The 280,251-nt window shown below is 44.0% G+C and overlaps 1 protein-coding gene across 1 annotated transcript; it reads right to left on the reverse strand.

Annotated features, from left to right (window-relative positions):
* Positions 1 to 23,819: 23,819 nt before the first annotated feature.
* On the reverse strand, positions 23,820 to 234,776 carry LOC124035256 (zinc finger matrin-type protein 4-like). Its single transcript, XM_046348701.1, has 7 exons — positions 234,634 to 234,776; positions 197,249 to 197,350; positions 158,359 to 158,448; positions 99,778 to 99,934; positions 65,831 to 66,052; positions 41,815 to 41,911; positions 23,820 to 23,989 (listed from the first exon to the last, which is right to left on the reverse strand). The coding sequence occupies exons 1-7, from the start codon at positions 234,718 to 234,720 to the stop codon at positions 23,962 to 23,964; spliced, it is 783 nt and encodes a 260-aa protein (XP_046204657.1). The 5' UTR covers positions 234,721 to 234,776; the 3' UTR covers positions 23,820 to 23,961.
* Positions 234,777 to 280,251: the final 45,475 nt, after the last annotated feature.

Genomic DNA, 280,251 nt, shown 5'->3' on the forward strand with positions numbered 1-280,251 from the left:
CATGGTGATCTTAGGCTTGTGTGTGGCTGCTCGGCCATGGAAACCTATTTCATTACGCTCCCGACTAACAGTTATTGTGCTGACGTTGCTTCCAGAGGCAGTTTGGAACTCGGTAGTGAATGTTGCAACTGAGGATAGACCATTTTTACGTGCTACGCGTTTCAGCACTTGGCGGTCCCGTTCTGTGAGCTTGTGTGGCCTATCACTTCAGTGGGTGAGCCATTGTTGTTCCTAAATGTTTCCATGTCACAATAACAGCCTTCACAGCTGACTGGTGCAGCTCTAGCAGGGCAGAAATTTGACAAACTGACTTGTTGTAAAGGTGGCATCCTATGACTGTGATTTATTGAAAGTCACTGAGCACATTATTATGGGTCATTCTACTGCCAAAGTTCCTTTATGGTGATTAGTGGCTGTGTGCTCGATTTTATATACCCAACGGGTGTGGTTGAAATAGCTGGATGCACAAATTTTAAGGGGTGTCTACATACTTTTGGCTATGTAGTGTATGTATGCAGTTGAAGGACAACGATATCTAGGAGTGTATTAGCCAATCACCCTACATAACCTTCCACTGCTTTAGAGTAAAAGCAAAACAAAGCCTCCCTTATCTGACCAAGCAACCAACCAGTCCTTGTTCGTTCATCAAAAGGCATGGGGTGCATCCCGAATGGCACCCTTTTCCCTATAATGTGCACTACTTTTGACCAGAGTCCCCAGTGCTGCACACTCCCTTGATACTGTAAGCAGTGTTGTGCTGTGCTTTCCCATCAGCCCTGTGGTGCATAGGGTTACATTTACACTCTTTCCAAGAACAGGAGCAGCGTCCCTGCAGACCTGTATAGGGTCAGTGTGTGTGCCAGCCACAGTAAGGAACCACGCTCTGCTCCAGTTTACCCCCTGACTTGCGGCCCTGCCTGCACTACCCTGGCCTACCCTGCTATCCTAATGGCCAGTGACAGCCAGACCTCTTAGGACAACACCAGCCACAGGATGGGAATGAGTGTTTATTAACAGGGGGGAAAAGGCAAAGAGAATGGCAATAATAACACGCAGATATATAAGTACAGGCAATGTGACGTCTGGACAGATATACAAATACAGGCAATGTGACGTCTGGACAGATATACAAGTACAGGAAATGTGACGTCTGGACAGATTTAAGTTGATGAGCGATGGTGAGGTAGGAGAAGTGGAAATGGTCTGGAGAAGAAATGGGCAGGACGTCTGGACAGATGTACAAATACAGGCAATGTGACGTCTGGACAGATGTACAAGGAGGGAGGAGAATGGGCCACAGTCAATGTGAAAGTGGTTTTACTGGAAAGAGTTGAGGACAAATACAGTCAATGTGACGTCTGGACAGATGTACAAATACAGTCAATGTGACGTCTGGACAGATATACAAGTACAGGAAATGTGATGGCTGGACAGATATACAAGTACAGGAAATGTGACGTCTGGACAGATATTAAAGTACAGGCAATGTGACGTCTGGACAGATATACAAGTACAGGAAATGTGATGGCTGGACAGATATACAAGTACAGGAAATGTGACGTCTGGACAGATATTAAAGTACAGGAAATGTGATGGCTGGACAGATATACAAGTACAGTCAATGTGACGTCTGGACAGATATTAAAGTACAGGCAATGTGACGTCTGGACAGATATACAAGTACAGGCAATGTGACGTCTGGACAGATATTAAAGTACAGGCAATGTGACGTCTGGACAGATATACAAGTACAGGCAATGTGACGTCTGGACAGATATTAAAGTACAGGAAATGTGACGTCTGGACAGATATTAAAGTACAGGCAATAAGATAATCACTCTAACGTACACGCTGGACAGATATACAAGTACAGTTCAGTTGAAATGTGATGGCCGGACAGATATACAAGTACAGGAAATGTGACGTCTGGACAGATATTAAAGTACAGGAAATGTAAGACAGATGGCTGGACAGATATACAAGTACAGTCAATGTGACGTCTGGACAGATATTAAAGTACAGGCAATCTTGACGTCTGGACAGATATACAAGTACAGGAAATGTGACGTCTGGACAGATATTAAAGTACAGGAAATGTGATGGCTGGACAGATATACAAGTACAGTCAATGTGACGTCTGGACAGATATTCAAGTACAGGCAATGTGACGTCTGGACAGATATTCAAGTACAGGAAATGTGATGTCTGGACAGATTTTAAAGTACAGGAAATGTGATGGCTGGACAGATATACAAGTACAGGCAATGTGACGTCTGGACAGATATACAAGTACAGGAAATGTGATGGCTGGACAGATATACAAGTACAGGCAATGTGACGTCTGGACAGATATACAAGTACAGGCAATGTGACGTCTGGACAGATATACAAGTACAGGCAATGTGACGACTGGACAGATATAGAAGTACAGGCAATGTGACGTCTGGACAGATATCAAGTACAGGAAAGTACAGGCAATGTGGACAGTCTGGACAGATATAGAAGTACAGGCAATGTGACGACTGGACAGATATACAAGTACAGGCAATGTGGCGACTGGACAGATATAGAAGTACAGGCAATGTGACGTCTGGACAGATATAGAAGTACAGGCAATGTGACGTCTGGACAGATATAGAAGTACAGGCAATGTGACGACTGGACAGATATACAAATACAGTCAATGTGACGTCTGGACAGATATACAAATACAGGCAATGTGACGTCTGGACAGATATAGAAGTACAGGCAATGTGACGACTGGACAGATATAGAAGTACAGGCAATGTGACGTCTGGACAGATATAGAAGTACAGGCAATGTGACGTCAGGACAGATATAGAAGTACAGGCAATGTGACGACTGGACAGATATAGAAGTACAGGCAATGTGACGACTGGACAGATATAGAAGTACAGGCAATGTGACGTCTGGACAGATATAGAAGTACAGGCAATGTGACGTCTGGACAGATATACAAATACAGGAAATGTGATGACTGGACAGATATACAAGTACAGGAAATGTGATGACTGGACAGATATACAAGTACAGGAAATGTGATGACTGGACAGATATACCTTGACAACCCGGACTCCCCCCAGGTTTGAATTTTAGGAGCTTCCATTCGAGGTCAAACTGGATCAGAAAGACACTAATCTATTCCCCCTTTCTGGTCAGTCATCAGTGACGTGACTCATATGAAATGGAATAAAGATGCTTCATGTTTAATGCACACTTAAGTTGTAGAGGAATTTGCCTAAACGAGCTACAGTATGGGGATGTTATGAAACGTGTCCTCGAATATCTGTCCGGGGGTGTCCTCGGATGGGGCCACAGTGTCTCCTGACCCCTCCTGTCTCAGCCTCCAGTATTTATGCTGCAGTAGTTTATGTGTCGGGGGGCTAGGGTCAGTTTGTTTATCTGGAGTACTTCTCCTGTCCTATTCAGGTGTCCTGTGTGAATCTAAGTGTGCGTTCTCTAATTCTCTCCTTCTCTCTTTCTTTCTCTCTCTCGGAGGACCTGAGCCCTAGGACCATGCCCCAGGACTACCTGACATGATGACTCCTTGCTGTCCCCAGTCCACCTGGCCATGCTGCTGCTCCAGTTTCAACTGGCCTGGGCCCTAGGACCATGTCCCAGGACTACCTGACATGAGGACTCCTTGCTGTCCCCAGTCCACCTGGCCATGCTCCTGCTCCAGTTTCAACTGACCTGAGCCCTAGGACCGTGCCCCAGGACTACCTGACATGATGGCTCCTTGCTGTCCCCAGTCCACCTGACTGTGCTGCTGCTCCAGTTTCAACTGTTCTGCCTTATTATTATTTGACCATGCTGGTCATTTATGAACATTTGAACATCTTGGTCATGTTCTGTTATAATCTCTACCCGGCACAGCCAGAAGAGGACTGGCCACCCCACATAGCCCGGTTCCTCTCTAGGTTTCTTCCTAGGTTTTGGCCTTTCTAGGGAGTTTTTCCTAGCCACCGTGCTTTTACACCTGCATTGTTTGCTGTTTGGGGTTTTAGGCTGGGTTTCTGTACAGCACTTTGAGATATCAGCTGATGTACGAAGGGCTATATAAACAAATTTGATTTGATTTGATTTGATTTGATTTGATTTGATGTTGATTTTAAAGGTGGACTATGCAGAAATCACTCTTTCTTGGTTGCTAAAATTGTAATAGTTTGCCTAATTTCAGATGATGTGACATAACAAGCAATACATAGTGTAGAGATCATTGTAACATTTAAACCGCTGTGAAATATATTTTCAATAACCAAAAATATTGACGTTTCAGCTGTTTGAAGCTGGTGTATAAAACCAAAAGTAAAAGATGCAAAAACTTAACTTAGGAACAGGAAGCATAGAAATAGCCCACAGAGACAGGTCTACCTCTTCTTAGGCTTGTTTTCAATACGAATGACAGATCTATAACTCACATTTCTATGTGAATTTGGCCGGGTCACTCAAAAAGTTACATAATGCAGTTTAATCTTTAATATGCAGTCATCCATCCCTGGATATGGCAATACTAGTTTGTTATGTCATATTAAAACACAAGGCTTTACATAAAGGTACAAACATTAGGTAAACAAACATCATGTCTGAGTATTTCACTGCACATCAACACTGTGCCAAAAACTACTTCACATTACAGTAAGCATTTGTTTTCATTCTCTGTCTGCCAACTGTTTTACATTTCCTGATGAAGGGATTTTAGGAGTGTGTGTGTGTGTGTGTGTGTGTGTGTGTGTGTGTGTGTGTGTGTGTGTGTGTGTGTGTGTGTGTGTGTGTGTGTGTGTGTGTGTGTGTGTGTGTGTGTGTGTGTGTGTGTGTGTGTGAGTTCTTACAAGGGTGTGTGGGTTTGTGTTCCTCAAGTGTGTGTGTGTACAGTACGTGTGCAGTGTATTGGGTTTTCTCATGCTTGTGCATTTCCTTCCTGTGTTGCTCTAGTCTGTGAAATACGGTTAGGTAATGAGAGCAGAAGTTGTGGTCTGCTCTGGGAAAATCAGAGTTAGCTTTTTCTGCCTCAGGATACTATGAGGCAAAACATATTTTATTAATGCCCATTAAAAATGGATTCATGTTCATTACTTTCTCTGATGACTTTCATCCAATTTGTATGTAGAGCGAGAATTTCATTTCGCGCAAAGAGCAGGCATTACAGGGCCGAGATAAGTGCTACATTTTGCCCATCCAAAGCTATTTGAGCCATGACCAGAGTTAACGATCCACCAATCAAACAATTAAGCTTTAATATTCTCTAAACTCATCACATCACCATTTATAATTTAACTGCACTTGCCTATTCTAAATTTATAACTATACAGTTAAAATGTTATGCTTCAGCTGTTATAGATATAAAGTCACCATCCATCTCAATAAAAGGGACATGCTTATGAAGTGTTTACTGGTTTACAACCTCTGTCCAGTGAAGTCCACAAAGCATATTGCATGTAACAAACAGTTAAAAAGTTGGTCAAACAAGTTAATGTTTGCAAAATTTTTGGACTACTAAACAACTATTGATTTAGAACCATGGAGATTTAACGTAAATTGCTAAGAAAACAGGAGCTGCCTCCACTATTCCAGCTATCCACTATCACCTCTACTTAGTTTAATAAAGTTACAACTTAAAGATACCAAATACGATTTAGTCCAATCAATGTTAGCTAAATATGATGTGGCTGTCCATGGTTCAAAATGATGTGTGTGTGTTTGTGTGTGCGTTCATGCAAAAAAAAAACATATTGACTCACCTACTTGTAGAGAAATGCCAATGCCATCCTACTCTCTTTCATGTTCAGGGAACGGTCTATGACTCTGTCATACAGTACATACTTCTAGTTTTTGTTGTCCTAAGCTACCTGGTTAAAATTCTTGCTCGCTAGCCTAACTTCCTTTCATGGGTAATGGCTAGTTAAGATTTTCCTACTACATCTATCTACATATTGAACTTCCATAACCTCAGGCCAGGGGCACAATGTAGGAATTTATGGCTGAATCAGAATCACTGTTATAATCATTGGCCAGTACTGAGAAATTAGGCACTTACAAGCATAGGCGAGATTCACATGTTCCCTCAAATCATGAAATCTCCTGCTAAGCTTTCTTAATCACTCTCTAATTCCCTCTTCTTTGAAACAAGTCCAGTTGTTCCTATTGGCTATGGATAGAGGAGTCTGTATTTGGCTCGTAGTTGATTTAACATGACATTTTGGCTTTTTTCACATGCAGATCCTAGAATTCAAATCAAAGGAGCCTCTTTCCTTCTTATTGTTGATATTTCTGCTATCAGGCGAGATTGTTAATTTTCTTTCTTTCTTCTCTCTGTTGTTCTTTCTCAGTAGGATGATCCAGAGATGTGTAGGTGGAAGCTAAGCTTACAATGGGAAACTGGGATCATTATAGCCTCAGTCCCAATTCTCAAAATAACTCTGGCCCCGTTCCAAATGGCACCCTAGCAATTTCCTTTATAGTGAACTACTTATGTCCCCTATATTGTGCACTACCAATGTAATAAAGTAGTGCACTATAGAGTGAACAAGGTGCCATGTGGGACACACTGTCTCATTCTCCCAAAATGAGGCCTGAATGGGAGCCAACTATAGAAACCAACCTCAACATTCCCTTCCAGCTCTGATCCTCCTGCATCTAGCCTCCAGGCAGGTTCTTTCTTCTCTCTCCTCTGCTCACCTCTCCTCCCTTCCCAATAATTACTCAAAAGAGGAACATACCAAATCATCCAGGCAGAACCATCCCAGGGAAAAACAAACAGCATGAAATGATACTACTCTATTTGCCCATGTGTTACTACTTACCCATGTAGACTATAGTCTGACAATATTATTGTATTCTCGAATAAATTACATTTCATTGCTTGTGATTTCTGGTAGCTACACTGACTGACTGGCTTTACATCGATCCAATGAGTCACATTGTCTCACATCTGACATATCTGATTACTAGGTATGCATTCCAATTACAGATGATTTAATTATTTTAATTGAGTGCAGTTAGCTGAGGAATATGAATGTCACATAGTTTTTTAGCCACTATAAGTGGTTGATTAAATTCAATCACAATTCTTAGCGAACTGGACTCAGAGGCCGTCCCCCACCAGGCAAAAACTTGTTGAATCAACATTCTTTCCAAGTAATTTCAACAACAAAAATTATATGTGATGGCATTGAATGAATGTGGAAAACTGATTTGCAAAAATTCATCAGCGTATCGGACCTTCTTTTGTAACCCAACTTTTAACCTAAAACCAATGACATGGTGAATTGTTTTGGTGATATCACATTGAATTCACGTTAGTTGACAACCAAAAGCAAAACTAGACGTTGAACTGACATCTGTACCCAGTGGACTGACTGTGTGCTTTTTCAGCTCTATTAAAATTGGTTCCTAAACCATCTTTACAATCTATGGGCCTACATATATTTTTCATGCTTGCAACTGTCAGTCATAATATAAAGTTATTTTGAGAGAGTCCCTTAAAGACTTGCTCTGGTACTTTGGCAAACAAGAAAGTATTTTTTAAACCTCCCGTTTTTGGATGGATGTGTCAATGTGTAGTTCATACATGCATAACCTATGAGCAGAATGACTGTATTTTACCTCAATTAGCCATGAAATCCCTAGTTTGAAACCATTTGTTTTCTTGAAGCTGTGCCGCACATTTCCCCCCACATAGGCCAGCCCCCTAGTAATTTGAATTCTAGCCAATGAGACGGCTAACAAGAGGCCTGCCTAGTGTTATCCAATGCGGTTACCCAACAGCTCAATGGACACATCAGAGAGAGAGAGAGAGGGAGCAATGACGCGGTGCACACATTTGTGATGTAGTTCACAATTTGCAGGGGCCACTTTTGACTCGTGAGTGTGTCCTTCAGAAATACTGACTAAAAAGTACACAAATGTACCGGTCGTGAGTTGACTCATGAGTGTGTCCTTCAGAAATACTGACTAAAAAGTACACAAATGTACCGGTGACGCACCTATCCATGCTCTTCTTTTCTCCAGCACGCCTTCTCATGCTAAACCATTTGGGACCTTTCCCAATTACATCCTATTATTTACATTTTAAAAGACTGAATTAATGACTTTGGGCTTTACTGATGAGCTGCCGTTGTCTGTGTGGCTTAATGAGTATAATCTATGTGGATGGGTAAGGACACAGAAATGATATTCCCAAATATCACCCTATTCCCTCTACGGTGCTGTCACGCCATGACCTTAGAGCTTTTTACGTCTCTATTTTAGTTTGGTCAGGGTGTGATTTGGGTGGGCATTCTATGTTCTTTTTTCTATGTTTTTGTATTTCTTTGTTTTGGCCGGGTATGGTTCTCAATCAGGGACAGCCGTCTATCGTTGTCTCTGATTGGGAACTATACTTAGGTAGCTTTTCCCCACAGGGGTTTTGTGGGTAGTTATTTTCTGTTTAGTCTCTGTTACCTGACAGAACTGTTCGCTTTCGTTTTGTTACTTTGTTTGAGTGTTTCTTTGATAAATGAAATCAGGAACACTTTCCACACTGCGCTTTGGTCTACTCCTTCTTCAACCCACGAGTCGTTACAGGTGCACTACGTTTGACCAGAGCCCCATAGGTCTATGAGCCCTATGGATCTATGAGCCCTAGTCAAAAGTAGTGCACATTTCATTAGAAAAGTTAATTATCAAAAAATACACTACAAGACCAAAAGTATGTGGACACCTGCTCGTCAAACATCTCATTCCTAAATCATAGGCATTAAAATGGAGTTGGTCCTCCATTTGTTGCTGAAACAGCCTCCATTCATCTGGGAAGGCTTTCCACTAGATGTTTGAACATTGCTGCGGGGAGTTGCGTCCTTTCCACCCACAAAATCTTATCAATTCCAAGGTGGCGTAGCAGTCAGACGTCTTTGTCTTGTCGTGTCCCTTGTATCTATCTTTTTAAATCTTTTTCTTCGCATATCTTTTTAAAATCTTTTCCTAAACCTCAACTTCTAAATATTCTCCTGCAACCCGCCTCACCCAATGTGCCGTGGATCTGCTTTTTTCTAAAGTATTTCTATTTACTTCGGATCTGGAATCCCTCAACTGAAGCTAGCCAGCTAACTACCTGCCAGCTATCAGTTAGCAAACCATTTCTAGCGGTCATCAGCTAACCTTTAGCTCGGAAAGCTCTCGCCAGTTCGAACAACGTGACTCAAACCAGAGCATAACGGACCTATTTCTCTCCATCCCCGGATTTCTACCGCAAACTCAACATTTATCTGGATCTTCGCAACTAGCTAACCGCAATCCCGGGTGACTACTCCTGGCTAGCGTTTTCATCCCGTAGCAAGCACCAATTAGCTTGAAGCTAGCCCGGACAGGGCACCTGTGCTACCACCGAAGCCCACTCTCCTCTACGACTGGAATACCGACAATCTGCCCGAGGATTCCAACAGGACCCTCAGGCGCGACACCCGCTGAAGGCCCATTTTGCTAACCTGCTAGCTACTGTCATGCCTGTCTTGATCAGGTCAAGTTACAGGAGACCACAACCCTACAGATTCTCTCAACTACAGAGGAGAGATCTGTGGGTCTGAAGACGTGGGGGGTTTTATTGCCCCCACGCCCCTTGTAAATCTCAGGCCACAGACAAATTCCCTTGTCCTGTCACTATGGAGAACAAACCTCAGAACATTAAACATGAAATAAAGGGACTTTGGAACAATGGTCATGATGATAGGTTGACTATGAAAATGTCGTTTTTGTTCTGTTATTAAAGGTTAATAGATGACGCTATTACGAAAACATTGTAATATGGAGAGTTTTCCCAATATGTTTGATGTTTACACGTACGTTGTATGGAAAATATCCAAATCAAAGAGAATGTTTTGGGGAAGATAATGTTAAGTTAGGTTTTTTCTCAAATCCCATTTTAGACAACTAACCCTTGCCTCAAACTTGGTACGCCCGGAGAATTGCCCTAAAGGAGGTTACGCCCACTTCTGACCCAAGGGTATAAAACCTGTGAGTATAGAATTTACGACAAGACTATGTGACCCCAGCTGCAGCAGAGTCTGAAATGTCAAACCAACACAGAACGCAACGCAAGTTTGAGGACAAAGAAATCATTTTCTAACCAAGCTACGGATGAGTAGCTGTGTGGGTGGTGGGAGGGGGGGGGGGGGGTCGAGCAGGGAGGTGCGCAGGAGAAGTTAGTCATCGAACAGCGGAACGGTCCAGCAGAGAATCGCCGGAGATCATCAGCACAGTAATTACATCATTATATATTCTGACTCATAAGGGCGGCAGTTTGAGGCAAGGCTAGGGTTAGAATAGCATAGCTGACAAATTCACCCAAATGTATATTTCTCTTGTACTCTCTCTCTTCTGAAATTCCCATTGTGGGTAACACGCACCATAGTGTGTTGGCCCGTTATACTGTCACAAACCGGCTCAAAGCCTGTAACAAAGGGAGACAACGTGGAGATGGGGAGTAACAAAATATATATTTATTAAATAAGTAACTAAGTATAATATACAATGGTGTGTGTAATCAGTAATCAGTAGTGTAAGTGAGTGTTTTGCATGCATGAATGTGATAATGCAGGGTGTTGAAAGATGCTAAAGCAAAAAAACACCAAGAAACACAACAAAATCTATAAAGGTGTCTGCATGGAGAGAGTCTCCTCCATGAATGGGGAAGTGGTGTATTTATCCTGGGAGACACCGGGCCCAGGTGTTTCCCATGTAGCTGACGACCCTCCCAACTCCACCCACCAGCATCCTAATAAGGAAACAATAGAGAGAATACAGCAGACAGAGTGAGAGGGTCGTCACATCCCCCCCCCATTAAACCGGGGACCAACAAGGACCCCGGAACAGAATACCACTTCTAAGTTCCAAATTGACACAGCTTCTGCGCCACAAATTGATGAGGGGTTACGTGTTGACACTTACAATTGGCCCCAGCCAAACACCTCCCCAAACCTCAGCAACCGTCACACAGGTAGCAACATTTAAGAGGAAAGAAGAAAGCAAGACCAGGAGGAAGCAGACAGGACAGAGAGAACATGACAATACGAAACAATGGTCAGTCACGTAAACATTTAGGAACAGAGAGCACGAGAGAGCGCATCAGCAATCACGTTTTCAGTCCCCCGGATGTGCCGCACATCGAGATGAAATGTAAAAATAAACACCATCGCATTATCCACTGGTTTGGACACATCATGGACCTCAAAAAAGTGAGGGGTTTATGGTCGGTGTAGACCACAATAGGTACTACTCCCGACCCGACATACACTTCGAAGTGTTGTAGCGCCCAAATGAGTGCTAGTGCTTCCTTTTCAATAACCGAATAGTTCAACTGATAATCGTTGTACTTTTTGGAAAAGAAACAAACAGGCCTCTAAACTCCAGACACATCTGCTTGCAGCAAAACTGCACGTACCCCCACATGACTAGCATCCACCTGCAAGGTAAATGACAAATCCACACGAGGAGCGGCCAGCACCGGAGTTGAGGTAAGCAACCTCTTTGAATCTTCAAAAGCGTGTTGACAACGAGTAGACCAAACGTAAACAGCCTTAGCTTTCAGCATATCTGTCAAGGGAGCGACCACAGTAGAGAAGTTATTACAAAAATCAGTTCCTTTTTAGTAGTTGGTGGTGGAAAAGCATCCTTAGCCACCACTTTAGCCCAAACAGGACACACTTCACCCTGCCCAACCACTTTTCCAAGGTGTGTAACGGTTGCCTGAGCAAACTCACATTTAGACAGATTGATTGTGAGGCGACCCGCAGCCAGATGTTCGAACAAGGCTTGAATACGGGACAGATACTTGTTTTTCCCAAGTATCTGCATATATCACTACATCGTCCAAATAAACAGCACACCCGGTCAGACCGGCGACAACCCTGTTCATAAGTCGCTGAAAAGTGGCAGGTGCATTATGCAGACCGAAACTCGTAACCGAATAAGAGTACAGACCAAAGGGTGTAATAAAGGCAGAGATTTCACGTGCCCTACTCGTCAGTGGCACCTGCCAATAGCCTTTTAACAGGTCAAATTTGCTCACGAACCTAGCTGCACCGACTTGATCAACAGTCCTCCATCCGAGGAAGAGGAAATTAATCTGGCTTTGTGACACTGTTTACCTTACGGTAGTCCGTACAAAACGGTTTGTTCCATCCAGTTTACTGACCAAGATACAGGGAGAAGCCCAACAGGAGAAAGAAGGCTCTGCTATCTTACTCTCCAGCATGTACTTGACCTCAGCATCCAGACAACGTAGTTTCTCTGAAGAAACTCTATAGAACCACTGACGAATGGGGTCAGCTTCTCCAATGTCAATATCATGTTCTATTAAATTTGTACGTGTAGGTGTATCAGAAAACAAACCTGGAAATCTCTGAATCAGACCAACCATCTCTTTCCGCCCATCAACAGGTAGGTGAGTGAGAAGACTGTCTAAAATATCCAGTGTTTCTGAATTTTTCAATCTACCCTTCAATATACAATCGTCAAGACCAGGAACAACTTCCTCCTCATGCACAGATCAAGCACGACAAGAACCCAAGGAAACAACGGTATCAGCCAAAAGAACAGGTTTTACCATCCTCTGTAGAATCCCACTGTTCAGTCTCAGAGGAACATGCATAATAGAGTTAACAGATTTACATGGCACAGCTGGTGTGCTTTCCTCTGTTCTGGAGTGGCAACTAGATAATTTTGCTCTGTGTACTGGCGCACCACTGTGTATGGACCTTGAAACTTGGCTTGATAAGGAGAACCAACAATTGGCAGCAGAGCAAGAACCTGGTCACCCGGACTAAAGTGACAAGGCTCAATTCGGCGATCAAATATGCCCTACATCCTCTCCAGTGAAGATGATAACTTCTCTTTAGCCATTTCACCAGCGGCGTACAGTTGTCCCCGGAAATCACACACATACGATAACAGGGACTGAGGAGGCTCGGGACACTTCCAGTCATCTTGGAGAACAGATAAAAGTCCACGCACCCTATGTCCAAACACAAGGTCATTTGGACTGAAACCCGTGCTCCTGTGAAACCTCCCTAGTGGCTAACAGTAACCAAAGCAACCCCTCCTCCCAATCCTTATCCATCTCTGTACAATAAGCTCTCAACAAAGACTTAAGTGTTGGATGGAAACGTTCCAGTGCTCCTTGACTTTGCGCGTGATAGGCGCTAGACAAATTGTGTTTAATATGGAGCTGTTGAAGAACCTGACTAAACAGATTAGAGGTGAAATTAGATCCTTGATCACTTTGAATGACCTTAGGGATTCCAAACAATGAGAGAAACTGAGTCAAAGCTTTTAACACAGATGTAGTCGTGATAGATCGGAGAGGATAGGCAGCAGGAAACCTAGTGGTCTGACATATCACAGTGAACAGGTAACTGCTACCCTTTTTAGAACGAGGCAGAGGACCCACACAGTCAATAATCAGATACTCAAAAGGTTGGCTGAGTACAGGAATAGGAAACAATGGTACCGGTTTAATAGCTTGATTAGGCTTACCAGTTCATTGACAGGTGTGACAAATTTTGATAAAATCAGAAACATCCCTCTTTAATCTAGGCCAAAAGAAATGTCTTAATATGCGATTGTAGGTTTTCCTCACCACCATATGTCCATCAACATCGCTATGGGAAGTTTCCAATACCAACTCACGAAGCTTAACTGGTACAACAACCTGATTAATTTACTCCCCCAGAAAACAACTATCATGAGACACCCACTTTCTCATCAGGACATCCTCTTAGAGAAAATAGCCATGGGCGACATCTCCCAACTGTTCTACAGGCACAATTTGGTCACGCAACTCTAACGTGGGGTCATCCCGTTGAGCATTGATTATATCTGAGGGGGTTACAGATAACGGATAACAGGAAAAACAGTGACATACTTCTTTGTATTATTATCATTAGTCGGCTCAGTGACCAGTTCGCTGCGGCTCATAGAACGGGTCACTGCACACACAGAGAACACCTCTGGGAAACTCTGTACACTCATCAGGAATCCCAACAAATGACAGCTTAGTGGAAACCACTAGAGATGGAAACACGACAGGCCATACACGCTTACCAGCCAAGTTATTCCCAAGGATAACGTTGATACCCTCAATAGGCAACGAAGGACGCACCCCCACAACATCAGTTTATGCAATGGAACTGACAGAGTGTTCAAACCTATTCCCCTAATTAGAACACTATAACCCCGAATCAGTCTCAGCAGAAGAGGGTAACACAGACTCCAACACAAATGATTCAGAGGCACCTGTGTCTCTCAGGATCTTCACTGGCTCTAGGTCTTTACTTCCTAACATAGACACAAAACCTTCTGCAATGAAAGGTAAATAGTCTGGATCAATATGGACTTTCACATTCTCCTGGGCCTGAGGAAATGAGTCATGAGTGAACTGATGTGGAACAGGTGCAGCTAACGCAGTAGGCTTAGATTTAGCGTAAGCACCCTTTAACCTGAGAAGTGGACATTTGTTTTTCCAATGACCTGAACCTTGACAGTTGTGACACTCCTGCCCAGAGTCAGCTTTACCATGAGAGTCAGGCTCAACCCTAGTTGAATAGAACTCTGCCCGTGAACCAAAGTATCTCGGTGAGCGAAGCCCAAATCTATCCAAACGCCCCCACTTTCCGAATACGGGGCTCTGCAAAGACACTTTTGTGAGTCAACATACTCGTCCGCCAAAACTGCAGCTTCAGTGACATTCTTTACTTTCTGTTCGTTAATATACGTGACAATACGATCAGGAATTGTGTCCTTAAATTGCTCTAACATAATCAGATCACACAGCCCTTGGAAAGTCACAACTGCAAAGGCGGAACACCAGCGATTAAACTGTAAAGATAATTGTCACGCAAACTCACCATGAGTCTGCTTATCATCCCTTTTTAAAGTTCTAAATCGTTGGCGGTAAGCCTCAGGGACCAATTCATAAATCTGTAACACAGCTGTTTTAACTTTATCATAACTGGCACTGTCGTGTACACTAAGAGCGGAATATGCTTCCTGCGCTTTCCCAGTCAGCACACACTGCAACATTAAAGTGGGGTCAGAATCAGACCAACTCCTAGCGTCAGCAACACGCTCAAACGAAAATAATGTCTCGGGGTCCCTTTCATTAAACTGAGGCAATAACCGTAAGTTCCCAACAATATCAAATGTCTCTGGGCGCGACCAAAAGAGGAACTACCCCTAGGTAAATCTGGGTCACCTTCCCAAAACAAACTCTCCCTTGAGATCTTTCCTTCTCTAACCAACTCTATACGTTCTTGTTGCAACTTGATTTTAGCACACTCCAGATCTTGTTTAAATGCCAATTCCTTTTCATACTTTACACGATCATCCTCTAGCTTCTCACGATCATGCTGCCGATCATGCTCTCTTCTCACGATCATGCTCCAGTTGTAACAGAAGCAGTTCTTTCTGCTGTTCAAAAAGAAGGCTACCAGGACTAACAGATGGAATGGCCATTGTAACGTTATGGGGAGACGACAAATCCTCAGCAGAGGCTGGCCCATTGGTAACTTCAAGAATTACCACTCTCCATCAGATTGGCCTTCAATATCGAACTCATAGAATTCTTTAGACAGTTATCACTAATCTCAACCTTGTAGTGTTCGGTGGACCTTCAACAGTTGTTCTTTAGTGCCTAAATCTAACAACTCCGCCGATGGAAAGCGAATGAACTCATCTACATAAGACGCCACGCCACGTCACAAAAAAAGAATCTCGCTCTTCCCCTCTGCTGAGCACACCAGACCACAACCCGAGAATTGACAATCACCCTGAGCACCACAGAAGAGAGATGCGATACGGAACTTCCCCAAAACCTACAATAACTTAACCATTGTCTTTGTGCGGATTTGCGGTGGGAATTTACGCACTGTAGCCCGCTGGCAAGGAAAAACTCCCCAGCATGCTGGCAAATTCCACCAAGCCACAGATGTGCCCTGAGACAACTGCTCAGTCCACAGACACCACATAAAAATAACATTAACCATGCCCAACATATTCCAAAAAATGAAACACATCGCTAAGCCTATCAGGGGAAAAAGGCTATAGCTCCGGGTATCAAGTTCCACTATCCTACCCAAATCTCCCACCAATGTACACAGCCGATTACTCACCTCAGACTGACATCCCAACAGAAAGTAGAACAAGAGTTTCCAGGCTAGGCAGGGCCTGGAAACTAAGCATTATACTCTCTCCAACGCAGCACCCAAACCAAACAACAAAGGCAACCAATACTGGGCCTATCGAACTCAAACAAAATATGCAAACCAAACACGTACCTCCACGGTCTCCCAAACCAATAGTTCAAATGTCCCGGATGAGCCCCCACTTGTCACGAACCGGCCCAAAGCCCGTAACAAAGGGAGACAACGTGGAGATAAGGAGTAACAAAATATATATTTATTAAATAAGTAACTAAGTATAATATACAATGGTGTGTGTAATCAGTAGTGTAAGTGAGTGTTTTGGATGCATGAATGTGATAAGGCAGGGTGTTGAAAGAGACTAAAGCAAAAAATCACCAGGAACCACAACAAAAAATCTATAAAGGTGTCTGCATGAAGAGAGTCTCCTCCATGAATGGGAAGTGGTGTATTTATCTTGGGAGACACCGGGCCCAGGTGTTTCCCATGTAGCTGACGACCCTCCCAACTCCGCCCACCAGCATCCTAATAAGGAAACAACAAAGAGAGAATACGGCAGAGTGGGAGGGTCGTCACAATACTGAGGTCGAATCAATAGCCTATAATGTTTTTTGTCTATGTGTATCTCTTATCATCATTTTAGCTTGTTAGTAAATAAATATTCAATTAAGATTGGTGTGGTACGAATTCATTAGTGAGACCCGGGTCCGTGCAGATTCAAGGGCTATATACGACATTCTAATTATGAGACTGATAGAGGCAACTGGTTAATTAGCGGCTGTTGTAAAATCGATATTCTGATATTCTTTGAGTTAATTTGGGAAATAGAAACTCAATAAAAACTATTTTTCCTTGATTCAGTTAATCACGTAATTAAGACTTAATCATTCGATGAGCAACAGTCGTCACATTAACCAATACAACGTCACGACACTACCTAGAGCTACTTGGAACCCTACTAATTCCACGACCATCTATTGACGTCACCGCACGTAGAGGCAAAAACAGACTTACCCCCATCGCGACATCTCCCAAAGGCTAACTTGCTAGCCCCGGTCTACTAACTGCTAGCCCCTGCTAACTGCTTGCTTGCCAGCCCTGGTCTGCTAACTGCTAGTTTGTTTAGCCCCGGCCTACTAACTGTTAGCATGTTAGCATTGGCCTGCTAACTGTCTGAATCGCCGTGTCCCCATTAAGCCCAACCACTCACTGGACCCATATGTTCACTTGGCTACGCATGCCTCTCTCTAATATCAATATGCCTCGTCCATTACTGTCCTGGTTAGTGATTACTGTCTTATTTCACTGTAGAGCCTCAAGCCCTGCTCTATATGCCTTAACCAACCATGTTGTTCCACCTCCTACATATTCGATGACATCACCTGGTTTAACTGTCTCTAGAGACTATATCTCTCTCATCATTACTCAATGCCTCGGTTTACCTCCAATGTACTCGCATCCAACCTTTGTCTGTACACTATGCCTTGAATCTATGTATCGTGCCCAGAAACCTGCTCCTTTTACTCTCTATTCTGAACGTGCTAGATAGCCAGTTCTTATAGCATTTAGCCGTACCCTTATCCTACTTCTCCTCTGTTCCTCTGGTGATGTAGAGGTTAATCCAGGTCCTGCAGTGCCTAGGTCCACTCCCACTCCCACTCCCCAGGTGCTCTTATTTGATGACTTCTGCTTGATGCCCTCAATCTCACACAAATTATCAATGAACCTACCAGGTACAACTCCAAATACGTAAACAAGTGCTGTTTTCAATCAAGATCTCAGCGTTCACTGCCTCATTGCCTGCATCCGTAATTGGTCTGCGACCAAACGACCACCCCTCATCACTGTCAAACACTCCCTAAAACACTTCTGTGAGCAGGTCTTTCTAATTGACCTGGCCGGGGTATCCTGGAATGACATTGAGTAGATGATGCCTGGCTATTCTTTAAAAGTGCCTTCCTCACCATCTTAAATAAGCATGCCCCATTCAAAAAATGTAGAACTAGGAATAGATATAGTCCTTGGTTCACTCCGGACCTGTCTGCCCTTGACCAGCACAAAAACATCCTGTGGCGTTCTGCATTAGCATCGAATAGCCCCCGTGATATGCAACTTTTCAGGGAACTTAGGAAAAAATATACACAGGCAGTTAGGAAAGCTAAGGCTAAGCTAAAGCTTTTTCAAACAGAAATGTGCATCCTGTAGTACTAATTCAAAACATTTCTGGGACGCTGTAAAGTCCATGGAGAATAAACGCACCTTCTCCCAGCTGCACACTGCTCTGAGGCTAGGAAAAACTGTCACCACCGATAAATCCACTATAATTGAGAATTTCAATAAGCATTTCTCTACGGCTGGCCATGCTTTCCAACTGGCTACCCTTACCACAGTCAACTTCCCGTCACCCTCCACAGCAACCCGCCAAAGCCTCCACCATTTCTCCTTTACCCAAATCCAGATAGCTGATGTTCTGAAAGAGCTGCAAAATCTGGACCCCTACAAATCAGACAATCTGGACCCTCTCTTTCTAAAATGATCTGCCGAAATTGTTGCAACCCCTATTACTAGCCTGTTCAACCTCTCTTTCGTATCGTCTGAGATTCCCAAAGATTGGAAAGCTGCCACGGTTATCCCCGTCTTCAAAGGGGGTGAACCTCTACACCCAAACTGCTACAGACTATCCTACCCTGTCTTTCCAAGGTCTTCGATAGCCAAGTTAACAAACAGATTACCAACAATTTCGAATCCCACCGTACCTTCTCCGCTATGCAATCTGGTTTCAGAGCTGGTCATGGGTGCACCTCAGCCACGCCCAAGGTCCTAAACGATATCATAAATGCCATTGATAAGATACATTACTATGCAGCCATATTCATCGACCTGGCCAAGGCTTTCGACTCTGTCAATCACCACATTCTTATTGGCAGACTCGACAGCCTTGGTTGCTCAAATGATTGCCTCACCTGGTTTACCAACTACTTCTCTGATAGAGTTAAGTGTGTCAATTTGGAAGGCCTGTCGTTTGGACCTCTGGCAGTCTCTATGGGGGTGCCACAGGGTTCAATCTTCGGGCCGACTCTCTTCTCTGTATACATCAATGATGTTCCTCTTGCTGCTGGTGACCCTCTGGTACACCTCAAAGCAGACGACACCATTCTGTATACTTCTGGCCCCTCTTTGGACACTGTGTTAAATAACCTTCAGACGAGCTTCAATGCCATACAACTCTCCTTCCATGGCCTCCATCTGCTCTTAAATGCAAGTAGAACTAAATGCATGCTATTCAACCGCACCTGCTTGCCTGTCCAGCATCACTACTCTGGATGGCTCTGACTTAGAATACGTAGACAACTACAAATACCTAGGTGTCTGGTTATACTCTAAACTCTCCTTCCAGACTCTCCTTCCAGTTGCACACTCTCGTTGGTTGGCCCTCACCTCATTCTCGTCGCCAATCCCACTGGCTACAGGTTATCTTCAAGTCTCTGCTAGTAAAGCCCCGCCTTATCTCAGCTCACTGGTCACCATAATAGCACCCACTCGTAGCACATGCTCCAGCAGGTATATCTCACTGGTCACCCCCAAAGCCAATTCCTCCTTTGGTCGTCTTTCCGTCCAGTTCTCTGCTGCCAATGACTGGAACGAACTGCAAAAATCTCTGAAGCTGGAGACTCATATCTACCTCACTAGCTTTAAGCACCAGCTGTCTGAGCAGCTCACAGATCACTGCACCTATACATAGCCCATCTGTAAACAGCCCATCTATCTACTTACCTCATCCCCATACAATATTTATATATTTATCTTGCTCCTTTGCACCCCATTATCTCTACTTGCACATTCATCTTCTGCATATCTACCATTCCAGTGTTTAATTGCTATATTGTAATTTCTTCGCCACCATGGCTTATTTATTAACATAACTCCCTTATCTTACCTCATTTGCACTCACTGTATATATACTTTTTGTGTTTTGTTGTACTGTATTATTGACTATGTTTTGTTTATTCCATGTGTAACTCTGTGTTGTTGTATGTGTCGAATTGCTATGCTTTATCTTGGCCAGGTCGCAATTGCAAATGAGAACTTGTTCTCAACTAGCCAGTTAAATAAAGGTGAAATAAATGTTTAAAAAGCATTAGTGAGGTAGCGTTCCAATTAATCTCAAAGGTGTTCAGTGGGTTGAGGTCAGGGCTCTGTGCATGCCAGTCAAGTTCTTCCACACTGATCTTGACAAACCATGTTTGTATGGACCTCACTTTGTGTACGGGGGTGATGTCATGCTAAGACAGAAAAGAGCCTTCCCCAAACTGTTGCCACAAAGTTGGAAGCACATAATCATCTGTCATTGTATGCTGTAGCGTTAAGATGTCCCTTCACGGGAACTTAGGGGCCTAGCCCGAACCACGAAAAACAGCCTCAGACCATTATTCCTCCTCCACCAAACTTTACAGTTGGCACTACGCAGTTGGTCAGGTAGCTTTCTCCTGGCATTCACCAAAGCCAGATTTGTCTGTCAAACTGCCAGATGGTGAAGCGTGATTCATCACCACAGAGAACGCGTTACCACTGCTCCGGAGTTCAATGGCGGCGAGCTTCACATAACTCCAACTGACACTTGGCATTGCACATGGAGATGTTAGGCTTTTGGGCAGCTGCTCAGCCACAAAACTCATTTCACGAAGCTCCCGACGAACAGTTATTGTGCTGACATTGCTTCCTGAGACAGTTTGGAACTCAATAGTGAGTGCTGCAACCGAGGACAGACCATTTTTATGAGCTACGTGCTTCAGCACTCGGCGGTTCCGTTCTGTGAGCTTGTGTGACCTACCACTTCGCGGCTGAGCCATTGTTTCTCCTAGACACTTCCACGTCACAATAACAGCACTTCCAGTTGACCGGGGTAGCTCTAGCAGGGCAGCAATTTGACAAACTGACTTGTTGGAAAGGAAAAATCCTATTACAGTGCCACATTGAAAGTCACTGATCTCTTCAGTAAGGCCATTCTACTGTCAATGTTTGTATAGGGAGATTGCATGTATGTGTACACCTGTCAGCAACGGGTGTGGCTGAAATAGGCAAATCCAGTAATTTGAAGGGGTGTCCACATACTTTTGTTTATATAGTGTAGCTGGACAACTTTGATTCCAGGGGAATAGCAGATAGAGGAATACCTGTGCTACTCCTTCCGACAAAAGAGTCAACTCAGCTCTAGGGTTAGATAAAAACAGAGGTTGTATTCACCAGAGGTGTCTAGACCTCCATATAGAAGCACTGTATCTTACCCAGTAAAAAGCATGTGATGGGTAGTAACTCTTATTGCTCACTGCCATGTCTCCTGATATTGATATGGAATGGTACAGCACAGGATGACAACAGTATTCAGGAATTCTCTATCTTCAGTCAACTGTGAAAATGGATTTTCCTTTGAGAAATGGGGCATGTTAACTTTGCGGATAAGAATGCCAGCTCGGAGGAAAACATAGGCGGAACAAATGAACACAACTGGACAGGCAGTATAGTATAGTTCAAGTGTCTTTTTATTCTTTTTCAGACACAGGATAGTACATAACCCAGAGAGCGCACAAAGTGAGTAGGGTGTATGAGATGTGGTATTCCTCTGGAGATCGAGGGAGAGACACTAGATCCAATGCAAAAGTTGGGCAGAATGTAACGTTATGACTTGGGTTGAGCAAAGCAATTCAGTGGATCGCAGAGTTGCATTAATTAGTAAATCATTCGTGCACAGAGTACATCTTAAGTTGCTTGTAATAGTAAAAACACTTTGTACATTATGTTTTTTTTTTTTGCCTGTGGCATCTCACAAGGCGGATGGCTCTCAGTTGAGCCAGCTTCAGTTGGTGTTCAGTTCAGAATTATTTGTTGTATGTTTTTCTTCAGTTGGTGTTCAGTTCAGAAAGATTTATTGTATGTTTGTGAGTTTCTCTCTCCATCTCTCTAATGCCCATGAACATGCTTTGGTGTTTTGTTGTTGTTGAGTAAGCAGTAAATAAAAACAGTTGAAGTCTTATCAAAACATCTAAAAAGGCTTGGTTTCAACTGGTGTAACAATTCCAGACAATGGTACTTTCAAAACAAACAGATCAGTTATTTATAAATTAGCACAAAAATACATTTTCACACATTTATCAAGGCTATTGATCAAACACATCTTTGCTGTCGACAGACACTGACTGCACTGTACTGACAGGAAAATAAATCACTTATATCTGTATACAGATGCATCTGCTTTCCCAATTACCAATAAACTGTTTAGTCCACAACAGTAAGAACAAATAGACATTTCTACGAAAACACCTGCTATGGCAACAGGAACCACTGTCATAACGTAGCTTTGATGTTCGAATAACATACTAGAATGCAAGAGTTGCTACAGAATGTTGTAATAAGGTTGTATATTAAAGTTGGATTGCTTTTTAAATACTCTCCATCTCTGAATAAGACATCATCATCATCATAACAGCAATGTTTCACACCATTACAGAATAACATGGTTTGATTCAAATTGACTGTAATTGGCTGTATTACTTACACATTGTAAAAGGCTTTTTTGGAATGAATTCAGTGAACACGAATGTAGTAACATTTTAAAACAGTTCATGAATCTGAATCATGATTCTGAACAATAGTAATCAATGGGACCTCCCTGAGACGAAGACCACATATGAACCTCAAAACCACATGGAGGAACAGAGAACACATGTTGAGACCTGGAACACTGACAACATAGATCCCTATCTAGATTCTCCTTCCAAGACTGCTAGGGACACAGAAAGATCAATTCCAAAAATTTAAAAATATATATTATGTTCAAAGGCATTTCTTAAACTGTCATTATTATTGCCAACAAAACCTTATGTCCACCAGGGATATTATGTTATTGTAAGATTGTATGGTAATACATACTGTAGCATACTGTAGACCCAATCATTAAACCATTATTATAATGTTATACATTATTCTGAAGAAAAAAATAATTCTGATGGCAATCCAAATACAATTGTTTAAATAAATTACTCAAATAAAATCTAAAAACAATATATTACCTACATATAAGTTATGTTATACATTTTCTGTTTCAGAGGTAAAGAAACTACAAAAAACTATATTCCTCAAGTCAAAATGCCACAGAGTATTCCTCTCTCTAACACAGCTAAAGCAAAAAGCATAGTTAGCATGAAGTTGCAGGTTGTTCGTTTCATCATGCATTGAGGGGACCGTCCCTTTTTCCGATCAACTTTTATGCTGTTGGACCATTGTCTTTAAACATACTGAAAATCTGTTAGTGTTGAATGTTGATGATCACACGGCCAAAATGAGAAGAGTTCTGCAGAAGCTTTACGTTGACAGGTGAGAGAGATGCTGTGGAGATGGAGCATTACAAAACCCCTTGTTCTCCTACTGTATGCCAGCAGGGCCATGGAGAGAGACATAGAGAGAGACAGAGAGAGAGAAAGTGTGTGTGTGTGTGTGTGTGTGTGTGTGTGTGTGTGTGTGTGTGTGTGTGTGTGTGTGTGTGTGTGTGTGTGTGTGTGTGTGTGTGTGTGTGTGTGTGTGTGTGTGTGTGTGTGTGTGTGTGTGTGTGTGTGTGTGTGTGTGTGTGTGTGTGTGTGTGTGTGTGTGTGTGTGTGTGTGTGTGTGTGTGTGTGTGGTAGAGAGAGAAAGCAGAGCAGAGGCAGAAAAAGCAGGGCAAGCTGACCACAGCTTGTCTGACATCAATCCAATGGTTTATTTTGTTCTTCAAGATTCACTGGACACATATCTGATTCTTCAGGCTGCAGGAGAAAGAAAGACACAGAGAGGGAGAGAACAAGAGAGAGAGGGAGGGAAAGGGAGAGAAGTTATTGTCATGAGACCACAAAAGTAAATTATATCTCAACCAATAAAATAAACCAGGTAAAAAGGAAATTATCCTGATAAGATCAACAATAAAGTTCCCACAATAAGGAGACCATCACAACCAGCAGCAGAGGGTAGTTAAAGTATGAGGTCTAAACAGCCTCGTCTCATCTAGACTGGATACAAAACCCTCCTCAGGACACTTTCTCATCTCTGTCTCCCGTACGTCACGCACCACTTGACTTTATGCGCTCGTTTTTCATGTCCTCAACAAGGCCCTCGGAGCTCACTGATGACACTTAGAGTAGCCAACATCTAATCCCACTTGTGTGTTGATTTAAGAGGAATGCCAGGTTTTATAGCATATCCAGGACATCGCAACATTGACTAAAGGCCTTATCGAATGGTTTATCAACACACCATCACTGTCAGAGATGCCTCTCCCTGTTCTTTCCCTGTCTAAGAGAAATCATCTTAAAGGACCTCTCACTTAATATGGTATGACATTTTTCAAAGCATGACGACCATTCCACATCTGATATGATAGTCTACAGCAGAGAAAAAGAGGGGGTTGGAAAGGAGGATACCTAGTCAGTTGTACAACTGAATGCTTTCAACTGAAATATGTCTATCACATTTAATCCAACCCCTCTGAGAGGTGCGGGGGCCTGCCTTAATTAACATGAACGTCATTGGTGCCTGGGGAATAGTTGTTGTTGGGGGTTAACTGCCTCAGGGGCGATCGACAGATTTGTACCTTGTCTGCTCAGGCATTCGATCCAGAAAGGTTACTGGGCCAAATCGCCTACCCGCCAGGCTACCTTACATTCAAGGATGCCAAGAGTGTGCAAAGCTGTCACAAATGCAAAGTGTGGCTGCTTTGAAGAATCTAAAATCTAAAATATATTTAGATTGTTTAACACTTTTTTGGTTACTACATGATTCCACATGTGTTATTTCATAATGTTGATGTCTTCACTACTATTCTACAATGTAGAAAATAGTAAAATAACGAAAAACCCTGGAATGAGTAGGTGTGTCCAAAAACGTTTGACTGGGACTGTATATCAAAGCTTATTTTGAGCCAATAGACTACCAAAACAGTACTACAACAGAATTCTTAACCCCCATTGGTTCATTTTAAGGGATTTTTTTTAATCAATAATGACTAATTATGTATACATTTCAATCAGGACTGACGAATCAGAATACTATTATGTTACTGTATATGTATGCATTTCCTTTTAATCCTAGTACTGAATATAATGTGTGTAAATATAATCAAGAATTAGAACAATGACTGTCTGTTCCTTGGTAGAAATGAATGAACTTATCGCTAGACTGGCTAGAATGCTTATCTACACAGGCAGACCTTGGCTCGGATCATAAATTATCTAAATTAGGAGAGGCGATGTGGGAAGGCTTGAGAACTATACAGCCTTTGTACCAGGGTGAAGAAGAGACGGGACAGTTAGAAAACTAATGACGTCATTTTCAGTTTATAACCTGTGGTAAACTGTATCATGTTCAGTAGTCTCGAGAATAAACATTGCTGATTAATTTTGAGACTGGTCTCTGTCCATTTTATGCAAACAAGAGTCTTACAAATTCTTAGGAATTGACAGAGTGTTTAATTTTAATTGGGTATTAAAACATACAGGAATATAATTCCTGTAACAGTTCATGCACTGTAAGTCCCGTCACATTAACAGTAGTTAATCTACAAGCATTATTTGTTCAAGTAATTGATTCCCTGACTTGCATTTAGTCTGGGGTTTCTATGTTACCTCCAGGTAATCTTAGCAGAGAGAGTAATCACTGTTTAGATTGTAAAATGAACATCCTGCTGAGTTAGTCCCATATGAGGTAGTCCCCATGAGTTAGTCCCCATCCTGCTGAGTTAGTCCCCATGAAGGAGTACTCATCCTGCTGAATTAGTCCCCATGTGGTAGTCCCATAAGGTAGTCCACATCCTGCTGAGTTGGTCCCCATGAGTTAGTCCCCACCCTGCTGAGATAGTCCCCATCCTGTTGATGTAGTCCCTAGAGGATGTGGCCAGAGCAGCAGAGCAGGGCCCACATTAGTTCTGAATCAGTCCGCCATAAAGGCCAATGTATCAGACTTGCATAGACCTTAGACTACACACACACACACACACACACACACACACACACACACACACACACACACACACACACACACACACACACACACACACACACACACACACACACACACACACACACACACACACACACACACACACACACACACACACACACACACAGAAGCACTCACGGAAAGTGCATGCAAACACACAAGTGCATGTACACACACACACATGCACAAACACAGAATAATGAAAGCAGAGGGAAGGTGGGGGATTATAGAGTAAGAGTAAGATTAACGCAACATTCACTGAGTAAAGTTGAGAAATAAAACAACCTTGAGACGAGGCCTCCCTTTGGAGAAAGCAAGCAGTTCCATCAAATGGAGGAAAATGAACACATTCTCAGCACACCAGCAGAGCTGAATTTATTCCACTCAAAGACGTATTTAGCATTTTGTTTTCATTAGAGGGACTCTAGATAGACAGAGCCTTTTTCACTCATATGAATGAAGCCTCTTCAGCTACTTTGCATCACTATAAAACCTGACTAATTACAACACATTCAGGAAAACATGCAGCCATAATTTTGTAGGCTAAATGATAAATTTGAATTGACTGTTTCACCCACTGTTCAGTTCAAATGCAGTGTACCCAAATCCAGAGATTTTCATGTGTTCGTTTGTGGTACAAAGGACAATGCTGCACTCAATAAACAATGTGTGCATCTGAAACCATGCAGGTATTTCTTGATTTTTCACCTGATGTTCAGACATTATAGTTGTCCCTACTTTGGACTCAGTACTAATGTATTCTGATCTCAGGTGGTTGCACACTGGTTGGTACAACACTTAATATTTTTCCAGAGGTCTAAGGAGCATAGTTCAATTGGTCTAATTAACTAGATGATTACAGGCCACAACAATGAGACAACTGAATGAGGCATTGCAACCAAAAGGGCAGCAGAGATAGATGTTTATAACAGTAGCAAGCCAAGTTAACCAAGAGAACACATTTTAACCAAGTCTCATTTTCAAACTCTGCTGTCCCTGCAGCTGAAAATCTAATCCAAGTACCATCCTTAAATAATTTTGTTTATTTGATCATTTCTTCTCGAGCACAGCATTTCTGTAAGTGGTTGAGAAAAGCTCAGCCAAGCAAGGCCACTCTGTGATGAGTCTGAAAAGGGTCCTACATTGTTAGTGGCAACATCTACTATAGGGTTGCCTGCCACCCTCTAACAAGCACACTGCTGTTGCTGCTGACTGCCTTCCTTTCCATCTAAATGACAGCTCTTAAAGATGCATCCGCCCAAGACTGACAGCAGGACATACTTTTAGAACAGCGTTGAGAATGTCTGCACAGACTCCAGCTCCCCTTTCCCTTTCCCTCTCCCCCACCTCATCCTCTCCTTCACCCTCTTCACTCCCCTCCCTCTCTCCACTCACATCACCCTTTCCCCTCCCCACACCCTCCCCTTTCCCTCTCCCCCCACCCCACCCTCTCCTTCACCCTCCCTCTCTCCACTCACATCACCCTTTCCCCTCCCCTCCCCACACCCTCTCCTTTGCCCTCTTCCACATCTCCGCCCACCCCACCCTCTCCTTTCCCCTCTCCTTCACCTTTTCCATTCCCCTCACCTTCCCCCTCTCCTTCACCTTTTCCACTACCCTCACCCTCTCCTTCACCCTCTTCCCCCTCTCTGCCCACCCCACCTTCTACCTCTTCCACCTCTCCGTCCCCCCTCTCTACTACCGTAGCCTTCAAGTCAGTCAGACACAGGAAAGATACATTTTCCAGCAGCAGTATCAAGCCTCCTCTATTTTCCCTCTCAAGGCAAACTGCCTTATGATTAATTTACCGTGAAGCGAGTGTAAGTTACATAGTTTCACTTTGTGCAACGGCAAATAGAAACCACACCATCTGAATGCAGAGACCTTAAACACGTGATTGCAAACACACAACTTATGTATTCATACAGTGTGTGACAAACTCGGTCAGCACATTACTCTGGTGGAGGAATTATCCATGAATTATTTATCTCCATGCCTATATCCACATGGACATTTTCAGTCCCTTTGAAGTTAATTCTCCCTTTGTGATAAAATGCCTCCCTTCTTCTTTCTATGTTGCAGCTTATGATACTCCTGGTTGTGTTGCTATGTAAGAACGAGTTGCCTGTCCAAGACTATTTCAATCTACATAACAGCAGCAGTCCTCCAGATTTGTACAGTATACCGGCAAGTTATCATCATACTAAATGCTGTAAAATAAATATTCCTTACACAATTTTAAGTGGTATATTCATAAACCCATCCATTGTCTGCATTGTATTCATTCACACACATTCTTAATGTGTTCTTGGCCATGTTTCTCCTCAGGTGTATTTGTGGTAATGTCTTTCTGTGGGACATCACAGGGGACGTGCCGGACGTCATGTAAAGAAGACGTGTGTCTGTCGTGGAAGCTGGTGGCACTGAATGTCAGACCAAAAGCACGTTGAAGATACATAGTTGAAAAGCTAGCCTCAGAGGCCTGAGTTCTCTCTCATGTGTCGGTCTAGTGTGCTCATCATGGAGTGATCTTTTCAATCTGAAATATTGCTGATGACTTAAACCAAACAATAGAGTGATGGAAAGATAAAGCTTGGAGAGAAAGAATGTCAGCTTGGATTAGCAGGTGAGCTGGTACAGACGCATGTAATTTGGGATTGACAATGTGTCTATTCTGTAGCCAATACCGGGCCCCTAGCTATCTCTCTCCCAATGCGCATTAGGAATTAATTAAGAAGTCAACGAATGAGGAAATTAGGCTCTATCATATAAGAGAAACGCCCGCCGATTGGACTGTCGACTGTCTCTGTGGCTTTGCCTGTTTCCTCCTTTGTGCTGCAATCTCTCCTGTTTGATGGTTTGCTTTCAAGCTGCCCCCGCCTGTTTGTTGATATCTACCTTCTACAGACCCGTAAAGCGCTTTCTAAACTTCCCTCCACTGAGCATCTAATCGGTGCATCTCACCAAGGCCGGGCGGTGCCAGAGTGGAAGGGCCTCAGCAGAGCCTCCACTGAGCATTATTATAAATCATGAAGCCATCACACAGGGGATGATCACTGGAGAAAGATGGGCTTGGAAATTAAACATCCCTCCTCCTCCTCCTCCTCCTCCTCCTCCTCCTCCTCCTCCTCCTCCTCCTCCTCCTCCTCCTCCTCCTCCTCCTCCTCCTCCTCCTCCTCCTCCTCCTCCTCCTCCTCCTCTTCCCACTGGTGCTCAAGCTTTTTCTGCTCCAGCACACAATGCATTGTAGTTGGTCAATATTTTAGAAATCCAACACCTTCATAAAAAACAAACCCAAAGTCACTACTCTACTTCACAGTGCTGGAAGCAGCCATCAGCATCAGCCTCAGACAGCCACTTTCAGAATCAATTGCCTCTGCCTCCCCTCTAGGCGTTACCGCAGCCACTAAGCTGCAGCTCGATACAGTGGCCAGATTTATGTTGGTAAAGTGTTCTCTCCAGGATTTTCCATATGGTTGTTTATGCTACCATTGAGACAGAGTCTGTTGTCTGCTCCGGTCCAAACAAATATCCTACTGCTCACATTTTACCACCCTATTTTACCAGTGCTGAAACTACACTACAGTTGCACTGCCAGTCTGAAAATATTCCTGCAATGATGCCTGATGCTTGCAACCAGCATATCCATTCCCCCAGCCAATAAACCTTTGAACAGACAGAAATATGTTGCTGTTGCATTGTAATCAGATGTAACGTTAAACTAGATTAATTTGCCTTTTTGCTTTGAAGACACAGAGCTGCTGTTATCCCTCTTGTGAATATGGTTGTGAATATTTTTGTGAATATGATTGTGTGTGCATGAAGGATTTGAGGAGCAGGTGTTGGGGGATTTGTCTAAGTGTTGGGGGAATTGTGGCACACAGCATTATGTCTCATGGGGAGTTCTTTCCTGGGCAATCCTCTACTGACTGACATGCTAGAGAGAGAGAGAGAGAGGAAGGGGGAGAGAGGAGAGAGGGGAGAGAGAGAAGGTGGGGGGGTATTGAGAAAGAGAGGTGAAGAGAGAGAGAGAGGGGGGCATAGAGAGGGAGAGGGGCCAGCAGAGAGAGATATAGTGCCTTGCAAAAGTATTCACCTCCTTGGCGTTTTTCCTATTTTCTTGCATTGCAACCTGTAATTTAAATAGATTTTTATTTGGATTTCATGTAATGGACATACACAAAATAATCCAAATTTGTGAAGTGCAATGAAAAACATAACTTGTTTCAATAAAGAAAAAATCTGAAAAGTGGTGGGTGCATATGTATTCAATCCCTTTGCTATGAAGCCCCTAAATTAGATCTGGTGCAACCAATTACCCTCAGACGTCACATAATTAGATTGCAAAAAGGTGGATTTGATCTGTCACATGATCTCAGTGTATATACACCTGTTCTGAAAGGCCCCAGGTCTGCAACACCACCAAGCCGGAGGCACCATGAAGACCAATGAGCTCTCCAAACAGGTCAAACAAGTTGTGGAAACTTATCACCCGTTTGGTGATAAGCAAAAATAGATAAGCAAATAGATAAGAGATAAGCAAAGACATAAGCAAACCCATTTGGTGTTCGCCAAGAGGCATGTGGGACACTCCCCAAACATATGGAAGTAGGTACTCTGGTCAGGTGAGACAAAAATGTGAGTTTTTTTAGCCATCAAGGAAAATGCCATGTCTCGCACAAACCCAACACCTCATCACCCTGAGATCACCAAGACCACAGTGAAGCATGGTAGTGGCAGCATCATGCTGTGGGGATGTTTTTCATCAGCAGGGACTGGGAAACTGTTCCGAATTGAAGAATTGATGGATGTTACTGAATACGGGGAAATTCTTGAGGGAAACTTGTTTCAGTCTTCCAGAGATTTGAAACTGGGACGGAGGTTCACCTTCCAGCAGGACAATGACCCTAAGCATACTGCTAAAGCAACACTCGAGTGGTTTAATGGGGAACATTTAAATGTCTTGGAATGGCCTAGTCAAAGTCCAGACCTCAATCCAATTGAGAATCTGTGGTATGACCAGCGGAACCTACCCAACTTGAAGGAGCTGGAGCAGTTTTTCCTTGAAGAATGGGGAAAAATCCCAGTGGATAGATTTGCCAAGCTTATAGAGACATACCTCAAGAGACTTGCAGCTGTTATTGCTGCAAAAGGTGGCTCAACAAAGTATTGGCTTTTTTTGGGTGGGGGGGTTGATGCTCACTCAGGTTTTCTGTTGTTTTGTCTTATTTCTTGTTTGTTTCACAAGAAAAATATTTTGCATCTTCAAAGTGGCGGGCATGTTGTGTAAATCAAATGATACAAACTCGCCAAAAATGCATTTTAATTCCAGGTTGTAAGGCAACAAAATAATGGGACTGACCTTTCATATACAAAGAGACACAACTGCATTTCACACATTCTACACCTCTGTACGTCTGTGTAGCAATACCTTTTTATCGTGACTGAACGGTCTTGATTGACGTTAATAATGCCAAGCTGAGACCATAATAGAAGACACATGTAAGCCTTCATAACTTGGGGGTGCTTGTGCTCGGCATCATCAGCGAATGTGACTTTTCCTATCATATATCGGCTATAAGAAAATGAAATATTCTATGAAAGAGGATATAGCCTCTATTGTTTGACAAGTCATATAACAAGTCAATACAATACCTTTATTTTTGCACTGTTCTTGGGAGTGGAGAAATACTATTTATTTTCTAAGACAAAGGAATAACAAGGGAACAAAAGTTTCCTTAGTAAAAAAAATCCAATAGGATTAGTGATTTTTCCAACAGAATCATATAGGATTCTCACAATTTTATGTTACCTCTATCAGAATCCTAATTTTCTAATGTAAATAAAAAGTAATCCTATTGGACCCTATATGATTCATGCAATCATATAGGATTTTGTCACCCCAAACAGAATCCTATTATACATTTTTCAAATTTAATCCATTAAATTATATTTTGTTGATTATATTTTGTTCATTTTCGTTGATCGGAAACAACAGTTCTATATTCATTTCCGGTTTTATTCACTTGTAAGAAAACCTGTCCCTTTAAGAGTGACTGGTGACGTCATTACATTTACATTTACATTTAAGTCATTTAGCAGACGCTCTTATCCAGAGCGACTTACAAATTGGTGCATTCACCTTATGACATCCAGTGGGACAGTCACTTAACAATAGTGCATCTAAAACTTTGGGGGTTTGAGAGGGATTACTTATCCTATCCTAGGTATTCCTTAAAGAGGTGGGGTTTCAGGTGTCTCCGGAAGGTGGTGATTGACTCCGCTGTCCTGGCGTTATGAGGGAGTTTGTTCCACCATTGGGGGCCAGGGCAGCGAACAGTTTTGACTGGGCTGAGCGGGAGCTGTACTTCCTCAGTGGTAGGGAGGCGAGCAGGCCAGAGGTGGATGAATGCAGTGCCCTTGTTTGGGTGTAGGGCCTGATCAGAGCCTGGAGGTACTGAGGTCAAAACACTGTTCCCCTCACAGCTCCGTAGGCAAGCACCATGGTCTTGTAGCGGATGCGAGCTTCAACTTGAAGCCAGTGGAGAGAACGGAGGAGCGGGGTGACGTGAGAGAACTTGGGAAGGTTGAACACCAGACGGGCTGCGGCGTTCTGGATGAGTTGAAGGGGTTTAATGGCACAGGCAGGGAGCCCAGCCAACAGCGAGTTGCAGTAATCCAGACGGGAGATGACAAGTGCCTGGATTAGGACCTGCAAACATCGCTTCCTGTGTGAGGCAGGGTCTGTACTCTGAGGATGTTGTAGAGCATGAACCTATCCAGGAACGGGCCATATTTATTGATGTTGGTTGAGAACGACAGGGTGTGGTCCAGGATCACGCCAAGGTTCTTGGCGCTCTGGGAGGAGGACACAATGGAGTTGTCAACCGTGATGACTGAGATCATGGAACGGGCAGTCCTTCCCCGGGAGGAAGAGCAGCTCCGTCTTGCCGAGGTTCAGCTTGAGGTGGTGATCCGTCATCCACACTGATATGTCTGCCAGACATGCAGAGATGCGATTCGCCACCTGGTCATCAGAAGGGGAAAGGAGAAGATTAATTGTGTGTCGTCTGCATAGCAATGATAAGAGAGACCATGTGAGGTTATGACAGAGCCAAGTGACTTGGTGTATAGCGAGAATAGGAGAGGGCCAAGAACAGAGCCCTGGGGGACACCAGTGGTGAGAGCGCGTGGTGAGGAGACAGATTATTTGCCACGCCACCTGGTAGGAGCGACCTGTCAGGTAGGACGCAATCCAAGCGTGGGTGCACTGTTTAAATGATGCCCAACTCGGAGAGGGTGGAGAGGAGGATCTGATGGTTCACAGTATCGAAGGCAGCCGATAGATCTAGAAGGATGAGAGCAGAGGAGAAAGAGTTAGCTTTAGCAATCAGCGCCTCCGTGATACAGAGGAGAGCAGTCTCAGTTGAATGACTAGTCTTGAAACCTGACTGATTTGGATCATTAAAAGGTCATTCAGAGAGAGATACCGGGAGAGCTGGCCAAGGACGGCACGTTCAAGAGTTTTGGTATAATAATAATGTAATTGATATTGATCTGTTTTAAGTATAATTGTGTCATTGCAATTTGTGAGATGTATAATAATAATAAAAGTAAAAAAAAAAATTTAAAGGGGATACCCTCAATTTGATGTGGTCTGTTTAATCTAACACATTGACATCGGAGGGATCTTAAATAATCTAAGTGTAGTTTTTTTTCAGAATGGGGTGCAATCTCGAACTCTCTTGAAGACGGAAGGGACGTCAAACCAGCGGTCAGGGATGAGTTGATGAGCGAGGTGAGGTAAGGGAAAGGTCTCCGGAAATGGTCTGGAGAAGAGAGGAGGGGATAGGGTCAAGCGGGCAGGTTGTTGGGCGGCCGGCCGTCAAAAAGAGGCTGAGATTTCATCTGGAGAGAGAGGGAGAAAGAGGTCAGAGCACAGGGTAAGTGTGAGCAGAACCAGCGGTGTCGTTTGACTTAGCAAACGAGGATCGGATGTCGTAGAAACCTTCTTTTCAAAATGGTTGACGAAATCTCAGAGAGGGAGGAGGGGGGAGGGGGCGGAGGATTCAGGAGGGAGGAGAAGGTGGCAAACAGCTTCCTAGGGTTAGAGGCAGATGCTTGGAATTTAGCATGGTAGAAAGTGGCTTTAGCAGCAGAGACAGAGGAGGAAAATGTAGAGAGGAGGGAGTGAAAGGATGCCAGGTCCGCAGGGAGGCAATTTTCCTCCATTTCCGCTCGGCTGCCCGGAGCCCTGTTCTGTGAGCTCGCAATGAGTCATCGAGCCACGGAGCTTTTTGGGGGGGGAGGACCGGGAAACCGGCCTGGAGGATAGGGGACATAGACAGAGTCAAGGGATGCAGAGAGGGAGGAGAGGAGGGTTGAGGAGGCAGAATCAGGAGATAGGTGGGAGAAGGTTTGAGCGGAGGAAGAGATGATAGGATGGAAGAGGAGAGAGCAGCGGGGGGGAATGGAGAAGGTTGGGACGAGGGCGATACCATGGTAGTAGGGGCAGTGTGGGAGGTGTTGGATGAGAGCGAGAGGGAAAAGGATACAAGGCAGTGGTCGGAGACTTGGAGGGGAGTTGCAATGAGGTTAGTGGAAGAACAGCATCTAGTAAAGATGAGGTCGAGCGTATTGCCTGCCTTGTGAGTAGGGGGGAAGGTGAGAGGGTGAGGTCAAAAGAGGAAAGAGGAGTGGAAAGAAGGAGGCAGAGAGGAAAGAGTCAAAGGTAGACGTGGGGAGGTTAAAATGCCCAGAACTGTGAGAGGTGAGCCGTCCTCAGGAAAGGAGCTTATCAAGGCATCAAGCTCATTGATGAACTCTCCGAGGGAACCTGGAGGGCGATAAATGATAAGGATGTTAAGCTTGAAAGGGCTAGTAACTGTGACAGCATGGAATTCAAAGGAGGCGATAGACAGATGGGTAAGGGGAGAAAGAGAGAATGACCACTTGGGAGAGATGAGGATCCCGGTGCCACCACCCCGCTGACCAGACGCTCTCGGGTGTGCGAGAACACGTGGGCGGACGAAGAGAGAGCACAAGCTTGGAGTATTAATTGACTACCAAGTTCAGCTCGCTGCCTGTGGCTGGGCACAGCATAATAATGTTAGAAAACAGAGATTCTAACTGTTATATCCTTCACTGTGTGAGTACAGTATTTCCTTATGTTTCCTGATTAAGTTTGTCATATTTTAATCTTTGGGCAGCATTTTATGCACGTTTTTATGCTAGCTAAGAAACTACTGTTAGCCACAATTTGCTAATCAGCTGACTAACGTTAGTTCGCTAAATTGTAGCCATTTGTATATAATGTTTAAGTCACTGTATAGTTATAGCAGATGAGAAATGTTTATATTGTTGGTTTTTGCTAAATATACAGTATGTGCCAGTATGTTTCTGGTAGATCATCAACCATGAGTTGTTGGACTCATTCAACAGTTTTTACCTAAATAAGTAGAATATAAATGGACATTCAAGTTGAAAGTTCCATTTATATTCCTAAAACATAAGGTGAAAATGATGATGTTGCTTCTTCCCGTTGATAAATAGCCCGAAGTCAAAACACTGTTTTGAAGTGTCCAAATAAATAATCAATACAGTTTGGGATTATATTAAAAACCTAAACATAAAATGCACTACCTACATATACATTTGCCACAATAGTAATCATAGTACTTATATATTTTTTAAATGATCCCCTTATAAACTGCATATGCACCAAAAACCCTGTTTTGACAAGTGGCAATTAATCACTAACTGTTCCAGTTCTCTGCTGCCTGTGACTGGAACGAATTGCAAAAATCGCTGAAGTTGGAGACTTTTATCTCCCTCACCAACTTCAAACATCTGCTATCTTTGCAGCTAACCGATCGCTGTAGCTGTACATAGTCTATCGGTAATTTTACCTACCTCATCCCCATACTGTTTATATTTATTTACTTTTCTGCTCTTTTGCACAACAATATCTCTACCTGTACACGACCATCTGATCATTTATCACTCCAGTGTTAATCTGCAAAATTGTAATTATTTGTCTACCTCCTCATGCCTTTTGCACACAATGTATATAGACTCTCTTTTTTCTACTGTGTTATTGACTTGTTTATTGTTTACTCCATGTGTAACTCTGTGCTGTCTGTTCACACTGCTATGCTTTATCTTGGCCAGGTCGCAGTTGCAAATGAGAACTTGTTCTCAACTAGCCTACCTGGTTAAATAAAGGTTAAATAAATAAAAAAATTAAAAACTCCTATTGATAAGGGGGAAATCCGGTTGTATGTGCTGTTGAAACTAACACAACTCTTAAACCACATGGAAACTGGAAATATTTTCAGCACTTAGAGGAAAACCGTCTAAAGACAACCAGCTGCATTTTGAAGTAAATGTGTTTTGATTTGGGGGTCACCAAAATGTAAAGAGAAACACAGCACTTATTTGTCAATCACTCATATTGATATCAAGTTGAAATCGATAGAGCGGGGGGTAAATGTTTGGTGTGTGTGCACTGTTTAAATGAACACTATTCAAAGCCACAGGGAATCTGAGATGAAGTCACATATCACTGGTTAAAGAGAAGTTGCTGAAGACAGCCATCTAAATTCTAGAATGTCAGAAGTTTTGTGAGGCTGCCGAAACGTGGAAGGAGAAAAAAACACTTAACTTCCAACGAATCACGACTTGCCATAGGATATCAACACGTACAACAGTTGGCTGTTTTTTGAGTGATAGTTTGACTCTCAAATCTATGCATTTGTGTAAGGTTATTAAATTATTGCATCTGAGCTCCTAGAGTGTGAAACTCTCCTTTTCTTTACCAAGTTAGTAAATTACATATTAGGTAAGTGACTTTTATACAGAGAGCACCCCGAATTTTCCTTGCCATTTGAGTTTGAAAATGATTGTAAGAAGTCCTAAAACTGCTGGTGCGTATGACAAAATCAATGGTACAAAACCAGTGATATTGATCTGTTTTAAGTATTCAATTGTGTCATTGCAATTTGTGATTACAATTTAAGATGTATAATAATAATAACTCATCTGAGGTAAAAAGAATACAAAATTTAAAGGATGTGTAATTACCCTCAATTTGATGTGGTCAAAACATGAGGTTGTTTAATCTAACACATACTGTCCACATTCAGGATGTTTGCAAGAATCTAGATCTTGTACTACTATGTCGGTCCATCTACGCTGGACCGGTTCGGGTGCTACAGCAGTCTTTGATTGACTCTGGGGCTGGGAGGGTTGCTGAGGGTTGAACATAACATTCCTTTCAGATCTTAAATAATCTAATTTGTAGTTTTTTTCTTGACACAGCTAAATATGGCACAGACACCTGAACATTTATGTTGAACTGCAATCCAAATGAAAGACCAGTAAACTGTCAACTGTCAAACCACAATATGGGATTGATTCAATCCTATCAGATTTTTGAGCCAGTCCTATTGGAAAAATCCCTAATCCTATGGGATATTTTGACTAGGGGAGGTAAAAGGATGTGTAATTACCCTCAATGCGATGTGGTCAAAACATGAGGCTGTGTAATTTACTAACTTGGTAAAGAAAAGGAGAGTTGCACACTCTAGGAGCTCAGATGCAATAATTTAATAACCTAATAACCAACGTTTTGACAGACTGCTGTCTTCATCAGGGTATAATGTAGAAACACATACTGTCCACATACTGTAAATCAACATTTCAATTTAGGTTGATTATGTACACATTTCTCCCTAGTTTAACCATTTACAGAGTTTTAAAAATTATCTTATGTACAATTTTAACCAGGTGCTCTACAAAGAGTCAATCAATCACTGTACCTGTACACAGCCAATCTGCAAATAGCACACCCGACTACCTCATCCCCATATCATTACTTACCCTCTTGCTCTTTTGCACCCAGTATCTCTACTCTCTACTTGCACATCATCATCATTTCTTTTTTGGGGGGCGGGTTGTTTCCACACACGGGAAACAAGAGCAGCAATAACAAATCACTGCGACAACATCCAACCTGACAGAGTCATCCTCTCATTCGCTCCAGTCTCAGACATGGCAACTGGGAGTGAGAGAACGCAGTGGCTAATGTCTTTCTGCACACCATTAGTATGTGTTAGTGTGGGGGGAGGGTTAGGGAGGCTGGGAGGGAGGGTAGAGAAGAGTGCAGGCGAGCAGCAGGGAATGGAGATAGTTGGGCGAGGGATCGGTGACTGCATGGTAATGAGGCTGTCTGCTTGACCTATCAATAGTGGAAGAGCGGCGGGACTGGTCTCGATCACACAACGTGCCCCCGCCTCGCCTCGTACTGCTCCCACCGGCCTCGTTACCTTCCCCTCTTCACGTTTGATCATGAAAATGCATGTTGTGACCCAGGCTCTTATTTCAGAGCCCGGCTGCTCCTGTGTCTCGATCTCTTGCAGTGGATGATGACATTACACATAGGAAAGCCCATCTCAGGCTCTGTTAACCCACATCTAGAGGCGGCAGGTAGGCCCCTTTAAAAAATGTGTTTTGCCTAAAATGACATAACCAAATCTAACTGCCTGTACCTCAGGCCCTGGAGTAAGGATATGCATTTTCTTGGTACCATTTGAAAGGAAACATGTTGAAGTTTGTGGAAATGTGAAATGAATGTTGGAGAATAACACATTAGTTATCGTAAAAGATAATACAAAGTAAAAAAACAACCGTTAGAGAAAAAGGTACTATCGTTGAAATGCAAGAGAAAGGCCATAATGTATTATTCCAGCCGAGGTGCAATTTAGATATTGGCCACGAGATGGCAGCAGTGTATGTGCAAAGTTTTAGACTGATCCAATGAACCTTTGCATTTCTGTTCAAAACTTTGTATCAAGACTGCCCAAATGTGCCTAATTTGTTTATTAATAACTTTTCAAGTTGAAAACTGTGCACTACTGTGCACTCTCCTCAAACAATAGCATGGTATTATTTCACTGTAATAGCTAGTGTAAATTGGACAGTGCAGTTTGATTAACAATAATTTAAGCCTTCTGACACATCAGATCTGTCTCTGTCCTGGGGAATGTTCTTGTTACTTACAACCTCATGCTTACAATCACATTAGCCTACGTTAGCTCAACCGCCCCACGGGGGACCCACTAATCCTCAAGTAGCTGAGTATAGGGCCAGTACCCGAAAGGTCACTGGTTCGAATCTCCGAGCCTACTAGGTGAAACATCTGCCGGTATGCCCTTGAGCAAGGCACTTAACCCTAATAGCTCCTAAAAGTCACTCTGGATAAGAGTATCTGCTAAATGACTCAAATGTGAAATCTAAATATAGGCTAAGCTTGTTCACATGGTCCAACACTAGGTCATTTCCAGAGATGTCGGCATCTTACTTAGCAGAACATTTAACAATAAACTCAAGTAATGTGTAAGTATGAGATCGGCTACTGCACTGTCACATGGTTCTTAACCTCCAGTGATAGAAGAGAAAGAGAGAGCTGCAGTGCCTCCTCCTCCTCCCTCCTCGCCTGTCCTGAACTAGAGGTCAAACGGGTTCCCTCTCCAGTTTCTCCTTAGTTCACACTGACCAGCCAGCCGACCTCCACGTCTAGAATCCCTGTCAGTGCACTCCAGTCAGTCTGCTGTAATCAGCATAAACCCCTATCACTCAGTCAGACCTTGAGACTGGGGAGGAGATGGGAGCTTAGTCAGCTCACAAAGCCAGCAGGCTATTTCTGTCACAGCAGCCTGGACCAGCAGCCTTAGCCCCTCCTAAAAGACTCCTTATGTCGTAACAAGGAAGGACAAATGAAAAGGAGTGCACTATATAGGTAATAGGGTGCCATTTGAGACACAAACAGGTACATTGCTACTGTGTGCTCAAATGAAGTGCAGGACAACGACTGACTGTTACAGTGCTACGGTGTGCTCAAATGAAGTGACTGACTGTGAAGAATACTTGGAAAGCAAAAAGAGAAACATGTCAGACAGCCAAATTGAGTTAGTAAATGAAAGGACGATCTTGATTTGTGGCATACTTTCTGCTTCAGATGCCAGCAGCACTGGCATGGGTTTAAGTATTTAAGCATCCAGGTTTTGTACGGTTGTAGCAGGCTTGTTCGTGTAGTATTGATCACACATCTCATTAGTAAGCATATTGTGAAGGGGTAATTTGTCCCCCACCCTCAGTCAAAATAGAATTTCCTCTCTGAAGTTCTTGGACTTGGTTCAAGTTAGCTATGCTGAGTTCGTGAATCTTGGCTAGCTGGTATCAATTTGTGATGAGACTGGGGAGGTCAATATGACCCTTACCTAACATGACCTCATGCAATTTATAGTGCATCATTTTTTTTCAGTGTAAATAGTATTCAGACAAATGACTGCCAAACTGTTGATGAGTGTTTACTGTAGCCTAACCCTTCACTGTGAAGTCATTCCATCAAATGAAAAGTACCTATATCATCCAAATCATCAAACGCACCACTGCTTTCATATTAACTGCCATCTTCTATTTGTCTGGCTGTATATAGGACAACAGACAACAATGACATATCTGCCCTTTCTGGAGAGAGAGAGAATGTTATTGTCACATGCACCGGATCGCTATTCTATCTGGGTAAACTGGCATAAAGCACTGACCTAAATACACCCAGAGCGAGAGAACGAGAGGAAAGAGAAGTTGCTTTGGCCTACTGGGGTGGGTGGATCTGCCTGTGTGGAAAGCCACTAGCACCAATGAGGCAGTGGAGCGTGACTAAGGTGCAGGGCTAAAGTGTCATGTCTCTTGATGCCTGCATCCCTGTGGACACGTACGGGCAGAGAGGGTCCGACAGGGGGAATTCTTTCAAGGACACGCACCATGAAAAAGCCCATCAATTCACACCAACTGGCCAGGCTGTGCTGAGTTGGGCCCAATACCAGGTCATCCTCTGACTGCCCTCCCTACATATCCATTCTGTCTCTGCATACCGACCCTACATACTGTTTCAGGACACAAGCTGTATGTTTGACTCTGAACACTGGGTGTTGATCATGTTTCAGCATGGCCCGCTTGAGTTAGAAGACTTACTGTTAGTTTTGTGTGTTGGTTGTGTATTAGCACTAGATGTTTGAGTTAGATGGTTGTGTGTGCATTATGGTTGTGTATTAGCCGAAGTTGTTTGTTCACTCTGATGAGCACGGCCTGGTGGCGCTAGCCTGGGCTCGGGGTGTTGTGTCTATAGTAGAACAAGCACTTGTTGATCTGCGTTTTGCTCCTGCAGGCACCACGGCATGGCCACCAATTAGCAGCAGCAATGTGAAAGAAGTCAAAAAATGTCTCAATTAGACACATTTCTGCTCAAAAATTAACTGCTTTCAATGAGATTGAACATAAGTGGAAAAATATCCAAAGATGCCCAAAGCCAGCAGAGAGACTTTCACTCCTCCTCTCTGATGTTTTGCTCACTCGGTCTCAGCTGATGCAAAATGTAAAAACCCTCCTTGAAAGTGCCAATTGAATTTCAATGGCATAGCATACATAAACGTAAACCAAACGCAATACAATTTACATGCTGGAAACTCACCATCAGACAAGGAGAAAACAAAGTGTGACATTGTCTGTTTAGCTGCAGTACACAGAGGAGAAGACTCACTTGTTTTGGTGCTTTGAGCCCTGCAGATGTGCATGGTACTGTGCCACAGAGTTGAGTGTGACATTGCAGACTTCACACGTATAGCTACGTTTCAGACCTGGAATAAGAACACACACACACACACACACACACACACACACACACACACACACACACACACACACACACACACACACACACACACACACACACACACACACACACACACACACACACACACACACACACACACACACACACACACACACACACACACACACACACACACACACACACACACACACAAGATTAGACAGGTGTGTATGTATTAACTTACTATTTGTTTCATGCAATTAATGTGTATACATTCACTATTCTATCCCACTGTAGAGTCCTATATGGAATTGTTAGTTCTCTATTGGAAATACTTGGTCAGCATGCTGTCACTATGCTGTCACTAAATAAGGTAGAAGAATAGAGGGGATGAGAACTCTTACTGACAGAAGCTCTCTCTTCCATACAGCTGGCCGTTAAAGACACTAGCAATATGTCCCAAATGGGACTATGGACTAGAGGTCGACCTATTATGATTTTTCAACGCCAATACCGATTATTGGAGGACCAAAAAAAGGCGAGGCCGATAAATCGGCCTTTTTTAAATTGATTTTTTACATTTATTTGTAATAATGACAATTACAAAAATACTGAATGAACAGTTATTTAAACTTAATATAATACGTCAATACAATCAATTTAGCCTCAAATAAATAATGAAACATGTTTCATTTGGTTTACATAATGCAAAAACAAAGTGTTGGAGAAGAAAGTAAAAGTGCAATATGTGCCATGTAAGAAAGCTATGGCACAGTTTAAGTTCCTTGCTCAGAACATGAGAACATATGAAAGCTGGTGGTTCCTTTTAACATGAATCTTCAATATTCCCAGGTAAGAAGTTGTAGGTTGTAGTTATTATATGAATTATAGGACTATTTCTCTCTATACCATTTGTATTTCATATACCTTTGACTATTGGATGTTCTTATAGGCACTTTAGTATTGCCATTGTAACAGTATAGCTTCCGTCCCTCTCCTCGCTCCTACCTGGGCTCGAACCAGGAACACAACAGCCACCCACAGCCACCGTCGAAGCAGCGTTACCCATGCAGAGCAAGGGGAATAACTACTCCAAGTCTCAGAGCGAGTGACGTTTGAAACGCTATTAGCGCGCACCCCGCTAACTAGCTAGCCATTTCACATCGGTTACACCAGCCTAATCTCGGGAGTTGATAGGCTTGAAGTCATAAACAGCGCTGTGCTTGCGAAGAGCTGCGGGCAAAATGCACAAAATTGCTCTTTGAATGAATGCTTATGAGCCTGCTGGTGCCTACCATCGCTCAGTCAGACTGCTCTATCAAATCATAGACTTAGTTATAACATAATTACACACAGAAATACGAGCCGTAGGTCATTAATATGGTCGAATCAGGAAACTATCATTTAGAAAACAAGACGTTTATTATTTTGGTGAAATACGGAACCGTTCCGTATTTTATCTAACGTGTGGCATCCATAAGTCTAAATATTCCTGTTACATTGCACAACCTTCAATATTATGTCATAATTATGTCAAATTAGTCGGCCCAAACTGTTGCATATAACCTGACTCTGCGTGCAATGAACGCAAGAGAAGTGACACAATTTCACCTAGTTATTATTGCCTGCTAACCTGAATTTCTTTTAGCTTAATTTGCAGGTTTAAAAATATATACTTCTGTGTATTGATTCTAAGAAAGGCATTGATGTTTATGGTTAGGTACACATTGGAGCAACGATACGCACCGCATCGATTATATGTAAAGCAGGACATGCTGGATAAACTAGTAATATCATCAACCATGTGTAGTTAACTAGTGATAATGATTGATTGATTGTTTTTTATAAGATAAGTTTAATGCTAGCTAGCAACTTACCTTGGCTTATACTGCATTCGCGTAACAGGCAGGCTCCTTGTGGAGTGCAATGTAATCAGGTGGTTAGAGCATTGGACCAGTTAACTGTAAGGTTGCAAGATTGAATCCCCCGAGCTGACAAGGTAAAAATCTGTCATTCTGCCCCTGAACGACGACTAGCATCACCACACTGGATGGCTCCGACCTTGAATATGTGGACACCTATAAGTACCTAGGTGTCTGGCTAGACTGCAAACTCTCCTTCCAGACCCATATCAAACATCTCCAATCGAAAATCAAATCAAGAATCGGCTTTCTATTCCGCAACAAAGCCTCCTTCACTCACGCTGCTAAGCTTACCCTAGTAAAACTGACTATCCTACCGATCCTCGACTTCGGCGACGTCATCTACAAAATTGCTTCCAACACTCTACTCAGCAAACTGGATGCAGTTTATCACAGTGCCATCCGTTTTGTCACTAATGCACCTTATACTACCCACCACTGCGACTTGTATGCTCTAGTCGGCTGGCCCTCGCTACATATTCGTCGCCAGACCCACTGGCTTCAGGCATCTACAAGGCCATGCTAGGCAAAGCTCCGCCTTATCTCAGCTCACTGGTCACGATGGCAACACCCATCCGTAGCACGCGCTCCAGCAGGTGTATCTCATTGATCATCCCTAAAGCTAACACCTCATTCGGCCGCCTTTCGTTCCAGTACTCTGCTGCCTGTGACTGGAACGAATTGCAAAAATTGCTGAAGTTGGAGACTTTTATCTCCCTCACCAACTTCAAACATCAGCTAGCTGATCAGCTAACCGATCGCTGCAGCTGTCCATAATCTATTGGTAAATAGCACACCCATTTTCACCTACCTCATCCCCACAGTTTTTATTTATTTACTTTTCTGCTCTTTTGCACACCAATATCTCTACCTGTACATGATCATTTATCACTCCAGTGTTAATCTGCAATATTGTAATTATTCGCCTACCTCCTCATGCCTTTTGCACACATTGTATATAGACTCCCCTTTTTTACTCTGTGTTATTGACTTGTTAATTGTTTACTCCATGTGTAACTCTGTGTTGTCTGTTCACACTGCTATGCTTTATCTTGGCCAGGTCGCAGTTGCAAATGAGAACCTGTTCTCAACTAGCCTACCTGGTTAAATAAAGGTGAAATAAAAAAATAAAATAAAAATAAAAGTTAACCCACCGTTCCTAGGCCGTCATTGAAAATAAGAATGTGCTGGGCCTCCCGGGTGACACAGTGGTCTAGGGCACTGCATCGCAGTGCTAGCTGTGCCACCAGAGACTCTGGGTTTGCGCCAGGCTCTGTCGCAGCCGGCCGCAACCGGGAGGTCCGTGGGGTGACGCACAATTGGCCTAGCGCCGTCCGGGCTAGGGAGGGTTTTTCCCTGGTAGGGATATCCTTGTCTCATCGCGCACTAGCGACTCCTGTGGTGGGCCAGGTGCACGGTGTTTCCTCCGACACATTGGAGCGACTGGCTTCCGGGTTGGATGTGCTATGTTAAGAAGCAGTGCGGCTTGGTTGGGTTGTGTTTCGGAGGACGCATGGCTTTCGACCTTCGTCTCTCCCGAGCCCGTACGGGAGTTGTAGCGATGAGACAAGATAGTAACTACTAACAATTGGATACCACGAAATTGGGGAGAAAAGGGGGTATGATTAAAAAAAATAGAAAAAAACACTTTTTTAACTGACTTGCCTAGTTAAATAATAATAAATAATCGGCCAAATCGGTGTCCAAAAATACAGATTTCAGATTGTTATGAAAACTTGAAATCTGCCCTAATTAATCGGCCATTACGATTAATCGGTCGACCTCTACTATGGACCCTGGTCAAAAGTAGTGCGCTATATAGGGAATAGGGAGCCATTTGAGACTAGGGTCAGTGCTCATTTCTCTAGTCTTGCATGTGTCCTAGTCTATCCACTCTACTACTCCTGGTGGGGGAAATGTAAATAATCAATTAAAGATGTGCCCACACTAAATTGTCACACATTCAGTATTGATCACGATGAAATTACATTGAAATGATGAGATCCATGACTGAGGCTTGAGGATTTTGACACACCTTGGCTCTTATTAGCCAGAGCCCTGCTTGGAGTGAAATTTGAGCTGTTGACTGTATTTTGCTAACAAGCTAACTCCAAAATTCAACTAAAATCTGAGTGAGATGATCACTCTATTTCTCACCCCTTCTGATGTCTTCGGCGACTGTGGATCACCAAATCAGCAACTAACAGAGTGACAAACCCTGTATCTGTGGAAGTGTCCAAATTGGCACCCTATTTCATTGACAGTGCACTATTTTTGACAAGGGTCCAATAAAAGTAGTGTACTATAAAGGGAATAGGGTGCCATTTGGTACGCATAAACAGAGTAAGTGGTCAGTGTAATGGCTGTTATGTTGAGGCTCATGACACAGTGGCATGACAAATTGCCCAATCGCTTGCTTTCTCTCTGAATAGTGAAACCTATAAACATTGTTTGGAGGGTAATAAAGGCCAAGGTAAAGATACATGTCCCCACTTCTCCACCATCATTGAATCTAATTGTCCTATCTCTCCTCCGACCTAAGGTCAGGTCTCCCCATGTTGATGAGCCTTTCTCTCTAGATCACAGCATTAAAACATCATGTGTCTTATCAAGAGGCAGCGAGAGAGAGTGGTAAAAGGAGGTAGACAGAGACACACAGAGAGAGAGATCATGTGCTCATGAGCTCCTGAGTTATTCTGCAAAAACAATAGAATTATAGTGGGATAAATGTTGATACACTTATACAGGAGACTACCCTCTATATCAAAACATTCAAACCAAATCAAAAGTTCATACCTAAAACCTTGATTTTGGACAAAATTAACTGATTGGATTCTTACTACCAAGAACTATCAAGAAAACAATTATAACAAACCGAAACCTGGTAATACCATCCAACGCAAAATTATGTTTAGTCTGAACCTACTTCTGAAGCCAAAAAGTAAAATACAATAATCTATAAGTAATTTGTTTATATACAACGTAGTAAATAAGGCTACCAAGCTGCTAGAACAGAGCAGGCCTGGCTGCAACTTCAATTAGCACTGAAGTGTAAAGTGAAATGTGTGAAAACTATTGAGCCTAGCAATGCAGCAGTTTCACAGCCTCCCTTACCCAAATGCAGAGCCCTTTGAAGCCCCCTGCACCATGGCGTATCCCTGTGCAGTAACCTTTGGATATTAAAAATAACATGGCACGGAATAAGTACAAAAATAAGCTCCTCAAGGACAATCCAGAGAAACTATTTGCTGACTGCTACAAAGAGGGGAACATAAGCAACTTAACTTAATGTCAAGAGAGAGGGTATTGGCCCAGGGTGGAAACTCAGAATACTAGACATTGAGGAAATTGAAAGAACCTCTGTCAACGTGTACAAGTCTGGGACAGTAATGATGCAAGGCATCCTCGAGCAGTTCCAGCAGGACTTTTACAGGATCAAAGAGTGCACAGCAGGAAAATCTCTCTATCAGTGACGACGCCCCCACCCTGAGTGAGTCTGATCACACCCCGCCAGCACTGAACACACCCAGGGCCCACAACTGCAATGCTCCTCCATCATTGAGAGGGATAAATTCACTGAGCTGGAGAGAGACATGGTGGAGCTCAGAGAGCTAGTCCACACAATCCAGACAGAACAAACCAGACCAGCAAAACAACACCCCCCCCCCTCAACAAGACCCGGGGGGTGGGAGGTGGACAGCTGTCTGAGAGAACGGGCTGCACTCCGGACTGAGGTGAGAGAACTTAAGGAGAAGAGAGAGGACCACATGGCACAGCTAAATGCAGTGAAGGAGGAGGGAGAGACACATGGCACAGCTACCAGCGGTGAATGAGGAGGTGAGAAACACATGGCACAGCTAACAGCAGTGAAGGAGGACGTGAGAAACACATGGCACAGCTACCAGCAGTGAAGGAGGAGGTGAGAAACACATGGCACAGCTAACAGCAGGGAAGGAGGAGGTGAGAGACACATGGCACAGCTAACAGCAGTGAAGGAGGAGGTGAGAAACACATGGCACAGCTAACAGCAGTGAAGGAGGAGGTGAGAAACATATGGCACAGCTAACAGCAGTGAAGGAGGAGGTGAGAAACACATGGCACAGCTACCAGCAGTGAAGGAGGAGGGAGAGACACATGGCACAGCTAACAGCGGTGAAGGAGGAGGTGAGAAAAACATGGCACAGCTAACAGCGGTGAAGGAGGAGGTGAGAGACACATGGCACAGCTAACAGCGGTGAAGGAGGAGGTGAGAAAAACATGGCACAGCTAACAGTGGTGAAGGAGGAGGTGAGACACATGGCACAGCTAACAGCGGTGAAGGAGGAGGTGAGAGACACATGGCACAGCTAACAGCGGTGAAGGAGGAGGTGAGAAACACATGGCACAGCTAACAGCGGTGAAGGAGGAGGTGAGAGACACATGGCACAGCTAACAGCGGTGAAGGAGGAGGTGAGAGACACATGGCACAGCTAACAGCGGTGAAGGAGGAGGTGAGAAACACATGGCACAGCTAACAGCGGTGAAGGAGGAGGGAGAGACACATGGCTCAGCTAACAGCGGTGAAGGAGGAGGTGAGAGACACATGGCACAGCTAACAGCGGTGAAGGAGGAGGTGAGAAAAACATGGCACAGCTAACAGCGGTGAAGGAGGAGGTGAGAAACACATGGCACAGCTAACAGCGGTGAAGGAGGAGGTGAGAGACACATGGCACAGCTAACAGCGGTGAAGGAGGAGGTGAGAGACACATGGCACAGCTAACAGCGGTGAAGGAGGAGGTGAGAGACACATGGCACAGCTAACAGCGGTGAAGGAGGAGGTGAGAGACACATGGCACAGCTAACAGCGGTGAAGGAGGAGGTGAGAAACACATGGCACAGCTAACAGCGGTGAAGGAGGAGGGAGAGACACATGGCACAGCTAACAGCGGTGAAGGAGGAGGTGAGAGACACATGGCACAGCTAACAGCGGTGAAGGAGGAGGTGAGAAAAACATGGCACAGCTAACAGCGTGAAGGAGGAGGTGAGAGACACATGGCACAGCTAACAGCGGTGAAGGAGGAGGGAGAGACACATGGCACAGCTAACAGCGGTGAAGGAGGAGGTGAGAAAAACATGGCACAGCTACCAGCAGTGAAGGAGGAGGTGAGAAACACATGGCACAGCTACCAGCAGTGAAGAAGGAGGTGAGAAACACATGGCGCAGCTAAATGCAGTGAAGGAGGAGGTGAGAAACACATGGCACAGCTACCAGCAGTGAAGAAGGAGGTGAGAAACACATGGCGCAGCTAAATGCAGTGAAGGAGGAGGGAGAGACACATGGCACAGCTAACAGCGGTGAAGGAGGAGGTGAGAAACACATGGCTCAGCTAACAGCAGTGAAGGAGGAGGTGAGAAACACATGGCACAGCTAACAGCGGTGAAGGAGGAGGTGAGAAACACATGGCTCAGCTAACAGCGGTGAAGGAGGAGGGAGAGACACATGGCACAGCTACCAGCAGTGAAGGAGGAGGTGAGAAACACATGGCACAGCTAACAGCAGTTAAGGAGGAGGTGAGAAACACATGGCACAGCTAACAGCCGTGAAGGAGGAGGTGAGAAACACATGGCACAGCTAACAGCAGTTAAGGAGGAGGTGAGAAACACATGGCACAGCTAACAGCGGTGAAGGAGGAGGTGAAAAACACATGGCACAGCTAACAGCAGTGAAGGAGGAGGTGAGAAGAAACACATGGCACAGCTAACAGCAGTGAAGGAGGAGGTGAGAAACACATGGCACAGCTAAATGTAGTGAAGGAGGAGGCAGAGAAACATGGCACAGCAAATGCAATGAAGGAGGGAGAGACACATGGCACAGCTACCAGCAGTGAAGGAGGAGGTGAGAGACACATGGCACAGCTAACAGCGGTGAAGGAGGAGGTGAGAAACACATGGCACAGCTAACAGCAGTGAAGGAGGAGGTGAGAAACACATGGCACAGCTAAATGCAGTGAAGGAGGAGGTGAGAAACACATGGCACAGCTACCAGCGGTGAAGGAGGAGGTGAGAAACACATGGCACAGCTAACAGCAGTGAAGGAGGAGGTGAGAAACACATGGCACAGCTAACAGCAGTGAAGGAGGAGGTGAGAAACACATGGCACAGCTAAATGCAGTGAAGGAGGAGAGAGAGAAACACATGGCACAGCTAACAGCAGTGAAGGAGGAGGTGAGAAACACATGGCACAGCTACCAGCAGTGAAGGAGGAGGTGAGAGACACATGGCACAGCTAACAGCGGTGAAGTCGCTCTGGATAAGAGCGTCTGCTAAATGACTTAAATGTAAATGTAAATGTAAGGAGGAGGTGAGAAACACATGGCACAGCTAACATCAGTGAAGGAGGAGGGAGAAACACATGGCACAGCTAACAGCAGTGAAGGAGGAGGTGAGAAACACATGGCACAGCTACCAGCAGTGAAGGAGGAGGTGAGAGACACATGGCACAGCTAACAGCAGTGAAGGAGGAGGTGAGAAACACATGGCACAGCTAACAGCAGTGAAGGAAGAGGGAGAGACACATGGCACAGCTAACAGCAGTGAAGGAGGAGGTGAGAAACACATGGCACAGCTAAATGCAGTGAAGGAGGAGAGAGAGAAACACATGGCACAGCTAACAGCAGTGAAGGAGGAGGTGAGAAACACATGGCACAGCTAACAGCAGTGAAGGAGGAGGTGAGAGACACATGGCACAGCTAACAGCGGTGAAGGAGGAGGTGAGAAACACATGGCACAGCTAACATCAGTGAAGGAGGAGGGAGAGACACATGGCACAGCTAACAGCAGTGAAAGAGGAGGTGAGAAACACATGGCACAGCTAACAGCAGTGAAGGAGGAGGTGAGAAACACATGGCACAGCTACCAGCAGTGAAGGAGGAGGTGAGAGACACATGGCACAGCTACCAGCAGTGAAGGAGGAGGTGAGAGACACATGGCACAGCTAACAGCGGTGAAGGAGGAGGTGAGAAACACATGGCACAGCTAACAGCAGTGAAGGAAGAGGGAGAGACACATGGCACAGCTAAATGCAGTGAAGGAGGAGGTGAGAAACACATGGCACAGCTACCAGCGGTGAAGAAGGAGGTGAGAAAGCTGAGGTGTGAAAGAGAGCAGGACACTCCCCCATAGAAGCCAGCAAAACAGCCCACCTCAGACCCGGACCACCTCAACACCACAATAGGACAGACAATACAGGACCCACCAACCCAACAGATCCCAACCCCTTCCGATAGCTCCCCCGATAGCTTTCCTGACAACTCCCACACATCCACTCGAGGAGAAAGAGCAGGAACCCAGACTTCATCAAAGAAATTGGAAAAATCAAACATTTTCATCCCACAAGAAACATGGTATAGAGGAGATGGGCCCACTGGTTGCCCAGAGAGCTGGTAGTCCAATCCAACAAACTCCAAGTTGTGAAACAGGGAAAAGACTCGGGGGGTATGCTAATTAGTAGAGCAGACCTGACCCTCTCTATTAAATGAGTGAAAACAGGAACATTTTACATCTGGCTAGAAATGAATAAGGAAATGATCTCAACAGAAAAACATTTCCTCATGTGTGCTACCTATATACCCCCACTAGAATCCCCATACTTTAACGATGACAGCTTCTCCATCTTTGAAGGGGAGATCAACCATTTCCAGGCCCAGAGACATGTACTAGTTTGTGGTGACTTAAATTCACACTGTTACACTGTCACCAGAACTGGACAAGAACCTGACACTCTTAAACACAAAGGGGGACAAACACCTACCTGGAGGTGACAGTATCCCCTCCCAAATATGCACCTCTAGACAAAACTATGACAAGACAACCAACAAAAACTCCTGTAGCTCTGTCTCATGCTGGTTCTGTACATAGTCAATGGTAGGCTTCAAGGAGACTCCTATGCTAGGTACACCTACAGCTCATCCCTTGGCAGTAGTACTTTAGATTACTTTATCACTGACCTCAACCCAGAGTCTCTCTGAGCATTCACAGTCAGCCCACCATCACCCATATCAGATCATTGCAAAATCTCAGTATACCTGAACAGAGCAATACTCAATCACAATGCATCAAAGCCAAAGGAACTGCACAATTTTAAGAAATTCTATAGATGGATAGCAGTGTAGAAACCTACCAAAAACAATTAAGCAACAACTAATTCAATCCCTTTTAGACAACTTAATGGACAAAACTTATATCTGTAATAGGGAAGGTATAAACTTGGGAGTAGAAAGCCTAAACAGTATATTTGACCTTTCAGCTTCCCTGTCAAATCTGAACATTTCAAGCAGAGAACCTAAGAAAATTAACAACAATGACAATGAATGACAATGTTTGATGAAGAATGCAAAAAGAAACTGAGAAACCTATCCAACCAAAAACATAGAGACTCAGAAAACCTGAGTCTACGCCTTCACTATGGTGAATCATTAAAACAATACAGAAATACACTATGGAAAAAGAAGGAAGAGCACATCAGAAATCAGCTCAGTGTATTTGAAGAATCCATAGACTAACCACTTCTCGGAAAATTGGAACACACTAAACAAACAACAACACAAAGAGTTATCTGTCCAAAAAGGAGATGTGTGGATTAACCACTTCTCCAATCTTTTTGGCTCTATAACAAAGAACAATCAGCAAAAACATATGCATGATAAATTACAAATCTTAGAGTCAGCTATTAAAGACAACCAGAACCCACTGGATTCTCCAAATTACATTGAATGAACTACAGGACAAAGCACAAACCCTCCAACCCAAAAAGGCCCGTGATGTTGATGGTATCCTACATGAAATTTAAAATATACAGACCAGAAATTCCAATTGGCTGTACTTAAACTCTTTAACATCATCCTCAGCTTTGGGATGTTCATCCTGCACACCCTAATTGACAAACCAAAACAAAGGCAAAGTTTTCATTGCCCTTTATGGTTGTGGGCTCTGCTCACCAACCAATAATTCACCAAATGGGGGGAAAAAACGAATTGAAACACCAGATTTTAGCCGATACTCGCTAATTATCAAAATCGAGAAAAGAGCCATTAAATTCCACAACCACCTGAAAGGAAGCGATTCCCAAACCTTCCATAACAAAGCCATCACCTACAGAGAGATTAACTTGGAGAAGAGTCCCATCAGCAAGCTGGTTTATGTAGCTCTGTTCACAAACAGACCCCAGGAATGCAACACACTTAGACCCAAACAAATCATGGGAAAACATAAAGATAATTATTTCCAATGTGTCAAGTAATTAACAAAAAAACTGAGCAAACTAGAATGCTATTTTGCCCTAAACAGAGAGTACACAGTAACAGAATACCTGACCACTGTGTCTCACCCAAAATTAAGGAAAGCTTTGACTATGTACAGACTCCATGAGCATGGCTTTGCTATTGAGAAAGGTCGCCGTAGGCAGACCTGGCTTTCAAGAGAAGACGGGCAGTGTGCACATAGCCTACAAAACGAGGTGGAAACTGAGCTGCACTTCCTAACCTCCTGCCAAATGTATGACCATATCAGAGACGCATAGTTCCCTCAGATTACACAGACCCACACATTTTTTAAATAAATCATTTTTTAAATAAACTCCCATATCTATTAGGGGAAATACCACAGTGTGCCATCATAGCAGCAACATGTGTGACCTGTTGCCATTTGAAAAGAGCAACCAGTGAATAACAAACACCATTGTATATACAACCCATATTTATTTAATTTCCTTTTGTAGTTTAACTATTTGCACATTGTTACAAACTGTATATAGACATAATATAACATTTTAAATGTCTTTATTCTTTTGGAACTTTTGTGGAATGTTTACTTGTAAATTTTTTATTGTTTATTTCACTTTTGTTTATCTATTTCACTTGCCTTGGCAATGTTAACATATGTTTCCCATGCCAATAAAGCCCCTTGAATTGAATTGAGAGAGAGAGAGTGCGAGAGAGCATGGCTCCCAGATTGTCTCAAATTAAGTTATAAGTCAGACTGAACAAAGGGCAGCAGCAGAAACAAAGTACACAGATCATGTCCAACATCATCCACTACTGTACCTGGATGACACTGATGTTAAGTGCTTGTTGACTGTTATCCCTGTCACAGATAAATAGAAACGTAGCTGTTATGATCCCATTTTAATGAAGTTCAGACAGATGTATCTAAGATGGGAGACAAGACTCTCCCTCGCTCTCTCTCCGCAATCTCTCCATCTGTTGATCAGCCTCTCCGTAACCATGTGCCAGAGCGACAATTGCTTTGCCTAAAGCTCTGATTTCAATTTTGCAAGAGGGAGAGAGAAAGAAAGGTTCCCCTGACACTTTCATGACTCTGACATTAAAGTGGCGGAGGTGGCGCTGAGACTCGGCACTGCGTGGAATTTTGACAGGCCGCATCTCAAACGCTTTTTGAAAAGTTGAAAGAATGTGTTGCAGCCCCGGCATCCATCAACACCATCCAACCTAAAGCACCTCCCATGGCGCCTGCCATGCACGAGCAATGAAGCACCAGCTTACCACCGCTGGAGCACTGGGCCTCTATCTGCTGCTTCTGCATTCACTCTGATCATGCTCATCCTTCTTGCAATCAGGAGCCTCTGCTCTGTCATAAGAGAGCCATTTATTTCTGTTTTAACATTTGAGATTCCCAATATGAGAAGAGAGTAACAGGCAGAAGAGACAATTGAAAATGTCCCGCTGTCTTCATCTGAATCTCACCCATAGATCTTCGTTTCACATCTAGGACACCAATGGCAGAGGATTCTTACAAAGCCCAACTAGGGATACAGTGTCAGACACCCAGCTTCACATAACTGTTGTCACCCTATCCATACAATATAGGATACGTTGACAGTAAATCCAATCCAGTGTTGTGATCACATCCGCCATGTTATCCTATTCATCTCTTCCTTCCCCTAGTGTATCTCTAATGGGAATATCCTATGTCAATGCTCAATTGAGTCACTCTACTGCATAATATGGAATATTATGAAAGCCACAGCTTTCATTGTCTCTGTGGCAGCCAGACAATGATCGATCAACAGTATAATCATGGATTGTTTTTGAGCAGAGAAAGGTGGTGCTCGTCCATGGTGGTGCTGGTTCATGCTAAATTAACCACGAGCCATCTGGCCCACTCCAATGGTGCATCTCCTGAAATGAGCATATGCTTCCTCTGAAATCAAGGGAACACCACTCAGATCCGGACAAATGGCCCAATAGTCCAAAACTACAGTCAGCTTCTTGGCTGTATTACATGTAATGAAAAACATTCCTCACTTTTGTGATCTCAAACTAGTTGACAAGGATTATATTCATGGATAGGGAAATGCTGAGAACTAAATAAAATAAATTATAAAGTTAGAAGCCTGCAGCAAAATAAGCCTTAATTGAATTTGCGTACCAACGACGCGTTTCAAAAAACATGTCTTCTTCTGGGAAATGGTGAATTCCAAATAATGTGGATGAAGCCTGCAGTGTAAACACAGATCCCCTGTTGCTCTAAAAAGGCAGCTCATCTTTCCATCTAATCCATCTTTAAACAATACAAAGTGTTGAAATGAAATCCTTGTTAAAAGCAATCTTGTTCAGTGAATCCTGCTGCAGATAAAATTCCATTCTGAAAACACAGTACACCAATACGATGGGAAATAAATTCAGTTTAGGGTTGGTGTAATCTCCAGCTCTCCCGGGTTGTCTCCAGATTGAATTGCCTCTCCTCCTTTGATGAAATATATGACAACTTGAACAGAGCCTTCCTTCCTCCTCTGCCCTCTTGGAAAGGAACTTGATCAGCTGAGCCTGCCATTAAGGTAGTATTAGATCTATTTTAGGGTCAGGAGGGATGGAAATTGCAGCATACAGACAGACAAAAGAAGTGGCCTGTGAATTGGGAATGCAGGGCTCCGGGAAAAAGCTGCTGAAGCTGGTAGAGAGGACGTGCCATATCACATCTCCCGGAGACGTCTCTCCAATTAATCATGCTAGGATGGAGTTCGGAAAACACAATTTATCGTCATGTCTTGGCTTGATTGACAGGGCTGGCTATGGTGTAAACTAAACACTCCGGGGAACGTCATAATCACTGATGCAATCATATCAGATTGCATTAGATGTGCATGCATCTGTTTGGACATGAGATCTGAAGGGACTGATTAATAAACCTGATGATGAGAGAGAGAGAGAGATGAAGGCAGAGAGATGGCATGGCAGCAGTAGTTCTATCAGAATGACAAGAGAATGTGCTTTAGTCTTTATTCCGATCCCCATTAGCTTATGCCATGCCGACAGCTTCCAACACTTTCTTAACCAAATGTGCTCAATGAAAGTTGTGCTCTGTTAGGATATGTTGCTTGTTAAAGAACATTTTAGCAGTGAACAGTGCAACTGAATTAAGTGAGTGCTGGCTCCTATTTTTCATTTAAATGAGCATTGGTTCTATGACACAAAGCTGGGCCCCCATTCCAAAGTGGAGAAGACTACATTTACATTACATTTAAGTCATTTAGCAGACGCTCTTATCCAGAGCGACTTACAAATTGGTGCATTCACCTTATGACATCCAGTGGAACAACCACTTTACAATAGTGCATCTAAATATTTTAAGGGGGGGGGGGGTGAGAAGGATTACTTTATCCTATCCTAGGTATTCCTTAAAGAGGTGGGGTTTCAGGTGTCTCCGGAAGGTGGTGATTGACTCCGCTGTCCTGGCGTCGTGAGGGAGTTTGTTCCACCATTGGGGAGCCAGAGCAGCGAACAGTTTTGACTGAGCTGAGCGGGAACTGTACTTCCTCAGTGGTAGGGAGGCGAGCAGGCCAGAGGTGGATGAACGCAGTGCCCTTATTTGGGTGTAGGGCCTGATCAGAGCCTGGAGGTACTGAGGTGCCGTTCCCCTCACAGCTCCGTAGGCAAGCACCATGGTCTTGTAGCGGATGCGAGCTTCAACTGGAAGCCAGTGGAGAGAGCGGAGGAGCGGGGTGACGTGAGTAGTAGTGAAAATAGTGCCCAGCCCCAGAAAATTTGAAACAAAACTTCAAATGTAACTGAATTAAGTAAGTGCCCCTATTTTAATTTGATGAGAATTAGTTATAAGACAGATATAGTTTAGGGGCCAGCCGCACCGTAATAAACCAGTCTAGTCCTCCTTTCTGCTCAATAAGCATGTTTTCTTATAGACTAAGCACATGAGACATACAGTAGAGAAGAGTAAATCTCCTTACAGTGTCAGTTAAAACAAAATGGTCTGGGTTGAAGTGCAGTCTACAGTCTCAGGATGGGTCCCAAATGGCACCCCTATTGCCTATATAGTGCAATACTTTTATGGGCCCGGTCAAACGCACTAAATAGGGAATAGGGTGCCATTTGGTCTGCATACAAACTCAGTGATATGATGAGTTTGACTGGAGGGAGGATAAGTCTATCAAAGCGAGAGCAATTGTATAAATGTGTGTCATCAGTCTATGGAGCCAGGGGCTTATACCGAGGTAGCCCCTGGGAGAACTGCCATTATTTGCCTGTGCAATGGAAACAAGAAAATGGCACACTATTTTGTCTTTCTCTTGTCATAAATTACTGCAGTGTTCCAGTGTAGATAGGACCACATCTCTCAGACTCGCCACAGCAACGGACACCATTATATTCAGTTTGAATACAGTTTGAATACACATTATATATATATATACAAAAGCATGTGGACACCCCTTCAAATGAGTGGATTCGGCTATTTCAGACACACCCGTTGCTGACAGGTGTATAATATCGAGCACACAGCCATGCAATCTCCACAGACAAACATTGGCAGTAGAATGGCCTTACTGAAGAGCACAGTGACTTTCAACACGGCACTGTCATAGGATGCCACCTTTCCAACAAGTCAGTTAGTCAAATTTCTGCCCTGCTAGAGTTGCCCGGGTCAACTGTAAGTGCTGTTATTGTGAAGTGGAAAGTCTAGGAACAACAATGGCTCAGCCGCGAAGTGGTATGCCATACAAGGTCACAGAACAGGACTTCCAAGTGCTGAAGCTCGTAGCGCGTAAAAATAATCTTTCCTCAGTTGCAACCCCCACTACCGAGTTCCAAACTACCTCTGGAAGCAACCTCAGCACAATAACTGTTTCTTTGGGAGCTTCAAGAAATGGGTTTCCATGGCTGAGCAGCCGCACACAAGCCTTTGATCACCATGCACAATGCCAAGTGTCGGCAGGAGTGGTGTAAGCTTGCCGCCATTGAACTCTGGAGCAGTGGAAACGCACTCTCTGGAGTGATGAATCACGCTTCACCTTCTGGCAGTCCGACAGGGTTTGGTGGATGCCAGGAGAATGCTACCTGTCCCAATGCATAGTGTCAACTGTGAAGTTTGGTGGAGGAGGAATAATGGTCTGGGGCAGTTTTTCATGGTTCGGGCTAGGCCCCTTAGTTCCAGTGAAGGAAAATCTTAATGCTACAGCATACAATTACATTTTAAACAATTCTTTGCTTCCAACTTTATGGCAACAGTTTGGGGAAGGCTATTTCCTGTTTCAGCATGACAATGCACCCATGCACAAAACGAGGTCCATGCAGAAATGGTTTGTCAAGATCGGTGTGGAAGAACTTGACTGGCCTGCGCAGGGCCCTGACCTCAACCCCATCAAACACCTTTGGGATGAATTGGAATGCCGACTGCAAGCCAGGCCTAATTGCCCAACCTCACTAATGCTCTTGTGGCTGAATGGAAGCAAGTCCCCGCAGCAATGTTCCAACATCTGGTGGAAAGCCTTCCCAGATGAGTGGTGGCTGTAATAGCAGCAAAGTGGGACCAACTCCATATTAATGCCCATGATGTTGGAATTTAGTGTAGATAATGCACCTCCTCCTCCATAACCCAAAGCTATATGTATATATTAGATGATAACAGTAATAATAATAGAGAAACTTATTTCTTATCTTAGAAGAGAAAGAACAACTTAGAAGTAGAAGCTATATTTCAATTTTATATGATAACAATAATAAGAAAAGTTTTGCTCTTCTAGCAGGGAAACATGTTTTGCAATGTGACTCACACCATTCATCATCTTCTGTTACTTCCAAAAAAAGACTTTATAAAGAAACAAAGCACCATGAGCAGTCTCTAAAATAGACTGCAGCAATACAATACTATACATCATGAACTAACCAGGGTAGACTGGACTGTCTTGGGTCTTGCTTACATTTTCCCTACATTACATTAATTGATGTATGGAGGTGATGTGGATTATGTCCCAAATGGCACCCTATTCCCTACATAGTGCACTACTTTTGACCAGAGCTGTATGGGCATTAGTCAAAAGTAGTGCACTACATAAGAAATAGGGTACAGTCAAGTTAACAGTACATATTGTACAGTACATACAGATGACATAAGTCCATATGGTATAGATAACCTAGGAACTGAATGCAGGTACAGTATAGTTATTTCTTTCAGCTCCTAGTGGAACAGAGGGCCTCGTATGCAGGTATAGCTAGCGACGATACATACATATTGCATAAGCCCTTATGCTATAGATCACTGTAAGGTGCTGTATAGTGTATACAAGTAGGTAGCTATGAAACATATGCACACACCCTTTTAGAGGCAGGCAGTGCAGTAGGAAGTGCAGCTTTACAAAGCTCCATGAAGTCTCAACTCTGCAGGGAAATGTAAAACAAGAGACCATGGCTGTACCCAGATGATCATAGTGTGAAGTTAGCAGGGTTTAGGGAAATATTGAGGTTAGCAGTGTTTAGGATGGTAGAGGATAATAGTGAGTTTAGTAGGGTTTCAGATTGGTAACAAACAGAGGGTGAAATGGGAGCAAAGATAGATGAGTGATAGACCACTGCTTTTAATCAGGGCAAGGTGACCGGAAACATGACCGAATACAAACAGTGTAGCTATTCCCTCCGCAAGGCAATCAAACAAGCTAAGAGTCAGTATAGAGACAAAGTAGAGTCGCAATTCAACGGGTCTATAGTCAATCACGGATTACAAAAAGAAAACCAGCCCCGTCGCGGACCAGGATGTCTTGCTCCCAGACAGACTAAATAACTTTTTTGCTCGCTTTGAGGACAATACAGTGCCATTGACACGGCCCGCTACCAAAACCTGCTGACTCTCCTTCACAAAACATTTAAACGTGTCAACCCTCCCACGGCTGCAGGCCCAGACGGCATCCCCAGCCGCGTCCTCAGAGCATGCGCAGACCAGCTGGCTGGTGTGTTTACGGAAATATTCAATCAATCCTTATCCCAGTCTGCTGTTCCCACATGCTTCAAGAGGGCCACCATTGTTCCTGTTCGGAAGAAAGCTAAGGTAACTGAGCTAAACGACTACCGCCCCGTAGCACTCACTTCCGTCATTATTTGCTTACCGCCCCAATAGGTCCACAGACAATGCAACCACACTGCACACTGCCCTAACCCATCTGGACAAGAGGAATACCTATGTGAGAATGCTGTTCATTGACTACAGCTCAGCATTTAACACCATAGTACCCTCCAAACTCGTCATCAAGCTTGAGACCCTGCCCTGTGCAACTGGGTACTGGACTTCCTGACTGCCCCCCCCCCCCCAGGCCGCCTCCGCTGATCCTCAACAATGGGGCCCCACAAGGAACAAACTGAATTGGTCCACCCACACAGACAGCGTTGTGAAGAAGGCGCAGCAGCGCCTCTTCAACCTCAGGAGGCTGAAGGAATTTAGCTTGTCACCAAAAGCACTCAAAAACTTCTACAGATGCACAATCGAGAGCATCCTGTCGGGCTGTATCACCGCCTGGTATGGCAACTGCTCCGCCCACAACCGTAAGGCTCTCCAGAGGGTAGTGAGGTCTGCACAACACATCACCAGGGGCAAACTACCTGCCCTCCAGGACACCTACACCACCCGATGTCACTTGAAGGCCATAAAGATCATCAAGGACAACAACCACCCGAGCCACTGCCTATTCACCCCGCTATCATCCAGAAGGCGAGGTCAGTACAGGTGCATCAAAGCAGGGACAGAGAGACTGAAAAACAGCTTCTATCTCAAGGCCATCAAACTGTTAAACAGCCATCACTAACATTGAGTACTGACTCAACTCCATACACTTTAATAATGGAAATTGATGGAAAAAATGTATCACTAGCAACTTTAAACAATGCCACTTAATATAATGTTTACATACCCTCATCTCATCTCATATGTATATACTGTACTCGATACCATCTACTGCATCTTGCCTATGCCATTCTGTACCATCACTCATTCATATATCTTTATGTACATATTCTTTATCCCTTTACACTTGTGTGTATATGGTAGTAGTTGTGGAATTGTTAGGTTAGATTACTCGTTGGTTATTACTGCATTGTCGGAACTAGAAGCACAAGCATTTCGCAACACTCACATTAACATCTGCTAACCATGTGTATGTGACAAATACAATTTTATTTGATTTGGGATGGTGAGAAAACAAAAACAAAAACAAAAGGCTGTTGGTAAATCAGAGCAGAGAGAGAAGTGGTCAGGTCCTCTGGAGTCTCATCTTCTACAGAACAGAGTACTAATAGGTTAGGGCCCTACATTGTGGTTACATCCTAAATGGCACCAAAAGTAGTGCACTATATAGGGAATGGGGTGCCATTTGTGAGGCAGGCTTTGGGTAAACATAGCAGAGTGCTGTGCGCTCACTCACTAATTTCTCAGAAACAACACCACTACTGAGCTGTATAACCACCAACCAATGTACAGAAAATCTATCAAATGCTCTTCTCAATAGGTACTCAATGAATATTTAATGAAGTGCATGGAAAAGTCTGAACTGACAGATTTCCATCTACAATTGCTGGTTTAATAGCCATCCCACATCAGACAACTGTAAAACAATGTGCAAAGACAGGACAATTATGTGAGGCAGGACAAAAAAGAACAACACCATAGTACCCTCCAAACTCGTCATCAAGCTTGAGACCCTGCCCTGTGCAGTGCTATTTCATTTGGATGCATTTGTGTGAAAGATGAGCCTGCCTACACTGGCTCTGCAGCCCTATGAATTAAGCAGCCCAGCCCAACACTCCAGAGTGGCGCAGAGGTCTAAGGCACTGCATCTCAGTGCTAGAGGCATCACTACAGACCCTGGTTCGATCCTGGGCTGTATCACATCCAACCAGCGCAAAATTGGCCCAGCGTTGTCCAGGCTAGGGAAGGGTTTGGCCGGGGTAGGGAGTCATTGTAAAATAAGAGTTTGTTCTTAACTGACTTGCCTAGTTAAATAGAATAGATTTAAAAATCCCTGCCCGCTGTGCTGTGATTTGCCCTGGCTGCTCCTGCTTCCTCTCCATCCACACAATACTAGTTCTGCCTGTTAGGATGATTTGCCACTTCATTACTAATTGATAATCACCTTATTGATAATCACGCTCACTAGGCTGCAAGTGTCGAATTCTGCCCCCCATAATGACTATAGTGACATTGGGGAAACACTCTGTTAGACACAAAGTACAGAAAAAGAAGCCAATGAAAATGAAGGAGATATTCAGGGACAGAACTGTCTGAGAAACAAGGACAACTTTGGGAGGCATTATACTTAACTTGAAATGATCACGCATGTTACGTCCCCCAGTTTCTGTGTTGTTGTGGGTTTGTATGTGTGTGTATTTCAGGAAATGGCTTCCTGGATTCCAGAAGCAGCTGATTGGTCGGCCCATCGCTGATTGGAGCTCTGACCCCTCCCTCTTGTCTCTTCATTACCAAATCGTTCTCCAGCTTGATGAAAGCGAGTGTTCGGGAAAATAGCTTATTTTTATGTCCTGTGTTGATTGTTGTGGTGGTCAATAAATGTTTTGTGGATATCATGTTTTAGCCGCTCCTCCAGAGGTATGTGTATGCCAATAGGACTTTGTGTTTTTGGTTAATTACATTTTTTCACTTAAAGTATTGGTAATTATTCATTTGTTCCCAGGGTGGGAAGGGGAATGCACCTTGGGAGTGTTTAGGCAAGAGGCCTATGGGCATACATAACTCGTAGTATTTAATCTGTCTATGCACACTAGGTAAGACCTGGGCGGACCACCCCCTGAATTTTGGTTTGAGTGCCAGGTGGTGTTTAAAGTTAGATAAGAAGTGGGAAGGTAGGTAAGGTAGGAGAGGGGACTCTAACTTTTACTTTCTTTGGTTCCGCCCAGCCCGTTCCCCACTTTACCGTGTTAAGGAATAATAAATTCCCTGTTAACTGTATTTTTCTCTACCTCTGTCATCCTTCACCACACCTACAATCACATACGTTTTCACTCCACGGTGAGTTTAGATGTAGCAGGGTGTTGCATTCCCTCCTCCAAGAGGTGTACGCAACAACGCAGTTTAATGTGTGGAGTCAGCGAAGACTCATGTTAATCTCAAGCGTGAATAATCATCCTTGGAGTTAGTACTAGGAAAAGGCTAAATCTCCAATCAGATGTGACTGGGCAGCACAGCGCCTCCAAATTCATCCCTGATAAGACTTAACCCACCTACCAGCTGTGAGCATCAATAACACTGGGAGTTAAGTAGCTAAGCAACAAGTACATCTTCAATCAGTTGTGACTGGGTTGCACGGAGCATCCCAATTCGCCCCTGACAATGCAGAGCCCACCTATCAGTCATAAGTATCAATACGACTCGTAGTTAGGGGGCTAAGTTACATCTCTAATCAGACATGACTGAAGAGACATCCCACATTATGTCTGCTCATGCACTACTTAACTTTACAACATTCTGGGCTCTTCATGCTGCCCTGGTACCTCCCCCCCCCACCGCAGCAGCCTGCTGCTGGACTAATATTCTGTAATTGTTATTGACATATTGTGGGTAGGAGATAGTAAGAGAGAGTGAGAGCACCATTCCCCCTCCCCACTCCAAAATTAACAGCCCGAAACAGGCTTATCAAGTCAGGGTACGGAGCAACACCGAGCCTCTGCACTGTGGCTCTCTCTGGCTGGCATGGAAGCAGACACTAGCTATATCAGGAGGGCTGTATTCAACACAGCCGGAACAATAGGAGCCTTCTATTTAACATCAATCAAAGGATATTGGTTCTAAACAGCTCCCCGTTTAATAGATGATAGTGTCATACTAAATAGTGTAATAAATGCCATGAAGTGTACAAATGAATGACAGCACATCGCGACCATATACCTGGGCATTTCTCAAATGCCTGTAATAGTCACGAGAATTCAGCTAACACGCATATTCTATTAGACCAGCAATGCAAAACTGACAAGTTCATTTGTGTCGTGTATTTTCCCCTATGCCTTTAGCCCCCAGTATGGTACATGCAGATTTCCTCATGCTGGATGCACAATAGATTTGATGCACTCTAGTAGACAGGGTTCTATTTTCTTACTTACTGTAAGACCTTGTCATGGCTTTTTCCTGTGTCATTCCATATAACTAGGTTACTACACACACACACACACACACACATTCATATATAAATGTTACTACACACACACACACACACACACACACTTTCATATATAAATGTTACTACACACATACACACACTTTCATATATACATTTTACCACATATACAAAACACACACACACACACACACACAATTTCATAATGTTACAAACACACACACACTTTCATATATAAATGTTACTACACACACACTTTCATATATAAATGTTACTACACACACACACTTTCATATATAAATGTTACTACACACACACACACACACACACACACACACACACACACACACACACACACACACACACACACACACACACACACACACACACACACACACACACACACACACACACACACACACACACACACACACACACTTTCATATATAAATGTTAATACACACACACTTTCATATATAAATGTTACTACACACACACACACACACACTTTCATATATAAATGTTAATACACACACACTTTCATATATAAATGTTACTACACACACACACACACACACACACTTTCATATATAAATGTTAATACACACACACTTTCATATATAAATGTTACTACACACACACTTTCATATATAAATGTTAATACACACACACACTTTCATATATAAATGTTAATACACACACACTTTCATATATAAATGTTTTAATACACACACACACTTTCATATATAAATGTTACTACACACACCCTTTCATATAAAAATGTTACTACACACACACACACACACACACACACACACACACACACACACACACACACACACACACACACACACACACACACACACACACACACACACACACACACACACACACACACACACACACACACTTTCATATATAAATGTTACTACACACACACTTTCATATATAAATGTTACTACACACACACACACTTTCATATATAAATGTTACTACACACACACTTTCATATATAAATGTTACTACACACACACACACTTTCATATATAAATGTTACTACACACACACTTTCATATATAAATGTTACTACACACACACACACTTTCATATATAAATGTTAATATACACACACTTTCATATATAAATGTTACTACACACACACACACACACACTTTCATATATAAATGTTACTACACACACACACACTTTCATACATAAATGTTACTACACACACACACACTTTCATATATAAATGTTAATACACACACAATTTCATATATAAATGTTACTACACACACACACACGTTCATATATAAATGTTAATACACACACACTTTCATATATAAATGTTACTACACACACACACACTTTCATGTATAAATGTTACTACACACACAATTTCATATATAAAATGTTAATACACACACAATTTCATATATAAAATGTTACTACACACAGAAGCAACGGTAAGGAACAATCCTGTCTGTTAATAAGTGGGAGTGAGGGGAGGAGGCAGTGGGCTGCATAGTTGTCTGTGCGACATAATTGAGCGAGAGAGAGTGCAAGAAAGCGAGAGAGAGACTGCCAGGTATCTAGTCTGGCTCAGGTCTCCTCTGTTCTGTACCTTTCATCTCTCCCATGTCCAGGGTCTTGCCCAGCTGTTCCAGGAGGACAGCGCGAGCTGCGTTTTTATTGTGCTTCTTGCCGTCGTAGTGCTGCTGCGCCATGCCTGGGTTGTTGAACCAGGCGTTGCATAGCTGGCAGTAGCGGTCTGAGTCCCTGCGCTGCCGAGGAGAGGTCACCGGGGTAGTTTCCAAGGAACTTTTCACCGGACTGGGCGGCACCTCTGATTGGACAGAGAACAAAGACAGGGGAGTTATCATCAACATTGTTCAGCTGTTTGACAACACTCTCTAGACCAAAACATAAACAGGTGTTTGTTTTTTTAACCATCAGCTATGAAACAGCTTCTGAACAAAACTTGAGGAAAGTAAGAAGCATGGTAAAGCAAAAAGCTCTGTTGACAAGTGAAAGAAATAGCAAAATGGGAGGCAATAAATGAGCACTGATAACAGCATCACTTTGGCTCTGGCAAGCCTGAAGAAGAAATCATAAATCATACTTGGCAATCGGAAAAAAGACCCTGCTCTACTTACTGCTGCCTACTTGTGTGCAATGTTCCTTCATGCATGGATGCCACCATTAACGCAGAACAAACATCAAATTGTGCAGCACTGCATTTTCGAAATGTGATTTGCTATCAAGATATAATCCGTTTTACCACTTGAGCGCTCAGCCCACCCTTCTTAAGTCAACATGTACAGAGGTCCCGTTAGAAGACATCAGATCCCATTACAGACCACTGAGGTACTGTGAGGCAGTCATCATCTCCAAGTGGCAACTGCTGTGAGTTGCAGTGTAGAAACACAAACGTTAGCACCATGTCTTCTGCCATGTTGATTAAAAGGATAGGCTACAGCATGGTGATTTATGCTCATCTTTATGTCAGAACTTGTACTGTGAAGGGATTTTTGGGCACTGGCCAGCCGGGCTAGTAGACCACAATTTCTACTAGCCCGGGTGACATTCTACTAGCCAAGGGTATTTTCTCCTGAAGTGTGTATGAAACACTGCATTATGGAAAGGGTATCAAAAGGGGTAGCATTCAAACTGTATGGAAAATTAGTTAACAAAAATAAGTACTCAAAGACCACTTTGATAAAGAACCTACTGCCTAAATACAGTAGCAGGAAGTAACAATTTGAGGCACTGGAAACAATGGAAAAGGTAGTGTAGGAAATAGCTTTTGATCTGGAGTGACTACAAAAGCACACTGTTATATTTCTTGCCGGTTTGTCACTTATAGCACACAAAGGCATGTAAAAGTTGATAACAAAGCCCTTGGTTTAGACAGCATCTAATTCAGGCAATTAACTGCTGTAGCAGTAAAGAGGATGTCAGAATGTGAAACTGGGAATTAAGTGGCTGTAGGAGTGTGAAATGAACAGTATATCATTTGTGGGGGATGGTGATGTCAATGGGGTCAGGGAACAAAAAGGATGCAGAAACGTATTCATTTCAAGAAGATAGATCTTTTTCATTAACAAGGCAAAGCATTTTCCCTCTTTTCTTTTTGTCTTGCTCAAACAGACATGCTGATCACAAAATTCTTGTCTCTAATTGTGTCTTTCAGCTTCTTTCCACATAATCGAAGAGAAGTGCATCCCTCGAAGCAACAGAATTAATGAGTTTCACTTCCACAAGCTACCAGTTTAATGCAATGTGTAATTTTCATTGGCAAACACGAGGCAATTCATCTCATTTGCATTATGTGTGCGTGTGGCGCAATATTATATATTTAAACAACCTGGACTTAGGGCTAGACGTAACATAGTAAATGTAAATCCTGCTAGATGGCTAACGCTAGCTAGGCTAAGGTTTAAGGTTAGGGTTAAGGTTAGGAGTTACGTTAAAGGGTTAGGGGAAGGGTTAGCTAACATGCTAAGTAGTTGCAAAGTAGCTAAAAGGTAGTAAGTAGTTTGCAAAGTTGCTAAAATGCTGAAGTTGTCCGTGATGAGATTCAAACACACAACCCCTGGGTTGCTAGACATTTGCCTACCCATCCAGCCCGACCAAGCACACTACTTTCGTTTTGCCTTAAGTAACATTTTGTCTTATGTAACCATACAAAACGTAACATATCATACTTTTTTGAGAGTCCCGGATTTACCTTTCCTATGTTATGTCTCGTCTATGAGACCAAGCTGATTATAAAGAACATACATTCTGACAGTTAGGAACAAACATTATTTATGTTGACACTTGATGAAAAATGTTTTATGAAGTGTCACCTTAAAAACAGTGCATTCGGAAATGCCAGTTTCACTTTGTCATTATGGGGTATTCTGTGTAGATTGATCAGGAAACATTTTAATTTAATCCATTTTAGAATAAGGCTGTAACGTAACACAATGTGGAAAAGGTCAAGGGGTCTGAACACTTTCCAAATGCCCTGTAAAAAGACCAGTCCTTTATGATATATTTGTACAATTGTGATAGTCTTTCAGTAGAGATGTCATCAACATCTAGCTAAGAATTTACAATCAAACTCTATTACCATGGTATAATCATCATGCTGGTATTTATTGCTTGTGGTTATCAGCATTTGTCCTTTTGACCATTTCCTGAATAATTTAGAAAGGGCAGCCCTTCATGTCGTTCATAATTGTGACTGTGACATTTCCAGTACCACTAGGCTACCAATCAAAAACTCTCAGATCCCCAAAGCACATTTCATAAAAGCTAATTATTGTTATTACACTCTTCACGTCAGTTTTAAGTTCAAGTAGCAGGTGTAAACAACAGATTAATCGCACGGCTCCCATGACACTGTAGGTCAACATGGCCAGCCTGTCCTCTTAACAACATAGATCACTTCTGAGATTGGCATTTTGGTCAAATGCCATTTTAGAAAGAAAGAATAACTGCCAAAATGTGGCTGTTATTTTGGTGACAGGAGCCTGTAACTCTTGGGATATAGGTTGCCTACCACCTAACGTGGATGTGCAAATCAGGCAGAGACGCAGAGTGGTTTTGAATATGTGTCCTTGTTGTTACACCACATATATTAACCTTCCCTAGCAGCAGTAACATATTACAGTATCGACTGGGCTGCTCTGAGGTTTAGGGAAAAGATCCATCAAAATCAGGCTCAGGGTAAAGGTTGTCATTGTTTTTTAGAAAACTTTAAATAGGCTGCTTGTTGATTCCAGTCCCGACTAGACTAATAAGAAGCAGGAAGTAAAACTCTGAAAGCTAATAAACCTTTTATAGGAATATATTTATCCTTCATAAATACTGTAACTCTAGCACAACTTCATAAGCAATTCATGCATGCTGTACAAATAAGCAATAGGGGAAATATAGCTATCCACTGGGGCATGAGGACCCCACAAAATGATGCACTCTAAATGGAACCCTAATCCCTGTATAGTGCAGGGCCCAGCTCTGGTCAAAAGTAGTGCGCTACAGTATATAGGGAATATGGTACCATTTGGGACACAAACAAAGTCTCCACCATGGTTAAAACTGCTCTCTGTGGACCACTGTAATCAGACAAGAGAATACAGTCCCAATGACCCAGACCGCTGTGTTCTTCAAAATGAACTTCTGAGCCTTATAGCTTACTCTTAATAATCACCAGCCCTGCGCCATCCATCCAACCCATTTATTACAATAGCAGCCGCCCTATAGACAGGTTAGCTGACAATGTCACGAAAACAATAATGCACACTTCCTTTTGGGCAGAAGGCAGTGTGTTGTCATGATTCTGTCACTTGTTAAATTCACTTCAATCAGTGTAGATGAAAAGGAGACCGGTTAAAGAAGGATTTTTAAACCTTGAGACAATTGGAGATATGGATTGTGTATGTGTGCCCCTGCCGAATTGAGGCTGTTCCGAGGGCAAAAGGGGTGCAACTCAATATTAGGAAGGTGTTGCTAATGTGTTGTACACTGAGTGTTTTCCCCCTATTTGTGTACGTGTCAGTTTTGTTGCTAAACAACCAACCCATCTATTTATACCCAAAGCCTTTACCTTCAATGGGGGTGGCCCCAGTCCCAATCATCGCTTGCTATTTTTTGAGATGGATAACTGTTCTGCCCTGTTCTGTGTGAGAGATCCCATTTTCCATAGAGAACTGTTCTGCATTGTTTTGTGTGAGAGATCCCAGTCTCTATAGATAACTGCACATTGGGATGTGAGCCCTTTCTCACCATTAAAGCCATACTGTTTCCACCCCTTGTGCGTTTTTTATTTGGGAAGTCAGTAGAGAGGCGAACTCATTCCACCAACCTCTCCCCCAATTCTCTACATGCTTACTGGAACAGTGTGCCATACGTGTGTCACGCCCCGACCTTAGAGAGTCGTTGTATTTCTCTATATTTGGTTAGATCAGGGTGTGATGTGGGGTGGGCATTCTATGTTTTGTTTTCTATGTTTCTTTATTTCTATGTTTTAGCCGGGTATGGTTCTCAAGGGACAGCTGTCTATCGTTGTCTCTGATTGGGAATCATACTTAGGTAGCCCTTTTTCCCTCCGTTCAGTTAACTTTGTTTGTGGCACTTAGCCCTGTAAGCGTCACGGTTGTTGCTTTGGTTTGTTGTTTTGTTGGTGACATTTTAAATAAAAAGAAAATGTAAGCTCACCACACTGCACTTTGGTCCACTTCTTTTGATGGCTGTGAAGTAGACCAAGAGGCAGATTCTTGCCAGTAAACCAGTTGGCCAGTGTCAATATATTGATGCACCCACTGTGTAAAGGGCACTTTAAAATCACTTAGAAGGCCATCAATTCTCCAGAGCAGAGTGATATTTATAGGTCCTTGGGATTAAAAAAAACAACAAAGGGAGACTAGGTGTTACGGCTTTCTTCCGTTGAAGGAGAGTCGGACCAAAATGCAGCGTGGTTATGACAATACATCTTTAATGAAGATAACAACCGAAAATACAAAACAACAAACGGAACGTGAAAACCTATACAGCCTATCTGGTGAAATACAAAACACTGAGACAGGAACAATCACCCACGAAACACTCAAAGAATATGGCTGCCTAAATATGGTTCCCAATCAGAGACAACGATAATCACCTGCCTCTGATTAAGAACCACCTCAGGCAACCATAGACTTTCCTAGACAACTCTACTCAGCCACAATCCCAATACCTACTAAAACCCCAATACAAAAACACACCACAAAATAAACCCATGTCACACCCTGGCCTGAACAAATAAATAAAGAAAACACAAAATACTAAGACCAAGGTGTGACAGAACCCCCCCCCCCAAGGTGCGGACTCCCGGCCGCACACCTAAACCCATAGGGGAGGGTCTGGGTGGGCGTCTGTCCACGGTGGCGGCTCCGGCTCGGGACATGGACCCCACTCCAACCAAGTCTTAGTCCCCCTGTAACGCGTCCTTTGATTGGCGACCCTCGCCGCCGACCTTGGCCTAATAACCCTCACCAAGGACCCCAATGGACTGAGGTGGAAGCTCGGGACTGAGGGGAATCTCGGGACTGAGGGGAAGCTCGGGACTGATGGGAAGCTCAGCATTGAGCGGAAGCTCAGCACTGAGGGGAAGCTCAGCACTGAGAGGAAGCGCAGTACTGAGAGGAAGCCCAGTACTGAGAGGAAGCTCAGGCAGGTAGTAGGCTCTGGCAGATCCTGGCTAGCTGGTGGTTCTGGCAGATCCTGGCTGACTGGCGGATCTGGAAGATCCTGGCTGACTGGCGGATCTGGAAGATCCTGGCTGACTGGCGGATCTGGAAGATCCTGGCTGACTGGCAGATCTGGAAGAGTCTGGCTGACTGGCAGATCTGGAAGAGTCTGGTTCACTGGCAGATCTGGAAGAGTCTGGCTGACTGGCAGATCTGGAAGAGTCTGGCTGACTGGCAGATCTGGAAGAGTCTGGCTGACTGGCAGATCTGGAAGAGTCTGGCTGACTGGCAGATCTGGAAGAGTCTGGCCGACTGGCAGATCCTGGCAGACTGACGGATCTGGCTGCTCCATGCTGACTGGCAGCTCTGGCTGCTCCATGTAGACTGACAGCTCTGGCGGCTTCTTGCAGACTGCCAGCTCTGGCGGCTCCTTGCAGACTGGCAGCTCCTTGTAGATTGACAGCTCCGTTCAGACTGGCATCTCTGGCTGCTCCATGCAGACTGACCGCTCAGGCTGCTCCATGCAGACTGACAGCTCAGGCTGCTCCATGCAGGCTGGCAGCTCAGGCTGCTCCATGCAGGCTGGCAGCTCAGGCTGCTCCATGCAGGCTGGCAGCTCAGACTGCTCCATGCAGGCTGGCAGCTCAGGCTGCTCCATGCAGGCTGGCAGCTCAGGCTGCTCCATGCAGGCTGGTAGCTCTGGCTGCTGGCAGCTCTGGCTGCTCCATGCAGGCTGGCAGCTCAGGCTGCTCCATGCAGGCTGGCAGCTCTGGCTGCGCTGAACAGGCAGGAGACTCCAGCAGCGCTGTAGAGGAGGAAGGCTCTGGCTGCGCTAAACAGGTGGGACCCTCCAGCAGCGCTGTAGAGGAGGAAGGCTCTGGCTGCGCTGAACAGGCGGGAGGCTCCGGCAGCGCACCATAATCTTCCGGGTTGGAGCGAGTGGTCGCATCGGCACTTCGCTCCCGCGGGTAGTATAACTTTTTCATTACATTTCATTATATTTCATTATAGCACAACGGTTTGATTTGTCTAATCTTAGCAATTTCTTCTCAGCTAGCTAATTAGCCGTCTTTGTATCAAAGATAATTGCGTAATTATCGTATTTCGCCGTCCTAACGTAGTCTTCACTAGCCAGCTAGCTAACGTCCACTGATTAGCTGCACTGGGAAAACTATTACACTCAACTGAATGACTTGATTAGTGTAGTGTTAGCTAGCTACATAGCTGTCTTTGCTGTCTTCGTATCTTCGTATCCAAGATAATTGTGTTGTTTAGGTTTAGAGTGTGTAGTCTTAGAGTGATTATCTTAATTTACCGAGGTTAGCTAGCCAGCTATTTGTTGTCCTTAATGTAGGAGACTCTGCTAGCTAGCCAACGCTAGCCAACGTCTTCTGAATAGAACTCAACAACCCGGTCGCATTCACAGGTAGTATCACATTTTCACTTCATTTCATTACAGTACAACGGTTTGATTTGTTTGATCGTAGCTAGCTACATAGCTAGCTACATAGCCGTCTTTGTATCAAAGATAATTGTGTAGTCTAGAGCGATTTTCTAGGTTAGCTAGCCAGCCATTGTCGTTCTTTTAACGCAACGTAACGTAAACAACACTGCTAGCTAGCCAGCTAGCCCCGAATAGCAACACTGCAGAAACTATTACACTCAACGGAACGACTTGATTAGTGTAGTGTCAACAACGCACCCACTGCCAGCTAGCCTACTTCAGCAGTACTGTATCATTTTAATCATTTTAGTGAATAAGATTCTTGCTACGTAGCTTAACTTTCTGAACATTCGAGACGTGTAGTCCACTTGTCATTCCAATCTCCTTTGCATTAGCGTAGCCTCTTCTGTAGCCTGTCAACTATGTGTCTGTTTATCCCTGTTCTCTCCTCTCTGCATAGACCATACAAACGCTCCACACCGCGTGGCCGCGGCCACCCTACTCTGGTGGTCCCAGCGCGCACGACCCACGTGGAGTTCCAGGTCTCCGGTAGCCTCTGGAACTGCCAATCTGCGGTCAACAAGGCAGAGTTCATCTCAGCCTATGCCTCCCTCCAGTCCCTCGACTTCTTGACACTGACGGAAACATGGATCACCACAGACAACACTGCTACTCCTACTGCTCTCTCTTCGTCCGCCCACGTGTTCTCGCACACCCCGAGAGCTTCTGGTCAGCGGGGTGGTGGCACCGGGATCCTCATCTCTCCCAAGTGGTCATTCTCTCTTTCTCCCCTTACCCATCTGTCTATCGCCTCCTTTGAATTCCATGCTGTCACAGTTACCAGCCCTTTCAAGCTTAACATCCTTATCATTTATCGCCCTCCAGGTTCCCTCGGAGAGTTCATCAATGAGCTTGATGCCTTGATAAGCTCCTTTCCTGAGGACGGCTCACCTCTCACAGTTCTGGGCGACTTTAACCTCCCCACGTCTACCTTTGACTCTTTCCTCTCTGCCTCCTTCTTTCCACTCCTCTCCTCTTTTGACCTCACCCTCTCACCTTCCCCCTACTCACAAGGCAGGCAATACGCTCGACCTCATCTTTACTAGATGCTGTTCTTCCACTAACCTCATTGCAACTCCCCTCCAAGTCTCCGACCACTACCTTGTATCCTTTTCCCTCTCACTCTCATCCAACACCTCCCACACTGCCCCTACTCGGATGGTATCGCGCCGTCCCAACCTTCGCTCTCTCTCCCCCGCTACTCTCTCCTCTTCCATCCTATCATCTCTTCCCTCCGCTCAAACCTTCTCCAACCTATTTCTGATTCTGCCTCCTCAACCCTCCTCTCCTCCCTCTCTGCATCCTTTGACTCTCTATGTCCCCTATCCTCCAGGCCGGCTCGGTCCTCCCCTCCCGCTCCGTGGCTCGATGACTCATTGCGAGCTCACAGAACAGGGCTCCGGGCAGCCGAGCGGAAATGGAGGAAAACTCTCCTCCCTGCGGACCTGGCATCCTTTCACTCCTCCTCTCTACATTTTCCTCCTCTGTCTCTGCTGCTAAAGCCACTTTCTACCACGCTAAATTCCAAGCATCTGCCTCTAACCCTAGGAAGCTCTTTGCCACCTTCTCCTCCCTCCTGAATCCTCCTCCCCCTCCCCCCTCCTCCCTCTCTGCAGATGACTTCGTCAACCATTTTGAAAAGAAGGTCGACGACATCCGATCCTCGTTTGCTAAGTCAAACGACACCGCTGGTTCTGCTCACACTGCCCTACCCTGTGCTCTGACCTCTTTCTCCCCTCTCTCTCCAGATGAAATCTCGCGTCTTGTGACGGCCGGCCGCCCAACAACCTGCCCGCTTGACCCTATCCCCTCCTCTCTTCTCCAGACCATTTCCGGAGACCTTCTCCCTTACCTCACCTCGCTCATCAACTCATCCCTGACCGCTGGCTACGTCCCTTCCATCTTCAAGAGAGCGAGAGTTGCACCCCTTCTGAAAAACCTACACTCGATCCCTCCGATGTCAACAATTACAGACCAGTATCCCTTCTTTCTTTTCTCTCCAAAACTCTTGAACGTGCCGTCCTTGGCCAGCTCTCCCGCTATCTCTCTCTGAATGACCTTCTTGATCCAAATCAGTCAGGTTTCAAGACTAGTCATTCAACTGAGACTGCTCTCCTCTGTATCACGGAGGCGCTCCGCACTGCTAAAGCTAACTCTCTCTCCTCTGCTCTCATCCTTCTGGATCTATCGGCTGCCTTCGATACTGTGAACCATCAGATCCTCCTCTCCACCCTCTCCGAGTTGGGCATTTCCGGCACGGCCCACGTTTGGATTGCGTCCTACCTGACAGGCCGCTCCTACCAGGTGGCGTGGCGAGAATCTGTCTCCTCACCACGCGCTCTCACCACTGGTGTCCCCCAGGGCTCTGTTCTTGGCCCTCTCCTATTCTCGCTATACACCAAGTCACTTGGCTCTGTCATAACCTCACATGGTCTCTCCTATCATTACTATGCAGACGACACACAATTAATCTTCTCCTTTCCCCCTTCTGACGACCAGGTGGCGAATCACATCTCTGCATGTCTGGCAGACATATCAGTGTGGATGACGGATCACCACCTCAAGCTGAACCTCGGCAAGACGGAGCTGCTCTTCCTCCCGGGAAGGACTGCCCGTTCCATGATCTCGCCATCACGGTTGACAACTCCATTGTGTCCTTCTCCCAGAGCGCCAAGAACCTTGGCGTGATCCTGGACAACACCCTGTCGTTCTCAACCAACATCAAGGCGGTGGCCCGTTCCTGTAGGTTCATGCTCTACAACATCCGCAGAGTACGACCCTGCCTCACACAGGAAGCGGCGCAGGTCCTAATCCAGGCACTTGTCATCTCCCGTCTGGATTACTGCAACTCGCTGTTGGCTGGGCTCCCTGCCTGTGCCATAAACCCTTCAACTCATCCAGAACGCCGCAGCCAGTCTGGTGTTCAACCTTCCCAAGTTCTCTCACGTCACCCCGCTCCTCCGTTCTCTCCACTGGCTTCCAGTTGAAGCTCGCATCCGCTACAAGACCATGGTGCTTGCCTACGGAGCTGTGAGGGGAACGGCACCTCAGTACCTCCAGGCTCTGATCAGGCCCTACACCCAAACAAGGGCACTGCGTTCATCCACCTCTGGCCTGCTCGCCTCCCTACCACTGAGGAAGTACAGCTCCCGCTCAGCCCAGTCAAAACTGTTCGCTGCGCTGGCCCCCCAATGGTGGAACAAACTCCCTCACGACGCCAGGACAGCGGAGTCAATCACCACCTTCCGGAGACACCTGAAACCCCACCTCTTTAAGGAATACCTAGGATAGGATAAGTAATCCCTCTCACCCCCCCTTTAAGATTTAGATGCACTATTGTAAAGTGACTGTTCCACTGGATGTCATAAGGTGAATGCACCAATTTGTAAGTCGCTCTGGATAAGAGCGTCTGCTAAATGACTTAAATGTAAATGTAAATGAGGAAGGCTCTGGCTGCGCTAAGCAGGCGGGAGACTCCAGCAGCGCTGGAGAGGAGGAAGGCTCTGGCTGCGCTGAACAGGCGGGATGCTCTGGCAGCGCTGTAGAGGAGGAAGGCTCTGGCTGCCCTAAACAGGCGAGGCGCACTGAAGGCCTGGTGCATGGTGTTGGCACTGGTGGTACTGGACCGAGGACACGCACAGGAAGCCTGGTGCGGGGAGCTGCCACCGGAGGACTGGTGTGTGAAGGTGGCACAGGATGGACCGGACCGTGAAGGCGTACTGGAGAGCCTGAGAGCATGACTGGCACAGGACGTGCAAGGCTAGGTAGGTACACAGGAGGCCTAGTGCATGAGGCTGGCACAATTTTCACCAGCCTACTAACACGCACCTCAGGACGAGTATGGAGCGCTGACCCAGGTGCCATTAAATCCCTGACACGCTCCGTCGGGCGAATATCGTATTTAAAGCACCAAACTAGCAACTCCCTCATAACTCTCTCCTCCACTTTCTCCATTAACTCCTTCACAGTCTCTGCTTCACTCACCTCCAACACCGGCTCTGGTTCTGGTCTCCTCCTTGGCTCCTCACGATAAACAGGGGGAGTTGGCTCAGGTCTGAACCCTGACTCTGCCACACTCTCCCTGAGCCCCCCCCAATAATTTTTGGGGCTGACTCTCGGTCTTCCGTCCGCGCCGCCATGCTTGCTTCGCCAACTCCATTCTCCGATAACCTGCTTCGCACTGCTCCAGCGAATCCCAGGCGGGCTCCGGCACTCTCTCTGGGTCGACCGCCCACCTGTCTATTTTATTCCCAAGTAGTGTAGTCCCGATATTGTTGCTCCTGCTGCCGCTGTTGCTTCTCCTCATACCAGCGCCTCTCAGCTCTCTCCGCCTCCAGTTCTTCTTTGGGGCGGCGATATTCTCCAGGCTGATCCCAGGGTCCTTCTCCGAACAATTCATCCTCCCATGTCCGTTCCTCCTTTCGCTGCTTCTGCTGTCGCTGCCTGTCACCACGCTGCTTGGTCCTGGTGTGTGGGTGATTCTGTTACGGCTTTCTTCCGTTGAAGGAGAGTCAGACCAAAATGCAGCGTGGTTATTACGATACATCTTTAATGAAGATGACAACCGAAAATACAAAACAACATACGGAACGTGAAAACCTATACAGCCTATCTGGTGAAATACAAAACACTGAGACAGGAACAATCACCCACGAAACACTCAAAGAATATGGCTGCCTAAATATGGTTCCCAATCAGAGACAACTATAATCACCTGCCTCTGATTAAGAACCACCTCAGGCAACCATAGACTTTCCTAGACAACCCTACTCAGCCACAATCCCAATACCTACTAAAACCCCAATACAAAACACACCACAAAATAAACCCATGTCACACCCTGGCCTGACCAAATAAATAAAGAAAACACAAAATACTAAGACCAAGGCGTGACACTAGGGTACCACCGTTAAGAAGACGGATGTGTGACCTTTGCAGCGAAGGACAGCTACGTTGTTGATTGGCCAAGGTGATAAAAATAAGAACATTTCTTGCTTATTTCTGCCAAATGCCACGTGAGACAGTGTGCGTCCCAAATCGCCCCCTATATATTGCACTACTTTTGACCAGAGCCCTAAGAGTCCTGGTCAAAAACAGTGCACTAAATAGGGAAGAGCTTGAGCTTGTTTCTGCAAAGTAACAAAGTAGCTCTGGTAAAAGAGGGTCTCAATATAAAAACAAGCAGTGTATATGTGTAGTGCATCTAGGGTGACAAGCAGAATAACTAGTATAAATTGTACAAATTCTCTCAATGCTGGCATCCGCTCCCTTTTCCCTTCATTCACTATCAATTTTGATTGTTTTCATCCTTCAGTCATTCAAATTAGTCTTCTGCATTGTTTACTTGTTTGAACAAAGGAAGTGTCAGTCATGTCTTTCCTTACAGTCACTCTGCAGTAAACAAAGCTCAGTTAGACTGACAATCGCTGTCATAAGATTTGAAAAAAGCATTTTTGGGGTTTTGTTATTACATCAAGTAGTGGCAGAGGAAAACTTGAGCATTTTAGGAAATCAGTACAATCCATTTTTATTTTAATCAGACAGCAGTAGAGCAGCACTGATGGACTTAATTCATATCAAGTCAAGGAGATATCATATGGAAGCTCCTTTCCAAATGGCAGCACAGAAGTTATTTAATAGACCTTGTGAATAAATGTTTGAAAAGATTTTTGTTCTTTGATGAGATGTGAAGGTGAATTAATGAAGCTTATCATGCATGTTAGAGTGGCACATCTTGGGTTAAGTATGTAATAATTAAGAAGGTTAGTTAAACTGGCACACTGTATCCTAACTACATTTAGATATCTGGAATTTCAGCTGGATACCATAGTGTTTCTAGAAATTAAAAACATATTTTTTTGTAAAGATAACATTCATTCTCATTCATTCCCCCTGGGGGATGCATAAAAATGTGTGTGTTGAGTCGCATTGCAAACTGATTTGCATGGAATAAAATAGTAAATCAGGAGAGAGAAGGAGAGGTTGAAATGGGCCATTTCCTTTTCATCCCTGAAATAGATACAGTATACAAATAAAAAATGGCCACAGATGCTAAACTCACGCTGCAGCTCATCTAAAGTGAATGCCAACTAACAACTTCATCCTCTTCATGCTATAGCTTTAGTGTCCGATATGAAAATAACCACCTTTTGCTTAATATAAAAGCAGGACTTCTGTGTGCGCTGAACTTTATTCAGAGCAGGATTCAGCATCTGTTGGATGAAAAAGAGAAGGATCAAAGTGTTCTGATGTCTGTGCAGTTATCTGTTCCTACAAAGCCTTCCCTTTCTGAGATGTATATTCCCCTCTGTACGAAAAACAAAATCTTTTCTCAATGCACATTTCCACCCGCCTCTGAGTGGGGCGAGACCACTGCAAGCGGTGCAGTCCATGAGAAAAAAACTAAAAACAAACAACGGCACTCCCACATTTCTCAACCTGGTGATGTAAATGTTAGGCAGTAGATTAGACAGAGCCGGTACAGGGGGACTAGGTGCTATATACTGTAGATTATAATGAAAAGGCCAACTCTATGGCCCCTGTAGTGACGGATTATTTGAGACTTTGTAGAATTCTAATGTTTAATGTATACATTTTTTTTACCAGGATAGTCAACTCCGTAAGAATTGCCACTGTTTTTCTGGGAATGCTGGGAAAACGTGTTAGTTTGGAAGTGTTATCATTATTATAATTACTATTATTCGTAAACCATAGGGCATTTAATCCATTATGTGTAAACCATACAGTGCTGCATACATGGTCAGATGGTACATTTCCTGGGATTATATACTGTAATGAATGCCACAGCTAGCATCTAAATTAGATGTAGACACAAAAAACCCAAGGTTCCAAACTTCAGAATGTTCTTTCTGAAAACTATTTCAGTTACCTCTTATGTTCTAAATATCAGAGTAAGAACTCGACGGACACTATTTAAGCTTAAACCAAGTTTATTCATCCCAAAGGATCGAACAGCTGAACCGACAAAAAACATGGTTTCACCAATGGTGGTATGAATCAAATAAGATTTTATTAGTCACATGGGCCGAATACAACAGGGATACTTCTGGGACAATGATGTTGTTGTGAGCCATGACCAGCCTTTCAAAGCACTTCATGGCTACAGACGTGAATGCTAGGGGTCGGTAGTCATTTAGGCAGGTTACCTTAGTGTTCTTGGGCACAGGGACTGTGGTGGTCTTCTTGTTGGTATTACAAACTCGGACAGGGAGAGGTTGAAAATGTCTGTGAAGACACCAGTTGGTCAATGCATGCTCGCAGTACACATCCTGGTAATCCGTCTGCCCCTGCGGCCTTGTGAATGTTGACCTGTTTGAATGTCTTATATCGGCTGCAGAGAGCATGATCACACAGTTGTCCGGAACAGCTGGTGCTGTCATGCATGTTTCAGTGTTGTTTACCACAAAGCGAGCATAGAAGTAGTTTAGCTCATCTGGTAGGCTTGTGTCACTGGGCAGCTCTCGGCTGTGCTTCCCTTTGTAGTCTAATGGTTTGCAAGCCCTGCCAAATCTTACGAGCGTGTAAAAATTGTCTGTCCTCTGTTGCAACACTCACTACCAAGTTCCAAACTGCCTCTGGGAGCAATGTCAGCACAATAACTATTAGTCTGGAGCTTCATGAAATGGGATGCATGGCGGAGCAGCCACACACAAGCCTAAGATCACCATGCGCAATGCCATGCGTCGACTGGAGTGGTGTAAAGCTCGCCGCCATTGGACTCTGAAGCAGATCGGTTTGTCGAGATCGGTCTGGTAGAAATTAACTCGTCTGCACAGAGCCCTGACCTCAACCCCGTCTAAACACTTTTGCGATGAATTGAAACGCTGACTGCGAGCCAGGCCACATCGCCCAATATCAGTGCCTGAAATCACTAATGCTCGTGGCTAAATGGGAACAAGTCCCCGCAGAAATGTTCCAACGTCTAGTGGAAAGCATTCGCAGAAGAGGGGAGGTTGTTATAGCAGCAAAGAGGGACCAACTCCATATTAATGCCCATGATTTTGGAATGAGATGTTAGACGAGCAGGTGTCCACATACTTTTGGGCATGTAGTGTATCTTGAATATAAGCAGCTCTAGCAGTGGTTGGATGTGTGTGACTAGAGGCGTCATGCACCATGTTCATTTCTGAGGGGGCACACCAATGTCGAAATTAAATATCTTTATAGTAAAAGATAGTGTCCTCTATTTTTTTGTCTACAAAATGGATGAATCTGAGGTTTCATCGGACTCTGGTTGGGGTATATGTGCTTCTGTTTGTTCTGTGGGTACAGCACGGATAGAGGATGTGCTCGAAAATGGCACTCTATCCCTTTTTGACAAAAGTAGTGCATTATACAGGGAATAGGGTGCCATTTGGGATGCACACAGAGTGAGGTGCAGATCCTGAGTTTTTTTTGTTTTGCATTATTGGCTGAAGGCTGAAAGGCTGAAACAACAGAGTTTCCCTGGAGACAAGGATCAACAGATGCAGTAATGTTCATTATGTAAGAATCAATAAGCTCAGGCCTCCTGATGCCCTGGTGGATTTATCGCCCTGACATGCTTTCCAAATGGTACCCTATTCCTTATATAGTGCACTACTTTTGGCCAGGGCCCTGGGTCAAAAGTAGTGCACTATAGTGGTGCATAAATGTAGTGCACAGTAAATCTATTAAATCCTTTAAGAAAAAACTATATTTTGGCATTTGTTTCGTTTGTCTATTGTTGATATAGTCCCAACATGTTTTGCATGTCAACTTGATTACTGACATGCAAAACATTTTGGGATTAAATAAACAATGGACTAATGAAACAAAAACCAGAATATAGTTTTTGGGTGGAGTTGTCCTTTAAGTGTGCTGCAGCAAGCATCTCCAACCTCTGTCTGCAGAAGACATGATGTAGATTGTCCTGTCGTGCTGCAGGAGAATGGAGGTGTTCTATATTAAATGGTCCATTTGTGGAGATAAAATCTGTTTTATTAACTGGTAGTTTACAAGTTGCTTTTCTTTTTGCATGTGAAGTAAGGGTAGGGCTGGGCGATATGGCCAAAATATATCACAGTATAAAAAAAGGACTGTATGACGGTCTTTGACAGTATTTCATGTTTTTTAATAATAAAAGTTCTACATTTGCTCTATGAGTAGTGCATGACCCTAGGGTGGCAACACTTGCATGTCAATGCGTCTTTCTCAATTCTGATTGTTTTATACTTTTCAATTAAACTTTAACCCCACAAAAATGTCAGCATTTTCATCCATTTCTGCATTTCCTGCACTCATTAGAGATAATTTCCACACTGCCACATAGGGCTGCATGATATGGGCAAACAATCTAGGCATTATTTTTAACCAAATGTTGCAATTGTGATTTGACTTGCGATTTAGAGCAAAACACTTGGGTGAACTGTTGGAATCATATAATTAGAATATAATAGTGGGCACTTTGAATACGGTGTTGTTTGAAATGACAATGAATAAAAATGCCATGTAGTAGTTATTGTGATAGGGTAGGAACCAAAGTGTTGATAAGTGTTTCCTAGGGGACCCTATAATATTTGGTTACATTGAATGTTTTCTCTTAGCTACTTCATGTAGCTAACATGGTGATTCACTAGCTGATGATGCTTTGTTAGGGCCGACGATCTCTGCGCTAGGAGAAAAGATGGCGGTGCGTGAATATAATGGCGAGGTAATCAAGGTCAATTGGAATATTGACCAAAAGAATAGTAGTATACAGTGATGAGAATGTCCTTCCTTGTATTGTAGGAGTATGTTTTGTTAATGAGGAGCAGCTGATTGGATTACCAATTTTAACAATCCATTTGAGATATCCCAACAGGTGGTTAGAATGCTGGGTAAAGTGAAGGCGGTGAGGATCACAAGAAGCGGCCATGTTTAGATTTTTTGTTCTTCTGAGGATCAGAAGGACCGTTTGTGTCCTGTGTGTCTCTTCAGAAAAGGGCACCCCACCAAATCAAATGTTATTGGTCACATACACATGGTTAGTAGATGTTATACTGAGTGTAGCAAAATGCTTGTACTTTTTAAATGTTTTTATTTAACCTTTATTTAACCAGGTAGGCAAGTTGAGAACAAGTTCTCATTTACAATTGCGACCTGGCCAAGATAAAGCAAAGCAGTTTGACACATACAACGACACAGAGTTACACATGGAGTAAAACAAACATACAGTCAATAATACAGTAGAAACAAGTCTATATATGATGTGAACAAATGCGGTGAGATAAGGGAGGTAAAGGCAAAAAAAGGCCATGGTGGCAAAGTAAATACAATATAGCAAGTAAAACACTGGAATGGTAGATTTGCAGTGGAAGAATGTGCAAAGTAGAAATAAAAATAATGGGGTGCAAAGCAAAAATAAATCAATCAATTCAGTAGGAAAAGAGGTAGTTGTTTGAGCTAAATTATAGGTGGGCTATGTACAGGTGCAGTAATCTGCTCTGACAGCTGGTGCTTAAAGCTAGTGAGGGAGATAAGTGTTTCCAGTTTCAGATCTTTTTTGTAGTGCGTTCCAGTCATTTGGCAGCAGAGAACTGGAAGGAGAGGCGGCCAAAGAAAGAATTGGTTTTGGGGGTGACCAGAGAGATATACCTGCTGGAGCACGTGCTACAGGTGGGTGATGCTATGGTGACCAGCGAGCTGAGATAAGGGGGACTTTACCTAGCAGGATCTTGTAGATGACATGGAGCCAGTGGGTTTGGCGACGAGTATAAAGCGAGGGCCAGCCAACGAGAGCATACACGTCGCAATGGTGGGTAGTATATGGGGCTTTGGTGACAAAACGGATGACACTGTGATAGACTGCATCCAATTTGTTGAGTAGGGTATTGGAGGCTATTTTGTAAATGACATCGCTGAAGTCGAGGATTGGTAGGATGGTCAGTTTTACAAGGGCAGCATGAGTGAAGGATGCTTTGTTGTGAAATAGGAAGCCAATTCTAGATTTCACTTTGGATTGGAGATGTTTGATGTGGGTCTGGAAGGAGAGTTTACAGTCTAACCAGACACCTAGGTATTTGTAGTTGTCCACGTACTCTAAGTACTCTGAGCCGTCCAGAGTAGTAATGTTGGACAGGCGCGCAGGTGCAGGCAGCGATCGGTTGAAGAGCATGCATTTAGTTTTACTTGTATTTAAGAGCAATTGGAGGCCATGGAAGGAGAGTTGTATGGCATTGAAGCTCGTCTGAAGGTTATTTAACACAGTGTCCAAAGAGGGGCCAGAAGTATACAGAATGGTGTCGTCTGTATAGAGGTGGATCAGAGACTCACCAGCAGCAAGAGCAACATCATTGATGTATACAGAGAAGAGAGTCGGTCCAAGAATTGAACCCTGTGGCACCCCCATAGAGACTGCTAGAGGTCCGGACAGCAGACCCTCCGATTTGACACACTGAACTCTATCAGAGAAGTAGTTGGTGAACCAGGCGAGGCAATCATTTGAGAAACCAAGGCTGTCGAGTCTGCCGATGAGGATGTGGTGATTGATAGAGTCAAAAGCCTTGGCCAGATCAATGAATACGGCTGCACAGTAATGTTTCTTATCGATGGCGGTTAAGATACCGTTTAGGACCTTGAGCATGGCTGAGGTGCACCCATGACCAGCTCTGAAACCAGATTGCATAGCAGAGAGTGTATGGTGAGATTCGAAATGGTCGGTAATCTGTTTGTTGACTTGGCTTTCGAAGACCTTAGAAAGGCAGAGTAGGATAGATATAGGTCTGTAGCAGTTTGGGTCAAGAGTGTCCCCCCCTTTGAAGAGGGGGATGACCGCAGCTGCTTTCCAATCTTTGGGAATCTCAGACGACACAAAAGAGAGGTTGAACAGGCTAGTAATAGGGGTGGCAATAATTTCGGCAGATCATTTTAGAAAGAAAGGGTCCAGATTGTCTAGCCCCGCTGATTTGTAGGGGTCCAGATTTTGCAGCTCTTTCAGAACATTAGCTGACTGGATTTGGGAGAAGGAAAAATGGGGAAGGCCTGGGTGAGTTGCTGTGGGGGGTGCAGTGATGTTGACCGGGGTAGGGGTAGCCAGGTGGAAAGCATGGCCAGCCGTAGAAAAATGCTTATTGAAATTCTCAATTATAGTTGATTTTTCAGTGTTGACAGTGTTTCCTATCTTCAGTGCAGTGGGCAGCTGGGAGGAGGTGTTCTTATTCTCCATGGACTTTACAGTGTCCCAGAACTTTTTTGAGTTAGTTTTGCAGGAAGCAAATTTCTGCATGAAAAAGCTAGCCTTGACTTTTCTAACTGCCTGTGTGTAATGGTTTCTAGCTTCCCTGAAGCTAGATATGGGGACTGTTCGATGCTAATGCAGAATGCCATAGGATGTTTTTGTGTTGGTTAAGGGCAGTCAGGTCTGGGGAGAATCAATGGCTATATCTGTTCCTGGTTCTACATTTCTTGAATGGGGCATGCTTATTTAAGATGGTTAGGAAGGCATTTAAAAAAAACAGGCATCCTCTACTGACGGGATGAGATCAGTATCCTTCCAGGATACCCCGGCCAGGTCGATTTGAAAGGCCTGCTCGCTGAAGTGTTTCAGGGAGCGTTTGACAGTGATGAGTGGAGGTCGTTTGACCGCTGACCTAATACGGATGCAGGCAGTGATCTTGGTTGAAGACAGCAGAGGTGTATTTAGAGGGCAAGTTGGTTAGAATGATATCTATGAGGGTGCCCGTGTTTACGGCTTTGGGGAGGTACCTGGTAGGTTCATTGATCATTTGAACCTGGGGGCATCAAGATTAGATTGTAGGATGGCTGGGGTGTTAAGCATGTTCCAGTTTAGGTAGCCTAGCAGCACGAGCTCTGAAGATAGATGGGGAGCAATCAGTTCACATATGGTGTCCAGAGCACAGCTGAGGGCAGAGGGTGGTCTATAGCAGGCAGCAACGGTGAGAGACTTGTTTTTAGAGAGGTGGATTTTTAAAAGTAGAAGTTCAAATTGTTTGGGTACAGACATGGATAGTAGGACAGAACTCTGTAGGCTATCTTTGCAGTAGATTGCAACACCGCCCCCTTTGGCAGTTCTAACTTGTCTGAAAATGTTATAGTTAAGGATGAGAATTTCAGAATTTTTGGTGTTCTTCCTAAGCCAGGATTCAGACACAGCTGGAACATCCGGGTTGGCAGAGTGTGCTAAAGCAGTGAATAAAACAAACTTAGGGAGGAGGCTTCTAATGTTAACATGCATGAAACCAAGGCTATTACGGTTACAGTCGTCAAAAGAGAGCGCCTGGGGAATAGGAGTGGAGCTAGGCACTTCAGGGCCTGGATTCACCTCTACATCACCAGAGGAAAAGAGGAGGAGTAGAATAAGGGTACGGCTAAAAGCAATGAGAATTGGTCGTCTAGAACGTCTGGAACAGATAGTAAAAGGAGGTTTCTGGGGCGATAAAATAGCTTCAAGGTATAATGTACAGACCTCTGTGGAGGTAAACCTAGGTACTGAGTGATGATGAGAGAGATATTGACTCTAGAAACATCATTGAAACCAGGAGATGTCATCGCATGTATGGGTGGTGGAACTAGTAGGTTGGATAAGGTATAGTGAGCAGGACTAGAGGCTCTACAGTGAAATAAGCCAATAAACACTAACCAGAACCGCAATGGACAAGGCATATTGGCATTAAGGAGAGGCATGCTTAGTCGAGTGATCAAAAGGGTCCAGTGAGTAGTGAGGTTGGTTGGGGGTCACGGCGATTCAGACAGCTAGCCGGGCCATCGGTAGCAAGCTAGAATAGGATGGAGGTCTGTTTTTAGCCACCTTGTGCGTTTCCGTCGGTAGGATTAGTGGGGTTCAGTGTGGTAGAGGGGATCAATCCAATTCGCGGAAAAAATATAGATATAGTTATAGAGGTCCAAGAAAAAAGGAAAGTGTTCCGACAGTGCAGCAATATCTAACAAGTAATTTAACAATTCCACAACAACTACCTAATACACACACATCTAATGGAATAAGAATTTGTACATATAAATATATGGATGAGCCCAACTGGCATAGACAAGATGCAATAGATGGTATAAAGTACAGAATATATGGGATGGGTAGTGCAAGGTAGGTAAACATCATTATTAAAGTGGCATTAATCAAGTGACGAGTGATCCATTTGTTAGAGTGGCCGATGTTTTTTTTTCAAAGAGTGCAGTGTATAGTCAGAAAATCTGCTGTTTCAGCCACTGCCTGTCGCCAAGGGAGTACCCCAGGGCTCGATCCTAGGCCCCACGCTCTTCTCAATTTACATCATCAACATAGCTCAGGCAGTAGGAAGCTCTCTCATCCATTGATATGAAAATTATGCAGTATTATACTCAGCTGGCCCAAATCAAATCAAATCAAATTGTATTTGTCACATACACATGGTTAGCAGATGTTAATGCGAGTGTAGCGAAATGCTTGTGCTTCTAGTTCCGACAATGCAGTGATAACCAACAAGTAATCTAACTAACAATTCCAAAACTACTGTCTTATACACAGTGTAAGGGGATAAGGAATATGTACATAAGGATATATGAATGAGTGATGGTACAGAGCAGCATACAGTAGATGGTATCGAGTACAGTATATACATATGAGATGAGTGTGTAGACAAAGTAAACAAAGTGGCATAGTTAAAGTGGCTAGTGATACATGTATTACATAAGGATGCAGTCGATGATGTAGAGTACAGTATATACATATGCATATGAGATGAATAATGTAGGGTAAGTAACATTATATAAGGTAGCATTATATAAGGCCCATCTTCAGATTTTGTGTTAAATGCTCTAAAACAAAGCTTTCTTAGTTTCCAACAAGCTTTCTCTACCCTTAACCTTGTTCTGAAAACCTCCAAAACAAAGGTCATGTGGTTTGGTAAGAAGAATGCCCCTATTCCCACAGGTGTTATTACTACCTCTGAGGGTTTAGAGCTTGAGGTAGTACCTCATACAAGTACTTGGGAGTATGGCTAGATGGTGCACTGTCTTTCTCTCAGCACACATCAAAGCTAAAGTTAAATCTAGACTTGGTTTCATCTATCATAATCAAGGATGAACCAGACTTGTGGAGGTCTCCAATTTTTTTCTGAGTTCTTGGCTGATTTATTTTCATTTCCCATGATGTCAAGCAAAGAGGCACTGAGTTTGAAGGTAGGCCTTGAAATGCATACACAGGTACACTTCCAATTGACTCAAATTATGTCAATTAGCCTATCAGAAGCTTCTAAAGTCATGACATCCCTTTCTGGAAATTTCTAAACTGTTTAAAGGCACAGTCAACTTAGTGTATGTAAACTTTTGACCCACTGGAATTGTGATAGTGAATTATAAGTGAAATAATCTGTCTGAAAACAATTTTTGGAAACATTACCTGTGTCATGCACACCTGAAACCATTTTCTCGCGCACCTGAGCCTCACTTGGACTCCATCACCTCATTCATTATCTTCCCGATATCTGTCAGTCCCCTTGGTCCCCTTGGTTCTTTCCTCAGGTGTTATTGACTCTGTGTTATTGTCAGTGCGTTGTTTGTTTCGTGTTCATTTTTTAAAATTTTATTAAAACACTCACTCCCTGAACTTGCTCTTAGCGAACTCGTTACAGAATAATACCTCACCTAAGGGAAGCATCAGGGAGTTGTTTTTTTGTGCCAGAGTAATGACGTTGCATCCGGGAACTGCTACAGGCTCTCATGCCTCAACCAGATCGCCAGGCTCCACTGCCTCAGCCGGCTCGTTGGGCTTCTATACCTTAGCCGGTTCGCCAAGCTCCCCTGCCTCAACCGATGTGTAAGGTTCCCCTGCCTCAGCTGGCGTGACCGGTCTGCTCCTGATCCACGAGTTCCTGATGCTCCTGTTTGTCCCCTTTGATGGCTTACTGCTGTTGGAGCCGCGTGTAGGGGAGGGGGTTACACACTCACTCTCCGGCCTCTAGGTCATCAGGCTGCTGATTATCCCGCACACCTGTCACCATCGTCTTATGCACCTCATGACACTCACCTGGACTCCATTATCTTCCCAATATCTGTCACTCGCCTTGTTTTTTTCCTCAGGTGTTACTGACTTGTTTTTCATGTCGGTGCGTTGTTTGTGTTTCGTGTTCATTGTTTATTTTATTTATTAAAACACTCACTCCCTGAACTCTCTTCCTGACTCCCAGCACATATGGAGTCTGTCCCTACTCGAGTGCAGTTGGGATATAACTGCAGAGTCAGAGCATTTGTTCCAAGACCAATGTAGTGTGATTATTGTAAAACTTTTGGACATGTTTCAAGTGCTTGCAGAAGGGAGAGGCCGTTGTGGAAAAATCATATGTGTTTTAAAAGTGATTAAAATGTGACATGTTGCAATTGTGGTGGAAACCATGAAGTTTGAAAGAGAATGAGGTGTCCAAAGTCAGGGCTGTCCAGAGCATTTCATATGCAGCAGCTGTTAAAGGTTGAGGGTTCGAATGGTGCTCCTGATGAGCCCATGGTGGTGCATAGGCTTTCACTGAAGGCTGCAGGGGTTGCCGTACAACAGCAGGACCCGGATATGTTAAAGGTTAAGAAGGGACCACCCATACGTAGAATGTATGCACACATGACTGTAAGTCGCTTTGGATAAAAGCGTCTGCTAAATGGCATATATTATTATTATTATATTAAGGTGGACTGTGGAGCTTATAGCTATGATGATTAATGGCACTGCCAATGTGGAGAGGAAGTACAGGAAAATAATAGCATTGCGGATGCGACAGAACAGTTCTTGGGACTGAAAGACTTCTCTATGGAGGATTTGCATAGAGTATTATCACAAGCCATATCACCTCTCAGGACATAGAGCCTGAGAAGAGAGAGATGGAGATTTGAAGGAAGGAAGAAGTGGGAGTTTTGGGGTTTTGGTTTTGTTCATGTGGTTTTTGGTTTTATTTGGGGTAGATTAAGTTACTTTTCACCTTGTTTTTTTCAACCCTGTCCAGTTGGTGGCGGTACAATAACCTTTTTGGGTTGTAGTATAACCCACAGAAGAAGAAGTCATTGTCCTGTTGAAAAACAAACGATAGTTCCACTAAGTGCAAACCAGATGGGATGGCGTATCGCTGCAGAATGCTGTGGTAGCCATGCTGGTTAAGTGTGGCTACCACAGTGTCACTTTTTTGGTTACTGCATGATTCCATATGTGTAAGCTCATAGTTTTGACTATTATTCTACAATTTAGAAAATACAAAAAATAAAGAAACTCTGGAATGAGTAGGTGTCTGAACATTTGACTGGTACTGTATATTAAGAAGCAAAGTTAAAACAGCATTGTTGCCACCAACATTGTTGCATGTGCTGCATTTACCATGCAGACTGAACGCAATCGTCTCATGGTCAAGGAGCAACACATGCGCTCCTTGAGTGACAGGGGGAGGGGCTAGGTCTGTGCAGAAAGCAGCATGGAGAGAGAGAGCACTTAAGTAACTAAGTAAACTATAAAAATTGGCGTTACACACGGCGTATCACATTTAACAAACCAAACATTCAAATACCGTTATACAAGGTTATGCAATACATTTCTCATCAAGTAATATAGGACAAGTTGTTTTAGCCTACAACTCTATATGTAGGCTAAACATGTTGCAATGTGCATTTGGTGATGATATATGACAGAGAAGACAGAAACGCAGAGACATTTTGAGAGGTGTCCCAAATGGAACCCTATTTCCAATACTGTCCACTACTTTTTTTATTGAATGTAATTGAACCTTTATTTAACTAGGCAAGTCAGTTAAGAACAAATTGTTATTTACAATGATAGCCTACATCGGTCAAACCCGGACAACGCTGGGCCAATTGTGCACCACCAGAGCCAATGAGCCCTGGTTGAAAGTAGTGCACTAAATGGGTTGCCATTTGGGATGCATCCTATGACTAGGGTCTTTCTGGTCTTCTTTCTATGACTGAGGCTGAAGTTCAGGGGGGGGGTCTGTCTGTCTGTCTGTCTGTCTGTGGCTCTAGCTGGGTTTGTTGGGTGACAGTGCAATTGATTTCTCTGTCTGGCCTTCCTCAGTTGGGAGCAGAGCACCCTTTGTTCTGAACCATTGGCCACAGATGGCATGGTTAATGACTGAATCTGTCAGTGACCGACAGGGAGGCATGAGGGGAAATAGCATAACAATTTTATCTAAGCACTATTTTACAGTATCAGCATACGTTATACCAAATAAATGGAAAGGTTATGTAAGGTAACCAAGATCTTTCCCCAAATGAGACACAGCTCACTCTATGGGAAATAACACTAGCATTCCTATGATTCCCCACTATCCCTATGACAACATCTAGGAAATACAATGACTAAACATTCCAACAGAAATAAATCAGAAACTAGGAACCTCCTTGCCAATATGACCCAGTAGCATGAAGCACTGTACTTCAGATTCCCTGCTGTCTGTAAATACCAAATCAAAGCACAACCTCAGGTTGAAGCTAGAATCCTTTTGAATTATAAATGAATGATATACAATCATTGATTCTTGAAGAAAATAACTTAGAAATGCCTCATGAGCTTAGTTCAACTATCGTACCCCAAGAGGCCAGGGTTCTGGTCTAGAAGCACAGTTTCGACTGCTCCTACACAGTTTTGTTTTGATAGTGCAGCTTAACTGACGCCTGGCCTAGAAAGACGGCCACATAGAGAAGTCAGTTTGAAAAATCCATAATAACACACTTTAGTCATCACCTTTGTGTACAAAACATCCATGGGATAATTCAAATAATTGTTGCTGAGGCCGATTTGTTTTTCCATCACTCACAACCGAAGATATTGGTTGCAATGTGTGTCCATATAAACCGATTGCAACCTGGTTATAGATTTCCATAAATCGGCGAATGAGAATGTGAGTCGATTACCTTGAAAACAACTGTTGGACATCTTGGACTCAGCCTCCAGTTCTTATTATACCTCAGTGGTCGTACCCCATCAGAACCCAAACTATAAGCTGGTTTTACTCAAATGTTTGTAAGCAATGTTAATGTAAACAAACACTGTATAGCCTCAAAATAGAGTTAAAAGTATAATTTTGATATCATGGATGGTCAGTCCTTGCATCCATAGTTCTGTCTATGAATTTGAGAGTGGTTATATTTCTTCTACAACCCGTACTCTCCAGCCTCTAGGTCTTTCCCAACATATTATTTATGTCACTGTTAAAAGTCATAATCCTCATAATAAATAGGTGCAAAGGACTTATCTTCAAGGGAATGCCTTCATGTATAAATATAAATGCAACATGCAACAATTTCAAGGATTTTACTGAGTAACAGTTCATATAAGGAAATCAATCAATTTATTAAGGCCTTAACCTATAGATTTCACATGACTGGGAACACAGATATGCATTTGTTGGTCATAGATACCTTAAAAAAAAGGTAGGAGTGTGGATCCGAAAACCAGTATCTGTTGTGACCACCATTTGCCTCATGCAGCGCGACACATCCCCTTTGCATAGAGTTGATCAGACTTTCGATTGTGACTTGTTTAATGTTGTCTCACTCCTCTTCAATGACAGTGCGAAGTTGCTGGATATCGGTGGTAACTGGAATGCCCTGTTGTAACCCAACATGCTCAATGGGTGTCATGTCTGTTGAGTATGCAGGCCAAGGAAGAACTGGGACATTTTCAGCTTCCTGGAATTGTGTGCAGATCCTTGCAACATGGCGCTGTGGAATATCATGCTGAAACATGAGGTGATAACGGCGGAGGAATGGCACAACAAATAAACAATGGGACTCAGGATCTCGTCACGGTACCTCGAATTGTGTTCATTGCCTGTAGCTTATGTCTGCCCATACCATAACCACACTGCCACAATGGGGCACTCTGTTCACAACATTGACATCAGCCAACCACTCTCCCAAATGAAAAATAAATGCTATCTGCCATCTGCCTGGTACAGTTGAAACTTAGAACCGAGATTAGTCCATAAAGAGCACACTTGAGGCATCGCTACAGACACCCTGATTCGATTCCAGGCTGTATCACAACTGGCTGTGATTGGGAGTCCCATAGGGCAGCGCACAATTGGCCCAGCATCGTCTGGGTTTGGCCGTTGTAGGCAGTCACTGTAAATAATAATGTGTTCTTAACTGACTTGCCTTGTTAAATAAAGGTTAAATAATAATAATAATACACAGTTGTAGTCGGAAGTTTACATACACTTAGGTTGGAGTCATTAAAACTCCACAAATTTCTTGTTAACAAACTATAGTTTTGGCAAATCGGTTAGGACATCTACATTGTGCATGACACAAGTAATTTATCCAACAAATGTTTACAGACAGATTATTTAACTTTTTAGGGATGAAAATTACAGGCCTCTCTCATATTTTTAAGTGGGAGAACTTGCACAATTGGTGGCTGACTAAATACTTTTTTGCCCCACTGTATAGTTTCATTTTCCCATTTTGGGTACTTAGGAGATCGGCCACATTAAATCTTTTGCTCACTCTGTGGTCTCTCTCTCTCTCTGCATGAAAAGGGGGAGAGTGTCTCCGCCAAGAATTTACGACCTGAGATAACAGAACCTGGGTTTAGGAGAGAGGTGAGAGAGGGGGAAGCCACAATCTACACCCAGAAAGGGCCACTTCATGACACAGGTCAAGACCCTGGTGAGGACGATGAGCACGCAGATGAGCTTCCCTGAGATGGTTTCTTACAGTTTTGGCAGAAATTATTCAGTTGTGCAAAGCCACAATTTCAACAGCTGTCCGGCTGGCTGGTCTCAGACCATCCCGCAGGTGAAGAGGCTGCATGTGCAGGTCCTGGACTGGCGTGGTTACACTTGGTCTGCAGTTGAGACCAGTTGGATGTACAGTATTTCCAAATTCTCTAAAACAACATTGGAGGCGGCTTATGGTTGACAAATTAACATTAAATTATCTATTACTCATAACAATTAATTAAATAGTAATCTGGGGCACCACGTGAAAAGTTTATTTAACGTGTTACCGTTTCCCGAATTAACTCAAGATTATCAGAATATCTCAACATACTATTCATCATCCATCAATCATTTGCTCCTATTTCAGTCGCATTCTGAATGTCGTAATATCCTATAATCTGCACAAACCCCAGCAAATTGTCTTAATTATTTATTTACTAGAGTGAAATGAAATAATCACACAGAAATACATAAACACACACACAGATTATACATTGATTATTACATAATGCAATGAAAAGTCCTTAGTGGACTAACCCGATGTGACGGCTGGTTACACAATGAAAGGGGTGGGGAAAGAAAGACAAAGGAATTCAACTATCGTACATACAGTTGAATAATACGCTTATTGTAAATGTGGACATTTAGCACCCTAACAACCGCTCATTCGGATTTAGAAATGCAAAGTACATATTTACTCTTGTATGTCCTTGTCGTTTCTCTCTCTGTTGAAATCGCCCGATCAGTCTATGACGAATTGTTCGACAGAAAGTCGTCCACCAGAAGTCACCATGTCCTTTGTAGTTGTAGTCGGTTTCCTTTTTCTGAAAGTGTTTGTTAGAATGAATACATCAGACATACCAATGGTCGTTTGATAGAGAAATGTTATTCTTTTCTCGTCTTTGGCTTATTTTCCTAGGCTACATTACATGCAGAGCTAGAGGAGGTGCATGTCTAGTCCTCTTCTTTGTTGCGTTTCAGAGGGTCTTACCTTATTCTGGTCTAGTAGAGTCTAACCATTTTACACGTGCAGCCACAGCTCCACGCTTTCTGGTCTCGTAGTTTTATACCATTTACAGGTCTAATGTACATTTGTTTGGAGTCCTGTTATAAGCACTCCACCGTCTACAATGGAAAAAGGGGTGTTCCATCCTTATGGCATAATGTCTGTGGACAAGTGGGCGTGGTTACTGACTGGGTAAAATATTACATGAAAACAATCTAATTTAGGCTAAATTCACATTTCATCTTCTCACAAAGAGTTTTATATTTAATCATATGAGTTTAAAACATTTAGATATAACTGTAACATACACTGCTCCAAAAAATAAAGGGAACACTAAAATATTCTTATTAAATACTTTTTTCTTTACATAGTTGAATACGCTGACAATAAAATCACACAAAAATGATCAATGGAAATCAAATTTATCAACCCACGGAGGTCTGGATTTGGAGTCATACTCAAAATTAAAGTGGAAAACCACACTACAGGCTGATCCAACTTTGATGTAATGTCCTTAAAACAAGTCAAAATGAGGCTCAGTAGTGTGTGTGGCCTCCACGTGCCTGTATGACCTCCCTGTGGCGGATGGTCTCCTGAGGGATCTCCTCCCAGACCTGGACTAAAGCATCCGCCAACTCCTGGACAGTCTGTGGTGCAACGTGGCGTTGGTGGATGGAGCGAGACATGATGTCCCAGATGTGCTCAATTGGATTCAGGTCTGGGGAACGGGAGGGCCAGTCCATAGCATCAATGCCTTCCTCTTGCAGGAACTGCTGACACACTCCAGCCACATGAGGTCTTGCATTAGGAGGAACCCAGGGCCAACCGCACCAGCATATGGTCTCACAAGGGGTCTGAGGATCTCATCTCGGTACCTAATGGCAGTCAGGGTACCTCTGGCGAGCACATGGAGGGCTGTGCGGCCCCCCAAAGATATGCCACCCCACACCATGACTGACCCACCGCCAAACCTTCCGCCGTGGTCCTTCTGTAGCTAAGTTGGTAGAGCATGGCGCTTGTAACGCCAGGGTAGTGGGTTCGATCCCCGGGACCACCCATACGTAGAATGTATGCACACATGACTGTAAGTCGCTTTGGATAAAAGCGTCTGCTAAATGGCATATATTATTATTATTATTATTAAACCGGTCATGCTGGGGGATGTTGCAGGCAGCAGAACGTTCTCCACGGCGTCTCCAGACTCTGTCACGTCTGTCACATGTGCTCAGTGTGAACCTGCTTTCATCTGTGAAGAGCACAGGGCGCCAGTGGCGAATTTGCCAATCTTGGTGTTCTCTGGCAAATGCCAAACGTCCTGCACGGTGTTGGGCTGTAAGCACAACCCCGACGTCGGGCCCTCATACCACCCTCATGGAGTCTGTTTCTGACCGTTTGAGCAGACACATGCACATTTGTGACCTGCTGGAGGTCATTTTGCAGGGCTCTGGCAGTGCTCCTCCTTGCACAAAGGTGGTGTCTTGCTAATTGCCTATAATTTCCACCTGTTGTCCATTCCATTTGCACAACAGCATGTGAAATGTATTGTCAATCAGTGTTGCTTCCTAAGTAGACAGTTTGATTTCACAGAAGTGTGATTGACTTGGAGTTACATTGTGTTGTTTAAGTGTTCCCTTTATTTTTTTGAGCAGTGTATATATTCTGAAAGCTCTTAAGGGCGGGGAGGTCTGGCTATTTGTTTACATATGAAATCAAAGTTTTTTCGTCACGTGTGCCAAATACAACAGGTGTACAGTGAAATGCTTACCTACAGGCTCTAACCAATAGTGCAAAAAAGGTATTAGGTGAACAATATGTTCAATAGGTAAGTAAACAACAGTAAAAAGACAGTGAAAAACAGTAGCGAGGCTACAAAGAGACACCGGTTAGTCAGGTTGATTGTAGTGGTATGTACATGTAGATATGGTTAAAGTGACTATGCATATGATGAACAGAGAGTAGCAGTAGCGTAAAGAGGGGATGGGGGGGCACACAATGCAAATAGTCCGGGTAGCCATTTGATTACCTGTTCATGAGTCTTATGGCTTGGGGGTAAAAACTGTTGAGAAGCCTTTTTGTCCTAGACTTGGCACTCCGGTACAGCTTTCCATGCGGTAGTAGAGAGAACAGTCTATGACGGGGGGTGGCTGGGGTCTGACTATTTTTTGGGCCAAGCAATTGCCATACCAAGCAGTGATGAAGCTGTATAACCTTTTGAGGATCTCAGGACCCATGCCAAATATTTTTAGTTTCCTGGGGGGAAATAGGCTTTGTCGTGGAGTGTTTAGACCATTCTAGTTTGTTGGTGATGTGGACACCAAGGAACTTGAAGCTCTCAACCTGCTCCTACACCCCGTTGATAAGAATGGGGGCGTACTCGGTCCTCCTTTTTCTGTAGTCCACAATCATCTTAGCCAAATACATTTAAACTCAGTTTTTCACAATTATTGACATTTAATCCTAGTGAAACTCCCCCTGTCTTAGGTCAGTTAGGATCCCCACTTTATTTTAAGAATGTTAAATGTCAGAATAATAATGATTTATTTCAGCTTTTATTTCTATCATCAAAGTCCCAGTGGGTCAGAAGTTTACATACACTCAATTAATATTTGGTAGCATTGCTTTTAAATTATTGAACTTGGATCAAACGTTTCTGTTAGCCTTCCACAAGCTTCCCACAATAAATTGGGTGGATTTTGGCCCATTGCTCCTGACAGAGCTGGTGTAACTGAGCCAGGTTTGTAGGCCTCCTTGCTCGCACATGCTTTTTCAGTTCTGCCCACAATATTCTATAGGATTGAGGTCAGGGCTTTGTGATGGCCACTCCAATATCTTGACTTTGTTGTCCGTAAGACCATTTTGCCACATCTTTGGAAGTATGCTTGGGGTCATTGTCCATTTGAAAGTCCCATTTGTGACCAAGCTTTAACTTTGTGACTGATATCTTGAGATGTTGCTTCAATATATCCACATAATTGCCCCCCCTCATGATGCCATCTATTTGAAGTGCATCAGTCCCTCCTGCAGCAAAGCATCCCCACAACATGAGGCTGCCACCGCCGTGCTTCACAGTTGTGATGGTGTTCTTCGGCTTGCAAGCCTCCCCCTTTTCCCCCCAATCATAACAATGGTCATTATGGCCAAAGAGTTCTATTTTTGTTTCATCAGTCCAGAGGACATTTCTCCAAAAAGTACGATCTTTGTCCCCATGTGCTGTTGCAAACCGTAGTCTGGCTTTTTTATGGTGGTTTTGGAGCAGTGGCTTCTTCCTTGCTGAGCGGCCTTTCAGGTTATGTCGATATAGGACTCGTGCTACCGTGGATATAGATACTCCAGCATCTTCACAAGGTCCTTTGCTGTTGTTCTGGGATTGATGTGCACTTTTCGCACCAAGTATGTTCATCTCTAGGAGACAGAATGCATCTCCTTCCTAAGCGGTATGACGGCTGCGTGGTCCCATACTATTGTTTGTACAGATAAACATGGTACCTTCATGCATTTGGAAATTGTTCCCAAGGATGAACCAGACTTATAGAGTACTACAAAAAAAATTCTGGGGTCTTGGCTGATTTCTTTAGATTTCCCCAAGCAAAGAGGCACTGAGTTTGAAGGTAGGCCTTGAAATATATCCACAGGTACACCTCCAATTGACTCAAATTATATCAATATCAATTAGCCCATTAGAAGCTTTTAAAGCCATGACACCAATTTTCCAAGCTGTTTAAAGCACAGTCAACTTAGTGTATGTAAATGTCTGACCCACTGGAATTGTGATACAGTGAAATAATCTGTCTGTAAACAATTGTTGGAAAAACGACTTGTCATGCACAAAGTAGATGTCCTAACCGACTTGCCAAAACTATAGTTTGTTAACAAGAAATTTGTGGTGTGGTTGAAAAACGAGTTTTAATGACTCCAACCTAAGTGTATGTAAACTTCCGACTTCAACTGTAGAACTGACAGAGATACTGTACATTCAGAGACTGAGGCCAGGACTACTATAATGAGTATTGAGGCAGTGTCTGGCCTTGGTTTCAGCTAGGGTAAGCATCCCTCTGCCTTTTTTATGTGAGACACAAACCGACCAAATGTATTGTTTTGGCACTGTATTTCTATGCCTCTCCACTAGCTAATTGCACAATTGTGAACTATTGCAGAGTCAAACAATAGGCACAGAGGGCTTTCCACCAAGGTAAAGTAAACATTTTGTTCAAGAATATCTGAAATAACAGATGAGTCAAATAAAATCAGCATGTGAAAAGACTTACAATCTGATGCAAATTCTCCAGAGATAGAACCCCCAAATAAACAAACACAGCTGGTGATTTATTCACCTCCTGCATCCCCTCTGCATATCCAGGTCTCAGACATTGCATTAGGGAATGATCTGATTGAATAAAAGTTGTTATTTTTTCTAATTCTAATTTACCCCATGGCCAGCTTTACCCCATGGCCATTATTCTTTCAACTGCCAATTTGTAAGCAGCAGCTGGTGTTTAAAGTATCGTCCAGACTTTCTTCAACCCTGAGGTACTGCGGCAGACGATTACATCTAAACAAACCACCCACAGACAATAAGACGATACATTGAGTTTCTCCACCAGTCCATACACACAAGGGGGCGGCAGGTAGCCTAGTGGTTAGAGTGTTGGGTCAGTAACCGAATGGTTTCTGGATCAAATCCCCGAGCTGACAAGGTAAAATCTGCCGTTCAGCCCCTGAACAAGGCATTTAACCCACTGTTTCCCGGTAGGCCGTCATTGAAAATAAGAATTTGTTCTTAACTGACTTGCCTAGTTAAATAAAGATTAAAACATATATGTCTTTAAGCTACAGCTGTGCTAGCTAGTAGCCCAAAGTTTACCTGTGGCTTTCTGCTTGTCTAGTTGTCCTAGCTAGAACCTCTGTGTGTGAGGACAAGCACACCGATCTTAACACAGAGTTGTGTTAGACATCTCTGTCACATCTGTCACCGCAAGTCTCCTCGGATTGTCTGATGTCATCAGACTGCAGGCTTGTCGAGGTGACAAAAGGACAAGTTCCATTTCAACAAGGAAACAACATGCAGATGTCTCTACAGGAGAGTGAGTTAAAGAGACAGACAGAGAGAGATAGAAAGAGAGCGAAAATAGAGAGAGAGACAGAGCGACAGAGAGAGAAGCCTACCTTTGGCTGTGATGGCAGGCTGCTCCCCCAGCAGCAGCTTTAGTCTCTTGGCGTGGATTTTGCCTTGGTAATGTGACTGTGCCACCACTGCTGAGGTGAAGGACATGTTACACAGCGTGCAGCACTTGTTCTTGTCCACATCTCCCTCCTCACTTCCCTGCAAAACACACACACATACACACAGGTTCAGTCAACAAGGCTATCAGCAAAAATTGAGTAACCGAGAAAAAAATATCACTGTTTAAGATTTTATTTTTTCACTGGAAGCTTTTGATAAATGAACTGTGTGGTCAAATGCGGGTAATTTTTCAGGGGGGATCCCTCAAAGGTAATATTGTTCTAGATGTGACCCACAACCCCATATGATTCCATCACTGTGTGTGGTGTAGTGTACTCTGCGTGGGGATGAACTATAACCCTGCACCAGCAAATACTCCCCAAACCCTGTATGTTAGAGCCACATGGTGCTTAGGGGGAAGCTGTACATTTAGCAGCACATCAGTAAGCTCCACACGCCACATTTCCTAGGGGCAAGAGCAATCAACACTCCTTGTGGGCTTAATCATTTGGTTCTTGGTGGGATGCAAATGGAGGCATTTCAGAAGTTGTATGGAGTATAAGAAAGTGGGGAGTGATGGGATGGAGGACCTCTCCCTGAAACGGCATCTGTGCTGCCTCCCTGCCTGATGCAGAAACACATTATCCTGACAGAGAGAGAGTGAGCGAACGAGCACCTGGCTGCCAGACTGTGGGAGATGGATGCAGCCATTTCTACCAGGAAGCTATCCCACCAGGCGGCATAGAGACAGGCTGATAGTCCAGAAGAAAAACGATCAAAACTTCAGACCCAAATCATTCTGATTTAAATTCACTTTCTTGTGTTGTGAAGGTGCTATTACATTTTAAAGGTCTAACGCAGCAGTTTTTATCTTAATATCAAATCAGTTCTGGGTAACAATTAAGTACCTAGCTTCTTAGCAAAGAGCAATTTCTCAAGCAAGAATTCAGCTAGGACTGTCTGGTTGTGGTCTGAGTGAGGAGGGGAAAACTGAAAACTAGCTGTTATTGGCAGAGACGTTTGGAACACTCTTTCAACTTGGTCAATTAAGTAATTGACCACCTGGTGATGTCACCAGGTAGCCCAAAAATCCCACAACAACAGGATGAAATTCCAGGCAGATTATTATTCCAACCTCACTGTGTGGAAATGGAGTCTACCAAACATTAGGAACACCTTCCTATTGAGTTGCACCTCCTCCCTCCCCCTGATGGTAGCCCATGTTGACTCCAATGCTTCTCACAGTTTTGCAAAGTTGGCTAGTTGTCCTTTTGGTGGTGGACCATTCTTGATACACGCTGAAAACTGTTGAGCGTGGAAAAACCCAGTAGCGTTGCAGTTCTTTATACAAACCAGAACTTACAGTACTCCACTGTTCAAATGCACTTAAATGTTTTGTCGTACCCATTCACCCTCTGAATGGGACACAAACACAATCCATGTCTCAACTGTCTCGAGGCTTAAAAATCCTTCTTTAACTGGTCTCCTCCCCTTCAGCTACACTCATTGAAGTGGATTTAACAAGTGACATCAATAAGGGGATCATAGCTTTCACCTAGTCAGTCTATGTCATGGAAAGAGGTGTTCATAGTGTTTGGTATACTCAGTGTATATAAAACACAGGAAAACACGTTTGACTGCATAGGGCCTTTAACAGTCACAAACATATTTAACTTGTTTTGCTTACTGGAGCCAGACAGTTTACATTTTAGACACAAAAGCATTCCTCATATGCATTTCCCTCGTATAGTACAGAATGTATGCATAATACGCAGCACTGCACTGAAAGGAATCTTAAAGAGCCATATGATGGATGCGCCCATCTCCTTCTGTGACTAAAACCCAAAGCTTGTTTTCAGGTATTCCCCATGGTTCCATGTCCCTGCGAAGTGGAGAACATGGCAGTAGTGGGTAGTGATCTGGCTACAGCACAGCACACTGACACAAAGCTGTGATTTAAGGCACAGTCACACGTTACATGACACCAACACAAAACACTCCTCTATACATAGCCTTGACATGCAATTCCCCGTACTACTGAGCCGAACAGAACAGATCGGATCCTTGATGGTGCACTGCAGTGTGATGTAGGCCTAGGGTCTGCAGGCTTGCGAGAGACAGCATGTGGATGTGTTCCAAATGTGACTCTTTTCAGGAAACTAGGCATATGTTGCACGCCACTACTTCACATGAGAAGCATTTGAACATAAACATTTATTTTTAGGTGCAGAAATGCCTTCTGGAACATGTGAACTTTCATTCCATCCATAAAAATTTATAAAATTGTTCAATTACAATCCTAGTTGGTTTACCCATGGAAAAAGTCAGGAACCTTCCCACTAGCCATGATTGGTCTAGATAATGTATAGGCTGGACATGCCGGGAGATGAGTTTGGATTGGTCTGCCATGTAGCATGTCAACAACATGAGCTGTTCAGTTTGAAAGATATAACGTTAACCATCGAGAACTACAAACGTTTTGCTACTTTTCTCTTCAACATTGATGCCCTGAATTTAGCAGGCACTATCGACAGATCAGTAGGAAAAAGTGATGGGTTACTTACCTGCAATGCTCAGTGTGAACCGGAGTGACTTGACACAAAGCTGGCCAAACAAGATGTAGCTACAAACAAAATGGAGTTAACTTCTTACCGTCCCACCTGGCCATCATCCGGTGAAATTGCAGAGTGCGAAATTCAAACTACAGAATTATAAATATTTAACTTTCTTAAAATCACAAGTGTAATACATCAAAATAAAGCTTAACTTCTTGTTAATCCAGGCCACTGTGTCAGATTTCAAAAAGGCTTTACCGCGAAAGCACATCATGTGATTATCTGAGGACAGCGCCACACATACAAAAGCATGAAAAACATGTTTCAACCAGGTAGGTGCGCCACGAAAGTCAGAAATAGCGATATAATAAATGCCTTACCTTTGATGATCTTCTTCTGTTGGCACTCCAAAAGGTCCCAGATACATCACAAATGGTCCTTTTATTCGACAATGTCCTTCTTTATATCCATAAAAACTCAGTTTAGCTGGTGCGCTTCAGTCAATAATCCAACCAGTTTCCCTCCATCTGCCATGAAGCATTCATCCATGTATACAGGTAAGAGTGTAGCTACATTTTCCAGATATGTTTAAATTTAGTCAGAAAGTAATTTTTATTGCAAATTAAAGCATACTGTTAGTTAGCTAGCAAACATTAGCTTGTAGACATCTGTGTAGTAATATTATTCGAATCAGAAATACATTTGCATTGCTAGTTATAGCCTAAAGTTAGTTAACATTGAACCTAGTTTGTTAGCTTTAGCTAACTGCAGATTCATACTACAGCTATGACAATGTTTGTATTTGTAGTATGATGAGTTTGGGTTATGCCAGTAATTGTTTAGTACCTAGTTAGCTACATGTCTAAATAAAACACTCCGGACAGATTATTAGATGACCCATCAAATTAGCAGGTGTGTCTGAGGGTGATTATGGGCATCAATTGTATTTCATGAACATGTGTACATATCTAGACAATAGTGACCCATCCACTTAGCTAGATGTGGGTGAGGGGTGGTTATAGCATTTCCTTCACATGACCCATCAATTTAGAAAAGTGTGTTGGGTAAGCGTCATCTAATAACAATAAAATATTTATCAAATCATTTTATCTGGACACTCTGTTTTTGATATTGGTACTATGCAAGCTCTATCACTCTCCTATTTAAACCTTCTGTATCCTGTGCATGTGACAAATAAACATAGATTTGATTTGATATAGCGTGTGTTTACCACATGGCCGCACATTTGAATCCTTAAAGACATGGGTGGGATTTAGGCTTAAGAGGGTGTGAACTATGCTAAATGGGTGTAGACAAAGAAGGGCTCTCCAGTGGGTGTACCAAAACATTCAAGGCCGTTTTCTCAAAAGTGGGTTTCCAAGTCTATCAACATTCTAAGCAGAATTACTTTCCCATTGTTCCTCAACTGCAGTGTACGATATACAAGTTTCTACCTCTGAGTCTCTACTTTTATGCAATGTAAAAGACATAATTTCAAATTGTGCTACATAAGACCTAATCGAGACGATCAGTCACAAATGGTAACCTATTAGAGATAGCACCGACAGAGATGGTCGCCTTGCTTCAAGTCCTTAGAAAACAAATTACTGCATAGTTTCCAATGTATTATTTCTTACAACCACTAGGCAGGGTAGCCTAGTGGTTAGAGTGTTGGACTAGTAACCGAAAGGTTGCAAGTTCGAATCCCCGAGCTGACAAGGTACAAATCTGTCGTTCTGCCCCTGAACAGGCAGTTAACCCACTGTTCCTAAGCCGTCATTGAAAATAAGAATTTGTTCTTAACTGACTTGCCTAGTAAAATAAAGGTAAAATGTTTAAAAAAAAATACAAAAAAAAACATTGTTAGCTCAGAAAATCTTAAGTGTTATTACATACAGCCGGGAAGAACTATTGGGTATAAGAGTGATGTCAATTTACCAACATTACAACCAGGAATACGGCTTTCCCGAAGCGGATCCTTTGTTCGAACCTCCACCCTGGACATAGGATCTAATCCCAGAGGGCGACCCAAAACAACGTTGTCGCCGCAGGAGAGGCAGACGGAGCGGCCTCCTGGTCAGACTTAGAAGTCGAGCACACCATCCACCGCTTCCGAGCATATTAGTCGCCAATATCCAGTCCCTAGACAACAAGGTGGATGAAATTAGGGCACGAGTTGCCTTCCAGAGAGACATTTGTGCATTCGCAAAAAACTGAAAGCACAAACCACCGCATTCAACCATTGAAAGAGGTCAGGGAATATGGCCGAATACAAACAGTTATTCCCTCCACAAGTCAATCAAACAAGCAAAATGTTGGTATAGGGGCAAAATGGAGTCGCAATTCAACGGCCCAGACACGAGACGTGCGTGGCAGAGTCTACAGGCAATTACGGACTGAAAAAAACAAACAGCCACGTCATAAAGAATACCTACGTAAGAATGCAGTTCATTGACTACAGCTCAGCATTCAACACCGTAGTACACTCCAAGCTCATCATTAAGCTTAAGGCCCTGGGTCTCAATCCCGCCCTGTGCAATTGGGTCCTGGACTTTCTGACGGGCCGCCCCCAGGTGGTGAAGGTAGGAAACAACATCTCTACTTTGCTGATCCTCAACACTGCGGCCCCACAAGGGTGCATTCTCAGCCCCCTCATCTACTCCCTGTTCGCCCATGACTGCGTGACCATGCACGCCTCCTACTCAATCATCAAGTTTGCAGACGACACAACAGTAGTGGGTCTGAATACCAACAACGACGAGTCAGCCCACAAACTGAAATGGTCCACCAACACAGACAGCGTAGTGAAGAAGGCACAACAGCACCTCTTCAACCTCAGGAGGCTGAATAAATGTGGCTTGTCAGGTAAAACCCTCACAAACTTTTACAGATGCACAATCGAGAGCATCCTGTCAGGCTGTATCGCCGCCTGGTACGGCAACTCCACCGCCCTCAACCGCAAGGCTCTCCAGAGGGTAGTGCAGTCTGCACAACGCATCACCAGGGGCAAACTACCTGCCATCCAGGACACCTACAGCACCCGATGTCACAGGAAGGTAAACAGCTTATATCTTAAGGCCATCAGACTGTTAAGCAGCCATCACTTACATAGAGAGGCTGCTGCCAACATACAGACCCAAATTACTGGCCACTTTAACAAATGGATTTAATAACGGTATCACTTGTCACTTTAAATCATTTCACTTTAGTAATGTTTACATATCGTACATTACACATCTCATATGTATATACTAGAGGTCAACCGATTATGATTTTTCAACACCGATACTGATTATTGGAGGACCAAACAAAGCAGATACCGATTAAATCGGCCAATTTTTAAAAATATATTTTTTATTTGTAATAATGGCAATTACAACAATACTGAATGAACACTTATTTTAACTTAATATAATACATCAATAAATAATGAAACGTTCAATTTGGTTTAAATAATGAAAAAACAAACTTTTGGAGAAGAAAGTAAAAGTGCAATATGTGCCATGTAAGAAAGCTAACGTTTAAGTAAGTTCCTTGCTCAGAACATGAGAACATATGAAAGCTGGTGGTTCCTTTTAACATGAGTCTTCAATATTCCCAGGTAAGACGTTTTAGGTTGTAGTTATTATAGGAATTATAGGACTATTTCTCTCTATACCATTTGTATTTCATTAACCTTTGACTATTGGATGTTCTTATAGGCACTTTAGTATTGCCAGTGTAACAGTATAGCTTTCGTATCTCTCCTCGCTTGAACCAGGAACACAACGACAACAGCCACCCTCAAAGCAGCGTTACCCATGCAGAGCAAGGGGAACAACCATTCCAAGTCTCAGAGTGACGTTTGAAACGCTATTAGCGCACACCCCGCTAACTAGCTAGTCATTTCACATCGGTTACACCAGCCTGATCTCGGGAGTTGATAGGCTTGAAGTCATAAATAGCTGCTGGAAAACAAACAAACGTGCTTTTGAATGAATGCTTACGAGCCTGCTGCTGCCTACCACTGTTCAGACTGCTCTATCAAATCATAGACATAGTTATAACATGATAACACACAAATACGAGCCTTAGGCCATTAATATGGTCGAATCCGGAAACTATCATCTCGAAAACAAGACATTTATTATTTCAGTGAAGTACGGAACCGTTCTGTATTTTATCTAACAGATGGCATCCATAAGTCTAAATATTCCTGTTAAATTGCACAACCTTCAATGTTATGTCATAATTACGTAAAATTCTGGCAAATTATACACTGACACTGCATGCAATGAACGCAAGAGAAGTGACACAATTTCACCTGGTTAATATTGCCTGCTAACCTGGATTTCTTTTAGCTAATATGCAGGTTTAAAAATCTATACTTCTGTGTATTGATTTTGATGGTTAAGTAAACATTGGAGCAACAATACACACCGCATCGATTATATGCAACACTAGATAAACTAGTAATATCATCAACCATGTGTAGTTAACTAGTGATTATTATTGATTGATTGTTTTTTATAAGATAAGTTTAAGTCCAAATCGGGTGTCCAAAAATACCGATTTCCAATTGTTATGAAAACTTGAAATCGGCCCTAATTAATCGGCCATTCCGATTAATCGGTTGACCTCTAGTATATACTGTATTTCATTGCATCTATTCCATCTTGCCTTTGCTGCATGGCCACATCTCATCCATATATTCTTATTCCATCCCTTTACATTTGTGCATATAAGGTAGTTGTTGTGAATTTAATGGATTACTTGTTAGATACTACTGCACTGTTGGAACTAGAAGAACAAGCATTTCACTACACTCACATTAACATTTGCTAACCACCCCTCACATTTTTGTAAATATTTGAGTATATATTTTCATGTGACAACACTGAAGAAATTACACTTTGCTACAATGTAAAGTAGTGAGGGTACAGCTTGTATAACAGTGTAAATTCGCTGTCCCCTCAAAATAACTCAACACACAGCCATTAATGTCTAAACCGCTGGCAACAAAAGTAAGCTGTACACTCACTACTTTACATTGTAGCAAAGTGTCATTTCATCAGTGTTGTCACGTGAAAATATATACTCAAATATTCACAAAAATGTGAGGGGTGTACTCACTTTTGTGATATACTGTATTTGACAAATAACATTTGATTTGATTATTTATGACCAGAGACAGACTCGGTGTTAGTCCAGAGCTGTCAATCTGGGCCAATTTCCTTCCTGTCTGGATAGTGAGGGAGAGGAACAATGGCAGACTACTACCACTCCCACAGAGTGATTGCTGAGAGGAGAGCAGCTTGAGTGGAGAAAGCGAGAGGCCTGCCTGCCTGGATACTGCTATGTTAGTCACTCAACGACACACACACTAGGGATGCACGGGTTGACTCATAACCCACAGTCCCTGTGGTTATATCCATGGGGCGGACAGGTTTAGGGTAATAAAATATTGTGTGGACGAAATATTGGGTGGCGGTCGGGTTCAAAAGAGAAAAACAATACATTTTAAAAAATCCATAAATGTATAATTCTTGTGAAATGTACATCTACAGAGCCTTCAGAAAGTATTCACATCCCAGTACTTTTTCCACATTATGTTGTGCTGCAGACTGAATTTCAAATGGATTCAATTCAGATTTAGTGTCACTGATCTACACACAATATCCCATAATGTCAGTGGAATTTTGTTTGTAGAACAATGTTTACATTAATAAAAAAAATGAAAAGCTGAAATGTCTTGTGTCAATAAGTATTCAACCCGTTTGTTATGTTAGGCACATTTTTACTCCTGAACTTATTTAAGCTTAATAAATAACATAAGTTGCATGGACTCATTCCGCGTTAAATAATAGCGTTTAGTATGATTTTTTTAAATGACTACCCATCTCCGTACTCCACACATAAAATTACTGTATCTGTAAGGTCCCTCCGTCGAGTACTGAATATCAAGCTCAGATTCACCACAAAGACCAGAAAGGTTCTTCGATGCCTCTCAAAGAAGTTCACCGATTGGTAGAAGTGTAAGAAAAATGTCAGTTTAATTCAATTAAGAGAATTAAATGTTGTTTTTTGCCATCATTGTAAGCCTGCCACACACAATACGATACATTTATCAAACATAAGAATGAGTGTGATTTGTCACAATCCGGCTAGTGGGAAGTGATAAAGAGCTCTCATAGGACCAGGGCACAAAAATTAATATAATAACAATCAATCATTTTGCTCTTTATTTAACCATCTTACATATAAAACCATATTTGTTCATCAAAAATTGTGAATTACTCAACACAGTGTCATGACGTTGGCCTCTTTGAGTAGAGTGAGCACCATCCCCTGCTCTCTGCTTCTACAACCAGACCGCTGTGGTCAGAGGTTGTACATTCCTCAGAAGACCCTGCCTCATGGCCACACAGTATTAGAGATAGGGTAAACTTTCACAGAGGACAAAGGAAATCCTTCCACCCCACAGAACTTGAGGTACGAACAAATGTCATGTTCCAGAGAAAGTATAAAAGATCAGTGAAGAATCCAGCTACGAACTGGTGCGTTTGTCACAACTTGGGAAGAAGCTCAAGAGAGACGGTGTGGCCACATTACCATAACGCTGTTTATATAATAGCCTCAGGTATGAGATTTACATCTAATTGTTGTATAAGATGAATGAGTGAGTATGATACTGTTTGTATAATGGTGTAATATGATTGTGGACTGTTTAATGAAGAAAAATACAATTCCCAATTGGATTTGAACTAAATCAGAGGACCGCCGCTGAGCCCAGTTAGGGTCAGACATCCCGGGACAGTCCTTTTCTGCCATTCCGAATAAAACCCAACTTCAAGAAATTATCAGCAGACGATGTTTTTCTCCATTAGGAGGGGAACAAAGGTTGTAGACCAAGCTTACCTCAATTACGAGATGGCTAAAGGTTGTAGAATCGTTTAACCATACCACGTGGTTAAACTCTTAGACTATCGATACTGACAGAATAAGAACAAGTCTTTGATACTAATTACTAGTCTGCAGCTAGGAATTTGGTATCATTGAACACAAAGAACGACAACCGCCGAAACAACCATTCTACAACGAATGTCACTTTGAACTATCCCCTCTAACCAAGACACAGAGAGAGAGAGACGGACAATTCTACAAAATAAAGACTTTTCACCAGCGTTCAAGACAACACACTGAGCATAAATATATTGATTGATTGCAATTGTTCCCGAATGAGTGAGCATTCATGTGTAAGGGATTAGCATTTTAATTGTTATAATTAACTCTGTAGGGACTTCTTAGTCGACCCCCATTGCCCCTTTGTCTAACAAGCAGCCATGCCGGTTTAGCCCACTAGGGCACATTCTATCATTTCATGTAACCATATTTACTGTTTGTTTATGCATTTCTGTGAATTACTTAGTTAGTAATAAATAAATGATTTAAGACAATTGATGTATGGATGACTCATAGTGAAGACTGGATTCGTGCAGACAACCAACAATTTACGACGTTTGTAATTAGACTAACGTGAGGTAAAATAAATAATTAATTAATCAGAAGACTATTGATCAGATATGAAAATATCTGAAAGGTTATATTGGGAAATGATAACTTTGTAATCTGAATACTTTCCTTGGTGCCCCAACTTCCTAGTTATTTACAGTTACATGATTATTCAGTTTAATCGAGTAACTAATTACATAGAATCTTTGATAAAAACGAAGTCTACAGTTTAATGATAGTAAAGACACGACAACAGGTTAATGAGAAGGGTATGCTTGAAAGTATGCAAATAACTCTGCAATGTTGGGTTGGGAGAGTCTCAGTCTTAAATAATTTCCCACACAGTCTGTGCCTGTATTTAGTTTTCATGCTAGTGAGGGCCGAGAATCAACTCTCACATAGGTACGTGGTTGCAAAGGGTCTTAACAGCGCGATTTGCTAAGGCAGGATACTCTGAGCACAATCCAGAAATCTGGCAGTGGCTTCTGATTAAATGACATTTCCACAGAACCGCATGTTGCAATGAGGCTCTCTTGTTCAGATATCGGTAAGTGGACTGGAGGCAGGGCGTGAAAGGGATAACGAGTCCAGTTGTTACCTGCGTAATGGTGCACCCAACTCACTCAGGTGCTTCGCTATATCACATTATTCGTAAGCTTGAGTTCATTTCCCCACAAAAAAACATACAATGATGGAAAGACTGTGTGTTGTCCATGTTAATGCAGACAGAGAAAAGCTCCAACTTCTTAATCATAACCTCAATTTTTGTCCAGCACATTGAATATAGTTGCGGAGAGTCTCTCAATTTAAAAAAATACTTTGCCCCTTGATAACCAGTGCACTGCTGTATGTTGTAAAAGCATTACATGGTCTCTGCCCATATCATTGCAGTGCAGAAAATACATGAGAGTTCAGGGGCCTTGCTTTATCAAAGTTAACCATTTTCACTGCTATGTTTGGCTAAATAGTGGAATTCCAGCGAGAGAGTAACGGTTAATGTGATTGGATATAATTATTTGACGTTGTTGTTACTTCGCTGAACACTAGATGGTTTCATTTTATGTTTGGCAGTGAAACAAGGCTAGTCGGGCGAGAAGAAAACCTCACCCAAATGTATAGCCCCATGAAGGCCTGATTCATGCAGTCTCCTCTGAACAGCTCATGTTGAGATGTGTCTGTTACTTGAACTCTGTGAAACATTTATTTGGGTTGCAATCTGAGGTGCAGTTAACTCTAATGAACTTATCCTCTGCAGTAGAGGTAACTCTGGGTCTTCCTTTCCTGTGGTGGTCCTCATGAGAGCCAGTTTCATCATAGCGCTTGACGGTTTTTGCGACTGCACTTGAAGAAACTTTCAAAGTTCTTGAAATTGTCTGGATTGACTGACCTTCATGTCTTAAAGTAATGATGGACTGTCGTTTCTCTTTGCTTATTTTCCTAGCTCAAACAGTGCAGTAATATCTAACAATACATGTAAATCTAAAGTAAAACAATGGAATTAAGAAATATTAGGATGAGCAATGTCATAGTCCGGAATATAAATATACAGTTGAAGTCGGAAGATTACATACACTTTAGCCAAATACATTTAAACTCAGTTTTTCACAATTCCTGACATCCTAGTGAAAATGCCCTGTCTTAGGTCAGTTAGGATCACCACTTTATTTTAACAATGTAAAATGTCAGAATAATAGTAGAGAATTATTTATTTCAGCTTTTATTTCTTTCATCACATTCCAAGTGGGTCAGAAGTTTACATACACTCAATTAGTATTTGGTAGCATTGCCTTTAATTGTTTAACTTGGGTCAAACGTTTTGGGCAGCCTTCCACAAGTTTCCCACAATAAGTTGGGTCAATTTTGTCCCATTCCTCCTGACAGAGCTGGTGTAACCGAGTCAGGTTTGTAGGCATCTCTGCTGGACCTTTTCAGTTCTGCCCACAAAAGTTCTATAGGATTGAGGTCAGGGCTTTGTGATGGCCACTCCAATACCCTGACTTTGTTGTCCTTAAGCCATTTTGCCACAACTTTGGAAGTATGCTTGGAATCATAGTCCATTTGGAAGACTCATTTGCAACTAAGCTTTAACTTCCTGACTGTCTTGAGATGTTGTAAAATACATCCACATAATTTTCCTACCTCATGATGCCATCCATTTTGTGAAGTGCACCAGTCCCTCCTGCACCAAAGCACCCCCACAACATGATGCTGCCAACCCCGTGCTTCACGGTTGGGATGGTGTTCTTCGGATTGCAAGCCTCCCCCTTTTTCCTCCAAACATAGTGATGGCCATGATGGCCAAACAGTTCTATTTTTGTTTCATCAGACCAAAAAGTATGATCTTTGTCCCCATGTGCAGTTGCAAACCGTAGTCTGTCTTTTTTTATGGTGGTTTTGAAGCAGTGGCTTCTTCCTTGCTGAGCGGCCTTTCAGGTTATGTCGATATAGGACTCGTTTAACTGTGGATATAGATACTTTTGTACCGGTTTCCTCCAGCATCTTCACAAGGTCCTTTGCTCTTGTTCTGGGATTGATTTGCACTTTTCGCACCAAAGTACATTCATCTCTAGGGGACAGAACGTGTCTTCTTCCTTAGCGGTGTGAAGTCTGTGTGATCCCATGGTGTTTATACTTGCGTACTATTGTTTGTACAGATGAACATGGTAACTTCAGGCATTTGGAAATTGCTCCTAAGGATGAAACACACTTTTGGAGGCCTCCAATTGTTTTTCTGCGGACTTGGCTGATATCTTATTATTTTCCCATGATGTCAAGCAAAGAGGCACTGTTTGAAGGTAGGCCTTGAAATATGTCCACAGGTACACCTCCAATTGACTTAAATGATGTCAATTAGACTAGCAGAAGCTTCTAAAGCCATGACATAATTTCCTGGAATATTCCAAGCTGTTTAAAGGCACAGTCAACTTAGTGTATGTAAACTTCTGACCCACTGGAATTGTGATAAAGTGGTAATTGAAATAATCTGTCTGTAAACAATTGTTGGAAAAATTACTTGTGTCATGCAAAGTAGATGTCCTACCTGATTTGCCAAAACTATAGTTTGTTAGCAACACATTTGTGGAGTGGTTGAAAAATGACAATGTGTATGTAAACTTCCGACTTCAACTGTATATGCATGTAATGGGATTCAGAAATAGTTTGGTAAATTTTTTGGTCAAATTAATGAGCTTGCTAGCTACCATTGATAAGCTACAGCTAGCTGGTAGCTTGCTAGCTTAGTTCCCATGCCAATTTCAAGTCTTTCTAAACTAATATCTGACTAACTAAGAAATATGAAGTTATTTCAGAATGAAAATGTACTGGCTAGCGCATCACGCTTTGTGACGTTATGTGAGAACTATTCTGGTACACTCATTCTTTCGTAAACTGGCTGCTCATTCAAAATTGTATAATTTAATATGTTCAAAACAGTGACAGCATGTGCAGCAGTGGTCATTCGGGTTTTGACATGCAAAAGTGAAATAGGGGTATTTATGCTGTTATCCAAATTTACAGATCGCTTTATATATCTTCGCAAAGAAACTACTGGTAGTTCGAAAAATTGGCATATTTATGTCATGCTGCTTTGTTGACAACTCCAACAACCTTGCACCCTGGGTATTTAGCCAATAAGTGGCCGCCGCTGATACACACCACTCCTGCCCTTGACCTGTCCTTCCGTGCATCTCTCTCTCTCTCACACACACACACACACACACACACACACACACACACACACACACACACACACACACACACACACACACACACACACACACACACACACACACACACACACACACACACACACACACACACACACACACCCTTACCTACCTCACACACACCCCTTACCTACCTCACCCCAACAGTTAATGTAGAGCAGGCTGCCATCTCATATCATGTCATAAAACATACCACAAATAATGAACATAAATGGTAAAGAACAAAATATATAGGAAATGAGATTCCACAAAAATAAATCTGAGCCAGTCATAATTTCATGGTTAAGTAATACAAGATGAATGAGAGTGGATCATTTCAGAGAATCTAATTAACGCTGAGGTAACTGCATGCTGTTTCTGTGCTGCCAGCCAGGTTGCAAGGTGTTTACACTACCATCTTTATTTACATATGAAACCAATAGTTATAGGAAGGGTTAGGCTTAGCATTCACATTTACATATAAGCTATTGATGTAGCAGCACACTAAATCCTTCATATGAAACCAATAGGCACTGAGAATGTGTAAACTTCAGAAATGTTTACACTTAAAAAAAATGCATTTTTGATGGGACTGTCGTGATAACCCATGACTCAACTGTAGCACAACCAATACATTCTCTAACATATTTCAACAGTCATATGTATAGTTAGTGTAGGCTTTTCTGTAATCTTGACACACTATTGAACATTGGCAGAATATACTGCTGCATTGCACATTGAGAATGTGATGCTGAGAGAGAGAGAGCGAGAGAGAAAGAGCGAGACACACATTCCATTTCAGCAGAAAGCCTGCCTGATTCCCATTCATGTAAGGCATAATAAAATCATCTTTTGATTTGCAAGCGGTAAATGATCTTTGCTGTCAAAGCCGTAGTTGCTCATTTTCATCTTAGTTTAAGCGAAGCAGCAGCATATCAAATCGAATAATATTTTTCACGTGCCGAATACACAACAGTTGTAGACCTTACCGTGAAATGCTTACTTACAAGCCCTTAACCAACAATGCAGTTCAAGAAAGAGTCAGAAAATATTTACTAAATTAACTAAAGTGAATATTTTAAAAGAAAAATAAATCATATATACTTTATATATATACATATATAAATAAAATCAAAAAGTAACAAGAAAATTACATAACAATAACGAGGCTATATAAAGGGGGTACCGGTACTGAGTCAATGTGAGGGGGTACTGGTAAGTCTAGGTAATTTGTAAAGTGACTATGCATAGATAATAAACAGCGAGTAGCAGTAGTGTAAAAAAAAGGGGGGGGGGGGTCAATGTAATTAGTCCGGGTGGACATTCGATTAATTGTTCAGCAGTCTTATGGCTTGGGGGTAGCAGAGAGTGATGTTCTGGGCTGTAGGCACTACTCTCTGTAGCGGTCAGGATGCCCTTGATGGTGCAGCTGTAGAACCTTTTGAGGATCTGGGGATGCCAGCTTGCGGCTAGGTTTCCTTTGTAGTCTGTTATATTCTTCAAGCCCTACCACATCCAACAAGCGTCAGAGTAGTAGGATTCAATCTTAGGCCTGTATTGACACTTTGTCTGTTTGATGGGTCATCTGCGGGTATAGTGGGATTTCTTATAAACGTCCGGATTAGTGTCCCGCTCCTTGAAAGCGGCAGCTCTAGGCGTTAGCTTGGTGCGGATGTTGCCTGTAATCCATGGCTTCTGGTTGGGAAGTGTACGTCTGGTCGCTGTGGGGACAACGTCATCGATGCACTTATTGATGAAGCCAGTGACTGAGGTGATATACTCCTCAATGCCATTGGATGACTCCCGGAACTTATTCCAGACTGTGCTAGCAAAACAGTCCTGTAGCGTAGCATCCGCATCATCTGACCTCTTCTGTTTGAGTCATTGGTACTTCCTGCTTTAGTTTTTGCTTTTAAGCAGGGATCAGGAGGATAGAATTATGGTCAGATTTGCCAAATGGAGGGCGAGGAAGATCTTTATATCCATCTCTGAGTAAAGGTGGTCTAGAGTTTTATTTTTTCTCTCGTTGCACATGTGACATGCTGGTAGAAATTAGGTTTGCCTGCATTAAAGTCCCCGGCCTCTAGGTTTGCCTCTTCTGGATGAGCATTTTCTTGTTTGCTTATGGCCTAATACAGCTCATTGAGTGTGGTCTTAGTGCCAGCATCGGTTTGTGGTGGTAAATAGACGGCTACGAATAATATAGAGGAGAACAATCTTGGTAGGTTGTGTGGTCTACAGCTTATCATGAGGTATTCTACCTCGGGCGAGCAATACCTCGAGACTTCTTTGATATTAGACATCGTGCATCAACAGTTATAGACACACACCCCCGCCCCTCGTCTTACCAGATGGAGCTGCTCTGTCCTGCAGATGCTCAGAGAAGCCAGCCAGCTCTATATTATCCGTGTTGTCGTTCAGCCACGTCTCGGTGAAACATAAAGATATTTCCGTTTTTATTGTCCTGTTGGTAGGATAGTCTTAATCGTAGATCATCCAGTTTGTTTTCCAATGATTGCACTTTGGCCAATAATACGGATGGAAGTTATGGTTTACCTACCCGCCAGCAAATTCGTACAAGGCACTCGGCCCTCCTCCCCCTATTCCTCAGTCTTTTCTCTTGTTCACGCTGATGGGGATTTGGGCCTTGTCTTGACAAAGCAGTATATCCTTTGCATCGGACTCATTAAAGAACAAATCTTTGTCCAGTTCTAGGTGAGTAATCGCTGTTCTGATGTCCAGCAGCTCTTTTCGGTCATAAGAGACAGTAGCAGCAACATTATGTACAAAATAAGTTACAAACAATGCAAAAAAAACGAATTAGGCACAGTTGGTCAGGAGCCCATAAAATGGTAGCCATCCCCTCCGGCGCCATTACGGATACATATCCTTGGTAGTTTGTTTTTGTGCTTTAAAAGAAGAGATGTGTGATATGCTACTGATGTTTCTTTTCTCCAGCTGCATCAAAGACACCACAGCATGTTCTACTGTCCACTGAACCAGACTCTAGGTTGCCATCGATTTCCAGCAGTTGTGTGTGTGTACTCACGTGTGCGTTCGTGCACATGGAGACTCCGTACGTCTGTTCCGGCCCTGCCTGCATAGCTGATATGATCCCGGGTCTATTGCTGTAGGGCAGGGAATGCTATTCTGGCTACGTCGCAAATGGCACCCTGTCCCCTATACAGCACAGTACTTTTGACCAGGGCCTATAGGGCTCGGTCAAAGGTAGTGCATAATGTAGGGAATAGGGTGCCATCTGGGACCCCACCACTCACTACTCTGATCTTCCTCCAGGCACATAGGGGGAAGTAGGATAGCCAAGTGCAAGGGTAACCCAAAAAAAATGGTCCTAATATAGACTGGGACAATGCAGTCTATTGCTGTCAGCTGAGGCCATGCAGGGAGGCAGGAAGGGAAGGGAGCACTGAGTGGTCCAGACATTTAATCACTGCTGCTCTCTCTCACACACAAAAAAAACAGACAAAACTTTGACCTTCACATTATACATCTGTGTGTGTGTGGGTGTTATAATACAACAGCCAGTACCAACTAGTAATGAAAACAAAGGACATGAACTGTACTTTGGTTCACCTGAATATGCTTAAAGACCTCGATGAGATTAAGTGCAGTGAAATTATGAGAACAAAGTAAATTATGGTCATAGAATTCAGACAGTTGCCCTATTCTATTTAAATGATATTCTAATTTCCATGCTTGGTTACAAAGAAGAACTATGACAATGAATTCTAACGTTGACATTTATCATCTTATGCACTTTCATTTGAAACGGGTACCCAGTAGCAGCCTTGCTCACACCGTTCGTCTACTGCTCATTGTTTAACGAAGGGATTCAAGAATGAATGGCAGGTTTCATTTCTATCTCCATCCAAGCTATTCTGAGTGTAAAGCAATTATAAACACAGCTAGCGTCGTCTTGTCTGCACACCATGGCTGGCCCAGCAGACAGAATGACTTTGAGGAGATTGTGATTGGCAGCATTGCTCTGTGACATCTGAGCATGAAAGCTGCTGTTGTGTACGGAGTACTGACTGACTGCAAAGGTGAATTAATTAGACATAAAATACTGCATGAGTCTTCATGAAAATGGCTTATGACTGTTTTAGAAAGTTACTTCTAACACACTCATTGGAAATTCCACTGACTAAGATAGAGCAGCGGCAGCAGTTCCCAAATGGACTACTTATAATTCACATGTAATTAATAACTGTGGAAATAAGATTAGCCCAAATAAACACACCTTACCTCTTGTCATCATAAAAACATTATTATATTGAGAAAGCCTATAATGGTGATTACCAAGCATACTGCACTGTGAGCTGAATATTTACATTGATGACTGTTGAGCTGAGAGGTTTTACAGAAATCCCGGTTGGAGCATTCCCAGATTTGTTGTTTATTCCCTGCCGATTCCAGGAATCTTCCAACCTGGATTTCTGAATTGGAAAGTTACTAGAATGTTGCAAGCCAAGCTGAGTGAAAATATAACGTCAAGGAAGGTGTAGAACACAGATCATTTTGATGGATCCTTGATCCATCAACATTGTTGTAGTTTCTCTTCGTGGCATAGGTTAAGAAACACACTGGCATAGTATATACAGTTCCTCAAAACAGTACACCCTAACATTTACTCAACGTCTGATGTTTCTGTTCACAAAAATAAAGGGTGCACAAAACAATATGAACATTATCAAATAAATCCCCCATGGATTATTCAAATTGCCATGGTACAGAAATGGGAAATGCTGTTTCCATGTGAAAGCGGCAGAATGCAGTCTTTGTTTCAGAATCATAATAGGTAAGGACAGAACGCACGGCACCATCGTCTTTCTCTCACACGATTGAAATGGTTCATTATCCTAAAATGTACCTCCGAGGTAGAATCTATTATTCTCTCCGACTCCATTGGTACTGTGAGGTGAGGTATTTGTGAATCCGCACCTGGAGTAAGGGCTGCTGCCATATCATCATGGCCCTGCCATTCAAATGCAACACTCCAAGAAGCAGCTCAATGCACATTCAGAAGAGGAAAACGGAAAGCATATCGGAAAAGAAAAAAATCACATGTATTTTCTTTTTGTTTCACCTTTTAAACGGAGTAACTACAAGCTGACGTCTTCCTGGCCAAGGAGAAGCATGACATTTTCCTTTCATTTCTATTTTTCTCTCTCGCAGAGCACTTGAGATCAAAGAGATTACCTTTCCTATTTCATTTAAAATGGAGAAACCTGGAGAAATAGTACCCAGAAGTCATTGTATTTGATCTGATCTGTGAATGTTCTCATTTGCTCTACTTTCCTTTCCAACGAACCTTCAGGGGTATCATCCATCCATCCACTGCTTCAGTGCACTTTACCTAATGCTCTCTCTGTTCTCATGTATAATTCTAACTGTGGTCAGTCTCCGTGCTGACACCCCAGCCAGCAGTTTCCAGTGTTCCTTTCAGCCACAGTGACCGCTTGTGCGTGAGAAGTGAAAGCAACCCGGCCAACACCCACCTACAGACATCAAATCCAACCCTTACTGGGTTACAGATCTGTTACAGATCTGAGAAGTCCACAGCCTTCTAGAAGTCCATCTCTCAGTCTCCCTCGCTGTCCTTAGCCAGCCTGGTCTCGTAATGTAGGCTATATGCTTTAGCCAACTCTTCTTATCTTTGTCATGCCATACATGCTTAGCAGCAAAAAGAATGAATGAGAGAAAGAAGTTGGCTAAAGCACAGACAAACTGGACCACCAGGCAGGTAACCTAGTGGCTAAGTGCATTGGGCCAGTAACTGAAAGGTCGCTGGTTTGAATCCTTGAGCCAACTAGGTGAAAAATATGTCAATGTGCCCTTGAGCAAGGCACTTAACCATAATTGCACATGTAAATGTGTGGAGCATGAGAATGAAGATCAAACTGATGTTTGACGCAGCCTCTCAAAGAAAACCGTTGGTACATGAGGTTCTGTTGACTTCTAGCAAACGTATAAGAAGACTACGTGTCACATCAAAACAGCAGGCTGTAGGAAACTGGGACGTCTAAGTGTGACATGAAAATAGCATAGACAAGAGCACTAAGCAAAGACACTTGGAATGTCACTCTCAGTCATTTCAACCATGCTCTCACACACACACACACACACACACACACACACACACACACACACACACACACACACACACACACACACACACACACACACACACACACACACACACACACACACACACACACACACACACACACACACACACACACACACACACACACACACTCTTATGGGCTGTGCATGTGATCTTTCTGATCCCTATCCGTCTCTTGGAGAAGAGAGGGCCCTCGATAGCCTCCCGTCCCCGGTCCCTAGCCTGATAGCCAAAGCCAAGCCAAGCCACAGATTAAGAGGTGTGTGGGCAATCTGTTGGATATTGCTCAAGGATAAGGCAACCAAGCATAAGACTGCAGTCACTTCTTGTTCAAGTCAAGGCAGTTCACTTCACCTGTGCCATTTACAATCAGCAGCCTGTGTTTGGAGGGCCTCCGCTCCACTCCTCGCCTGCCCGCAATTCCATGTAAGGAATGAAGAACTCACAGGTCCAATCATATGGAAACAGACAGTCTTCAACTGACAAACAACACATGAAGCCATTGGCACTGCCTTGATGTTTAGCATAATTTTTGGGGTGAGACCTACACATCAAACCAAAGCCTTTTTAGCCAAAACAAGTGACTAACAGAGGCAGAAACTGGGTACAACTAACCCTGAAAGCAATGTATGTCCTTTCTTCTCTTAACAGCCTCTAGAGATAATTAAGTACAAATAGGACAACAGAAGAATGAATTCAATGATATCCATGTAAGTTCATGAAAAACAGACAGATGCTCCCAGAGGTGCTAAAAAAACACAAAATAAGCCTTTGATGATGGTAATAAATTATAAACTTTATATTTTACAAACTGAGACAAACATTTGTCAAATAATACATTCCTCATTCTTTTAATGGATTTAGCGAATATATTTATGAATTGCAGTCAAGTTTGTTTATAACAAAGTAGTCTGAGATGTGTCTAACTGCGTCAACATGAAGCTGTGCCCCTGGAGATGGAGATGCCAACCTGTGTAGACGTCAGCCCTGGGCACATGCCTGATCCCCCTCACCTGTCTCGCTCTCTGTCTTTCTCTCTGTCCCTGTCTCTCTCTGTCCTCAACTCTCTGTCCCTGTCTCTCAACTCAATTCAATTTGCTTTATTGGCATGACGTAACAATGTACATATTGTCAAAGCTTATTTTGGATATTTACAATATACAAATGAGAATCAAAATTGTCAACGGGACAACAGTAACAACAATAACCAAGTGTCAAAATAGCCATATATTCAACAATAACAACAAGCATACAATGGAGTGCATGTGCATGTTGATTGGTCTGTCAGACACTGTCCCTCAACTTATGGCAGGCAGTAATGTAGTGTGCTGCCAACCCACAGCTCTCTGCGTCCTCCCCCAACAGGACGGGTAGCCTACTCTCATCAGAGAGGTCTTTGAAACCTTGAATAGGGGTTTCAAATTTGAGGAAATTGTTTTATATTTTTTACATTTTGTCAGGAAATGCAGCTCCTTCTCAGGTTCTGCTGTTGTGCAGTGGTTGCACAGCCTTTCCTCTACTGGGAGCCAGGTTTTCCTGTGTCTACCCTTTTCATTGGCAAGGCTGTGCTCACTGAGCCTCTACTTTGTGAAGGTTTTTCTAAGGTTTTGATCAGTAACCATGGTCAAATGATTAGCCACAGTGTACTGTCCATTTAGGGCCAGATAGCACTCCATTAGGCTTTGTGTTTGTGTTTGTGTTTCCCAATAAGCAATGTCGTTTTGTTTTGACTGTGTTGTAATCTGGTTTATCCTGATTGATTGGATGTTCTGGTCCTGAGGCTTCAGTGTGTTAGTAGAACAGGTTTGTGAACTCAGCCCCAGGACCAGCTGGATGAGGGGACTCTTTTCTTTGCTCAACTCTTGGCATTGCAGGGCTTGGTAGTGATATGAGAGGGTGTTATTGTATTTTAGATGTTTCCAAAACTTAATTGCTCTCTTTTTTGTTTTTATTATTAGTGGATATTGGCCTAATTCTGCATCTGTGTCCATTTGAACGGTGTTGTAGAGGGTTTTAAAATGGGTTGTCCATATGTCAACATTTTGTATCGCCAATTCCTCTTGTTTAGATTTTTTTAGTTTTTCCAATTTTGCCAGAAGTTGTTTGTGTTTATGGACTCCTCAATTAGTGTCAGCTGCTTGCTGATGTGTAGCTGCTTGCTGTTGTGTAGCTGCTTGCTGTTGTGTAGCTGCTTGCTGTTGTGTAGCTGCTTGCTCTTGTGTAGCTGCTTGCTGTTGTGTAGCTGCTTGCTGTTGTGTAGCTGCTTGCTGTTATGTAGCTGCTTGCTCTTGTGTAGCTGCTTGCTGTTGTGTAGCTGCTTGCTGTTGTGTAGCTGCTTGCTGTTGTGTAGCTGCTTGCTGTTGTGTAGCTGCTTGCTGTTGTGTAGCTGCTTGCTGTTGTACTGGGCTTTTTTGGTTCTGATTGTACATTTATAGAGCTTTAAAGTCTCACAGAAATGAAGGCGTAGTTCACCATTATTTGGGTCTCTGTGCTTTTGGTTGGATAAGTTTTTTCCTTATAATTTTACAATCTGCATCAAATCAGTTGTCATCTGTGATCTTTTTTTAAATATTTTTTTTATCAATATCAATTGTGCTTCTTTTGCCGTTTGCCTGAATATATAGTTGATGTTTTTACTGCCAGATTGATGCCTTCTTTACTGTGAGTGAATGTGGCATCCAGAAAGTTATCTAAGAGTGTTTGGATATTTTGGTTACAGGTTGCTTTCTGGTATTCTTCTGTGCTGTTTTGGGCCCATCTGTATGAATGTCTGATGTTGTACAGCTTACTGGGCTGTGAATGTCTGATGTTGTACAGCTTACTGGGCTGTGAATGTCTGATGTTGTACAGCTTACTGGGCTGTGAATGTCTGATGTTGTACAGCTTACTGGGCTGTGAATGTCTGATGTTGTACAGCTTACTGGGCTGTGAATGTCTGATGTTGTACAGCTTACTGGGCTGTGAATGTCTGATGTTGTACAGCTTACTGGGCTGTGAATGTCTGATGTTGTACAGCTTACTGGGCTGTGAATGTCTAATGTTGTACAGCTTACTGGGCTGTGAATGTCTGATGTTGTACAGCTTACTGGGCTGTGAATGTCTGATGTTGTACAGCTTACTGGGCTGTGAATGTCTGATGTTGTACAGCTTACTGGGCTGTGAATGTCTGGTTGTTTCCATGTCTGTTCTTGTGAGGAACAACGTATTTTGGCTGTGATCAGACAGAGGTGTTTGTGGCTTGAGAGTGAATGAGCTGAGAGAGAAGGGATCAATGTCTGTGATCATATAACTCTACTGTACCGTGGCCAAGAGGTGAGCAGTAGGTGAATCTCCCCAAAGAGTCCCCCCCCCCCCCGTAACCAACCATTGACAAAGTACAGACCCAGGCTTCCACAGAACTGCAACAGATCCCTTCCGTTGTTGTTGACGGTGCTGTGACTGTTGTTTCTACAAGGGAGATGATGACAGTTAGAGACACTATGGCCTGTAATAAAGCTGTCCCCTCGTGTGCTCGTTAGATCAGGTTGTGTTCCTGTGTGCGCATTTGTGTCCCCACAGATGAGCACATTTCCCTGGGCCTGGAAATGGCACGTCTCTTCCTCAAGGGTGGGGAAGATTTCCTCTGAGTAATATGGGGATTCTGAGGGGGGGATATATAGTGCGCAAAGGAACACATCTTTTTCTGTCAGTTTTTCAGTTTTAACCAAATGTGAAATTACAAATTTTGAGAGGATCAATTAGATTTTGTAGTTCGGGTTTGTACCAAATGATCAGTCCTCCAGAGTCTCTGCCTCTTTTGACAGAGCTGTGTTTCTGTGATGGCACAATTTCCTCTCTGTAGCCTGTGGGACAGTGAGTGACAATGTCAGCCTTACACAATGTCTCCTGCAGAATGATGATGTCAACATCTTTAAGATTTTTGTTGAACTCCAGTGTTAAACTCTTCAGTCCAAAGGTTGATGAGTTTAGGCCATGAATGTTCCACATGCTAACTAATAGCGATTTCATGTTGCAAAAGAAAGAAAAGCAGTCAGAAATACAGTAACTACTCACTAATAAGTTGATAAGAGTGAGATAAACAGGATAACAGCTAACATTCTTTCTGTTGTATATATAAATATCCCTATTCATTGAACAAGTAAATGCTAGTACAATAGGTCTGTGTGTGTGTGTGTGTGTGTGTGTGTGTGTGTGTGTGTGTGTGTGTGTGTGTGTGTGTGTGTGTGTGTGTGTGTGTGTGTGTGTGTGTGTGTGTGTGTGTGTGTGTGTGTGTGTGTGTGTGTGTGTGTGTGTGTGTGTGTGTGTGTGTGTGTGTGTGTGTGTGTGTGTGTGTGTGTGTGTGTGTGTGTGTGTGTGTGTGTGTGTGTGCGTGTGTGTGTGTGTGTGTGTGTGCATGTGTCCATGTGTGTTTAGTGCAGATGTATTGGAGGAGCTGTTTAATCTCACTTAATCCTACAGGGTTCTCCTGTCCCTCTCCTGTCCTCTGACGACCTCTCTCCTTCTCTCTCCGTCTGTCTCTCGCTCTGTCTGTCTCTCTGTAAAGTCAAATCAATTCAATTTGCTTTATTGGCATGACGTAACAACGTACATATTGCCAAAGCTTACTTTGGATATTTACGATATGAGAATCATAAGAATGAAAATTGTCAAAGGGACAACTGTCTCTCTCTCTCCGTCCATCTGTCCCTCTCCCTATGCCCGTCCGTCTGTCTCTCCCTCTGTCCGTCCCTCTGTCTGTATGTCCCTCTCTCTCTGTCCGTCTGTCCCTCTCCCTCTGTCTGTATGTCCCTCTCCCTCTGTCTGTATGTCCCTCTCCCTCTGTCTGTATGTCCCTCTCCCTCTGTCTGTATGTCCCTCTCCCTCTGTCTGTATGTCCCTCTCTCTCCGTCCATCTGTCCCTCTCCCTATGCCCGTCCGTCTGTCTCTCCCTCCGTCCGTCCCTCTGTCTGTATGTCCCTCTCTCTCTGTCCGTCTGTCCCTCTCCCTCTGTCTGTATGTCCCTCTCCCTCTGTCTGTATGTCCCTCTCCCTCTGTCTGTATGTCCCTCTCTCTCCGTCCATCTGTCCCTCTCCCTATGCCCGTCCGTCTGTCTCTCCCTCTGTCTGTCCCTCTGTCTGTATGTCCCTCTCTCTCTGTCCGACTGTCCCTCTCCCTCTGTCTGTATGTCCCTCTCCCTCTGTCTGTATGTCCCTCTCTCTCCGTCCATCTGTCCCTCTCCCTATGCCCGTCCGTCTGTCTCTCCCTCTGTCCGTCCCTCTGTCTGTATGTCCCTCTCTCTCTGTCCGTCTGTCCCTCTCCCTCTGTCTGTATGTCCCTCTCCCTCTCTCTGTATGTCCCTCTCTCTCCGTCCGTCTGTCCCTCTCCCTATGCCCATCCGTCTGTCTCTCCCTCTGTCCGTCCCTCTGTCTGTATGTCCCTCTCTCTCTGTCCGTCTGTCCCTCTCCCTCTGTCTGTATGTCCCTCTCTCTCTGTCCGTATGTCCCTCTCCCTCTGTCCGTCTGTCCCTCCCCCTCTGTCACTCTCCCTCTGTCCGTCTGTCCCTCTCCCTCTGTCCATCTGTCCCTCTCCCTCTGTCCATCTGTTCCTCTCCCTATGTCCCTCTCCCTCTGTCCCTCTGTCCCTCTCCCTCTGTCCGTCTGTCCCTCTCCCTCTGTCCGTCTGTCCCTCTCCCTCTGTCCGTCTGTCCCTCTCCCTCTGTCCGTCTGTTCCTCTCCCTCTGTCCGTCTGTCCCTCTCCCTCTGTCCATCTGTCCCTCTCCCTCTGTCCATCTGTTCCTCTCCCTCTGTCCATCTGTCCCTCTCCCTCTGTCCATCTGTCCCTCTCCCTCTGTCAGTCTGTCCCTCTCCCTCTGTCCCTCTCCCTCTGTCCATCTGTCCCTCTCCCTCTGTCCATCTGTTCCTCTCCCTCTGTCCGTCTGTCCCTCTCCCTCTGTCCATCTGTCCCTCTCTCTGTCTGTCCCTCTCCCTCTGTCCATCTGTCCCTCTCCCTCTGTCCCTCTCCATCTGTCTCTCTCCCTCCGTCCGTATGTCTCTCCCTCTCCGTCTGTCCCTCTCTCTCTGTCTCTCTGTCTCTGTCTGTCTGTCTCTCTCTGTACATCTGTCTCTCTCCCTCCGTCCGTCCGTCTCTCTCCCTCTGTCAGGTCTGTCTATCTCCCTCTGTCAGGTCTGTCTCTCTCCCTCTGTCCCTCTCCCTCTGTCCGTCTGTCCCTCTCCCTCCGTCCGTCCGTCTCTCTCCCTCTGTCAGGTCTGTCTATCTCCCTCTGTCAGGTCTGTCTATCTCCCTCTGTCAGGTCTGTCCCTCTCCCTCTGTCCCTCTCCCTCTGTCCGTCTGTCCCTCTCCCTCTGTCCATCTGTCCCTCTCCCTCTGTCCGTCTGTCCCTCTCCCTCTGTCCGTCTGTCCCTCTCCCTCTGTCTGTCTGTCCCTCTCCCTCTGTCCGTCTGTCCCTCTGTCTGTCTGTCCCTCTCCCTCGTCTGTCTCTCTCCCTCGTCTGTCTCTCTCCGTCCGTCTGTCTGTTTGTCCATCTCTCTCCTGTCTGTCTGTCTGTCTGTCTGTCTGTCTGTCTGTCTGTCTGTCTGTCTGTCTGTCTGTCTGTCTGTCTGTCTGTCTGTCTGTCTGTCTGTCTGTCTGTCTGTCTGTCTGTCTGTCTGTCTGTCTTTCTTTCTTTCTTTCTTTCTTTCTTTCTTTGTCTCTACATCTCTCCGTTTGTCTCCCTATGTCAGTCTGTCAGTCAGTCAGTCAGTCTGTCTCTCTCGCTCTCTCTCTCTCTCTTTCTCTCTCTCTCCGCCTGTCTGTGTTTCTCCGTCTGTCTCTCTTGCCATCCATCTGTCTCTCTTGCCGCCCGTCTGTCTGTCTGTCTCTGTCTCTACATCTCTCTGTCCCTCTCCCTCTCCGTCTGTCCCTCTCCGTCTGTCGCTCTCCCTCTCCATCTCTCCCTCTCCGTCTGTCCCTCTCCGTCTGTCCCTCTCCGTCTGTCCCTCTCCCTCTCCGTCTGTCTCTCTCCGTCTGTCTCTCTCCGTTTGTCTCTCTCTCTCTCTCCGTCTGTCTCTCTCCGTCTGTCTCTCTCCCTCTCTCTCGGTCCGTCTCTCTCCCTCTCTCTCCGTCCGTCTGTCTCCCTCTCTATCTGTCCGTCTGTCTCCCTCTCTCTCCGTCCGTCTGTCTCCCTCTCTCTCCGTCCGTCTGTCTCCCTCTCTCTCCGTCCGTCTGTCTCCCTCTCTCTCCGTCCGTCTGTCTCCCTCTCTCTCCGTCCGTCTGTCTCCCTCTCTCTCCGTCCGTCTGTCTTTCGCTCTGTCTGTATCTCTCTCTCTATCCCTGCGTCTCTCTCTATGTCCGTCCGTCTCTCTCTATGTCCGTCCCTCTCCCTCTCCCTGTCCATCTGTCTGTCTCTCATTCTCTCTCCATCCATCTCTCTCTCCCCGTCTGTCCGTCTGTCTCTCATTCTCTCTCCATCCATCTCTCTCTCCCCGTCTGTCCGTCTGTCTCTCATTCTCTCTCCATCCATCTCTCTCTCCCCGTCTGTCCGTCTGTCTCTCATTCTCTCTCCATCCATCTCTCTCTCCCCGTCTGTCCGTCTGTCTCTCTCCCCGTCTGTCTGTCTGTCTCTCTCCCCGTCTGTCTCTCTCCCCGTCTGTCTGTCTGTCTGTCTGTCTGTCTGTCTGTCTGTCTGTCTGTCTGTCTGTCTGTCTGTCTGTCTGTCTGTCTGTCTGTCTGTCTGTCTGTCTGTCTGTCTCCCCATCTGTCTGTCTGTCTGTCTGTCTGTCTCCCCATCTGTCTGTCTGTCTGTCTGTCTGTCTGTCTGTCTGTCTGTCTGTCTGTCTGTCTGTCTGTCTGTCTGTCTGTCTGTCTGTCTGTCTGTCTTTTCTGTCTGTCTCTCTCCCCGTCTGTCTGTTCCTCTCTAGGTTTCTTCCTAGGTTTTGGCATATCGAGGGAGTTTTTCCTAGCCCACCGTGCTTCTACACCTGCATTGCTTGCTGTTTGGGGTTTTAGGCTTGGTTTCTGTACAGCACTTTGAAATATCAGCTGGTGTACAAAGGGCAATATAAATACATTAGATTTGATTTGATTTGTCTGTCTCTCTCCCTGTCTGTCTGTCTGTCTGTCTGTCTCTCCGTCTGTCTGTCTGTCTCTCCGTCTGTCTGTCTGTCTCTCTCTCCGTCTGTCTGTCTGTCCGTCTGTCTGTCCGTCTGTCTGTCTGTCTGTCTGTCTGTCTGTCTGTCTGTCTGTCTGTCTGTCTGTCTGTCTGTCTGTCTGTCTGTCTGTCTGTCTGTCTCTCTCTCCGTCTGTCTCTCTCTCCGTCTGTCTGTCTGTCTGTCTGTCTGTCTGTCTGTCTGTCTGTCTGTCTGTCTGTCTGTCTGTCTCTCCGTCTGTCTGTCTGTCTGTCTGTCTGTCTCTCCGTCTGTCTGTCTGTCTGTCTCTCTCTCCGTCTGTCTGTCTGTCTGTCTCTCTCTCCGTCTGTCTGTCTGTCTGTCTCTCTCTCCGTCTGTCTGTCTGTCTCTCTCTCTCTCCGTCTGTCTGTCGCTCTCTCCGTCTGTCTGTCGCTCTCTCCGTCTGTCTGTCTGTCGCTCTCTCCGTCTGTCTGGCTATATGTCGCTCTCTCCGTCTGTCTGTCTGTCTGTCTGTCTCTCTCTCCGTCTGTCTGTCTGTCTCTCTCTCTCTCCGTCTGTCTGTCGCTCTCTCCGTCTGTCTGTCTGTCGCTCTCTCTCTCCGTCTGTCTGTCGCTCTCTCCGTCTGTCTGTCTGTCGCTCTCTCCGTCTGTCTGTCTATATGTCGCTCTCTCCGTCTGTCTGTCTATATGTCGCTCTCTCCGTCTGTCTGTCTATATGTCGCTCTCTCAGTCTGTCTGTCTATATGTCGCTCTCTCTGTCTGTCTGTCTAAATGTCGCTCTCTCCTGTCTGTCTATATGTCGCTCTCTCTGTCTGTCTGTCTGTCTGTCCGTCTCTCCGCCTATCTGTGTCCCTCCATCTCTCCGCTGGTCTGTATGCCTGTCTGTCCATCCGTCCATGTCTCTATCCGTCTGGCCGTCTCTCTCTCTCCGTCCGTCCACCTCTCTCTCTCCGTCCGGCCACCTCTCTCTCTCCGTCCGTCCACCTCTCTCTCTCCGTCCGTCCACCTCTCTCTCTCCGTCCGTCCACCTCTCTCTCTCCGTCCGTCCCTCTCTCTCCGTCCGTCCCTCTCTCTCCGTCTGTCCCTCTCTCTCCGTCCGTCCGTCTCTCGCTCTCGCTCTCCTTCCCGCTCTCTCTCTCCTTCCCTCTCTCTCTCTCCTTCCCTCTCTCTCTCTCCGTCCCTCTCTCTCTCTGTCCGTCCCTCTCTCTCTCTCTCTGTCCGTCCCTCTCTTTCTCTGTCCGTCCGTCCGTCCGTCCCTCTCTCTCTGTCCGTCCGTCCGTCCCTCTCTCTCTGTCCGTCCGTCCCTCTCTCTCTGTCCGTCCGTCCGTCCCTCTCTCTCTCTCTCTGTCCGTCCGTCCCTCTCTCTCTCTCTGCATCTGTCCGTCTCTCTCTCTCTCTGTCTGTCCGTCCCTCTCTCTCTCTCTGCATCTGTCCGTCTCTCTCTCTCTCCGTCTGTCCGTCTCTCTCTCTCTCTCCCCGTCTGTCCGTCTCTCTCTCTCTCTCCCCGTCTGTCCGTCTCTCTCTCTCTCTCCCCGTCTGTCCGTCTCTCTCTCTCTCTCCGTCTGTCCGTCTCTCTCTCTCTCTCTCTCCGTCTGTCCCTCTCCCTCTCCGTCTGTCCCTCTCCCTCTCCGTCTGTCCCTCTCCCTCTCCGTCTGTCCCTCTCCCTCTCTGTCTGTCTCTCTCCGTCTGTCTCTCTCAGTCTGTCTCTCTCAGTCTGTCTCTCTCAGTCTGTCTCTCTCCGTCTGTCTCTCTCCGTCTGTCTCTCTCCGTCTGTCTCTCTCCCTCTCTCTCGGTCCGTCTCACTCCCTCTCTCTCCATCCGTCTGTCTCTCCGTCCGTCTGTCTATATGTCGCTCTCTCCGTCTGTCTGTCTATATGTCGCTCTCTCCGTCTGTCTGTCTATATGTCGCTCTCTCCGTCTGTCTGTCTATATGTCTCTCTCTCCGTCTGTCTGTCTATATGTCGCTCTCTCCGTCTGTCTGTCTATATGTCGCTCTCTCTGTCTGTCTGTCTATATGTCGCTCTCTCCGTCTGTCTGTCTATATGTCGCTCTCTCCGTCTGTCTGTCTATATGTCGCTCTCTCAGTCTGTCTGTCTATATGTCGCTCTCTCCTGTCTGTCTGTCTAAATGTCGCTCTCTCCTGTCTGTCTGTCTGTCTGTCTGTCTGTCTGTCTGTCTGTCTGTCTGTCTCTCCGCCTATCTGTGTCCCTCCATCTCTCCGCTGGTCTGTATGCCTGTCTGTCCATCCGTCCATGTCTCTATCCGTCTGGTCCGTCTCTCTCTCTCCGTCCATCCGTCCATCCATGTCTCTCTCCGTCCGTCCCTCTCTCTCTCTCCGTCCGTCCGTCCATCCCTCTCTCTCGTCCATCCCATCTCCGTCCATCTCTCTCTCCGTCCGTCCCTCTCTCGCTCTCCTTCCGCTCTCTCTCTCCTTCCTCTCTCTCCTCCGTCCCTCTCTCTCCGTCGTCCCTCTCTCTCTCTCCGTCTCTGTCCGTCCTCTCTCTCTCTCCCCGTCCATCCCTCTCTCTCTGTCTGTCCGTCCGTCCCTCTCTCTCTCTCGTCCGTCCTGTCCGTCCCTCTCTCTCTCTCTGCATCTGTCTCTCTCTCTCTCCGTCTGTCTCTCTCTCTCTCTCTCTCCGTCTGTCCGTCTCTCTCTCCGTCTGTCTGTCTCTCTCTCTCTCTCTCTCTCTCTCTCTCTCCGTCTGTCCGTCTCTCTCTCCGTCTGTCCGTCTCTCTCTCCATCTGTCCGTCTCTCTCCCTCTCTCTCTGACTGTCCGTCTCTCTCTCCGTCTGTCCGTCTCTCTCTCTCTCTGTCTGTCCGTCTCTCTCTCTCTCTCTCTGTCTCTCTCTTCTGTCTCTCTCTCTCTCTCTCGTCTCTCTCTCCGTCTGTCCGTCTCTCTCTCCGTCTGTCCGTCTCTCTCTCTGTCTGTCCGTCTCTCTCCCTCTCTCTCTGTCTGTCCGTCTCTCTCTCCGTCTGTCCTTCTCTCTCCCTCTCTCTCCGTCTGTCCGTCTCTCTCCCTCTCTCTCCGTCTGTCCGTCTCTCTCCCTCTCTCTCCGTCTGTCCGTCTCTCTCTCTCTCCGTCTGTCCGTCTCTCTCTGTCTCCGTCTGTCCTTCTCTCTCTCTCCGTCTGTCCGTCTCTCTCTCTCCGTCTGTCCGTCTCTCTCTCTCCGTCTGTCCGTCTCTCTCTCTCTCTCTCTCTCTCCGTCTGTCCGTCTCTCTCTCTCTCTTAGTCTGTCTGTCTCTCTCTCTCTCTCTCTCCGACTCTCTCTCTCTCTCCGCCTGTCTGTCTCTCTCTCTCAGTCTGTCTGTCTCTCTCTCTCTCTCTCTCTCTCTCCGTCTGTTCGTCTCTCTCTCGCTCTCTCTCTCTCCGTCTGTCCATCTGTCCATCTCTCTCTCTCTCTCTCTCTCTCTCTCCGTCTCTCTCTCTCTGTCTGTCAGTCTCTCTCTCTCTCCGTCTCTCTCTCTCCATCTGTCCGTCTCTCTCTCTCTCTCTGTCTGTTCGTCTCTCTCTCGCTCTCTCTCTCTCTCTCCGTCTGTCCATCTCTCTCTCTCTCTCTCTCTCTCTCTCTCTCTCTCTCTCTCTCTCTCTCCGTCTCTCTCTCTCTGTCTGTCAGTCTCTCTCTCTCTCTCTCCATCTCTCTCTCTCTCCATCTGTCCGTCTCTCTCTCTCTCCATCTGTCCGTCTCTCTCTCTCCGTCTGTCTCTCTCAGTCTGTCCGTCTGTCTCTCTCCGTCCATCCCTCTCTCTCCGTCCGTCCGTCTCTCGCTCTCCTTCCCGCTCTCTCTCTCCTTCCCTCTCTCTCTCTCCGTCCGTCCCTCTCTCTCTCTCTGTCCGTCCCTCTCTCTCTCTCTGTCCGTCCCTCTCTTTCTCTGTCCGTCCCTCTCTTTCTCTGTCCGTCCGTCCATCCCTCTCTCTCTGTCCGTCCGTCCGTCCCTCTCTCTCTGTCCGTCCGTGCCTCTCTCTCTCTCTCTGTCCGTCCGTCCCTCTCTCTCTCTCTGCATCTGTCCGTCTCTCTCTCTCTGTCTGTCCGTCCCTCTCTCTCTCTCTGCATCTGTCCGTCTCTCTCTCTCTCTCAGTCTGTCCGTCTCTCTCTCTCTCCGTCTGTCCGTCTCTCTCTCTCTCTCTCTCTCTCCGTCTGTCCGTCTCTCTCTCTCTCTCCGTCTGTCCGTCTCTCTCTCTCTCTCAGTCTGTCCGTCTCTCTCTCTCTCTCCGTCTGTCCGTCTCTCTCTCTCTCCCCGTCTGTCCGTCTCTCTCTCTCTCCCCGTCTGTCCGTCTCGCTCTCTCTCCCCGTCTGTCCGTCTCTCTCTCTCTCCGTCTGTCCGTCTCTCTCTCTCTCCGTCTGTCCGTCTCTCTCTCCGTCTGTCCGTCTCTCTCTCTCTCTCTCTCTCCGTCTGTCTGTCTCTCTCTCCGTCTGTCCGTCTCTCTCTCCGTCTGTCCGTCTCTCTCTCAATCTGTCCGTCTCTCTCCCTCTCTCTCTGACTGTCCGTCTCTCTCTCCGTCTGTCCGTCTCTCTCTCTCTCTGTCTGTCCGTCTCTCTCTCTCTCTCTGTCTGTTCGTCTCTCTCTCCGTCTGTCCGTCTCTCTCTCCGTCTGTCCGTCTCTCTCCGTCTGTCCGTCTCTCTCTCCGTCTGTCCGTCTCTCTCCCTCTCTCTCTGTCTGTCCGTCTCTCTCTCCGTCTGTCCGTCTCTCTCCCTCTCTCTCCGTCTGTCCGTCTCTCTCCCTCTCTCTCCGTCTGTCCGTCTCTCTCCCTCTCTCTCCGTCTGTCCGTCTCTCTCCCTCTCTCTCCGTCTGTCCGTCTCTCTCTCTCTCCGTCTGTCCGTCTCTCTCTGTCTCCGTCTGTCCTTCTCTCTCTCTCCGTCTGTCCGTCTCTCTCTCCGTCTGTCCGTCTCTCTCCGTCTGTCCGTCTCTCTCTCTCTCTCTCTCTCCGTCTGTCCGTCTCTCTCTCTCTTAGTCTGTCTGTCTGTCTCTCTCTCTCTCTCTCTCTCTCTCCGACTCTCTCTCTCTCTCCGCCTGTCTGTCTCTCTCTCTCAGTCTGTCCGTCTCTCTCTCTCTCTCTCTCTCTCTCTCTCTCTCTCTCTCTCTCTCTCTCTCTCTCTCTCTCTCTCTCTCTGTCTGTTCGTCTCTCTCTCGCTCTCTCTCTCTCTCCGTCTGTCCATCTGTCCATCTCTCTCTCTCTCTCCGTCTCTCTCTCTCTGTCTGTCAGTCTCTCTCTCTCTCCGTCTCTCTCTCTCCATCTGTCCGTCTCTCTCTCTCTCCGTCTGTTCGTCTCTCTCTCGCTCTCTCTCTCTCTCTCCGTCTGTCCATCTCTCTCTCTCTCTCTCTCTCTCTCTCTCTCTCTCTCTCTCTCTCGTCTCTCTCTCTCCGTCTCTCTCTCTCTGTCTGTCAGTCTCTCTCTCTCTCTCTCTCCATCTCTCTCTCTCTCCATCTGTCCGTCTCTCTCTCTCTCCATCTGTCCGTCTCTCTCTCTCCGTCTGTCTCTCTCCGTCTGTCCGTCTCTCTCTCTCCGTCTGTCCGTCTCTCTCTCTCCATCTGTCCATCTCTCTCTCTCCATCTGTCAGTCTCTCTCTCTCATCTGTCAGTCTCTCTCTCTCCATCTGTCAGTCTCTCTCTCTCTCTCCGTCTGTCCGTCTCTCTCTCTCTCTCTCCATCTGTCCGTCTCTCTCCCTCCATCTGTCCGTCTCTCTCTCTCTCTCCATCTGTCCGTCTCTCTCTCTCTCCAGCTGTCCGTCTCTCTCTCTCTCCAGCTGTCCGTCTCTCTCTCTCTCTCCATCTGTCCGTCTCTCTCTCTCTCTCCATCTGTCCGTCTCTCTCTCTCCATCTGTCCGTCTCTCTCTCTCTGTCTGTCAGTCTCTCTCCGTCTGTCAGTCTCTCTCTCTCCATCTGTCCGTCTCTCTCTCTCCATCTGTCCGTCTCTGTCTCCATCTGTCCGTCTCTCTCTGTCCATCTGTCCGTCTCTCTCTCTCTCTCCGTCTCTCTCTCTGTCCGTCTCCCTCTCTCTCCATCTGTCCGTCTCCCTCTCTCTCCATCTGTCCGTCTCTCTCTCTCTCCATCTGTCCATCTCTCTCTCTCTCCATCTGTCCGTCTCTCTCTCTCCATCTGTCCGTCTCTCTCTCTCCATCTGTCCGTCTCTCTCTCTCCATCTGTCCGTCTCTCTCTCTCTCCATCTGTCCATCTCTCTCTCTCTCTCCATCTGTCCGTCTCTCTCTCTCCATCTGTCCGTCTCTCTCTCTCTCTCCATCTGTCCGTCTCTCTCTCTCTCTCCATCTGTCCGTCTCTCTCTCTCTCTCCATCTGTCCGTCTCTCTCTCTCTCCATCTGTCCGTCTCTTTCTGTCAGTCTATTTTTTCTTTTATTAAATACAAAAATAATAACAATAATATGATAACAGTCAATAGTAGAAAGTTAGTTTCATTTTCCATATACATAACTAAATAACGGACATCATCATTACATCAGTACTACACCTACCATCATCATTACTACTACAACTTCCATCACCATCATTAAACTGCTATCATTACCATTACCACCCATACCACTACTACTACTACTACCATCACCATCATTAAACTGCTATCATTACCATTACCACCCATACCACTACAATTTGGAATGATAAACAACAATAATAATAGCATAAACAATAATAGCAATAATAAGTAAGTTACTGCTTACTATGCAGATGTTATTATTCAGTGTCCCTCAGGCTATGGCAGGAAAATACATATTTGGCTGCAATAGGAGCCGTTGCTCCTTCGCCCATGAGTATTTTGAGTTTTTCCTCTGGGTTGAATAAATAAAAATTTTGTATAAATGTAGTCATTTCTGTGAATAATTAATCTCTTGGTGAGGAGTGTTTCTCACAGTAAATGAGTTTCTATTGCCGGTTGGTGGTCACTCGGCCTGTACTTGGTAAGGATCTGTCTCTGCTTCGTATCTCTGACAGAGTAGAGATAATCAGCCAATTCATATTCTCTGTTTACAAAACCGACGTACTGTGGTCAGATTAGCCTGCCACAGTTGTCAGGTGAGGTCCAAACAGTTGCTCCGCCAGGTCCAGACACAGGGGCGCTCTCTCTCTCCATCCCTCCCTCCTCACTCCTGTGATTTCAGCCACCTTAAAGCCATAGACCAGTCACAGCCCAGTTTATTTTTATTTTTTAATCTTTATTTAACTAGGCAAGTCAGTTAAGAACAAATTCTTATTTTCAATGACAGCCTAGGAACAGTGGGTTAACTGCCTGTTCAGGGGCAGAACAACAGATTTGTACCTTGTCAGCTCGGGGGTTTGAACTTGCAACCTTTAGTTTATTCCTATCTGTTTTATAGCTCTCTAATCTCCTTTTGTAAAGGACTGGAAAGATCAGGCTATCAACATTCAACATTTTTGTGAGTAAAAAATACAGAAAACATTACAAATGTTGAATGTGTCCAGGGATAACGCTTATTTTCCTGCCTTTTCTACTACATCTCATACCTGCTGTTACAGTCAATGGAGAATGACAGTGGATAGTGTGAGCATCAAGGGATAACATTATGGAACCACCGCCTTAGTCAAGGTGATAAATGCACAGGATGGAGGAACTTTTCTGCCAATTTATAATGTGTTCAGCCGCCGGGATGTATTCTACCACTGGGATGTGTTCTGTGTAGAGTAGCTGAGTAGCAGAAAACTGTAATACAGCAGAAAGGAACTGAGTAGATGCACTGGAGAGGAGAGAGAGAGAGAGGAGCTAGCCTACTGTACAGCAGAAAGGAACTGAGCAGATGCACTGGAGAGGAGAGAGAGAGAGAGGAGCTAGCCTACTGTACAGCAGAAAGGAACTGAGCAGATGCACTGGAGAGGAGAGAGAGAGAGAGGAGCTAGCCTACTGTACAGCAGAAAGGAACTGAGCAGATGCACTGGAGAGGAGAGAGAGAGGAGCTAGCCTACTGTACAGCAGAAAGGAACTGAGCAGATGCACTGGAGAGGAGAGAGAGAGAGAGGAGCTAGCCTACTGTACAGCAGAAAGGAACTGAGCAGATGCACTGGAGAGAGAGAGAGAGAGAGGAGCTAGCCTACTGTACAGCAGAAAGGAACTGAGCAGATGCACTGGAGAGGAGAGAGAGAGGAGCTAGCCTACTGTACAGCAGAAAGGAACTGAGCAGATGCACTGGAGAGGAGAGAGAGAGGAGCTAGCCTACTGTACAGCAGAAAGGAACTGAGCAGATGCACTGGAGAGGAGAGAGAGAGAGAGGAGCTAGCCTACTGTACAGCAGAAAGGAACTGAGCAGATGCACTGGAGAGGAGAGAGAGAGAGGAGCTAGCCTACTGTACAGCAGAAAGGAACTGAGCAGATGCACTGGAGAGGAGAGAGAGAGGAGCTAGCCTACTGTACAGCAGAAAGGAACTGAGCAGATGCACTGGAGAGGAGAGAGAGAGAGAGAGGAGCTAGCCTACTGTACAGCAGAAAGGAACTGAGCAGATGCACTGGAGAGGAGAGAGAGAGAGGAGCTAGCCTACTGTACAGCAGAAAGGAACTGAGCAGATGCACTGGAGAGGAGAGAGAGAGGAGCTAGCCTACTGTACAGCAGAAAGGAACTGAGCAGATGCACTGGAGAGGAGAGAGAGAGGAGCTAGCCTACTGTACAGCAGAAAGGAACTGAGCAGATGCACTGGAGAGGAGAGAGAGAGGAGCTAGCCTACTGTACAGCAGAAAGGAACTGAGCAGATGCACTGGAGAGGAGAGAGAGAGGAGCTAGCCTACTGTACAGCAGAAAGGAACTGAGCAGATGCACTGGAGAGGAGAGAGAGAGGAGCTAGCCTACTGTACAGCAGAAAGGAACTGAGCAGATGCACTGGAGAGGAGAGAGAGGGGAGCTAGCCTACTGTACAGCAGAAAGGAACTGAGCAGATGCACTGGAGAGGAGAGAGAGAGGAGCTAGCCTACTGTACAGCAGAAAGGAACTGAGCAGATGCACTGGAGAGGAGAGAGAGAGGAGCTAGCCTACTGTACAGCAGAAAGGAACTGAGCAGATGCACTGGAGAGGAGAGAGAGAGGAGCTAGCCTACTGTACAGCAGAAAGGAACTGAGCAGATGCACTGGAGAGGAGAGAGAGAGGAGCTAGCCTACTGTACAGCAGAAAGGAACTGAGCAGATGCACTGGAGAGGAGAGAGAGAGGAGCTAGCCTACTGTACAGCAGAAAGGAACTGAGCAGATGCACTGGAGAGAGAGAGAGAGAGGAGCTAGCCTACTGTACAGCAGAAAGGAACTGAGCAGATGCACTGGAGAGGAGAGAGAGAGGAGCTAGCCTACTGTACAGCAGAAAGGAACTGAGCAGATGCACTGGAGAGGAGAGAGAGAGAGGAGCTAGCCTACTGTACAGCAGAAAGGAACTGAGCAGATGCACTGGAGAGGAGAGAGAGAGAGAGGAGCTAGCCTACTGTACAGCAGAAAGGAACTGAGCAGATGCACTGGAGAGGAGAGAGAGAGAGGAGCTAGCCTACTGTACAGCAGAAAGGAACTGAGCAGATGCACTGGAGAGGAGAGAGAGAGAGGAGCTAGCCTACTGTACAGCAGAAAGGAACTGAGCAGATGCACTGGAGATGAGAGAGAGAGAGGAGCTAGCCCACTGTACAGCAGAAAGGAACTGAGCAGATGCACTGGAGAGGAGAGAGAGAGGAGCTAGCCTACTGTACAGCAGAAAGGAACTGAGCAGATGCACTGGAAAGGAGAGAGAGAGAGAGGAGCTAGCCTACTGTACAGCAGAAAGGAACTGAGCAGATGCACTGGAGAGGAGAGAGAGAGGAGCTAGCCTACTGTACAGCAGGAAGGAACTGAGCAGATGCACTGGAGAGGAGAGAGAGAGGAGCTAGCCCACTGTACAGCAGAAAGGAACTGAGCAGATGCACTGGAGAGGAGAGAGAGAGGAGCTAGCCTACTGTACAGCAGAAAGGAACTGAGCAGATGCACTGGAGAGGAGAGAGAGAGGAGCTAGCCTACTGTACAGCAGAAAGGAACTGAGCAGATGCACTGGAGAGGAGAGAGAGAGAGGAGCTAGCCTACTGTACAGCAGAAAGGAACTGAGCAGATGCACTGGAGATGAGAGAGAGAGAGGAGCTAGCCCACTGTACAGCAGAAAGGAACTGAGCAGATGCACTGGAGAGGAGAGAGAGAGGAGCTAGCCTACTGTACAGCAGAAAGGAACTGAGCAGATGCACTGGAAAGGAGAGAGAGAGAGAGGAGCTAGCCTACTGTACAGCAGAAAGGAACTGAGCAGATGCACTGGAGAGGAGAGAGAGAGGAGCTAGCCTACTGTACAGCAGGAAGGAACTGAGCAGATGCACTGGAGAGGAGAGAGAGAGGAGCTAGCCCACTGTACAGCAGAAAGGAACTGAGCAGATGCACTGGAGAGGAGAGAGAGAGGAGCTAGCCTACTGTACAGCAGAAAGGAACTGAGCAGATGCACTGGAGAGAGAGAGAGAGGAGCTAGCCTACTGTACAGCAGAAAGGAACTGAGCAGATGCACTGGAGAGGAGAGAGAGAGAGAGGAGCTAGCCTACTGTACAGCAGAAAGGAACTGAGCAGATGCACTGGAGAGGAGAGAGAGAGGAGCTAGCCCACTGTACAGCAGAAAGGAACTGAGCAGATGCACTGGAGAGGAGAGAGAGAGGAGCTAGCCTACTGTACAGCAGAAAGGAACTGAGCAGATGCACTGGAGAGGAGAGAGAGAGAGAGGAGCTAGCCTACTGTACAGCAGAAAGGAACTGAGCAGATGCACTGGAGAGGAGAGAGAGAGAGAGGAGCTAGCCTACTGTACAGCAGAAAGGAACTGAGCAGATGCACTGGAGAGGAGAGAGAGAAGAGCTAGCCCACTGTACAGCAGAAAGGAACTGAGCAGATGCACTGGAGAGGAGAGAGAGAGGAGCTAGCCTACTGTACAGCAGAAAGGAACTGAGCAGATGCACTGGAGAGGAGAGAGAGAGGAGCTAGCCTACTGTACAGCAGAAAGGAACTGAGCAGATGCACTGAGAGAGAGAGAGAGAGAGAGGAGCTAGCCTACTGTACAGCAGAAAGGAACTGAGCAGATGCACTGGAGAGGAGAGAGAGAGGAGCTAGCCCACTGTACAGCAGAAAGGAACTGAGCAGATGCACTGGAGAGGAGAGAGAGAGGAGCTAGCCTACTGTACAGCAGGAAGGAACTGAGCAGATGCACTGGAGAGGAGAGAGAGAGAGGAGCTAGCCTACTGTACAGCAGAAAGGAACTGAGCAGATGCACTGGAGAGGAGAGAGAGAGGAGCTAGCCTACTGTACAGCAGAAAGGAACTGAGCAGATGCACTGGAGAGGAGAGAGAGAGAGAGGAGCTGGCCTACTGTACAGCAGAAAGGAACTGAGCAGATGCACTGGAGAGGAGAGAGAGAGGAGCTAGCCCACTGTACAGCAGAAAGGAACTGAGCAGATGCACTTGAGAGGAGAGAGAGTGGAGCTAGCCTACTGTACAGCAGAAAGGAACTGAGCAGATGCACTGGAGAGGAGAGAGAGAGAGAGGAGCTAGCCTACTGTACAGCAGAAAGGAACTGAGCAGATGCACTGGAGAGGAGAGAGAGAGGAGCTAGCCTACTGTACAGCAGAAAGGAACTGAGCAGATGCACTGGAGAGGAGAGAGAGAGGAGCTAGCCCACTGTACAGCAGAAAGGAACTGAGCAGATGCACTGGAGAGGAGAGAGAGAGAGAGGAGCTAGCCTACTGTACAGCAGAAAGGAACTGAGCAGATGCACTGGAAAGGAGAGAGAGAGAGAGGAGCTAGCCTACTGTACAGCAGAAAGGAACTGAGCAGATGCACTGGAGAGGAGAGAGAGAGGAGCTAGCCTACTGTACAGCAGGAAGGAACTGAGCAGATGCACTGGAGAGGAGAGAGAGAGGAGCTAGCCCACTGTACAGCAGAAAGGAACTGAGCAGATGCACTGGAGAGGAGAGAGAGAGGAGCTAGCCTACTGTACAGCAGAAAGGAACTGAGCAGATGCACTGGAGAGGAGAGAGAGAGGAGCTAGCCTACTGTACAGCAGAAAGGAACTGAGCAGATGCACTGGAGAGAGAGAGAGAGAGGAGCTAGCCTACTGTACAGCAGAAAGGAACTGAGCAGATGCACTGGAGATGAGAGAGAGAGGAGCTAGCCCACTGTACAGCAGAAAGGAACTGAGCAGATGCACTGGAGAGGAGAGAGAGAGGAGCTAGCCTACTGTACAGCAGAAAGGAACTGAGCAGATGCACTGGAAAGGAGAGAGAGAGAGAGGAGCTAGCCTACTGTACAGCAGAAAGGAACTGAGCAGATGCACTGGAGAGGAGAGAGAGAGGAGCTAGCCTACTGTACAGCAGGAAGGAACTGAGCAGATGCACTGGAGAGGAGAGAGAGAGGAGCTAGCCCACTGTACAGCAGAAAGGATCTGAGCAGATGCACTGGAGAGGAGAGAGAGAGGAGCTAGCCTACTGTACAGCAGAAAGGAACTGAGCAGATGCACTGGAGAGGAGAGAGAGAGAGGAGCTAGCCTACTGTACAGCAGAAAGGAACTGAGCAGATGCACTGGAGAGGAGAGAGAGAGGAGCTAGCCCACTGTACAGCAGAAAGGAACTGAGCAGATGCACTGGAGAGGAGAGAGAGAGGAGCTAGCCTACTGTACAGCAGAAAGGAACTGAGCAGATGCACTGAGAGAGAGAGAGAGAGAGAGGAGCTAGCCTACTGTACAGCAGAAAGGAACTGAGCAGATGCACTGGAGAGGAGAGAGAGAGAGAGGAGCTAGCCTACTGTACAGCAGAAAGGAACTGAGCAGATGCACTGGAGAGAGAGAGAGAAGAGCTAGCCCACTGTACAGCAGAAAGGAACTGAGCAGATGCACTGGAGAGGAGAGAGAGAGAGGAGCTAGCCTACTGTACAGCAGAAAGGAACTGAGCAGATGCACTGGAGAGGAGAGAGAGAGGAGCTAGCCTACTGTACAGCAGAAAGGAACTGAGCAGATGCACTGGAGAGGAGAGAGAGAGAGAGGAGCTAGCCTACTGTACAGCAGAAAGGAACTGAGCAGATGCACTGGAGAGGAGAGAGAGAGGAGCTAGCCCACTGTACAGCAGAAAGGAACTGAGCAGATGCACTGGAGAGGAGAGAGAGAGGAGCTAGCCTACTGTACAGCAGGAAGGAACTGAGCAGATGCACTGGAGAGGAGAGAGAGAGAGGAGCTAGCCTACTGTACAGCAGAAAGGAACTGAGCAGATGCACTGGAGAGGAGAGAGAGAGGAGCTAGCCTACTGTACAGCAGAAAGGAACTGAGCAGATGCACTGGAGAGAGAGAGAGAGAGAGGAGCTGGCCTACTGTACAGCAGAAAGGAACTGAGCAGATGCACTGGAGAGGAGAGAGAGAGGAGCTAGCCCACTGTACAGCAGAAAGGAACTGAGCAGATGCACTTGAGAGGAGAGAGAGTGGAGCTAGCCTACTGTACAGCAGAAAGGAACTGAGCAGATGCACTGGAGAGGAGAGAGAGAGAGAGGAGCTAGCCTACTGTACAGCAGAAAGGAACTGAGCAGATGCACTGGAGAGGAGAGAGAGAGGAGCTAGCCTACTGTACAGCAGAAAGGAACTGAGCAGATGCACTGGAGAGGAGAGAGAGAGGAGCTAGCCCACTGTACAGCAGAAAGGAACTGAGCAGATGCACTGGAGAGGAGAGAGAGAGAGAGGAGCTAGCCTACTGTACAGCAGAAAGGAACTGAGCAGATGCACTGGAGAGAGAGAGAGAGGAGCTAGCCCACTGTACAGCAGAAAGGAACTGAGCAGATGCACTTGAGAGGAGAGAGAGAGGAGCTAGCCTACTGTACAGCAGAAAGGAACTGAGCAGATGCACTGGAGAGGAGAGAGAGAGGAGCTAGCCCACTGTACAGCAGAAAGGAACTGAGCAGATGCACTGGAGAGGAGAGAGAGAGAGAGGAGCTAGCCTACTGTACAGCAGAAAGGAACTGAGCAGATGCACTGGAGAGGAGAGAGAGAGGAGCTAGCCCACTGTACAGCAGAAAGGAACTGAGCAGATGCACTTGAGAGGAGAGAGAGAGGAGCTAGCCTACTGTACAGCAGAAAGGAACTGAGCAGATGCACTGGAGAGGAGAGAGAGAGAGAGGAGCTAGCCTACTGTACAGCAGAAAGGAACTGAGCAGATGCACTGAGAGAGAGAGAGAGAGGAGCTAGCCCACTGTACAGCAGAAAGGAACTGAGCAGATGCACTGGAGAGGAGAGAGAGAGAAGCTAGCCTACTGTACAGCAGAAAGGAACTGAGCAGATGCACTGGAGAGGAGAGAGAGAGAGGAGCTAGCCTACTGTACAGCAGAAAGGAACTGAGCAGATGCACTGAGAGAGAGAGAGAGAGGAGCTAGCCTACTGTACAGCAGGAAGGAACTGAGCAGATGCACTGGAGAGGAGAGAGAGAGGAGCTAGCCCACTGTACAGCAGAAAGGAACTGAGCAGATGCACTGGAGAGGAGAGAGAGAGGAGCTAGCCTACTGTACAGCAGAAAGGAACTGAGCAGATGCACTGGAGAGGAGAGAGAGAGGAGCTAGCCTACTGTACAGCAGAAAGGAACTGAGCAGATGCACTGGAGAGAGAGAGAGAGAGAGGAGCTAGCCTACTGTACAGCAGAAAGGAACTGAGCAGATGCACTGGAGAGGAGAGAGAGAGGAGCTAGCCCACTGTACAGCAGAAAGGAACTGAGCAGATGCACTGGAGAGGAGAGAGAGAGAGAGGAGCTAGCCTACTGTACAGCAGAAAGGAACTGAGCATATGCACTGGAGAGGAGAGAGAGAAGAGCTAGCCCACTGTACAGCAGAAAGGAACTGAGCAGATACACTGGAGAGGAGAGAGAGAGGAGCTAGCCTACTGTACAGCAGAAAGGAACTGAGCAGATGCACTGGAGAGGAGAGAGAGAGGAGCTAGCCTACTGTACAGCAGAAAGGAACTGAGCAGATGCACTGGAGAGGAGAGAGAGAGACAGGAGCTAGCCTACTGTACAGCAGAAAGGAACTGAGCAGATGCACTGGAGAGGAGAGAGAGAGGAGCTAGCCCACTGTACAGCAGAAAGGAACTGAGCAGATGCACTGGAGAGGAGAGAGAGAGGAGCTAGCCTACTGTACAGCAGAAAGGAACTGAGCAGATGCACTGGAGAGGAGAGAGAGAGAGGAGCTAGCCTACTGTACAGCAGAAAGGAACTGAGCAGATGCACTGGAGAGGAGAGAGAGAGGAGCTAGCCTACTGTACAGCAGAAAGGAACTGAGCAGATGCACTGGAGAGGAGAGAGAGAGGAGCTAGCCCACTGTACAGCAGAAAGGAACTGAGCAGATGCACTGGAGAGGAGAGAGAGAGAGGAGCTAGCCTACTGTACAGCAGAAAGGAACTGAGCAGATGCACTGGAGAGAGAGAGAGAGGAGCTAGCCCACTGTACAGCAGAAAGGAACTGAGCAGATGCACTTGAGAGAGAGAGAGAGGAGCTAGCCTACTGTACAGCAGAAAGGAACTGAGCAGATGCACTGGAGAGGAGAGAGAGAGAGAGGAGCTAGCCTACTGTACAGCAGAAAGGAACTGAGCAGATGCACTGGAGAGGAGAGAGAGAGGAGCTAGCCCACTGTACAGCAGAAAGGAACTGAGCAGATGCACTGGAGAGGAGAGAGAGAGAAGCTAGCCTACTGTACAGCAGAAAGGAACTGAGCAGATGCACTGGAGAGGAGAGAGAGAGAGGAGCTAGCCTACTGTACAGCAGAAAGGAACTGAGCAGATGCACTGGAGAGGAGAGAGAGAGGAGCTAGCCTACTGTACAGCAGGAAGGAACTGAGCAGATGCACTGGAGAGGAGAGAGAGAGGAGCTAGCCCACTGTACAGCAGAAAGGAACTGAGCAGATGCACTGGAGAGGAGAGAGAGAGGAGCTAGCCTACTGTACAGCAGAAAGGAACTGAGCAGATGCACTGGAGAGGAGAGAGAGAGGAGCTAGCCTACTGTACAGCAGAAAGGAACTGAGCAGATGCACTGGAGAGGAGAGAGAGAGAGAGAGGAGCTAGCCTACTGTACAGCAGAAAGGAACTGAGCAGATGCACTGGAGAGGAGAGAGAGAGGAGCTAGCCCACTGTACAGCAGAAAGGAACTGAGCAGATACACTGGAGAGGAGAGAGAGAGAGAGGAGCTAGCCTACTGTACAGCAGAAAGGAACTGAGCAGATGCACTGGAGAGGAGAGAGAGAGGAGCTAGCCTACTGTACAGCAGAAAGGAACTGAGCAGATGCACTGGAGAGGAGAGAGAGAGACAGGAGCTAGCCTACTGTACAGCAGAAAGGAACTGAGCAGATGCACTGGAGAGGAGAGAGAGAGGAGCTAGCCCACTGTACAGCAGAAAGGAACTGAGCAGATGCACTGGAGAGGAGAGAGAGAGGAGCTAGCCTACTGTACAGCATAAAGGAACTGAGCAGATGCACTGGAGAGGAGAGAGAGAGAGGAGCTAGCCTACTGTAAAGCAGAAAGGAACTGAGCAGATGCACTGGAGAGGAGAGAGAGAGGAGCTAGCCTACTGTACAGCAGAAAGGAACTGAGCAGATGCACTGGAGAGGAGAGAGAGAGAGAGGAGCTAGCCTACTGTACAGCAGAAAGGAACTGAGCAGATGCACTGGAGAGGAGAGAGAGAGGAGCTAGCCCACTGTACAGCAGAAAGGAACTGAGCAGATGCACTTGAGAGAGAGAGAGAGGAGCTAGCCTACTGTACAGCAGAAAGGAACTGAGCAGATGCACTGGAGAGAGAGAGAGAGAGGAGCTAGCCTACTGTACAGCAGAAAGGAACTGAGCAGATGCACTGGAGAGAGAGAGAGAGAGGAGCTAGCCTACTGTACAGCAGAAAGGAACTGAGCAGATGCACTGGAGAGGAGAGAGAGAGGAGCTAGCCTACTGTACAGCAGAAAGGAACTGAGCAGATGCACTGGAGAGGAGAGAGAGAGGAGCTAGCCCACTGTACAGCAGAAAGGAACTGAGCAGATGCACTGGAGAGGAGAGAGAGAGAAGCTAGCCTACTGTACAGCAGAAAGGAACTGAGCAGATGCACTGGAGAGGAGAGAGAGAGAGAGGAGCTAGCCTACTGTACAGCAGAAAGGAACTGAGCAGATGCACTGGAGATGAGAGAGAGAGGAGCTAGCCCACTGTACAGCAGAAAGGAACTGAGCAGATGCACTGGAGAGGAGAGAGAGAGGAGCTAGCCTACTGTACAGCAGAAAGGAACTGAGCAGATGCACTGGAGAGGAGAGAGAGAGGAGCTAGCCTACTGTACAGCAGAAAGGAACTGAGCAGATGCACTGGAGAGGAGAGAGAGAGGAGCTAGCCTACTGTACAGCAGAAAGGAACTGAGCAGATGCACTGGAGAGGAGAGAGAGAGGGGAGCTAGCCTACTGTACAGCAGAAAGGAACTGAGCAGATGCACTGGAGAGGAGAGAGAGAGAGGAGCTAGCCTACTGTACAGCAGAAAGGAACTGAGCAGATGCACTGGAGAGGAGAGAGAGAGGAGCTAGCCTACTGTACAGCAGAAAGGAACTGAGCAGATGCACTGGAGAGGAGAGAGAGAGAGGAGCTAGCCTACTGTACAGCAGAAAGGAACTGAGCAGATGCACTGGAGAGGAGAGAGAGAGGAGCTAGCCTACTGTACAGCAGAAAGGAACTGAGCAGATGCACTGGAGAGAGAGAGAGAGAGGAGCTAGCCTACTGTACAGCAGAAAGGAACTGAGCAGATGCACTGGAGAGGAGAGAGAGAGGAGCTAGCCCAATGTACAGCAGAAAGGAACTGAGCAGATGCACTGGAGAGGAGAGAGAGAGGAGCTAGCCTACTGTACAGCAGAAAGGAACTGAGCAGATGCACTGGAGAGGAGAGAGAGAGAGAGGAGCTAGCCTACTGTACAGCAGAAAGGAACTGAGCAGATGCACTGGAGAGGAGAGAGAGAGAGAGGAGCTAGCCTACTGTACAGCAGAAAGGAACTGAGCAGATGCACTGGAGAGGAGAGAGAGAGGAGCTAGCCCACTGTACAGCAGAAAGGAACTGAGCAGATGCACTGGAGAGGAGAGAGAGAGAAGCTAGCCTACTGTACAGCAGAAAGGAACTGAGCAGATGCACTGGAGAGGAGAGAGAGAGAGAGGAGCTAGCCTACTGTACAGCAGAAAGGAACTGAGCAGATGCACTGGAGATGAGAGAGAGAGGAGCTAGCCCACTGTACAGCAGAAAGGAACTGAGCAGATGCACTGGAGAGGAGAGAGAGAGGAGCTAGCCTACTGTACAGCAGAAAGGAACTGAGCAGATGCACTGGAGAGGAGAGAGAGAGGAGCTAGCCTACTGTACAGCAGAAAGGAACTGAGCAGATGCACTGGAGAGGAGAGAGAGAGAGAGGAGCTAGCCTACTGTACAGCAGAAAGGAACTGAGCAGATGCACTGGAGAGGAGAGAGAGAGAGAGGAGCTAGCCTACTGTACAGCAGAAAGGAACTGAGCAGATGCACTGGGGAGGAGAGAGAGAGGAGCTAGCCTACTGTACAGCAGAAAGGAACTGAGCAGATGCACTGGAGAGGAGAGAGAGAGGAGCTAGCCTACTGTACAGCAGAAAGGAACTGAGCAGATGCACTGGAGAGGAGAGAGAGAGGAGCCAGCCTACTGTACAGCAGAAAGGAACTGAGCAGATGCACTGGAGAGGAGAGAGAGAGGAGCTAGCCTACTGTACAGCAGAAAGGAACTGAGCAGATGCACTGGAGAGGAGAGAGAGAGAGGAGCTAGCCTACTGTACAGCAGAAAGGAACTGAGCAGATGCACTGGAGAGGAGAGAGAGAGAGAGGAGCTAGCCTACTGTACAGCAGAAAGAAACTGAGCAGATGCACTGGAGAGGAGAGAGAGAGGAGCTAGCCCACTGTACAGCAGAAAGGAACTGAGCAAATGCACTGGAGAGGAGAGAGAGAGGAGCTAGCCTACTGTACAGCAGAAAGGAACTGAGCAGATGCACTGGAGAGGAGAGAGAGAGAGAGGAGCTAGCCTACTGTACAGCAGAAAGGAACTGAGCAGATGCACTGGAGAGGAGAGAGAGAGGAGCTAGCCCACTGTACAGCAGAAAGGAACTGAGCAGATGCACTGGAGAGGAGAGAGAGAGGAGCTAGCCTACTGTACAGCAGAAAGGAACTGAGCAGCTGCACTGGAGAGGAGAGAGAGAGGAGCTAGCCTACTGTACAGCAGAAAGGAACTGAGCAGATGCACTGGAGAGGAGAGAGAGAGGAGCTATCCTACTGTACAGCAGAAAGGAACTGAGCAGATGCACTGGAGAGGAGAGAGAGAGGAGCTAGCCTACTGTACAGCAGAAAGGAACTTAGCAGATGCACTGGAGAGGAGAGAGAGAGAGAGGAGCTAGCCTACTGTACAGCAGAAAGGAACTGAGCAGATGCACTGGAGAGGAGAGAGAGAGAGGAGCTAGCCTACTGTACAGCAGAAAGGAACTGAGCAGATGCACTGGAGAGAGAGAGAGAGGAGCTAGCCTACTGTACAGCAGAAAGGAACTGAGCAGATGCACTGGGAGAGAGAGAGAGAGGAGCTAGCCTACTGTACAGCAGAAAGGAACTGAGCAGATGCACTGGAGAGGAGAGAGAGAGGAGCTAGCCCAATGTACAGCAGAAAGGAACTGAGCAGATGCACTGGAGAGGAGAGAGAGAGAGGAGCTAGCCTACTGTACAGCAGAAAGGAACTGAGCAGATGCACTGGAGAGGAGAGAGAGAGAGAGGAGCTAGCCTACTGTACAGCAGAAAGGAACTGAGCAGATGCACTGGAGAGGAGAGAGAGAGGAGCTAGCCCACTGTACAGCAGAAAGGAACTGAGCAGATGCACTGGAGAGGAGAGAGAGAGAAGCTAGCCTACTGTACAGCAGAAAGGAACTGAGCAGATGCACTGGAGAGGAGAGAGAGAGAGAGGAGCTAGCCTACTGTACAGCAGAAAGGAACTGAGCAGATGCACTGGAGATGAGAGAGAGAGGAGCTAGCCCACTGTACAGCAGAAAGGAACTGAGCAGATGCACTGGAGAGGAGAGAGAGAGGAGCTAGCCTACTGTACAGCAGAAAGGAACTGAGCAGATGCACTGGAGAGGAGAGAGAGAGGAGCTAGCCTACTGTACAGCAGAAAGTAACTGAGCAGATGCACTGGAGAGGAGAGAGAGAGAGAGGAGCTAGCCTACTGTACAGCAGAAAGGAACTGAGCAGATGCACTGGAGAGGAGAGAGAGAGAGAGGAGCTAGCCTACTGTACAGCAGAAAGGAACTGAGCAGATGCACTGGGGAGGAGAGAGAGAGGAGCTAGCCTACTGTACAGCAGAAAGGAACTGAGCAGATGCACTGGAGAGGAGAGAGAGAGGAGCTAGCCTACTGTACAGCAGAAAGGAACTGAGCAGATGCACTGGAGAGGAGAGAGAGAGGAGCCAGCCTACTGTACAGCAGAAAGGAACTGAGCAGATGCACTGGAGAGGAGAGAGAGAGGAGCTAGCCTACTGTACAGCAGAAAGGAACTGAGCAGATGCACTGGAGAGGAGAGAGAGAGAGGAGCTAGCCTACTGTACAGCAGAAAGGAACTGAGCAGATGCACTGGAGAGGAGAGAGAGAGAGAGAGGAGCTAGCCTACTGTACAGCAGAAAGGAACTGAGCAGATGCACTGGAGAGGAGAGAGAGAGGAGCTAGCCCACTGTACAGCAGAAAGCAACTGAGCAAATGCACTGGAGAGGAGAGAGAGAGGAGCTAGCCTACTGTACAGCAGAAAGGAACTGAGCAGATGCACTGGAGAGGAGAGAGAGAGAGAGGAGCTAGCCTACTGTACAGCAGAAAGGAACTGAGCAGATGCACTGGAGAGGAGAGAGAGAGGAGCTAGCCCACTGTACAGCAGAAAGGAACTGAGCAGATGCACTGGAGAGGAGAGAGAGAGGAGCTAGCCTACTGTACAGCAGAAAGGAACTGAGCAGCTGCACTGGAGAGGAGAGAGAGAGGAGCTAGCCTACTGTACAGCAGAAAGGAACTGAGCAGATGCACTGGAGAGGAGAGAGAGAGAGAGGAGCTAGCCTACTGTACAGCAGAAAGGAACTGAGCAGATGCACTGGAGAGGAGAGAGAGAGGAGCTAGCCTACTGTACAGCAGAAAGGAACTGAGCAGATGCACTGGAGAGGAGAGAGAGAGGAGCTAGCCTACTGTACAGCAGAAAGGAACTGAGCAGATGCACTGGAGAGGAGAGAGAGAGGAGCTAGCCCACTGTACAGCAGAAAGGAACTGAGCAGATGCACTGGAGAGGAGAGAGAGAGGAGCTAGCCTACTGTACAGCAGAAAGGAACTGAGCAGATGCACTGGAGAGGAGAGAGAGAGGAGCTAGCCTACTGTACAGCAGAAAGGAACTGAGCAGATGCACTGGAGAGGAGAGAGAGAGGAGCTAGCCCACTGTACAGCAGAAAGGAACTGAGCAGATGCACTGGAGAGGAGAGAGAGAGAGAGGAGCTAGCCTACTGTACAGCAGAAAGGAACTGAGCAGATGCACTGGAGAGGAGAGAGAGAGGAGCTAGCCTACTGTACAGCAGAAAGGAACTGAGCAGATGCACTGGAGAGGAGAGAGAGAGAGAGGAGCTAGCCTACTGTACAGCAGAAAGGAACTGAGCAGATGCACTGGAGAGGAGCGAGAGGAGCTAGCCTACTGTACAGCAGAAAGGAACTGAGCAGATGCACTGGAGAGGAGAGAGAGAGGAGCTAGCCCACTGTACAGCAGAAAGGAACTGAGCAGATGCACTGGAGAGGAGAGAGAGGAGCTAGCCTACTGTACAGCAGAAAGGAACTGAGCAGATGCACTGGAGAGGAGAGAGAGAGAGGATCTAGCCTACTGTACAGCAGAAAGGAACTGAGCAGATGCACTGGAGAGGAGAGAGAGAGGAGCTAGCCTACTGTACAGCAGAAAGGAACTGAGCATATGCACTGGAGAGGAGAGAGAGAGGAGCTAGCCTACTGTACAGCAGAAAGGAACTGAGCAGATGCACTGGAGAGGAGAGAGAGAGGAGCTAGCCTACTGTACAGCAGAAAGGAACTAGCAGATGCACTGGAGAGGAGAGAGAGAGGAGCTAGCCCACTGTACAGCAGAAAGGAACTGAGCAGATGCACTGGAGAGGAGAGAGAGAGGAGCTAGCCTACTGTACAGCAGAAAGGAACTGAGCAGATGCACTGGAGAGAGAGAGAGAGAGGAGCTAGCCTACTGTACAGCAGAAAGGAACTGAGCAGATGCACTGGAGAGAGAGAGAGAGGAGCTAGCCCACTGTACAGCAGAAAGGAACTGAGCAGATGCACTGGAGAGGAGAGAGAGAGGAGCTAGCCTACTGTACAGCAGAAAGGAACTGAGCAGATGCACTGGAGAGGAGAGAGAGAGGAGCTAGCCTACTGTACAGCAGAAAGGAACTGAGCAGATGCACTGGAGAGGAGAGAGAGAGGAGCTAGCCTACTGTACAGCAGAAAGGAACTGAGCAGATGCACTGGAGAGGAGAGAGAGAGAGAGGAGCTAGCCTACTGTACAGCAGAAAGGAACTGAGCAGATGCACTGAGAGATGCAGAGAGAGAGAGAGAGGAGCTAGCCTACTGTACAGCAGAAAGGAACTGAGCAGATGCACTGGAGAGGAGAGAGAGAGGAGCTAGCCCACTGTACAGCAGAAAGGAACTGAGCAGATGCACTGGAGAGAGAGAGAGAGGAGCTAGCCTACTGTACAGCAGAAAGGAACTGAGCAGATGCACTGGAGAGGAGAGAGAGAGAGAGAGGAGCTAGCCTACTGTACAGCAGAAAGGAACTGAGCAGATGCACTGGAGAGGAGAGAGAGAGGAGCTAGCCTACTGTACAGCAGAAAGGAACTGAGCAGATGCACTGGAGAGGAGAGAGAGAGAGGAGCTAGCCTACTGTACAGCAGAAAGGAACTGAGCAGATGCACTGGAGAGGAGGAGAGAGAGAGAGGAGCTAGCCTACTGTACAGCAGAAAGGAACTGAGCAGATGCACTGGAGAGGAGAGAGAGAGGAGCTAGCCCACTGTACAGCAGAAAGGAACTGAGCAGATGCACTGGAGAGGAGAGAGAGAGGAGCTAGCCTACTGTACAGCAGAAAGGAACTGAGCAGATGCACTGGAGAGAGAGAGAGAGAGAGGAGCTAGCCTACTGTACAGCAGAAAGGAACTGAGCAGATGCACTGAGCAGCCTACTGTACAGCAGAAAGGAACTGAGCAGATGCACTGGAGAGGAGAGAGAGAGAGGAGCTAGCCTACTGTACAGCAGAAAGGAACTGAGCAGATGCACTGGAGAGGAGAGAGAGAGGAGCTAGCCTACTGAACAGCAGAAAGGAACTGAGCAGATGTACTGGAGAGGAGAGAGAGAGGAGCTAGCCTACTGTACAGCAGAAAGGAACTGAGCAGATGCACTGGAGAGGAGAGAGAGAGGAGCTAGCCTACTGTACAGCAGAAAGGAACTAAGCAGATTTGGGTTATCTGGCTCTAGGATAATTATATCCTATTATTATATTATTTATTTATCATGCAGCAGAGAGGGAGAGGGGGGAAGGAAGAGAGATAGAAATAGGGGGAGATAGAAAGAGGGGGAGTGAGAAAAGAGGGGGAGTAAGAAAGATAGAAAGAGGGGAGAGAGAGGGAGAAAAGAGGGCGAGTAAGAAAGATAGAACGAGGGGAGAGAGAGAGTGAGAAAAGAGGGGGAGTAAGAAAGATAGAAAGAGGAGAGAGAGAAAAGAGGGGGATTAAGAAAGATAGAATGAGGGGAGAGAGAGAATACTGTACAGGTAATTTTTGGGTTCTCTGTCTGTCTGGTTAACTTCACTCTCTCCCACTGCTGAAACTGGATCCCTCTCCTCTCCTCCTCTGGAACTCTATCCTGTTACTGCCCATGAAGGGTTGATTTAAACACCACTAATTAAATAGGAGTGGAGCTCTGATGAGATATTCAATCAGCCCAAAAGTCTCCCCCTGTCGCTAATTGTATCCTCTTTAATGGCTTCTGCATTGAGTTACAGGGCCCGGAGCTAAGGATGACATTTTAACTGTCCTTCGGGGGCCATGTACCTATTAGTAACGAATGCCACTAGGCTGATCCAGCACAGTAGCAGATGGACATGGCTATGACGGTCTTCTGTTCTGTTCTGTTCTCTTCTCTGATTTGCTACCTTATATTGTCTGTGAGTGGATTGGCTGCAGACTGAGCATGTAAGCTTGTTAGAGCAATGTAGTGAACTGGCTGTCATGGCCTGCGTCCCAAATGGCATCCTATTCAGGCCCATATGGCTCGTCAATAGTAATCCAGTAGGAAATATGGTTTCATTTGGGATGCATCCATAGTGTCTGTGGACAGCACTCCAGTTAAGATTAAGGCCAGGTACCACACTCTCATAAGGTACTTTTTTTTCAACTTAATCATATCACAATCAACTTTTTTTTACCAGTGGAAAGTAGACGCAAATATAAGACCTTCTGTATAAAACAATCCAAAATATTTTATGCATATATGCACATGTTGCGGCAAAGAAAAATATGACCACTGGATGAGGTCAGCCTAAATACTTTGGTTTCACTTTGTTGAGTCACTCCAGGACTTTCTATCTGTAGAATACTAAAGATGTACATCAAATGCAAAATGTACAACATGTCAGCGTATCCCTCTGGGCAAGTCGGGAGAATAAATCTAAGGATAACCACACAATATCTGGTGAATGCAGATGCTTCTGAAGCTAAGAATGTTTTTGTTGGCGTGTGGGAAGAGTTTGACTTTCAAGTACAGCGAATTTAGACAAACAACTATTGAGACACAATCACCATCTCTTCAAAGTAAGTTACTAAATATAGTCCAATTTGTAACACTCTCTACGATATGGGCTTTTAAATGATGTGTAATTTAATGTAATGAGCTTTGAAATTATTGATGAACGTACATTTCTAAGTGGTTAATGGGTTTGAGCCAATCAGTTGTGCTGTGAAAAGGTAGGGATGGTATACAGAATATAGCCCTATTTAGTAAAAGACCAAGTCCATATTATGGCAAGAAAAGCTCAAATAAGCAAAGAGAAATGACAGTCCATCATTACTTTAAGTCATGAAGGTCAGTCAATGCGGAGAATTTCAAGAACTTTGAAAGTTTCTTCAAGTGCAGTTGCAAAAACCAAGCGCTATGATGAAACTGGCTCTCATGAGGACCGCCACAGGGAGACTGCATAAATCAGGCCTTCGTGGTCAAATTGCTGCAAAGAAACCACTACTAAAGGTAACCAATAATAATAAGAGACTTGCTTGAGCCAAGAAACACGAGCAATGGACATTAGACTGGTGGAAATCTGTCCGTTGGTCTGATGAGTCCAAATGTGTGATTTTTGGTTCCAACCGCTGTGTCTTTGTGAGATACCGAGTAGGTGAGCATGGAGGAGGAGGTGTGATGTGTGGGGGGCTTTGCTGGTGAAACTGTCTGTATTTATTTAGAATTCAAGGCACACTTAACCAGCAAGGCTACCACAGCATTCTGCAGAGATACGACATCCCATTTGGTTTGAGCTTAGTGAGACTATCATTTAGTTTTTCAACAGGACAATGACCGAATCCAGGCTGTGTAAGGGCTATTTGACCAAGAAGGAGAATGATGGAGTACCTCCGCAATCACCTGACCTCAACCCAATTGAGATGGTTTGGGATGAATTGGACCGCAGAGTGAAGGAAAAGCAGCCAACAAGTGCTCAGTATATGTGGGAACTCCTTCAAGACTGTTGGAAAAGTATTCCAAGTGAAGCTGGTTTAGAGAATGCCACAACGCTGTCATCAAGGCAAAGGGGGGCTATTTTGAATAATCTCAAATATATTGATATGTTTAACACTTTTTTGGTTGCTACATGATACCATATTTTTGGAATATTTTTATTTAACCCTTGTTTTACCAGGCAAGTTAACTGAGAACACATTCTCATTAACAACCTGGTGAATAGTTACAGGGGAGATTAGATGAATGAGCCAACTGTAAACTGGGGAAGATTAGGTGGCATAAAGGCCAGATTGGGAATTTAGGGTTGCACAGGGTTGCACTGGGTTAACACCCCTACTCTTACGATAAGTACAATAAGTGCTATGGGATCTTTAGTGAGCACAGAGAGACAAGACACCTGTTTAACGTCCCATCCGAAAGACGCACCCTACACATGGCAATGTCCACAATCACTGCCCTAGGGAATTGGGATATTTTTTTTCCGACTTTAGACCAGAGGAAAGGGTGCATCCTACTGGCCCTCCAACACCACTTCTAGGAGCATCTGATCTCCCATCCAGGGACTGACCAGGACCAACCCTGCTTAGCTTCACAAGCAAGCCAGCAGTGGGATGCAGGGTGGTATGCTGCTGTCTTGCTATTTTATAGTTTTGATATCTTCAGTATTATTCTACAATGTAGAAAATAGTACAAATAAAGAATAAGTAGGTGTGTCCAAACCTTTGACTGGTACTGTACCTCTTCTTCACGGTTCTGATTTCATTAAAGCTTTGATTCAAGCAATTATACGGTTAAAAATATTTTAGACAATACAAATCCAGCCAAAATCCCAGCCTTAACTACACTGGACGACACAGAACATTAACCTTAGCTATGAAAGGTGGACCAATGCAGATTCCCGGTCTGGTGTGTTGCTCAGTGATGCAGCAGCAAAGACACAGATCATGAGAGCACAGCGTTCACTGATAACACAGAGCATGAGAGCACAGCGTTCACTGATAACACAGAGCATGAGAGCACAGTGTTCACTGATAACACAGAGCATGAGAGCACAGCGTTCACTGATAACACAGAGCATGAGAGCACAGCGTTCACTGATAACACAGAGCATGAGAGCACAGCGTTCACTGATAACACAGAGCATGAGAGCACAGCATTCACTGATAACACAGAGCATGAGAGCACAGCGTTCACTGATAACAGAGCATGAGAGCACAGCGTTCACTGATAACAGAGCATGAGAGCACAGCGTTCACTGATAACAGAGCATGATAGCACAGAGAATACACTGATTACAGAGGCCGTCGATCCACAATACACAACAGCATGGGAGCTTTGATCTTGAAAGCAGCTGAAAAGGTAAAATAGAGCCGTAGAAAACAAATATTTGCCTCAGCTACCTTCAGCAACCTATTCCCCTGGATGCCATTTTTGGAGGCTGCTTATTTTGTTCATGTAGGGAAATGAATAACTACTAATCCCCCTATCGAGGATTGCATGCACGCTACAGTGGGTAATACAGTAATACATTTTACTGGTCTGCATGGTGTATTTTTTTTATCTCTCTCTCTCTCTCTTGGGTGTTTTGATATTTATGTAAACTCGTAGTCATCAAAGAGACCTCGATATGTGAGAAATCCAACAGCAACGTTATTGCTCAAAACCACTGAACATAGGACATGTTTTTACCTAAAGCATTGAAGCTGGATCAACAAGCCATCTCAAATAGATTAAATGGACAATACAGTTATCTTATAGTATAGAACTGTAGCTAAAAATATAGGACTCAAAGTGGGATAACTAATATATTTTTAGCCACCTGGGGTGGCAAGTAGCCTAGTGGTTAAAGCATTGGACCAGTAACCAAAAGGTTGCTAGATCAAATCCCCGAGCCGACAAGGTAAAAATCTGTCGTTCTGCCCCTGAACAAGGCAGTTAACCCACTGTTCCTAGCCATCATTGTAAATAAGAATTTGTTCTTAACCAACTTGCCTAGTTAAATAAAAGTTAAATAAAAAAATAGACCCTCTACCACAGTTTCCCAAATTAGAGAGATGAACCTGGAGAAGACTCCTCTAAGTAAGTTGATCCTGGGGCTCTGTTCACAAACAGTCCCCACAGAGCCCCGGGACAGCAACACAATTAGACCCAAACAAATCCCGAGAAAACTACAAAAATATTACTTGACACATTGGAAAGAATTCACCAAAAAACCTGATAAAACTAGAATGCTATTTGGCCCAAAACATACAGTACACAGTGGCAGAATACCTGACCCAAAAGTAAAGAAAGCTTTGACCATGTACAGACTCTGTGAGCATAGCCTTGCTATTGAGAAAGGCAGACCTGTCTCTCAAATAAGACGGGCTATGCGCACACTGCCCACAAAATGAGGTGGAAACTGAGTTGCACTTCATAACCTCCTGCCAAATGTATGATGACATGTTTCACTCAGATTACACAGACACACAATTTTGATAAACTCCCATATCTGTTGGGTGAAATACCACAGTGTGCCATCACAGCAGCATTATTTGTGACCTGTTGCCACATGAAAATGGCAACTAGTGAAGAACAAACCACGTTGCAAATAGAACTGATATTCATTTTCCCTTTTGTACTATTTGCACATCGTTACAACACTGTATACGATTTGTACTATTTGTATACGATTTGTAATTAATTATTTTGGAACTTTTGAGTGTGATGTTTACTGTTCATTATTTCACTTGTTTGGCAATGTAAACATATGTGTCCTATGCCAATAAAGCCCTTAAATTGAATTGAGAGAGAGAGACACAGACAGACAGAAGAGATGGAAGGAAGGAATGCAGAGGAAGAGAGAAAGAGAGGGTGGGACAGAGAGGAGGAGAAAGGGGAGGAGAAAGAGAGTGAAAGACAAACACAAAAGAGAGGAGGAGGAGAGAGAGGGATAGAGCTCTTTCCCTACAGGAGTCCTTATCAGGTCCAGAGGAGGAGATCTCTTTGACTGATAGCTGGCAGACAGACTAATCACTGTTGAGACCTGAGACTGAGAGGCTCTCCCAATCCAACACTACTGCAATGGCCCTGATCTCACCGCCACCATCTCCCCATGACACCAATGGATCTCAACGTCAAAATGCACATTGATATGATAATATTACATAAAGCCTTATTTCACGGAAGTATGATACCGTAGCCACTGATTGTGCAGAAAGCTGATGAGACACAAATGCTGCAACTCTTTATGCAGAACAGAAAGCACACCTGCAAATAGCTTGTCTGTTTGTTTCTTTGTCTTGGCTCAGTGAAAGCTTTGAGTCAGCATAGATAGGCACACAGATGCTAGCAAGCACAAACCCAATTGCGCATCACCACCACCCATTTCTCCTGTAGTTCCTCTCAGACAAGAAGGAAGACTTTAAGCACAAGCATCACAACCCACACATATCTCGTGTGGCTCAGTTGGTAGAGCATGGTGCTTGCAAAGCCAGGGTTGTGAGTTTGATTCCCACGGGGGACCAGAAGAAGATGGAGAATAATTTTAAAAAGTATGAAATGTATGCACTCACTACTGTAAGTTGCTCTGGATAAATGACTAAAATGTATCAACTGGTGTTTGATGGCAGAACATAATTGCAGGTATCAAAATACCATTTACACGGGAGACATGTTGCACCCTATTCACTTAGTAGTGCACGACTTCTGACCAAAGCCCACTATGACATCAATTCAATGTCTATTCCACATTGGTTCAACATAATTTCATTGAAAGACGTGGATATAATGGCACCCTATCCACTGGGTAGGATGCCATTTGGGATATAGACTAAATGTGCTCTTTTAACAGAAAGCTGCTCTGCTCTGACAACCTGTGGCTTTCAGTTCATTGTCACTTCGACGTCGGTTGGTTCAGTCAAGCAGAAATGTGTTACTACATATCTATTCATCACTCTGACAAGAGGCCAGAAGGTCAAGACACAGGGGTAGGAATCAATAACAGGTATGTCCATTAAGACAAAAAGGTTTAAAACTCCTCTGATTGTCATTGAGTGCATCGAAGGCAGAGAGGATTTGAGAACCTATCTATGGGGCCATGCATTTTTCAAAAACTTCCACTCTGTTATCCAATTCTTACTATTGTAAAAGTTTGAAATCATCATCATGATAGTGAGATGTATAACGGACACTACTACACTCTTAGAAAAAAAGGCTTCCAAAAGGGTTCTTCGGTTGTCCCCATTGGCAAGGGAGTGGTGCGCGATGTGCCCGTGTCCGACCAGAAGACGGCTATGTTTCCCTCTTTTTCGGAGTCGTTTTTTTGGGTCGCTGCATGCGATCCATCCCGTTGTCCTGTTTGTAAGGCAGAACACAGGATCCGCGTCGCGGAAAACATATTCTTGGTCGTACTGATGGTGAGTTGACGCTGATCTTATATTCAGTAGTTCTTCTCGACTGTATGTAATGAAACCTAAGATGACCTGGGGTACTAATGTAAGAAATAACACGTAAAAAAACAAAAAACTGCATAGTTTCCTAGGAACGCGAAGCGAGGCGGCCATCTCTGTCGGCGCCGGAAGTAGTTTTCATTGGGTTCCAGGTAAAACCCTCTATGCAAAAAGAACCCCAAAAGGTTCTACCTGGAGCCAAAAAGTGTTCTTCAAACGGTTCACCTATGGGGAAAGCCGAAGAACCCTTTTAGGTTGTGTTTAGCACCTTGTGTAGAGCCAGTGTAGTACTCACATTGTCTGTTCTGAGTTTCTTAGCTGGGCAGCCTCCATCCACGGGATGTAGCATGTAATACAGTCGTACTTTATTGGCATGTTTCCGACTCTAGAAAGGAAAAAAGGGGAGATAAAACACAATAAAGGTTAGAAACATCATGAAAAGACCATCATTCATGTTTTTCTTCATCTGAACCCCCCCAAAGCTTTGACATGAATTGCATGTCTAGATTAAAGATAAATTAAATGTTTATATTCCATGTATTGAACGTCTGGCAAAAGCAAGCAGAGCCATACTGCGCATCTGAGAACTGTGTGGTTGAATGATTCAGACTTACTAAAAGATTGTATTATAGAAAGAAAAACCTGGTGACTGACCCAATGGCACACTATTCCCTACATAGAGCCCTATGGGCCCTCAAAAGTAGTACACTATATAGAGAATTTATACAGTGCCTTCGGAATGTATTCAGACCCTTTGACTTTTTCCACAATTTGTTATGTTAGTCTTATTCTAAATTTTATTAAATAAAACATTTTCCTCAGCAATCTACACACAATACCCTATAATTACCAAGCAAAACTGGTTTTAAATTATTGAAAATGTATTACAAGTAAAAAACAGATACCATATTTAAATTCCATGTATTCAGACCCTTTGCCATGAGACTCACAATTGAGCTCAGGTGTATCCTGTTTCCATTGGTCATCATTGAGCTGTTTCTACAACTTGATTGGAGTCCACCTGTGGTAAATTATATTAATTGGACATGATTTGGAAAGGCACACACCTGTCTTTATAACACTATCCCACAGTTGACAGTGAATGTCAGAGCAAAAACCAAGCCATGAGGTCGAAGGAATTGTACATAGAACTCAGATACAGGATTGTGTCAAGGCACAGATCTGGGGAAGGGTACCAAAACATTTTTGCTGCATTAAAGGTCCACAAGAACACAATGACCTCTATCATTCTTAAATGGAAGAAGTTTGGAACCACCAAGACTCTTCCTAGAGCTGGCCCCCCGGCCGAACTGAGCAATAGGTGGAGTAGGGCCTTGGTCAGGGAGGTGACCAAGAACCTGATGGTCACTCTGACAGAGCTCTAGAGTTTATCTGTGGAGATTAAACCATCTTCCAGAAGGATAAATATCTCTGCAGGCCTTTATGGTAGTGGTCAGATGGAAGCCACTCCTCAGTAAAAGGCACATGACAGCCTGCTTGGAGTTTGCCAAAAGGCACCGAAAGACTCTCAGACCATGAGAAACAAGATTCTCTGCTCTGATGAAACCAAGATTGAACCCTATGGCCTGAATGCCAAGGGTCACGTCTGGAGGAAACCTGGCACCATCCCTACGGTGAAGCATGGTGGTAGGATCATGCTGTGGGGATGTTTTTCAGCGGCAAGGACTGGAAGCCTAGTCAGGATCGAGGCAAGAACGAACGTTCCAAAGTACAGAGAGATCCTTGATGAAAACCTGCTCTAGAGCGCTCAGGACCTCAGACTGGGGCAAAGGTTCACCTTCCAACAGGACAACAACCCCAAGCACACAGCCAAGACAATGTGGCTTCGGATACAGCCAGAGCCCAGACTTGAACCCGATCTAAGATCTCTGGAGAGACCTGAAAATACCTGTGCCGCAATGCTCCCATCCAGCCTGCCAGCCTGACAGAGCTGAGAGGATCTGCAGAGAAAAGTGGGAGAAACTCCCCAAATACAGGTGTGCCAAGCTTGTTGTGTCATACCCAAGAAGACTCAATGCTGTAATCACTGCCAAAGCTGCTTCAACAAAGTACTGAGTAAAGGGTCTGAAAACTTAAGTAAATCTGATATCATTAAAAACAAGTATATATATATACACATTTACTAACTTCAAAAACTTCAAAAACTGTTTTTGCTTTGTCATTATGGGGTATTGTGTGTAGATTGATGAGGGGAAAAAGTATTTAATCAATTTTAGAATAATGATGTAATGTATCAAAATGTGGAAAAGGTCAAGGGGTCTGAATATTTTCCGAAGGCACTGTATATACTGAACAAAAATATAAACACAACATGCAAAAGTGTTGGTAACCATATTTCATGAGCTGAAAGATCCCAGAAATGTTGGGTACAAACAATGTTAGTGAGCATTTATCCTTTGCCAAGATAATCCATCCACCTGACAGGTGTGGCATATCAAAAAGCTGATTAAACAGCATAATAATTCCACAGGTGTACCTTGTGCTGAGGACAATACAAATATGCAGTTTTGTCACATAACACAATGCCACAGATGTCTCAAGTTCTGGGGGAGCGTGCAATTGCCATGCTGACTGTAGGAATGTCCACCAGAGCTGTTGCCAGATAATCTAATGTTAATTTATTTACTATAAGCTGCTTCCAACATCTTTTTAGAGAATTTAGCATTACCAGGCTCACAACCGCAGACCACGTGTAACCACGCCAGCCCAGGACCTCCCCATCCGGCTTCTTCACCTGCGGGATGGTCTGAGAACAGCCACCCGGATAGCTGATGATACTGTGGCTTTGCACAATCAAAGATTTTCTGCACAAGCTGTCAGAAACGTCTCAGGGAAGCTCATTTGCATGCTCGTTGTCCTCACTAGGGCTTTGATCTGACTGCAGTTCGGCGTCATAGTCAAATTCAGTGGGCTAATGCTCACCTTTGATGGTCACTGGCACACTGGAGAAGTGTGCTCTTTACGTATGAATCCCGGTTTCAACTGTACCGGGCATATGGCAGACAGCGTGTATGGCATCGTGTGGGTGAGCAGTTTGCTGATGTCAAGGTTGTAAACAAAGTGCACCCTGGTGGCGGTGCGGTTATGGTATGGGCAGGCTTAAGCTACGGACAATGAACACCATTGCATTTTACTAATGGCAATTTGAATGCACAGAGATACCGTGACGAGATCCTGAGGTCCATTGTCTTGCCATTAATGCGACGCCATCACTGCTTGTTTCAGCATAATAATGCCCAGCCCCATGTTGCAAGGATCTGTACACAATTCCTGGATGCTGAAAATGTCTCAGTTATTCCACCTGCATACTCAGACATATCATCCATTGAGCACGTTTGGGATGCTCTGGATCAACGTGTACAACAGCGTGTTCCAGTTCCAGCCATTGACGAGGAGTGGGACAACATTCAACAGCCTGATCTATGCCGTCGTCCTGCATGATTCAAATGGTGGTCAGATCAGACACTGACTGGTTTTCTGATCCACGCCCTTACCTTTTTTTTAAAGGTATCTATGACCAACAGATGCATATCTGTATTCCCAGTCATGTGAAATCCATAGGTTATGACCTAATACATTCTTTTCAATTGACTGATTTCCTTAAATTAAATTAACTGTAATTTAGTAAAATCTTTGAAATTGTTGCATGTTGCGTTTATATTTTTGTTCAGTGTACTGTATATAGAGAGAATCTACACTGAATGTACAAAACATTAGGAACACATTCACAATATTGAATTGCCATTCCTTTTGCCCTCAGAACAGTCTCAATTCGTCGGGGCATGGACTCTACAAGATATCGACAGCGTTCCAAAGTGATTCTGGCCAATGTTGACTCTAATGCGTCCCACAGTTGTGGCAAGTTGGCTGGATGTCCTTTGGGTGATGGACCAGTCTTGATACACACGGGAAACTGTTGAGCATGAAAAACCCAGCAGCGTTGCAGTTCTTGACACAAACCGGGGCACCTGGCACCTACTACCTGGTTCAAAAGGTACTTAAATATTTTGTCTTGCCCATTCATCTATACTGATTGAAGTGGATTTAACAAATGACATCAATAAGGGATCATAGCTTTCACCAGGATTCACCTGGTCAGTCTATGCCATGGAAAGAGCAGGTGATCCTAATGTTTTGAACAGTGTATATATATTGAGAGAGAATATATGGTGCCATTTCGGACCCAGCCCCTGTCTGACACTGGATTCCATTAATAATTACTGCAGCTTCCATTAAAGGAGCAAGAAGCCCTTATCACATCACAGACCCATTGATCCCTCCACTTTTGCAGCAAACAGAGCAGCTTTTGGGCTAGGGTGGGAATGGAGGGATGGAAGAAGGAAAAGAGGGGTGAGGTGAGAGGGTAGAGTGATTGAGGGCAATCGATTCCCCATTCAGTTTATCTTCAAATAATTCCACTCGACTGCAGGTTTAAAAGCTCCCAAAAATTAAGGAAGGGATCAAAGGGGTTGAAGTGTTTCAATGCAGGAATGACTTTTAAAAACCTTCATTTCATCTTGAAGAGAGAGGTAGTTTCTCTTTCCACTCTGATGCAACAAGGAAGAGCGCCCATGCAGCGTGACAGTCAGACAGACGACTCCCAGATTGTCTTTACAGAGACGCAGGATGCATACCAAATGGCACCCTATTCCCTATATAGTGCACTACTTTTGACCAGAGTCCAAGGCTACAGTCAAAAGTAGCCTATATAGGGAATACAGAGTAATTTAGGACACAACCACAGAGATGGCAGACAAACATATATTTTCAGCTCAGATGGAGGAGAATGGTCCTGAGAAATCTATTTGTTTTTCTTGTCTTTCTTGTTTATGGCTGGGCTAATGCACCCTGAGCCTGAGAAAGGAACGATCAGGCATCAGTGGCTGGAGGAAGGTTATTGGAGACTCAAACACATAACAGGAAGGGAATGAAATGATCACTCAGAGGCTCTCTCTCTCTGCCAATCTCTCAGTATGCTCCGAGAGCATTTTCCTCTGATAGTCCCTTCCTTTGATATCATTTGTGACACTCTCCTTATTCTGCATCCATCTGCACCGTCTGATATGAGCTAAGGGGCTGTTCTACTTTTACTAACTGGAGCATTGGAACACAGCCTACATACAACCAACCCAATAGCTAGAGAAGAGCTAAATGCACTGAAAGACACCAACTGCCCACAAGGATCTGTTCAAAAGTAGTGCACTATGTAGGGGAAATGTTGCCATTTGGAGCACAAACTATAAATGGGGATAGGAGCCTGGGGGAAGTCAGAAGAACGTACAGTTGTGGAGGATGAGTGAAAAGCCAATGTGAGAAGAGTGAAACCTGCTCATAGAGAATCTCCACTGCTGATGGCATTGGTGATGATATCTCCATGGGGAGTCTAAAACTCCAAAGGCAACAGACACTCCTTGGCAGTGCTGTATTGCATATGGGCTAGTAGTATATGCCCAACTGAGCTTGCCTTGTTTTCCTCTTGAAAGTGACCAGCCGCTGCTGCCGATATAAATAAACTGCTGGTAGCAGGAAGGAAGTCCCAGGTGCCTTTATTTTTACAGAGTTGACATAATCAGGCCAGAAAAAAAATCCATATTGCATTACCACTACATCAGTGAGTTGATTATAGAGGCTATATTCTCTCTGTGCCCTGGTGGGGATACCTCTGGATATAATCTACTCTCTGCCCAATGGACCCTGGGCAGATTCCCCAGCACATCCACCCTCTGGTCTGGTCCTTGTCTGCCCACTAGAGGCAGGATGAGTCCCAAATGACACATATGGTGCACTACTCTGGTCAAAAGTAGTGCACTAAATAGGGAATAGGGTGGCAGTTGGGAGGCAGACAGAGACCAGGGGGCAAGACTGCATGAAACAAAATAATACAAATCATACAATAATACAAATATCATAGCATTTTCATTAACTTACAATTTTCTATGAATCTAGATCCAACAACATTAATTTTTGTTTTTATGACTCTGGCATTCCTATATATTATTTTGTCATGTTAGATGCTACAAGTCAATACTGCTTGCTCACTCACAGCCATAATGTGACCTGTTAGCAACATCTGCAGTCATCATAGTGAACTAACTGCTTGCTAATATGGCTGTTACTGTTATGTAACGCCATGTCATGGTAGACAGGGGAACTAATTGGAGCAATTTAAATGAGCCAACCCTGAAGTTTGTTCTGATTTTGCTCGGACAAGTGGGCTTGCTGGGTAATGGAGCAGGCTAGCAGCCCTTGAGGAGTCCTCATAAAGAAATCAGAATCAGACAAACCAGCATTGATACAGAGTGGGTCAGGTAAATTCCAGAGAGAGACACTCCAGAGAGGATGGGGCTGTGGCTGAGCGGCTGTCACGTCGCTGAATTCCTGTCGGAGTGTGTGTGTGTGTGTGTGTACGTGTGTGAATAAATACAGTAATGTTACATAGAGCTCTCCTCTGTCCCTGGGAAAAATGCCAAGCATTGACCACATTCTGGGACAAATTATCTCATTATTATAAGTTGCTTACTTCAAAAACACCAAGCTAATTGTGTGTTGGTGAGGACATAATCGCATGTGCATTTGCAGGGAGTTCAAAATATTTGGCAATCGTTGGCATCAAGAAAAGCAAAAGCTATGTAACATTGTATAACGCAACTGTGTCTGGTTTACAACGACTAACATCCTATAGCGTATTTAGCATGTCGTTTCATCAATACCCTGATGATTACAGTTAACAGTCCATTCATAGTCCAGCACCCCAAAACGCAGTGTTTCTACTGAGGCAACTTTTTGATGATGTTAACAACCTCGTACAACATTCCTACCATCAAGTCTTTTCTACAATATTCTATTCCATCCTCCCCATTCAGTCATGAATAATCTCTTCATCCAGAATCAAATCAGCTACGAGAGACTCTGTGGTGAAGTGCTGCTTCTTTCTTATGTTTTCTGCACATAGCTGTTGGTTAAGGATTCATCAGACACCAGCTGTTTCCTGAATAGATGAGTGCGGAGCAGTGCAGTGTCCCAAATGGCACCCTACTCCCTATGTTGTACACTACTTTTGTGCAGGGCCCACATGGCTCTGATCAAACGTAGTGCACTATATAGGGAATAAGGTGCCATTTGGGACATAACCAAGAGCAGAGCAGAGAAGCACACCGTCAGTGCACGCCGTTAGGCTCTGTATAGTCAAATGATACACAGTGGAGGACTAATTGATGTGGCTGTATGTGAGCCCCCACGATGAGCTCGACTTGGAGGAGCTGAAAAGTTGCTACACCCACCAGCACAACCTGCAGTCATCCTCTATTAGTTATCTGAATGTCCCTTTGTCAACCTAACACCTCTCCCTCTCCAGTTCCATCCACTTTCTGTCCGTGTCAGTTCATGTTCATCACATGCACTAACAGTCAAATTCAATCACACTTTCTAAGATGCCTTCTTACTTGGATATACAGTGCATTAATAACAGTAATCACAGAACTTCACTGGAGAGCATGTTGAATCAGAAACTAATTTGTTTTTGGAACACTACATTGAAATAAAGTTGTTTTCATCAAACACCCATCTTTCCAATTGATCAAATGTTTTCCCTTGATACCTATCCTATCTGTTCATTTGTTCCTCCTGACATAATCATCCCTTTACAGCTCAAACACACCCAGACTTTGACAGCATGGCGGCTGCTGAGTGGTATTGCATATGAGAGCAAGAACCACTTGGCCAGATGGAGAGTATTGTGCCGACAATGCCTGTAGATCAGTCGACAATGGGAGAAGGAGCGCTCCCCTAGACACTTGACAGGATGCTTTCATGAAACTAAGCCAGACAGACAAGAATACCAATTCTTCAACTCCTACCAAAAAAACACACGTAAAAAAATGCATTGGATAGTACCTGCCATGAACTCATATCCCACATTAGAAATGAGCAAACGCTAATTGTCTGTCATGTCATCGGCTTAAAGGAAGTGACACGGGGAGGATGTGTTTACAGGATGAGCTTAGAGATGAGCTCTGAAGCTGCTCAATGACAACAAGGGCATCAAACTACGCCGTTGGAACAAATGGAGCACGGATCATGGAACCTGCCATCCAAACTTCCAGAGGGGCTATTTTGTAACAATGTTACAGTACCCATGTAGAGTTCAGTATACTGTATGTTGAGTATGTCTGACGGGAATAGAGGATAATTATCCATGTGAAAAATATCATGGATATAACAGCAGTCAGCTCTTTTCTGCGGAGTTCAGTGCTAGGTGCTTGAGGCAAAACACGTAGTTGTTGGATGGGAGTGCGAGTGATTACCTTTTAAATCCTTCAACTCGTATGTGCAGCAGTTCACAAGAAGCTACGTTAAAGTCCTGCCTGATATTGTGGACACGGAGAGTATGAAGAGATCATTGCCAATGAGAGACATGAGGACCGGGAACACAATCACAAGCGACAACCTCACTGACAGGCTAATGGCTATTAGTACCACTTTAGTCAGAAAAATGTAGCAGACTCCATTTAAAATCGATTTTGAAGTGAGATTACGGTAACATTAAGTGTCTCACTGTGTGTGTGCCTGCAAAGATAGTAAAACAAGGAAAATTCTCCCTCATTGGGACATTTCTCACATCCCCATGAGGACAAAGGCTATTTTAAGTTTAGGGGTTAGGTTTAGGGTTACAATTAGGGTAAGGAAAATGGGTTAGTGGTTAGGTTTAGGAGTTAGGTTTGGGTTAGGGAAAATAGGATTTTTTTATGGATATTGATATTAGTTATATGTCCCCACAAGGATAGAAGTACATAACGTGTGTGTGTGTGTGAGCGCGAGTGTGCGAATGTGAATTATAAACAGTATCAGATACAACAACAACAACAAAAATCTATTTCCGAAACCAGTGACCATGTCATGAAAAGCCAGGCCCTGGAAAATATAAATAACTAATAGGTTGATAGCAAGGCACAAACGGGTGTTCGATCAAACCCCTGTAAGATATGGATCTAAAAGGAAATAGTGCTTTAAAAACAACCTACTATGGCCTGGGACACCTCCAAGGTTAGGGTTTAGGATAGAGACGTCCCAAGGATCCTAGGATAGCACAGACCATTAAGTTTTACCAGCAAAGAAATTAATTATAGTACAAATTTGGAAGGCTGCTACTCTCCCCCCCCCCCATGAAAGGACAGATTTTCCTTTCAAACGAAGCCCAACAAATTACACAATTAAAAGTCAGAAAGTATGTTAATGTACCCAAATTTCCTTTTAAAATGCCTTTTGGGGTCCATTATATCTCACCCATTGATGGATCGCACCCAATTTCATGCCATTTGTTACAGTGGAAATGAACACACCCAAGGAACAAAGCTTTTTCTTTGCCCTCTTTTTCCTGCCAAGCACCAAAAAAGAAATTCAGAACATTGTAAATCCAAGTCTCTCCTATCCTTTGGAGATCAAGTCTGGCAGGGCTGAGCAAAGTGGGGGTTTTGGTTCATTATATATTTAAATTCAAACCTGCAAAAGTCCTCATCTTAGGTGTTGAGTCAATCAAGAAATCATAAAATAATTATATCAGGGCTGAAAAAGGGATTTGCATCTCATGCTAAATATTCCAGTTTGATTCGTCTCACTAACCTGTCTCTTCCTTGTCAGAATACTTTGAGACTGTAACTGAATAATCTTCATTAAGGAAGAAAAAGTATGGACAATATATAGTGCGATAGCATCCCAAATTGCACCCTATTCACGTCTGGTCAAAAGTTGTCCACTATAAAGGGAATAGGGTGCAATTGGGAGCAGACTACTGCTGTCTCAGCTCAGTAGTGCCAATTAAAAGGGTCTGAGTTGTCCTGTCTTTATTATCATTAAATGAAGACTTTTAGTTTTTATCAAATATTCTCTGTAATTAGTATTATGCGATTAAACTGATTAATCATGTAGCTGTAATTAACTAGGAAGTCGGGGCACCAAGGAAAATATTCAGATTACAGAGGTTTTAATTTCCTAATATAACTTTTCAGATATTTTATATCTGATCAATTAGTCTTTGAATGAATTAATTATTTACTTTACCTCACGTTAGTCTCATTCCAAACATCATAAATTGTTGGTTATCTGCACGAACCCAGTCTTCACTGAGTCATCCATAAATCAATAAAAATAATTTATTTACTAACCAAGTAATTCACAGCAATGCATAAACAAACAAAGTAAATATGGTTACAAGAACTGATAGGGGAATGTGCCCTAGTGGGCTAAACCGGCATGGTGGCTTGTTAGACAAAAGAGAAGTGAGGGTCGACTGAGAAGACAACGCACAGTTGATAATTATAACAATTGAAATGCAAATCCTTTGCACATGAACGCTCACTCATTCAGGAACAACTGCAATCAATCAATATATTGACGCTAGGTGTATCGTCGGGATCTCTGCTGAAAAGTATGTTTCTGTTGGAGAATTTCCATCCTCTCTCTCTGTCGTGTTAGTTCAGAGTGACATTCATTCATGTTGTTGTAGAATGGATGACTCGGCGGTTGTTGGTCATCGTGTTCAATGATACCGAATTCCTAGCTGCAGACTAGTAATTCATATCGAAGACTTATTCTTATTCTGTCGGTATCGATAGTCTAAGAGTTTAACCACGTGGTATGGTTAAAAGATTCAGCAATGGTCTGTAACCTTTGTCCTCTCGTAATGGAGAAAAACATGGTCTGTTGAGAATTTCTCAAAGTTGGGGTTTTATTCAGGAGTTGCAGAAAAGGGCCTGTCCCAGGATGCCTGACCCTAACTGGGCTCATGGGCGGTCCTCTGATTTAATTAAACTCAAAAGGGAATTGGAGTTTCCTTCATTAAACAGTCCAAAATCACACAAGCTGTATCATCCTCACTCATTCATCTTATACAACAAGTAGATGTAAACCTCATATCTGAGGCTATTATATAAACAGCGTTATGGTAATGTGGCCGCACCGTCTCCCATGAGTTTCCCCAAGTTGTAACAAACGGACCAGTTCGTAGCTGGATTCTTCACCCATCTTTAATACCTTCTCCGGAACATAAATGTTGTTAGGACCTCAAGTTCTGTGAGGTGGAATAAATTCCTTTGTTCTCTATGAAAATTCACTCTGTCTTTATACTGTGGCCATGAGGAGACAATCTCTTCTAGGAATTTACGACCTCTCTGACCACAGCATCCTAGTTGTAGGAGGCAGGGAGAGGGGGATGGGGCTGCTGTACCCAAAGAGGGCAACGTCATGACAGAGTCACAATTGATCTTGCAGACAATATTTAGAATAATGAATGCTCCCAAAGCTGCATTAATACAGAATACAAACTCCAATAACTGTTGTGTAAAGGCTGCAGTCTCCGAACTAACAAAGGAAAATACATACAGTATCTCGGAGGTCCTCATCATCATACTCTCTAGCGAAACATCTTGAACAATCATAATGAGAGAGTTAGCAGTTTATGTTTTGACATGAGGTCAACTGAGGTAAAAAAAAAAGGTATTGTTTTAATAGACCTCCAGAACATTTGCCTGGCCGCAGGTTTGGAAGAGGTGTGTAGCTAGCAGGTTAGTGGTGATGGTCATGGTTGTATGGCATGATTCATTTGACATACAGGTCCTTAATTGTGAATAACTTTCAGTAGATATAATGTAGATGTTTACTGTCGCATACACCGGGTAGGTGCAGTGAAATGTGTTATTTTACAGGGTCAGCCATTGTAGTACGGCACCCTTGGAGCATATTAGCGTTAAGTGCCTTGCTCATGGGCACATCGACAGATTTCTTTTCACCTTGTCGGCTCAAGTATTCGGACCAGTGACCTTTCGGTTACTGGCTCAATGTTTTAACCGCTAGGCTACCTGCCGCCCTAAACACTACCTTGGTAGTAGTTGAGCAATGAGCCAAGGACTCCTGCCAGTAGTCCTACACCTGAATTTTCCATTTGAAAATGATGTAACTGTAAACCAAACATGGGCCACTCTCCATAATGACAACATCATTAAAAGCAATGCAGTTATTTGCGGTTTGTCCATGATTAGCATACATCAAAGAGGAAGAAAAATCGAATTACGTCACTTTTCATCTAAATGTCTTTAAAGGCCTCAAAAGGTGGGCGGGAGAACAACAATCCTTTCATCTCACAGATTACATTGAAATTAACTATAAAAAGACCCTACCTATTCAACCTCAATGATCAATTACTGACACAATGATCTTGATTCTCATTTTCATGTATTGCTTTTTGTCAGCAAAATGAATGAATGTTTCCATCCCATTAACTTCCCAAGCCAATATTAAATACACATTGAATAATAGAAGGGAGAAGCGTAAACATTACTCACATACAGACAAACGCTGTACAGTATCTCAACTCTCAGCAACTTAGTGCAACAGCCTAATCTAGTGTAACAAAGAGAAGACATCACTGGGTTAATGATACACGAGGAGCAATTAAATCAGCTCACAAAATCGACAAATCACAAAATTATTTTTTGATAACTATATATATATATATATATATATACACTGCTCAGAAAAATAAAGGGAACACTAAAATAACACATTCTAGATCTGAATAAATGAAATATTCTTATTAAATACTTTTTTCTTTACATAGTTGAATGTGCTGACAAAAAAAAAATCACACAAAAGTTATCAACGGAAATCAAATTTATCAACCCATGGAGGTCTGGATTTGGAGTCACACTCAAAATTAAAGTGGAAAACCACACACTACGGGCTGATCCAACTTTGATGTAATGTCCTTAAAACAAGTCTAAATCAGGCTCAGTAGTGTGTGTGGCCTCCACGTGCCTTTATGAGCTCCCTACAATGCCTGGGCATGCTCCTGATGAGGTGGCGGATGGTCTCCTGAGGGATCTCCTCCCAGACATGGACTAAAGCATCCGCCAACTCCTGGACAGTCTGTTGGTGGATGGAGCGAGACATGATGTCTCAGATGTGCTCAATTTGATTCAGGTCTGGGGAACGGGCGGGCCAGTCCATAGCATCAATGTCTTCCTTTTGCAGGGACTGCTGACACACTCCAGCCACATGAGGTCTAGCATTGTCTTGCATTAGGAGGAACCCAGGGCCAACCGCACCAGCATATGGTCTCACAAGGGGTCTTAGGATCTCATCTCGGTACCTAATGGCAGTCAGGCTACCTTTGGTGAGCACATGGAGGGCTGTGCGGCCCCCCCAAAGATATGCCACCCCACACCATGACTGACCCACCGCCAAACTGGTCATGCTGGAGGATGTGGCAGGCAGCAGAACGTTCTCCACGGCGTCTCCAGACTCTGTCACGTCTGTCACATGTGCTCAGTGTGAACCTGCTTTCATCTGTGAAGAGCACAGGGCGCCAGTGGAAAATTTGCCAATCTTGGTGTTCTCTGGCAAATGCCAAACGTCCTGCACGGTGTTGGGCTGTAAGCACAACCCCCACCTGTGGACGTCGGCCTCATACCACCCTTATGGAGTCTGGAGTTTCTGGAGTTTCTGACCATTTGAGCAGACACATGCACATTTGTGGCCTGCTGGAGGTCATTTTGCAGGGCTCTGCCAGTGCTCCTCCTGCTCTCCTTGCACAAAGGCAGAGGTAGCGGTCCTGCTGCTGGGTTGTTGCCCTCCTACGGCCTCCTCCACGTCTCCTGATGTACTGGCCTGTCTCCTGGTAGCGCCTCCATGTTCTGGACACTACGCTGACAGACACAGCAAACCTTCTTGCCACAGCTCGCATTGATATGCCATCCTGGATGAGCTGCACTACCTGAGCCACTTGTGTGGGTTGTAGACTCCATCTCATGCTACCACTAGAGTGAAAGCACTGCCAGCATTCAAAAGTGATCAAAACATCAACTAGGAAGCATAGGAACTGAGAAGTGGTCTGTGGTCACCACCTGCAGAACCACTCCTTTATTGGGGGTGTCTTGCTAATTGCCTATAATTTCCACCTGTTGTCTATTCCATTTGCACAACAGCATGTGAAATGTATTGTCAATCAGTGTTGCTTCCTAAGTGGAGAGTTTGATTTCACAGAAGTGTGATTGACTTGGAGTTACATTGTGTTGTTTAAGTGTTCGCTTTATTTTTTTGAGCAGTGTAACTAATATATATATATATATATATATATATACACACACACACAGAGATGTGTATATATATATACACACATTGCCAGCCAAAGGTTTGGACACATACTCATTCAAGGGTTTTTCTTTACTTTTACAATTTTCTACATTGTAGAATAATATAGTTAAGACATCAAAACTATGAAATAACACATATTGAATCTAGTAACCAAAAAAGTGTTAAACAATTCAAAATATACAGTTGAAGTCAGAAGTTTACAAACACTTCGGTTGAAGTCATTAAATCTCATTTCTCAACCACTCCACACATTTCTTGTCAACAAACTATAGTTTTGGCAAGTTGGTTAGGAAATCTACTTTGTGCATGACACAAGAAATTTGTCCAACAATTGTTGACAGACAGAGAACGACAGATTTGTACCTTGTCAGCTCGACGGTTTGAACTTGCAACCTTCCGGCTATTAGTCCAACGCTCTAACCACTAGGCTACCCTGCCGCCCCAAGGCCTACCTTCAAACGTATTGCCTCGTTGCTTGACATCATAGGAAAATCAAAAGAAATCATCCAAAATTGGAGACCTCCACAAGTCTGGTTCATTCTTGGGAGCAATTTCCAAACGCCTGAAGGTACCACGTTCATCTGTAGAGACAATAGTAAGCACGTATAAACACCATGGGACCACACAGACATCATACCGCTCAGGAAGGAGACCCATTCTGTCTTCTACAGATTAACGTACCTGGTGCAAAAAGTGCAAATCAATCCCAGAACAGCAAAGGACCTTGTGAAGATGCTGGAGGAAACGGGTACAAAAGTATCTAAATCTACAGTAAAACGATTCCTATATCGAAATAACCTGAAAGGTTGCTCAGCAAGAAAGAAGCCACTGCTCCAAAACAGCCATTAAAAAAGCCAGACTACGGTTTGCAACTGCACATGGGGGCAACGATCGTACTTTTTGGAGACGTTTCATCAGACCAGAGGACATAAAAATAGAACTGTTCGGACATAATGAGCATTGTTATGTTTGGAGAAAAAGGGTGAGGCTTGCAAGCCAAAGAACACCATCCCAACCGTGAAGCACGGGGGTGGAAGCAGGAGGGACTGGTGCACTTCACAAAATAGATGGCATCACGAGGTAGGAAAAATATGTGGATATATTGAAGCAACATCTCAAGACATCAGTCAGGAAGTTAAAGCTTGGTCACAAATTGGTCTTCCAAATGGACAATGACCCAAAGCATACTTCCAAAGTTGTGGCAGCATGGCTTGAGGACAACAGAGTCAATGTATTAGAGTGGCCATCACAAAGCCCTGACCTCAATCCTATAGAAAATGTGTTGGCAGAACTGAAAAAGCATGTGCGAGCAAGGAGGCCTGCAAACCTGACTCCGTTACACCAGCTCTGTCAGGAGGAATAGGCCAAAATTCACCCAACTTACTGTGTTAAGCTTGTGGAAGGCTACTCAAAACTGTTAACCCAAGTTAAACAATTTAAAGGCAATGCTACCAAATACTAATAGAGTGTATGTAAACTTCTGACCCATTGGGAATGTGATGAAAGAAATAGAAGCTGAAATAAATCACTCTCCAGTTATTCTGACATTTCACATTCTTACAATAAAGTGGTGATCCTAACGGACCTAAGACATGGAGTTTTTACCAGGATTAAATGTCAGGAATTGTGAAGAACTGAGTTTAAATGTATTTGGCTAAGGTGTATGTAAACTTCCGACTTCAACTGTCTTTTATATTTGGGATTCTTCGAAGTAGCCACGCTCTGCCTTAATGACAGCGTGGCACACTCTTGGCATTCTCTCAACCAGCTTCATGAGGTTGTCACCTGGAATGCATTTCAACTAACAGGTGTGCCTTGTTAATTTGTGGAATTTCTTTCCTTCTTAATGTGTTTGAACCAATCAGTTGTGTTGTGAAAAGGTAGGTGTGGTATACAGAAGATAGCCCTTTTTGATAAAAGACCAAGTCCATATTATGGCAAGAAAAGCTCAAAAAGCAAAGAGAAACAGTCCACTATTACTTTAAGACATGAAGGTCAGTCAATGCGGAAAACTTCGGAAAGCCAGAAAAACAATAAAGCGCTATTAGGAAATGAGGACTGCCACAGGAAAGGAAGACCCAGAGTTACCTCTGTTGCAGAAGATAAGTTCATTAGAGTTACCAGCCTCAGAAATTGTAGCCCAAATTAATGCTTCAGAGTTCAAGTAACAGACACATCTCAACATCAACTGTTCAGTGAATCAGGCCTTCATGTTTGAAATGCTGCAAAGAAACCACTACTAAAGGACACCAATAAGAAGAAGAGACTTGCATGGGCCAAGAAACATGAGCAATGGATATTAGACCAGTGGAATGCTGCCTTTGGTCTGATGAGTCCAACTGTGTGATTTTTGGTTCCATCCACCATGTCTTTGTGAGAGGCAGAGTAGGTGAACGGCTGATCTCTGCATGTATGGCTCCCACCTTCTGTAGCTCAGTTGGTAGAGCATGGCGCTTGTAACGCCAGGGTAGTGGGTTTGATCCCCGGGACCACCCGTACGTAGAATGTATGCACACATGACTGTAAGTCGCTTTGGATAAAAGCGTCTGCTAAATGGCATATATACCTTGAAGCATGGAGGAGGAGGTGTGACGGTGTGGGGGTGCTTTTCTGGTGACACTGTCTGTGATTTATTTAGAATTCAAGGCACACTTAACCAGCATGGCTACCACAGCATTCTGCAGCGATACGCCATCCCATCTGGTTTGCGCTTCGTGGGACTATCATTTGTTTTCAACAGGACAATGACCCAACAGACCTCCAGGCTGTGTAAGGGCTATTGAACCAAGAAGGAGAGTGATGGAGTGCTGCATCAGATGACCTGGCCTCCACAATCACCCGACCTCAACCCAATACAGATGGTTTTGGATGAGTTTGACCGCAGAGTGAAGGAAAAGCAGCCAACAAGTTCTCAGAATATGCGGGAACTCCTTCAAGACTGTTTGAAAAGCATTCCAGGAGAAGCTGGTTGAGAGAATGCCAAGAGTGTGCAAAGCTGTCATCAACGGTGGTTACTTTGAAGAATGTAAAATACATTTTGATTTGTTTATCACTTTTTTAGTTACTACATGATTCCATATGTGTTATTTCATAGTTTTGAATTTTTCACTATTATTCTACGATGTAGATAATAGTAAAAATAAAGAAAACCCTTGAATGAGTAGGTGTGCCCAAACTTTTGACTGGTACTGTATGTAAAATACTTTTTTGAAAGTTGAACTGATTATGATGAGCTAATGCTAAGGTATATTCCAGCTGTCTGTGGAGCCATGTTTGTTGACATTATACAATGCATTCTGGGTGTCACGTAAACATCTTTCAGACCAAAGATGTTATATCAAAATGAGGTGAAGGGATGGTTCACCTCATCAGACCAAACTCATCTGGTCTCCTCTTCTCATCTTTGGTAGACGCAAATATTGTTTTTTTGGAAGTGTTTTACTCAGTTATTTTGATCAATTGTGAGCTCACCTGTGATGTGATGAATTGTAAATAATAATTGCTATTTGCTAATACATGGTTTCTGTCAGCCGAGAGTTAGCTAAATAGGACCACTTGTGTTAAGTCAATCGTTCCTCAGTTAATGCTAGGACTAATGTCACCTATATTTTCCGATTTGGATGATTGTTTTATGCTGTCGCTACTTCTGTGAATGTCTTAACATTGCATCTAAAAATAAACTGATCACATTCAGGACATAATGTGGTAGGACTGTGTTTGTGCAAAATGTCTATTGAAAAAACAGTGGCCAGCTCTAAATAAGTGTTCTAATCACACTGGTTTGAGCGTATATTGCAGTGACCACCGTAGAGTGATCACACCTATGTGTTGGTATGTGTCAAAGGGTTAAGAATGGAAGGTTGGAGATTTGGCCGAAAATTGTTCAGAGCTGAAGAATACAGAAGGGGTTTCACCATAGCAGTTTTCAGTGCAGTGTGGAAAGTGCCTGTGACCAGAGAGTGATTAACAATAGCTTGCACTTTTCATATATGCAAATAAAAACTGTGTTGAAAAGGTGGTGGGGATAGGATCGAGAAGGCAGGTAGAAGCTGTGTCAACCAAGAGGAAAATAAATGTTGCCTTTGGCTTAGGCTAGGACACAATTCATCAAACTTGTTTGACTGATACCCAGCCTAATGTTGGTTATCTTATGTGACATCCCTTTCCTGAGCATGTCTGTGTCAACCAAGGAAAATAAATCCATAGTGCCTTTGCGTGGTAGGCTAGGACACAATTCATCAAACTTGCTTGACTGATACCCAGCCTAATGTTGGTTATCTTATCTCTGAAATATGCAGCAAACTCCGCACATTTACATGTGGACTTCACATCGGTTTGAGGGGGTAGGATTTATGAGGGCAACAATGGTAGAGAAGAGCACTATCGAATTATTCTGATTAATAGTGATCAAGTTAGAAAAATGAGCCAGTCTGGCTTTTCTAATTGCCTTGTTCTATATGTTATATATAGTCGCTCTCTCAAAATATCATATGGACCTGCAACTCTGACTTTCTACACTTCCGCAATTTATTTTCATTGATTTGTTTCCTTACTCATCCAAGGGGCTCTCCATTTGGATGTGGCCTTTTTCAACTTTACTCTAGCTATGGCATCAATGGTTGCCTTTCATTTTCATTTAAAGTGATCAACTAAATCATAACAAGAGGAAGGCTGAATAGGTGGTGGAGAATCGTTCGTACACTCAATAAAATCTGTAGCAACTTTAGAGGTAAGATAGCATTTCTTAACCCTGTGCTATGGGCAACAGGGTAGTACAAAATACACAGCGGTGATCCGATAAAACAACATCAACAATAGAGGATATGTCAATAGGAAGACACTTGGTAATAACCGGGTCCAGAGTACGGCCGCGGTTATGGGTGGGCCCAGTAACATGTTGGATAAAGTCCATAGAGCTCAACATTTCATAAATGCAATGGCCTTGGAGTCACTCTCTTTGTCAACATGAATATTAAAATCTCCCAACACAATGACTTTATCATAGTAATTGTGGACAATAGAAAAGGGGGCAGTGCATTGATGGCCTATACAGTGTTATATCCAGGACTGGTGGCTAAACAGTATATCATAATGCTCAAAAGACCCAAAGTTACCAAACTAAATATCCTTACAGCTGAGAGCATAAGTAAAAAAAATCTCCCCACCCTTTTCCCCTTTTCTGACAGAGTATGAAAATCTGTAGTCCGAGGGTGAGGCTTCAATAAGAGAAACACTACAGTCTGATGACAGCCATGTTTCAGTGAGAAACATGCAATCAACTTCGCGCTCAGTAATGAGGTCATTCAAGAGAAAGGTTTCACTATTGATTGCTCAAACGTTTAACAGGGTCATATTCAATGAGTGTGGACCACTCGGCCCCTGGGGCATCCCCCTCTTGGTAGCCAATGGAATAACAACCAAATTATTAACGTTCACATTTTCTGACAGTTGCCAATCTAACAGAATGGTATGAAATGACAGTTTGTATAAACTCACTAGAAGGCGGAGTTAAAGGAACATCAACTAGGTTATTCACTTTAACTATAGTGTAATTTCTACAGTAGTTGATTTGCTTTCCAAGTCCTCTGTTGCTTATTCTCACATGGAGAACTGGAGCAGTCTCTAAAACAGTTGGTGATGTTGCTGGGTGGATCCCGTCTCTTTTAAAAAGTGCTGGTCGCTCCCACAGCAAATCAAAGTTGTCACAAAAAGGGACATTCCTGTCGTTGCAAAGTTTCTTCAGGTACTCGTTCAGTGCAAAGAGTCAGCTGAAAGGTTCCGAACACCTTCGGTAGCAAGGGAGGGGGCCAGAGATAATTAATCTATTCCCTGTGCTAGCAAGGGTGTTATGTTTGTTGTCCTTCCTCAGTTCCTCATTTACCCTCAGTGGCAGACAGAGGTCTTAAAGGACAACTACACTCTTTAAAAAAAGGGTTCCGAAAAGGTTATTCAGCTGTCCACATGGGAAAAGGAAACGGTTCTACATGGAATCCAAAATAGTTCTACCTGGAATTCAAAATAGTTATACTTTGAACCAAAAAAAGTTCTTCAAAGGGTTCTCCTATGGGGACAGATTAATAACCCTTTTAGGTTCTAGATAGCACCCATTTTTGTAAGAGTGCAGGATCACAGGAACAGTTAGGGACACTGGAGGAGAGAACATGGCCATGATAATTATGCCTGTAGAACATGTCTATAGGAAGAGGGAGTCAGTGTAGACATTAAGCCCTCTGGTCACCCCTATTCTTTATCTTTGATCTCCATACATATTCACAAGCCAGGAATGCTGAATCTGGGAATCCAGTGAACAAAACACATTGGCCGAAGGCAAGTAAGCAGCACACACGCACATTTTGAGAGAAACAGAGAGAGAGAGAGATGAATGAATGGTACTAAAGACACAGAGATGAAAGTCTATCTATATGCATGTAGGAGCTACATGCAGAGAAACATCAAAACAACTCACTACATATGGGCATGAATATTGCAATAATGGTGAACGAGACGATTAGTCCATGCGGTTTGATCTTTGTTGGTAAACAACGCTATCTTCATCATACAGGAGGGCAGAGTTGAATTATAATATAAGACCTGAAGATCTGAAGTACTGGCATTCAGAGCTACCAACTATCTTTTAATTAACTCAATGAGTAAATCCTATAACCCTTGGTTTCGGTATACATGCATACTGTTGTGGTGACAGCTTTGAATGAGTCCTGGTAAACACAAATAACTGTTGACACCGCAGACCTGCTTTGATCCACACAGTAAACTGACCAGTCCCATTCTACTACTAGAGCTACAGAGCACACAATGTCTGTCACCTTATTGCCATACATTTTTTGGACATCTTCCACCACAACCCTTTCTTCCCAAAACACAGAAGCAAGGCACTTTTATTTGTATTTATTAAGGATCCCCATTAGCTGCTGCCAAGGCAGAAGCTACTCTTCCTGGGGTCCAGCAACGTTATGGCAGGCATTAGAGAGGCACAATATGGAAACCCTGGGGAGAGTGGAAGAAGTGTGTCTTAGCTTAATGTTGGGTGAACAGAAATAACAATAATAAGTAAGCAGTACGGTAGCATTGATGTGTAAACTCACAACTCCAGAGATAATGGGAACCAATTAGTGAGAGAGGGGACGAAATAGCAGAGATAAAAAAATAAAGTCACACAGACACATGATTACGTCCCAAATGGCACCCTACTCTGGTCAAAAGTAGTGCACTATATAGGGAATAAGGTACCATTTGGGACACAGACATTCAGTGAGGAGAGAGAGTAGCCAGATTGACTCTCAAAACTTGCTAAATAACCACTGCTGCTGGTAAGATGATACAAAAAAAGAATGTGATCTTATCATTATAAAGACCCGGGTGCTATTCTGCATTGAAAACAAAAAGTGTAAATTAGGTGGTGCATGGCCTGCAAAATGTAATGTACATTACAGCTGCTGTGCGATACAGTCCGCTTGCTGCCTGGCACTTAAAACAAAGCAAAAAAAGCTGACAAATTGCAGTTGATGGGCCAACTCCCCAGCGATGGAGAATTCGATTCTTCTAATTGTTACCAATGAGCAAATGGGATATTATTAGATATGTGTGAAAATCACAAAGGGAAATACATGAAGGTTAAACATACTGCAACACCCAGGCACGTGCACAGATAGGGCTCTACCTGTGCAAAGCACATGCACCTTTGCCCTTCCAGTCTCCAAAGTGCCCTATTCAGGGGTGATATAATATCCTCAAAAAGTATGTTTTTGTATACATTGTTGTGATTGTTGTTCTGAACCAATTGCCCGCAAGTCGTCGTTAAATTAGCATCTAGTTTGAGAAACAGACGCCTCACAAGTCCTCAACTGGCAGCTTCATTAGATAGTACCCGCAAATTTGCTCAGCGATTGTGCACGCATGTTCACGTGTGCACACCTGCATGTGCGTGAGCAGGGGTCACATGTTCTATACCACTCCTTTTGGGGAGGGAGAAGGGTCGCAAGACAAAAAGTTTGAATAGCACTGGGATACATGATATCGGCAACAACTGGCTGGCTGGTTATATGCCATATCGGCAGGACAGAACAGCGGCGTCTGGTAAGACAAGGGGTGGCGGATGATGTACTTTTGTAAATAACAGCTGGTGCACAATATCGAAGGAAGTCTCGATGTTTTGCTCGCCTGAGGTAGAGTATCTAATGATAAGCTGTAGACCACACTATCTACATAGAGTCATCATCTGTATTTTTCGTAGCTGTCTACATACCACCACAGACTAATGCGGGCACTAAGACCGCACTGAATGAGCTGTATTCCATAAGCAAACAGGAAAACACTCACCCGCTCCTAGTAGACGGGGACTTTAATCCAGGGAAACTTAAATCAGTCTTACCAAATTTCTTTCAGCATGTTAAATATGCAACCAGAGGGGGAAAAAAACTCTGGACCACCTTTACTCCACACACGCATACAAAGCTCTCCCTCGCCCATTTGGCAAATCTGAGCATAATTCTATCCTCCTGATTCCTGTTTACAAGAAAAAATTTAAGCAGGAAGCACCAGTGACTTGATCAATAAAAATGTGGTCATATGAAGCAGATGGTAAACTACTGGTCATGGCTCACATAAACACCATTATCCAAGAAACCCTAGACCCACTCCAATTTGCATACCGCCCCAACAGATCCAGTGATGATGCAATCTCTATTGCGCTCCACACTGCCCTTTCCTCCCTGGACAAAATGAACACTTTTGTGAGAATGCTGTTCATTGACTATAGCTCAGCATTCAACACCATAGTGCCCTCAAAGCTCATCAATAAGCTAAGGCTAAACACCTCCCTCTGGAACTGGATCCTGGACTTCCTGACGGGTCGCCCCCAGGTGGTAAAGGAAGGTAACAATAAATCCGCCACGCTGATCCTTAACACAGGGGCCCCTCAGGGGTGTGTGCTCAGTCCCCTCCTGTACTCCCTGTTCACTCATGACAGCACGGCCAAGCACAACTCCAACACCATCATTAAGTTTGCCGATGACACAACAGTGGTAGGCCTGATCACAGACAACGATGAGACAGCCTATAGGGAGGAGGTCACAGACCTGGCCGTGTGGTGCCAGGACAACAACTTCTCCCTCAATGTGATCAAGACAAAGGAGGTGATTGTGGACTACAGGAAAAAGATGACTACGCAAGCCCCCATTCTCATCGACTGGGCTGTAGTGGAGAAGGTTGAGAGCTTCAAGTTCCTTGATGTCCACATCACCAACAAACTAACATGGTCAAAGCACACCAAGACAGTCATAAAGAGGGCACAGCAAAACCTATTCCCCCTCAGGAGACTGAAAAGATTTGGCATGGGTCCTCAGATCCTTAAAAGGTTCTACAGCTGCACCATCGAGAGCTGACTGCATCACTGCCTGGTGAGGCAACTGCTAGGCCTCCGATTGCAAGGCACTACAGAGGGTAGTGCGTACAGCCCAGTACATCACTGGGGCCAAGCTTCCTGCCATCCAGGCCCTCAACACCAGGCGGTCCCTAAAAATTGTCATAGACTCCAGCCACCCTAGTGACTGTTCTCTCTGCTACCGCACGGCAAGCTGTACCAGAGAGCCAAGTCTGGGTCCAAGAGGCTTCTAAACAGCTTCTACCCCCAAGCCATAAGACTTCTGAACATTTAATCAAATGGCTACCCAGACTATTCTCCCCCTTTACACCGCTGCTACTCTCTGTTATCATCTATGCTTAGTCACTTTAATAACTCTACCTACATGTACATATTACCTCAACTAACCGGTGCCCTCGCACATTGACTCTGTAGCAGTACCCCCCTGTGTACAGTCTCGCTATTGTTATTTTACTGCTAACTTGTTCCTTTTATTTCTTATTCTTACTCATATATATATATATTTTTACTGCATTATTGATTAGGGGCTTGTAAGTAAGCATTTCACTTTAACTGTTGTATTCTGCGCATGTGACTAAAAAAAATTGAACTGGAGTTGGGTTGGATTTAGACCTATTAATGGTATGCTAGAGTATTTTTTACAATCATTTTTTGTCTGGAACTGTGTTGGTCATTGTTAATAAGTGCAGTCTTTATTAAAAACTGTTTGCAAAATACTTTATTCATCAGATTGCGCTGCTTCTCCCCCTCCTTGTAATAATTGCTCAATGAGTCTGAAAGCGGTTGCGGGAGTCCTCCTGAGTCCTATTAACACATGCTAAACCCATTGCATGTTGGGTGGGGATCAAGGCATAAATTAGGCTCGATACCAAAAAGGAATACGATACCATTTGGGACACATCCTTAAATGTGGCACAAAGAGGGTAACAATTATTTGAACTGTAGGACCAGACCTTTCTACATCAGAACTGTGGCTTTGATGTGTTTGAAGTGTGGATGAACAGCTCTGCAATGCTGAAATAATGACATCTTCAATCTCAACTGGAAAAGGCATGGTCTAAAGGACCGCTTGATTTAGCATTTTAAATAAACTGTGATCAATCTCAACTGGAAAAGGCATGGCCTAAAGGACCGCTTGATTTAGCATTTTAAACTGTGATCAATCTCAACTGGAAAAGGCATGGCCTAAAGGACCGCTTGATTTAGCATTTTAAACTGTGATCAACTCTCAACTGGAAAAGGCATGGCCTAAAGGACCGCTTGATTTAGCATTTTAAACTGTGATCAATCTCAACTGGAAAAGGCATGGCCTAAAGGACCGCTTGATTTAGCATTTTAAACTGTGATCAACCTCAACGTTAGTACAGGATTCAAGTCAAGAGCCCTGCATGACGTCAACTAGATTTCTTACTGTGAATTGGATACATCTATCCACTTAACAATTAAAATTCTGAGTGTGCATTACAAGGAAACCTTGTTAAAAGAAATGTGGGGAAACTCAGGAAGTCTTAAGTACAAAATTGATTTAAAAGGAGAAAATGCCTAGATACTGTATATATGGTCGACAGGTAGCCGAGCGGTTAAAAGCATTGGGCCAGTAATTGAAAGGTCACTGGTTCAAATCTCAGAGTCTGTGAAAAATCTGCCGATGTGCCCTTGAGCAAGGCACTTAACCCTAATTGCCCTGGATAAAATGTAGATGGAAGGTTCAAATGAAGCATAAACATCATATCGACTAAGAGGACAACTCAGGACACAGGAGCGTCTCTCTCTCTCTCCAAATTAATACAGGACAAACTCTGGGACTGTCTGGAAGAAGATTTCACAGTATGTGATGCTCGCCGGTTGTCCTCATTGGGGCTTCTTCTTGCCTTCCCCTGCCTACTACTATCGTCACTATGCCCCAAACAAGTCACATTGCATTAGAGGATGAGGCAGAGCACAGATACACCCCATCTGCAGGAGGCAACAGGCCAAGGGTGCAGTCGCCACACAGCAGACAATAACAAAATTAATATTTTACACAGTGCAGTACAAGTACTTTGGGCTATCAGAGATGCCACCCTCGTCACACTGGTTCTGTTATTACCCATGGTCAGTTCACATTACTACCACAATAGACTGCACCACAGTGCAATCCTCATCCTCACTCAACCCTAGGGCCCAGTTTTTTTTAAAGTTATCTATCTGTATTTTACCTATTGGATGGATTCAAGTCAAGGGCCCCATAGCACTCACTTCTGTCATCATGAAATGCTTTGAGAGACTAGTCAAGGGTCATATCACCTCCACCTTACCCGACACGCTACACACACTTCAATTTTCTTACCGCCCCAATAGGTCCACAGATGATGCAATCGCCATCACAATGCCCTATCCCATCTGGACAAGAGGAATATCAATGTAAGAATGCTGTTTAGAAAAAATATATATTTATTTAGCTAGGCAAGTCAGTTAAGAAAAACACAAACCGTAAATTAATAATATATAATATAATAATAATATATGCCATTTAGCAGACGCTTTTATCCAAAGCGACTTACAGTCATGTGTGCATACATTCTACGTATGGGTGGTCCCGGGGATCGAACCCACTACCCTGGCGTTACAAGCGCCATGCTCTACCAACTGAGCTACAGAAGGAAATAAATCAATATTTTGGATTGACCAATGTAGTTATTTTCAAATACATACAAACTTAAAGGATTTGTATCACAAAATTGAAATTGGAAATTTTCGACAGAGCAATCTTGAAGGAATCCTATTTGAGTGAGAAAAGTATATTCATATGATAGGTAAGCTATACAAAACCATGCAGAGAGCCTATCCAACTGACAATTTCTTAGAAAAAAATATAAACTATTGGAACCAAGACTTAAAAAGAATGGATATTGGCGGGAATGTTGGAATATAACTAAGAGATTACAGTTAACAAAAATGTATGTTTTTTTTTTCCTTTATTTAACTAGGAAAGTCAGTTAATAAGAAAAAAATCTTACTCACAATGACAGCCTACCGGGGAACAGTGGGTTATCTGCCTTGTTCAGGGGCAGAATGACAGATTTTTATCTTGTCGCCTCCAACTCAATCATCAAGTTTGCAGGCGACACAACAGTAGTAGGCTTGATTACCAACAACGACGAGACAGCTTACAGGGAGGAGGTGAGGGCTCTGAGAGTGTGGTGTCAGGAAAATAACCTCTCACTCAACAAGATGATCGTGGACTTTAGGAAACAGCAGAGGGAGCACCCTCCTATCCACATCAGGAAGGCTAGCTCGGAACATTTGAAAATGGATTTTAAAGAACTGATTTTAGCATAAAAAAAATAAAAAATAAAAACTGCCAATAATTTCAGGTCCAGTACCATCGTTGGGCCATGGGGTGTGAAAGATTCAGCAGACAGAAGATACTCTACAGGAATGACGGAGTCCATCCAAATCAATCAAATCATCTTGGTTCCTGGACTCCACGTATTTCAAGGCTGCGTTTAAACAATGACTGGTAAATGATCCAAGACCAGCTCAGTTAATCTCTACCATTGTGACAATGAGTCGGCATAATGCTGCATCAAATGTACATGATTTTAAGGGCATTGGAAAACACAATGTAAGTAATTTAATTTATGTAGTCCTAATTGCACCAAATGCATCTGTTTATCCTACAGCTTTTGTAAGCAGTAATTATGAGCCTATAAACCAGAGTTTCACCCTTAGCACTGAGGTGATGTCTACTAGTAGGAAGACCACTTTATGCAGCTCACCCTGAACTATCAGCTCCAATGTAAATAACATGAGTATGTCTACCTCTGATAAGCTTCCCAGTAAAAGCATTACAAATGATCAAGCAATCCATACAAGTACTAAAAATAGCCCATATTAACATTTGTAGCCTAAGAAACAAGGTCCATGAAGTGAATAAATTGCTTGTAACAGATGATATTCATATTCTGACTCTCTGAAACTCACTTAGATAATACCTTTAATGATACAGTGGTAGCAATACATGGTTAAAACATCTACCGAAAAGACTGAAATGCCAACGGAGGCAATGTTGGTCTATATTCAGAACCACATTCATGTAAAGCTTAGAGACGATCTAATGTTAAATGCTGTTGAAGTAATATGGCTACAGGTTCATCTGCCTCACCTAAAGCCCATTCTTGTGGGAAGCCACTATAGACCACCAAGTGCTAACAGTCAGAATCTGGATAATATGTGTGAAATGCTAAATAATGTATGTGATATCAACAGAGAAGTACATTTTCTGGGTGATTTAAATATTTAGCTATCATCAAGCTGCCCACTCAAGAAAAACCTTCAAACTGTAACCAGTGCCTGCAACCTGGATCAGGTTGTCGGTCAACCTACCAGGGTCGTTACAAACAGCACAGGAATGAAATCATCAACATGTATTGATCACATCTTTAATAATGCTGGAGGAATTTGCTTTAAAGCAGCATCCAAATCCATAGGATTTAGTGATCACAACACAATAGCCATATCTAGGAAAACCAAATATCCAAATGCTTGGCCTAATATAGTGTATAACAGCTCATACAATATGTTTTGTAGTGATTCCTATGTTGATGATGTAAATCATATTTGCTGGTCTGTGGTGTGTAATGAAGAGCAACCAGACGCTGCACTTGACACATTTACGAAACTACTTATTCCAGTTACTAATAAGCATGCACCCATTGAGAAAATGATTGTAAAAACTGTTAAATCTCCTTGGATTGATGAGGAATTGAAAAATTGTATGGTTGAGAGGGATGAGGCAAAAGGTATGGCAACTTAGTCTGGCAGCCCAACTGATTGGCAAATGTACTGCAAATTAAGAAATCATGTGACTAAACTAAATAAAAAGAAACTATACTATGAAACAAAGGCACATTCTATAAAGAATGACAGTAAAAAGCTTTGGGGCACCTTAAATGAAATTTTGGGGAAAAAAGCCAACTTGGCTCCTTCATTCATTGAACCACTGATATTGCCAACTACTTTAATGACCTTTTCCATTGGCAAGATAAGCAAACTTAGGGATGACATGCCAGCAACAAATGCTGACACTACACATCCAAGTATATCAGACCAAACTATGAAAGATAAGAATTGTACTTTGAATTATGTAAAGTCAGTGTGGAAGAGGTGAAAAAATGTATTGTTGTCTATCAACAATGAAAAGCCACCGGGGTCTGACAATCTGGATGGAAAATTACTGAGGATAATAGCAGATGTTATAGTCACTCCTATTTGCCACATCTTCAATTTAAGCCTGCTAGAGAGCGTGTGCCCTCAGGCCTGGAGGGAAGATAAGGTCATTCCACTACCTAAGAACAGTAAAGCCCCCTTTACTGGCTCAAATAGCAAACCAATCAGCCGGTTACCAACCCTTTTTTATTTATTTTACCAGGTAAGTTGACTGAGAACATGTTCTCATTTACAGCAACGACCTGGGTAATATATACAGGGGAGAGGAAGGGGGATGAATCAGCCAATTGTAAACTGGGGAAGATTAGGTGGCCATGACAGGTACAGTATGAAGACCAGATTGGGAATTTAGCCAGGACACCGGGGTTAACGCCCCTACTCTTACGATAAGTGCCATGGGATCTTTAGTGACCACAGAGAGTCAGGACATGCATTTAACGTCCCATCCAAAAGTCAGCACCCTACACAGGGCAATGTCCCCAATCACTGCCCTGGGGCATTGGAATATTTGAGGGTTTTTAGACCAGAGGAAAGGGTGCCTCCTACTGGCCCTCCAACACCACTTCCAGCAGCATCTTAGCTTCAGAAGCAAGCCAGCAGTGGTATGCAGGGTGGTATGCTGCTGGCATGCTGCTGGCCCTTAGTAAACTTCTGGAAAAAAATGTGTTTGACCAGATACAATGCGATTTCACAGTTAATAAATTGACAACAGAATTTCAGCATGCTTATAGGGAAGGACACTCAACAAGCACTTACACAAATGACTGATGATTGGCTGAGAGAAATTGATGATAAAACGGGCTGTCTTGTTAGACTTCAGTGCAGCTTTGACATTATCGATCAGAGTCCTCTGCTGGAGGAAAAACTTGTGTGTTATGGCTTTACACCCCCTGCTATAATGTAGATAAAGAGTTACTTGTCTAACAGAACACAGAAGGTGTTCTTTAATGGAAGCCTCTCAAACATAATCTGTAAACTGTCATGGTCAAAATATATTTATGCAGTAGTAGCTAAGATGGGGAGAAGTCTGTCTATAATAAAGCGATGCTCTGCCTTCTTACCAACACAGTCAACAAGGCAGGTCTGGCAGGCCATAGTTTTGTCGCACCTTGACTACTCTACAGTCGTGTGGTCAGGTGCCACAAAAAAGGACTTAGGAAAATTACAATTGGCTCAGAACAGGGCAGCACGGTTGGCCCTTGGATGTACACAGAGAGCTAATGTTAATCATATGCATGTCAATCTCTCCCGGCTGAAAGTGGAGAAGAGATTGACTTCATCACTACTTTTATTCATGAGAGGTATTGACATGTTGAATGCTGTCGGTCTAAACTACTAGCACACAGCTCGGACACCCATGCATACCCAACAACACATCTCTTCACAGTCCCCAAGTCCAGCACAGACTATGGGGAGCACACAGCATCCTACAAAGAGCCATGACTGGAGTCAAATCAAACTTTATTTGCCACATGCGCCGAATACAACAAGTGTAGATACACTTTTCTGTGAAATACTTACTTACAAGCCCTTAACCAACAGTGCAGTTCAAGAAGAAGAAAATATTTACCAAGTAGGCTAAAATAAAATGTAATAATAAAAAGTAAGACAATAATGAGGCTGTATACAGGGGACACCAGTACCGAGTCTGTGTGCCGGGGTACAGACTAGTTGAGGTCATCTGTACATGTAGGTGGGGGCGAAGTGACTATGCATAAGTAACAAACAAACAGTGAATAGCAGCAGTGTACAAGAGGAGGGGGGGGGGGGGTCAATGTAAATTGTCCAGTGGCGATTGTTATGAATTGTTCAGCAGTCTATTGGCTTGGGGGTAGAAGCTGTTGTGGAACCTTTTGGTCCTAGACTCCGGTACAGCTTGCCGTGCGGTTGCAGAGAAAACAGTCTAGAACTTGGGTGACTGGAGTCTGACAATTTTATGGGCTTTCCTCTGACACTGCCTATTATGCAGGTCCTGGATGGCAGGAAGTTTGGCCCCAGTGATGTACTGGGCCGATCGCACCACCCTCTGTAGCGCCTTATGGTCAGATGCTGAGCAGTTGCCATTCCAGGCAGAGATGCAGCGGGTCAGGATGCTCTCCATGGTGCAGCTGTAGAACCTTTTGAGGATCAGGGGGCCCATACCAAATATTTTCAATCTCCTGGGGGGGGGGTTTGTTGTGCCCTCTTCACGACTGTCTTGGTGTGTTTGGACCATGATAGTTCATTGGTGATGTGGACTCCAAGGAAGTTAAAGCTCTCAACCAGCTCAACTACAGCCCCCTCGATGTTAATGGGGGCCTGTTCGGCCCGCCTTTTCCTGTAGTCCATGATCAGCTATTTTGTCTTGCTCACATTTAGGGAGAGGTTGTTGTCCTGGCACCACACAGCCAGTTCTCTGACCTCCTCCCTGTAGGCCGTATCATCATTGTAGGTGATCAGGCCTACCACTGTTGGGTCATCAGCAAACTTAATGATGGTGTTGGAGTCGTGTTTGGCTACGCAGTCATAGGTGAACAGGAAATACAGGAGGGGACTAAGTACACATCCCTGAGGAGCCCCAGCATTAAGGATCAGCGTGGCAGACGTATTGCTGCCTACTCTTACCACCTGGGAACGGCCCGTCAGGAAGTCCAGGATCCAATTTCAGGGGGAAGTGTTTAGGCCCAGAGTCCTTAGCTTAGTGATGAGCATTCTCACATAGGTGTTCCTTTTGTCCAGGTGAGAAAGGGCGGGGTGGAGTGCGATTGAGATTGCATCATCTGCAGATCTGTTGGGGTGGTATGCGAATTGGAGTGGGTCTAGGGTTTCTGGGAGGATGCTGTTGATGTGAGCCATGACCAGCCTTTCAAAGCACTTCATGGCTACTGATGTGAGTGCCACTGTGCAGTAATCATTTAGGCAAGATACCTTCGCTTCCTTGGGCACAGGGACTGGTGGTCTGCTTGAAACATGTAAGTATTACAGACTTGGTCAGTGAGAGGTTGTCAATGAAGACATTTGACAGTTGGTCTGCGCATGCTTTGAGTACACATGCTGGTAATCCGTCTGGCCCAGTAGCTTTGTGAATGTTGACCTGTTAAGAGCTTCACATCTGTTAAGATCTTCACATCTGCTACCGAGAGCATTATCACACAGGCATGCAGAACAGCTTGTGCTCTCATGCATGCTTCAGTGTTGCTTGCCTCGACGCGAGAATAAAAGGCATTTAGCTCATTACTGGGCAGCTTGCATCTGGGTTTCCCTTTGTAGTCCGTAATAGTTTTCAAGCCCTTTGACATCTGACGAGCGTCAGAGCCCTGTGTAGTAGGATTCAATCTTAATCCTGTATTGACGTTTCGCTTGTTTGATGGTTTGTCTAAGGGCAGGGTGGGATTTCTTATTCCGTCCGGATTAGTCTCCCGCTCCTTGAAAGCGGCAGCTCGATGCGGATGTTGCCTGGAATCCATGGCTTCTGGTTGGGATATGTACGTACAGTCACTGCGGGGACAATGTCGTCAATGCACTTATTGATGAAGCCAATGACTGAGGTGGTGTATTCCTCAATGCCATTGGATGAATCCCGGAACATATTCCAGTCTGTGCTAGCAAAACAACCCTGTTGTGTAGCATCCGCGTCATCTGACCAGTTCCGTATTTGAGCGAGTCACTAGTACATCCTTCTTTAGTTTTTGCTTTTAAGCAGGAATCAGGAGGATAGAATTGTGGTCAGATTTGCCAAATGGAGGGTGGGGGAGAGCTCTGTATGCATCTCTGTGTGTGGAGTAAAGGTGGTCTAGGATCCCCCCCCTCCCGGTTGCACATATGACATGCTGGTAAAAATGTTGGTTAAAAAAAATACACACAGTACATGGAACTCTATACCACATCAAGTAACTGACGCAAGAATTAACATTAGATTTAAAAAAACACCTTATGGAACAGCGGAGATTGTGAAGCAACATACACACAGACAGATTTAGTACTGTAGATATGTGGTAGTGGTGGAGTAGGTGCCCGAGGGCACACAGTGTGATGTGAAATCTGTGAATATATTGACGTTTATAAAATGGTATAAAAAAGCCTTAATTTTGCTGGACCCCAGGAAGAGTAGCTGCTGCTTTGGCAATATACAATATCATGAAATCAATGTTTATTTTTCACTATGTATAGTACAATATTAGAAAACAGCCTTATTGGTCCATGTGCTAGGATGGACCATGTGCTAGGATGGATTGTGCATGTGTGCCATTCAGAGGGTGAATGGGCAAGACAAAACATGTACATGCCTTTGAATGGGGTATGGTACTGTAGTAGGTGCCAGGTGCACCGGTATGTGTCAAGAACTGCAATGCTGCTGGATTTGTCACACTCAACAGTTTCCTGTGTGTATCAAGAATGGTCCACCACCCAAAGGACATCCAGCCAACTTGACACAAATGTGGGAAGTATTGCAGTCAACATGGGCCAGCAACATGGGTCAACATGGGCCAGCAACATGGGTCAACATGGGCCAGCAACATGGGCCAGCAACATGGGTCAGCAACATGGGTCAACATGGGCCAGCAACATGGGTCAACATGGGCCAGCAACATGGGTCAACATGGGCCAGCAACATGGGTCAACATGGGCCAGCAACATGGGTCAACATGGGCCTGTGGAACACAAAACAATATTAGATGGGGATGTGGTCTTCGCAGATATAAAAAATTAATAAAAACACGAAAAAAGTAAATAAATAATTAAACAAACCACATCTTTGTGGCCTTTTTAGGGCTTTTAAGCTCCAACTCTCCTAATGTACCTAAGAAAAAAGTGGATTATGTCATTATACATACATTTAAGAAAGACTGCCACTTAAGTACTTCAATGAAAGTATATTGTCTGGTGTGGCTCTAATTGGGGAGAGTGGGTCCACCGGGAGAAGAAGAAGAAGAAGTGGGTCAAGATTACATACACTAAGTTGACTGTGCCTTTAAACAGCTTGGAACATTCCAGAAAAATATGTAATGGTTTAGAAGCTTCTGATAGGCTAATTGACATAATTTGAGTCAATTGGAGGTGTACCTGTGGATGTATTTCATGGCCTACCTATGCCCACCTTGTATATGCATATCTGACACGATAGAATACTTTCCTTTCGTTGTGGTGAGCATTGAGAGCATTTTAGCTATGTTTTCCTGGACATTTAGCTCTTCGTTGCTTTCATTTGCATCTCCAAGTTGTTATTTGTCGTTTCCTCTAAGGGCAAGGCGCAGCATAGTTTTATCCACAGATTGGATGCTGTTGTATATAACTGACCCGCTCACTCACTCCCAGTGGCTTGAAGATACAGTACTTAGTCCCCTTAACTTTTTTTCACATTTTGTTACATTACAGCCTTATTCTAAAATGGATTTTTAAAAAAAATATGAAACATCACATTCACATAAGCATTCAGACCCTTTACTCAGTACTCTGTTGAAGAAGCTTTGGCAGTGATTACTGCTGTCTTCTTGGGTATGACGCTACAAGCTTGGCACACCTGTATTTGGAAAGTTTCTCCAATTCTTCTCTGCAGATCCTCTCATGCTCTGTCAGATTGAATAGGGAGCATCGCTGCACAACTATTTTCAGGTCTCTCCAGAGATGTTCGATTGGGTTCAAGTCCGAGATCTGGCTGGACCACTCAAGAACATTCAAAGACTTGTCCCAAAGACACTCCTGTGTTGTCTTGGCTGTATGCTTAGGGTCGTTGTCCTGTTGGAAGGTGAAGCTTCACCCACAGTCTGAGGTCCTAAGCTCTCTGGAGCAGGTTTTCATCAAGGATCTCTCTGTACTTTGCTCCCTTCATCTTTCCCTCGATCCTGGCTGGTCTCCCAGTCCCTTCCTCCGAAAAACATTCCCACAGCATGATGCTGCCACCACCACCATGCTTCACCGTTGGGATGGTGCCAGGTTTCCTCCAGACGTGACTCTTGGCATTCAAGCCTGAGAGTCTCTTGTTGCCTTTTGGCAAACTCCAAGCGGGCTGTCATGTGCCTTTTACTGAGGAGTGGCTTCCGTCTGGCCACTGTACCATAAAGGCCCGATTGGTGGAGTGCTGCAGAGATGGTTGTCCTTCTGGAAGGTTCTTCCATCTCCACAGAGTAACTCTGGAGCTCTGTCAGGGTGACCATCGAGTTCTTGGTCACCTCCCTGACCAAGACCCTTCTCCCCCAATTGCTCAGTTTGGCCGGGCGGCCAGCTCTAGGTAGATTCTCGGTGGTTCCAAATGTCTTCCATTTAAGAATGATGGAGGCCACTGTGTTCTTGGGGACCTTCAATGCTGCAGAAATGTTTTGGTACCCTTCTCCAGATCTGTGCCTCGACACAATCCTGTCTCTGAGCTCTACGAACAATTTCTTTGAACTCATGGCTTGGTTTTTGCTCTGACATGCACGGTCAACTGTGGGACCTTATATAGACAGGTGTGTGCCTTTCCAAATCATGTCCAATCAGTTTACCACAGGTGGACTACAATTAAGTTCTAGAAACATCAAGGATGATCAATGGAAACAGGATGCACTGGAGCTCAATTTCGAGTCTCATAACAAAGGGTCTGAATACTTATGTAAATAAGGTATTTAATTTGTTATTTTTAATTATTTTTAAAATTTTATAATAAGGCAGTAATCTAACACAATTTGGAAAAAGTTAAGGGGTCTGAATACTTTCCGAATGCACTGTAAATCAAATCAAATATTTTATTTGTCACACGCTTCGTAAATAGACAAAAAGTGAAATGCTTAATTTGGAGCCCTCCCTACAATGCAGAGAAAAATATAAACAATAGCTGGTTACCCAGAAATGACATTATTGAGATCAAAACGGCTGCATTGGACCTAAAATGACTAAAACCAAATCTAAAATGTGTAGCTTGCTAAGAATCATTGTAATAAAACTGGACAATCAGGGAGCATCAAATTCCAAAAGTGATGTATAGAGGACTATTTTTAGCAAATGTTGACGGAAAAGAAATATAACCTTCAGACCTTGAAGCCTGAATGAGGCCCGCGGGGCAAAATAAGTTTGACACCCCTGGACTAAACACATATTCTGAACACATCATCATCCTCATTTAAACCCAATGGAACGTCATTGCACACAGTTTGTCTCATATTAACACAGACTATTCAGAGAATGAGGGATACGACTAAATAATTATAATAATCTAAAACTTGATCAAAGTATATACAGTACATAATATTTCAGTGCCATCAGAAATAACAGTATCAAGTGTAACATCGTTCAAAACGTTCAGCAGTACAGTTGCTACCGTAGCAACCCAACGAAACTGAACTCCAACAACATCAGCAGAGCTGGGGCACGTTGGAGAAGATGGCCAAGACCACAAGTTGAGTGATTGAGTGATGACCAACCTCCGTGACCGGCCAGGTGTGAGCAAGGCAAGCACTCTGATTAATACTTAAACTGCATGAACAATGAGTCCCTTCAGCTCCTCTTATTCCTGATGTCCATAAAAATGCACCATGGGCCCTGCAGTGCAGTCAGACGCTCTGTTCCGGCCATCTGACTGTTGCAGTGAGTGAAAGGCAACATCTGTAATAAAGACGAGCCAAGTTACTTCCCAAAAGGCAGCCACTGCGCTTGGAGTGGAATGAAACAGGTGCTGGCATACATTGTAATTTGAAAGAGTCTGTGTTTATTATTTAATAACCATTCTATGAGGTGTTGGTAGTCAAGCAGAAGAAAATGCAAGGCAGCTGTACTCTGGCGAGCACTGGCCAAACTAAAGCAATGGGGAAACACTTCGATAGAGAACCTCTTCTGCAATATCTCTGACAAACCAGGTGGTGGTCCTGGAAAGCAATGGGGCCAGACAGTGTTTGCTGTTCATCAGCACTTTAACTAAATAATTAACAATATTTGTGTAAAACCAGGTGATTCATGTGCCTGACATTTTAAAACTGCAGCTTTCTGCTGTTTGGGATTGCTGCTGCTGAGCGGCTCTGACTGATACAGAACAAACAGTATGACCTAAGCCTTGGTTATTAATGGTTGAATCGTCTGGTAAGCTGTCTCTCTCATCCCTAAAAGACTTGACAGACTAACATGAACGTCGGCCGTGCACAGCAGGTGCGTCGCGAGTCGTCCTATCGCCTCTCACCACAGAACGTCGGCCATCATTTTCTGTTCATTTCCAGACAATAATACATGTTGAATCGCCATAGTTTGTTGACACCCAGCAGGTGATCTACTGTACGACTGATGTTCATTATGATGTGTCGTGTCAGTTCAGATTGGCGGGGGACGAGCAGACCTACTGTTAGTGTACTGTAAGTGAAGAGTATTTCCAAAATTCTATAAAATCAACAAATTTTGAAGTGCTTTTTAATCCGATATGAATGCTTAGGGGTGTTCTCAGTTTGTTTATTTATAGATATTAGATGTGTATGAAAATGTGTTGTTTGTTTGCAAAGCGTTATATATCCATTGTTTAAAAAAAATTGAATGTTCATATCCTGCATATTTGACTGTGATATGTGATTGTTCACCTAGCTATCTTAAGATGAATATATTTACTGTCGCTCTGGATAAGACCATCTGCTAAATTACTAAAGTGTAAATGTTTTTCACAAAGATCTCATATTACTGTATTGAATCAAAAAATAAAATAAATAATAATATATATATATATACAGTGGGGCAAAAAAGTATTATTTCAGCCACCAATTGTCCAAGTTCTCCCACTTAAAAAGAGGAGCGGCCTGTAATTTTCATCATAGGTACACTTCAACTATGACTGACAAAATGAGAGAGGAAAAAAATCTAGAAAATCACATTGTAGGATTTTTTATTAATTTATTTGCAAATTATGGTGGAAAATAAGTATTTGGTCAATAACAAAAGTTTATCTCAATACTTTGTTATATACCCTTTGTTGGCATCTTCAATGCCCTTGCTGATGGAAGGAGGTTTTCACTCAAAATCTCACGATACATGGCCCCATTCATTCTTTCCTTTACACGGATCAGTCGTCCTGGTTCCTTTGCAGAAAAACAACCCCAAAGCATGATGTTTCCACCCTCTGCTTCACAGTAGGTATGGTGTTCTTTGGATGCAACTCAGCATTCTTTGTCCTCTAAACACGTCGAGTTGAGTTTTTACCAAAAAGTTATACTTTGGTTTCATCTGACCATATGACATTCTCCCAATCTTCTTCTGGATCATCCAAATGCTCTCTAGCAAACTTCAGACGGGCCTGGACATGTACTGGCTTAAGCAGGGGGACACGTCTGGCACTGCAGGATTTGAGTCCCTGGCGGCATAGTGTGTTACTGATGGTAGGCTTTGTTACTTTGGTCCCAGCTCTCTGCAAGTCATTCACTAGGTCCCCCCGGGTGGTTCTTGGATTTTTGCTCACCGTTCTTGTGATCATTTTGACCCCACGGGGTGAGATCTTGCCTGGAGCCCCAGATCGAGGGAGATCATCAGTGGTCTTGTCTGTCTTCCTTTTCCTAATAATTGCTCCCACAGTTGATTTCTTCAAACCAAGCTGCTTACCTATTGCAGATTCAGTCTTCCCAGCCTGGTGCAGGTCTACAATTGTGTTTCTGGTGTCCTTTGACAGCCCTTTGGTCTTGGCCATAGTGGATTTTGGAGTGTGACTGTTTGAGGTTGTGGACAGGTGTCTTTTATACTGATAACAAGTTCAAACAGGTGCCATTAATACAGGTAACGAGTGGAGGACAGAGGAGTCTCTTAAAGAAGAAGGTCTGTGAGAGACAGAAATATTGCTTGTTTGTAGGTGACCAAATACTTATTTTCCACCATAATTTCCACCATAATTTGCAAATAAATTCTTTAAAAATCCTACAATGTGATTTTCTGGATTTTTTTCTCTCCATTTTGTCTGTCATAGTTGAAGTGTACCTATGATGAAAATTACAGGCCTCTCTCATATTTTTAAGTGGGAGAACTTGCACAATTGGTGGCTGACTAAATGCTTTTTTGCCCCACTGTATACACACACAGTACATACACACAGATTTGTACAGTTCTTTATAAAAACAAATGTAGGCTAGTTATTGGTTACATTTTATTTGTTCTGAAAGTGAGGCAGATATATAGCATTTTGCTGAATAGTTCCCGCCCATGCTGAAACATGAGGTAATTGTGGCGGATGAATGGCAAGAAAATGGATCTCAGGATCTCGTCATGGTAACTGTGCATTCTGTGCTAATTTGTGCACAAAATTAGAGAGAAATTAACTTTTTGTGCGTCTGAAAAATTTCTGGGATCTTTTATTTCAGCTCATGAAACATGGGACAACACTTCACATGTTGTGTTTATATTTAGTGTCATTTATTTAAACAATACAAGTTAATTTACCTACATTTCTGAATTGACATATAGCGTTTCTGAATTAAGCTCTTCAAGTATTCCGTACCTCGTAGTGGGCGATCCTCTGGGACTCGGAGATGAGCTGAGCGCTGCACACTTTGCAGTAGGTGTCTGTGAAAAGCCCTTGGTCCACTTCTGTAGACTTCATCTGGTGGGAGAGAGGAGAGACAAACAACTACATGAAATGTAACACTGGGTTGGGCATTTTTAAATTAGGAACTTTAAAATAGCACAGAATATAATAGGCTTGAATGGATCAAGTGCAATGAAGGGACATAATGGAGCAAGTAAATTATAATGTAATACTAAGATAGATAGTTGATCAGACCTGCTTCCATTAGAGAACTCACATTGCAAATTTGGGAGCACTCACATTCATCTCATCAATGTTGTGGAGCCTTCATTAGGCATGGCAGATGAGCAGAGAAGTCAAGCAGGTATAAACTATGGCAACACCTTAAGCATTAAAACTAGTAAATTAACTGATTATAATACCTGGTTACTTAAAAGGGGCAATCTGAAGCTATATATTTTTTTACTTCTAAATTAGTGATACATATCCATTGATTCTTGATGAAACGTATTCATAACCCTTGACTCATTCCACATTTTGTTGTGTTTCAGCCTAAATTCCAAATATATTCAATTTTTTCACCCATCTACACACAATAGCTGTAACGTCGTTCGTCTGTTGAATGAAGAGAGTCAGACCGAAATGCAGCGTGTAGGTTATTCATGACTTTAATGAAGGAATTGCGGTACATTAAATAACTGAAATACGAAAGCAACAAACGGAACGTGAAACCTATTACAGCCTATCTGGTGACTACAACACAGAGACAGGAACAAACACCCACAAATTACAACGCGAAAGTCAGGCTGTCTAAATACGGTTCTCAATCAGAGACAACGACAAGCACCTGACTCTGATTGAGAATCGCCCCAGGCAGCCAAGCCTAACTAGACACATCCCTAATCATACACAATCCCAATTACTACAAACCCCAATACGAAACACAACATATAAACCCATGTCACACCCTGGCTTACCCAAACATATACCAAAAACACAAAATACAATGACCAAGGCGTGACAATAGCCCATAATGACAAAGTGAAAACATGTTTTTGTACATTTGAGCAAATTTATAAATAATGAAACACCCTGAGTCAATACATTTTAGAATCACCTTTGGCAGCATCCTACAAAAACTCCTTAGTCCTTGCCGATGACAAGCATACCCATAACATGATGCAGCCACCAGCATGCTTGAACATATGAAGAGTGATACTCAGTGATGTGCTGTATTGGATTTGCCCCAAACATAAAGCTTTATATTCAGGACAAAGTAAATTTCTTTGCCACAATGTTTTTGCAGTTTTACTTTAGTGTCTTATTGCCAACAGGATGCATGTTTTAGAATATTTTTATTCTGTACAGGCTTCCTCCTTTAGATTAGTATTGTGGAGTAACTACAATGTTGTTGATCCAGTTCTCCTATCACAGCCATTACACTTTATAACTGATTTAAAGTCACCATTGGCATCATCCTTCCTCTCCAGCAACTGAGTTAGGAAGGATGCCTGCATCATTGTATTGACTGGGTGTATTGGTATACCATCCAAAGTGTAATTAATAACTTATTCATGCTCAAAGGGATATTCAATGTCTGCTTTTTTATTTTTACCCCATCTACCGACAGGTGCCCTTCTTTGCGAGTCATTGGAAAACCCCCCTGGTCTTTGTGGTTGAATCTGTGTTTTAAATGCACTGCTTGACTGAGGGACCTTACATATAATTTTATGTATTGATTAGGTATTGATGAGGTAGTCATTCAAAATCATGTTAAACATTATTACTGCACACAGAGTGAGTCTATGCAACGTATGATATGACTTGTTAAGCACATTTTTACTCCTGAATTTATTTAAGATTGCCATAAAAGGGTTGAATACTTTTAAAATGAAGATAACACTTTGACATTATGTGGTATTGTACATAGGCCAGTGACAGAACATCTCAATTTAATCCATTTTAAATTCAGACTAACATAGGGTTGCAAAGGGTCGGAAACTTTCCGGTAAATGGGAAGTTAAGCACGGGAATTTGGGGAATTTTGCTTAAATTCATTTTTAAAAAAAGCTTTTTTTTGTGGGATACACAAGGCAATTCTGGGTCTTGTGGCATATTTGGGTGAAACTATCCCCAATTCAATGGAATTGCAACCCTCTGCATGCACAGTACATTCTTCCACCACATGTACAGCTGATTCTCAAGATCTTGCACACTAATGAGATGCTTTTGAGCCCACACTACTACACTGTCTGAGCCAAGGACTACTGCTTTCTGGAAAGTTTTGATTACAATACTGGGTGGGGTGAATATATTTTACATGACATACATGATTTTTGTTGTTAACTAGTAAATAGTAGCCTACAGCAAAGTGTGTTTAAACTATTTCTAACTTATTAACAATTTCTGTTAGTTTTTACTACCATGTGGGTTTTAGCTAAGGTGAGCCTGCTAACTGAGGAGCGTTAATTCACCTGTTCCCATACATGTTTCATTTTTTGTTTTATCTTACAAAGGAGTTGTTTAATCTTAACTGCTTAACTCTTTATCTGTACATGAAATTGTATGTTTTTTTTTTACAAAACTATTTTTTTACAGGAAAATGCCACAGGTATTATCTGATGTGTGGAGACGTTTCACTGCAGCTAATGTAGAAGGAAAAGCTGTGTACATTTGCAAATACTGTGCCAAATCATATGTGAAGAATGCAACAAAGTCGCATAATTATCTGGCCAAGAACATAAAGTTCCCTCAGCGCTCACAACAAGCAACCTCTGACAAAAGTCCCTCTACTTCTATTTGAGGTGAAAATGATTAATCAAATACCGTATCGACAGCAACAGCTCATGGTCCTCCTGAAATCAGAAGTTTTTTTTGAGTCAATGGAGGAACGTAGTCAGAGAAATGCTGATTAATTTCTTGCTCGAGCTGTGTATGCAACTGATTCATCTCTGATGCTCACAGGCAATGTGTATTGGAAGAGATTTCTAAATGTTCTTCTCCTAGCATACACACCTCCATCCACTCATTTCCTTGATGCAGAGTTCAACAGAGTTCAAGTGAAGGTCAAGCAAATCACAGAGAAAGTAGCAATCTCTGATCGGTGGTCGAATGTTCGTGGACATGGAATTATTAACTTCTTGATGACAGGGGGCAGTATTTTCACGTCCGGATGAAATGCTTGCCCAAATTCAACTGCCTGCTACTCATCCCTAGAAGACAAGATATGCATATCATTAGTAGATCTGGATAGAAAACACTCTGAAGTTTCTAAACTGTTTGAATCATGTCTGAGTATAACAGAACTTATTTAGCAGGCGAAACCCCGAGGACAAACTATTCAGATTAATTTTTTGGGGTCACTCTCTTTTCAATGAGATTTCATTGGGAATCGAGATTTCTAAGGGACATTCTTGCAGTTTATATCGCTTCCACTGGATGTCAACAGTCTATAGAAATTGGTTGAGGTTTTTCCTTTGTGTAATGAAGATGAACGGCCATCTTGAACGAGGGTAACTTGAAGTGTACTGTTAGATAGAGGCGCGTGACCAGAAACCTAGCTACAGTTTGTTTTCCTCCTGTATTGAACACAGATCATCCCGTCTTCAATTTTATTGATTATTTATGTTACAAAATACCTAAAGTTGTATTACAAAAGTAGTTTGAAATGTTTTGGCAAAGTTTACAGGTAATTTTTGAGATATTTTGTAGTCACGTTGCGCAAGTTGGAACCGGTGTTTTTCTGGAACAAACGCGCCAAATAAATGGACATTTTGGATATATATATCGACGGAATTAATCAAACAAAATGACCATTTGTGATGTTTTTGGGACATATTGGAGTGCCAACATAAGAAGCTCGTCAAAGGTAAGGCATGAATTATATTTTTATTTCTGCGTTTTGTGTCGCGCCTGCAGGGTTGAAATATGCTTCTCTCTCTTTGTTTACTATGGTGCTATACTCTGATAATAGCATGTGTATATCATATCTCAAAATCATAAAACTCATGGGATATACAGGGTCAACATATATGATCACCACTTTTGATGTACAGTTACAAGATGACATGACGTCAAACCCAGGGTTGTTCTGAACCGAATGAGTCTATTTTTGTTTATTTTAAAAGAAAGATATGCTTCTTGACACACGCACCTGAATGCACTCATGCGTCCTTTCTACGCGTGCCAAAATTAGGATCTGTTTCCTTGAATTGCCTTGCGAAAGCCCAACACTGTAAGGTTGTATTTATAACTTCGCTATTTATGTTGGCAATAGAACAAGATTTCAAATCACTCCCACCTGACCCAGATTTATAATGGATTGTTTTTTAGATTGCGTAAACAACAACAGTAACTGTGTGATGGCGGGGTTGCAAGGTTGTGTTCCAAATGAAACAACTATGTGTGCTTGCTCTAGTACCTTATAGTTGAAGACTCTTCTTTGAGTCATATAAGTGTATTGAAATTGCTTAGGATCTATGCACACTTTGTAGAGGTGGGTGGCCACTTGGAGACACCAGTTAGTCCTCTCATATGTTGCACATACCCCACATTTTCCAGGAATAGTCATGTTACTAAATGTATTCAGAGTACCTTCTGATTCGTTATCAACAAATGCGGTAAAAAGTACAATAAATGTTAAAACGCACATAAAAATCAAGAGTAATGTTTGGATTTAGTCGTGTCAGGTGAACTGTTGTGTACTCAACTTTGGTCTCACTAGTTTCCCATTATTTACAAACTGATCCCTTTCAATTGCTACCATGGTTATGCATATGCTTTTAATATTTCTTCTGTAAGAAACATTTCAATTTAGCCCAATCCATATAGGCCAATTCCCACAAGTGTAAAAGGCTAAAAGGTAATATCACCACATACATAAATAATACAAGATGAATCCTAACATTAAAAAACATATCTTATGTATGTAATGTCTTCTTTATACAAAAGTTTGGACATATTCAGTTATTTGTCCCTTATTGGCATCTCCAAATCACTAGCCTTAAATAAAACAAATGGGCCCACATAACATTGGTATTGGAAAAGGATTTGGGTACGTATTGTCCTACAGGAAATAGCAGGTGAACAATCTAGCAAAACTTTTCTGCCTTAGGGTGGCCCATACATCGCTCCTTTTTCTCTTTCTATCCATGATTATGTGTAAATAAATCATGAGCCCATTGGATGGAGACAGATCCTCCAGATGATTTATTTGTGTAGCCTGCCCTGGAGTAACAGGTACTGCAGATGAATAAAATAAACAATAAGCAAGGTGAGGAGGAATGAGGAACGTGTTAGAGGATAAATGCAAAAAGCTATCTCAGTAAACTCCTCAATAATTTCTACTTTTACATATTTTAAGATTCACATTATTCAATTCACATTGATTTGCCTGGTTGTCATCACTGGACATTTTTGTTACCATTAAACTGTTATTTTATGTATTTTCATAACTTGCCGTATGAATAGTACAATAAAGTACAGATAGTTTGGTGAAGTGTGAATAGTGTGGTAGTGTAGGGATAGGCACTTGCCAGCGGATGTGTTTCAGAGCTGAAGGACAAGTTGAGGATGCAGGAAAAACAGGATATACACATAAGATCTTCAGGTAGTAACATCAAAAGAAAATGCCCAGCTCATCCTTCGGAGCATAAATCAATGTCACGCTGATAGGTTACTTAACTTCACTTGAGATACCTATAAAGCAAGCAATCAAGCAACTTTGAACCATACCAAACAAAAGTTCAGTCTAAGCTGTTCAAAGTTGAAGTGATCTGGAGTGAAGTTGGGTGGTTGGCCAAACAGTTCACGCCCTGCATTAGTGTCCTTTTCACATGATCATGGTGACCTCAGGAGTTCTCCAGGGGGTCCATTTATAAACCGTGCGTACTGTACAGACAAAACATACCCCAACAAACGTTGGCATTTCTAAAAACTGAACTTGGCATGAGAATGTCCTTACCTCCACGAAAACATTAGACCATGATTATGCACTTTTTCTAGTTTTTCTAGAATACTTCTAGTTGAAGTATTCTTTTGCAAGCAGGCAAGTAAGTATTTTTTGCAAATGGGGGATATATATTTTTTAAATCAAAATGATAAAATTTGCCGTGGCTCTTTCTTTTAGAAACTGTTGTGGCCTAATTCCAATAGTTCCAAATTATACCGGTGTTATTGTTGCCATAAATGGTGAATGGAAGGTGATTTCTAGGCGAAGTTATAATGCTTGTTCACGCACTCAGTTTTAGGATGGGTCTGATTTATAATGGAAAACACACATACTGTATATGTATGGCATGTAGTTTACAAATCTCAATATTTTTTGAGTTACGGATTCTTTTCAGAAATTGCAGGCCCTACAATTTGCCAAACTAGCCATTCAAAGTCAAACATAATGTCTTTTCAGAGATTTATTCTGCATAATAAGTCCTACCCTACAATCACATGACTTGAATAATAATTGATTGGATTTATATAGAGCTTTTCTACCAACTTAGGTACTCAAAATGCTTTACATAGTAAGGGGGAAACTCCAACACTGTAGCTGGGTGCGTAATTGGCGGCAGAGAAGTCAGGCGCAGGAGATCAGAACTGGGTAATATCCAGATATTTATTAAGCAAAACCAACAGCATCCAGAACAACAAGGTAAATAGGCACAAAAATAACCCGTTGTGTGCTCACGGGGAACGTGCACAAGCACTATAATAAACAAACCCATACAAAGCCTTTGGGGGAACAGAGGGTTAAATACACAACAAGTAAATGAGGGAATTGAAACCAGGTGTGTGGAAAAACAAGACAAAACAAATGGAAAATTAAAAGTGGATTGACGATGGCTAGAAGACCAGCGACGCCGAAAGCCACCCGAACAAGGAGAGGACCCGACTTTCGGCGGAAGTCGTGACAAACACCAATGTGTGTCACGCATGGCGACCATTTTTGTGCCAGAACGCTCACCTCATATCAGCTATCAGGTGGAGAAGTAAGGAGTGATATACTCCAATTAGGAATGAGGGGGATGATTAGGTGGCCATGATGGAATGGGGCAAGGTTGGGAATTTACCCATGACACCAGGGTTAACACTCCTACTCTTAAAATACATTTCATGGGATTTGTTATGAGCACAGAGAGTCAGGACATGCATTTAACGTCACATCCAAAATAATGCACACTCTGCAGGGCAAAGTCCCCTTCACTGCCCTGGTGCATTGGGATTTCTTTAGACCAGATGAAAGAGTGCCACCCACTGAACCTCCAACACCCCTAACCACAGCATCTGGTCTCCCATCCAGGGGCAGATCAGGACCGACCCGGTTTAGCTTCAGAGGCAAGCCAGCAGTGGGATGCAGGTTGGTATGCTGATGTTAACAAAGATATTTTGATTATCACTTTAAAATTACTTGGATAATTTCTTTGTCACTGTAAAATAACAGTGATAGAGAATATATATATATATATATATATATATATATATATATATATAATCTGAGTAACCTTTACTCTTCCATTTGAATTATCCCATTAATGCCAAGTACAGGATTATTTTGTTCCAGACTGCCTTTTCACCTTTTGGCATTTTATGTCGCTTGTTCTTTAAAATAATGTGACCTTGGCACTGAGTTCCAGCGGGCAGCACAACGCCTGTAAGCTGTTATCAGTGGAGAGAGGGAGGGAGGCTGGCATTCAGAGCTTCTGTGTAGAGGAGGGGAGGGGCCAAAGCACCAAACTGACAGGATGAAGATAAAACCCAGTGTCTGAATGCGGCAGCTCCAACCAACAAACTAATAGGGGAAGAGCAGAGGAGATTGAATAAATAAATCAGTGCAACCTCCGCTCAGGAGCCCACATCGACGTCAACATGTGCTGCCGAGTCACACTGGGCTGTCGTCTTGGTGCCACCCCCCCTGGCTGAGGAAAGGCCTGACGCTGCACTCATTCATTCACCAGCTACATAGGAAGAGAAAACACAACTGTCCTGAGCTAGCCAATCTCTGTCTGTCTCTACTTCGCTCTCCCTCCGTTTTCCCTGTTCTCTCTCTCGCTCTCTCATTCTATCCATATTCTCAAAGATCTCTCTGAACATACAGAAATTAGGCTTTACATTTCACAAGGAATACAATGCTTGGAAAGTCTCGGAAATGTGTATATAACAACTAGAGAGTGGAAATAGGTTAGGAAGATGGAATGGAACTTTTGTTGAACTGAATAATTGATTGAAAACGTGAGTCAACAGTTCCGTGTAAATCATTCAAGGTGTTCAGCACACTGCTCTAACTTGGTCATTAGTGGGTTTAGGAGAGAGTGGTACCTCTATAATTCATGACCAAAAAAGTTTGTGCATTTGTTCAAATCATTTAACTAATTTATCTTATATAACATTTTGAATGTAACTTGTTGTTGACTGACCCGGACCATCCATACATTTTTAACATGTTTTGAAATAGTTACATCTTCTGAAATTGTTTCATTAGTAAGAAATGCAAACATTTTATGAGCTCAAAAAGTAATCTTGTCACTGAATAACATTATTGAGTCTTGAGTACAGCATTGTTACAAAATAGCTAAAATGAAAAGACTAATGGAATACCAATTTATCTCCCCCCATTCAAAACGCTGCCTAAGAGCGTAAGAGCAGGTCAAGTGCTGCATTTCCTCTAATGGAGGAGAAAATATGAATATGCAGTCACATTACTGTCACATAAATCAATCCCATCCATTCCAAGAAACTCCTAACATTTCCTTCAGCAGACAAAGTTGAAGTCGGAAGTTTACATACACTTAGTTGGAGTCATTAAAACTCGTATTTCAACCACTCCACAAATATCTTGCTAACAAACTATAGTTTTGGCAAGTCGGTTAGGACATCTACTTTGTGCATGACACAAGTAGTTTTACTAAGATTTGTTAACAGATTATTTCACTTATAATTCAATGTATCACAATTCCAGTGGGTCAGAAGTTTACATACACTAAGTTGACTGTGCCTTTAAACAGCTTGGAAAATTCCTGAAAATGATGTCATGGCTTTCGAAGCTTCTGTAAGGCTAATTTACATAATTTGAGTCAATTGGAGGTGTACCTTTAGATCACATATGTCAGAGTCAAGGCCCGCGGGCCACATCCGGCCCGCGAGAAGGTTTTTTACGGCCCCTGGGATGATCTTGATTTGTTATTAGAACCGGCCCGCAGACCGCAGCAAGCCGGCAGCCCGCAGATCTTTTACACGCACCAATACTACATTTCCCACAATGCAACGGTGACGCACCGAGCAGTAGGCTGCTTCATTTCAATATTTATTGGCACAGCAGTTGTCAGCATCACAGTAAAATTAACTTTCAGATACCCATCAAAAATGGCAAAACGGAAGGTGGACACTGAGAACCGGGGGTTTCAAACAAGGTGGGAGTCGGAGTATTTGTTCACGGAGGTAGCTGGAAAACCTGTGTGTCTTCTGTGTGGAGAAAGTGTGGCGGTACTGAAAGAGTATAATCTGAGACGACATTATGAAACGAAACACGCGGACAAAAACAAGAATATGGACATGGAACAAAGGCTACAAAAGGCAGAGGAATTAAAACGAGGCCTCAAATCTCGACAGGCTCTGTTCAAAAAAGCCAAATCACAAGGCCAGGCTGCTGTCAAGGCCAGTTTTATTTTGGCAGAAGAGATCGCTAAATCAGCCCGGCCATTTACGGAGGGGGATTTCATCAAAAACTGCATGATTAAAGTTTGTGACGAAGTTTGCCCAGAAAAAGGCAACTCTTTTTAAATGTGAGTCTGAGCAGAAACACCATTGCCGAGAGAGTAGACCAGTTGTCCATCAATCTAAAAGAGCAGCTTGTGAAAAAGGGAAAAGATTTCATTGCATATTCCTTGGCTGTGGATGAGAGCACCGACATTTCTGACATTGCCCAGTTGTCAATTTTCATCCGCGGAGTGGACTCCAGCCTAAGCGTGACAGAGGAGTTTTTGGCTTTACGTCCTATGCATGGCACAACTACGGGGCATGATTTGTATGAAGAGGTGTGAAGATGTGTAAATGAGATGGAGCTGCCTTGGGAAAAACTTGTGGGTTTGACAACCGACGGAGCACCTGCGATGTGTGGACACAGGAGCGGACTGGTGGAAAGATACGGGAAAAGATGCAAGAGGAAAACGCGACAGGTGAGCTGACAGCTTATCATTGTATCATACACCAGGAAGCGTTGTGCGGTAAAGCCTTGAAAATGGAGCATGTAATGAGCATCATCACGCGCACAGTTAACTTTATCAGAGCCAAAGGTTTGAATCACCGCCAGTTCAAGGCATTTCTGACGGAGTTAGAAACGGAGCATGGTGATTTGCCTTATCACACAGAGGTGCGATGGCTAAGCCAGGGAAAGGTGCTTCAAAGATGTTTCGAGCTTCGTGAGGAGATTTGTCTGTTCTTGGACAGCAAAGGGAAAGACACAACACAACTCCGAGACGAAATGTTTCTGTGTGAAATGGCTTTTCTGTGTGACATTACGAGTCATCTGAATGCAATGAACTTGCAGCTGCAGGGTCGGGATCGTGTCATCTCTGATATGTACAGTACAGTGAAGGCATTTAAAACCAAACTGACTCTGTGGGAGACGCAGATGCGGAAAGAAAATTTGAGCCACTTTCCCAGCTGCCAGACCATGAAAGAGAAGCTCTCTACCAGTGCGTTCCCGAGCGCACAGTTGGCTGATAAAATAGGTATGCTTGCCGCTGACTTTCGACGCCGATTTGCTGACTTTGAAGCACAAAAAAGCAGGTTGGAACTGCTCGGTAACCCATTTGCTGTTGACGTGGAAAGCTCACCACCAAACCTCCAAATGGAGTTGATTGACCTCCAATGCAATGATGCACTGAGGGCAAAATATGCGGCAGTGGGTGCTGCGGAGTTCGCCCGTTTCCTCCCCGACACAATGCCCCAGCTGCGCATCCAGGCTGCTCAAACGTTGTCTATGTTTGGCAGCACATACCTGTGTGAACAACTGTTTTCTTTGATGAACTTGAACAAAACATCACACAGAAGTCGACTTACTGCTGAACACCTCCACTCAATTCTGAGGATTTCCTCAGCTCAGAGCCTTACCCCGAACATTGATGAACTTGTGGAAAAGATGGGACACCACCAAGTATCACCCTCAACCTCAAACAAGTGAACATTACTGTGCAATCACATATTTAGAGTTTTTACTCAGTTCAAGTTTAAAAGTTAAAGTTTAATATTTGTTTTCACTGCATGTTACTTCTCCTTAAACAAAGTGTTGTTTTTGATTAATAGATTTTTGCACTTTATTTTATTGTATTTCAATCCAATTATATTTTAAAAATATTTCAGTTGAGTGGATGATAGAAAATTGCTATTATTGTTTTTTTCTTTGAAGTAAATTTAGCCCACTTTTGCTAAAATAGAAAATATAGGCTACTGATGGTGCCTTGAATACCGGTTTCTTTCATTTAATGTTCATGTTATGGGGATTTTTATATAAAGGAAATTTGTCTTTTGTGTCTGTTGAAAATTAAAGATTACTGACAGAGCCATAAGAAAATATTGCTTTATTTATCTGATCATATTGGAATATATTTGTTAGGTTTTCAGTAGGTTCAATTAGGTTCACTAGACTATATGCGTCATTTAAAAATTTTTCAATGAACATTCGAACAGTCCGGCCCTCGGCTTGTAGCTAAAATTTTTATTTGGCCCTCCGTCCATTTGACTTTGACACCCCTGCTTTAGATGTATTTCAAGGCCTACCTTCAATCTCAGTGCCTCTTTGCTTGACATCATGAGAAAATCAAAAGAAATCAGCCAAGACCTCAGAAATGTTTTTTTTAGACTTTCACAAGTCTGGTTCATCCTTGAGAGCAATTTCCAAATGCCTGAAGGTACCACGTTCATCTGTACCAACAATAGTAAGCAAGTATCAACACCATGGGACCACGGAGCCATCATACGGCTGTAGACGCATTCTGTCTCCTAGAGATGAAAAGTGCAAATCAATCCCAGAACAGAAGCATAGGACCTGGTGAAGATGCTGGAGGAAACAGGTACAAATGTATCTATATCCACAGTAAAACAAGTCCTATATTGACATAACCTGAAAGGCCGCTCAGCAAGGAAGAAGCGATTGCTCCAAAACCTCCATAAAAAAGCCAGACTACGGTTTGCAGCTGCACATGGGGGCAAAGATCTTACTTTTTGGAGAAATGTCATCTGGTCTGACAAAACAAAAATAGAACTGTTCGGCCATAATGACCATCGTTATGTTTGGAGGAGAAAGGGGAGGCTTGCAAGCCAAAGAACACCATTCCAACCATGAAGCACAGGGGTTGTATGTTGTGGGGTGCTTTGCAACAGGAGGGACTGGTGCACTTCACAAATAGATGGCATCATGAGAGAGGAAAATTATGTGAATATATTGAAGCAACATCTCAAGACATCAGTTGAAGCTTGGTCGCAAATGGGTCTTCCAAATGGACAATGACCCCAAGCATACTTCCAAAGTTGTGGCAAAATGGCTTAAAGACAACAAAGTCAAGGTATTGGAGTGTCATCACAAAGCCCTGAACTCAATCCTATAGAAAATTTGTGGGCAGAACTGAAAAAGTGTGTGCGAGCAAGGAGGCCTACAAACGTGACTCAGTTACACCAGCTCTGTCAGGAGGAATGGGCCAAAATTCACCCAACTTATTGTGAGAAGCTTGTGGAAGGCTACCCAAAACGTTTGACCCAAGTTAAAAGCAATGCTACCAAATACTTATTGTGTGTATGTAAACTTCTGAACCACTGGGAAAGTGATGAAAGAAATAAAAGCAGAAATAAATCTCTCTCTACCATTATTCTGACATTTCATATTCTTAAAATAATGTGGTGAACCTAACTTGCCCAAGACATGGAATTGTTACTCGGACTAAATGTCAGGAATTGTGAAAAACTGAGTTTAAATGTATTTGGCTAAGGTGTATGTAAACTTCAGACTTCAACTGTAGCTGCTAATTACCCAGAGGTCAGAGCAGTGTAGTGTGAGGGTCCATGTTAAAGGACACATGACAACCAACATAGTTTTTTAAACCTTTATTTAACTAGGCAAGTCAGTTAAGAACAAATTCTTATTTTCAATGATGGCCTACCCCACATGCTCCTATGAACTTCACCTGTTCATAGGAGAATGTCAAAAACATACATTTTTCACCAAATTTTCCATCCTAAAAATGTGGAATAAGCAAAGGCTTTGATTTCTGGTTTAAAAAAAACATTGAAAACCACAATGTTGAAGTAAAGACCCCTGTCAACTAATAAACACATATTTCGTTTTGGATCAATTTTTATTGAAAATAAGCATTGCCTTGTGCCTTGTAATTCTCTTACCAACAACCCACATATCTTGAAGATAGTTTCTGATCTCTCTCATGAGGACGAAGGATAATGAAAGTTCACAGAAGTAAAAGTAGACCTATCCATTAGTTAGTGTTTTTACTGATAACACATTTGGTTTATGAATGATTCAGTTATTAAAACTTGAAATTCGGTAACATAATTTTTTCAATTGAATTGGCTACAATGGGAAATCATAGTAGTCACAAACAACATGTGGGGGTCACAAGTTTGGACAGCTCAGTTCAGTACTGTACAGTACAGGTCACAGTAGAGCACACTAGAGTACACTATAATGTACAGTACTGTATGATACTCTGCTTTACTGTACTGAACTCTACAAATCTCTACGCGAATGTATACTTGACTGTAATCTACTGAGCTCTACCGCGCTGTACTTTGATGTCCAAACTTGTGAATCATAGATGTCTATGATTGGTTTCAGATTTGGTCCGGTCCAACCAAATTTGATCTCATTTGGGGCAAAAGCTGATTAAAATAATAGCCATTGTTAAGAATAATACCCCAATATGCAAAGGAGGATATTGCATATTTGTACCTATTCAGGATACATCACCATGAAGAGAATGACATTCATATCCATAAATAAGCATTTCTGTGTAGTAAGTGAGAAATCTGAGTCTCAGCGCACTCTCTCTGGCTAGGCTGCTGGTTGTCCTGCAGCACTGCGTCCCAGCTGAGCTCATTACCATTGGCTGTGTCCAGTGATTCTATTTCTATGTTGTAGGCTGCAGGGATTCGTGGCAGCACATCAGAGCAACACAGAGGAGAATCCAGGGTGAGAGGGAAGGCACTGAGGAGGAAGAGACTGGATTGTAGCCTCTTACACTAATCAGAGGTATTACTAGGCCTATAGACAGACAGGTTGTGTACACTGCTAGACAACTACCCAGCTGAAAACTTTGGCTGAGAAAACCTCATTTTAAATAGTCTTATTAGACCAGTGTGGTTCTTTCAATGATGCTCAAAGGACAAACAGCCCCCCAAAATCTAAATCTTGAGAAATGTACGATTGCAGGATGGCAAATTGACATACTTCACACAAATATAAACATTTGTTCCTGAGGGAGGTTTGTATAGCGTTTTTCCTCGACAACCTAAGCACCTTTGTCTAAACAGAATTCACTTTTTCGAAACAATTAACACTCAGCCCAAACTGAAACCATTTGGCCAAAATTACACATTTCACTTTCAAAATTAATTGAGAATCAAAATATTAAATACATGACAAAGTCATCTACCTCCATCAAACAATACAATTTGTTATCTAATGAAAAGTTATTCAAATCAATCATTACACAGTTGCCCAATACTAAATACTAACTACACCCAATATACCCTAACATGGTGAACCCTCTTTTATATATATCTGGGCCATTTGTTTATAATATAATTATAGTATGCAACATAAAAGGCAAGTAAACATTATCACAGCATGGGCTGCATCATTTGTTCCTAAAATTATTTTACCAGATGACCAACGAAGAAAGAATGTCACTCAAGAGTGTGAATATCCAGAAACAAAATGCTTTATTTGACCTTTTTCCATTTTTACTGAGAACAGAACTATCTTCCTCTATGGGCCCCTCTGCCTCTGCTTTGTCCTTGCCCTCACGGGGCCTCTTACTTGGTCCTTTCTTGGGAACAGCAACTCAGAGGTGATCTCTTATTCATGATGAAAGACTGATTGCTGATTGCACAACTGTTCAGAGGTTTTACACACGTGCAGAAGAGGTTCACATTCATGGAATTAATTTGCATCAGCGGTGACCAAAATGTTTTAATTTTGTTTATCATGATTTACTCAACTGGAGTTTTGCGTCATTTGTGGAGAATTGCATTTACTGTTTTGAAAAATGTGCTTAGCATTTTCATGTGTGAAAGCGATGAGAAATGACTTACAGTTTTGCAACAACAAAAAAATACTGTTGTGCTCATTAGGTCATGATGGAGATCAAGTGGACCCCAGTTTCAAATGTTATTTGAGAAGATAAATGTAACGGCGTTCGTCTGTTGTAAGAAGAGAGTGGGACCGAAATGCAGCGTAGTGGTTACTCATGACTTTAATGAAGGAAAACGGAACGATACATGAAATAACTCATAAATACAAAAACAACAAACGGAACGTGAAACCTATTACAGCCTATCTGGTGAACACTACACAGAGACAGGAACAAACACCCACAAAATACAAAGCGAAACTGAGGCTGCCTAAATACGGTTCCCAATCGGAGACAACGATAAGCACCTGACTCTAATTGAGAATCGCCTCAGGCAGCCAAACCTATACCACACCCCTAATCAGCCGCAATCCCAAATAATACAAACCCCAATACGAAACACAACATATAAACCCATGTCACATCCTGGCCTACCCAAACATAACAAAAACACAAAATACAATGACCAAGGCGTGACAATAAAGCTGTAAAATCTCGGCAATTGTCTAATGTGCTAGATCTTTTTTCTAAAACACTTCACACCACAACACAAATAATGGATCTGACATCAGTTATAACTACCAACTGCAGAAACAACACATCTCAGAGTTAGACAGGGTAATAAACCAAGCAAATAACCAAACTTTCCAGCTTTGCACCTCAATTCCAGCAGGTCCTCATTAATTTTTTTCTGAAAGGTTCTCACAGTTGATCATTTATTTTATTCCACCATATTCCCTCAAAAGTCCTCACCTTGAGATAAATATCTTAGCTGTATTTAGGAGTAAACAGAATGCTGAAAGATTATGTATTCAAGCATCTCCCAACGCAACAAGAATCATTCTAAAGCCCCAAAACAGAAGTAATCTTAGTTTGCAAATGAAGAAAGGTTGCCTTTGGCTAACTGTTGCTATGGATAAATCAGCAATGCCCTCCAAAACGACAATCTAGCTATCTGTCCAATACTTGTTCACTTTTTCTACAAATTGAGACCAATAACATCTTGATGAGGCTGACTATAGTAGAGTGGTTGTGACTGGAGAGAGTGTGTGACAGAGTGAGAGAGCGAAATAGAGAGAGAAAAACAGTGCGTTAGCATGTCATACAAGCTCACTTTAGCAACTGAATTAATTCAGAGATTTGATTATTAGAGCTCCTGAACTGAGGCTAAAATACTAAAAAAGCCGGACACAGATAGGGAACCACATCAGAGAGATTAACACATACTGGAGTGGTAGGAGGGATTGATTATCATACAGCTATACTTAAGTCAGAGTTTAAAAAACAGCATGTAACACAAACAATTACAAGTAGGCTAATTACATGTGTACTACGATTTCTTTATCATCTCCGCCACTATTTATAAATGATCTACGTCATACGGATTCTGTAAAAAAACATGCACTTTAGTCTAAAGGACATAAATGATTTTAGCTCAGTAAATAGCGCTCACCTCTCCATCCCAAGAGCTTAGCGAAGGTCAGACAACGGCCTGGCTTTATCAGCCTAATAGAGTGCATTGTGAGCATGCATATAAATCACTGTTTACATTATAAGCAATTATGAATACAATCCTCTACAAACCTGACTAACACCAACAAAGAGCTTAGTTCATGAGCAATACTATAACACAACCACTGTGTTATCTATCCAATTACAACATAGAAAAAATTCCAGCTCTGCAAAATAAACTACACAAGGGGCTAGAGTTTCTCTTGATTTCCACCAATAGGGAAACGCAAATTGATAATTATATCTGCAACCTCCCTCAGTAGCTAATAAAATATAACTGGCCAAGGAAATTGACAGTTGAACTGAAAGCAGGGGTACTTGCCAGACAGTTTAACTGAAGCTTCAGCTGCTTGGCCTCTACTCACTTGGGTTGATCTGTGAGGATCATGAGGCTGTTTGTCCAGTACTAAGGATGTACATCTTTCCATTTCAAAACAATTCCATACGTATCTAGATACATGAGCTCTGACACGATACATTAATTTTGTAGTTTGAAACGATTCGGTGCGACTCCTGAGTGAATCGATGCACTAACATGTTTTGCATAAGCACATTCATTTTCCATTCTAAATTGAAATCTGCTGCTGGTGGAGCTCATGAGCCTGGGCCTTTCTAAGCTGGATCTGTGTGTATGATGCATGTCTATGGTGTACAGTATGTATTACGTAGGCATCTGATCTGAACCATAAGGGAGACTGGGCATCCACCACCCCAGTACCACTATTAGACTGGGGGGGCCATGTACCCCCCCCCCCCCCCATCTTCGCAGATAGTTTGAGCTAGTAATGTATAAATATTTATCGTTTGACAATTAGCTATGACATAAGTCATGAAAATATAGCACAACTTTGGCTACTGATATTCCCTGGTGCTGTTCGGAATGAAAAATGACTAGTAGATCAATGACTGTCAACATAGTTACATGCAGGAGAAAACGCATCAGTAGTCACAAAAGATAATGCATGAACTGCATGAACAATGAACACTTCTATTTTCATTTAATATAATACATAAATAAAATCTATTTAGTCTCAAATAAATAATGAAACATGCTCAATTTGGTTTAAATAATGCATAAACACAGTGTGGGAGAAGAAAGTAAAGTGCAATATGTGCCATGTAAAAAAGCTAATGTTTTAGATCCTTGCTCGGAACATATGAAAGCTGGTGGTTCAATATTCCCAGTTTTTCAATATTCCCAGTAAAGAAATATTAGGTTGCAGTTATTATAGGAATTATGACGCGTCAACTATTTCTCGCTTTACCATTTGTATTTCATATACCTTTGACTATTGGATGTTCTTATAGGCACTTTAGTATTGCCACCTTAATCTCAGGAGTTGAGATCAAGCATTGCTAAGAGCGGCTAAATTTTGAATGAATGCTTATGAGCCTGCTGCTGCCTACCACCGCTCAGTCAGAATGCTCTATATCAAATCGTAGACTTAATTATAATATAGTAAACACACAGAAATACGAGCCTTTGGTCATTAATATGGTAAAATCCAGAAACTATCATTTCAAAAACAAAATGTTTATTCTTTCAGTGAAATACGGAACTATTCTGTATTTTGTCGAATGGGTGGAAACCCTAACACAGAACCTAAACCGGCTGTGTGCGTGCGCCATCGTGCATACATTTATCTTGTCCCCCTACACCAAACGCGATCACGACACGCAGGTTAAAATATCAAAAACAAACTCTGAACCAATTACATTCATTTGGGGACAGGTCGAAAAGCATTGAAGATTTATGGCAATTTAGCTCGTTAGCTTGCACTTGCTAGCTAATTTGTCCTATTTAGCTGGCTTGCGGTTGCTAGCTAATTTGTCCTGGGATATAAACATTGAGTTGTTATTTTACCTAAAATGCACCAGGTCCTCTACTCCACCAGTTAATCCACACATCAAACGGTCAACAGAATTGTTTCTAGTCATCTCTCCTCCTTCCAGGCTTTTTCATCTTTGAACTTATATGGTGATTGTGGTAATACTATGAAAGTTTAGAAGCCAAAGACCGGCAACACATTTCATCTTTCAATCACCCACGTGGGTATAACCAATGAGGAGATGGCACGTGGGTACCTGCTTCTATAAACCAATGAGGAGATGGGAGAGGCATGACTTGCAGTGCGATCTGCGTCAGAAATAGAAAGGACCCTTGGCAACACGGACGCTCATTGAGCAGTGTGAGTGCAATTATTGAATAACATAGATTTCTAAATGTATTTTGTAACGCTCGTGCACACAACGTGACCGGTGTAGTCAGGATATAAGTCTAATTATTGCTGTTACATTGCACAACCTTCAATGTTATGTCATAATTATGTAAAACTCTAGTTCGCAACGAGCCAGGTGGCCCAAACTGTTGCATATACCCTATACCCATATAATATTGCCTGCTTACATGAATTTCTTTGATTTTAAGAAAGGCAAAAGATGTTTATGGTTAGGTGCATTCGTGGAATGATTGTGCTTTTTTTCGCGAATTCGGCTTCGTTAAATCATCACCCGTTTGGCGAAGTAGGCTGTGATTCGATGATAAATTAACAGGCACCGCATTGATTATATACAACGCAGGACAAGCTAGTTAACCTAGTAATATCATCAACTATGTGTAGTTAACTAGTGATTATGTGAAGATTGATTGTTTTTATGAGATACGTTTAATGCTAGCTAGCTACTTGCTGCAGTTGCGTAACGGGTGGTCAGCCTGCCATGCAGTTTCCTTGTGGAATGCAATGTAATCGGGCAAAATCGGCGTCCAAAAATGCCTATTACAGATTATTATGAAAACTTGAAAATCGGCCATGATGATTAGAGGTCGACCTCTAATGTAGACACCCCTTCAAATTAGTGGATTCGGCTATTTCAGCCACACCTGACAGGTGTATAAAATCGATCACACAGCCATTCAATCTCCACAGACAAACATTGGCAGTAGAATGGCCTTACTGAAGAGCTCAGTGACTTTCAACACGACACCGTCATAGGATGCCACCTATCCAACAAGTCAGTTCATCAAATTTCTGCCCTGCTAGTGCTGCCCCAGTCAACTGTATGTACTGTTATTGTGAAGTGGAATGTCTAGGAGCAACAACGACTCAGCCATGAAGTGGTAGGCCACACAAGCTCACAGAACGGGACCACCAACTGATGCGCTTAAAAATCATCTGTCCTCGGTTGCAACACTCACTACCGAGTTTCAAGCTGCTTCTGGAAGCAACGTCAGTACAATAACTGTTTGTCGGGAGCTTCATGAAATGGGTTTCCATGACCGAGCAGCCGCACCCAAGCCTAAAATCACCAAGCGCAACGCCAAACTTCGGCTGGAGTGGTATAACGCCTGCCGCCATTGGACTCCGGAGCAGTGGAAGTGCGTTCTCTGGAGTGAGGAATCACGTTTCACCATCTGGCAGTCTGACAGCCGGATCTGGGTGTGGCGGATGCCAGTTGAACGCGACCTGCCCCAATGCATAGTGCCAACTGTAATGTTTGGTGTAATGTTTGGGGCTGTTTTGCATGGTTTGGGCTAGGCTCCTTAGTTCCAGTGAAGCAAAATCATAACGCTACACCATACAATGACATTCTAAAATGATTCTGTGTTTCCAACTTTGTAGCAACAGTTGGGGAAAGCCCTTTCCTGTTTCAGCATGACAATGCCCCCATGCACAAAGCGAGTTCAATACAGAAATGGTTTATCGAGATCCGTGTGGAACAACTTGACTGACCTGCACAGAGCCCTGACCTCAACCCCATCAAACACTTTTGGGGTGAATTGGAATGCCGACTGCAAGCCAGGCCTAATCGCCCAACATCAGTGCCCTACCTCATTAATGCTCGTGGCTGAATGGAAGCAAGTCCCCACATCAATGTTCCAACATCTAGTGGAAAGTCTTCCAAGAAGAATGGAGGCTGGTATAGCAGCAATTCCATATTAATGCTTGAGGTTGACCGATCGGCATTGCCGATTAATTAGGGCCGATTTCAAGTTTTCATAACAATTGGTAATCAGACATTTTGGACGCCAATTATGGCCGGTTACAATGTAATCCACGAGGAAACTGTGTGGCAGGCTGACCTGACCACCTGTTACACGAGTGCAGCCTCAAAAGGACCTTGTGGCTGCAAGAAGCCAAGGTAAGTTGCTAGCTAGCATTAAACTTATCTTCACATATTCACTAGTTAACTACACACGGTTGATGATATTACTAGGTGAACTAGCTTGTCCTGCGTTGCATATAATCAATGCGGCGCCTGTTAATTTATCATCGAATCACAGCCTACTTCAACCTCACCAAACAGATGATGATTTTTAAAAAGCGCATACGCGAAAAAAAAGCACATACTCGCACAAACGTACCTAACATACCAAACATCCCTAACGTACCAAACGTACCAAACGTACCAAACGTACCTAACGTACCTAACGTACCAAGCGTACCTAACGTACCAAACGTACCTAACGTACCAAACGTACCTAACGTACCAAGCGTACCAAACGTACCAAGCGTACCAAACGTACCTAACGTACCAAACGTACCAAGCGTACCTAACGTACCAAACGTACCAAACGTACCTAACGTACCTAACGTACCAAACGTACCTAACGTACCTAACGTACCAAACGTACCAAACGTACCTAACGTACCAAGCGTACCTAACGTACCAAACGTACCAAACGTACCTAACGCAGCGTACCTAACGTACCAAACGTACCAAACGTACCTAACGTACCAAGCGTACCTAACGTACCAAACGTACCTAACGTACCAAGCGTACCTAACGTACCAAAGCGTACCAAACGTACCTAACGGACCAAACGTACCTAACGTACCAAGCGTACCTAACGTACCAAACGTACCTAACGTACCAAACGTACCTAACGTACCAAGCGTACCAAACGTACCAAACGTACCTAACGTACCAAACGTACCAAACGTACCTAACGTACCAAACGTACCAAGCGTACCTAACGTACCAAACGTACCAAACGTACCTAACGTACCTAACGTACCAAACGTACCTAACGTACCTAACGTACCAAACGTACCAAACGTACCTAACGTACCAAGCGTACCTAACGTACCAAACGTACCAAACGTACCTAACGTACCAAGCGTACCTAACGTACCAAACGTACCTAACGTACCAAGCGTACCTAACGTACCAAACGTACCAAACGTACCTAACGGACCAAACGTACCTAACGTACCAAGCGTACCTAACGTACCTAACGTACCTAACGTACCTAACGTACCTAACGTACCAAACGTACCAAACGGACCAAACGGACCTAACGTACCTAACGTACCTAACGTACCTAACGGACCAAACGTACCAAACGTACCTAACGTACCTAACGTACCAAACGTACCAAACGTACCTAACGTACCAAACGTACCTAACGTACCTAACGTACCTAACGTACCTAACGGACCAAACGTACCAAACGTACCTAACGTACCAAACGTACCAAACGTACCTAACGTACCAAACGTACCAAGCGTACCTAACGTACCAAACGTACCAAACGTACCTAACGTACCTAACGTACCAAACGTACCTAACGTACCTAACGTACCAAACGTACCAAACGTACCTAACGTACCAAGCGTACCTAACGTACCAAACGTACCAAACGTACCTAACGTACCAAGCGTACCTAACGTACCAAACGTACCAAACGTACCTAACGTACCAAGCGTACCTAACGTACCAAACGTACCTAACGTACCAAGCGTACCTAACGTACCAAACGTACCAAACGTACCTAACGTACCAAACGTACCTAACGTACCTAACGTACCTAACGTACCTAACGGACCAAACGGACCAAACGTACCAAACGTACCTAACGTAGCTAACGTACCTAACCATAAACATCAATGCTTTTCTTCAAATCAAAACACAACAGTATATTTTTAAACCTGCATATTTAGTTAAAATAAATGCATGTTAGCAGGCAATATTAACTAGGGAAATTGTGTCACTTCTCTTGAGTTCAGTGTAAGCAGAGTCAGGGTATATGCAGTTTGAGTCGCCTGGCTTGTTGCGAACTGTGTTTCTTCCTAACAAAGACCGTAAATAATTTGCCACAATTTTACATAATTATGACATAACATTGAAGGTTGTGCAATGTAACAGCAATTTAGACATAGGTTTGCCACCCGTTCGACAAAATACACAATGGTTCTGTATTTCACTGAAAGAATAAACGTTTTGTTTTTGACCAAAGGCTCGTATTTCTGTGTGTTTATTATATTATAATTAAGTCTACAATTTGATATTTGATAGAGCAGTCTGACTGAGCGGTGGTAGGCAGCAGCAGGCTCGTAAGCATTCATTCAAACAGCACTTTACTGCGTTTGTCAGCAGCTCTTAGCAATGCTTGAAACACAGCGCTGTTTATGTCTTCAAGCCGGTCAACTCCGGAGATTAGGCTGGCAATACTAAAGTGCCTATAAGAACATCCAATAGTCAAATGTATATGAAATACAATTTCGTATAGAGAGAAATAGTTGATGCGTCATAATTCCTATAATAACTACAACCTAAAACGTATTAACTGGGAATATTGAAGAACTGGGAATATTGAACCACCAGCTTTCATATGTTGTCATGTTCTGAGTAAGGAATTAAAACTTTCTTAGCTTTCTTACATGACACATGGCACTTTTACTTTCTTCTCCAACACTTTGTTTTTGCATTATTTAACAAATTGAACATGTTTCATTATTTATTTGAGACTAAATAGATTTTATTTAATTATATTAAGTTAAAATAGAAGGGTTCATTGTTCATTCAGTATTGTTGCAATTGTCATTATTTTAAATATATATAAAAAACGGCCTATTAATCAGTATCGGCTTTTTTTGGTCCTCCAATAACCGGTATCGGTGTTGAAAAATCATAAATCGTTCAACCTCTAATTAATGCCCATGACTTTGGAATGAGATGTTTGACGAAGAGGTGTCTACATACTTTTGGTCACGTAGTGCATCTTAAACATTTCACTGATTTGTATCTGTGAATTGTTGCATCCCTATCCAGTACCATCATCAGCATTGTTATTATCCTCCTTAGCAGTAGACAGCAACATTTTTCCAGCTGACTCTCCAGGCCAGGACCACTGAGTGGTTTAGACTGCGTCCCAAATGGCACCCTATTCTTTATTGTGCCCTATGAAACCTGGTGAAAAGTAGTGTTTGCTTTAAGAACAAAACAGACCACGTCGACAAACAGGTAAAATAAGTGGGTGCTCCTTATTTCACACTGAACACCTGCCATCTTTTTCAGTTTCCAGACGATTATAAATGTTAAAATCGCCACCGATTCACCCAGCAGGTGATCTACTGCGCACGGCTGACATCCACTATGGTTTGTCCTGTCCTTTAGTTAGGCAGTCAGGCAGATTTTCTTTAGGCCAAGGTACATTGTCTTATGCCAGAAAGCATGATGATTCCGTCTGTACGGTTGAGGGACGAGCGTCATATAGGAGTGATGCCACCTGTCAGAACACAATGGCCAATGTCGGTATCCTAGCAACTCTGTTTTACAGAATAATTATACTTACTGCATTGAATATGATCTAATGTCAGCCTTAACTGATAGAGAGGATGCAGCACCTGTTAAATGATTACCAGTTCCCCTGAGGCGTAACCCCAGAGCCACATTTATCTCAATATTAGACTCTGGTGTAGCCTGCCTACTGACAACAGAGCAACTGGGTGAAAACATTACAGTGCAGTCTGGGCAGAGTGCCGACAGTAGACTACAATAGCACAATCATCAGACTGGTGTTGAGCCACTGACAGAGACATTTAGGTCAAGTGTTAAGTGAGTGAGTGAGTGAGTGAGTGAGTGAGTGAGTGAGTGAGTGAGTGAGTGAGTGAGTGAGTGAGTGAGTGAGTGAGTGAGTGCGTAACCCATTCAATTTTGACTCTGGTCTATTTAATCACTTTCATTTTCTCCAGTTAGATTACCTCGGGGGTAAAATGAAGTCTGCAGGATTGTAATCCTCAAAAAGGGTCAATACTGTAAAAACACTGTCCATAAACCTGTTGCAAGGGGCTTGGGTTCCGGAAGACTGATGCTTTGAGGGATTTCAAAGTACATCCAGCCGAAACAGGACGATAAACAGCATTTATATTTGGAGCGAAATGTCAGAGTATAGAGTTGTAACACCTGGATGGATTATTCAACTCCCAGTTATATACCTGTGGGTACCACCAAGGGTGATTTGGAGGTGTTAACATGGAATACAAGGACAATCTCGCTTTCTTTCTCTCCCCCCCTCTCTCAGGTGTGATACAGTATAATTAGCCTGCTAACAATATCACTTTTATTGTTATTTATTTTATACACCACTGCAATCTAAGAGTACTTCAGGGAGTATCTCATGACACATTCATCTTCTTCAATTCAATGCACTCTGACCTCCTGTGTTACACTTGGCTGCGTTTTTTAAATTTATTTTTGTTTTAATGTTTACACATCTTGAAGACAGCAGTGAAATACACAGACTGAAAGGAGAATTTTGAATCACCAACTAAAAAGGGAGGGACATTTGTACTTAAACAAAAACAACCACTTATTGATGACACTGAAGCAGAGCTTCAAAGCGCTTTATTTCATTTTATTTTTAGACCTCACAAAAGACTGACGGTAAGAGAGAGATCACACGATTTTTACCACTTCAAGCCTTTTCCAAAATAGAAACAATATGAAATAGGGAGACTGAACAAATATATCTGGGATTGTTGAAGTGAGAGGTTGAGAGGGGACATCATCATCACCTGAAGTTCAAAAGCTTGTATGTGTATTAGTATGAATGTGCATATTAATGTGAAATGCATGAATATTAAGTAAGTCCTCCAAGATTGTCAAAAATACCACAAAATACCTCATATTCTGGATGACTCACATTCACAAAACTTTTGAAAATGCATGTGTAAGCAGCATATAGGCCCGAGGAAGTGTATTTAATCTGTCACTGACACAAGGCATGTAGCAACAGAGAACATTGTCTTAAGATAATGAAAAACAAAGGAGTTGATAGTGCTCGGACGGAGCCACCTTGTGGTTCAGTACAGTGAGCTTCTCCTCAGAGAGACAGTGAGCTTCTCCTCAGAGAGACAGTGAGCCTCTCCTCAGAGAGACAGTGAGCCTCTCCTCAGAGAGACAGTGAGCCTCTCCTCAGAGAGACAGTGAGCCTCTCCTCAGAGAGACAGTGAGCCTCTCCTCAGAGAGACAGTGAGCCTCTCCTCAGAGAGACAGTGATAGCAGCAACCAATACTTTGTAGCGCCACCTTTTGCTGCGATTACAGCTGTAAGTCGCTTGGGGTATGTCTCTATCATTTTTGCACATCGAGAGACTGAAATATTTTCCCATTCCTCCTTGCAAAACAGCTCGAGCTCAGTGAGGTTGGATGGAGAGCATTTGTGAACAGCAGTTTTCAGTTCATTCCACAGATTCTCGATTGGATTCAGGTCTGGACTTTGACTTGGCCATTCTAACACCTGGATATGTTTATTTTTGAACCATTCCATTGTAGATTTTGCTTTATGTTTTGGATCGTTGTCTTGTTGGAAGACAAATCTCCATCCCAGTCTCAGGTCTTTTGCAGACTCCATCAGGTTTTCTTCCAGAATGGTCCTGTATTTGGCTCCATCCATCTTCCCATCAATTTTAACCATCTTCCCTGTCCCTGCTGAAGAAAAGCAGGCCCAAACCATGATGCTGCCACCACCATGTTTGACAGTGGGGATGGTGTGTTCAGGGTGATGAGCTGTGTTACTTTTTCGCCAAACATAACGTTTTGCATTGTTGCCAAAAAGTTCAATTTTGGTTTCATCTGACCAGAGCACCTTCTTCCACATGTTTGGTGTGTCTCCCAGGTGGCTTGTGGCAAACTTTAAATTACACTTTTTATGGATATCTTTAAGAAATGGCTTTCTTCTTGCCACTCTTCCATAAAGGCCAGATTTGTGCAATATACGACTGATTGTTGTCCTATGGACAGAGTCTCCCACCTCAGCTGTAGATCTCTGCAGTTCATCCAGAGTGATCATGGGCCTCTTGGCTGCATTTCTGATCAGTCTTCTCCTTGTATGAGCTGAAAGTTTAGAGGGACGGCCAGGTCTTGGTAGATTTGCAGTGGTCTGATACTCCTTCCACTTCAATATTATCGCTTGCACAGTACTCCTTGGGATGTTTAAAGCTTGGGAAATCTTTTTGTATCCAAATCCGGCTTTAAACTTCTTCACAACAGTATCTCGGACCTGCCTGGTGTGTTCCTTGTTCTTCATGATGCTCTCTGCACTTTTAACGGCCCTCTGAGACTATCACGGTGCAGGTGCATTTATACGGAGACTTGATTACACACAGGTGGATTGTATTTATCATCATTAGTCATTTAGGTCAACATTGGATCATTCAGAGATCCTCACTGAACTTCTGGAGAGAGTTTACTGCACTGAAAGTAAAGGGGCTGAATAATTTTGCACGCCCAATTTTTCAGCTTTTGATTTGTTAAAAAAGTTTGAAATATCCAATAAATGTCATTCCACTTCATGATTGTGTCCCACTTGTTGTTGATTCTTCACAAAAAAAATCTTTATGTTTGAAGCCTGAAATGTGGCAAAAGGTCGCAAAGTTCAAGGGGGCCGAATACTTTCGCAAGGCACTGTATAACATCAGAATAGTTTTTCTGCCTCAGCTAAGAGGATTGTGGCAGATGAATCAGAATTAGTTGGGTAACATAGATAATTAAGATGTTTTATTTGCATAATATGCTTACGTGAGATACTTGTCATTAGAATGTATCCCTTTGGACTCTAGTGTTGGCAGTTGCACTTTTCCCTCAGCTAGGTCTCAGTCACCTGAGATCCAGAGAGGGGAGAGGTCAGTCTTGTCTTTCACATGTCCCTGGTGTTATGCAGTATATCAGAAAGGGAAGAGGACAGAATGGAACATTGTCTTCATATGTGAATGTCTTTACCTATTCTTAAGCCATGTGAAGGGATGGCGTGATTAATGGGGAACTAATTACTTGTCTCCACAATGTCTGTGCGCTTATCCTGGGATAGTGTATGACCTAGAGGCTCACTCCCCTCAGTGAGCTTGTTCAGGAGTGGGGTCAAGAGGGGGTTTACTTGAGATGGGAGTATCTAGAGTTGACAATGAGTTATGCCTTGGATGAGGTAACGATTCTATGAAGTATCAAGAACAAGATTAGAACCTTGTCTTAGGGAACAAAATTAACGATAATTTATAGCGAATGCTATCTGGCTATGGGATACTCCCCTCTCTCAGGTAAAAGTCTTTATTTGTGAGCAGTTCCTAAGATCTGTGAATCGTCATGTAAGTTGAGAGGGGTGTATCTTGGCTGTAAAAGATCTTTGTACTTTTCTGGTGGTACTTTTGAATGGTTCATTAGAGATAGCACCTCATTGAAAGTCAAAAAGGGTTATTGCAAAGCTCTTAACAAAACAATGTAGTTTAAGTGTAACTCTGACTGTGTGTAGTTTGTAACTCTCCTCATTTGGTAAAGCAGAAGCAGAAGCACAGAGAGAGGGAGAGAGAGAGAGAGACAGCAGCACACAGAGAGAGACAGCAGCAGAGAGAGAAGCAGACAGAGAGAGAGACAGCAGCAGAGAGAGAAGCAGACAGAGAGAGAGAGAGACAGCAGCAGAAGCATAGAGAGAGAAGCACAGAGAGAGAGAGAGAGAGAGAGAGAGAGAGAGAGAGAGAGAGAGAGAGAGAGCAGCAGCACACACAGAGAGAGAGAGAGAGAGAGAGAGAGAGAGAGAGAGAGAGAGAGAGAGAGAGAGAGAGAGAGAGAGAGAGCACAGAGAGAGAGAGAGAGAGAGAGAGAGAGCAGCACAGAGAGAGAGAGAGACAGCAGCACAGAGAGAGAGAGAGAGATAGCAGCACATAGAGAGACAGCAGCAGAGAGAGAAGCAGACAGAGAGAGAGAGAAGCACAGAGAGAGAGAGCAGCAGACAGAGAGAGAGAGAGGCAGCAGCACAAAGAGAGAGAGACAGCAGCACAAAGAGAGAGAGAGAGAGAGAGAGAGAGAGCAGATATAGAGAGAGACAGCAGCAGAGAGAGACAGAGAGAGAGACAGCGGCAAAGAGAGAAGCAGACAGAGAGAGAGCGACAGCAGAGAGAGAGAGAGACAGCAGAGAGAGAGACAGCAGAGAGTGAAAGAGAGAGAGACAGCAGAGGGTGAAAGAGAGAGACAGCAGAGAGTGAAAGAGAGAGAGACAGCAGAGAGTGAAAGAGAGAGACAGCAGAGAGAGAGAGAAGCAGACAGAGAGAGAGAGAAACAGCAGATATATATATATATGTGGAGAGAGAGAGAGAGAGAGAGAGAGAGAGAGAGACAGCAGCACTGAGAGAGAGAGAAGCACATAGAGAGAGGGAGAGAGAGAAGCACATAGAGAGAGGGAGAGAGAGAGAGAGAGAGAGAGAGAGAGAGAGAGAGAGAGAGAGAGAGAGAGAGAGAGAGAGAGAGGGAGAGAGCAGCAGAGAGAGAGAGACAGCAGAGAGAGCAGCAGAGAGAGAAGCAGAAAGAGAGAGAGAAGCACATAGAGAGAGAGAGAGAGAAGCACAGAGAGAGAGAGAGAGAGAGAGAGAGAGAGAGAGAGAGAGAGAGACACAGCAACACAGAGAGAGAGAGAGAAACACAGCACAGAGAGAGAGAGAGAGACACAGCACAGAGAGAGAGAGAGAGAGAGCCACAGCACAGAGAGAGAGAGAGAGAGAGCCACAGCACAGAGAGAGAGAGAGAGAGAGCCACAGCACAGAGAGAGAGAGAGAGAGAGCCACAGCACAGAGAGAGAGAGAGAGAGAGCCACAGCACAGAGAGAGAGAGAGAGAGAGCCACAGCACAGAGAGAGAGAGAGAGAGAGCCACAGCACAGAGAGAGAGAGAGAGAGAGAGAGAGAGAGAGCCACAGCACAGAGAGAGACAGCAGCACAGAGAGAGACAGCAGCACAGAGAGAGAGAGACACAGCAGCACAGAGAGAGAGAGACACACACAGCAGCACACAGAGAGAGAGACACACACAGCAGCACACAGAGAGAGAGACACACACAGCAGCACACAGAGAGAGAGACACTCACAGCAGCACAGAGAGAGAGAGACTGAGCTGCACTTCCTAACATCCTGCCCAATGTATGACCATATTAGAGAGACATATTTCCCTCAGATTACACAGATCCACAAAGAATTCGAAAACAAATCCAATTTTGAAAAACTCCCATATCTACTGGGTGATATTCCACAGTGTGCCATCACAGCAGCAAGATTTGTGACCTGTTGCCACGACAAAAGGGCAACCAGTGAAGAACACACACCATTGTAAATACAACCCATATCTATGCTTATTTATTTTATCTTGTGTCCTTTACCATTTGTACATTGTTAAAACACTGTATATATATATATATATATATAATATGACATCTGTAATGTCTTTATTGTTTTGAAATGTCTGTATGTGTGATGTTTACTGTTAAATTGTATTGTTTATTTCACTTTATATATTCACTTTATATATTATCTACCTCACTTGCTTTGGCAATGTTAACACGTTTCCCATGCCAATAAAGCCCTTGAATTGAATTGAATTGAGAGAGACACAGCAGCACAGAGAGAGAGAGAGACACAGCAGCACAAAGAGAGAGAGAGACACAGCAGCACAGAAAGAGACACAGCAGCACAGAGAGAGAGAGACACAGCAGCACAGAGAGAGAGAGAGAGAGAGACACAGCAGCACAGAGAGAGACACAGCAGCACAGAGAGAGAGAGACACAGCAGCACAGAGAGAGAGAGAGAGAGAGAGAGAGAGAGAGAGAGAGAGACAGCAGCACAGAGAGAGACACAGCAGCACAGAGAGAGAGAGACACAGCAGCACAGAGAGAGAGAGAGAGACACAGCAGCACAGAGAGAGAGAGAGAGAGAGAGAGACAGCAGCACAGAGAGAGACACAGCAGCACAGAGAGAGAGAGACACAGCAGCACAGAGAGAGAGAGAGAGAGAGACACACAGCAGCACAGAGAGAGACACAGCAGCACAGAGAGAGAGACACAGCAGCACAGAGAGAGAGAGAGAGAGAGAGAGAGAGAGAGAGAGAGAGAGAGAGAGAGAGAGACAGCAGCACAGAGAGAGAGAGAGAGAGAGAGACACAGCAGCACAGAGAGAGAGAGAGACACAGCATTTACATTTACATTTAAGTCATTTAGCAGACGCTCTTATCCAGAGCGACTTACAAATTGGTGCATTCACCTTATGACATCCAGTAGAACAGTCACTTTACAATAGTGCATCTAAATCTTAAAGGGGGGGGTGAGAAGGATTACTTATCCTATCCTAGGTATTCCTTAAAGAGGAAGCAGCACAGAGAGAGACAGCAGCACAGAGAGAGAGAGAGAGAGAGAGAGAGAGAGAGAGAGAGAGAGAGAGAGAGAGAGAGAGAGACACAGCAGCACAGAGAGAGAAACACACAGCAGCACAGAGAGAGACACAGCAGCACAGAGAGAGAGAGACACAGCAGCACAGAGAGAGAGAGAGAGAGACACAGCAGCACAGAGAGAGAGAGAGAGAGAGACACAGCAGCACAGAGAGAGAGAGACACAGCAGCACAGAGAGAGAGAGACACAGCAGCACAGAGAGAGAGAGAGAGACACAGCAGCACAGAGAGAGAGAGAGAGAGAGACACAGCAGCACAGAGAGAGAGAGACACAGCAGCACAGAGAGAGAGAGACACAGCAGCACAGAGAGAGAGAGAGAGAGACACAGCAGCACAGAGAGAGAGAGAGAGAGAGACACAGCAGCACAGAGAGAGAGAGACACAGCAGCACAGAGAGAGAGAGACACAGCAGCACAGAGAGAGAGAGACACAGCAGCACAGAGAGAGAGAGACACAGCAGCACAGAGAGAGAGAGAGAGAGACACAGCAGCACAGAGAGAGACACAGCAGCACAGAGAGAGAGAGACACAGCAGCACAGAGAGAGAGAGAGAGAGAGACAGCAGCACAGAGAGAGAGAGACACAGCATTTACATTTACATTTACATTTAAGTCATTTAGCAGACGCTCTTATCCAGAGCGACTTACAAATTGGTGCATTCACCTTATGACATCCAGTAGAACAGTCACTTTACAATAGTGCATCTAAATCTTAAAGGGGGGGGGTGAGAAGGATTACTTATCCTATCCTAGGTATTCCTTAAAGAGGAAGCAGCACAGAGAGAGACAGCAGCACAGAGAGAGAGAGAGAGAGAGAGAGAGAGAGAGAGAGAGAGAGAGAGAGAGAGAGAGAGAGAGAGAGAGAGAGAGAGAGAGAGAGAGAGAGAGAGAGAGAGAGACAGAGAGAGAGAGAGAGAGAGAGAGGAGACACAGCAGCACAGAGAGAGAGAGAGACACAGCAGCACAGAGAGAGAGAGAGACACAGCAGCACAGAGAGAGAGAGACACAGCAGCACAGAGAGAGAGAGAGACACAGCAGCACAGAGAGAGAGAGAGACAGCAGCACAGAGAGAGAGAGAGAGAGAGAGCAGCACAGAGAGAGAGAGAGAGAGAGAGACAGCAGCACATAGAGAGAGAGAGAGAGAAAGAAAGAGAGACAGCAGCACACAGAGAGAGAGAGACAGCAGCACACAGAGAGAGAGACAGCAGCACACAGAGAGAGAGAGAGACAGCACACAGAGAGAGAGAGAGAGAGAGAGAGAGAGAGAGACAGCAGCACAGAGAGAGAGAGAGAGAGAGAGAGACACAGCAGCACAGAGAGAGAGAGAGACACAGCAGCACACACACAGAGATAGAGAGACACAGCAGCACACAGAGAGAGAGACACTCACAGCAGCACAGAGAGAGAGAGACTGAGCTGCACTTCCTAACATCCTGCCCAATGTATGACCATATTAGAGAGACATATTTCCCTCAGATTACACAGATCCACAAAGAATTCGAAAACAAATCCAATTTTGAAAAACTCCCATATCTACTGGGTGAAATTCCACAGTGTGCCATCACAGCAGCAATATTTGTGACCTGTTGCCACGAGAAAAGGGCAACCAGTGAAGAACACACACCATTGTAAATACAACCCATATCTATGCTTATTTATTTTATCTTGTGTCCTTTACCATTTGTACATTGTTAAAACACTGTATATATATATATATATATATATATATATAATATGACATCTGTAATGTCTTTATTGTTTTGAAATGTCTGTATGTGTGATGTTTACTGTTAAATTGTATTGTTTATTTCACTTTATATATTCACTTTATATATTATCTACCTCACTTGCTTTGGCAATGTTAACACGTTTCCCATGCCAATAAAGCCCTTGAATTGAATTGAATTGAGAGAGACACAGCAGCACAGAGAGAGAGAGAGACACAGCAGCACAAAGAGAGAGAGAGAGAGAGAGAGAGAGAGAGAGAGAGAGACACAGCAGCACAGAGAGAGACACAGCAGCACAGAGAGAGAGAGACACAGCAGCACAGAGAGAGAGAGAGAGAGAGAGACACAGCAGCACAGAGAGAGACACAGCAGCACAGAGAGAGAGAGACACAGCAGCACAGAGAGAGAGAGAGAGAGACACAGCAGCACAGAGAGAGAGAGAGAGAGACACAGCAGCACAGAGAGAGAGAGACACAGCAGCACAGAGAGAGAGAGAGAGAGAGACACAGCAGCACAGAGAGAGACACAGCAGCACAGAGAGAGAGAGACACAGCAGCACAGAGAGAGAGAGACACAGCAGCACAGAGAGAGAGAGACACAGCAGCACAGAGAGAGACAGCAGCACAGAGAGAGACACAGCAGCACAGAGAGAGAGAGACACAGCAGCACAGAGAGAGAGAGAGAGAGACACAGCAGCACAGAGAGAGAGAGAGAGAGAGACACAGCAGCACAGAGAGAGACACAGCAGCACAGAGAGAGAGAGACACAGCAGCACAGAGAGAGAGAGAGAGACACAGCAGCACAGAGAGAGAGAGAGAGACACAGCAGCACAGAGAGAGACACAGCAGCACAGAGAGAGAGAGAGAGAGAGAGACAGCAGCACAGAGAGAGAGAGAGAGAGACACAGCAGCACAGAGAGAGAGAGAGACACAGCATTTACATTTACATTTACATTTAAGTCATTTAGCAGACGCTCTTATCCAGAGCGACTTACAAATTGGTGCATTCACCTTATGACATCGAGTAGAACAGTCACTTTACAATAGTGCATCTAAATCTTAAAGGGGGGGGGTGAGAAGGATTACTTATCCTATCCTAGGTATTCCTTAAAGAGGAAGCAGCACAGAGAGAGACAGCAGCACAGAGAGAGAGAGAGAGAGAGAGAGAGAGAGAGAGAGAGAGAGAGAGAGAGAGAGAGAGAGAGACAGCAGCACAGAGAGAGAGGGAGACAGCAGCACAGAGAGAGAGGGAGACAGACAGCAGCAGAGAGAGAGAGAGAGGAGACAGCAGCACAGAGAGAGAGAGGAGACAGCAGCACACAGAGAGAGAGAGAGAGAGAGACAGCAGCACACAGAGAGAGAGAGAGAGAGAGAGAGAGAGAGAGAGACAGCAGCACACAGAGAGAGAGAGAGAGAGAGACAGCAGCACACAGAGAGAGAGAGAGAGACAGCAGCACACAGAGAGAGAGAGAGACAGCAGCACACAGACAGAGAGAGAGACAGCAGCACACAGACAGAGAGAGAGAGAGACAGCAGCACACAGACAGAGAGAGAGAGAGACAGCAGCACACAGACAGAGAGAGAGAGAGACAGCAGCACACAGACAGAGAGAGAGAGAGAGAGAGAGAGAGAGAGAGAGAGAGAGAGAGAGAGAGAGACAGCAGCACAGAGAGAGAGAGAGAGACACAGCAGCACAGAGAGAGAGAGAGAGACACAGCAGCACACACAGAGAGAGAGAGAGACACAGCAGCACAGAGAGAGAGAGACACAGCAGCACAGAGAGAGAGAGACACAGCAGCACAGAGAGAGAGAGACATCGCAGCGCACAGAGAGAGAGAGAGACATCGCAGCGCACAGAGAGAGAGAGAGAGAGAGAGAGAGAGACCGCAGCACACAGAGAGAGAGAGAGACACAGCAGCACAGAGAGAGAGAGAGAGACACAGCAGCACAGAGAGAGACACAGCAGCACAGAGAGAGAGAGAGAGAGAGAGACAGCAGCACAGAGAGAGAGAGAGAGAGACACAGCAGCACAGAGAGAGAGAGAGACACAGCATTTACATTTACATTTACACTCGCAGTTAAAAAACAATGCAACAGAAGGAGAGTAAAGTTCTCTCAAACAAGACAATGAAGTTGCTGCATGCGCTCTGGGGGAAGTGGATAAAGCAAAGATAATATTAATGTAGTAAAGATTTTTTTATTTTTTTATCTAGACACCACCTGGTGAACAAACTTCAAAAGGTATGCAAAGGGGTTTAATATGCAACAATATTTCTAAATAAACACACTGGGATTCTCATAGCCTGTCAAAGCCCTTGCTAGGGTACCTATAACAAGACACCTCACTGGGGGGGAAGTCACGATTGTTCAATAAAGGAAATAGGTGTTTAAGAAAACATAACAAAAGGAACTAGGTTTGGAGGTGAATTTGTCATGCCACAGTCAGAGGCAGAGAGCCACATATATCCATAAGCATGGTTGCCAGTCATGTGGGAGATAGATAGCTAGCTACATTAGGTCAATTACATTCAGGATTTGGTGTGCTGTCATTTTTTGACGAAACTAAAATAGTATCATGGGGATGTTCACCTATGTTTTCACACTTGGGCTAATATTAGTGCAGAAGATTATGAAGAGAATGCCATTGGAAGATGCATGGGAACGGGAGAATGCCATTGGAAGATGCATGGGAACGGGAGAATGCCATTGGAAGATGCATGGGAACGGGAGAATGCCATTGGAAGATGCATGGGAACGGGAGAATGCCATTGGAAGATGCATGGGAACGGGAGAATGCCATTGGAAGATGCATGGGAACGGGAGAATGCCATTGGAAGATGCATGGGAACGGGAGAATGCCATTGGAAGATGCATGGGAACGGGAGAATGCCATTGGAAGATGCATGGGAACGGGAGAATGCCATTGGAAGATGCATGGGAACGGGAGAATGCCATTGGAAGATGCATGGGAACGGGAGAATGCCATTGGAAGATGCATGGGAACGGGAGAATGCCATTGGAAGATGCACGGGAACGGGAGAATGCCATTGGAAGATGCATTGGGAACGGGGGAGAATGCCATTGGAAGATGCACGGGAACGGGAGAATGCCATTGGAAGATGCACGGGAACGGGAGAATGCCATTGGAAGATGCACGGGAACGGGAGAATGCCATTGGAAGATGCATGGGAACGGGAGAATGCCATTGGAAGATGCACGGGAACGGGAGAATGCCATTGGAAGATTCACGGGAACGGGAGAATGCCATTGGAAGATGCACGGGAACGGGAGAATGCCATTGGAAGATGCACGGGAACGGGAGAATGCCATTGGAAGATGCACGGGAACGGGAGAATGCCATTGGAAGATGCACGGGAACGGGAGAATGCCATTGGAAGATGCACGGGAACGGGAGAATGCCATTGGAAGATGCACGGGAACGGGAGAATGCCATTGGAAGATGCATGGGAACGAATCCTCAATGAATGTAGTCACAATCCAATGACTGGATACACTTGAATAGTCAAGGTACAGACATGCCAACATCTGAAATCCCATGCATTGTGCTTAACAGTGGGCAAATTTAAAACCAAACACACGATATGGTCAATGGATCTAATACTAGATAGCCGATATTACAGTAGTAGAATGACAGGTGAGTTCAACTCGCTCCAACTGGTTGTTCTATTGGAATCCCATACATGACACTATATATCACGTGGCAAAACAAATAACGATGATTTGATTTGATTTGAACTCTGTAAAAAGGTCAGTGTGTGTAAAATAGCCATGGGATGGATAGTCTAATAAAATATGAGGAATTGTTTGACCTCTGATGCCATTCCACTTTCTAAGCACAGCGAGACGCAAAATGATCATCCTGAACAGTATGACCCGTTGATTTTATTTTCAAACTCAAATAGGTCTGCATCAAATCACATTGAGTGTTTATGAAACCTCAATGAGATTCGCAATTTAAGCGCACATTTCAGCCTTGAGGACCTCCGCATCAGGCTACCCGCTATTTTCAAACACCGTGTCATAAATTCAACATCCCGTAGTCTAGATGGTGGAGAGGATTTCACTGTTTCTCGTGGCTCATAATGTCAAAAGGGATGCTGAAATCCCACGCAGCGCAGCGGACACGATTTATGATGGAGCTGGAAGTATTAGACAGTCTGAGTTGTATAGTCTCTTTCTCCGTCAATGGAGATTGGTACCCGTTGTAAAACAAAACGGAAAACAAATCACACAGAAGTATAGGCTAATGCATGTCTGAGATATAGCCTACCTGTAACTCCAAACTGTAACCCTCGTACAAGTGTGTCGGGAAGACAGCCAGTTGATGTTGCACTTGTAGGGAAACTGTGTAATCCATTGACCAGCTCAGCGAAACGCGTGTACAAAGCAGACGCTTCCACAGCTGTTTGCAGTAGGCAACTGCCCGTAGTACAATCGTCGACTGTTCTCCGCCCCGCTTTTACCTCATTGGCCGTTTGACAATAGTAGCCTTGCTGTGCGGAGCTCCGACACGATTTTCTCCAGCGATACAGTAGCCCACCAATTTTAGAGTGATCAACCGGTCCAATCCATTAGAGGTGGTATCGCACAGCACCGGTCACCTAGGACGCCAAATACGCAGCGTGCATAATTGTATGAAATCAATTGTAAGCTTCGTTTGCTAAAAATTAGTCTTATTCGTATGGGGTCCTATCATGATAATGTATGTTTAAAATTATATTTCCTATACTAATCTTAGTAAAGATGTATGCATATTATATAATTGACATGTAAAGTGTGTGTGTTTAGGGCCAGCTGCAGGCATAAGCCACATAAGAGTTAATACCCCCCAAAAACTCAGGGGGGTCTCAAATTAGGATAGTAGAATACACATGGTGCAAATTCAGCAATTGTTCTATTGTAATGTCAGTCACTGAAAGTCACTCAATTAACCATGTCAACTAACAATTGTTTGATTGGTAAGTCTAAACTTGTAGTAATCATGACCGAATACTGACCAGGCATACAGAGCATGTGCACAGGGCCCCTGACCTCCAGAGAGCCTCCGTTGATTTTGTTAGTCACTCTCACTCAGATATCATTAACATGTCATAAGTCATGGCAACATGAGTAGAATTGCATTAAATGTTTTATAAAACTGCAACATTTCCTCTTCACCCCCTGGCAAAATGTGTAGAACTGCAGAAAACTTGCTTTGAAACTGCAACATTTTCTCTCTGCCCCCGTGGCACAATGTGTAGAACTGCAGAAAACTTATGTTTGAAACTTCAACATTTCCGCTTCACCCCATGGCACAATGTGTAGAACTGCAGAAAACCTGCTTTGAAACTGCAACATTTTCTCTCTGTCCCATGGCAAGATGTGTAGAACTGTAGAAAACCTGCTTTGAAACTGCAACATTTTCTCTCTGTCCCATGGCAAGATGTGTAGAACTGCAGAAAACCTGCTTTGAAACTGCAACATTTTCTCTCTGTCCCATGGCAAGATGTGTAGAACTGTAGAAAACCTGCTTTGAAACTGCAACATTTTCTCTCTGTCCCATGGCAAGATGTGTAGAACTGCAGAAAACTTGCTTTAAACTGCAAACATTTCCTCTTCACCCCATGACAAAATGTGTAGAACAGCAGAAAAGTTCCACTTTAAAAAGTACATTTTTCTCTACACTGTCAGGAGGGGGCCACTAAAAAAGGTGGGGGAGGGGACCCCAACCAAATCTCACTTAGGGCTCCAAAAAGGCTAGAGCGGGCCCTGTGTGTGTGTGTCTGTTTGTGTGTGTCTGTTTGTGTGTGTGTGCATGTGTTTGTGTGTGCGTGTGTGTTTGTGCGCTCGTGTATGTGCTGTGTGTGTTCTGAAAGGGGAAGGTTTTATTACGGTGAAGGGGGATTTAATTTCCAAATGTCGACAGTGCTGATCATTTTAAGTAGGTGAACACATCAATGTCACAGAGGGGACTTTCATTTAACTGGAGACATGTCCTTGCCATGTCATTGAGCTCAATTAATGTGCTGCAAGTACAGATAGGCAGCTGAAGATACCAAGCAATATTTGCAATGGGAACCATGGGTGGCACACACACACACACATCACAAGATGGCTCTCAATAGCACTAGAGTAGGCTGCGTCTCTTGTGGATGGCCAGGGAAAATGTGTCAGGGTCAGATGTTCTGTTTTGAGTGTTCACACTCTAGCACATTGACTACAATATATTCACATAATTATACATTACAGCTCACTGAAGTATGGATGTGTGTGGCATTCTACTGATGTTGGTGTTTCCTTCATTTCTTTCACTGAACACTCCCACATTCCCATAAGCCACTGCCTCTCATATGAAAACAATAAATGTACTGTCGATTACAGAGGATGCATTGCAACCTTAAAGGTGTCCTCTGAAAGTCAGAAATAAAAGATGAGCGAAACAATTTTAGTTATATTATAGTTATATCAATTATAGTAACATGAAAATGTTACTATAATTGATAATACTTTTGGCTATTCAAGAAATAAAATGTTTGGTTCAGCTGTGGTTGAGAGCGTACACATTTTTCATAATAAGTGGGGAATGTCTACATTTGTCACAATCAAGCCAGTTTGAGCGGTGTCCTCTTGAGACAGGTTCCTTATGTGCAGAGATCACCAATACATTCACGTCCTGACATTGTATGAGGCATCTCTAGCATAATAAATATTGTTCTTAAAGGTTAAATCAGAAAAGCTCAATAATCACTGGATGATGTCTTTAAGGAATATGGGGAAAAGTCGAGATTTCCACTAGATCATCATTAAGAAGCACTTAGCTACAGAGAGGGAAAAGCAGCTGGGTGTATGGCAGAATTTTGTCAGGTAAACACAAAATAAACACACACATCAACAGCAAGAACATTTAAAATGTGCCACTTTGTTGTCACAGGCTGCCATGTCACTCTGCATCCCCTGTTTGTTGCTCTCTGTGGCTGACACACTGTTTTGGCTTATGCCATTTTTGCATGAGCGGCCACACAAAGGAGTGAATGTCATCATCACTCAATCCCTGCCCAGTAGCCCGTAGCAACCACTACCACCCAACTCACTGTAACACTGAGAGGAGGGGGAAGAATCCCACCTGTAAGTCTCTGCCTGGACAGAATGGGGGAGGAAATCTGTCTTCCAACACGGTGTTTTACATGAAAAATAATGAATCTGTGCTTCTCTCGGATAGTAATAGCAGTTCATATGGTAAGGTGTACTCTGGTTCTCCAGGCGTTTATGGATGGTTTACATTCTACAAGTTTAGCCTCCATTTTTTCATTAATTCTGTTTGTTTTATGTTGAGGAGAGACTCTGTGTAAGAGGACCTTGTGTGCACTGTGTATTTGTGTGCAGGAATCAAGCATAGGGGAGCAGCATTATTCTATGTGCAGGCCTCTCATTCCTTTATCTCTGTGGTTGTTGCTTTTTGCCAAGCACGGATATTCTCAAGTTTAGGATGTGCATATTATCCTCTTTCTCCACCTAGACCTTTACCAATAATACTGTACCCCAGGGGAGTGCCAACACTCATTATATCAGAGCAGACATCATGTTTATTTGTGACATCCCCTTTAGCACCAATCTGCCGTTCTGCCCTTGAGCAAGACAGTTAACACTCAGAATAACTGCTCCCCGGGCACCGATAACAAGGATGTCGATTAAGGCAGCCCCCCCCCGTACCTTTCTGATATGGAAGACACCTTTCAGCTGAATGCAGTAAGTTGTGCAACTGACTAGGTTTCCCTTTTCCCTTCCATTTGTGACACTCCCTTCAGCACAAGCAGCCGTGGTCATATTTGTTTGTGACACTCCCTTCAGCACAATCAGCCGTGGTCATATTTGTTTGTGACACTCCCTTCAGCACAATCAGCCGTGGTCATATTTGTTTGTGACACTTCCTTCAGCACAATCAGCCGTGGTCATATTTGTTTGTGACACTCCCTTCAGCACAAGCAGCCATGGTCATATTTGTTTGTGACACTCCCTTCAGCACAATCAGCCGTGGTCATATTTGTTTGTGACACTCCCTTCAGCACAATCAGCATATTTGTTTGTGGTCATATTTGTTTGTGACATTCGTGGTCTCCCTTCAGCACAAGCCGTGGTCATATTTGTTTGTGACACTCCCTTCAGCCATGGTCATATTTGTTTGTGACACTCCCTTCAGCACAATCAGCCGTGGTCATATTTGTTTGTGACACTCCCTTCAGCACAAGCAGCCATGGTCATATTTGTTTTTCAGCACAATCAGCCGTGGTCATATTTGTTTGTGACCCTTCAGCACAATCAGCCGTGGTCATATTTGTTTGTGACACTCCCTTCAGCACAATCAGCCGTGGTCATATTTGTTTCACTCCCAGCACACAAGCAGCCGTGGTCATATTTGTTTTGACACTCCCTTCAGCACAATCAGCCGTGGTCATATTTGTTTGTGACACTCCCTTCAGCACAATCAGCCGTGGTCATATTTGTTTGTGACACTCCCTTCAGCACAATCAGCCGTGGTCATATTTGTTTGTGACACTCCCTTCAGCACAATCAGCCGTGGTCATATTTGTTTGTGACACTCCCTTCACCACAATCAGCCGTGGTCATATTTGTTTGTGACACTTCCTTCAGCACAATCAGCCGTGGTCATATTTGTTTGTGACACTTCCTTCAGCACTCATATTTGTTTGTGACACTCCCTTCAGCACAATCAGCCGTGGTCATATTTGTTTGTCAGACAGCCCCATATTTGTTTTCAGCACAATCAGCCGTGGTCATATTTGTTTGTGACACTCCCTTCACCACCCTTCATTTGTTTGTGCACAATCAGCCGTGGTCATATTTGTTTGTGACACTCCCTTCAGCACAGCACAATTTGTTTCAGCCGTGGTCACATTTGTTTGTGACACTTCAGCACCCTTCAACACAATCAGCCGTGGTCACATTTGTTTGTGACACTCCCTTCAGCACAATCAGCCGTGGTCATATTTGTTTGTGACACTCCCTTCATATTTGTTTTTGTGAGCACAATCAGCCGTGGTCATATTTGTTTGTGACAGTCCCTTCAGCACAAGCAGCCATGGTCATATTTGTTTGTGACACTTCAGCCTGGTCACAGCACAATCAGCCGTGGTCATATTTGTTTGTGCACACTCAGCCTTCACATTTGTTTGTGACACTCCCTTCAACACAATCAGCCGTGGTCATATTTGTTTGTGACACTCCCTCAGCACAATCAGCCGTGGTCACAAGACACTCCCTTCAGCCAGTGGTCATATTTGTTTGTGACACTCCCTTCAGCACAATCAGCCGTGGTCATATTTGTTTGTGACACTCCCTTCAGCACAATCAGCCGTGGTCATATTTGTTTGTGACACTCCCTTCAGCACAAGCAGCCGTGGTCATATTTGTTTGTGACACTCCCTTCAGCACAATCAGCCGTGGTCATATTTGTTTGTGACACTCCCTTCAGCACAATCAGCCATGGTCATATTTGTTTGTGACACTCCCTTCAGCACAATCAGCCATGGTCATATTTGTTTGTGACACTCCCTTCAGCACAATCAGCCGTGGTCATATTTGTTTGTTACACTCCCTTCAACACAATCAGCCCTCAGAAGGAAGTACAGGTCAAATAAAATATTCAGCATACCAACAAATAGCGTTATATTTTATTGGAAAACCATTGTTCCATCTGCCTTGGTAAATTGTGTTACGTCTGATTGAATGTCAACTGAATTATTTATTTTTATATCAAATCAAATGGATTTGTCACATTCTTCGTAAACAAAAGGTGTAGGCTAATAGTGAAATGCTTACTTATGGGCCCTTCACAACAATGCAGAGGGGAAAAAAGACAAATAATCGAAAAATAATAACATGCAGAATAAATACACAATTAGTAACAATAACTTGCCGATATACATAGGGTACCAGTACTGAGGCGATGTGCAGAGGTACGAGGTAATTGAGGTAAATATGTACATATAGAAAAGGGTAAACAGGATAGATAATAAACAGCAGCAGCGTATGTAATGAGTCAAAAAAGTAAGTGGAATAAGGGTCATTGCAGATAGCTATTGGTTAACTATTTAAATAACAAGAAAATCTAATTATGGTTTGGGGGTAGAAGCTGTTCAAATCAAATCAAATCAAATCAAATTTTATTTGTCACATACACATGGTTAGCAGATGTTAAATGCGAGTGTAGCGAAATGCTTGTGCTTCTAGTTCCGACAATGCAGTGATAACCAACAAGTAATCTAACTAACAATTCCAAAACTACTGTCTTATACACAGTGTAAGGGGATAAGGAACATGTACATAAGGATATATGAATGAGTGATGGTACAGAGCAGCATACAGTAGATGGTATCGAGTACAGTATATACATATGAGATGAGTGTGTAGGCAAAGTAAACAAAGTGGCATAGTTAAAGTGGCTAGTGATACATGTGTTACATAAGGATGCAGTCGATGATGTAGAGTACAGTATATACATATGCATATGAGATGAATAATGTAGGGTAAGTAACATTATATAAGGTAGCATTGTTTAAAGTGGCTAGTGATATATTTACATCATTTCCCATCAATTCTCATTATTAAAATGGCTGGAGTTGGGTCAGTGTCAATGACAGTGTGTTGGCAGCAGCCACTCAATGTTAGTGGTGGCTGTTTAACAGTCTGATGGCCTTGAGATAGAAGCTGTTTTTCAGTCTCTCGGTCCCAGCTTTGATGCACCTGTACTGACCTCGCCTTCTGGATGATAGCGGGGTGAACAGGCAGTGGTTCGGGTGGTTGATGTCCTTGATGATCTTTATGGCCTTCCTGTAACAACGGGTGGTGTAGGTGTCCTGGAGGGCAGGTAGTTTGCCCCCGGTGATGCGTTGTGCAGTCCTCACTACCCTCTGGAGAGCCTTACGGTTGAGGGCGGAGCAGTTGCCGTACCAGGCGGTGATACAGCCTGCCAGGATGCTCTCGATTGTGCATCTGTAGAAGTTTGTGAGTGCTTTTGGTGACAAGCCGAATTTCTTCAGCCTCCTGAGGTTGAATAGGCGCTGCTGCGCCTTCTTCACGACGCTGTCAGTGTGAGTGGACCAATTCAGTTTGTCTGTGATGTGTATGCCGAGGAACTTAAAACTAGCTACCCTCTCCACTACTGTTCCATCGATGTGGATAGGGGGGTGTTCCCTCTGCTGTTTCCTGAAGTCCACAATCATCTCCTTAGTTTTGTTGACGTTGAGTGTGAGGTTATTTTCCTGACACCACACTCCGAGGGCCCTCACCTCCTCCCTGTAGGCCGTCTCGTCGTTGTTGGTAATCAAGCCTACCACTGTTGTGTCGTCCGCAAACTTGATGATTGAGTTGGAGGCGTGCGTGGCCACGCAGTTGTGGGTGAACAGGGAGTACAGGAGAGGGCTCAGAACGTACCCTTGTGGGGCCCCCGTGTTGAGGATCAGCGGGGAGGAGATGTTGTTGCCTATCCTCACCACCTGTGGGCGGCCCGTCAGGAAGTCCAGTACCCAGTTGCACAGGGCGGGGTCGAGACCCAGGGTCTCGAGCTTGGTGACGAGCTTGGAGGGTACTATGGTGTTGAATGCCGAGCTGTAGTCGATGAACAGCATTCTCACATAGGTATTCCTCTTGTCCAGGTGGGTTAAGGCAGTGTGCAGTGTGGTTGAGATTGCATCGTCTGTGGACCTATTTGGGCGGTAAGCAAATTGGAGTGGGTCTAGGGTGTCAGGTAGGGTGGAGGTGATATGGTCCTTGACTAGTCTCTCAAAGCACTTCATGATGACGAAAGTGAGTGCTACGGGGCGGTAGTCGTTTAGCTCAGTTACCTTAGCTTTCTTGGGAACAGGAACAATGGTGGCTCTCTTGAAGCATGTGGGAACAGCAGACTGGTATAGGGATTGATTGAATATGTCCGTAAACACACCGGCCAGCTGGTCTGCGCATGCTCTGAGGGCGCGGCTGGGGATGCCGTCTGGGCCTGCAGCCTTGCGAGGGTTAACACATTTAAATGTCTTACTCACCTCGGCTGCAGTGAAGGAGAGACCGCATGTTTCCGTTGCAGGCCGTGTCAGTGGCACTGTATTGTCCTCAAAGCGGGCAAAAAAGTTATTTAGTCTGCCTGGGAGCAAGACATCCTGGTCCGTGACTGGGCTGGATTTCATCTTGTAGTCCGTGATTGACTGTAGACCCTGCCACATGCCTCTTGTGTCTGAGCCATTGAATTGAGATTCCACTTTGTCTCTGTACTGACGCTTAGCTTGTTTAATAGCCTTGCGGAGGGAATAGCTGCACTGTTTGTATTCAGTCATGTTGCCAGACACCTTGCCCTGATTAAAAGCAGTGGTTCGCGCTTTCAGTTTCACGCGAATGCTGCCATCAATCCACGGTTTCTGGTTAGGGAATGTTTTTATCGTTGCTATGGGAACGACATCTTCGACGCACGTTCTAATGAACTCGCACACCGAATCAGCGTATTCGTCAATATTCCCATCTGACGCAATACGAAACATGTCCCAGTCCGCGTGATGGAAGCAGTCTTGGAGTGTAGAGTCAGCTTGGTCTGACCAGCGTTGGACAGACCTCAGCGTGGGAGCCTCTTGTTTTAATTTCTGCCTGTAGGCAGGGATCAGCAAAATGGAGTCGTGGTCAGCTTTTCCGAAAGGGGGCGGGGCAGGGCCTTATATGCGTCGCGGAAGTTAGAGTAACAATGATCCAAGGTTTTACCACCCCTGGTTGCGCAATCGATATGCTGATAAAATTTAGGGAGTCTTGTTTTCAGATTGGCTTTGTTAAAATCCCCAGCTACAATGAATGCAGCCTCCGGATAAATGTTTTCCAGTTTGCAAAGAGTTAAATAAAGTTCGTTCAGAGCCATCGATGTGTCTGCTTGGGGGGGGATATATACGGCTGTGATTATAATCGAAGAGAATTCTCTTGGAAGATAATGTGGTCTACATTTGATTGTGAGGAATTCTAAATCAGGTGAACAGAAGGATTTGAGTTCCTGTATGTTTCCTTCATCACACCATGTCCCGTTAGTCATGAGGCATACGCCCCCGCCACTCTTCTTACCAGAGAGATGTTTGTTTCTGTCCGCGCGATGCGTGGAGAAACCCGTTGGCTGCACCGCCCTGGATAGCGTCTTCCCAGTAAGCCATGTTTCCGTAAAGCAGAGAACGTTGCAGTCTCTGATGTCCCTCTGGAATGCCACCCTTGCTCGGATTTCATCAACCTTGTTGTCGAGAGACTGGACATTGGCAAGAAGAATACTGGGAAGTGGTGCGCGATGTGCCCTTTTTCGGAGTCTGACCAGAACACCGCCGCGTTTCCCTCTTTTTCGGAGTCGTAGAAGCTGTTCAGGGTCATGTTGGTTCCAGACTTAGTGCATTGCTACCGCTTGCCGTGCGGTAGCAGAGAGAACAGTCTTTGATTTTGGTGGTTGGAGTCACAAGTTTTAGGGCCTTCCTCTGGCTCTGCCTGGTATAGAGGTCCTGGATGGCAGGGAACTCTGCCCCAGTTTTGTACTGGGCCTTACACACTACCCTCTGTAGCGCTTTGTGGTCGGATACAAAGCAGTTGCATACCAAGTGCTGATGCAGCCAGTCAAGATGCTCTCAATGGTGCAGCTGTATAACTTTTTGAGGATCTGAGGGTGTTGACAGAACCATAACAAAGTAACATTATAATTCAATTACAGGAGGCACGCAAATTCCCTTCCCCACCTCTTCTCTAAAAGAGAGAGAGAACAGAGAGAAAAAGTGTGAGTGAGAAAGTGAAGGTGGAGGCAGGACTTTGGGAAAAGCTTGACAGTGAGAGAAATTGCAGTGTATGACAGGTGAAATATGAGTTCCACTGATGCAGCAACAGGGGAATATAGCCAGTGGGTTTAGAGACTTTTGCCTTTATTCCTTCAAGTACAGGTCTGCCTGGATTCGGGCAAAATTACATCACATCTCATACATAGACAAATGGCTCGCTTTTGCATTCGACCTTGAAGCATTTACCTACAGAGGTAAATTCACTCCTTTTATGTATGTCTTCTGGGTATGTTTTTAGGTAGTATTTCCTGGCTGGATGCAGCCAACGCTCATATTGTAGGTTATTTCATTAATCAACACACCAACATAATGAGAAGATTGAGTGAATGTGAAAGTCAATTCATAGCCCTTCCACAATACATATCCAGCGGAGGGGGTTTTAGATACTAACATGTCATTCCAAATAGTAATGATCCCCCGTAGGGCTCTGGTCAAAAGTAGTACACTACACAGGGAATAGGGTGCAATTTGGGATGCAGCCTACTGTAGATGATGCTGTCTTTGCCAGGGAGTGATGGGATCTGAGGTCTGATAGTGAAGTGTGCCATGTCTCCTTCAGACCAGTGACTCTCAGATATGGATGGCTTGTCCCAAGCGCACAACAGTTCACCAGTGTTGACCAGCGAGGATAATCACATCCCGATTCCAGTCTCAGTTCCCAGCACAGTTCCTCTCTCTGGGTCTATTCCATTAGATTACTAAATCAATGTAGGACGACTGATTTATATTCCACACAGGACAGATATACCTAGTGGGAGGCGGATGAAAGATGGCTGGACACTCTCACTCTCTTGCGCCCGCCTGTTTGATTTATTGTTAAGCGCTTTCTTGAGAGTTCTCTTGATTTAAATAGTATGGATTATCAAAGTAGCACATACAGTATTGCAATTTCTCTCCACTTGCCACAAAGTTGGAAGCACAGAATCATCTAGAATGTCATTGTATATTGTAGAGTTAATAAGATTTCGCTTCACTCAAACCATGAAAGACAGCCCCAGACCATTATTCCTCCTCCACTAAACTGTACAGTTGACACTATGAATTGGCGCAGGTAGCGTTCTCCAGGCATCCGCCAAACCCAGATTCCTCCATCGGACAGTCAGATGGTAAAGGGAACACTCCAGAGAACACATTTCCACTGCTCCAGAGTCCAATGGTGGCAAGCTTTACACTACTCCAGCCGATGCTTTGCATTGAGAAGCTCCCGAAGAGCAGTTATTGTGTTGACAGTGCTTCCAGAGGTAGCTTGGAACTCGATAGTTAAAGTAACAACCGTCAGCATTCATCAGCATTCACACGATCCATTCTGTAAGCTTGCATGGCTTGTCACTTCACAGCTGAGCCGTTGTTGCTCCTAGACGTTTCCACTTCACAATAACAGCACTTATAGTTGACCGGGACAGTTATAGCAGGGTAGAAAGTTGACGAACTGACTTGCTGGAAAAGTGGCATCCTATGACGGTGTCATGTTGAAAGTCACTAAGCTTTTCAGTTAAGGCATTCTCCTGCCAATGTTTGTCTATGGAGATTGTATGGCTGTGTGCTAGATTTTATACACCTGTCAGCAACAGGTGTGGCTGAAATAGCCGAATCCACTAATTTGAAGGGGTGTCCACATACCTCTGTCAATATAGTGTATGACAATGTGCTGCTTCACATAATAAAATAGTTTTCTATGCCGCATTATGTCATTTATGAATAATTTTTTAAATTATCAGGTCCACTCAATCTCCTACTACAGAATAGTGCAGGGAATAATTTCTTATGGCTGCAGGGGCAGTATTGAGTTGCTTGGATGAAAGGTGCCCAGAGGTGCCGAGTAAACTGCCTGCTCCTCAGTCCCAGTTGCTAATATATGCATATTATTAGTAGTATTGGATAGAAAACACTCTGAAGTTTCTAAAACTGTTTGAATGATGTCTGTGAGTATAACATAACTCATATGGTAGGCAAAACCCTGAGAAGAAATCCAAACAGGAAGTGGGAAATCTCAGGTTGGTTGATTTTCAACCCAGCCCCTATTGAATACACAGTGGGATATTGGTTATGTTGCACTTCCTAAGGCTTCCACTAGATGTCAACAGTCTTTAGAAACTTGTTTTGGGATTCTACTCTGAAGTGGGACCGAATGAGAAGGGAATGAGTAAGGTCTGCCATGAGCTGGCCGTACTCTGACCATGCGCGTTCACATGAGAGGGAGCTCTGTTCCATCGCAATTCTGAAGACAATGGAAATCTCCGGTTGGAACGTTATTGAAGATTTATGTTAAAAACATCCTAAAGATTGATTCCATACATCGTTTGACATGTTTCTACGGACAGTAATGGAACTTTCTGACATTTCGTCTGCAACTAGGGAACGCGTTTCATGACTTTGGATTTGTTTACCAAACGTACTAACAAAAGTAGCTCTTTGGACATACATGATGGACATTATCAAACTAAATCAAATATTTAATGTGGAACTGAGATTCCAGGGAGTGCATTCTGATGAAGATCATCAAAGGTAAGTGAATATTAATAATTGCTATTTATGACTAATGTTGACTACCCAATATGGTGGATATCTTTTTGGCTGCTTTGTTGTCTGAAAGCTGTACTCTGATTATTGCATGGTTTACTTTTTCTTTTACTTTTTTGAAATCTGACACATGGGTTGCATTAAGAGGAAGTGTATCTATATTTCCATGTCTAACAATTGTATTTTCATCAACATTTATAATGAGTATTTCTGTAAAATGATGTGGCTCTCTGCAATATGTGATGTGGCTCTCTGTTTTTGGAACTAGTGAACATAATGCACCAATGTAGGGCAGGGTAGCCTAGTGGTTAGAGCGTTGGACTAGTAACCGAAAGGTTGCAAGTTCAAATCCCCGAGCTGACAAGGTACAAATCTGTCGTTCTGCCCCTGAACAGACAGTTAACCCACTGTTCCTAGGCCGTCATTGAAAATAAGAATTTGTTCTTAACTGACTTGCCTAGTAAAATAAAGGTAAAATAAATAAAAAATATATAAATATGCACTTTATCTAACAAAACATATATGTATTGTGTAACATGAAGTCATCTGATGAAGATCATCAAAGGTTAGTGATTCATTTTATTTCGATTTGTGCTTTTTGTGACTGCTCTCTTTGGCTGGAAAAATGGCAGAATTTTTCTGTGACTTGGCGGTGACCTAACATAATCGTTTGTGCTTTCGCTGTAAAGCCTATTTGAAATCGGACACTTTGGTGGGATTAACAACAAGATTACCTTTAAAATAGTATAAAATACATGTATGTTTGAGGAATTTTAATTATGAGATTTCTGTTGTTTGAATTTGGCGCCATGCACTTTCACTGGCTGTTGTCATATCCGTAAACGGGATTGCAGCCCTAAGACACCCTGGGCATGTAATACATGCTATATTAGCTTTATTTGCTTTATATAAAGCACCACGTCTCTGAACAGGGGAAACAGGGGGGGATGATACGTGACATTACACCCTCCCTGACGGCCGGCTCCAGCCGCAGGACTAGTGGGATGATCCCGGGGTCCAGTAGCAGGCCAATCGCTTCTGCTGAGGCTCGGGGAACCTGACGAGCCGGCTGAGGTGCGGGAGCCTGACAAGCCGGCCGAGGCAACCGGGTCTTGAGAACCTGTTGCGCTAGCTGAGACATGGAACTCTGATGAGCCAGCTGAGGCATTTCTGGTTGCTTCGGTCAAGGCGCGGGAGCCTGACGTACCAGCTGAGGCATGGGAGCCTGACGAGATAGCTGAGGCATCCTTGGTAGACTCGGCCACGGACGGGGCAACCGGGTATTGTAAACCTGACAAGCCGGCTGAGGCATGGAAGACTGACAAGCAAGCTGAGGCATCCCCAGTTGCTCCAGTAGCAGCAGCCAAAACCGAAGTAACCTACACTAACAAAAAACTCCCTGATATCCCCTTTGGTGAGGGGTTATTCTGTAACATGTACGCTGGGAGTCGGGAAGCAAGTACAGGGAGTGTATTTAATTAATAAATAAACATAGAACAAAACAAGAAACATGAGTAGTATACAGACATGGAACACAAACAAAGCCAACAACGCCTAGGGAAAGGACCAAAGGGAGTGACATAGATGGGGAAGGTAATCAGGCAGGTGATTGAGTCCAGGTGAGTCCGATGAGGGGCTGACGGGCATAATGATGGTGACAGGTGTGCATAATAATGAGCATCCTGACAACCTCAAGCGCTGGAGAGGGAGTATACGTGACATGTATTATAAATAAAAAACGGAAATATCACTTTTAAGTAAGTATTCAGACTCTTTATTCAGAACCTTTGGCAGCTATTACAGCCTCATGTCTTCTTGGTTATGACACTACAAGTTTGACACACCTGTATTTGGGTAGTTTCTCCCATTCTCTGCAGATCCCCTCAAACTCTGTCAGCTTGAATGGGGAATGTCGCGGCACAGCTTTTGTCAGGCCAGTTTGAGGTCCTGAACGTTCTGAAGCAGTTTTTTTAAATCAAGGATCTCTTTGCACTTCGCTCCGTTCATCTTTCCCTCGATCCTGACTAGTCTCCCAGTCCGTGCCACTGAAAAACATCCCTACATCATGATGCTGCCACCACCACCATGCTTCACCGTAGGGATGGTGCCAGGTTTTCTCCAGACATGACGCTTGGTATTCAGGCCAAAGAGTTCAATCTTGGTTTCATCAGAGCAGAGGATCTTGTTTCTCATGCTCTGAGAGCCTTTAGTTGCTTTTTGGAAACTCCAAGGGGGCTTTCATGTGCATTTTACTCAAGTGTGGCTTCCATCTGGACACTCTACCATAAATGCCAGATTGGTGGAATGCTGCAGAGATGGTTGTCCTTCTGGAAGGTTCTCCAAAGGAACTCTGGAGCTCTGTAGAGTGACCATTGGGTTCTTGGTCACCTCCCTGACCAAGGCCCTTCTCCCTTGATTGCTCGGTCTAGCTGAGCAGCCTGCTCTAGGAGGAGTCTTGGTGGTTCCAAACTTCTTACATTTAAGAATGATGGAGGACACTGTTGTTATGCAGGTGAATGAGGACCCAAAAGCGACTTGGCGAAAACAGAGTCTTTATTCCAGTAAAGGAAATAGGCAATACTCCTAGACAAATCGGAGCAGAAAACTAAACATAAAAAACTAATTCCACTCGTAGTGACGAGGACAGACTGGAGACTCGACCATAAACTGTAGGTTGCCTTGGGAAGGCACCGACCGTAGCAGACTCAGACACCTGCTCACACGCAGCATCTGAGGGAAACAAGACACAGCACGGCGAACAATATACAAGGATCCGACAGGACAGAAACGGAAGACAAGGGAAGAAATAGGGACTCTAATCAGAGGGCAAGATACGGAACAGGTGTGAAAAGATTAGATGATTGAGTAGGGGAATAGGAACAGCTGGGAGCAGGGACGGAACGATAGAGAGAAGAGAGAGAGGGAGGGAGAGAGAAAAAAGGGAACGAACCTAATAAGACCAACAGGGGGAAACGAACAGAAGGGAAAGCATAATGACAAGACAATATAAGACAAAACATGACAGTACCCCCCCACTCACCGAGCGCCTCCTGGCGCTCTCGAGGAGGAACACTGGCGGCAACGGAGGAAATCATAGATCACAAACGGTCCAGCACGTCCCGAGAAAGAACCCAACTCCTCTCCTCAGGACCGTAACGGAAAACGATAAAAAGGGAAACTAGGGTACTACTCTAAAAAAAAAATGAGACACGGGTAGAGAACTGAAAGCTTAAGAGCAAACAGGACCAAACAGGCCAGGAGAGTAACAACTAGGGACAGACTGAGACACAGCAAGGGCAGGAACAAGACCAGGAGAGATGCGGTGGCAGGGAACAGACTGAGACCAGCAAGACCAGGAGCAGAAGCAGAAAAAAAATTACCAGACTTCTTCTGCGCGCAGTCCGAACACGCAGCCACGAAACGGCGCGTGTCACGCTCCTGAGTAGGCCACCAAAAGCGCTGGCGAATAGAAGCAAGAGTACCTCGAACGCCGGGATGGCCAGCTAACTTGGCAGAGTGAGCCCACTGAAGAACAGCCAGACGAGTAGAAACAGGAACGAAAAGAAGGTTACTAGGACAAGCGCGCGGCGACGCAGTGTGCGTGAGTGCTTGCTTAACCTGTCTTTCAATTCCCCAGACTGTCAACCCGACAACACGCCCAACAGGAAGGATCCCCTCGGGATCGGTAGAAGCCACAGAAGAACTAAAGAGACGGGATAAAGCATGAGGCTTGGTGTTCTTAGTACCCGGGCAATAAGAAATAACGAACTCGAAACGAGCGAAAAACAATGCCCAACGAGCATGACGCGCATTCAGTCGTTTGGCAGAACGGATGTACTCAAGGTTCCTTTGGTCAGTCCAAACGACAAAAGGAACGGTCGCCCCCTCCAACCACTGTCGCCATTTGCCTAGGGCTAAACGGATGGCGAGCAGTTCGCGGTTAGCCACATCATAGTTATGTTCCGACGGTGACAGGCGATGAGAAAAATACGCACAAGGGTGGACCCCATCGTCAGTATCGGAGCGCTGGGACAGAATGGCTCCCACGCCCACCCCCGACGCGTCAACCTCAACAATAAACTGTTTAGTGACGTCAGGTGCAACAAGGATAGGAGCGGATGCAAAACGCTTCTTGAAGAGATCAGAACAACAATCATACGACCGGTGAGGAGGAAGGGAGTTGGTTCTGGACCGACTGAAGACCGTGCGCAGACCATGATATTCCTCCGGCACTCCTGTCAAATCACCAGGTTCCTCCTGAGAAGAGGGGACAGAACAAACAGGAGAAATAGCAGACATTAAACACTTCACATGACAAGAAACGTTCCAGGAAAGGATAGAATTACTAGACCAATCAAAAGAAGGATTATGACACACTAGCCAGGGATGACCCAAAACAACAGGTGTAAAAGGTGAACAAAAAATCAAAAAAGAAATGGTCTCACTATGGTTACCAGATACAGTGAGGGTTAAAGGTAGTGTTTCACATAATATACTGGGGAGAGGACTACCATCCAAGGCAAACATGACCGTGGGCTCCCTAACTGTCTGAGAGGAATGTCATGTTCCCGAGCCCAGGCTTCGTCCATAAAACAGCCCTCCGCCCCAGAGTCTATTAATGCACTGCAGGAAGCTGCCGATCCGGTCCAGCGTAGATGGACCGGTAAGGTAGAACAGGTACTTGACGGAGAGGACCGTCTAGTAGCGCTTATCAGTCGCCCTCCGCTTACTGATGAGCTCTGGCCTTTAACTGGACATGAAATGACAAAATGACCAGCGGAACCGCAATAGAGACAGAGGCGGTTGGTGATTCTCCGTTCCCTCTCCTTAGTCGAAATGCGAATACCCCCAGCTGCATGGGCTCAACACCTGAGTCAGTGGGGAAAGATGGTAGTGTCGGAGAGAGGGGAGACACAGTTAACGCGAGCTCTCTTCTATGAGCTCGGTGACGAAGATCTACCCGTCGTTCAATGCGAATAGCGAGTTCAATCAAAGAATCCACGCTGGATGGAACCTCCCGAGAGAGAATCTCATCCTTAACCTTAGCGTGGAGTCCCTCCAGAAAACGAGCGAGCAACGCCTGCTCGTTCCAGTTACTGGAGGCAGCAAGAGTGCGAAACTCTATAGAGTAATCCGTTATGGATCGATTACCTTGACATAGGGAAGACAGGGACCAGGAAGCTTCTTTCCCAAAAACTGAACGATCAAAAACCCTTATCATCTCCTCTTTAAAGTTCAGATAATTGTTAGTACACTCAGCGCTTGCCTCCCAGATAGCCGTGCCCCACTGCCGAGCCCGACCAGTAAGGAGTGATATGACGTAGGCAATCCGAGCTCTCTCTCTTGAGTATGTGTTGGGTTGGAGAGAGAACACTATATCACACTGGGTGAGAAAGGAGCGGCACTCAGTGGGCTGCCCAGAATAACATGGTGGGTTATTAACCCTAGGTTCCGGAGGCTCGGAAGACCCGGAAGTAGCTGGTGGCACGAGACGAAGACTCTGATACTGTCCTGAGAGGTCGGAGACCTGAGCGGCCAGGGTCTCAACGGCATGCCGAGCAGCAGACAATTCCTGCTCGTGTCTGCCGAGCATCGCTCCCTGGAACTCGAGAGTAGAGTAGAGAGAATCCATAGTCGCTGGGTCCATTCTTGGTTGGATCCTTCTGTTATGCAGGTGAATGAGGACCCAAAAGCGACTTGGCGAAAACAGAGTCTTTATTCCAGTAAAGGAAATAGGCAATACTCCTAGACAAATCGGAGCAGAAAACTAAACATAAAAAACTAATTCCACTCGTAGTGACGAGGACAGACTGGAGACTCGACCATAAACTGTAGGTTGCCTCGGGAAGGCACCGACCGTAGCAGACTCAGACACCTGCTCACACGCAGCATCTGAGGGAAACAAGACACAGCACGGCGAACAATATACAAGGATCCGACAGGACAGAAACGGAAGACAAGGGAAGAAATAGGGACTCTAATCAGAGGGCAAGATACGGAACAGGTGTGAAAAGATTAGATGATTGAGTAGGGGAATAGGAACAGCTGGGAGCAGGGACGGAACGATAGAGAGAAGAGAGAGAGGGAGGGAGAGAGAAAAAAGGGAACGAACCTAATAAGACCAGCAGGGGGAAACGAACAGAAGGGAAAGCATAATGACAAGACAATATAAGACAAAACATGACAACTGTGTTCTTGGAGACCTTCAATGCTGCAGACATTGTTTGGTACCCTTCCCCAGATTTGTGCCGTGACACAATCCTGTTTCGGAGCTTTGCAGGCAATTCCTTCAACATCATGGCTTGGTTTTTGCTTTGATATACACTGTCAACTGTGGGACCTTATTCAGACAGGTGTGTGCATTTCCAAATCATGTCACTCAATTGAATTTACCACAGGTGGACTCCAATCGAGTTGTAGAAACATCTCAAGGATGATCAATGGAAACAGGATGCACATGAGCTCAATTTCAAGTTTCACAGCAAATGGTCTGAATACTTATGTAAATAAGGTATTCCTGTTTTAATTTTAAATACATTTGCAAAAATTTCTAAAACCTGTTTTCACTTTGTCATTATGGGGTATTGCATGTAGATTGATGAGGGGGAAATTATTTTATCAATTGTTGAATAAGGCAGTAACGTAACAAAATGTGTAAAAAGGGAAGGTGTCTGAATACTTTCAGAAGACACTGTATGTGATGGGATGTATAGACATTATGGGCAGTATGCGGATAGGATATGTAATATATCTGAAGAACATGTAGGATAGAATAGTATATGTACAGCAATAATTTGACTAGAATACAGTATATATCAAGAATCAAGATAAGACCTAGATGCAGACACATCGAATTGACAATGGTTTAATATTCCAACAGGGGCAGGCAATGGACAGGTCAAGGCAGGCAGGGGTCAGTAATCCAGAGGTGGGGCAATGGTACCGGATGGCAGGCAGGCTCAGTGTCAGGGTAGGCAGAGGTCAAAAATTCAGGGGTGTGGAAATAGGAGACAAAGGGCTGTGAGACATGGGTTTGACTCTGGACACATGAAAGGTGGGCTGTATACTAAGGGTACGGGGCATCAAAAGACGAACAGCAGAGGGGCTAAAAATCTTAGTGATGGGAAATGGGTAAATAAACCGGGGGGGTTGCGGGATAACACCCAGAGGGGCAGATCCAGGGTGGATAGCCATACCTTCTGCCCGAGAGGATACAGGGGAGCCGGGTCTGATGGCAATCCGCTTGTCATTGATACCTGGAGGTGGTCTTGAGGATGGCCGACCGGGCTCTCCTCCAGGTACAACGACAGAGACAGACAAACATCTGGGCTGAAGGTACGCCAACCTCTTCCTCCTGCTCAGGGAAGAGCAGGGGCTGATACCCTAGGGAACACTCAAACGGAGATAGGCCCGAGGCAGAGCAGGGAAGTGTGTTGCGGGCGTACTCGACCCACACCAGCTGCTGGCTCCAAGAGGTGGGGTTGATGTGGGGTTGATGGAGACCAGGCAGCGCAGAGTAATCTCAAGATCCTGGTTGGCTCACTCTGGCCATTGGACTGGGCGTGGAACCCAGAGGACAGGCTGGCCAATGACCCAATGAGGGCGCAGAACATCCTCCCCAGAGTGTCAGGCACAAACATCCAATTATCAGGGCCCCCCCAGGGTTCGGCTGGGACCACTACACCTCCCGGATCTGTATCCCCATACCCCAGTTGAGTACCGTCACCAGGCATGAGGTGGGAAGGATGTTCTCAGGCTCCGGGGTGGTACCGCCGGTACCTATAGCGGCGGGACAGTTCATCCGGCTTGACATTCTTGGAACCCGGCCGGTACGAGAGTGAGAAGTTGAACCGTGTGAACAGCAGGGCCCATCTGGCTTGCCTCTAGTTGAGGCGCTTGGCGGTGCAGAGATACTCCAGGTTCTTGTGATCGGTTCACACGATGGATAGGTGTTCCTCCACCTCCAGCCAGAGCCTCCATTCATCCAACGCCATCTTCACTGCGAGAAGCTCACGATTCCCCACATCGTAATTATTTTCCGGGGCATTGAGGCGGTGGGAGAAGAAGGCGCAGGGGTGTAGCTTGAGATCCAGGGCAGAACGCTGGGACAGGACCGTCCCCATTCCGACATCAGAAACATCGGCCTCCAACATGAACTGATGGGAAAGGTGCGGATGAACCAAGATGGGAGCTGTGCTGAAGCAATGTTTGAGGTCCCAGGAATGCTAGGTCAGCAGCTGGAGACCACATAAACGGAACCTTGGGTGAGGTGAGTGCAGACAGGCGGGAAACCAGGGTGTTGTAACCCAGGATAAAACGGAGATAGAAGTTGGCGAACCCAGGAAGCGTTGCAGCTTCACCCTGGAAGTAGGCTGGGGCCAATCCACCACCACTCTCACCTTCCCGGGATCCATTTGCACACTCCTTGTGGAGATGATGGAACCTGAAAAAGGGATGGTGGAATGATGGAACTCACACTTCTCTGATTTTACAAACAGCTGGTTCTCCAGGAGGCGTTGGAGAACCTGTCGGATGTTGAGCACATGTTCTTGGGTGGAACGGGAGAAGATGAGGATGTCATGAAGGTAGACAAAGATGAACCGGTTCATGTTGCGGAGAACATCATTGACCATAGCCTGGAACATAGCAGGGGCATGGTAAGATCAAGGTGTGACAATATATACATATGAAATGGGTAAAACAGTATGTAAACTGGTAAAGTGACTAGTGTTCCATGTCTATGTACATAGGGCAGCAGCCTATAAGGTGAAGGGTTGAGGAACCAGGTGGTAGCCGGCTAGAGACAGTGTCGAAGTTCAAGGCAGGGTACTGAGTGGAGGCCTCCCTGTGATGGCTATTTAACAGTCTGATGGCCTTGATATAGAAGCTGTTTTTCAGTGTCTCTGTCCCATGATAGCGGGGTGAACAGGCTGTGGCTTGGGTGACTTGGGTGGCTTGGGTGGCTGATGTACTTGATGATCTTCTTAGCCTTCCTGTGACATCGGGTGCTGTAGTTGTCCTGGAGGGCGATGCGTTGGACGGACCACACTGCATTGCGGACGGTGTAGTTGCCGTACCAGGTGGTGATACAGCCTGACAGAATGCACTCAATGGTTTATCTGAAAAATGTTTGTGAGGGTCTTAGGGTCCAAGCTGAATTTCTTCGGCCTCCTGAAGTTGAAGAGGCACTGTTGCGCCTTCTTCACCACACTGTCTACGTGGGTGGACCGTTGCAGATTGTCAGTGATGTGTACGCTGAAGAACTTGAAGCGTTTCACCTTCTCCACTGCGGCCCCGTCGATGGATGGGGTGTGCTCCCTGTCTCCTGGAGCCATGATCAGCTCCTTTATTTTGTTGACGTTGAGGGAGTAGTTATTTTCTTGGCCCCACTTCGCCAGGGCCCTCACCTCCTCCATGTAGGTTGTCTCGTCGTTGTTGGTAATCAGGCCTACCACTGTTGTGTCATCTGCAAACTTGATGATTGAGTTGGAGGCGTGCATAGCAATGCAGTCATGGGTGAACAGGAAATACTGAAGTGGGCTGAGCACGCACCCCTGTGTTGAGGATCAGCGTAGTGGTGTTGTTGCCTACCTTCACCACCTGCGGGCTGCTCGTCAGGAAGTTCAGGACCCAGTTGCACAGGGCGGTGTTCAGACCCAGGGCCACGAGCTTAAAATGGTGATCTTGGAGGGTACTATGGTGTTGAAGGCTGAGCTGTAGTCAATGAACAGTATTTTTACTAGGTATTCCTCTTGTCCAGATGGGATAGGACAGGGAGCAGTGTGATGGCGATTGCATCATCAGTGAATCTATTGGGGCAGTATGCAAATTGCAATGGGTCAAGGGTGTTGGGTAAGGTGGAGGTGGAGGTGATATGATCCTTAAATAGCCTCTCAAAGTACATCATGATGACAGAAGAGTGCTCCCTGCTCTCAGTGGATCTGTCTGTGTACCCAGAGTCATTGGGGGTAGCTCTGTACAATATGAAGCTTCTAGCCTCTGCGTAACCATGGCTTTGTGACTGCGTACTGCCAGTCCTGTATAATGTAGGCTACAGCATGTCAGCGAAAAACAGCTGGCCTTGGCTAGCTACAGTGCAGTACAGCACAGGTTGTGTACTCAAGGGGCGGCAGCGTAGCCTAGTGGTTAGAGCGTTGGACTAGTAACCGGAAGGTTGCGAGTTCAAACCCCTGAGCTGACAAGGTACAAATCTGTCGTTCTGCCCCTGAACAGGCACTGTTCCCAGGACGTCATTGAAAATAAGAATATGTTCTTAACTGACTTGCCTGGTTGAATAAAGGTAAAAAAATATATATATTTAAAAAAAGACCACTACTGTAACCTCTGTCTACATCAGTTTACATTCTCCCCATGCTGGGTCAGATAAAAGCCATGTGTTTCATAAGGGCTGTACTCAGTTTGGATTTGCTGATGGGTGTGTGAGAGCATTACCGGACAGTTTCCCAGACACAGAATAAACCTAGTCCTGAATTAAAAAGCATTTTCATAGAGAATCTCCATTGAGCATGCTTTATAGTCTGGGACATAAGCTTAATCTGTGTCCGGGAAATTGCCCTTAACAAGTTTAGCAAATTCCACAGACAGAAACGTATGATTATGTAATGGATGAGAATTAATTAATTAATTGAGGAGTGCATAGTGTTAATGTTGCACATTAATCAATATTAGCATTGGGCACTTTGCTAAGAAGCCAGTAGTGCTGCCTGTCATTTAGTACATTGAATTACAACCATGTCAAAGCACAATTCAATTCAAATCAAATCAAATTGTATTTGTCACATGCGCCGAATACAACAGGTGTAGACCTTTACAGTGAAATACTTACTTACAAGCTCTTAACCAACAATGAAGTTTTAATGAAAATAAAACAAAATAAAATACAAATAATTAAAGAGCAGCAGTAAAATAACAATAGCGAGGCTATATACAGGGGGTGTAGGTACAGAGTCAATGTGGGGGCACAGGTTAGTTGAGGTAATTGAGGTAATATGTACAGACTTGGTGCTCCGGTACCGCTTGCCGTGTGGTAGCAGAGAGGACAGACTATGACTAGGGTGGCTGGAGACTGACAATTTTTGGGCCTTCCTCTGACACAGCCTGGTATAGAGGTCTTGGATGGCAGGAAGCTTGGCCCAAGTGATGTACTGGGCCTTACGCACAACCCTTTGTAGTGCCTTGCGGTTGGAGGCTGAGCAGTTGCCATACCAGGCAGTGATGCAACCAGGATGCTCTAGATGATACAGCTGTAGAACCTTTTGAGGATCTGAGGACCCATGCCAAATCTTTTCAGTCTCCTCAGGGGGAATAGGTTTTTTCCTGCAATCTTCACAACTGTCTTGGTGTGCTTGGACCATGTTAGTTTGTTGGTAATATGGACACCAAGGAACTTGAAACTCTCCCCCTGCTCCACTACAGCCCCATTGATGAGAATGGGGCACACTCGGTCCTCCTTTTCCTGTTGTCCACAATCATCTCCTTTGTCTTGATCACATTGAGGGAGAGGTTGTTGTCCTGGCACCACACGGCCAGATCTCTCACGTCGTTCTCCTCAGCTTAGTGATGAGCTTTGAGGGCACATGGTGTTGAACGCTGAGCTGTAGTCAAAGCATAGCATTCCCACATAGGTGTTCCTTTTGTCCAAGTGTGAAAGGGCAGTGTGGAGTGCAATAGAGATTGCATCATCTGTGGATCTGTTGGGGCAGTATGCAAATTCGAGTAGGACTAGATTTTCTGGGATAATGGTGTTGATGTGAGCCTTTCAAAGCACTTCATTGCTACAGACGTGAGTGCAACAGGTCAGTAGTCATTTAGACATGTTACCTTAGTGTTATTGGGCACAGGGACTATGGTGGTCTGCTTGAAACATGTTGATATTACAGACACAGACAGGAAGAGTTTGAAAATGTTAGTGAAGACACTTGCCAGTTGGTCAGTGCATGCTCAGAGTACACGTCCCGGTAATCTGTCTGGCCCTGCGCCCTTGTAAATGTTGACCGGTTTAAACATCTTACTCACATCGGCTACGGAGAGTGTGATCACACAGTCCGGAACAGCTGATGCTCTCATGCATGTTTCAGTGTTACTTGCCTCGAAGCGAGCATAGAATTAATTCAGCTCATCTGGTACTCATCTGGTCCTGTAGCTTAGCATCTGCTTCAGCTGACCACTTTTGTGTTGACCGAGTCACTGGGGCTTCCTGAATTCGTTTTTGCTTGTAAGCAGGAACCAGAAGGATAAAACTTTTGTCAGATTTGCCAAATGGAGGACGAGGGAGAGCTTTGTCTCTGTAGTGTGGAGTAAAATGTTGTCTAGAGTTTTTTGCCCTCTGGTTGCACCTGTTAACGTGGGGGGTTCCCTTTTGGGAACGACCCCTCCCACGTTCAGCTGGAAAAAAATATTAAATAAAAAATATTCAAGCTTTAGGATGTTCTAAGCGTGCAAAACAAATATCAGCTCGAACAGACAAACCGACATCGTTTGGTGAATCCTGGAACAAAGAGAGCTCCAGACCCGACGCGCGCATGAGAGTACATGTATTTTCGCGTGACCCGAAGATTTTATCCCGCCAAAGGGTGAGGGAGCGCGCGATTCTCACAATGAAACGCCCCATTGAAAGGAGACATCGCGCTGAAGAGATAGAAACTGTTCCCAGATCCGTAGCTGGTTGGGAAGGGTGGGGGCGATGACGTCAAAGTTGGCCCAACTTTTTAGATGACAAGAGAGAGTTTGGGAGAATGGCTGCCCTGAGTTCTGCTTTACATACAGACATAATTTGAACAGTTTTAGAAGCTTTAGAGTGTTTTCTATTCAATAATAATTATTATATGCATATATTAGCAATTTTGGACAGATTCTTTTTCTGTTTACTATAGGCACGCAATTCCTCCAAAGGGGGCAGTATTCTGCCTAGCCCTAACAGGTTTAACATGCTTGTAGAAATTAGGTAAAATGGATTTAAGTTTCTCTGCATTAAAGTCCCCGGCCACTAGGAGCGCAGCCTCTTGATGAGCGTTTTCCTGTTTACTTATGGCCATATACAGCCCACTGAGTGTGGTCTTAGTGCCATCATCGGTTTGTGGTGGTAAATAGACAGCTATGAAAAATATAGATGAAAACTCTCTTGGTAGATAGTGTGGTCTACAGGTTATCATGAGATACTCTACCTCAGGCGAGCAAAACCTTGAGACGTCCTTAGATATTGTGCACCAGCTGTTGTTTAGAAGTATACATAGACTTCCACCCCTTGTCTTACCAGAAGCTGCTGTTCTATCCTGCAGATACAGTTTGTAACCCGCCAGTTGTATGTTATTCATGTAATCGTCCAGCCACAACTCGGTGAAACATAAGATATAATAGTTTTTAATCCCGTTGGTAGGATATACGTGCTTGCAGATCGTCCACTTTATTATCCATAGATATTACGTTGGCCAATAGTACCGATGGCAAAGGCAGATTAGCCACTTGTCGCTGGATCCTTACAAGGCACCCCAATCTCCTTCCGCAATATCTCCGTCTTTTTCTCCAGCGAATGACGAGGAAGAGGGCCTCGTCGGGTGTCTGAAGTAAATCCCTCTTGTCCTACTCACTAAATAAAAATTATTAGTCCAGTTCAAGGTGAGTAATCGCTGTTCTGATGTCCAGAAGCTCATTTCGGTCATAAGAGATGGTAGCAGCAACATTATGTACAAAATAAGTTACAAACAATGCGGAAAAAAAAATAAAAATAATAACATTGTTGGTTAAAACCGGTTAAAGCGAGGCGTCCCTCTCAGTGTCCACCACCTCCCCCCCGTTCAACTGAAACCGTGGCGCAGGCAATGCAAAAATATTCTTAGAAATATTTAACCTCCACACATTAACAGGTCCAATACCTCAAATGAAAGATAAACACCTTGTTCATCTACCCAGCATGTCAGATGTTTTAAATGTTTTACGGCGAAAACACACCACATATTTATATTAGACCACCACCGAAACAAAGACAAGAGGCAGCCATTTTGTCCCAGAATATATAAAATAATAAATGCAGGATTAAAAAATAAATCATTCACTAACCTTTTGAAAATCTTCATCAGATGACAGTAATAGGACATGTTACACAGTACATTTATGTTTTTTTCAATAATATGCCATTTATATCCATAAATCTCCATTTACATTGACTTCATGTTCAGAAAATACTCAAAAATGTCCGGAGAAATTATAGATAGTGCCGCCAGATAACATAAATAGACATCATAAACTTTGACTAAATATACATATAGTTAGAAAGATACACTGCTTCTTAATGCAACCGCTGTGTTACATTTATTTTTAACGTTACAGAATTAGTTCACTATCTAATAATCTGAGACGGCACTCAGACATAAGCAATATTTCTCTGCTATGTTGGAGTCAACAGAAATACAAAATTACAACATAAATATTCCCTTACCTTTGATGGTCTTCGATCAGAATGTAGTGGAAGGAGTCATACTTACCCAATACATCGTTTTGTTTCACTTTGTGTGTTCTTACAGTAGCATCTGCTAGCAGTTTCAGCTGAAATGCACCCAAAATTACTTCTGGTCCCGGACAGTTGCGCATCAAAACTTCAAAATTACATATTATATGTCGACTAAACTGGTCAAACTAAGTGCAGAATCAAGCTTTAGGATGTTCTAAACGTACAATACAATTATCTAATCTATCGGAGATTCTTGCTTCCTCTCAGGCATTCTGGAACAAAGGAACGTCTCTCCAAAAAAGCGCGCTCTCGTGACCTTGTATTTTCTCGCGACACTCAGTCTTTTTCCTCCCAAAGGGTCAAAACTCGCGGGATTTGCACAATTAAATGCTGTACTGAATGAGGACATCTAGTGGAAGACATAGAAAGTGTCTCCAGATCCATAGCTGGTTGGGAAAGGTGGGGGCGATGACGTCAAAGTTGCCTCAAGTTTCAGGCTCCCAAAAATAGTTTGGGAGATTGCCTGCCCTGTGAGTTCTGCTATACTTACAGACACAATTCAAATGGTTTTAGAAGCTTTAGAGTGTTTTCTATCCAATAATAATTATTATATGCATATATTAGCAATTTTGGACAGATTTTTTTTCAAGTTTACTATGGGCACGCAATTCTTCCAAAGGGGGCAGTATTCTGCTGAGCCTTAACAGGTTTAATTAAGAGCCCATAAAACAGAAGCCATCCCCTCTGGCACCATTATTACAGTGTTATCATAGTGTTAATGTTGCACATTAATCAGGATTACCATTGGCTACTTTGCTAAGGAGCCAGTAGTGCTTCCTGCCATTTAATACATTGAATTACAACCATGTTAAAGCACAATTCAGCACCTTACAGTAGGTACTCACACAGAAATATGTGTACACGCACATAAACACACTTGGTACATAAACACACCTGGCACATCAACAAACCTGGCATATAAACACTGGTACATGCTTTAGGACACTTTGAGTTAAACTGTACATTGACTGAGCAGCTGCCAGCATGAGCAAACACACACACACACACACACACACACACACACACACACACACACACACACACACACACACACACACACACACACACACACACACACACACACACACACACACACACACACACACACACACACACACACACACACACACACACACTTCTACCAGCCCCCACATCTTACTGTAAGCAGCAACAGCAGCAGCTGAGAGCCCCACAAGGTCAACCTTAGCATTGTGAAAGGTCCTCATGGATTTGGTGGCACAGTCCATTCAAAGACACACACAGGGACACACACAGGAGGAGAATAAAAACAAGATTAATTGCCTTTCATTCGCTGTATAAATCACCCGCATGCAGGCATTTTTTAATACAATGCAATCTGGGAAAGGTGGTACTCTATCTTCCACCTCTCTCCTTGTTCCTCATATTCTGGGAAACCTCTTTGAATAGGCAAGAAAGAATTGAGGGTGATAAAATGTGGGGGTATGTGGCTTATGTAATCTCTTTCACCTTTCCATCCCATCTCATGCACGTCACCAGAACATCCCATTCTGCCTGGAAGTCATACATTTTATCGGTGGAGTTATGACTAAATGCTGTAGGAGACTTGTATCTATACAAACTTTAACTCAATGGATGTGTCCCAAATGGCACCATATTCTATAGTGCAATAATTTTGACTAGAAAGTACTCCTGGTCAAAAGTAGTGCACTATAAAGGGAATAGGGTGTCATTTGGGAGGCAGATAATGTTATCATTGCCATTGTGGTCTGCCAACAGAAGGTTTTTGTGGAGACTGTCTTGCTCATTGAGGACTCTGTGATTCAGTACTTTAGAGAATTGTATATGTTTGAATGGACTAATCAGCATATTTATGAGAACCAAATACTGAAATATGAAGGCACACTTTATTCTGCAATTGATGGGAAACTGATTGATGTAATATAATAATATGTAACCGTAATATAATAAAGTGCTGTCAAATGATTGAATTTGTGTTTCTTCACTTTGCATTCTATGCGCACCCCATGCATCCCACCAAGCCCCTGCCACAGTCTGAGTCCCAAATGACACCCTATTCCTTATATAGTGTACTAGCTTTCACCAGGGCCCATAGGGCTAGGCTCTGGTCAAAAGTAGTGCACTATGTAGGGAGAAGTGTGCCATTTAGGACACCCTCAGAATAGATGCAGATGGAGTACACGTCAGCATCTTGATTGATTAGAAAAGACATGCCAGATCAGCTCCACCCTGCACTACACAGACCTGTCTAACTGGACTGTGGTTCTGTCTGTGGAGACTCATTCATCATGTTACAGTACAAGCCTCTCTGTTACCACAGAACACAGGGATAAACAGAACAGTGGTCTACCGTTATAATCAGGCCTGTAGGATTCGAACTCTGGCCGACCATGCATGATGCTGCTGTCCTGCCTTGCATGTGTGTGTGTGTGTGTGATGTGTGCATGCGTGTGTGTGTTGGTGTGTGCGTAGGGGTGTGGGTGTGTGCTTGTGTGTGTGCGTGGGGGTGTGGGTGTGTGCTTGTGTGTGTTGGTGTGTGCATGTGTATGTGGGTGTGTGCATGCGTGTGTGCTGGTGTGTGCATGTGTGTGTGGGTGTGAAATTCATGTTTCAAAGCTCAGGTTAGACACCGACAGGCATCAGTGGACAAATGTAATGTGCTAGAAGCTGTATGGGTTATAATTGTTCTGTTTTGGTTAGTATGCATGGCATGGTGGGTTAAGGAAACAATCAGTAGGAGGTCAAACAAGTTTGTCCTCATCTCCCTGTTGACTTCAACAATATTGGTAAAGGGCACTTTTACAGTGCAGAAGAAATATTTTAGGTTGATTATTTCTCAATTATTTTTTTTACGATAGGTCATGTAAAATAATCGATTAGTGCTTCGAGTTGGGTAAGTTTTCTCCAGGTGGTTAAGCCATGATATGTTTCCATCAGCAGAAATGATGTGATCAATGTAGACTTACCCCAGTGCCTTTTCTCAGCGGCTTTCTGTCTGTCAGCTGGACATTACCCAGGGTGGTAAGTAGCCAGGCCCCTGTGAAATTGGGAGCAGGCAAGATAGATATTTTCCTGTCCCCCCCCCCCCCCCCCCATGTTGATGGGTTGGAGAGCAGAGGGGACACAAGGTCAATTAGTACACAATCCCTCTGGCCATGTTAGATCACAGTGGCACTCTAAACTCACCTGCTGGCTGCCTACCGTCAATGTTTGTGCTTTGTTGTCTGTTAAAACTTCTTAGGGCTGCAATCCCCTTAACGGGATTGATATGACAACAGCCAGTAAAAGTGCAGGGCGACAACAACAGAAATCTCATAATTAAAATTCCTCAAACATACATGTATTTTATACCGTTTTAAAGGTAATCTTGGAGATATAGTTTCAGTATAGTTGTATTTTTTCAAATGGGTTTGTTAATTATTTTATTTCAGTTTACTCAATTGTTCTTTGATGATTCGTTTTCATTTTAATTCCAGTTTTAGTTTACTATAATAACCTTGGTCTCTTCTCACAGGCCCCATACAGAACAGCTTGAGCCAGCTGAAGCATACCTTAGAAGACAGGCAGGACATAAGGGAACCACAATGTCTACAGGCCTCAACAGATCAATGAGGTCAGTGGATGCTGCTGAGGCGAAGACCATGCGTTTGATGTGTTAGATACCATTCCACTCTTTCCGCTCCAGCCAATATCACAAGCCTGCCCTCCACAATGAAGGTGCCACCAACCTCCTGTGAATGAGGTTAACTTAAACATACCTCCTATTGAAAGGACAGTTAGGACAGCACGCAACTAGGAACAGGTCCGTCTACATGTTGGTCCATGATGATGAATAAACAATGACTGTGGGGATTCGTCTGGGAGATGTCTTTGTACTATAAATCTGTTATATTATTTCTAACTGAAATGATCCACCCACACAGACAGTGTGTTGAAGAAGGTGCAACAGCGCCTCTTCAACCTCATGAGGCTGAAGAAATTTGGCTTGACCCATAAGGCCCAACGCACACTGCCCTCCGGGACACCTACAGCACCCAATGTCACAGTAAGGCCAAAAAGATTATCAAGGACATCGACCACCCGAGCCACACCCTGTTCACTCCGCTATCATCCAGAAGGCGAGGTCAGTACAGGTGCATCAAAGCTGGGACCCAGAGACTGAAAAACAGCTTCTATCTCAAGGCCATCAGATTGTTAAATAGCCATCACTAACCGGCTACCACCCGGTTATTCAAACCTGCACCGTAGAGGCTGTTGCCCTGTAGACATGGAATCACTGGTCACTTTAATAATGTTTCCACACTCCTTTACTCATCTCATATGTGCATTCGGAAAGTATTCAGACCCCTTGACTTTTTCCACATTGTATTACGTTACAGCCTTATTCTAAAATGAATTAAATTGAACATTTTCCTCATCAATATCCCATAATGACAATGCAAAAACAGGTTTACACAAACACATTTATTAAAAATAGAAACAGAAATGCCTCGAAATTGAGCTAAGGTTTCCATTGATCATTCTTGAGTCCATTTGTGGTAAATTCAATTGATTGGACATAATTTGGAAAGGAACATACCTGTCTATTTAAGGTCCCACAGTTGACTGTGCATGTCAGAGAAAAAAACAAGCCATGAGGTTGAAGGACTTCTCTGTAGAGCTCAGAGAAAGGATTGTGTCGAGGCACAGATCTGGGGAAAGGTTCCAAAGAATTGCTGCATTGAAGGTCCCCAAGAACATAGTGTCTGCCAGCATTCTTAAATGGAAGAAGTTTGCAATCACCAAGACTCTTTCTGGAGTTGGCAGCTCAGCCAAACTGAGCAATCAGGGGAGAAGGGCCTTGGTCAGGGAGGTGACCAAGAACCTGATGGTCACTCTGACAGAGCTCCAAAGTTCCTCTGTGGAGATGGGAGAACCTTCCAGAAGGACAACCATCTCTGCAGCACTCCACCAATCAGGTCTTTACGGTAGAGTGGCCAGAAGGAAGTCACTCCTCAGTAAAAGGCACATGACAGTGTGCTTTGTATTTGCTAAAAGGCAGCTAAAGACTCTCAGACCATGAGAAACAAGATTCTCTGGTCTGATGAAACCAAGATTAAACTCTTTGGCCTGAATGCCAAGTGTCACGTCTGGAGGAAACCTGGCACCATCCCTACAGTGAAGCATGGTGGTGGCAGCATCATTCTGTGGGGATGTTTTCAGAGGCAGGGACTGGGAGACTAGTCAGTATCGAGGGAAAGATGAACAGAGCAAAGTACAGAGAGATCCTTGATGAGACTAGTTCAGGACCTCAGTCTGGGGCGAAGCTTCACCTTCCAACAGGACAACGACCCAAAGCACACATTGAAAACAACGCAGAAATGGCTTCGGGACAAGTCTCTGAATGTCCTTGAGTGGCCCAGCCAGAGCCCAGATTTATACCCAATCAAACATCTCTGGAGAGACCTGGAAATTGCTGTGCAGCAACGCTCCCCTTCCAACCTGACAGAGCTTGAGAGGATCTACAGAGAAGAATGGAAGAAACTCCCCAAATCAGCTGTGCCTAGGTTGTAGCTTCATACCCAAGTAGACTCAAGGCCTTAATCGCTGCCAAAGGTGTTTCAACAAAGTACTGAGTAAAGGGTCTGAATACTTTTGTAAATCGTTATTTCAGTTTTTCATTCGTAATAACTTTGCAAAAATGTCTAAACTGTTTTGCTTTGTCATTATGGAGTTTTTGTGTGTAGATTGATGGCTGTAATGTAACAAAATGTCAATGGGTCTGACTACTTTCCGAATGCACTGTATATACTGTATTCTATTATACTGTATTTTAGTTAATGCCACTGACATTGCTTGTCCTAATATTTATATATTTCTTAATTCCATTCTTTTGATTTAAGATTTGTGTATTGTTGTAAATTGTTAGATACTACTACACTGTTGGAGCTAGGGACACAAGCTTTTCGCTACACTCATAATAACATCTGCTAAATATGTGTATGTGATTTGATAAGTGCATTACAGTATTGTGCAAAAGGTTGCATTTTAATCTTTGGAAGATTGTAAGATGGCTCCCTCTTGTGGAGAGTGCTTGCCATTTGCTTCATTGAGCACATCCCTTTTATAAAGGGACAGAAGCAACGTTTTTGACTAGTACGACTGTAGTTGTCACATAAATTCCCCCGTATTTTATTTAACTAGGCAAGGCAGTTAAGAACAGATTCTTATTTTCAATGACAGCCTAGGAACAGTAGGTTACTGCCTTGTTCGGGGCAGAATGACAGATTTTTACCTTGTCAGCTCGGGAATTTGATTTTGCAACCTGGTTACTAGTCCATCGCTCTAACCACTAGGCTACCTGCCATATTAGCAATAAACAGAGACAGAAACTATTAATTATTTATTACATCATCTACCATATTTCATTTTTAATTTCCTTACTGTGTAAAGCAAATACTTGCTGTAGGCTTTCTACGTTGTATAAACTTTTAATCTGTAAATGTGTCAATCATCAAAATGAAACAATGGAATGAAAGTGAGTTAATAGCATCTGTCTAGTGTAACACTAACACACATGGCAGTTAATTGAAAAAGGTAGTTCTTATATGCTACAGACCCACTGCAACATACCTTACAGCGCTGTAGAAAAATGTCACTGTAAAGCAATTCTCAAAGTGGTTGAAATCTATGAGGAAGAAAGTACTTAAGGGGAATATATATCAGGGTCGCACCTCATTTGATAGCATTTAAATTCTGACCACAGCCGAGCCAACCCTCCAAAACCCCACTCAACTCAGGAGGGCTGTTTCCATTTGAGCATGGGGGGTTTTCAGAAAAATCTGGGCTAAAATACAAAATGAAGATTTCAGTGAATGCGCATGGCTCTCACCTACGAGAGAGAGAGAAGGCTGGAGCAGGAGGATGAGTGTGGGCAGAGTAGTATGAGACCACGCCAGGCTTGCCCACAGGCATGTAGGGGAGCCATAGCAGCGGCAGCCTGTTTGCCTTGGAATACCACACTCACTCTGGAGCTCTAAAGAAGACGAGAATCCCCTCAATCTGCTTCCAACCGGAGGGTCAAATGTGTGGTCTGTTAAATGTGTAAATGTCCGACAACATCTCGCGTCTCTTGATTCCTGTCCTGACCTGGATGAAGGTGCAATGGCCTGAGAGATGACTGGCTTCGTTCCCTATGGGCCCTGGTCAAAAGTAGTGCACTATATAGGGAATAGAATACTATTTGTGAGGCATAATTGTCTGATTCTGCTCTGTCCCTCCCCACAATAGAATGGATTTTTGGAAAGTTTTAATTACCATTCAACCCCTGCAGGCAGTAGTGTTCCGATTCATAAAACATTGAGGCCTATTACATTTGTCAGATTGTATCTTTGGGTTTCATTCTCTGTGGATGTCACCTTCTCAGCCCTAGAAGAGGTTGCTCAACACTTTGTCCATGATGTAGTGATCCTGTGTGGCTCATTTGGTTAAGAGCTAAGCTAAATTGTATAGCTTCGGAAGTTTGTGATTCCAATTCATGTAGGGATCACATGCCAAAACTAATACAATGTTTTCACTCACTGTACTGTATGTCGCTGTGGGTAAAAGCATATGCTAAGCAGCATATCCTACAGTATGTTAACCCACTGTTCTCTGGGCGCTGATGACGTGGCATGTTGATTTTTTTTAACCATGTAGGCGATTTTTATTTAACCATGTAGGCGAGTTGAGAACAAGTTCTCATTTACAACTGCGACCTGGCCAAGATCGAGCAAAGCAGTGCGACACAAACAACAGTTACACATCGGATAAACAAACGTACAGTCAATAACACAATAGAAAAGTCTATGTACAGTGTGTGCAAATGTAGTAAGAATAGAGAGGCAAGGCAATAAATAGACCAATAAATAGGCCCCCACATTTTTCTGATTCTCTGATTCACATTTCAGGTTAAGGCAGCCCCCCACACCTCTCTGATTCTCTGATTCACATTTCAGATTAAGGCAGCCCCCCGCACATCTCTGATTCTCTGATTCACATTTCAGATTAAGGCAGCCCCCCACACCTCTCTGATTCTCTGATTCACATTTCAGATTAAGGCAGCCCTCCACACCTCTCTGATTCTCTGATTCACATTTCAGATTAAGGCAGCCCCCACACCTCTCTGATTCTCTGATTCTCTGATTCACATTTCAGATTAAGGCAGCCCCCACACCTCTCTGATTCACTGATTCACATTTCATATTAAGGCAGCCCTCCACACCCCTCTGATTCTCTGATTCACATTTCAGTTTAAGGAAGCCCCCCACACCTCTCTGATTCTCTGATTCACATTTCAGATAAAGGCAGTCCCCACACCTCTCTGATTCTCTGATTCACATTTCAGGTTAAGGCAGCCCCCCGCACCTCTCTGATTCTCTGATTCACATTTCAGATTAAGGCAGCCCCCCACACCTCTCTGATTCTCTGATTCACATTTCAGGTTAAGGCAGCCCCCCGCACCTCTCTGATTCTCTGATTCACATTTCAGATTAAGGCAGCCCCACACACCTCTCTGATTCTCTGATTCACATTTCAGATTAAGGCAGCCCTCCACACCTCTCTGATTCTCTGATTCACATTTCAGATTAAGGCAGTCCCCCGCACCTCTTTGACTCTCTGATTCACCATTCAGATAAAGGCAGTCCCCACACCTCACTGATTCTCTGATTCACATTTCAGATTAAGGCAGCCCTCCACACCCCTCTGATTCTCTTATTCACATTTCAGATTAAGGCAGCCCCCCACACCCCTCTGATTCTCTTATTCACATTTCAGATTAAGGCAGCCCTCCACACCTCTCTGATTCTCTGATTCACATTTCAGATTAAGGCAGCCCCCCACACCCCTCTGATTCTCTTATTCACATTTCAGATTAAGGCAGCCCCCACACCCCTCTGATTCTCTTATTCACATTTCAGATTAAGGCAGCCCCCACACCCCTCTGATTCTCTTATTCACATTTCAGATTAAGGCAGCCCCCACACCCCTCTGATTCTCTTATTCACATTTCAGATTAAGGCAGCCCCCACACCCCTCTGATTCTCTTATTCACATTTCAGATTAAGGCAGCCCCCACACCCCTCTGATTCTCTTATTCACATTTCAGATTAAGGCAGCCCCCACACCCCCCCTCTGATTCTCTTATTCACATTTCAGATTAAGGCAGCCCCCACACCCCTCTGATTCTCTTATTCACATTTCAGATTAAGGCAGCCCCCCACACCCCTCTGATTCTCTTATTCACATTTCAGATTAAGGCAGCCCCCCACACCCCTCTGATTCTCTTATTCACATTTCAGATTAAGGCAGCCCCCCACACCCCTCTGATTCTCTGATTCACATTTCAGATTAAGGCAGCCCCCACACCTCTCTGATTCTCTGATTCACATTTCAGGTTAAGGCAGCCCCCCGCACCTCTCTGATTCTCTGATTCACATTTCAGATTAAGGCAGCCCCACACACCTCTCTGATTCTCTGATTCACATTTCAGATTAAGGCAGCCCTCCACACCTCTCTGATTCTCTGATTCACATTTCAGATTAAGGCAGTCCCCCGCACCTCTTTGACTCTCTGATTCACCATTCAGATAAAGGCAGTCCCCACACCTCACTGATTCTCTGATTCACATTTCAGATTAAGGCAGCCCTCCACACCTCTCTGATTCTCTGATTCACATTTCAGATTAAGGCAGCCCCCCACACCCCTCTGATTCTCTGATTCACATTTCAGATTAAGGCAGCCCCCCACACCCCTCTGATTCTCTTATTCACATTTCAGATTAAGGCAGCCCCCCACACCCCTCTGATTCTCTTATTCACATTTCAGATTAAGGCAGCCCCCACACCCCTCTGATTCTCTTATTCACATTTCAGATTAAGGCAGCCCCCACACCCCTCTGATTCTCTTATTCACATTTCAGATTAAGGCAGCCCCCCACACCCCTCTGATTCTCTTATTCACATTTCAGATTAAGGCAGCCCCCACACCCCTCTGATTCTCTTATTCACATTTCAGATTAAGGCAGCCCCCCACACCTCTCTGATTCTCTGATTCACATTTCAGTTGAATACATTCAGTTGTACAACTGACTAGGTATCCCCCTTTCCCTTTATACAGTAAAATAATTCAACTCTCCCAGTAATAATGGCCTATAGCTACCAACAGAGGGAGATCTGAAGCCACACATTAGCTCCATATAAGGGTTTAAGAACTAACTGGATCCTGTTGACTGCTTGGGCAACGATAACTGAATGACCATCAGTTCAGTGTCCCTCTTTGTCCATTTTATTTATACAGTTTAACATTCTTTTACTGGCACTGGGTATCCATTCCATAAACACAGGCCTCAAGTTTCTGCAAGATAGTGTTTCCTAATTCTTCTACTGACCATTACGATGAGGAATTATCCCTGAGAAAGAGAGAGAGGGGGGGGGGCAGAGAGAGAGAAAGAGAGGGATGGAAGACAGGAATTACTAGTGATTATTTGTCATAATTGTCCCGTCCATTAATTTGTGGGAGGGAACTCAAGATTACCTGAAGGCGGCAAGTTATTTCTCATCTGTCAGGTCGAATATTCCTCCTGTGGCTTTCTGTTACAGAGAGGTTTAGTACTCTGCTCCGAGGGGACACAAGATCCATACGCGTATGTGTTAGGATCACAGCAGTACTGTTCTGACTCCTACTCTACCCTCCAAATGTCTTCAATGTTTTGCTGACACAGCTGATCTATTACCTGGCACTGCTGTTCTAACAGAAACATGATGTAGTTCATTATGCAGCCTGCAGGCTTGGACAAATAAGAGTTCAATCTTCCATTCAGCAGGCTGAAATATGAGCAGGCTTTTTTCTAGACACACTTGGGATTGTCCCCCAGTCTACAGCGACCCCCTGGGAGTGGGGTACCTACGAAGGTTCAGGCAGACATTCCTCTATTTTTATTGTAACTGAGATCATAATGGGGTTTACATCATGGGATAGGATATATTTGTAGCAAAAGAGGGCTATTTATGTTCCTCAAGGGTTCCTGCTGATATTCAACCCCATTTAAAAGGGAGCATACTAAAACATATGGTAATGAACATGTAAATGATTAGGTCTACAGTACTGGGCATGTATTACATCGGAACATTTCTTGTCAGTCAGAGAAGCATGACATTAAAAGATCCTTGGACACTATCTATTTTATAGATAATTTGACACAAACTAGCCTACTCATGAATGAATGAGGGGGTCTGGGGGGGTCTGACTCTTTTCTTCTGAACTTGTTTGAACTAAGCTAACTAAATGGATTCAGAATAACAAGCAATATAAGTATAATTGCTTTGTATATGAGAGCTCTTGGCAGATCTTCAGCACATTGTAAATCACTATGAATCACAGCCAGATGCTACACCAATGGCTGACGGAGACTTTGTTGTGTCCCAAATCACACCCTATTCCCTATATAGTGCACTACTTTTGACCAAAGCCCTATGGTCAAAAGTCAAAAGCAGTGGACTGGTGAGTCTAATTGCTTTGTAAGTGAGAGCTCCGGGCAGATCTTTAGCACATTGTAAATCATTACGAGTCACAACCAGGTGCTACACCAATGGCTGACAGAGACTTTTATTGTGTCCCAAATCGCACCCTATATTTTGGACACATCCCTTGTGCTTAGCAACATCCCTTCATAGACCTATACATAGTAACTGTACGTAGAGAACACACACACACTGTAAAACATATTGTTATGACCATGGGACTGATCTGCCACTTCACAGCCATATTCATAAAGCAGGACCACTATTTTGATTTATTTATTTCATCTGTATTTAACTAGGCAAGTCTGTTAAGAACAAATTATTATTTGCAATAACGACCTAGTAACAGTGGGTTAACTACCTTGTTCAGGGGCAGAATGACAAATTTTGACCATGGCAGCTCAGGGATTCGATCCACCAACCTTTCAGTTACTGGCCCAACGCTCTAACTACTAGGCTACCTGCTGCCCCTACTATAAAAGCAGACGAATGCTAAACAGTTCTAAATAACTCTAACTGAGAGAGAGAGAGAGAGAGAGAGAGAGAGAGAGAGAGAGAGAGAGAGAGAGAGAGAGAGAGAGAGAGAGAGAGAGAGAGAGAGAGAGAGAGAGAGAGAGAGAGAGAGAGAGAGAGAGAGAGAGAGAGAGAGAGAGTGTGTGTGTGTGTGTGTGTGTGTGTGTGTGTGTGTGTGTGTGTGTGTGTGTGTGTGTGTGAGAGAGAGAGAGAGAGAGAGGGAAAGAGGCCTCAAGGGATTTTTATTTTAAGCGTGTTGTTGGAATATTCTTCCAATTTAATATCATTCTGACATTTAATGTATGTGCGTTTTTGTAATTTTTTGTGATTTCTTGTTTTCTTAAATCAGAAGAACCAAGAAGTGTAGAATCAACTGACATATTGCTAACAAAGCATCTGGATATCGGAGAGCTGTGCTCAGGCTCGATATTCCCATCGCAGATAGCATTCTGGGAGGCAATTGTTATATCAGCTTTGCCTGAGCCATGATTCTAGATTAAACTATTATGCAAAGCACAAAAGGTTAAACAACAGAACAATTTATTACAGTGATATCTGTTGATAGATGCTCATACCTCAAACTACACGTTAGCCCATTCTTTTTGATTACACAGACATTCACTCAAACTATGACACCAATTTCTCCAACATGCTAGGTTATTCAACCAACCAAGCCACGCAGACAGTCAATATATTTTAGAGCCAGCTAAAATAATTGTTTACGTAAGGGCTAAGCTACCGTTCTAATTTCCTCTCACACACTAAACAGTCCATTACCATATGTAATGTTTATGGTGTATTTCTAGAAAGCTAACTGTTTCACTTCCCTGCTCCATCTGGCATGGGGAAAAGTGTCATGTTGTAAATGATCAAAACGTGCATGTTCCTCTTGTGGAGCCCACCACCCCCCAGGCTGAGAATAGAATTTAGAGAGAAAATGTACTCTGTATTATTTACTCATAAATTGAACTACATGGTATAATAACCAGTGTTGGGGAAGCTACTCTGAAATGATAGTTCACCAAGCTACCAATTACTTCACACTGGAAGAAAAGTTACACTAAAGCTTTCCTTAAGAAAAAATATAGTTTAACTAAAGTTATTTTTGAAAAAGTAGTTCACTACATCCAAACTACTTTGTGAAAAACTTTTCATACATATTCCTGAAATGTAATTATGAGCACGAGCACAGGCACAAAACATCACATACACTACCGTTCAAAAGTTTGGAGTCACTTAGAAATGTCCTTGTTTTTGAAAGAAAATAACATTTTTTTGTCCATTATAATAACATCAAATTGATCAGAAATACAGTGTAGACATTGTTGATGTCATAAATGAGTCCTCAACTGTCAGCTTCATTAAATAGTACCCGCAAAACACCAGTCTCAACATCTACAGGGAAAAGGCCATATCTCAGACTGGCCAATAAAAAAACAAGATTAAGATGGGCAAAAGAACACAAACACTGGACAGAGGAACTCTGCCTAGAAGGCCAGCATCCCAGAATCGCCTCTTCACTGTTGAAGTTGAGACTGGTGTTTTGCGGGTACTATTTAATGAAGCTGTCAGTTGAGGACTTGTGAGGCACAGTGGTGCACCGGGGCCTCCCACTCCTCTTTCTATTCTGGTTAGAGACAGTTTGCGCTGTTCTGTGAAGGGAGTTGTACACAGCGGTCTATGAGATCTTCAGTTTCTTGGCAATTTCTCGCATGGAATAGTCTTCATTTCTCAGAACAAGAATAGACTGACAAGTTTCAGAAGAAAGTTATTTGTTTCTGGCCATTTTGAGCCTGTATTTGCCTCCCACAAATGCTGATGCTCCAGATACTCAACGAGTCTAAAGAAGGCCAGTTGTATTGCTTCTTTAATCAGGACAACAGTTTTTAGCTGTGCTAACATAAATGCAAAAGGGTTTTCTAATGATCAATAAGCCTTTTAAAATGATAAACTTGGATTAGCTAACACAACGTGCCTTTGAAACACAGGAGCGATGGTTGGTGAAAACGGGCCTCTGTAGGTTGTGGTAAACCGTGGGGTGTTGGGTTGAGCGTACAGAGTTTGACACAGAGCTAGGGAGGCTTTAGTCCGCAAAAACAACTTTACTAAGAAAAATCACTGAGGTTTGGCTCGGTCCTTCTTCTCTCCTTTCGCTTGGTGTCGGTCTCTCCCCATTCTCCCTTGCTGTGTGCCCCCGTGCTCCTTTCTTTTGGCCTCCACGTCTGGTTGGCACTTTCCTCTAATTACCTCCACTTAGAGCTGTCAATGTTGGTGTGCCCAGCTCTCGTATTCCCAGCAGAGGGAGCCAACGTTGCCTCACGTACCTCCCCTCTATTACCATCCCCCGGGGTAGACCTCCTGGGATACCGCAACGCCTATGTAGATATTCCATAAAAAAATCAGCTGTTTCCAGCTACAATAGTCATTGACAACATTAACAATGTCTACACTGTATTTCTGATCAATTTGATGTTATTTTAATGAACAGAAAATGTGCTTTTCTTCAAAAACAAGGACATTTCTAAGTGATTCCAAATGTTTGAACTGTAGTGTACATCATTTTTGTCCCGTGCGAATCTGCCAACAGATTACAAATGGTTAGAACAAATCACTTTGGTGTCATATGTTAACAGAATGTATAATATAAAGCCTGTTAAACACATGTATCAAGTGAGAATTAAACAGGTCTGATTCCTTCTTCAACCAAATGGTATTTTGCCATAAAAGCAGCTTGTAGTTCCAGTAGTTAGCTAGACCACTATATTGCTAAACGGGTAATTATCTAGGGAAAACACTACCTAGATATGAATGTTGCTCAACTACCACCAAGCTACTGTAGAATGTAGTTAAACTACTAGTAGAACAACATCTAGTTCACTACTCCCCAACACTGATAATAACACACAAAGACATACTAGTGAATGTTAACTTTCTGAAATAATGTATAATGAGAATTGACATATAACAGGAAATAATCCAAATAAGATGAAGTCAATGATCAATTTGACCATAAACTACGCTACAGTAATGTACAGGGCAACATTTCAAGTTGAAGTATACATTTGTGATGAAATGGTGAAGTGAATTTAAACTTAATTTCATGAGTGGTCTATGATATGGCCTACATATAGTTCATGACTGGTCTATGATATGGCCTACATATAGTTCATGACTGGTCTATTGTATAGCCTACATATAGTTCATGACTGGTCTATTGTATAGCCTACATATAGTTCATGACTGGTCTATTGTATAGCCTACATATAGTTCATGACTGGTCTATGATATGGCCTACATATAGTTCATGACTGGTCTATTGTATAGCCTACATATAGTTCATGACTGGTCTATGATATGGCCTACATATAGTTCATGACTGGTCTATTGTATAGCCTACATACAGTTCATGACTGGTCTATTGTATAGCCTACATATAGTTCATGACTGGTCTATTGTATAGCCTACATATAGTTCATGACTGGTCTATTGTATAGCCTACATATAGTTCAAGACTGGTCTATTGTATAGCCTACATATAGTTCATGACTGGTCTATTGTATAGCCTACATATAGTTCATGACTGGTCTATGATATGGCCTACATATAGTTCATGACTGGTCTATTGTATAGCCTACATATAGTTCATGACTGGTCTATTGTATAGCCTACATATAGTTCATGACTGGTCTATTGTATAGCCTACATATAGTTCATGACTGGTCTATGATATGGCCTACATATAGTTCATGACTGGTCTATTGTATAGCCTACATATAGTTCATGACTGGTCTATTGTATAGCCTACATATAGTTCATGACTGGTCTATTGTATAGCCTACATATAGTTCATGACTGGTCTAATAATAATAATAATAATATATGCCATTTAGCAGACGCTTTTATCCAAAGCGACTTACAGTCATGTGTGCATACATTCTACGTATGGGTGGTCCCGGGGATCGAACCCACTACCCTGGCGTTACAAGCGCCATGCTCTACCAATTCATGACTGGTCTATGATATGGCCTACATATAGTTCATGACTGGTCTATTGTATAGCCTACATATAGTTCATAACTGGTCTATGGTATAGCCTGCATGTAGTTTATGACTTGGCTATGGTATAGCCTACATATAGTTCATAACTGGTCTATGGTATAGCCTGCATGTAGTTTATGACTTGGCTATGGTATAGCCTACATACAGTAAGGTCATTTTTCATTTGTGGTATCTGCGAATCATCTCTGTGTCATTGGCACTCTTCACTGCTGCCTATGGCAATTCTACATCATGCCCTTTCATGATTACAGCTACTGATTCTGTTAATGTTTTTAAAGACCACCTATAACTTTGTCCTGTTCCAAAGAGATGCAGCCAAGATGGAAAAGTACATATGTAATGTGCTGAATGTTCATTTCAGATGGAAAAAACTATAAAGCTGTCTTTTTTTTCATAAATATATCAAGATAACAAAGCAACCAGGCGGCTGGAGTTCAAAGCTGTTTTGGGAGGCGAAGGTAGAGGAGACATGGAGACTAATCACTGTGCAGAACAGAGCAGCCCTGCAGATGTGATGTGAGGAGAAGTAGACCTCTCAATGTAGCTACCTCTCAGGGATAGAAAACTGAAACAAGAGAAAACATGTATGCGTCCCAAATTGCATCCTATTCTCTATTTAGTACACAGCCTCCCTGGTTAAAAGTAGTGCACTAAATATGTAATATGGTGCAATTTGAGACACATACATGGATCTAAATCAGCACTAATTTATGGAAACAGGAAATATATGCAAAGTAAGTTACGGATGAATGAGACTGCACATCGAACTACTCCCATAAAAATGCCCTTTTTTATCTTCACTTTTAGTACGAGTATTACATTTAGTATCAATAAAGATGTAAGATGGCTCTGCTCACCCCATTATGCAACAGCTGTTGGTGGTTTCTCTGTTGGAAGATTGTTTAGGAAATTCCCTTAAAATTGTTGACATGCAAAGCTGCGGAACACATTAGAGCAATAACTGAACTTTATGATGTCAACATGGGGTAGGCTGCTTGAAAGTAATGAATTTCCTCATGTGGCTACTGTGCTCTCTGGACAAAACATAGAAGACTTATAGGAGATTATAAACATGTCTTCTACATCTAGCTGCATTCATCAACTTCATGTGGGCTGCATGGTCTAATGTCATCCCAAATAACTGTCTGTATGTAAGGCGTGGTGTGGTCAAAGTGTCTGCTGTGTCCCTGAACACAAAAAGTCATATTGCAAAATGTGAAGAAATTATTTTATCTAGTGTGTAAAATGAACATGCCTACTTGGAATAAATTACTTTTTGAAAAATAAAAGATTTCAGATTCCACAATACAAAAGTGATCCTTGAATTATATCACCTGCTATGTAATATGCTACAGCTATCAGAATTGAGTTTTGCCTACATTGCCTCAACATACCCAGTCCTTTTCAGATCAGTGGTCATTGAAGACAATACACACTCAGGTGTGCTAGACTCAAGTCTAGGTCTTGAGTCACGTTGGCTGCAGCAATGTTTACATTTGAAGCCTGGATACCAGTCTGTTTCTGCTCTCTTGCAAACTCCTAATGGAATTGTCATGCCAAACACATGACAAGGAGTGACAATGAGTGACAAGGAGTGACAATGGAGAAGAAATAGACTGGCATCCAGAGGAATAAAAAAATTGCGTAAACAGATCTGGGACCAGGCTATTACATTTGCACACAATTACATCAATAGAATCTCCCATCAACAACATGCCATCTGACACTGCAGCTCCAAAGGCATTATTCCGATTTTCATTGCTGTAGTTTAGACAGGTTTGACGCACTTTTCACTGACAAATGATTCAGTCTCGTATTTTTACCCAAATATTTGAACAAGTCCGTCTGGAATTTTGGGGGTGGTTGGTCACACTGGTGACAAATATAGAAGAGCTTCCAAAAATAAAATGACTGGGTTGACATTGGCATCACCGCACTTTACTCAGAGGTGCTTATTTGCATTTGCCTTGCCCAGTGCTCGGTGACAGTGAGGAAAATAATCACTGAGAGTTTGTTACAGGTAACTTCATGTTGAAAGCTGACAAATAGGAGTTCTATATCCAATCTCCTTGCATTAGCGTAGCCTCTTCTGTAGCCTGTCAACTATGTGTCTGTCTATCCCTGTTCTCTCCTCTCTGCACAGACCATACAAACGCTCCACACCGCGTGGCCGCTGCCACCCTAATCTGGTGGTCCCAGCGCGCACGACCCACGTGGAGTTCCAGGTCTCCGGTAGCCTCTGGAACTGCCGATCTGCAGCCAACAAGGCAGAGTTCATCTCAGCCTATGCCTCCCTCCAGTCCCTCGACTTCTTGGCACTGACAGAAACATGGATCACCACAGATAACACTGCTACTCCTACTGCTCTCTCTTCGTCCGCCCACGTGTTCTCGCACACCCCGAGAGCTTCTGGTCAGCGGGGTGGTGGCATAGGGATCCTTATCTCTCCCATGTGGTCATTCTCTCTTTCTCCCCTTACCCATCTGTCTATCGCCTCCTTTGAATTTCATGCTGTCACAGTTACCAGCCCTTTCAAGCTTAACATCCTTATCATTTATCGCCCTCCAGGTCCCCTCGGAGAGTTCATCAATGAGCTTGATGCCTTGATAAGCTCCTTTCCTGAGGACGGCTCACCTCTCACAGTTCTGGGCGACTTTAACCTCCCCACGTCTACCTTTGACTCATTCCTCTCTGCCTCCTTCTTTCCACTCCTCTCCTCTTTTGACCTCACCCTCTCACCTTCCCCCCTACTCACAAGGCAGGCAATACGCTCGACCTCATCTTTACTAGATGCTGTTCTTCCACTAACCTCATTGCAACTCCCCTCCAAGTCTCCGACCACTACCTTGTATCCTTTTCCCTCTCGCTCTCATCCAACACTTCCCACACTGCCCCTA

The sequence above is a fragment of the Oncorhynchus gorbuscha genome, linkage group LG05 (genome assembly GCF_021184085.1).
Source record: "Oncorhynchus gorbuscha isolate QuinsamMale2020 ecotype Even-year linkage group LG05, OgorEven_v1.0, whole genome shotgun sequence".
Classification (NCBI taxonomy): Eukaryota; Metazoa; Chordata; class Actinopteri; order Salmoniformes; family Salmonidae; genus Oncorhynchus; species Oncorhynchus gorbuscha.

Bases quoted from the DNA above. Each gene is read 5' to 3' on its own strand.
- LOC124035256 (XM_046348701.1), bottom strand. From the start codon at position 234,720: ATGGATTACACAGTTTCCCTACAAGTGCAACATCAACTGGCTGTCTTC. The intron at 197,351-234,633 runs GTAGGCTATATC...CTCTCCCACCAG, and splicing joins GTTACAGTTTGGAGTTACAG to ATGAAGTCTACAGAAGTGGA. The intron at 23,990-41,814 runs GTGAGTCTTCTC...TTTCTCCTGCAG, and splicing joins GGCTCAAAGCACCAAAACAA to CCTGAAGAATCAGATATGTG.